Raw genomic sequence first — 288,358 nt, forward strand, 5'->3', positions numbered from 1 at the left:
TTTAGAATCTAATCAGATATATGACTATTAGTTTCACATAATGTTTAAGATTTTTAAAAAATGTAACCTGGGACTTCCTTGGTAGTCTAGTGGTTAAGGCTCTGAGCTTCCACTGCCAGGGGCACGGGTTCCATCCCTGGTCAGGGAAGTTCAACATGCTGCAGCACAGTGCGGCCAAAACAAACAAAAAACATGTTCAACTAAGTTGAATTATCATTCTGACACATTTTTATATCAATAGTAATTATGATCCATGTGGTATCAACTGAAGGATAATTTCCAAGAACCTAACTTAACATTAAGAGATTGGACTCATGCTAATTTCTTAATTATTTAACGATCTTTGGATACTGGAACAATTTCTAAGTAAGTCAGAATACTGAAAGTCTGGCCACAAAGAATAGATTTGGTGTTTTTTTTTCTTTTTTCTTTCTTGCCGCACCATGCTGTTTGCAGGATCTTAGTTCCCTGAACAGGGATCAAACCTGGGCCCCCTGCAGTGAAAGCGTGGAGTTCTAACCACTGGACACCAGGGAATTCCCTAGATTTTGTATTTCTACCTTGACTTCATATTTCTACGCATTGTAGGGTAACATAGATTTGGGTCATGTTAATGAGTGTGCTTATTTTTGACACTTTAAAGTGTGTAAAGGATGTGTGTGGCTTTAGGGGGTAACATCATGCCTCCCAACGTACCCATCCTCAACAGCCTTTGGGTTGTTGGGTCTTTTGACTTGTGGGGTGTGATGCTATCTCATTGTGGTCAGAACAGCAATTTAATCTCCAAAGGAAGGGGTGGCAGAATGGGTGAGAGTTGCTGTCCTAGTCGGCAAGGGCTGCCATAACAAAATACCACAGACAATGTGGCTTAAAGAACAGACGTTAATTTTCTCAGTTCTGACGGCTGGACATTCAAGATCAAAATGTCGACAGCATTGATTCCTTCTGAGGTCTCTCTCCTTGGCTTGCAGATGACCACCCTCTCCCTGTGTCCTCACATGGTCGTCCCTCTGTGCATGTCTGTGTCCCAATCTCCTCTTCTTACATGGCAAGTCCACTGTGGCTGTGGAGTGATGTAGCCGAAAAATGACATTTTATGAAAGAACTATCCAACAACCTACGACTGATGCTTGCCTTCATTACCCACCTAATAAACAAAAACACCCAGGCACAGGATATAATATTTAAATGTCTTTGTTAAAATAAATGAATACATTTTTGTCTCTTATTTAAAAAACACAGGGCTTCCCTGGTGGCACAGTGGTTAAGAATGCACCCGCCAATGCAGGGGACACTAGTTCAAGCCCTGGTCTGGGAAGATCCCACATGCCGCAGAGCAACTAAGCCCTTGAGCCACAACTCCTGAGCCCACGTGCCACAGCTACTGAAGCCCATGTGCCTAGAGCCCGTGCTCCACAAGAGAAGCCAATGCAATGAGAAGCCTGCGCACTGCAACAAAGAGTAGCTCCTGCTCTCCACAACTAGAGAAAGCCCACACACAGTAACGAAGACCCAATGCAGCCAAATAAATAAATAAATTTATATATATATAAAAAACCAATAACAACAAACCAAATAAACAAGTAAGGTGACATTTATTTTTACTTCATCTCCAGGAAGGTATATTTGTGAAGATAGCATCTTCCACACCTGGGGTGAAGGGCAGGCTGTCCTCAGAGGCCTCACGAGGCCTGGAGACAATGGACTACAACTTCCAGAATGCCTCGCGCCAAGAGGTCGCAGACTGGACCCGCCCACTGCACCGCGAAGCCCCCTGGGAGATGTAGTAGGACGCTCTAGGTGCCCGCGCGGCGCCTGGCGGACAAGGTGATTATGAGTTCCTAGGACGCCCTGAACGCCCAGAACGCTCATCTTCAGACTCCCCGGACCCTCTGGATGCCCGCCCAATAGTCGCTTCTGTGTGTTACAGTGAGATAAAGTGGTCTCAGTGAGTCCTAGACCTGGCCCGGGAGCCAGGACTTTGATTCCCGAAGGCCCTATTCCCAGCCTAGGCCCGGCCCCGCAAACCCATTGGGCGGTTCCCCCGCGCCGCCACGCCTTCTGGGAAATGTAGTCTGACTCTCTGGACGCCCTGATCCAGAGTCGGCTGCAGGAATACAACTCCCAGAAGCTCCAGCGCAGCGGCGTCTCAACGTCCCGGGCTCCCCTGTCGCTCTCTCGCGTTGGTCGGTAGGTCGCGCCACAGGGTCTTCTGGTAAATGTAGTCTGACTCTCTGTGCGCTCAGGAACAGGGCTCCGGCAGCGGCGCACATGTGTTGGTCGGCAAGCCGCGCCGCGGGTCTCCTGGTCTTGGTAGTTTCCCCGGAGGGCGCTCTGGGCCGAGGTCTCCGGAGTCCGCGGTCTGGGGACGGAGTAACCGTCGGGAGAGCTGCGGGGTCCGGCCGGCCGGGGCCTGGGGCGGACGGTGTCGGGAGCTGACGGGACCCGAGAACCGTGGCCCTGGCCCCTCCCTGTGTGCAGAGACTCCGGGGTGGGCGTTGCGGGTCGGACCTGACCGCCGTCGAGGTTTGTTACTCGCCTTTCCCAGCTCTGACTCGGTCGAGAGCTCGGAGTCGGAAGAGATGACGGCCACGGGGCTCTTGGCTGCCTGCCTCCCGGTGAGTGGCCTCTCCTCTCCCTCCTGATGGGCTAGGCCTGGACCCCAGGCTAGGGGGCATAACTCCCCCGACTTCGGACCCTCAGCCCGTCGTTCTGGCCGAGGAGGGATGAACAGAAGAGGCAGAAAACTGCCTTGTCCTGCAGTCCTTAAGTGTATCAATAAAGCCCTAGAGCCAGTGAAGATCTAGTCACAAAGCCCCCCAGCAAGAAACTTCCTGACCCGAATGGCTTCAGCTACCACCCGTTTAATGAACAAACGATTCTGGTATTTCCATCATCTGGAATGATTTGTCTAAAAGAGGGAGCATGTCTCTGTTAATTCTTATGAAGCCCACGTAACCTGTGTTCCAAAACTTGTGCACTTCTCTCAGCTCAGGCTCCTCCTTTGAAAGGACAACAAAACAGACTCCAGGAAGTGGCAACTACTTTCTCAGACTGTTTCCAGGGTTAAGTGAATTTCCGTTAGCGAAAGTGCTGACTTAGCATTGCGCTCAGCCTGGAGAACTCTTGGCAAATGTTAACATTATTATCAGCAGTTAATAACATCATCTTTTTATGCCTGATATATAAAAAGGAAGAGGAATCGTGAAGGATGACTGTACATTTTGATCTCGTGGAGGATCCTTAGTTTATCAAGAAATGCGTGAGATTCTTAGGGGGTAAACATTTCAGTATTATGGGGGCTCTCCTCTGAAATGGCTGATGGAGGCCCCCAGATCCCCCGGGGAACCTTGAGTATCCCTCCGAAGCCAGAACCTTCTCAGGACATCTCTCTGTACGCCTGAGTCCATCCTCACGTTCTCATGTATGCTGCTCCCAGCCCTTGTGGGAGCTTTGCAGAGATCAGGGTCTTAGCTAAGCAGACACGACGGTGACATTTCAAGGGCAGTTAACCTTCGATGATGTGGCTGTGGACTTCACCCAGGAGGAGTAGGGGCTGCTGGGCCCTGGCCAGAAGACCCTGTACCACAACATGATGCTGGAGACCTTTAGGCACTTGGTCACTGTGGGTGAGGCTGTGCCTTGTGTTGACTTGCATCTGCCTGGGGTCTTGGCAGAGTGGGTGTGACCTGGCTGGGAGTGTGAGGTCAGTGAACCCTAGAAGGGTTTCTCTTCTTCCAAGCCCTCAAGGCCTGATCTCTCACTTGGACAGTGTCTTGGATCTCCAAACCAGCTATCGTGGCCCAGCTAGAACTCGGAGTAGAGCCATGGATAATGGACAGAGGACTCTCCCAAGATTCCTGCCCAGGTGAGAAAGGATCTTTACAGTCAATGTTTATATTTTCCTTCATATCTACCCTTTCGTATACTCTTCGCTCTCTTTGGTATTTCCATAATTCCTCCTAGGATCATTTTCCTTTTGTCTGAAGAGCTCCCTTTATCATTTCTTTTAGAGTGACAGAATTTCCCCACTTTGTGTTTGCCTGAAAATGTCTTTATTTCATCTTCATTTTGGAAAGATACTTTAAGCAGAGAATTTTAAGTTGGCAGTTCTTTTTTTTTTTTTCAGCCCTTTAAAGACACCATGCTATTGTTTTCTGTATTCCATGGTTTCTGTTGAGAAGTCAACTCTCCGTCTTATTATTGTTACTTTGAAGACAGTGGGCCTTTTTGTATGTATTTTTGCTAACAGTGCTTTGTTAAATACACAAATTTTAAGTGTACAATTGAAAAATTTTGACAAACGTGTACCTATATGTAATCATTCAAATTGAGCTTGAGGACATTTACATTACCTCACAAATTTCTTTTGTTACCTTTTCCATTTAAAAAAAATTATTTATTTATTTATTTATTTATTTATTTTTGGCTGTGTTGGGTCTTTGTTGCTGCACGTGGGCATTCTGTAGTTGCAGTGAGCGGGGGCTACTCTTCGTTGCGATGTGCGGGCTTCTCACTGTGGTGGCTTCTCGTTGTGGAGCACAGGCTCTAGGCACGCGGGCTTCAGTAGTTGTGGCACTTGGGCTCAGTAGTTGTGGCTCGCGAGCTCTAGAGCACTGTCTCAGTAGTTGTGGTGTGTGGGCTCAGTAGCTGTGGTGCACGGGCTTAGTTGCTCTGCAGCATGTGGGATCTTCCCGGACCAGGGCTCGAACCCGTGTCCCCTGCGTTGGCAGGCAGATTCTTTTTTTTTTTTTTTTTTTGCGGTACGTGGGCCTCGTTGGGGCCTCTCCCCTTGCGGAGCACAGGCTACGGACGCGCAGGCTCAGCGGCCATGCATGTGTTAATGAATTGTGGCTTTGTCATGGCACTTGAGGAGTGTGACTGGCGGTGTGTGCATGCTTCATGGCCTTATTCAATTAAGCGCTCTATTCTTAATTTACTACTAAATCCTCCTTTAGTTTTTAGGTTTCATAAAAACTTTCGTGTGGGTAAAGGGTGTTATTGGTGTAGAAAATGTAGCCTATTTCTTCCCACCCCATAGGTTACACCTTGACCTAACGTTCTTAGGTGTTATAATTGTGCTTACTTTTGCTCCTTTTTAGGGATTGCTGAAGATGGAGGCATATAGACTGGAGTAGCAAGGGTTGGTGAGGTTTATCGGGGTTTATCGATTATAGAACAGGCTCCTCTAGAGAGGTGTGAAGCACCAGCAAGTCCTTTGAGTTTTAAGCTGTTGCCAGTAGTACTCTGGCGAATAGTCTAGTTCTTATGATTATTTGGGTTTAGGGCTAAGCGTAGTGGGATATCTAATCCCAGTTTGGGTCTTAGCTATCGTGTGATCAGAATATGTTAAAGTCACTTTAGTAGTTTATTTTTATTTTAATTATGGTTTTTTACAGCTTAATTAAGGTTTAACTTTATATTGTATGGTTCTTTAACACGCTTTACGCCGTAGTTCTATTAATTTGGGTCAATCATATGACCGCGGTGGCTGGCACGAAATTTACCAAACCAGATTAATATGGCTTAGTCAAACTTCCATTTACGGCTTAATTTTTATCCCTGCTGTCTCCCATGGGGGTGTGGTTAAGCAAGGTGTTGTGAGCTGCTGGTGTAGCATGCTTGATACCTGCTCCTTTTAATCTTAGTGATTTAGAGGGTATTCTCACCGGAGTGCGGATACTTGCATGTGTAATTCTATGAAAAACTAATAGAAAGGCTGGGCCCAAACCGTTATGTTTACGGGGCTAGTGAGCCCATCTAGACATTTTCAGTGTCTTGCTTTAGGAAATATTTGAGCTACATTAACTTGTTGCACATAGCTGGTGTTTGTATGGTTGTATTATGTGGCTTATGTCAGACTTAGTATTAAATTTTTGATAAGATGGCTGGCGAATCTAGGGGGATGTCTGTCTATATGGGTGGTGAATATCTAAGTAGCTCATTGGTATGATAGGGAGGGGGTTGAGGTTGATTTATTGTGATGGATAAATATTTTAAGCCGGGGTGGGGAATAGTAAAGTGCTATGTCCTGTGACCATTAAGTGATTGTACAACACAGGTTGCTCTTGCCAATTAATAAATACATCCAGGTCCAGCTACAATTTGCTTGACTGTGTTAAGACCTTTTAAGGTCATAGCTGAGTCTAAGCACTTCGCACCCCCCCCAAAACAGAAAATACCAAATATATGAAATCGCAGTTATATGTGAGCATGGGCTGATTAGTCATTAACCCATCGAGATGTCTTACTTAAGGGGAAAGAGTGGGCGATTTTAGGTGAGATGGCCCTGAAGTAAGAACCAGGTGTCGGATAAAGTTCAGTAGAAACCCCCACAAGTTATGGGCCCGGCGCGAGAAGAGGGACGCCTGCCGAGCGGGTTGATGGTTTCACGCAGCCTGGTGATTAAGCTCGTGGTCTAATGGACGGGATTCCAAGCATGTTGATTTAAACTGATTTAACTTAATGTACTATGTTCGATCAATAATATGTATTATGTAATATCAATGATTACATTACATACTAATATTCCCCATATTAGTTGTGTTTGGTTATACAACGGCTATAGCCGCTGAACAATATCCTGAGGTTTGGGTTTCTAATAAGGTTTTATTGGGGGCGTTTCTTTTAGGGTTAACAGTAGAGTTTTTACTGGTGTTTTGTATTTTGAAGGATGAGGATGTGGAAATTGTGTTTAAGTTTAATGGGTTGGGGGATTAGGTTATTTCTGATACTGGTGACTCTAGGTGTCTTAGTGAGGAGGCTGTGGGGATTGTGGATTATATAGTTGTGGTACTTGGTTGGTGATTGTTACTGGTTGGTCATTATTTATTGGTGTTGTGCTTATTATGGAGATTACTCGGGGTAATTAAATAAGAGTATACTAAGGGTGACGGTGATGAGAAATGATAGAAAGTATAGTTTAATAAGGTCTTTTTGGTTTGAGATTAGTGTGGAGGATTTTAGTTGAATGAAGGCTATAGTCTTTGGTAAGATAGTTTCTAGTCAGATTAAGTCTAGGAGGGAGGTTGCTAATTTTTGGCTCATTAATAGGTTTAGATGGGGAGGTAGGCCGTGTATGATGGTAGGGAAATATCCTAGGAGAGTAGACAATTTAAAGGAGTTTGAGTATAAGTATATTTTGAGTTTTGTGCGTTAAGGTTGTTTTCGAATGCTAGTACAAAACCCGAGCTGTTACTACGAGGGCAGTTAGTTTTAAGTGCAAAGGTGTGGTTATTAGGGGAATGTTGTTGGAGATGATGAATCCAGCAAAGATACTTCCGGTTAGTAGGTGTTTGATAGAATTAACTAGGAGGGGATTGTTTTCATTGATAGGAGCTGAGGTAGAGTAGCGGGTTGTCCCAGTAGCGTGAAGAAGATGATGCGAGTGCTATAGCTGGCTGTGAGGGAGGTAGCGATTAGAGTTATTAATAGGGCTCAGGCGTTGGTATAAGACGTGGTGGTGGTTTCGATGATTAGGTCTTTAGAGTAAAAACCAGTGAGAAAAGGCATTCCTGTCAGTGCCAGGCACCCAGTGATAAGGGCTGCTGCAATGAAGGGCAGGGTTTTGAATAGGCCTCCTATTTTTCGAATGTCTTGCTCGTTGTTTAGGTTGTGGATAATGGATCCAGAGCACATGAATAGTATGGCTTTAAAAAAAGCATGTGTGCGAATATGTAAGAATGCTCGACGGGGTTGGTTGATACCGATTGTTACCATCATCAGACCTAATTGGCTTGAGGTAGAGAAAGTGATAATTTTTTTTAATGTCGTTTTGGGCGAGAGCGCATATAGCTGTGAGTAGGGTGGTAAGAGCTCTTAGGCATAATGTTATTGTTTGAATGAGTTTGTTGTTTTCTGTTAAAGGGTAAAATCGGATAAGTAGGAAAATTCCTGCTATGGCCATTGTGCTTGAGTGGAGTAGGGCTGATACTGGGGTAGGACCATCTATTGCTGAAGGGAGTCAAGGGTGAAGTCCAAATTGGGCTGATTTTCCGGCTGCGGCTAGTACGAGTCCTGTGAGGGGGAGGTTTAGAGAATTTAGGTCGAGTATAAAATTTTGTTGTAGGTCTCATGCCTTTGAGTTGGACAGAAATCATGCTGTTGATATAATGAATCCGATATCTCTGATGTGGTTATGTAAGATTGCTTGGAGAGCAGCTGTGTTTGCGTCTGTTCTTCCATATCATCACACGATGAGTAGGAAAGATATGATTCCTACCCTCTCTCACCCAATAAAAAGTTGGAAGAGGTTGTTGGCTGTAACAAGGATTAGTATAGTAATGAGGAAGAAGAGTAGGTATTTGAAGAATTGGTTGACATAAGGATCTGAATGTATGTATCATATTGAGAACTCTGTGATGCATCATGTGGTAGACAATGCCACTGGTACAAACATAGTTGAGAAATAATCTATTTGAAGCTGAGTGTCAATTTAAGGGTTTGGACAGTGATTCAGTGTCAGTTTGAAGTGATTATTTCTTGGCCTGTATGAAGGAATATTATTGTTGGGATTAGACGGGTAATGAAAGCACATGAGACGGTATTATTTTACATATGATGGGTATTTATCACTTTTGTAGGAGTTTGTACTAGTTATCATGATTGGAATAATTAGTACTAGTAATGTGATTAGGGCAAAAGAAGAGAACAGGTTTATTACTTTTATTTGGAGTTGCACCAGTTTTTTGGTTCCTAAGACCAATGGATAACTACCATCCTTTAAAAGTTTGGAAAAGCCATACTATTAGTCATGGGGGCATGAATTAGCAGTTCTTGCAGTACTTTCTCGGTAAATAAGAAGTTTTAGTCTTCTGTTGCTAGATTCACAATCTAGTGTTTTTTTAAACTATATTTACAGTATAGGGGGCCCAAGATGATTTTAGGATTTAGTGACAGGAGTAGAAGTGGCAGGATATGGAGAGCTATAAGGGCGTTTTCTCATGTGAAGGAGGGTGTAATATTACTGATGTCGTGTGTACATTTGCCGCGTTGTGTTGTGATTAGTATATACATAGAGTATAGGGTTGTAATTACAATATTGGTTCCTATTAGGATAATAGTGAGGTTTGATCATGAGAAAGTTGATATAACTACGAACAGTTCTCCAATTAGATTAATAGTAGGGGGTAGGGCCAGGTTTGTTAGGCTTGCTAGTAATCATCAAGTGATTATTAGTGGGAGGATAATTTGTAGGCCTCGGGCTAGGATTATAGTTCGGCTAGGATTCGTTCATAATTTGAGTTTGCTAGGCAAAATAATATAGACGATGTGAGGCTGTGGGCAATTATTAGGGCGGTAGCCCCTATGTAGCTTCAAGGGGCTTGAATGAGGATAGCTGCGATAACAAGTGCCATGTGGCTGACTGAGGAGTAGGCGATGAGTGATTTTAGGTCTGTTTGACATAGACAAATAGAACTGGTTATGATAATTCCCCATAAGGAAAGCATAAGGAAAGGGTATGCTCTGAACTCTGTTAGGGGGTTGAGTATTGATGTGATCCGTGGTATGCCATAGCCCCTGAGTTTTAGTAGTATGGCTGCAAGGACTATAGAGCCTTCGATAGGAGCTTCTACGTGTGATTTGGGTAGTCAAAGGTGGAGGCCGTAGAGGGGTATTTTTACTATAAAGGCTATCATGCAGGCCAATCATATAAAGACGTTGGATCAGGAGTTGAATAGTGGTTGAGCTCAATATTGATGTACTAGGAAATTTAGAGAGCCTATGATGTTTTGTATATATGTTAGTGCCACTAGTAATGGGAGTGACCCAACTAGTGTGTAGAATAAAAAATAGAGTCCGGTGTTAAGTTGCTCTGTTTGGTTACATCAACAGGTAATGATAATGAGGGTAGGAACTAGTGTGGCTTCAAATATAATGGAAAATAGTTCTGTGGCGGTGAATGTTGTGATTAGGAATGATTGGTATTAGTAACATGATTAGTATTGTGATGTATAGCTTCTTTTGGATTAGTGGCTCTTTGAGTAGGTAAGATTGGCTGGCTATTAGTATTAGGGGAAGGAGTCATATTGTTGGGATTAGTAATGGTGGGGAGAGGGAGTCAGAGAAGAATGTTAATGAGATGTTGAGGCTATTGTCGTTGAATTGGTTAAGAAGTAGGCTTGTGAGACTAATTAGTAGACTGCGGGTTGTGGAGTTAATTCAGATTATACTACCCCCACCCCCACCCCCCGTACGCGGGCCTCTCCCTGTTGTAGCCTCTCCCATTGCGGAGCACAGGCTCCGGACGCGCAGGCTCAGCGGCCATGGCTCACGGGCCCAGCCGCTCCGCGGCATGTGGGATCTTCCCGGACCGGGGCACGAACCCGTGTCCCCTGCATCGGCAGGCGGACTCTCAACCACTGCGCCACCAGGGAAGCCCTATACTACATTTTGATAGCCAAGTTAGGGGTATTAGTATGATTGTGGGGCTGATAAATTTTAGCATTGGAGAAGATTGAGGTTTTGTATGTAATCGGTTCCATATTTGTTTGATACCATTACCGATAAGGCTAATACGAGGGCTGCTTCGCAGGCCGCGAATACCAGTAAGGTGATTGGTATTATGCTGGCTAAGGTGAAATGTGAGTTTAAGGTTGTCAGGGCTGCTAGGATAAATAGTGACAGTATCATGCTCTCTGGGCATAGTAGTGAGACTATTAGGTGGGACAGTGACCCTATGAGGGACATAGTGAAAGCTATGATAATATTTATATGTACTAAGGACACTTGGTAATTATGAGTTTAACCATAATCTAATGAGTCGAAATCACTTGTTTTATTTTAATCTAAATACCATATTCAGCTCGTTCCAATCACCTTTGAGTTCATTCATAGGCCAGGCTAACTGCTAATAATGAGATTAAAAGCAGGGCTATGGTAAGTATTGTTTTTAGGTTGTCTAGGTCGAAAAGGAGGAAGGTGATCGCTACTAGGAAAAATTTTATGGAAAAGGGTAGGCGGGCGGATCCTATAGGGTCAAATCTGCATTCCTAGGGGCTTGTTTTTTCTGTGTATTTAGTTGAGGAAGTCAGAAGGCGATAAGTACGAGTAATGAGGCTAGTGTTGTGTTTGTTAATAGGGTCAGTATTAGGTTTATTGTTCTTTATTGGGGTGTACCGAAACTAGCTGATTGGAAGTCAGTTGTACTAATTAATGCTAAAAGGACTATGAGTCTCATCAATAGACAGATACATAAAGAGTCACACAACGTCTACAGAACGTCAGTATCAATCAGCAGCTTCGAAGCCGCAGTGGTGGTTGGATGTGAAGTGGAATTTTAATTGGCATAGGAAACAAACAATAAGGAAAGTAGACCCAATAATTACATGTAGTCCGTTGAATCCTGTGGCTATGAAGAAAGTTGATCTGTAGACTCCATCTGAGATCGTAAATGGGGCTTCGTAATACTCTGATGCTTGTAGGAGTGTAAAATAAACACCGAGGGCGATTGTAATAAGAAGGGCTTGAAGTATGTGCTTACGATTTCCTTCTATAAGGCTGTGATGGGCTCAGGTAATGGATACGCCAGAGGCCAATAGCACAGAAGTGTTGAGGAGTGGTACTTCTAGGGGGTTTAAGGGGTGAATGCATAAGGGGTAGCCAGCACCTGCCTAATTCAGGGGGTAGGGGCGGGGCTTGAGTGGTAGAAGGCTCAAAAAAAGCTGGTAAAAAATAGGACTTCTGATACGATAAATAAGATTATTCCGTCTCACAGTCCCTTTTGGACGGTTGGTGTGTGGTGGCCTTGGAAAGTGCTTTCTCGAATGACGTCTCGTCATCATTGATATATTGTTAGAATATTAGTTAGTAGGCCCAGTATTAGTAGAACTATTGAGTTGAAGTGGAATCATGTTATGAGAAGTGCTGAAAGAGCTCCTGTGAGAGGTCAAGGACTAGGATTTACTATGTGACACGTGTGGGTTTGGTGGGTCACTATGTGTTGCTATGCAGGTATAAGCTTACTAAGAGGGTGAATACATAAGCTTGAATTATAGCAACAGCGAATTTGAGGATGGGGAGTAGGGCAAGAATGATAAATGTAATGAGAGCCGTGAATGTGCTGGTGCTTATTAGCACTAGGGTTGTCTCTTCGATTAGATGTATTAGTAAGTGGCCTGCTGTAATATTGGCTGTTAGTCATACAGCCAGTGCTACTGGTTGGATGAATAATAGGCTGATAGTTTTGATAATTTCTAGCATAGGGATAAGGAGGGTGGGTGTGCCTTGTGATAAGAAGTGGGCTAGGGATGCTTGTGTTTTATTAAGGAAACCTGTAATGATGGCACTGGCTCATAGGGGGATGGCCATTCCCACATTCATTGAGAGCTGTGTGGTGGGGGTAAATTAGTGGGGTAATAGTCCAAGGAGATTGGTTGAGCCAATAACTAGAATGAGTGGTATTAGTATTAGTGATCAGATTTGTCCTTTATGATTATGGATACCTATTATTTGTTTTGATGTGAGTTGAATTAGTCATTGTTGAAGGGAAATTATGCAATTATTAATTAGTCCTTTTGATGTTGGAAATAAAATACTTGGGAATATAATGATTAGAACGACTACAGGGAGGCCTATTATTGGGGTTACGAAAGGGGCAAATAGATTTTCGTTCATACTGTTTCTCAAGGGGCAGGTTGTTTTTGCACTTTAGTGAGTGCTGATTTTGGGTTGGGGTAGTAGATGTGTTTTGAGATTTTTAGTTGAAATATAATAAATAATATTAGAAATATAGATGAAATAGTAGTAAATCATGTTGATATATCTAGTTGTGTCATGCTATCAAGGAGAACTTTAGCTTTCAGTCTTTAATTTAAAAGGTTAACATAGCTTCTTAATGAGTTTATAGCATAGACGTGGATCATTTTTCAAAGTATTTTAGGGGCACTAGCTCAAGGACAGTTGGCATGAAGCTATGGTTTGACCCACAGATCTCTGAACACTGTCCGTAATACAAGCCTGGTCGTGTTGATATTAGGGTTGTTTGGTTTAGGTGCCCTGGCATTGCGTCTGTCTTTAGGCCTAAGGAGGGTACCGCATGAGTGTAATACGTCTTCGAAGGAGATTAGTATTTGGATTGTTATCTCTATAGGTTTACTACTCAGTTATCTACTTCTAGCAGTCGTAGCTCTCCTGGTTTTAGGTCTAGTGTTGGGATTATATAGGAATCAAAATTTAGGTCTTCGTGGTCTGTATATTCATAGCTTCAGTATCATTGGTGGCCTATAGGTTTTACAGTAAGAGATGGATTGTTGATTTCATCTATTATATAAAGGATTCGTAATGATGGCAAGGCAATTAAGATTAAGATAATAGCCGGTAGGATAGTCCAGATAGCTTCTACTTCTTGTGCATCTGTTGTGCTAGTATGTGTTAGCTTAGTTGTAAGTATTATATAGATGTATTATATAGAATATAATATAACTATTATACTTATAAGTAATATAAGTATTATATAGAATACTTACAAGTAATATAAGTATTACTTATAAGTAATATAAGTATTATACTTATAAGTAATATAAGTATTATATAGAATACTTACAAGTAATATAAGTATTACTTATAAGTAATATAAGTATTATACTTATAAGTAATATAAGTATTATATAGAATACTTACTTAGTTGTAAGTATTATAGCGTAATAATATAGAGAACTAAGGAGCTAATTAGGAAAAACAGTTATCAGTGTGTGGTCTTGAAAATGTAGCAGTTCTTCTATCATGCGTGATGTTACATCTTGAAAACCTAGTTGGAAGGGATGTGCCATAGAGTATACAAGATTTTCACTTGTGACTTAACTTCGACAAAGTTATGTAAAATTTTACTAATACCTCGTTCATGAAGAAAGACATAGCGGCTATGATGTTGGCCTGAAACCAATAAAAGAGGGTTCGATTCCTTCCTTTCTTGGCTACTTTAGATTAACGTAAGTTGGCTATTCAAATGTATGGTATGGTGGAGGACATCCATTTAACCACTCTAATTTGTAAGTTCTACTGTTAATACTTCTCCTTTGGATGTGAATACTTCTCAGATAATGAAGACTATCAGTATGACCGCTGTTAGTGAGATGAATAAGCCTATTGATGAAATAGTATTTCATGTTGTATAGGCGTCTGGATAGTCGGAGTACCATCGAGGCATGCCAGATAAGCCTAGAAAATGTTGTGGGAAGAAGGTTATGTTGACACCCACGAATATGATCACGAAGTGAATTTTTGCTCATGTTGAGTGTATATCCTGAGAGTAGTGGAAATCAGTGTACAAATCCTCCTATGATAGCAGAAACAGCTCCCATTGAGAGCACATAGGGAAAGTGTGTGACTACATAGTAGGTATCATGAAGGACAATGTCTAATGATGAATTATCTAGGACAGTACCTGTTAGTCCGCCGACTGTGAAAAGGAAGATGAAACCTAAGGCTCACCTCATGTCCGGGCACCATTTAATATTGCCTCCATGGAGTGTTGCCAGTCAGCTAAATACTTTTACCCCTGTAGGAATAGCAGTAATTATAGTGGCTGATGTAAAGTGTGCTCGCGAATCAACGTCTATACCTACTGTGAATATTTGATGGGCCCATATGATAAACCCTAAGAACCCGATTGATATTATAGCTCATACCATACTCATATACCCGAGAGGTTCTTTTTTACCTGAGTAATAGGTTACAATGTGTGAGATCATTCCAAATCCAGGTGGGATTAAAATGTATACTTCAGGGTGTCCAAAGAATCAAAACAGATGTTGATATAAGGTTGGGTCTCCTCTTCCCGCAGGATCGGAGAAAGTTGTGTTCAGGTTTCGATCAGTTAATAGCATGGTGATTCTGGCTGCTAGGACAGGTAAGGATAGTAGAAGCAATACTGCTGTGATTAGTACTGAGCATATGAATAGTGGTGTTTGGTACTGGGTTATAGCGGATGGTTTTATGTTGATGATAGTAGTGATAAAATTAATAGCCCCGGGCTTCCCTGGTGGCGCCGTGGTTGAGAGTCCGCCTGCCGATGCAGGGGACACGGGTTCGTGCCCCAGTCCGGGAAGATCCCACATGCCGTGGAGTGGCTGGGCCCGTGGGCCATGGCCACTGGGCCTGCGTGTCTGGAGCCTGTGCTCCGCAACGGGAGAGGCTGCAGCGGTGAGAGGCCCGCGTACTGCAAAAAACAAACAAAAAAAATTAACAGCCCCAAGAGTTGAGAATACACCAGCTAAATGTAGAGAAAAAATAGTAAGGTCAACTGAAGCTCCTGCGTATGCTAAGTTTCCAGCTAAGGGTGGATATACAATTCAACCTGTACCCGCACCGGCTTCAACTATTAATGATGCTAGTAACAATAGGAAAGAAGGAGGGAGTAATCAGAAACTCATATTGTTTATACGGGGAAAAACCATATTGGTCGCCCCAATTATTAGGGGTACTAGCCAGTTTCCAAACCTGCCAATTATAATGGGTATAACTGTAAAGAAAATTATTACAAATGCGTGGGCCGTTACTACCACGTTGTAAATTTGGTCATCTCCGAACAGTGTTCTGGGTTGGCCTAGTTCAGTGCGAATTAATAAGCTTAGGCCAGTGCCCACCATTCCGGATCAAGAGTCAGATAGTAAGTATAAAGTACAAATGTCTTTGTGGTTGGTTGAGAATAATCAGCAATTTATGAATATAGGTGAAATGGCCGAGCAGGCATTAGACTGTAAATCTAAAGACAGAGGTTAAGTCCTCTTTTTGCTAAGTCCCGTGGTGAATTGATCATTTTGAATTGCAAATTAAAGGAAGCAGCTTCAACCCTGCCGGGATTTCTCCCACCTTTTTTTTCTCGTGGCTGGAGAAGTAGATTGAAGCCAGTTGATTAGGGTATTTAGCTGTTAACTAAAAGTTCATGGGAGATGTATCCCTCCCATCTAGTGAGGATTTAGCTTAATTAAAGTGTTTGATTTGCATTCAATTGATGTAAGATACAGTCTTACAATCCTTATTAGGCAGGAATTAAGTAAATTGTACTTGCTTAGGGCTTTGAAGGCTCCTGGTCTGGTTTAACCTAAATTCCTACTCTAGGATTGACAGTATTGGTGTGAGAGGTAGAAGTATTGTGGATACTGCGATTATGGTTGGTAAAAGGATTATTTGTTTTGTAGAGTTAAATTGTCATTTTATCTTCATGTTGTTTGTAGAGGGGAATAAGGTCAGTGCTGTGGAGTACGTGAGTTGTATGTAGAAGTACAGGTTGAGCAGTGCTGTGGTAGTTATGAGTGTGGGTAGGATAATAGTATTGTTTTTTGTTATTTCTTGAATAATCATTCATTTAGGCATGAATCCTGATAGTGGTGGGAGTCCTCCTATTGAGAGTAGGAGGGCAGTACATCAAAATGCTTATATTTTATATAAAGTTCTCCAAAGGTAGTCCAGGTAAGCACGTACAAAGCGAGCAGCAAGTCACTATGACCCCTACAGAGTTGGGAAAGAATGCTGTTCTTTTTTTTTCTTTGCCGCGCTGCGCGACATGTGAGACCCTAGTTCCCCAACCAGAGTTCGAACCTGCGCCTCCTGCATTTGAAGTGTGGAGTCTTAACCACTGGACCGCCAGGGAAGTCCCAAGAATGCTGTTCTTTTAAGAAGTTACGTTTCTAGAGTCAGAAGAAAGGGAAAAAAATTGATCTTTACCGTCAAGCAGGCACTCCCATCTTTGAGGAGCTCTGGTTAATGTGTAATGCAGATTCACGCTGCACATTAGGGAGGGAGGGAGAAGGCCCAAACAAACACAGATAATTTTATGTTTAATTTTTTCTTGTCCTGCCTTGAAATATAAATTTTATTTCATCACTGTGAACTTGCTAAAATCACTTACATGTTCTAGAAATTTGTTAGTTTCCTTGGATTTCTTACACAGTCATGTCATATACAAACAAAAAAAATTGCTTTACTTCTTCCTTTCCAGCCTTTATGTTTTCCTTATTTAATGTTAACTATACTGACTAGGATCTCTAGTACTTAACAGTGAGACATGCTGTCCTTAAGAGTACAGTCCAGTAAAGTTTTAGAACTGTATATTTATGTAACCCATACTCTAATCCACACATAGAATATTTTCATCTCCCGATATATTTCCTTTATGTCCCTCTCCAGTTAGTACCCCCAGAGGTGACAGCCATTGTTATATGATATCTGTCGCTTTAGATTATCCAGTACAATCTTGAATAAAAGTGAGAATGGACATACTTGCCTTGCTCATGATACCAAGAAATAGCACTCAATATTTCACCATTAAATGTGATCTGATGCCCTTTATTTGATTGAGGGCAATCGGATTGAGGACACTCTATTCCTAGTTTGCTGAGTTTTTATCATGAGTGGGCATTATATTTTATCAAATACTCTACATGCATGTATTGTCATGATGGTATTGTTTTTACCTTTGTTCTTTTGGTTTCCCCACTTGACTATTTTGTTCCTTTTCTTGGTTTAATTTGCTTTCCTTTTCCCTGGCTTCTTGAGGTAGAAGCTTAGGTCATTAATTTTTTTTTTAAGATTTATTTATTATTTATCTATTTTTGGCTGCATAGGGTCTTATTTGTGGCACGCGGGATCTTTGTTGAGGCAGGCGGGATCTTTCCTTGTGGCCCGGGCTCTTCGTTGTGGTACTCGGGCTTCTCTCTAGTTGTGGCGTGAGGGTTTTCTCTTCTCTAGTTGTGGCGCACATGTTCCAGGGCTCTGTAGTTGGCGGCATGTGGGCTCTAGTTGAGACGCGTGAGCTCAGTAGTTGGAGCATGTGGGCTTAGCAGCCTTGTGGCATGTGGGATCTTAGTTCCCTGACTGAGGATCGAACCCGTGTCCCTTGCATTGCAAGGCGGATTCTTTACCACTGGACCCAGGAAGTCTCTGGGTCATTAATTTTAATCCTTCCTTTCTGATGCTTGCATTTATAGCTACACATTTTCCCTTAAGCCTATTTTAACTGCATCCTGCACATTTTCATATGTTATATTTTCATTAGCGGTCAGTTCTTTGAATATATGAAACCGATTTCTTCTTTGATTTGTAAAATACACTGTTTAATTTCTAAATATGAGGAGATTTTTATTATTGATGGCCAGATTAATTCCATTGTGGTCAAATAACATATCTGTATGTATCCAGTCCTTTTAAATTTATTGAGAAATGTCTTTATGAGACAGCATATGATCTATTTTAGTGAATGTGTATTCTGCTCTTGTTAGGCATAGTGCGTGATAAATGTCAATTAAGTCGAGTTGCTTAGTTGTGTTGCACACTTTATTCTCATGGATTTTCTTGTTTGCTTGTTCTGTCAGCTACTGACAGAAGAGTGTTAAAATCTCCAACCATTACTGGATTTCTTTATTTTTTTAAATCAATTCTTTTTTCTTTTTCTAGTTTTATTGAGATATAATTGACATGTAAAATTGTATTACATTAAGCTGTACAACATTATGACTTGATATATGTATATATTTTGAAATACCACAATAAGTTTAGTTAAAAATCTATCACCACAGAGCTATAATTTTTTATTTCTTGTGATGAAAACTTAAAGTTTTTATGAAGCTAGCGTAACTTTATTTTTTTATTGAAGTATAGTTAACTTACAATGTTATATTAGTTTCAGGTGTACAAAATAGTGATTCAGTATTATAGATTATATTCCATTTAAAATTATTACAAAACAATGACCATTTCCCTGTGCTGTGCAATATATCCTGTTGCTTATCTATTTTATACATAGTAGTTTGTATCTCTGAATATTTTTTATCAATTTTTGCTTCATGTATTTTGAAGCTATGTTACTGGGCTTAATGACATGGCAGATTGTTCAGTCTTCCTATTGAACATACACTTTTTTTTTTTTAATATTTATTTATTTGGCTGCGCCGGGCCTTAGTTGCCGCACACAGGATCTTCAGTGCTACATGCGAAGATTGCATGTGGGATCTAGTTCCCTGACCAGGGATCGAACCCAGACCCCCTGCATTGGGAGCGCAGAGCCTTAGCCACTGGACCACTAGGGAAGTCCCACATGTCTTTTTCTTCATTTTTACTTTCAACTCACCTGTTGAAATGTTAAAGTGAGTCTCTTGTAAACAGCATTTAATTGGGTTTTGTTTGTAATCCATTTTGGCAGTCTTATTTCTTAATTTGTTCAGTAAATTTGTATTTATTATATACTGATATGTTTGGGTTTATGTCTGTCACCTTGTTATTCTGTTTGTCTCGTCTGGTCTTTGTACCTTTGTTTTTCCATTCTGCCTTCTTTTGGATTAATTGGGTATTTATTCCATTTCATCTCCTTTTATTTCTTCTTAGCTTTATGTCTTTGTAATATTGTATAATCTTATGTTTTATTTGCTCTAAGGTTAACAATACAAATTTTATTTTATAATAATCTACCTGGAATTAATATTATGCCACTTAATGTAAGAACTTATATATTAGTATAATTGCAGTTTTCCCTGTTGTCGTATATATCACTTTTTACATATTATATAAGTCCATTATGCATTTTTTTTTCTTTTTTTTTTGCGGTACGCGGGCCTCTCACTGTTGTGGCCTCTCCCGTTGCGGAGCACAGGCTCCGGACGCGCAGGCTCAGCGGCCATGGCTCACGGGTGCAGCCACTCCGCGGCATATGGGATCTTCCCGGACCGTGTCCCCTGCATCGGCAGGAGGACTCTCAACCACTGTGCCACCAGGGAAGACCTATGCATTGTTGTTATTCTTGCTTTGTACGGTCACCAGCATTTTAAAGAAATTTAAAAGTAATTTTGTACAATATTTTTTTCCTAGTTAATTAGTTTTGGGGTTGCTCTTCATTCCTTTCTGCAGACCCAGGCTTCTGTCTTTGATGGTTTCCTTTCAGGCTAAAAAACTTACTGTACCTGGAGGAGACTTCAGATGAGTCTGTCATCATTCTAAAGTCTTGGCTGCTTCTTCTGTCATTCCAGCCTGGATGAGGCTCCCACATGTGTCTCACTTCTCTCTGGGAGGGAGGTGCAGTTCATGAACTGTTTTTAAGGGAGCAGAGAGCATCTACAGGAAACAAATTAATGAGATTAGAACTGATGGTTCAGTTCCTGTGTCTCTGGGTTTGGTGCTTTAAAGTTTAAACCCACACTGCCTGTGACCTTTCACTTTTTTGATTCTGTTTTGGTAAGTGTTTAATACGGGCTCAACAAAAAAGTTACATTAAAAAAATGGAAATTAAGTGGGGAGGGGGTAAAATGGAAATCTGGTTTTCATGTGTAGTTTCCCCCCAGAGACTGTCATTTAGAATGACGTTACTAGCTGTATTTATCATACATTGAAGTGTGTAATGACATGCTAAAAACTATGATGTCAAACGTCAGAATCATAAGATTTTCTCTGCAGGTTGTTGCCCTTGAACAGTAAACATCTATTAGGGTAAGGACTACATTATCACCATATCTGGCTTCTTTATTCTCAGTTCAGATTACTTAACTCAGTAAATATTTGTTATATATCAGGTTATATATCTAACAGATGTAACATGCCAGATTTCAGTGCTTTGTAAATACCACCATCCAAGTTACTTCTATTATTATGATCTTTCTTGTACTGATTCGGTTCTAGCTTTCTTACTTAACATCATGTATCAGTAATTTCTCCCCAAGATCAGACTGCCGTTACCCTGGTTGAGATTGAGGCAGACATTTACAATAATTGACATTTTGCTTATTTATACAGATGATGAGTCTCAGTCATTATTTGTTAATTTTACTAGATTAACTCTCAGAGGGTAACCTTATGCTAGAGTTTTGAGGTTGCTTTACTATCACCATAGAGTATTAGCAACAGAAATTACCTGTAGATAAAAAATTAACATCGATGATAATTGATTTAACAAACAGAAGACTAGTTTTTGAAAGATAATAATAAAATTTAAATGCTAATGTTACAAATATCAGACCTTAGGGATAGAACATTTGCCAGGAAATAAATGCACATACCTATACTCCTGCTGTTATGAAGGATAATGGTGGAAGGGGAGAGGCTTCTATTTAGACATGTAATCTTCTAAAACCCAGGTTATGCAGGCAGCTGATAGAAGCCAGTACTAGTAAGGAATGTTGGCTGAATGCAGTAGTGAAAAGATAGAGGGTCAAGAGTTAAAAGACAACATCAGCTCGTGGCTTTTCCTCCATTTTGTTAAACGATGTTCAGTTTCAGGTACCTGCTTTGTTATTGAGTTTCATCATCAGTATTATGTTAGTTACCTTTCAGTTTTATTGTTATATCATTTCTTATGACTGTAGAGTGATAGGGAATAAACTACTCTATGTAAAAACAACAACAAAACATGCTGTAGTATTTCTTGTGATATGCTCAGATGATGAAAAATTCTCTCCACTTTATGTGTGTGTGTGTGTGTATGTGCATGCGTGCCTAAAAATGTCTTTATTAAGCCTTCATTTTGGAAGGATTTTTTTCTTGGATATAAAATTTTAGGTTTTTTCTTTCAGCTTTAAACGTAAGGTAGATAGCTAGTGGGAAGCAGCCGCATAGCACAGTGAGATCAGCTCGGTGCTTTGTGATCGCCTGGAGGGGTGGGATCTGGAGGGTGGGAGGGAGGGAGACGCAAGAGGGAAGAGATATGGGAACATATGTATATATATAACTGATTCATTTTGTTGTAAAGCAGAAACTAACACACCATTGTAAAGCAATTATACTCCAATAAAGATGTGGGGAAAAAAAAAAAAGATGTTTGTCTTGGGGCTTCCCTGGTGGCGCAGTGGTTGAGAGTCTGCCTGCCGATGCAGGGGACACAGGTTTGTGCCCTGGTCCGGGAAGATCCCACATGTCACGGAGCGGCTAGGCCCGTGAGCCATGGCCACTGAGCCTGAGCGTCCGGAGCCTGTGCTCCACAACGGGAGAGGCCACAACAGTGAGAGGCCCTCGTACCGCAAAAAAAAAAAAAAAAAAAAAAAAAAAAAAATAAGGTGTTTGTCTTTTGTTTCCTTGTTTCCATTGTTTCTTGTGGGAAGTCAGCTGTTTTCCTTCTTGTTGTTCCATGAATATAATCTGTTGTTTTCTTCTGATTACTTTTAAGATTTTTACTTTTTATTTGGTTTTCAACAGATTGTGATGTTTTAGGTGAGGTCTTCTTTGAAATGATTCTGTTTGGAGTTTGCTGAGCTTGTAGGATCTATAGGATGGTGCCTTTAATCAATCTAGGAAAACTCTCCCACATCTCTTCAAATATGCCTTCTGCTGCTTTCTGTCTCTCTGCTTTAACATTACACGTTACACGTTAATCCTGTGTCAGATGCTCTGTTTTTACATTCTTTTCACTTCCTTTGTATCATCATAAAGTTTCCACCTACTGCCTTAATTCACAATCCTTTCTTCTACTGTGTCCAGACTGCAGTTAAGTGCATTCATGGTTTACGTCAGATATTATATTTTTATTTAGTTGTAGAATTTTTTTGGGTTCTTTTCTTCTTTTTTTTCCATGAAATTATTTATCATGTTTATAATAATTTTAAAATCTTTTCCTGCTACTTCTGATGTTTGGGATATCTGTTTTTGTTGACTTTTTTTTTCTTGATTATGTGTCACATTTTCCTGATTCTTACATTTCCTGATTCTAGTCATTTTTTTGTGTACTGGACACTGTGGATGATACCTTGTAGGGAATATAGATTGTTATCTTCTACTAAAGAGTGTGAATTTTGTTTTGGTAGGCGGTTAAATAATTACAAATCACCTTAATCCTGATGAGGCTTGGTTTAGGATTGATTAAGGTAGAGTTACTTTGATTTTGCTTAATCCTTGGGTGTAGCCCTTATTCTTGGGCATGGTCTTTCCTTCTGGGATGTAGCTTTCTAGGGTTTCAGCTGAATGCCTTGGGTGCTTACTGATGTTCTTTTGCCCAAGCTGGGTCAGAACTCTAATGCCTCCCAACACTGTGTAACTCCTGAAACCTCTGCTCAGAAACCTAGCAGCTGTTCTTTGCCAGGTCTTTGAGAGCCTTTTCCAATACATTTGCAGTTAGGGTCCAGCTAAGGACTCATGGAGAAACCCACTGCAGGTTTCTGGGTCCCCTCCTTTGCTCTGCTTGACTTTGCAAAGCCCTCCTCACAGACAATTCCATAGCCTCCTCCCTGTGGACAGGAATGTAAGGCCTCTCCGCCTGGCAGGAGCACAATTGTGTACCCTCTGTCCACCTCACAGACATGTCCCAGGCACCCACAGAGCTACCAGTGCTGTGCTGGTGTCTGGGGAAGAGCAGACAATAAAGGACCAAACGAACAAGGTGATGTTAAATAGCACTAACCAGTGCTGAGCAGCAGATAAAACAGGACAGTGAGCTGGAAAATGAGGAGTAACCCATGTAGGAGGGGAGGTCAGAGAGGGTCTCTTAGAGGAGTTTACCTGGGAGTTGTGACCTGAATGATGAGAAGAAAGGGAAGGGTTGCTGTCACCTGAGACCTTGGGAATCAAAACAGACAGGCCTCAAACAGACAGGAATTGTGTGTTAATGGGGGAAATGGTCACTTACAGGGAGAACTAAAGAAATCCAGCAGAAAATGGAACAAGGAGAGCTGTGGTAGTTTGACCCTGATTCTGAGTGCTTGGGAGGATCAAGAGGTATCCTCTTGACATTGTGAAACTTGTTTGTTAGGAAGGTTAATATGATGTCAGTTACAGGAGGAATGGACCTAACTAGGGAGATGGATCAGAATTTGGAGATATCTAAGGATTAAAGAGGGGTGGCTGTTCAGAATATTTTATGTTGGCGATGTCTGCTTATTCCATGATGTTTCCCCTAATATGTCTTCTCCCCCTGTTTTGCTGATGACTTTTTTAGCTGATCAGTCTTCCTGTGGATTCCTCTTGTTCTGTGTGTACATTTTGTGGCTTCTCTTCTCAAAGTTCCATCTGTTCCCTTAGTTGATATTTAAAAACATCTACTTGTATTGTGCACATCTTGTTGCTTTTATCTCATCATTCTCACTCTAGGAGTTTTTTTTTCCAAGCATCTGTTTTTCATTTCCTTCCAGCATGGAAGCAGACCTAAAAGCCAAGAGTCACCATCAACAGAGGCCATTTCTGGTGACAGATTACCCAGCAGCATGAACCTGGAAAGATACACAATGGGTGATTCCTGGTGTTCTACCATAGCAGATGACTGGAAATCTGAGGATGAATCCGAAAAGCAGAAGATGTACAGTGTTAGTGTGGGGCCAGTGGAATATGAACAAGGGCAACTAGTGACCCCGGATGGGGATTGGTAAAATGCTGAAGTTGTGGGGAAATGCAGCTTCTATTCTGACTTTGTTTCTTCACAGAGATTTCTTATCAAAGAACATTTTAATAAACTGACTCAGGGGTTCACAGTTTACAGCATAATTTTGTTTTTCAGAATCATCAGGAAATCTTGGTAGAAAAGAAATCTTGTAAAGGCAATCCATGTGGAAAAGTCCTGGAAAAATTGTGTAAGTTGAATGAGCATGGTAAATATACCAACCAGAGCATATGCTTTTCTACACATGAGATAATTAATACTGGAGAAAAATGTTATGGATATAAGGAAAGTGGGGATTTTTTTGCCCATAGGTCACACCTCTCTCAGTTCATGAGAACTCATGGTAGGGAGAAGTCCTATGAATGTAATGAATGTGGGAAAGCCTTTAAGAAGCTTTCATCTCTTTCTCACCATCTAAGAAATCTCAGTAGAGAAAAAGCCTATGAATGTAATGAATGTGGGGAATCTTTCTGGCAGAGTGTTCACCTCATTTTGCACCAGAGAATTCACACTTTTGAGAAACCTTATAAATGTAATAAATGTGGAAAATCTTTTAGCCAAAATTCTCACCTTAATGTACATCAGAGAACTCATACTAGAGAGAATCCCTATAAATGTGATGAATGTAGAAAATCCTTCAGTGGACGGTGTAATCTTATTGTGCACAAGAGAACACATACTGGAGAGAAACCCTACAAATGTAATGAATGTGGGAAAACTTACAGTTTTCATTTATCCTTCACTCAACATAAGAGAACACACACTGGAGAGAAACCATATGAATGTCATCAGTGTAGGAAAGCTTTCAATCAAGGTTCTAACTTTATTGGGCACCAAAGAACTCATACCAGGGGGAGGAAATTACACATTTCATTTTAATTCACAAAAGCTGTACAAGTATATGTATATTTTGTCTTTTTTAACCATTTCCAGAGAAGGGCTGAGACTGGGTGGTATTTGATACCTGGGTAAATTGCCAATGAAAAATAATTAGTAAAATCAAAACTCCCTTCAATAATACTAGTTAATACAATCAACCAGTGTGGGAAAGGCCGTTGCTGAGAAGTCAGAATAGGTTGATGATATTTGACTCAAAGACTGAATGTACTATTTCAAAGAGCCAGAGTGCTATGATTTACTTCTTTGTTCTCCAGTGCTAGAAAGTTAGGGTACTTCTAATTTGTTTCAGGAAGTCACCATAAACTGTTATTATGAACACTGTGTAGAAATACGGAAAGCACCTGTAATGTGTACTGAGAAGTGCAGAATTGTTGTGGCTGTGTTATCCTATGTGTGCATCTGGACAAGGGCTTAGAAGAAAACAGAAATGAACATAGCTAATTTAATAAGAGTCTGGGAATACTGGGCCTTTTTATGTTTCTCTAAAAATTGGTACAGTTTTACAACAAATAAAAATACAAGGAGGAGGGGCTTCCCTGGTGGCGCAGTGGTTTGAGAGTCCGCCTGCCGATGCAGGGGACACAGGTTTGTGCCCCGGTCTGGGAGGATCCCGCATGCCACGGAGCGGCTGGGCTCGTGAGCCATGGCCGCTGAGCCTGCGCGTCCGGAGCCTGTGCTCCGCAGTGGGAGAGGCCATAGCAGTGAGGCCCGCGTACCGCAAAAAAAAAAAAAAAAAATACAAGGAGGAGAAAGAAGCTCAAATGTCAGTCTGAATCATTAGAAATGGGCGCACTAAGGTAGCAAAAACAAGAAGAAATGGAAATAAATTTAGTGCTAAACACAAGAAATTAGAAAAAAAATATTTCTAATCAAGGCAGAAACAAGGATGTAATAGTGATAAAAGGAGAAAATACATGGTAAAAGATGATTCTGAGAAAAACAAACTATAAATTCCAAACTAACACAATCAAGAAAAATAACACACAGATTTGCACCATTGGGAATGAAAAGGGAAATAAACATAGAGAAAATTATATCATAAGATTTGTACATTTTTGTGTTAACACACCTGAAAAACTTAGACGAAAAAGATAGTTTTCTAGAAAAACATAATATTGACTGAAGAAGACACAGAAAACCTAATAGATGAAACATTTCAGAATAAATTGAAGAAGTTCTCAGGAAATTACTCCACAAAATTTCAAGCCCAAGCTATTTTACCACTGAATTATTTCCACCTTCAAGAAATAGAAAATTCTTTGATACACAACTATTCCAGAACATATAGAGAGTTGATTGCTACCTCTTTTGTGATACCAGTCTGTCAAAGCTCAAAGAAAGAAAAAGGCCAATATCTCTCAGGAATATTAATGCAAAAGTTCCAGATCAGACATTACAGAGAGTACACCTGGATTTAGGAACAATCACTCCAGTAAACGGGTACTTTGTATTAGGAAATATACGACTACCATGCTCCATTTTAATCAAGCAGTGGAGAAAAACAAGTCATCTCAATGATTAATGAAAAAGAAGCTGATAAAATTTAATATTTATTATTTCGGGGGAGAAAAAAACCCTGGTAATGGAAAAAGTATTTTTGTTTGTTTGTTTTTGCGGTACGCGGGCCTCTCACTGTTGTGGCCTCTCCCCGTTGCGGAGCACAGGCTCCGGACGCGCAGGCTCAGCGGCCATGGCTGACGGGCCCAGCCGGTCCGCGGCATGTGGGATCTTCCCGGACCGGGGCACGAACCCATGTCCCCTGCATCGGCAGGCGGACTCCCAACCACTGCGCCACCAGGGAAGCCCGGAAAAAGTATTTTTATAATATGATGATATCAGGCTTAATGGTGGCACTAGAGCTGAGGTTGGCAAACTAGGGCCCACAGGCCAAATCTGGCCCATGTGTTTTTGTAAGTAAAGTTTTGTTGGAACATAGCATGTACCCACTCATTTCCATGTTGTCGGTAGCTGCTTTATGAGGTAGAGTAGCTGTGAAAGAGGTCGCATGGCCTGAAAAGCCAAAATGCCAGAAAAGCTTTGCCAATTCCTGATCTAGAGCCGTTCCTGTTCCATTCAGGAAGGACCAAGGCAAGGTTGCTCACCAGTCCTTATGTATGAGCAGGCAGTTAACAAAAGGAGTACATATGGACAATAAATACATGGAAAAGTGTATGAGCTCATCAATAATCAAAGAGATATAAATAAAAATGATAAAAGTATATACTTGGGCACCTGTTATGAGGTAGGCAGTATCCCAAGCATTCAGTCTAAGTAACCTCATTTAATACAAAAATCCTAGTAAGGAAGTTCTGTTTAGACTGCAGAAAATTCAGTCCCAGGAGGCTAACTGACAGGTAAAGACTGGCAAGGATTTTAAAAGACTGTGTTGGATGTAGGCAAAACTAGTAGGGAAATTGACCCTATTATTCAGCACCCATGGATGTTATATGGGTGCACCCTCTTTATAGGGTGGTCAGGTTAGAAGTGTCCATATGTAAAGTATGCTCATGAGTTGATTCAGCAGTCTCACCCGTGGAAATACCTGCCCAGTTATGAACGCACACGGCCCTAGGACCTTTGTTATAGCACGGTTTGTAACAGCAAAATAAGAAATGCTCACCAATAGGAGAATGTTTAAGTAACTATGGTGCAGAAATTAAATGGCATATTGTTGGGAGACAAAATTAGGCTCATAACAACCTGGATGATCCCAACTCTATGAAACCATAAATCTCAGGGGAACTCTGTGGAAGAATGTCACCCACATGTTGACATTGATTATCTATGGGTAATGGGACTTTTAAGCAATGTTTGCTCTACCTTTTCCTAAGCGATTTTGTTTACAGTGAATGTGTACCATTTGATACACATGCAGCTTACTTATTCAGCACAGTTCCCAGAATAAGTAACTTCTCAGCCTGTGTCTGGTTTCTGCCTGCCTCTGAATGCTCCCACCGTAGCACTGTCCCAGGTGTTCACCCTGCTTGGCTTGCACTGGCCCTGTTCTGGTTCCTGGAATCTTGGCAAGGTGCCTGCAAATGTTTTTCCCTCCATCTGGAACCACAGTCCACCCAGCATAACCTTTGGGAAGCTGAGACCCATCCTTCTGGTCTGGGTTTAGACATCACTTTAGAAAGGACATTCATGACCAACCAGACCTAGCTGATCCTTCGTCACACCATTTATCAGAGTTTGCAAAGATTTGTTTACCTGTTTATTCTTCAAACAGCAGGTAGAATTCCTGCTGAAACGTTAACTCCTGTCATGCCAGCCTCTGTGGAGAAAGTTCCTGTGTCTTCCCATTTTATCCAGAATTTAAGATTCAGATCCTTAACAGCTTACTGGGGCCCTCACCTGTGATTCTCCCCCTGACTACATTTTAATCACAGAGGTAGCTTTAAAGAAAATGACAACATCAAACTTGTTTCCAGTGAAGATGTAGGAGTGCATGAACAACCTTAGCTCCCAATGTAACAATGAGTAAAACAAAGTTTAAAAATTATACTCTCCTATGGTACACTACCAAAGAGGGGCTGGGAGCAAGGAAGCCTTGATGCATTTCAAGAAGGTGGCCCCTTCACAGGTGAGCACGCTGGGGACAAGCAACTTGTCTGGGTGCAGGTAGGCCTCAAAATTGGCTAGAGCAACTCTGAACAAAGAAGGAGAGAGCAGCAGAGCCCTGGACAACAGTGAGCGGGTGGAACAGAGCCCCAAACTTGGGGCAGGAAGAACTCCAAGTGCAAAAGTAATTTTCTCATCCTGAGAATCCCCTTAGCCTAGAATTTTGCTGTGTACCCAGAACAGTGAAGTGCTCATATCTTAGATGCACCATTGAATCATTTTTGACAAATGCATATCAAGACACAACATTTCTATTACGCTAGCAAGTTCTTTCATGTCCCTTGCCTCAACCTGATAAAAGGCATCTACAAAAACCTACAGGTAATATCACACTCAATAGTAAAAAACAGAATGCTTTACTTCTAAGATGAGAACAAGACAAGGATGTCTGATCTCACCACTTCTATTCAACATTGTAATGGAGGTTCTAGCTAAGGCAATTGGCAAGAAAATGGAATAAAAGGAATCCGTATTGGAATGGAAGAAGTAAAATCTGTTATTTACGGATTAACTGATCTTCAATGTAAAAATCTGATGGAATCAAAAAAGAAAAAAACTATTAGGACTAGCAAGTGAGTATAGCAGGATTGCACAATACAAGATCAATATTCAAAAATCCCTGGTGGTCCAGTGGTTAAGACTCTGCGCCCCCAATGCAGGGGGCCCAGGTTTGATCCCTGGTCAGTGAAGTAGATCCTGCATGCTGCAACTAACATAGCCCGCATGCCGCAACTAAAGATCTGGCACGTGGCAACGAAGCTCCCACATGCCACAACTAAGACCCAGTACAGCCAAATAAATAAATAAATAAATATTTTTTTTTAAAAAATTGCAGGGAGCTCCCTGGTGGTCTAGTGGTTAGGGTTCAGCACTGTCACTGCCATGGCCTGGGTTTTGCTATAAAAAGAGGAATATTTTCAGTGTTATTGGCCACAGTAACTTTTTCTTGTTGTTAATGATGTTCTTCTAGAGATTTTATGTGAGAATAATTTCCTTAGGTAAATATCCAGTTCTTTTGGAAAGATCTTTTTCCATTTTGTTTTTGTTGTTTTTTAAACAGTTGAAATAACAAAAATCCTAAGTACTCAAAAAAATTAATTGCAGAGAGTTCCCTTGTGGTCTAGTGGTTAGGATTTGGTGCTTTCACTGCCGTGGCCTGGGTTCAAATCCCTGGTGGGGGAACTGGGATTCCTCAAGCTGTGCATGCAGTGGAAGCATGGAGTCCTGTCTTTTACTTTGTTTATGGTGTCTTTTGAAGAAAAGAAGGATTTTTAAAAATGTCTTTTTTCTTTCATTGTTTGTGTTTTATGTCTTCAGTTCAAAATCCCAACTACGTTTGGGTCCTAAAAATAGTAGCTTGTATTTTCTCCTAAAAGACTTTCTAATCAGCTTAATTGCAATATAATTGACACATAATAAAACTGCACATGGACTTCCCTGGTGGTGCAGTGGTTAAGAATCTACCTGCCAATTCAGGGGACACGGGCTCAATCCCTGGTCCTAGAAGATCCCACATGCTGCGGAGCAACTAAGCCCATGCGCCACAACTACTGAGCCTGTGCTCGAGAGCCTGTGAGCCACAACTACTGAGCTCATGCGCTCTAGGGCGTGTGTGCCGCAAATACTGAGCCTGCGTGCCACAACTACTGAAGCCCTTGTGCCTAGAGCCTGTGCTCCGCAACAAGAGAAGCCACCACAATGAGAAACCCGCGCACCACAATGAAGACTATCCCCTGATCACTGCAACTAGAGGAAGCCCGAGCGCAGCAACGAAGGCCCAACGCAGCCAAAAAAATAAATAAATAAAAATAAACTGCACGTATTTAAAGTGTACAATTTCATAAATTTTGACCTTTTTAAAAAAATTTTATTTTTGGCTGCATCGTGTCTTAGTTGCAGCACGCGGGATCTTCACTGCGGCATGCAGGATCCTTCACTGGGGTGCGCGGGCTTCTCTCTCTAGTTGAGGCACACAGGCTTAGTTGCCCTGCAGCACGTGGGATCTTAGTTCCCTGACCAGGGGTCGAACCTGCGTCCCCTGCATTGGAAGGCAGATTCTTTACCACTGGACCACCAGGGAAGTCCACTTGACTTTTTTTTTTTTTTTTTTTTTTGCGGTACTCAAGCATGTGGGATCTTCCTGGACCGGGGCACGAACCCGTGTCCCCTGCATCGGCAGGTGGACTCTCAATCACTGCGCCACCAGGGAAGCCCCCCTTGACCTTTTTTTAAAAAATTATTTTTCTTTTGGCCACGCCATACGGCTTGTGGGATCTTAGATCCCCTATCTGGGATTGAACCCGTGCCCCCTGCAATGGAAGCGCTGAGTCTTAACCACTGAAGCGCTGAGTCTTAACCACTGGAACTCCAGGGAAGTTCCAATTTTGACGTTTAAATCTGTAAAACCATCACCACAATCAAGAAAATGAATATGACCATCACCCCCGCACGTTTCTTCATGCCCCTTGAAGTCCCTCCTCCTACCTCTCCACATCCTTCCCCATTCCTCTGTTCCCAAATGACCACAGGTCTGCTTTCGGTTACTATAGATTAGCTTGAATTTTCTAGACTTGTATATAAATGGAATGATATGTTGCATACTCTGTTTTTTGGGGGAGGGGGAACTGGCTTCTTTTACTTAGCATAATTATTTTGATATCCATCCATGTTGTTGCATGTATCAATAGGTCATTCCATTTTACTGCTGACTAGTATTCCATTTTATGGATCTACCACAATTTGTTTATCCAGTCATTTGTTGGTGGACATCTGGGTTGTTTCCAGTTTGGAGCTATTACAAATAAAGCTGCTATGAACACTAGTATAGTGTACAAGTCTTTGTATGGACATATATTTCCTTTTCGATAAATAGGATTAAAACATCTGGATCATACAGTAGGTGTAAGTTCAGCATTTTAAGAAACTGTCATTTTGTTTTTCAAAGTGGTTATACCATTTTACATTCCCATCAGCAAAGTATGAGAGTTCCAGTTCCTCCACATCCCCATCAATATTTGGTATAGTCAGTCTTTTTGATTTTTGCAACTCCAGTAGATGTGTATTGGATTCTCGTTGTGTTTTTTTTGTTTTGTTTTGCGGTACGCGGGCCTCTCACTGTTGTGGCCTCTCCCGTTATGGAGCACAGGCTCTGGACACGCAGGTTCAGCGGCCATGGCTCATGGGCCTAGCCGCTCCGCGGCATGTGGGATCTTCCCGGACCGGGGCACGAACCCACGTCCCCTGCATTGGCAGGCAGACTCTCAACCACTGCGCCACCAGGGAAGCCCTGTTTTTTTTAAATAAATTTATTTATTTAATTTATTTATTTTTGGCTGTGTTGGGTCTTTGTTGCTACGCGTGGGCTTTCTCTAGTTTTGGTGAGCAAGGGCTACTCTTCATTGCGGTACACAGGCTTCTCATTGCAGTGGCTACTCTTGTTGCAGAGCATGGGCTCTAGGTGCGCGGGCTTCAGTAGTTGTGGCACGCAGGCTCAGTAGTTGTGGCTCACGGGCTCTAGAGCGCAGGCTCAGTAGCTGTGGTGCATGGGCTTAGTTGCTCTGTGGCATGTAGGATTTTCCCAGACCAGGGATTGAACCTGTGTCCCCTGCATTCTTAACCACTGCGCCACCAGGGAAGCCACTGATTGTGGTTTTAATTTATATTTCTCTAATTACTATTGATGTTGAGCATCTTTTCAAGTGCTTGTTTGTCATTTGCCCATCTTCTTTCATGAAAATATTTTACTTTTTTCAAAAATTGGGTTCTAATTGTTGATCCACTTTAATTTTTGTACCCGGTGTGAGTTAAGGATCAAAGTTCTTTTTAAAAAAAAAAATAAAGATAGATATCCTGTTCCAGTACTACTTGTTGCAAAGGCTATCCTTTTCCCACTGTGTTGCCTTCTGTGCCATTGTAAAAAATCAGTTATCCATAGATGTATGGGTTTATTTCTGAACTATATATTCTGTTTCATTGATGTATCTGTTTATACCAATACCATGCTGTTTCGATTATGTACTTTATAATAATTTTTGAGATCAGATAGTGCTAACTCTCCAATTTTCTTCATTTCTGAGTTGTTTTTATTATTCTAGGTCTTTGCATTTTCATATGATTCCATGTCTACAAAAACTCCTGCTGGGATTTTGATTGGAAATGCATTGAATCTATATATTTGAAGATAATTGACATCCTAACAATATTGAGTCCTCTAACATATAAACAAGTATATTTCTCTATTTGTTTAGGTCTTCTTTAATTTCTGTCAGCAATATTTTGTTTTCAATGTATGAATTCTTCACATCTTTTGTCACATTTATCCCTAAGTATTTCATATTTTTTGATGTTGCGGTAAATGGTATTTTTACTATTTTCAATTTCCAGTTGTTCATTATAAGCATATAAAAAGGCAATTGTTGGGACTTCCCTGGCTGTCAAGTGGTTAAGACTTTGCATTGCAGTGCAGGGGGGTGCAGGTTCGATCCCTGGTTACAGAGCTAAGATCCCACATGCCTCATGGCCAAAAAACCAAAACATAAAACAGAAGCAATACTGTAACAAATTCAATAAAGACTTTTAAAAAATGGTCCACGTCAAAAAAATAATCTTTAAAAATAATGCAAAAATAATAATAATGCAGTTTTTAAATAATGCATTAGGACTCCATGCTTCCACTGCAGGGGGCCGGGTTCGATTCCCTAGTTGGGGAACTAAGATGCCACATGCCACACGGAAAAAAAAAACAACACTGAAAGGATAAATCTTTCCTTATATATGGAGCAAAAAATGCAAGTTGCAGATGAAATCTTATGCATTTATATGAATGCAAAACGTGCTTTGTATTGCTTTCGAACACAGGCATGTAAAGTTTCAGGAAATGTATGGAGTGATCCACATCTCATTCAGGATAGTGGCTGCCTCTGGAGGAAGGGGGGGTTTCTATTGGCGAGGGAAACACAGGTGTTTCAGCCTGTAGGTTGATTTTTTTTTTTTCAGCTTAGGAGTGTGTTCACAGGGTTTCATTGAATCTCTGACGAGTTTACTATATTTTACATGTTTTTCTTAAAAGAAAAACGAGCAGACGTCTAACGTTAAATTCCAGAGATGTGAGAATTTGGATGCTGAATGGTGAACTGGTGGCAAAGAAAAGCTGTGGAAGGGGGAGCTTCTGCATGGTCACCAGCAGTAAAGAAGCATCTTGACGTCCTTCTGGGGGGACTCAGAATCCCATAGTGTTGACCTTAGTGACTCTTGGACTCTTAGCTGGAGAAGATGAGTTAATCCTAGGATTTGAGAGCATAAGGTAACTTCAAGTCTAGCTGACTTGTGCTAGTTATTATACTATTGGCGACCCTACAACCCAGTTCATAAAATACCCTACTTATTCCAAGTAATGTATCCTGGACTCCTCCTCCCTTTACCTTAAAAAAAAGAAAAAAATTAATTAAGTTTTATTTATTTATTTTTGGCTGCACTGGGTCTTCCTTGCTGCGTGCAGGCTTTCTCTAGTTGTGGCCAGTGCGGGCTACTCTTCATTGTGGCGTGCAGACTTCTCATTGCGATGGCTTCTCTTGTTGCAGAGCATGGGCTCTAGGTGCGCGGGCTTCAGTAGTTGTGGCTCATGGGCTCTAGAGCGCAGGCTCAGTAGTTGTGGCACACGGGCTTAGTTGCTCTGCAGCATGTGGGATCTTCCCAGACCAGGGCTCGAACCTGTGTCCCCTGCATTGGCAGGTGGATTCTTAACCACTGAGCCACCAGGGAAGCCCCCCCTTTACCTTTCATTCTTATCTGGTTATGAGGAAATGGAACCAGCTGAAGCCCTTCACGTGGCATGGAGTGACCACATTTTGGGCACCTCTCAGAGGAAGGGCATGTCCACAGACAACCTAGATTCTCCTACTGCTCTGGTCTCTCCCCACTCAGAAACCTCAGTAACAGCTCAGACGTAGCCCAGAGTTCCATAATGTGGCATCCAAGATGGCTGTTCGCCCCAGCGTTTGCCACCTCGTGACAGAGAGAACAAGGTAGCATCCAACAAGCTGGGGTACCTGAAGTAGGAGAGGGCCTGGGTATTAGGGAAGCAGTATCATCACACACCTGTAACCCACTCCCCACCGGGCCCTGGTGAACTGCTCTGCATTGAGAGGCCTCCTCCATGCCCTTCCTTGTTCTGGGTATTACAGACTGGACCGCAGCCCATGATGCACAACCTTTAACCTACTGCCTGTTGGCGCTACCTTTTGAACGCTAACATTTCCACAATCTGACCACGGATCACCACCCACGTTGATTACTGCATTGGTACAAAGGTCACTCTGGTCCTTCCCTCACCCTCTTTAACTCTGCTCTCCACACAGAAGCCACAGTGAGTGATCCTTTGAGGAGGCCAGAGCCCATGACTGCTCTGCTCAGAACCATGCCCTGGCTCACAGCCAGAGCCATTCCGATGCCCCTAAGGCTCTCTGCAATTGGCCACTCTCTGACCACCATGCTGTCCCCCCAACTAATCAGTCGAAACTAGGGTGGAGAAATGAACAGGCATGGCGAATAAGGAGCAAGGAGGAAGGGGCTAGGGAGCTCTGAGCAAGGGTCACCCCCAACACAGCTGGGAAGGAGGCCTCGGTCCAGCGGACTCAAATTCGTCTCGGTAACAAGGAGTAGGGCTTCATATGTGAGGGGAAGCTCAAAATTAGGTTCCTTGTCCAAAAAGGGTATCCTAACAACCACTTCCTTACAATCTTTTAACTACTGAACGAAAAGGAAAGTGCTCAGACTTCAACCAAGTTCCCACCGCTAAGTGCGGCTACAGCAAGCCGCCGTTTTACGGACGGGCAAACTGAGGCTCGCCGACCGGCGATTTACCGAGGCCCCCTAACGTCAGGCAGCGGTGGCTGGGGAGCGCGGTCCGCCGCTGGGAAAGCACCGCCCGCCTCGCCGAGGTCTCTGGCACGGCGGTCCGGGTAAATCCCTAGAAGGAGGAACTCGGAGGCCGAGCACCTCCAGGAACTTGCCAAGGTCTAACCGGAAGCGCTCCGCCTGGAACTACCACTCCCAGCAGCCTGCGCGGCGCGTCCCGGTCGACGCCGGGCCGGGGTGGGTGGGGGGAGCGACCGCCATTGTCCGCTGCTGAGGTGAGGCGGTCGCCCAGTCCGTGGGGTTGCTACTGCTGCTGCTGCCGCTGCCGCTGCCGCTGCCGCTGGCCGGGAGGTCGGGAGAACGGGTGGAGAGAGCCGACGCCTACACTCGCGGCGGGCGCGACGCCAGGGCAGGTCCCTCGGCCCGCCTACGGCCTCGCGGCCGCGCTGGAACAACTGGGCGGGCCTGGGTGAGCTCTGCGCGTCGGGCCTTTGTCCTCCGGGCGGGAACCCCAGACGCACGGGCGAGCCGGGCCGAACGTCCCCGGCGAAGCAAACGCGAGCTTGTTAAGTCGCCCGCGAAGAGCGGCGGGCACTGGCCCTCAGGGGTGCGAGGCCGGTGGTTGCGAACCAGGTGAGTCCGGCCGTTCCCGGGACGGGCTGAGAGCATCGCACCCGCGGCAGGGTTGCGGAGGAAATCCGGGGCGGGAGGCCAGGAAGCAGGAGGCGAGGACCCCTCCGAGGCCGTTCCGGGGAGTCTACCTTTCCTTCCCTGGCGGGCGTTTCTCGTACGAGTCCGTTCTCATCTGACGCAGCGGCAAGTCAAAAGTGGGTTGGGAACAGCCCAGGGCTCCTTTAAACGTACAGTGACCGAGGACTTTGTCAAGTTGCAGGCAAGAGTGCAGAATACTCAGTGTGCCGACTTGGAGTTCGGGCGCAGATCCCGGTGCCCCTGGTGCCCAGTGGGCGTCCCAGCGCTTTGTGCACTCTCCCAGGAATCCGCAGAGCTCTGCCAATGGGCGTCGGGCCCTCAGAGAGGTGCGGGACTTGCATAAATAAGCCTAGAACTTAGGGAGTTGGGGATGGTCTGGGCTCCAAACCCGGCTTTCTTTTGGCCTCTGCACCAGCAGAGACAGACAGACTTGGGCCTGGTAGGTCTTCCAGGTGGATTTTTTTTTTTTTAAAGATAAAATTTACGTAACATAAAATTAACCATTTAATCGTACAAGTCAGTGATTTTGTTGTGCTTTCAGAACGTTGTGCAGTCATCACCACTATATAATTCCAGAACATTTTCATAACAACCCCCAAGGGAAAAACCCCTGAACCCATTAAGCATTCATTCCCCCGTTCCTCCTTCCTTTCTGCTCTAGACAGCCACTTACATGTGAAGGTTGTACGTAAATTTTATAGTAATTTTCGTTAAATCAACAGAAAAGCTACCTTGTCCTTGTCAGTAGCTGTCTCTTGAGAACTGTTGACAAATTTCTGCTCTCATTCTGGAACGTGCCCATTTTTCAGCTAATTCTTGTCACCCTTCATTTCTCTTAAGAAATTCTGTTACGTTTTTGACATGTAAATTGTATTCTTATATTGCTCTGTAGGAGTCTTTTTGTTTCTGTGGATGTGTTCTCTTTATTCCCACTGGATCTTCTGTGAGGAAAGACCGTTTTTTGTCTTTTTACACTTTTATCACTAGGTGGGTATTGCAGTTGCTTTCAGTAATCACCCAAATCCACTGCTCCTGGGCAAGCTCCTGGTGGATTAATCCTGCAGGATGGCAGCCATCAACCCGTGGGCTTCCTGGGGTGAGTACAAATCTTGTTTCTTCTGGGCCTCCCCAGCAATGATGTGCTGGAGAGGGGCTGAGGGCTTTTGGGATTGGGGAGTGGGGGGGTCTCTCTGTCTTGGTATAGAATTAGAACTGAGTGAGATTTCTTTAAAAAGTTGGTTGTTTGTATTAAAGTCAGTGTAATTTTTGTGTATTTCATAGTCATCTCCTGAGAAGTCTCATTAGTTTTAAGAGATTTTCTAGTGATTTGTGTGACAGTCGTACGTACAACCAAAATTTCTCTACTACTCCCGTATTTTTTTACTATTATTATTGTTTCTTATTATATAGTAGTGTTTTATGATATAAGAACAATGTTAAAATAGTGTCAGTGGTGTGTTTTATCTTTAAGCGAGCTTTCATGTATCTGTCATTAAAGATATCAAAGGAGTATCTTTCTACTAATATTTTTTAAAAATTAAGTAATGTTATATTTTATCAAATACCTGTCCAGCCTATTTAAGTAGTTCTGTCCTTAATTGTTCTGTTGCTGTGTCATATCAATAAAATTCCTGAAAGTGACCCACCTGTGCATTTCTGCTATAAATCTAGCTTATGTTGGGTTTGTTTCACACGTCCTTGGTCTCTACTTATGGAATTTTGTTTTGCGCATTAGTGAGACAGTTCTCCTTTTCCATTTGTAGCCTTTAGTCACTAGGATTGGTGTCACAGTTCTTTCCTTTCCTTGTCCTAACCGAATCCTCTGATGCAGGTATCTTTACGGACCAGTCCTGGGGGATGGCGGCTGTTGATCCGTGGGCCTCCTGGGGTGAGTCAAGAACTTTTGTCCCCGGACTTCCCTGGTGGTCCAGCAGTTAAGACTCCACACTTCCATTGCTGGGGATGCGGGTTCCATCCCTGGTCGGGGAACTATGATCCGACATGCCTCATGGTGTGGCAAAAAAACAACTTGTGTCCCCATCAGCCACATTGGTTAACATGTTGTGGTCTCTCCCAGCAGTAACCTGCCATTGCCAGGGAATTAGAGCTGGGGAGGAGGGGGCCGGGGGCGTGGGGTCTGGTCCAGCTCTGTCTCTGGGCAGAGCTGGAACAGAGAGGGACCAGAACACTCCACTGGGGGGTACAGTGTGATGATATCTCCAGGACAGGATGCATGAGAATGAATGTGTGGCCACTTAGGGCTCAGGCCTAGAAAGTCTGTGAAGAGACACTTTGTCTAAGACAGTACCTCAGCAAGGGGAGATTATCCCTGTGTTTAGGCACATTCTTTAATTTCTCAGCCCCACTGCTTTCATCTATAACATGAGGAGGTAGGGTTTTTCCCTTGCCCAAAGGGGAAGGACAGGGTCAGGAGGTGGGACTCATGTGGTCACACTTCTGGGAGGGAGAACTGCCTCTGTGACTTCACTTTCCTCCCCCAGCTCTGTGTCCTCAGGACTCTACCTGGTGCGTGGAGAAGACCCCTGAGGAGAGAAGGAGGGCCCCCAGGCTTCCGACAGCCCAGGCCCAGGTGAGATGGGGCTTCTGCTTTTTTGTGAAGGGTTGCCCTGTTCCCTAAGGTGTTCAGGGTGTTCCCGGCCATCCCAGTCGATGTACTTCCTCAGTTTACCACAGCTAGGGTTTGGGTAAAGAAGAAATCAGCTAGAAGTTTATTGATTCCTGAGCACGGGTCGGGAGAATTCTGTTTTCCATGACTTGCAGCCTCACTGTCAACCAGCCTGTTCAGAGTCCCGGGCCCCAGCTGTGCTGTGGGCTGTTTGGTGGATAAGGGGCAACCCTCTTCTGGCTAGCATCCCCCTCCTCTTTTTCCCTCCCACCTTCCCTCATGTATTCAGTGCCTGACTCAGATTGATGATGTCTGCTGAGCTCTGTGCTTACTGGGAGGAGAACAAGGTGAAGTGTTAGCCCCCATCCTGAGGAGCTCCCATGCCACTTTCCAGGGTGGTTCAGTCAACTGCTGAGACCTCACCATCTGCCTAGTGCTGCACATGTGGTTCAGGACACAAGCCAGAGGTGCTTAGGGAGGCCCTGAGCCCTGGAGGAGCTGAGCACAACTGATGCCTTGGGAGAGTCTGCATAGAGGCCGTGGGGCACAGAGCACCTGGGGTCCTTTTGCTGTGGAGAGGAGGCTGCCTGGGAGATAGAACACCCCTGAGCCAAGGGGTAAAGGGGACACATCAGCCGGGTGGGCATAGCCTGCTGAGCAGGAATCTGGCCTCCTGTAGCACCATGGGGACACACCACATGACCAGCATCTGGGTGAAGGCTGGCCATAATTAGATTTTAGGCCAAAGAGGCCAGGACAAACCCAGCCGCATCCTGAATGCCCGCCACCGAGCTGGGTCTCCATCCTGGTGGTAATGAGAAGCCTCAGAAGTGTTGGAAGCAGGAGGAACCAGGGTCTAGAATGTGGCTGGAAAGTTGCCTCTGGCAGGGGAGTGGAAAGAATGGGGGCTGTGGGAAGCAGGCTGGCGTATCAGGCTTCAGTCTGACCAGCACCTGGAAGCCAGATCTGAGAGGTATAAGGGAGTCGAAGCAGGAGGACTTCGTGACTGTAAGGGCACAAGGGTGGCTCCCAAGAGAAATAGGGCAGCACAGTTCATGATGTTGGACAAGTGTCATCTCCCTCCTCCCTTCTTGCTCAGCCCCCTTACTTGAGGCAGCCACTTAAAAAAATTTTTTTAATAAAAGCTTTATTAAAATATTAATGTACCATAAAGTTCAACTTTTTAAAGTATGTAGCTCAGTGGGTTTTAGTATATTCACAGAACTCTGCAACCATCACCAGTATCTAATTCTAGAACATTTTCATCATTCCAAAAAGAAACCCTATACCCATTAGTAGTTACTCCCTGTTTCCCCAACTCTCAGCTCCTGGCAACCACTAATCTACTTTCTCTGTATTTGCGCATTATGGGCATTTCATATAAAGGGAATCATATAATATATGGCCTTTTGTGTCTGGCTTTCATGGGTCCTGTATGTCATATCGTTTATCAGTATTTTATTTCTTTTCATGACTTGGAAGTAGCCATTTTTAACTTATGTTTCAGTTTCTTAGGGTTTTTTCTAAATGAGAGATTTTTATCCTAGTTCTTCACATTTACATGTACTCTAATGATTGTCTGCTGTGAAAGACAAAAATAGTTTCATTACTATATTTAGATTTTTCATTTCTAAGTTAAAATAATGAATCAAGCAAATGTGAGATACTGTGATATAAAAATGTTAATAACATCTCTGCTTAGCATTACGCCTCCCGCCAAGTTAAAAAAAAATTAACAAAACCTCCCACGGTTTCAAGGCTGACTGGTGAAGCACGTCGTGAGTATGCTGTCCCCACGTCACAGCACTGCCGTCTCAGGTCTGAGCCACGTAATGAGGGCTTCACAGCTTGGGTGACTGGTGTTCGTTGCTCTTACAACGTGTGGTCATTTGCAGACAATCGATAGTGAAGCTAGACTAGGCTGAAAGATGGGCCCTGATCAGTTGCTTGGGAACAGAAGTTAGCTGTAGTGAAGTGCTGTGAAGAAATTCTAATAACCACTGTGCTGCACTCTGCTGTCCATTTATATGAGGGTTTCTGAGAGTTATTAGAGTTAATGCCGAGAAAATAAAATGGAGAATTAAAATAACACCACCCTCTAATGTCTGAAGAGTTGTGATTTGTGAGCATGTACTCCTGGCCCCTTCCCACACCCACTTTGGATCTTTCCCTGTGGGAAACTCAAGACTTGAATGTGTGAGTTTTGTATTAAGTGAGGTCTTGGGAACACAAACAAGAGCGCCTTATCCCTCTATTGTTCCCTCCAAATTAAATATTTATTGAAATAAAGCATTCACCTGGTGAAAATATCAAATGCTGTCATCCCTTGTTATCTGAATAGTCTGATCTTACAAACATGTTGGTTAGTGAAGTTTCAGCTAGTGGGAGCCCATTATTTTGATGAATAGGGAAAATAATAATAATATCCCAGCCCATATAAAAACCCCAGCCAGACCCCCCCAAATATGGAAACTCTCAAACCCCCACTATAACAATACACCAAAGATCTCTGCACAGTAAACATTCACATAAAACACGAATTAATGGAATACTCTGCCTCCGTCTTTGGTTGTTTCAAGGTTGAGCACAGTTTAGTTATATTTTACTTCTCTGCAAAGAGCTTGCCCTAAAATATTAATAAATAATGAAATTCTGAAGATGCCAGAGAGTATATCTGGACTTCCCCAGTTTCCATGAAGGGGCCAGTTGTCAGAGAATTCAGGTAATGCAGGAGCAATCAGATGAGATCCTTAGCTGTCAGGTAAACAGCTAAGACCCAGCTCAGAACCCCCTACATCCTCTCTTAAACCCTCCTGTAGTTTAAACGTGAGGCTGGTGTGTCAGATTTCATAAAGTGCCTTAGAATGTCTAGATAAATGATTATACTTGTGTACAAAGCAACATGTCCAAAAATGTTTACAAGAATTTGGGTGAAACATCTTTGCAAGTCATCCTGGCAGATGATATTTGGAAAGTAGGAGTTCAGGTAAGGGTTACCTGTGAAATGGAAGGGCTCACTCCTACCTAGGGGGTGGGGCCCTTCTCTGTTCTGCTTCCTTGCTCCTAAGCATTAGGTAACTGAGGCTTTCGTCTCCCAGCCCCACCTCTTGTCTCCACAGCTGGTGAGACTAGGTGCCTATCTTCTGCTGTCTCTTCTGTTTCATCACCAGCCTCAGTTTTGCATTTTCTTTGTATCCCTAAGGCCTCCAGGAATTGTGGGCCCTGACATTGGGGCATATTCTGCTAGGGGTCTTTTTCCTTCCTGATTGGCAGTCCATGGGCCCTTCCAGTTTTGATGACATCTCTCAACTCTGAAAATATTTTTTATTTAAATTTTTATTTTGACAAATTCCATAACTGCAGAAAAGTATAAAAAGTGATTAAACAGGGTCCCACTCCAAATCATCGTTAATGTTTTGCCATATTTACCTTTCGTTCTTTTTCGTCCCCAATCACATTCTTTTTGCACCCTTCCTGACAACAACCACTTAAGATACGTACATAGTTAATCCATTTTCATACTCATGTAGGTAATAAACTATATAGACATTATAAGGTAATAATCTGGTTTTTTTAACAATGCTTTTTCTACATGTAGCTTTTCTACACCTTTCAAGGTCAATTTTGAGGTATATCCATGTGGTAGATGAAGGTCAAGTACATTCCTTTTGCCACATCAGAGAAGCGCACTCTACTCATCTCTTCTGAGAATAAGCTTATAAGTCCTTCCTCCTTCCACCATTTTTCCTATTCCAAACAAAGCCCTGTGGAAGTTCTTTTAGTTTTGCTTTGTGCGCACATTTAAGTTTATCTAGGCATACCTTGGAGGCAGCACTTCGCTGAGTTTTAGGGTGTTTGTGTTTTCCGTGTGACCAGTGCTTCCACGTGGTTCTGAAAGGGCAAAGCCCCTTCTCAGTCTCCCCACTCAGAAGGTGCATATTTCCCTGCATCTTTGCTGCCACTTGACAATATTAATATCGGGTCTTTTAATTTTTGTTTACCTCAAGACCACAAAAGTTTATTGCATTATTTTAATTTGCATGTTTTTGATTGCTAGTGAGGTTGAATATCTTTAAATGAGTTATTGGCCATCTGTATTTCCTTCTTTCTCTGTGTGTCTCCCATCCCTAGATTTCTGTAGATTCTCACATTAATATGTAGGCATTTCATGCTTTCTGGATCCTGAGTCTTTGCCACATATGGATTATCTTCTCCAAATCTATAGCTTGTCTCTATGGTGTCTTTTATCAGTGAAATGTTTTTTGGTATATTTTTGTCAAATATATCTGTCTTTGTTTATGGCTAGTGTTGGTTGTGTCTTTTTTAAAGAAGTCCTGTGTTTTTAAAAAATTCCCTCCTGTTTTCCTTTATATTATTTTTCTGAGGTTGTCTGTTAGATGGCCCCCTGACTGCTGTGTTTTTTATCTCTTCTTCATATACTCTGAGCCTCTTGTATTATCCTGTCCTATTTTATACCGAATCTTTCCAATCTGGGAATTAGAAGTATAGGTCATTGGAAGTTGGATGTGACTGCTGCCTGGATTCTCTGTCCTCTTAGCTGCTAAGTTCAGTCTTTCCACCTGTGCAGATGTTCCTCATGTGTGCAGGGGCCCTCTGGTCTGTCTTTGTTTACCAGAGAAGAGCTGTGAGGCTGTGTCTGACAGATCTGCTTTGTGCACCTGAGTAGGTCTGGTTCCTGATTGACCTGCCTCTAGGTCTCTGTCTCTATCTGTCTCCCTCCCTCCCCTGACAAGTCTCACTCTAATCTCCATGTGCCTCGGTGGGCCAGGATCACCAGGTCGGTTCTGCTTCCGGTTTCCTGGGTGCACAGCTGGCTGTTAGGCCACAGACCCCTCCCCTCTCCCTGTGTTGGGCTGAAGGGGTCTCAACTCCAGGGTAGTCACTCATCCAGGCAGCCTGAGAACCTCCCACACTCTTGAGTATGAGGAGGGTCCAGGGAGTTTTTCCCACAAGGCAAACTGGCTGGCAGGGATGTGGGGCAACTGGCAAAGTTGTCCTGAATATAGAGGTCCTGAGTATAGACCTTGCAGCCTGATTCTCCTGGCTTCAGTGGCATTTAAGCTCAGAGCCCAGAGCCTCTCTTGGGGTCCTGCTTCCCCTGCAGCCCCTTCTAATGTGCAGGCCTGGGGTCTCCTTTGCTCTGGTTCCTTGGTCAACCACACTCATCTCCCCATCTTGCGGGAATGTGTAGAACACCACATGCCGACGGCCTCTTCGCTGGCCCGTTATGTCGTTTACTTTCTTAAAAAAAACTTTTGGAGGGGCTTCGCTGGTGGCGCAGCGGTTGAGAGTCCGCCTGCCTATGCAGGGGACGTGGGTTCGTGCCCCGGTCTGGGAGGATCCCACATGCCACGGAGCTGCTGGGCCCGTGAGCCATGGCCGCTGAGCCTGCGCGTCCAGAGCCTGTGCTCTGCAGCAGGGGAGGCCACATCAGTGAGAGGCCCATGTACCGCAAAAAAGAAAAAAAAAAAAAAAACTTTTGGAGATTTAAAAACCCTACGAGTTTCCTGTTGCCGCTATAACAGATTACCACAAACTTAATGGCTTAGAACAACATGAATTTATTCTCATGTTCTGGAGTCTGAAGTCTAGAATGGGTCTACAGGGTTGTGTTCTTTCTGGAGGCTCAGGGGAGAGGCTGCTTCCTTGCTTTCACTCGCTTCTAGAGGCTACCTGCCATTTCTTGGCTCATGGCCCCTTCCTCCATCTTAAGTGTGCATCACTCCGACCTCTGCTTGCATTGTGTCCTTTTCTCTGACGCATACACTCCTACCTCTTTCACTTGTAAGGACCCTTGTGATTTCATTGAGCCCACTGGATAATCCAAGATAGTCTTCCCATCTCAACATCCTTAACGTAATCACATCTCTGTAACTATGACATCTTTTGTCATATTAAGGTAACAGTCATTAGGACATGGACGTCTTTGGCAGTGCCATTATTCAGCTGACGACAGACACCCACATTCACCAGCCTTAGCAAATGTCACCTTCCAACTTTCTGCCTTTTCATTTATTCGGACAACCTTTTAAAAAAAAAAACTAGAGTATTTTATAGCAAAGCAGATACTGTATCATTTCACACTTCTGTGTATGTATCTGAGACATTCATACCTTTTAGAAGATAAACACAATACCTTTACACACCCAACAAAATTAACAACAGTAATTCCTTACTATTACCTAATACCAAGCCCGTATTCACTTTTCCCCACTTGTCCCCAAAATGTCTTTTGCAGTTGTTATTCAAATCAGGATCCAAGCAAGGACCACATGTTGCATGTGCTTCATATACTGAAGAAACCAGGTCACCTGTCTTGGGTTGCCTGATTTTGCCTTTGTGATGTCCTTGGATGAGTTCCTCTATCCAGCTGTCTCCCATAGACTGGTAGTTGAGCTAGAGGATAGGGCAGATTCAGGCTTTGTATTTTGGGCAAGAGTACTTGATAGGTGGTGCTGGGTCCTTCTTACTGTCCTGCATCAGTGGGCACAGGTTGTCTGGTTGGCCCATTTCCAGGTGATGTGATGGATTAGTGGCTGCAGGTATTGTCAGCCTGACCCCTCCATCGGACATTTCCCTTATGCCTTTCACCTGTGGTTTAGCAGTCATCGATGATCATTGCCAATGTCCACTATTTTAGTAGGGGTTGCAGAATCTCTCTAGTGATTTCATTCCTTCTGTGTCAATTAGATGTGGTGGTTTTGTTCCTTTTTAAGTATGTGTATGGGGATCTTTTGGGGTCTTGGGAAGGGTGGGAGGTGAACTTGTGGCTCAGTCCACCAGCTTGACAGCTGCCACGGTGTGGGCTTGGACCTTGTTAACTATTGAACTTTGAAGCCATCTAAGTAGGTGCCACCCTTGAGATTAGGGAGCATGAGATGGGCACACCAGGAGCACCCTGGGCAGGAAGCCTGGCCTCCCAGCTGGTCTCCCAAGTGTGATCACTCTGAAAGTGCATTGAGTTTAGGTATGGTGCACACTTCGGTTTTGTGCACTTCTCTACCCGAATGTTACATTTAAGTAAAAAAAGTTTACCCCAAAAATGTAGAAACAGCAGCCAGTAAGGAAACTGAGGCCTGGGCATGTCTGTAAGAGGAAAATAAAAAAATTGGAATGGAGGAGTCCAAGGCTAAGGAGGGTTTCACTAAAGGAGGTTGTGAATAGCAGTTGTAAATGCTTTTTGGAGTTAGAGAATCACTGGAGCAGAAGCAGTTCTGTGTTTCAAGCCAGCCATGTGAAGGTGGAGGAGGAGCAGTTCAGACCAGCAGAGCAAAGTCTACACTGAAGACCAGCATGAGGGCTGACCCTGGTCGGGGATGACTCTCAGGACAGAAAGGAAGGCCACATGTGGGTGGAAGAGAAGTGAATAGCAGGCTGTGAGGAAGTGGAGGGATGCTTGGAGTGGAAGCGCACTGCACATGTATCCATTCAGTGGGTGTTTGTCCTGGGGATGATTCTGCACTGACATGGAAGGGAGGACTGTAGTGCACAGACAGCCCAAGAGGGGGCCCTAGGAAGGAACAGGGGCTGTGGGGTTTGTCGCTCACTCACCTCCCATGAAGCACAGCTCGCTCCCCAGTCCCCCTGCCACAACCTGGAAGTGCCCAGATACCTGAGGCTCACGTTGATGGCTTCAAAGGACTGTAAGGGATGCATTCATTGCAAAAATCAGACTTCCCTTTAGCTTTCTAGTGGGTATTCTTGGTTCTCTTTTTCCTAAAAACATCAGTTTGAACTTTTTCAAAATCAAAGTGCTTTGACAGCAACTGTAAGTGATTCTCTTTGGCTTGGGCTGCTCTGCTTAATCCTGTCTCACCCCTACCTCCAGTCCTTGGGTCGGAGACAATCTGGGAGTGGAAGTGTCTCTGCTGTGGCCAAGAAGGCGGTCACCCTTCCAGGTCCTAGATCTACACGTGGAGCAGACTTGAGCCCCAGGTTCTCTGGTCTGTGACCAGGGCTCAGAGTCTGCATCCACCCTGGTCCTGGTCTCGGTCTTATTAAGTGTCTGCAGTTCCAGAGAAGCAGGAGGAATTGCCCAGATGGGAGTCCTGTCCATACTAGCCAGTGTTAACTAGAATTGGGCAAGATCTTAGGAGAGACCTGCTCATCTCTATTGTGGTTATTGTGGGCCCAGATATCTAACTCCCTAAGAGTACATCCCAAATGCAGGGCCCTGGGTGGCTCCCAGTGAGACCTGACCCACGTCAGTGAGAATACCGAACGCATCCAGGACAATTCCTCTATGTACTATCTCCTCTCCAGGGCTGTCAGCCTCACTCCAGCCCCAGAAAACACTGGAGTGGGGGTAGCTCCGGGCTGAGGAGGAACATGTGTGCTCTTTTAGGAACCAGTGACCTTCAAAGATGTGGCTGTGGACTTCACCCAAGAGGAATGGGGGCAGCTGGACCCTGTTCAGAGGACCCTGTACCGTGATGTGATGCTGGAGACCTATGGGCATCTGCTCTCTGTGGGTAAGGCGGGGACTGCCCAAGTAAACAATGCTGTCCCCCTTGCAATCCCCTGTGCTACTCTCTGTTTACAAGCTTACGAGGCCTCAGAAGGGCTGAGATGATCTAGAGCCCTGAGGTTCAAGGATGAAATCCCTATTGCTCATAAAGCATGAAGTGAAGTCATTCATGAGAAATAGACAAGGGAGGGTTACATGGCTCTACAAGTCTGTGTTTTTCCTCCACATGTAGGGAATAAGATCGCCAAGCCCGAGGTCATCTCCCTGTTGGAGCAAGGAGAAGAACCGTGGTCAGTGGAGCAGGCATATCCTCCTCAAGGCACTTGTCCAGGTGAGAGCAGACCCCAGGTGGGAGCGAGGAACCTTCCTCCAAGCCATCCTTGTTTGGGAAGTGGGCTGACGCTGTGAGGAGTTCACTTCCTCAGAGACGGTCACAGTTCCTTCCAAGGAGCTTTATCCCTTTATCCCTTGACTTTTTTCTGCTGTTGATTCAGAGCAAAGATGCCCACCTTTTTAACACGGTAACAGTTTTTGTATGCTACAGTTTCCCTCCTCACCTCTCATGTTCTTTGCTTTGTCCCTTTGTCTAAGAAGACTTCTCATTCATTTACCTGCTTTTTAATGTTTTATTGCCAAACTTGTGGCCTGTAGTCACTAACTCTTCTTACAAAAAAACAACAAAAAATGTTTTTTTAATATAGATAATGTATTTACATGATTCAAAAAACTCAAAGCTATATAAAATGTGTAAGCTGAAAAAAATCTCATTTATACTCTCTCCTCTTATCCACATTATTATTATTCTCCAGAGAGACACACAGATAGACACACAGACACACAGAGGCACACACAGGTAACCACTTTCCTTTTACTATAAATTTTGGGGTTATTTTATTAGTGGTTGCCCTGGGAATTATAATTAACATCTTAATTTATAACAATTTAGTTTGGGTTACTATCAGTTTAATTTTGATAGTATACAAAAACTTTGCTTCTGTATAGCTCTGTCCTCCCTCTTTTGTGCTATTATTGTCACAAATTACATCTGTACATTGTGTTTCAACATAGATTCATAACAGATCTTTAATTTATTTATAATTATTGCTTTATGTAGTTGTCTTTTAAATCAGATAGGAAACAAACAAAAAACGCATTTGTATGGTCTTCTTGTATTTACCTATGTAGTTACCTTTACTGGTAGTCAGTATTTCGAGTTAGTGTCTTTTCATTTCAGCCTAAAGAACTCCTTTTAGCATTTCTTGTAGGGCAGGTTTACTAGCAGCAAACTCTTAGCTTTTTTTATCGGAGAATGTCTTGATTTCTCCACTTTTGAATGATAGTTTTGCCAGGTATAGAATTCATGGTTGACATATTTCTTTTTCTCTCTGGCCTCCGTGGTTTCTGATGAGAAATAAGCTGTTTATCTTGTTGAGGATCCCGTGTATATGATGACTTGCTTCTCTCTTGTTGCTTTCAGGATTCTCTCTTTGGCTTTGGCTTTTGAAAGTTTAATTACAGTGTGTATGCATGGGCCTTCTAGATTCCCAGGAATATGTTAGGACTTTTCAAATCTATGGACATCTCACTCCTCAGGTTTTCCTTTCATTTTCTGGTTTGTGTATTGTGTACCCCGTCTGTTTTCCATCACCTCAGACAGTAACGCTTTAAAACATTGCCATTAAACGTTTGACAAATACCTACTTCCTAGAAGTTTTTAGCGCTGTGCAAGTTCCCACAAGCCTTTCAAGTGGGGTCTTCCTGGGAACCACCAAACAGGTCAGATGATGACTGTTCTTTGGGAATGAGGCTTTGAAAAAGCTCTAGCTTTGTTCTGTTCCTTCTATCACCAGAAATGTGAGCTGTTATTTTCCAAGGCTACTGCTGAGTTGAGGAGTCAGATGGGATTAGGGTAAGTTAAAATGCCACAAAACTCACCGTTATTATTGAAACTCAGTTTTCCTTGAATAAACTCTCCCTGGGTTGCTGCAAGTCTTTGGTTAATTTAGAGAATTCAGAAGAAACTTATTCTGTCAGGTTTTGCCAGTTTTATGGTTGCTTTTATGGAGTGGTGAAATTTCACTGACGTCTTACCGAGGTTAATTGCTTGCAATAATTTCTATTGTTTGTTTCCTGAGTTTTTTTTATGCAATTATAAGAATATAGGCATATGTAGTTACTTTTCACCTTTCCAAAGGTAGAATACAATACACATCATTCTGTATCTTGTTGTTTTTAATTTAACGATATACCATGGCCCCCTCTTGAGTCCTGAAGTTGGACATCTTCCCATCTAACGAAGTGAACTTTTGTGGAGTCTTAACCAGCTGCCCCCTATCTGGATCTGAAACCTTCCACCAAGGAGTCATGAATTCCAGAAGCTTTAATGGTCAGTGCTGACCATTCTAAGTAACTGTCCTGAGCCCTGTGGTTCCACCACCTCCATCCTTACACTTCTGCCTTCTTGGAAATCATCTCAACTGTCTCCTTGATCTTGGTAGAACCAGGAATCTCAGCTCTCCCTTCTAGATTGTTTCCCCGTCTTCCTGATCTATATCCCTGATGCCAACCTTCTATGAGTCTGCTAAGCTGGAAATGGGGAAGTCATCCTGACTGCCTGCTCTTTCCTCTCTAAGAAGTAATCTCTTGTCTGACTTCTGAGATTTTCTTCCTCTGAAATGTCAGCTGTGTCATTCAGCTTCCACCAACATCACCCTCAGGTAGGCATCCTCATAAAATTCCAGCTCAAGTTGGTGAGTGAATTATTATTTGTTATTAGCCCCCTCAGATGTTGTTTCTAGATTTATATCCCTGAAATCTTCCATTATGAGGTCTCTGCCAGTAAACCTACAGTGACTTGAGTTGCCTTTTAAATAACTCTGACCAGATTTCAAGACCTTCCAATTTTTTCTATTATTTTGCTCATTTCCTGACTAGTTCCTGCAGTTTACTCAGCTGGCATCCTTAAGGCCCTCCTTACATTTCAGTCACATCACGCATGCCTTTGCTCATGCCATACCAGCAGTCTGTCTGTACTTGAGCCATGCCCGAAGACTGAGCTCATGTTATTTCTCTTGTGTGAAACCTTCCTTGATTGCTTCTGTCGTGGTCTCCTTTTCTGACCTCCCATCCGCTTAGCATCTACAACCCCACAAACTCTCAGTGATGTAATGTGTGTATTCATAACTGTTTAGATCGTCACCTCATCACATAGATTATAATTTACAGGTGGAAGAGACACTCAGGCCGTAAGTACTGAGTATGAAGCTGGACGGACATTATTTATCTAATCAGTGACTTGGTCAGCTACCATTTTTTAAAGTTTCTACTGGAAAAATTCAAAAGTTGTTTGAAGATCATTCCCTAACTACTAGAAGCTAAGCTTAAAATTGATAGTAAGTGCCATTTCTTGAGCAGAGTAGGATCTCTCCTGTTGTAATGGACTTGGGTAATAAAAGAGGGAAAATGGTGTATAGTGAAGAAGAAGAAAAACCTGGAGAAAGAGGACAAGGGTCTAGGCCCTGTTGGGTACCTGCAGCATTAGACCCTGTGGTATGCTGAATAATGAATGATACCCACCCCTGCAAAATGTCCACATCTGAAACTTGTGAATATGGTACCTTATATGGCAAAAGAGACTTTTTCAGATGTGAATTAAACTAGGGATCTTGAGATAGATTATCTTGGATTGTCTGGATGGGCCCATGTTATTGTGAGGTCATTCTAAGAGTGAGGCAGGAGTGTCAGAGACACAGAGATGTGACTGACAGAAGCAAAGGTTGGAATGATAAACTTTGAAGATGGAGGGGGGAGCTACAAGCCAAAGAATGCAGGCAGCTTTTAAAGATGGCAAAGGCAAGGATGTGGATTTTCCCCTAGAGCTTCTGAAGGAAAGTTATCTTGATTTTAGCCCAGTGAAAGCCATTTAGAACTTCTGACTTTCAGACTGTGAGACAGTGAGTTTGTTATTTTAAGCCACAACATGTGTGGTAATTTGTTACAGCAGCAATAGGAAACTAATACAGACCCCTGTTGTTGGAGGACTGATACCTCAGCAGTGATGATAGGTAGCTTCCACGTATTGAATTTGCCAGACATTTTGCTGGATTCACAATCTCATTTAATCTTCAGAAAAGTCACGTAAGGATAGTGGCAGAGCCAGTACTTAAATACAGATTATCAGACTATAACTCCTGTATCTGCTTCATTGCAGTGTGCTGTCTTTCCAGTCTATCTCTTTTGTCATTATTCTACACATGTTAGAAGAACTTTAGGAGTATCCTGAAACCACGTGATTTTTGCCATTCAGGAGGATGATTTTGTGTTATTGACTGAACTCTGTGAGATAGGAAATAATGTGATAGCTTGAAGGCTTTGTTGGTGATACTTTCTCTTAACCCCATCCCCTTCTTTTTTTGGCAGGTGTCAAAGTAGGGGAACAGTAAGGACATTATAACATAGAAATGAATTAGCACACTTTAATAATTTAAACATTAGTTTCTGAGGGGCTGGTTGTTCATCTGTCTTTTGTTAAGCCAGTTATTATTTTTTCACCTTAATAGTATTAAATGCATCTGGATCCTCCAGACAACCCCCAGGTTCAGTGATTCACTAGAAGGACTCCCTGGACTCAAAAGGCATTATATTCAGGGTAATGGTTTATTACAGTGCAAGGACACAAAGCAACATCAGCAGAGGGTAAAGGTGCATGGAGCGAGGTCTGGAGGAAACCAAATGCAAGCTTTCAGTAGTTCTTTCCCAGTGGAGTTGCAAAGAACACACTTAATTCCTTCAACAATGAGTTGTGTGAAGTGTCATCTACTAGGGAAGCTTGCCCAAGCCTGTGAGTCCAGGGTGTTTATTGGGGGTTGGTCATTTAGACACACATGACTGACTGAGTAATCATGGAAGCTCCAGAACCCCAGAAGGAAGCAGGTGTTCACCATAAATGACATTGTTTGTACAAACTATCTAGAGAAGTTGGTACAGTATACTTCAAGGGTTCAAGCATGCAGAATACTCTTATGAGTTAGAACATTGCAGGATCTCAGGCCTTAGGAGTTGGCCGAGGGCCAGTCATGAAACAGGCCTTCTTGGGAATGTGCAAAGTGTGACCAACTCAAGTGTGTAGAGTTAACTCTTTCCTGCACACACGTAATAACTGGTCCTCCTTTTCATGGGAAGATACTCCTAAATGGGTTTTATTCATATTCAGTGCACACTTTGTATTCTGGTAAACTACTTTTGTTCACTTTTTACTATTCTTCTCTTTCCTGTTACAATCTTCCTCTGGGTTACAAGTCTATTTGGAAACAAGTTCATGCTTACCTTTTCAATAATATGGACAGTAAATCTTACCTTTTCCACTCTACTCTTAGAAGTTCTTTCCCTATGCTCTCATGGATATTTTCTGTTTATTTCAGAATGGGTGAGAAATCTTGGAAGCAAAGCGTTGATCCCAACACAGAGCATTCTTGAGGAGGAACAGTCCCATAGCATGAAGTTGGAGAGATACATATGGGATGATCCTTGGTTCTCCAGGTTAGAAGTTTTGGGATGTAAAGACCAATTAGAAATGTATCACATGAACCAGAGTACAGCTATGAGGCAAATGGTCTTCATGCAAAAGCAAGTACTGTCTCAAAGAGGCGCTGAGTTCTGTGAACTTGGGGCAGGGTGTAGCCAGAGACTAAGCATTGTTCCATCTCAGAAAGTTTCTCAAATAGAACATTTCTATAAGCCTGATACAAATGCTGAAAGTTGGAGATGTAACTCAGCCATAATGTATGCAGATAAGATTACCTGTGAAAATAATGAGTATGACAAAGCCTTCTACCACTCCATGCAACCTGTTCACCCTGCAAGGGTGCAAACTGGAGATAATCTTTTCAAATGTACTGATGCTGTTAAATCTTTCAATCATATACTGCATTTTGGTGATCATATGGGAATGCATACAGGAGAAAAACTATATGAATATAAGGAATGCCATCAAATCTTTAACCAGAGCCCATCATTTAGTGAACATCCAGGACTTCATATTGGAGGAAACCAGTATGATTACAAAGAATATGAGAATATCTTTTACTTTTCATCCTTTATGGAACATCAAAAAATTGGTACTGTAGAGAAAGCATATAAATACAATGAATGGGAGAAAGTCTTTGGGTATGACTCATTCCTTACACAGCATACAAGCACTTACACTGCAGAGAAACCCTACGAATATAATGAATGTGGGACGTCTTTTATCTGGAGCTCTTACCTTATCCAACATAAGAAAACTCATACTGGAGAGAAACCCTATGAATGTGATAAATGTGGAAAAGTTTTTAGGAATCGTTCAGCCCTTACTAAACATGAACGGACTCACACTGGAATCAAACCCTATGAATGTAATAAATGTGGAAAAGCCTTCAGCTGGAATTCTCATCTTATTGTACACAAGAGAATTCATACGGGAGAGAAACCTTATGTATGTAATGAATGTGGGAAGTCTTTCAACTGGAACTCCCATCTTATTGGACATCAGAGAACTCATACTGGAGAGAAACCTTTTGAATGTACTGAATGTGGGAAATCTTTCAGCTGGAGCTCCCATCTTATTGCCCACATGAGAATGCATACTGGAGAGAAGCCCTTTAAATGTGATGAATGTGAAAAAGCTTTTAGGGATTACTCAGCCCTTAGTAAACATGAAAGAACTCACTCTGGAGCAAAACCATATAAATGTACTGAATGTGGAAAATCCTTCAGCTGGAGCTCCCACCTTATTGCCCATCAGAGAACTCACACAGGAGAGAAACCCTATAACTGTCAGGAATGTGGCAAAGCATTCAGAGAACGTTCAGCCCTCACTAAACATGAAATAATTCATTCTGGAATTAAGCCCTATGAATGTAATAAATGTGGAAAATCATGCAGCCAGATGGCTCACCTTGTTAGACATCAAAGGACTCATACTGGAGAGAAGCCCTATGAGTGCAATAAATGTGGAAAATCCTTCAGCCAGAGTTGCCACCTTGTTGCCCATCGGAGAATCCACACTGGTGAGAAACCCTACAAATGTAATCAATGTGAAAGATCCTTTAACTGTAGCTCTCATCTTATTGCACACAGGAGAACTCATACTGGAGAGAAACCATATAGATGTAATGAATGTGGGAAAGCATTTAATGAGAGTTCTTCCCTTATTGTACATCTGAGAAACCATACTGGAGAAAAACCCTACAAATGTAATCATTGTGAGAAAGCTTTCTGTAAGAATTCTTCTCTTATTATTCATCAGAGAATGCATAGTGGAGAGAAACGCTTTATATGCACTGACTGTGGAAAAGCCTTTAGTGGTCACTCAGCCCTACTTCAACACCAGAGAAATCATAGTGAAGAGAAACTCTGTGAATTGAATTGATGAGAGATTTTTCTTTTATTGTACATTTGATAACACATTGAAAAAAAACCTATAAGTATAATCAAGAGGGGAAATTTTTAATACTAGTTCAGTAAGACTTCTCCCCTTATTAATCAGTAGAAATTATCATCGTAGAAGAAACCTGTGAATGAAAAGAATAGGCAAAATCCTTCCACAGTTGTGTAGCCTTTATTTAACATCAAATAATTACAGTGAAGAGGACACCAGGAATCCTACTTGAGCAACATGAACGTAGGGAATGAGACATCTTTTTGTAAGAGATCTCAACTATTTGTGGATCAGAGTGCATTGTTAAGGAAAAACTTTATCCTAGGAAAAGTGTTTCAACTAGAAATCCGCTGTTTTGCATCAAGCTGGAATATTGGATGGAAGCTTTACAATAACATTTTGTGCATCATTATGGAAACACAGATTGTGCTATTATAAGGGGAGGGTCTGGGTGCCCTTTAAGGAATAGAATATGGAATACTAAACCTGAATTTAAGGAAAAAAAAAGTGTTGAATGGGATATCTACTGTTGATTGAGATTAACCTTAGAAAAGATTAGTAAATGAGATTACTAATGATGGAAAGGTATTGCCCATAAGTATGAGACTGATGTTGTTGGAACAAAAGGTGATACTTAATAACCCAGTGTGTCAGTGACCATGGTTTACTCATTACTGCATTGTTGGACAATTAGTTTGTAATCTGTTTTAGGCAGTCACTGTAAGTTATAATTATGGATACTGAGTCAATATACATAACAAAAAAGGAATTAAAAAGGACACAAAATTGTATATACATATCTACTATAACATCTAAAAAGTGTATATGCATAACGACTGGAAAGACCCATGGATAAATTAACCCGTTAAGGTTTTTTTTTTAAGTTTTACAAACACATACAGCACTTATCACGTGCTAAACTTTGTTTTAAATACTTTTCAAATATTAACTTGTTCAGTCCCCTTAATTCTATGAGATAGGTACTATTATCCCAGTTCTACAAAGGGAGAAACTGAGGCAGAAATCATCAGAAACCTACCTAAGGACACACAGCTAGTTAGGAATAGAAAGATTGTTTGGCTCCAGAGATTGTTTTAACCACTGTGTTGCACTGCCTCTGCAGTGATTTTTTTTCCCCTAATGTTTTTTTTTTTTAATTTTGTCCAGTGTTCTTATAGTAGATATTTGATAATAAAAATCAAATTCCTAAACAATGAGAAGTAAAGTTACCTGGCTTTCTGCCCTGTGGGATTTCGGGTACCATGAGAGCAAACCTTCCTTTGGAATATGAAGTCTGGATTGGACATTCAGAATCAGTGCATTTTCTGGGCCCTGGGTTCCCTAGAATTTCACCACCTATGACCCTGAAGATTACAGCAGAGCAGGGGCTGGAGGACTCACTGGAGGTTTGGGCAAGTCAGAGGAAATGCCCCTTGATGGGTTTAGAATGCCCTTCATGAGGCAGAGGGCAAGAGACACATCTGCACATGAGAGCACCATTTCTCAAGGTCTCCGTAGAATTCAATGTTTATATTTTCTTTATCTTCTCCAGATGAAGAGATTACTTGATAGTAAGGAAGATTCAGAAGGAAAGGGAGCTAATCAGTCATAAAATGAGGAAGTTTCTCTGAGTGCTCAGAGTGGAAAGGGGGCAAGATGACTAGGAGGACTTGGGTGGTGTTTCTTCGGTTCACAAATATTTCCTGTATTTCCCTAAGGTAGGGCTATAATTAGGGGCCAGCAGTCCTTCCTGGATGGGTTTCAAGGGCATTGGTTAGAAATCCAGGGTACAGAAGGTTCATCTAGTTCTCGAGGGGTCCATGACTCTCCAGTGGTTGAGAAAAAGTGGCCTGCTGGTATGGTGGGACTCTGTGCTCACTGTCAAACTCCTGTAGCTGGCGCTTCCATAGGTATGTAACAGTGACCCTACCTTAATGTATAGGGGTTGCCCAGTAAAGGTTGCAGGGGTAAATTAATTGGATTTCTTGTATGATTTGTGCAGAGATCCTTGGAGAGAATAGAGGCAGCACTATTAACCTCTGTAAGAGACAGCAGCCTAATGCATCAAGAGGTGTACTGCCAATATATGGGTATTGTATTCTAATACCCAAAGTAATACACTTTGAACCCAGATTTTCTGATTTAGGGACTACAAAGGATTTTGTAAGTTATGCACAAATATTCCACAAGCATCCTGGCAAGTTCTGTAACTGTACCACCAAGCTTAGTATCTTTTAAAAAATATTTCTAAAAGGGCCTCCTGGACTTTTAAAGTGTCCTTCTAAAAGGGTCCCAGACTTCTGCTTCCTCCTAGAAGGATTCCCTACCTCCCTACCACCTATTACACAACCTTATGTATGCCCAGGGCTCCCAGGTCCCCTCTTACCTCCCTATTCTAACCCACATCTAGCTCAGTTCATTGCCCTTTTGATCCCCACGCTCCACTCTTCCCCAACTCTGAAACCTGCTGGGCCCAGTTGGAACTCTCCATTCAGCCATCTTCTGCTGTGACTGAAACTTGGGTCTCCCCTCTGCACAGTACCTTTTCTTACGATCCTTGCAGGGAGTGGCTGCTTTGTCTCCCACTCTTCTTCATTTGTTGCTTCTAGATTGTTTCCCCTCCCTTCTCTCTAAAACTGAGTTCTGACTCTTGGGACACCAAACTGTCATATCACTCCTGCTTCCCTCTGTTGCAGTCACCTTATGAATGGTTCACTCTTCCCATCCGTAAAGATTTCAGCTCTTGCTGTATTGCATCTAAAACCACCCCCATCGTAATACTTCCTGATTTTATTGTCCAGTAGATGATCTTCCTGTGTCCTGACCTCACAGTTCTTTGACCTGTCTGCTCACGGTTTTGTCACCCACCCTGCAACAGACAGTCACTCCCATTGTCATCCCTAGGACCATTCCATTACCAGTGACTGGAACCTCCCCACCATCGGTTTCAAGTGTCTTTTCTTAAGCTAGTTGGCTGTTTAGTACCAAGATTCCAACATTCCCTTCACTGAATCTTCCCTTACGCTTGTTCCCAGCAGAAGACTTTGCTTCCTGTTTCCCTGAGTGATAGAAGCCAGCAGAGGCCTTGCATGACATCTGTCCACCTTCTCTGCCCACTTTCCATAATTTCCGTGCCTTCCCACTTGTGCGTGTATATGAACTGACTGGGTTGGCACCAGAGCCTGTCCCATGTCCACTACTCCAAGACATTGCTCCAGCAAGTTTCCCGTATCTCTTGTATCCTCAGGTTTTCTGTATATACTGGATTATCCCCATGGACATGTAAACATACTTAAAAAAAACAAAACAAAAAATCCTCTGGCTCCTGAATCACTTTCTGCTTTGTTTCAGAAAGCAAAATATCTCAAAAGTTGTCTGTTCTTGCAGTCTTCACTTCCCTTCCATTCTTTCTTTCTTTTTTAAAAAAAATTATTATTTTTGGTTGCATCGGGTCTTAGTTGGGGCACACGGGATCTTTTGTAGTGGCATATGGGCTTCTCTCTAGTTGTGGCACGCAGGCTTAGTTGCCTGGCAACATGTGGAATCTTAGTTCCCCGGCCAGGGATCGAACCTGCGTCCCCTGCATCAGAAGGCGGATTCTTAACCACTGGACCACCAGGGAAGACTCCTTTCCATTCTTTCTTGGACCCACTCCAAAACCTGCGTTGCTGCAAGATGACCTCCACATTGCTAAATCCAGTGGTCAGTTCTGTTTTCTTCCTTGACGTTATCAGCAGCATCTTAGATTCTTAGATAATAGATCATTTCCTCCTTGAAACACGTTCACCTGGCCTTTGGGACTTGCCTCCCGCCTCTCTCATTTCAGGCCCCATTTGCTGTTCCTTCTCCACCTCCTTTACCTCTTACTGTCAGACTGCCCACTTCCCATCTGCTCACAGTGCCTTGATCTCATCCAGTCTGGAAGCCCTGTAAACACAACTGGTATGCTGATGACTCTCCCTTTAAGGCCACAGTTTGATGAGTTTTGAAAAATGTCAACACCCTTGCAGCCACCACTACAACAAAAATAGAGAATATTTGCCCTTCTCCAAAAAGTTCCCTCATGTCTTTTCATAGTTAATCTCCACCCTACCCCAAGACTGGGCAACCACATGTCTGCTTTGTCAGTACATATTAGAATTGTCTTTTAGGGTTTTATAAAGATAGAATCATACAGTATTCATATGCTACGTTTGTATGCAGATTCTTTTGCTCAGCATGTTTTGGAGGCTCATCCACGTTGTAGCATTTATCAGTGGTCTACTTTCTTTGCCGAGTAGCTTTCCATTATGCGGATGTGCCACAGGTGGTAGTCATCCTGTTCACCTAGATGGACGTTGACTTGTTTCCAGTTCTGGGCTAGTGTAAATGCAGCCGCTATGGGCATTCTTCTTCAGGGCTTTTTTGTGTATGCAGGTTTTCATTTACCTTGGGTAAAGACCTAGGAGTGGAACAGCTGAGTTGTATGGTAAGTAAATGTTTAACTTCGTAAGACACTTCTATGGGCCTTTTAATCTGATGTCTTTATTACGTTTTACATTCTGGGAAATTTATCTCTTATTTTTTAATATTTCATTTTTGCCATTTAAAAAGTTTCTCTTTTTAGGACTCCTATTATTTAGATGTCAGCATATCTGTGTCTGTTGTTCATATCTGTTACCTGCTCTTTTATGTCCTCTAGTTCCTTCTCCTTTCTTCCTTTTGTCTGGACATTTCCTCAGCTTGCTCATTTGTTTCTCAGCTGTCCATTTTGCTGCTCATTTCCTCTATTGTGTCTTCATTTCAACCACTATTTTACATTTCTAATATTTCTACTTGGTTCTCTTTTATGTGTTCTTATTCTCATTTCCTATTGTTAGTATCATGCCATATCTCTTTAAATGTACTTAATTGACTAAGTTAAAATTTTGGTCCATCTGTTCTAATATACGTGCTTCTGGTGGAATCTGTAATCCAGTGTGGTGTTTTTCTTTTTGAAATAGTTATGCTCAGAAAATTGCTTACTGCCTGGCCAGTGAGCACATTTATTTCTCTTAGGGAAGCAGCTACTCCATCAGTTTTTATGCATACATGAGACAGGATCAGATCCTGGTCCCTGTAAACCCCACTGAATTCAGGGGTGGGAGGATGGATACTAGGATGGAGAGGTGAAGGCATCAGAAAGCCAATCACTGACTTCTTACCTCACAAGATAACTGAAATGTGATTCACCAGCCCAGGGCTCTGTGGAGGCAGGGTGGAGAAACATGTGCCTGATGTGATGTAGTCTCTGCCTGTCTCTCAGCTACTCCAAAGCCCTGCCTTGATTCCACTCCTCGGGAAGCCTGAACCAGAGGCTGTGTCACTGCAGCTGTGGGTGATGCCGGACCATCCAGTCAACGAATTCTCCTCACTTTCCACCTCACTGCCCTGTTTACTTGCTTCATCGCACACGTCACTACAGAACATCACCTGGTCTATTTTTTTCCTTCCTTACTGTCCACACCATCTCCCGAAACCACACATTAGGCTGTGATCTCCATGGGGGAGGGCACCTCGTTGGTCCTGGTCGTGCTGTGTCCCTAGTGTCCAGTGGTTCTGTGAGTGCTTGGAACACACCAGCAGGTTGTTGCTTGTGCTTCCCAGCAGCCCGACCTCATCAGGTGGGGTGGCCATGAGTTCTCATCATCCTGGGTCTCCTGACCAGGGAGAGGAGACTGGGGGTGACTGTGGAGTGGTGCCCACAGGGAGAAGGGCTTCGCAATCATAGACAGATGGTCAAGAACACCTGTATGTGGGAGAAGGACTAGTCAGAAGGCTTGGCCATAAAATGGGGGGTGGGGGTGGATATCAAAGACACCACAAATCAGACTCACCTTGTGGGCAGAGGAGAGAAGTGGCCAGGAATGTGGGTGGTCCTGCTCTCCAGCAACACAGAGTCTTCGAGTCACGAGGGTCAGGGCTCATCCCAGCCTTCCCTGCAGATGCTGTTCTGTCTGCACAGGCAACACCCTCCCTTGTGTCGTCACAGAGACAAAATCGCTCTGCAGATGGAGTGAGCAGCACTTATGGGCAGCAATGTTCTCAAGGTGGGTCCTCGTGGTGGGAGGAACTGCTGAAGAGTCTAGACAAGTATTTATGCCCTGAGGATGGAGGGTCCCCAGGTGGAGAACTGGGGGCCCGAATCACAGGGAACCCGATCAGATTTTCCAGCAGAAAGTCACTAAGTTTGGCCTTGCTCCCCAAACTCCTGATCCTAAAAGTCACTTGGGGGCTTATTAAAAATATAGACCTCCTGGCCCCAACCCCTATCCGCTAGACCCAGTGCTCTGGAGATTCTTGTCATGCTGGGAGCAGACATCCAATGGGACCTGATATGGAAGAAAGCCAGCTTGGATTGGGATCATTATGGGTCCACCTTGGGCAGAACCCAAGCAAGGTGTGAGGGACTCTAACCCGGCCCCATGCAATGATGACACCATAGGAAAAGTTGGTAGCCCAGGCTTCATGTGGCCTAGAGGGGCAACCCCAAGATCCTCTTCAAAGGGTTCTGGGATAAAGGAGGGGTGAAACCTGGAGGTGAGGGGTGACAATGTTGAACCTTTCCTCCAGGCTCCTGGAAAACAGACAGTTGGATCCCTCCAACCTTTTGTGTTCCAGGAAACGGCTTACTGTGAAGGACAGATGGGACTCTTGACCCCTCTTTCACATAGGACAAGGCTAGAGCCAGACTCTCCAAATTTCCATTCACTCTCATAAATGATTAGCTAGACTGATCAATCAGAACAAAAGTCTGTTGAGTTGACTTCACCAAACTTTAGTTCAGCTTCTTCACTCCCCAAAGACCCTTGAACTCTGACTTACTCCTAAGGTTAAATAAGTATTCGAATGCAGGAAAGTGGCCCCTCTCTAGAACCAGCTGACAGCAAGACATCTCCTGCTGCAGTCCGATCTTCCACTCCCCGCACCCGGTTCTTTCTAGCCTTGTTCACTCCTCCCTATGAAAGAAAGTTCCTTTCTGTGCAGCCTTGGAGATGCCTGCAGATCTTACTGTCAAGAGTGTTCTCCCTACTGCAACAGTCCCCCTCTCCTTACTGGAATCGTCTTTCTGAACGTAGTCTCTCCTTGCCTAAGCTTGATTTTGTTTTCTGTTTGGCAGAAGTTGGCTCCAGGCCCTGCTTCTGGGTCTGGTCAGAACCCACAGCAGGAAGGATGACCTCCCACAAGGCCTTGGTGAGCTGCCCAGACACGCACGAAGGCTGGGTTTCTGTATGGGAACCACTGAGCAACTTTAACCAGGAAGGACAGAAAATGCTTTTGTTTTTAAAGAGGTCCTAGTGGCTGCTGTGTGGATAATGACCTGATGGAGGCAACCGTTACCAAGGAAGGCAAGCGCGGAGGCTACTGTGTTCGTTCCGGCAAGAGATGGAAACTTGGACCAACGTGGTGCTGCAGTGCGCAGAGAAGTGATGAAACGCTTCACCGTACAGATTCAAACCGCTCAGTGAACTTCAGAGCAAGATAAACACAAAGAAACCACATTATTAAAAAGTACTGAAGCCCAAGAGAAAAGGTCATGGTCATGGTGGAGAAGCTTGGATCGGATTTACCTTCTTTCCGGTAATAATTAAAAACTCCTAACCTTGAGCAAAAAGCTTAAGGCAACTGGAGAACAACCGTAGCAGGAAGAGACTGTGGTGGAGCCCATCCTCAGTTACCTAGGAGACGCGGCTGGGCTGCACAGCCTTCTGGGAATTGTGGTCCATAGGCCGGGTCCTGGCCTCCTCGGGCCTGTGAGGCTCAGACTACAACTCCCAGAGGGCACCGTGGCGTGCCTCCGACTAATGAGAGCACTCAGGCCGCTGAGAGACAGCGGCCTGTGCAGGCTTCTGGGAGTTGTAGTCCATGGGCTGCACTTAAGATCACCCAAAGTCGGGCTTCCCTGGTGGCGCAGTGGTTGAGAGTCCGCCTGCTGATGTAGGGCACACGGGTTAGTGCCCCGGTCCGGGAGGATCCCACATGCCGCGGAGCGGCTGGGCCCGTGAGCCATGGCCGCTGAGCCTGCGCGTCCGGAGCCTGTGCTCCACAACGGGAGAGGTCACAGCCGTGGGAGGCCCGCGTACCGCAAAAAACAAACAAACAAAAAAAAACAAAGATCACCCAAACTCAAAGGCTTTTCTCATTTTTTAAAAATAATAGCTTTGACAGGGAGGGACAAGACAGGGGTAGGTGATTAAGAGGTACAAACTACCATGTATAAAATAAATGAGTTACAAGTATGTGTTGTACATAACAAGGGATATGCCAATATTTTATAGTAACTTTAAATGGAGTATAATCTATAAAAATTTTGAATCACTGTGTTGTACACCTGAAACTAATATTATGAATCAACTACACCTTATTTTAAAAAGAGCTTTGAAGCTTTGAAAAGAAATGAGTTGCCAAGCCATGAAAAGACATGGAGAAACATACTACTAAAGAATATATTAAATAAGTATTAATAAGTGAAAGGAGCCAATTTGAGTATGTATTCAAGGCTACATACTGTATGAGTCCAACATATGACATTCTGGAAAAGGGAAAACTATGGGGATAGTGAAAATATCAGTGGTTGCCAGAGGGTTGGGGGAGGAGAGAGGGATGAATAGGTGGAGCATAGTGGATTTTTACAGCAGGGCAACTGTGCTGTATGACATTTTATAAGATTGGATACATGTCATGCTACCTTTGTCAGAACCCACAGAATGTGTAATGCCGGGAGTCAACCTCAACATAAACTAGGGACTTCGATTATGATGTGACAATGTAGGTTCATCAGCTGTAACAAATGTACCTCTCTGGTGTGGGATGTCAATCATGGAGAAGGCTGTGTGTGTGTGTGTGTGTGTGTGTGTGTGTGTGTATGAGGGGGCAGGGGGTACGTGGGAACTCTGTTGTGAACATAAAGCTACTCTAAAAAAGGAAGTCTTTTGAAAAAGCAATAGCTTTCTTGAGGTATTCACATACCATAACATTAACCTTTTTAAAGTGGTTTTTAGTATATTCACAATATTGTTCATTCCTCACAATTATCTAAATCCAGAACATTTCATCACTCCAAAAGGAAACCCCATTAGCAATTACTCTACTCCCTATTCATTCCTCCCCCCAGCCCTTGGCAACCAGTAATCTACATTCTGTCTGTATGGATTTTCCTATTTTGGACCTTTCATATAGATGGAATGATATAATGTGGCCTTTTGTTTCTGGATCCTTTCACTTAGCGTAATGTTTTCATAGTTAATCAGTGTTGTAGCATAAATCAGTACTTTTCCCCTTTTCTTGGATGAATAATATTCCATCATGTGGATATACCCTTTTTGTTTATCCATTCATCAGTTGATGGACATTTGGGTTTATAATAACTTTTTGGTTATTATAAATAATGTTATGAACACTGTTTTATGTTCTTTTAGGTGATGGTCAGTCAGGTGCAGCCATAAGAGGAGACACAGGAGAGTAGCAGGAAGAAACAAAGTTTATTATACTCACAGGTCCAAGAAAGACGGAGGTACGGCATGCCACGAAGGTCCACACATACTGTAAGCCAGGGAGCGGGCTCAACCAAGCAGGTGGGGAGCAGAGAGTGAAGACTAGCCCACAGGCAAGTGCTTTTATTAAGGGTGTGGGTAGAATACACAGGGATAGGCATGAGGTATGTCATTGGTGCTTTTGAATGTTACTAGGTCATGTTCAGGGGAGAGCAAAGAGGAAGCCCCTTGTAGCAGGGGCCAGCCTTATCACTTGATAAGCCTGGTCACCTGGGAGGGGTGCTCACAGCCTGTTTGCGGGTATGTTGAGGCAGCAGGAAAATACAAAATTTAAAATTTTACAATACGATGAAATAGGTGAAAGGGGTAAAAAGGTACAAAGATCCATTTATAAAATAAGTCATGGGGATGTAATGTACAGCATCACAACTGTAGTTAATAATGCTGTATTGCATATTGAAAGTTATTAAGAAAGTAAATGTTTTTATTTGTCTTTATTTTTTATTGAAATATAGATAATTTACAATGTTGCGTTAATTACTGCTGTACAGCAAGGTGACTCAGTTATACATATATATACATTCGTTTTTTATATATTCTTTTCCATTATGATTTATCACAGGATATTGAATAGAGTTCCCTGTGCTATACAGTAGGACCTTGTTGTTTATCCAGTCTCTGTATAAAAGCTTACATCTGCGAGCCCCAACCTCCCATTCCATCCCTCCCCCAACCCCCTCGCCCTTGGCAACCACCAGTCTGTTAAGAGTAGATCTTTTTTTTAAAAAAAATATTTATTTACTTATTTATTTTTGGCTGTGTCTGGTCTTAGTTGCAGTGTGTGGGCTCTTCATTGTGGCGTGCGGGCTCTCTAGTTGTGATGCAAGAGCTTAGTTGCCCCTCGGCGTGTGGGATTTAGTTCCCCAACCAGGGGTCGAACCGGCGTCCCATACATTACAAGACATTCTTAACCACTGGACCACCAGGGAAGTCCCAAGAGAGTAGATCTTAAAAGTCCTAATCACAAGAAAAATTTTGTAATTATATATGTTGTAATATGTATATGTGACAGATGTTAACTAGACTTATGATCATTTCACAATACATACAAATATCGAATCATTATGTTGCACACCTGAAACTAATATAATGTTAATGTCAGTTACACAATTGAAGTTACACTTCAATAAAAAAAAACTACAATACAATCCACACTGTAGTGCTCCAACATCATTAACAATATTATTTGGGGTGAATAACACTTGCCACCTGGGTTGTGGAGATGCTAAACTGACTGGGACGGCTGGACATGGCCACTGACGGCAAATTTTGGTAAAGGTGACAATGAGGAATTGTCCTATAAGGCATATGACGAAGGTTGGGAACACAGTTTTGCAACCGGACACACTACTTTGGAAGAAAGCCAAGAGAACAGGTCAGGCACCTCTGGATTTAAGGGAATCTGTTGAAAGGTTTTGGTGACATTATGAAAGATCTTATCTCTTGGCCTAATCCTCATAGCTTGACCTTGTATTCGCTACACATCTGTCAGCATTATTAACTCACAGTGGTATTCTGATGCTTGTAGGATTCATCCAGCTGGGCTGGGTGCACAGACTGTAAGAACCAAGTCTAGGAAGAGCCAGGTGTTCACAGACCTATCAGAGAGGATTGGGCAAGGCAGTAGTGACCATTGGGAAGTTGATATCCCAGACCAGCCCCAAAGACAGCGGTGTCCATGGGGCGCTTGAGAGACCTAAATCCAGTCTAAAGGTCACCGTACCGAGAGGGAGCCCCAAACTAAGTTCAAAGAGACACAGCAGATGAACTCATCCAGACAGGCTTGATTGGGGGTGACTCTGAGACTGCAGGATTTAGAGAGAGAGCGTGGGGTGCTTGTTCTTACCTGGCTCATCCCCGGGCATGGCAGGAAGGGAGGAAGGCAGATTGGGTTGTTGTAAGAGCAGAGCAAGAAACTTCATGGTCCACAGAGGGCGTATATCTGGAGGCCTGCCTTGTCATCTCCTGACATTCAGGAAGGACAGCTGCCCTTTGGGGCACAGCACACGAGGAACCAGCTCCTAACCCCAGGGGACTTTACAAGCCTCGAACGGTCTCTGGTCTGTTCACTTATTCTAATTGGTAGGAGGAATGAAAACCTGTTTTCTGTATTGTGGGAACTACCAGATGGGCAAGGGGCACGTCCAGGGGACAACCTTCTTCCATGCCATCTAGTTTTCTATCCCATTTCCACATTTTTATAATAATAATTCCACATTGAATTATTATTATTTTTTAAATATTTATTTATTTATTTAGCTGTGTTGGGTCTTAGTTGTGGCGTGCATGTGGGATCTAGCTCCACCACCAGGGATCGAACCCGGGCCCCCTGCACTGGAAGCACGGAGTCTTAGCCACTGGACTGCCAGGGAAGGCCTCACATGGGATTATAATTGATTTCTATCTGCCTCCTCACTAATCTGGACGTTCTCTGAGGGCAGGGACCTGTTCTTATTCACATCTGTACCCAAGAGCTTAGCATCCCTCCCAGCGCACTCACTCATTCTGTTAGGCTCACCACTGGCTGACCTGATTCCGTGAAAGAATTCCATGTGGCAACGTGAGCTGACTTCACACTGGTGGTTCCCAGTCAGAACGCAAACATTCTGTAGTGAGAAGAGCTCCTTAGTTCCTCAGAGAAATATAGGACAGATGCTAGCCTACAACTAAATACTTCCTTTCACCCATACGATAACAAACTAGCAGTTTTGGAACGATGGACAGGTTCAAAGTTCTTTCGCCATTTTATTTTTGTTTGTAATGGAATTCCCACTTCATTTGTGCTTGCCTTATGCAGATGAGTTCAAACCAGCTGGACAAACAACACGCTTAATGGGTAGCTTCAAGCATGATTTCACTTGTTTTAGAGGAAGTAAAAAGGAGTAATTATATTTCACTGCTACAACTTTTCTTTTCCAGGTTATATGCAGTCACAAAGACCGACAAATGTCACCCAAAAGCCCACACTGTACGCTAAGGAATTTCAATTATCTCACGTTCAAGGAGCTTTCTCAAAACACAGAGGTGAGTCATTGTTAGTATTCGTTCAGTGAAATGAGAATGTATTCTGGGGTCCTCTTATGTGCTATATCAATGTGTCTCTTCTTTTTTTTTTTAAGATTAAAAAATTTTTTAATTTAGTTTTGGTTACATGGGTCTTCTTTGCAGTGCGTGGGCTTCTCATTGCAGTGGCTTCTCTTGCTGCAGAGCACGGGCTCTAGGCACACGGGCTTCAGTAGTTGCAGCACGTGGGCTCAGTAGTTGTGGCTCATAGGCTCTAGAGTGCAGGCTCAGTAGTTGTGGTTTGCGGGCTCTAGAGTGCGGGCTCAGTAGCTATAGCGCACGGGCTTAGTTGCTCCACGGTATGTGAGATCTTCCAGGACCAGGGCTTGAACCTGTGTTCCCTGCATTGGCAGGCAGATTCTTAACCACTGCACCATCAGGGAAGCCCAATGTGTCTCTTCTTGTATATTTGTTAGTAGCATGGTCCATAAAATAATAAAACTAGATAAGCATTGCTTGGAAATTATATCCTATACTCTTCACTCTCCGTAAGCTGGGTGACAGAAGGGCTGTGACTATTGGGCCCTCCCTGGCCCCGGCTCTCCGACCTGATGAGAGCACAGCCCTCTTCAGCTCTGTGCTAAGTTTCTCCAGGTCCTCAGCTTGGGAGGAGGTTTCCCAGCTTGCGTGACTGCAAAAGCAGATCAGGACCCACATGCAATATGTTCTTAATGGTCCAGATTCATCAAAGGAAACACTGGATGCAAGCAGAGCAGCATGCTTTTGCAAATTAAGCCACGCATTTCTATCAACACTAGGTATTGGAATAAATTTATTGAGAACATTTACCATCTTAGCTATTTGGAAACTACGGTTTAGGCCCCCTCATCTAATACCAAGTTACGTCTTAATTTTCCTAAGTGCATCTTAAACCTGTCTCTTCTTTCTGATCCCCTTCAACGTCCGTATAGCTCCAGCACGTACTACACCCATGCCATTCCCAGGGCGTGCTGGTAAGTCAAGGCATCTGGGAGGGTGGGTGGGATCCATGGACGTTCACACAGCTGCTGTGCTGTGTGGCTCCAGAGGGCACCCTGCGCTGCTTGTCACTAACCTGTACAGCCCCTTTGTGCAAATTAGAAAAAGCCGTCCCCCGCCCCATGGTTGGATTAGTAATGATGTTGCTTGGGGCAGATTAGAAAATAGCACAGAGGTCAAAGCATCAGGAAATACAGGAAAAAAAAATCCACAATTAATCCATCCCTCCATCCATCCCAAAGACGCTATTACCCTCCCTAAAGCCCAGCTATAATATTTCACTTCCCAGTTCACCACCCCCCACCCCCTCGTCAGCACCAAAGCCCAGAAAAGAAGTTCAGGCCAAGGTATCAGAAGGCCCACATTCTAGTCCTTACTTTGACACTAACTTGTCTTGTGAGATGGCAATAGAGGTTCACTGAGACCTCTGCCACGCCTGAGCTTTGGGTCCCAAGTGTAGCTTCTGATACAGAGAGAGACAGAATTGTCTAGTCAGGTCACTGGAAGACTCCCATTTTCTCCTGTAACCTTCAGCTCTTGGTTATATGGAAAGATGTCTACCTCATAATAGGGAAAATACACATTGAAAATAAACTAGAATTCCAGTTTTCAGCTATCATGTTGAAAATAGGCAAGATACTTCACGACAAACTCTCCTGGCAAAAGAGTAGAGAAAGATAATCTCATATCTTGTTTGTAGGCTAGGAATGAGTACAACTTCTACAGAGCACAATTGGCAATTCTTATGAAAAGAATGCATTCACTTTTTGACCCAGAGTGTTGAAATATACCTGGGATTTGTTTTAATCAGGAATGGTAATACACGCAGACACAGAAATGGTTGTCATGAAGGAAGACCTTTATACACACGGAATCCTAGAAACAGAAGGCATGGCACAGCATGCCAGGCCATGTGGGAAAGGACCAGAGTGGGTTAGGAGGCAGGAGGAGGAGAGGGGAGAGAATGACCCAGAGCTTCTATTGGGGGTTTTGGGGGAAGAAATGGGTGAGGTGGGGTAGGTACATGGAGTAAGCTTAGTGTTGCATAGTTTGAATAATTTTGGTGGGCTCTGGGTTATACGAGTGGTTCTCAGGTGTCCAGTACCTGGCCCTGGGGTGATTCAGGGCAGAGAGAGTATTGGCCTGGTGTGTGAGGGTTTGATGGTTGGTTTGAATATCAAAGACACCACAGGGGAGTCGCTTGCTGTCTCTGGGAAGTAGCCAGCCCTGAGAGGTGGAGCCTTCCCAGGATGAAGGCCCCAAATGGTAGACCATCAAGGATATAGAAAATAAGAAAATAGAGTCAATATACCCCGCAATTCCATTTCTGGGAATTTTATTTAAAATATGCTATTCCAGGGAATTCCCTGGCAGTCCAGTGATTAGGACTTATTCACTGCCAGGGCCTGGGTTCAATCCCTCGTCAAGGAATTAAGATCCCACAAGCCACGTGGTGTGGCAAAAAAAAAAAAAAAAAAGAAAGTAAGCTACTCCATTTCCTTAGTTCATTTACCCTCCCCTTTTTCTTGGTGACTTTCTCGTCTATTTTTCTCATCCCACAAATACTCCCAACATATCTACCCCAAGCTCGCTCTTAGGGGATGACCTTGTTTCCTCCATCACTGACAAAACACAAGCACTTGACAGAGTGTCTGCATCCCCTGATCCAGCACAGTTGTACTTTCTCATTTTTCCTCCTGTCTAGGCCAAGGCTGACCCCTCACCTATGCACCAGCTAACATCCTCTCAGGCCAACTGGGGACACCCCAGGCAATTCTCTCTCCCTTTCCAGGAACATCACAGTATTTAAAAGTATCATCCCCGTTCTTATATGAACATGCTGTCGGTTTTCCCATATTAAAAAACAAAACTCATCTCTTGATCCCTCAGCCTCCTCTGGGAGCTGCCCCCATTTCTCTTCCCTCCATGACAGCAAAACTCTTCAGGAAGTTTCCAAAACTTGCTCTCTCCAATTCCTTTCCCCCTGTTCTCTCTCAGACCTGTTTCACTCATGCACATCGATAACATCTCCTTTGACTAGGTCTCCAATGACCTTCCCATTGCCAAGTCCAGCAACCAATTTTCAGGAGTCATTGTATTGAAACAGACTGTAACCCATACCCCCCCACCCCTAATATTTCATTAAGAAAATCTGAAAACACAGAAAAGTTGAGAGAATCATAGAATGAACATCTATGTAAGCCACACCTAAGGTCTACAATTAAGCGTTTAATCTGCAAGCATTTTTACAGTCCAGGTTCTTTTTGTCATGTCAGGCTGACTTCACATTGAGGTATGAATCTCAAAATACTTCTCAGCTCAGTCGTTGAACCAGTGAAGGGACAGAAAGTGAGGGAAGGCCACGTTTGCAACAAGGAGTAGCACTTCAACTTGTCAGATTTTTACAAGTGGTATTTTTTTTTTGTTTTTTTAAAAATATTTATTTATTTTGTCTGTGCTGTGTCTTAGTTGCGGAACGTGGGATCTTAGTTGCGGCATGCAAACTCTTTAGCTGCAGCATTTGGGATCTATTTCCCTGACCAGGGATTGAACCTGGGCCCCCTGCATTGCAAGCGTGGAGTCTTACCTACTGGACCACCAGGGAAGTCCCTACAAGTGGTTGAGTAATGTACTTAGTCAATTTCTTTTGTTCAGTTTGTACCAACAATAGCTCTGTTTATTTATTTTTATTTCAGATAATGGGAGAAGTGGTACACCTGGTCTACAAAAAGCATCCAAGGTTTTGTAGCACATTCAGTGGGCCTAAATACCAACCCCAATACAGGTTTGCGGAATAATTAGATTCTGAATTGCCCTACAATATTCCTTTTGTAACAGCACTACACAACCTAAGACCATCTGGGCAACACTTGAGTTGCAAAACTAAGGCCACTCTCCTTTCAGCTACATCAACGGCTGGTTCTGCTGTACTGAGTCAGGGATCCAGTCTCATAAGAGAGGGCTTTGACCAAAGACAGGAAGCAGATGGAAAAAGGAATCAGAGATTGGGTGAGAATTCAAATTATATTTGTTCACACAGGCTGTACAATCTAACCTCTGTGGTTTTTTTTTTTAGTTAAGAATACTATTTTTAAGGTTATTTCTGATTTTGTCTGCCAAAACAATATGATTAACAAATATATTAACTGATAGTCACACCTAAAATGAGATTTTATGAGAACTTTTTTTCCATTTTTAGCACTGATTCCTCATAGACCTGCTATTGTTCAAGTAATTACAATTGCGTGTATAGCCTTCAGTATTGCCCTGTTATGTGGGATCACTATTTCCTACATGATATAGTAAGTCTATGGTAAATAACTTTTACCATCCTTAAGTAAGACATAACAAGTTAACTAGGTTATTATTTTGTGATAGTAATGATGATGATGGTGATAATTCTTATAATCCTTAAATTATTATGGTCATTATACATTTTCAGACACTGTTTTTCAGAATATGGGCTATATTCATGTTGGGTCATGATATAAATGAAAAAATTTAAACTGGATAAAAAGAATTTTTAAGGTAAAAATAGAAATTAATTTTTAAAAAAGCAAGGAAACAAACAAAAAAGAAACAGGACAGAATACAATTTAGTAGAATAGAAAGTATTAAAGCAAATGTTGGGCTTCCCTGGTGGCTCACTGGTTAAGAATCCACCTGCCAGTGCAGGGGACACGGGTTCCAGCCCCGACCCGGGAAGATCCCACATGCCACAGAGCAACTAAACCCGTGCACCACAACTACTGAGCCCACGCACCACAACTACTGAAGCCTGTGCACCTAGAGCCCGTGCTCTGCAACAAGAGAAGCCACCACAATGAGAAAGCCCACGCACCGCAACAAAGAGTAGCCCCCCCACCCCAACTAGAGAAAGCCCACGCAGCAACGAAGAGCCAAAGTAGTCAACAACAACAACAACAAAAAGTAAATGCTGATTTTCAACCTTTTCAGACTCAAGATTGTGAGGTAAATCTTATCTCTTACTGTGGATCATGATCAAAAATGTTTGAAAGCCACAGTCAGAGATGCTGTCATCCTCCCAAAATGTGGCTTTCTAGAGTGAACTTGATACTTTGGAGGGAATCTTAATAGTGCAAAGCAGAAAAGAGTGACCACTCTCTCTTTCACTAGAAACTTATTATTAATGCAATAGTAGGGGTAATAGTAGCATTTAGGGAAGACACTTCATCTTGTTCGCACAAATAAAGCTTGTGGTCAAGCTCAGGTTATGTGATCATTTTGAAATTAGTGTCAGACGAAAGCGAGCCGCACCGTGACATCATGCTACTCTGATCAGGAAAAACACATTGATTCCTATTCTAGGATTTAGTTCCAGGACTCCATTATATCCCATCAGAAACAGCTTGAGGAAGTACTAAATTATTTACTCTATCAGAATTAAGTGTGTACATGGGAAATGTATTGCCATGTATGGGATATTTTTTAAGGTAGCCATTTTAGGACCACTTGGAATATGTCAAATGAAGGCAAAATTAAAGGTAAAATTGAAGAAATTTTGCTAAGGAGAGAGTGTCCCCAGTATGTTTGGTTCTGGGTTATCTATGACTCAATTTATGTAACTAGAATTTCAGTTTATTTCATTAGTCTAGACAAAGATGTTAACATATGAAGATTGCTAAAGTAACTCACTACAACGTATCCTCCTGGAATTTCAGTGTCCAATTAAATTACTGAGCTAATGTCAACATTTACAGCTTTTACATTTGTGTTACCCCCAGTGGCATTTTAGAACCTGAGGCAAAAGGAAAAATATGTGCCCCAAAGTTCATGTTTTTACATAAATTTTAGTGGTTAATTTTTTCCAGAAGTACATTTTTGAAAATATATTGGTGAGTTTGATTTCACTTAAACCAGGAAAGTAAAGTTATAATAAATTTTGTTTCTGGTAAAAATAAAGTATTTAAACTTAAAATAATGCTGTGAGTTATGATACAGCACTTTTCAATTTTTAAAATATATTTCAACTACTTTAATGTTTTGGAAAAGAAGAACCGTAAAATAATACATAAAAACATGTATATAGGGACTCACATTTTCCCTTTTGACTCAGTCTCCCATATCATTCATCACAGCACTAATGGATCCTGTCTTTAAAATTTTGATATTTTGTTTATTATGGATTTTTCCCATTCATTTCTTTTTCTCTTTTTTTTTGGCCATACCATAAGGTTTGCAGGATCTTAATTCCCCGACCAGGGATTGAACCTGGGCCCTAGGCAGTGGAAGCACTGAGCCCTAACCACTGGACCGCCAGGGAATCCCCTCATTTCAATTTTTTACAATATTAAGTCAAAATATTTATCCCCATTACTGAGTTTTTTGGCACCCCCTTAAACTGTGCACCTAAAGCGAGCACCTCACTCTCCTCACCCAAAATCTGGTCCTGTTCCAGCTTCCTGATTATCTGTAACAGTGTTTACAATCAGGCCATTTCTTCCTGCTACAGAGCATGATTCTGGAATGTTCCCCCTACACCCCTTCCTCCATCACAGTCCCTTAGAACACAAATAAGTTAACCCTAAAATGGTTTGTTATTACATGAGTCAAACACAATTAGGAAGGTAAGTATGTTAGGAGAAAGTAGAATACTCTATTACCCATTTTCACTTCACACAGAAATATCTGTTCAATGATCCACTTCCAAGTTTGGGCCTAGGGTGGGTGAGCGAGGCACTCACCTCAGGTGCAAAATTTAAGGGGGTGCAATAGTCAAGAAACTCAGTAGTCAAGAAAAATAATAATTTATTGCAATATTTTTAAGTCTAAATTAATGCCCTCAAAAATCCATGATGAACAAAATATCAACATTTTAAATACATGATCAGTGATGATGTCGGGCCAAAGCATATTGGAGACTAAGCAAAAGGAAAAATCAGCGGTACCTATGCTACCTTTATTTAAAATGTTGACATTGTGTTCCTCATGGATTTGTTGGCATTAATTTTTCTTTTGTAAAATATTGCATTAAGATGTTATTGAACTTGATCATGGAGGTTTGTGCCCAGCCCGAGTGCCCCATTCCTGTCACCTGGCTCCAAATCACTCGCCCCTTTTCTGCGTGTCAGCCCCAATCTGAGTTCTATAACTCTATAGAACTATAGAATTCTATAATTCTAATTATATTTCTATAATTAATTATAGTTCTATAATTATTTGGGTTCAAGTCTATTTCTGCTTCCTCCCCCATGTACTAGTGACCCCTTTGCTGTCAGAAAGTCACAAGATTAAGACAGGATGATTTAGTGGGAAAATTGTGCTTTTAAATGTACCTATTTTGTCCTCCAGTCGACTGGTACAGGCTGAGGAAAAACAACAACTTGCGTCACTCTATAAAAATGTCAAGATACCATTATTAGGAGATGAAGAGGAGGGCTCTGAGGATGAGGGCCAGGATGAGTCCACGCACCTCCTTCCAGAGAGTGAGAAGGAACCGTAAAAGTTCATTCATTCAGGTAGAGGGTCAACCAGCTTTTCTTGTCAGATCCAAAATCCAAGGGAAGCTGAGCTGACAATGATGGTTGGGTTTTCCACGGCAAAGCTAATGAATATTTACAGCCACATATGCAGGAATGAGCCATTCGTATCAAATTACACAGAGGGGCAAACAGCTGTGTTGTTGTTTGATTCCTTTTGCAAGGCAATTCCAAGGACTGAAAAGAGAGTTCAGGAAACAAGACTTTTCCTGGACTCAACATTTCCCTTAAACATACTTATCAATGTCGTGTTGTTGCCGAGTTTTGACCACAGACAGGCAGATGCCCTCCTGCGCTGTCTGCCTCAGTTTGATGTGGAAATGGGATGCAGGCCCACAAAAAGAGGTTACTACCCCCAGGTCAGAGACGCCCCAGTGAGAATTGCCCACTACCCCTGCAAATCCTTGTGAGGATAGAACAACATATACGCTCATAGAAACCTGATTTTGTAGACGTTCTGAGATTCTTCAGTACTTGCTTAAAATTTCTAGAGCAAAACGACGTAGATTGCAGTGTCTGATTCAATACTATTAAGCATGCACTGCATGGATCTCCTCTCTAACCACCCCAGAGATAGTCAGAGAGAGGCTGAGAGGCCAAGAGTAGAAGAGATAATTGATGCTTACTGAGGCAGACCGCCCTTGTACTCTTAGAAAATATTTTTTAATGTCTTTTCATTGCATTGAGTTATAACTTTTCTAAATGTTTAAAAATTGAAGTATAGTTTATTTACAATATTATACATTTTAAAAACTGGATATTTATAAAGCTTGAATACAGAAAGTGGGAAAATCATTTCGAAATGCAATTTTCACCATCCTTATCAGACAAATAACATTCATGAAAGCCTGAAAATTCCATTGTTTGTTCCTTTATTTTTCCATATATTTCCTCACTTCTTTTGTCTCTAATTCCTGATTTATTAGTATCTAAATAATGTTATGTCTACATTTTAGTCATTAGATCAAAAAGAAGAAAACATATGGAAAAGAAGAGATTGAACACAGAGCAAAAGTTGGTAAAGGAAGTGGAAATAAAGGATGCTATACATACCGCAAATCCGGGGTGTCTGTGAAAAGAAATGAAAGAGAGGCAGGACATGCTAGCCAGTGTGGGGAAACAGTGACAGATGACAGAGTGTGAGCATGACTTGCTCCTGGAGAACCTTGTGCAAGAGCACTCTAAAGGAAGAACACCAGACGTAAAAACAGGAAATAAATTCATATGATATAGCAATCTTGCTTCCTAGTTCTTAGAGTTTATGAATAAATACAACGTAATTGGAAAAGGAAAAAATCCAACTTCGTAAGTGTGAAAGAGAAATTGTCAGGATTTTCTTTTCTCACTCCTAACCAGTAGTTTCTTCAGGTAAGTCTCTCAGACCAGGTGAGGAAACCACTTTCATGAAACAAAGCTTCCCCAGTGACATTATCTGTTAATTCCAGTAGCTCGCTTCCATTTTACGTATAACAAGACTGAGAATGTCAAAATGAATATGACAGCAGACAGTAACCTTTGTTTTTAGGGATCTGGGACCTGGTGCAGGAAATAGGTCTGCAGGCAAAGAGCTATAAAGCATTGCCAGATGTACTGAGTGCTGTAAACTGGGAGTCACCGAGAGCTGTGGAAACACAAAAGGGGCAGGATTTAATCTGAGCGGTGCTATTGGTGTGGAAAACAGTCTGATGGTTCCTCGAAAAGGTAAACATAGAGTCACTACCTGACCCAGCAATTCCACTCCTGGGTATATATCCAAAAGAATTGAAAATATATGTACCTGCACACAAGAGAAACCCTCACACAAACGTTCCTAGCAGCATTATTCATAAGAGGAAAAAGGTGGAAACACCGCATATGTCCATCAGCCGATAAACAAATTAACAAGATGTGGTCTCTCCATAGAGTGGGATGTTATTAAGCAAGGAGAAAGATAGAAGTACTGACACATGGTACAACATAGATGATCCTTGAAAACATTATGCTAAGTAAAAGCGGTTAGAAACAAAAGGTCCACACATCGTATGATTCCATTTATACAAAATACCTACAATAGGCAAATCCATAGAGGGTCAAAGCAGATAAGTGGTTCTGGATGCCGGAGGAGGGGAGAAAAAGGAAAGATGGTTGGTGGGTAGGAGGATTCTCTTGGGGGCAATGAAAATGTTGAAAAAAAAGATTAGTGTAACTTGAGGAGGCTGGTACCGAACCCAAGTTCAGCTGCTCACCACTCAAAAGACCAATACTCAAGAGACAAGTGTTATACTTGATGTACAACATTGTTTTAATTCCTGCTGTACAGCAAAGTGACTCAGTTATACATATATATATACACTCTTTTTCTCTCTTTCTTTTTTTTTTTTGGCCGCACCTTGCAGGATCTTAGTTTGCCGACCAGGGATTGAACCGGGGCTACCGCAGCAAAAGCGCTGAATCCTAACCACTGGACCGCCAGGGAAATCCCTGGACTGCTTTTATCAAGTATCAAGCACGTGAGAAGAGCATGAATCTTCTCAGGCAGATGTGTCTTAGCAAGAATCACTGAGGCAGGCAGAGTTCTAAGATGGCCCCAAGACTCCTGCCCTCTGGTGTACACAGCTGTGTAGTTCCCTTCTCTTGAGTGTGGGTCTTTGAATATGACGGATGTCACTCTTGTGATTATGAAAAGGTGATGGGATTGTCGCTCTCTTAATTGTTACATTAAGCCACCTGTCCAAGTCTTCAGGGACTGGCTCCATGCAGGGAAAGACATTTACTAATCAACCCAGTGTGAAGGCTTCAGGCTTTCTCAGTTTTTTCCAGACATGCATCTTCCCTGGTGTGTGTGTGTGGTGTGTGTGTGTGTGTGTGTGTGTGTGTGTGTGTGTGTGTGTGTGTGTTTCACCAGTTCTATCATATACAGTATGCTGCATTTATTTTTATTTTTTTAAAGTAGGATTAAAAGCCTTGTAGTCTTTTTTTTTTTTAATTTTTGGCTGCATTGGGTCTTCGCTGCTGCGTGCGGGCCCTCTCCAGTTGAGGCTAGCCTGGGCCTTACACTGCGGTGGCCTCTCCCTGCTGCGGAGCATGGGTTCCAGGCACATGGGCCCAGCAGTTGTGGCTCACGGGCTCCAGAGCACAGGCTCAGTAGCTGTGACACTTGGGCCCAGCTGCTCTAAGGCATGTGGGATCCTCCCGGACCTGTGTCCCCTGCATTGGCAGGTGGACTCCCAACCCCTGTGCCACCAGGGAAGTCCCTATGCTGCATTTAAATGTCTTGATTTCCCTAATAGTCTCACTCCCCACCCTTGCTCCGATTTTTCTCAGGGCTTTAAACATTCTACTGCATTCCTCTGCCTTAGTCTTTTTGTTGCCCGGCACTGTAGGACTGCAATCTCCCTGCAGCTGCCACAAGGTTTGGAATCTACCAGTGCCCTTGCTGGCAACTAATATTTGTGTATAGTTTGAAGAGGAGGTCTAAATTCATATTTTACCATTTGTGTACTTCAGTGCTGCAGACCTTATTTATTTATTTATTTATTTGGTCACGCCACTCGGCATGTGGAATCTTAGTTCCCTAACCAGGGATCGAACCCGCACTCCCTGCATTGGAAGCATGGAGTCTTAACCACTGGACTGCCAGGGAAGTCCCCAGACCATATTTATTTATTTATTTAAATTAATTAATTTATTTATTTTTGGCTGCGTTGGGTCTTCATTGCTGCACAAACTTTCTCTAGTTGCGGTGAGTGGGGGCTACTCTTTTTTTTTCTTTTTTGCTGTATGTGGGCCTCTCAGTGCCGAGGCCTCTCCCGCAGCTAAGCACAGGCTCCGGACGCGCAGGCCCAACGGCCATGGCTCACGGGCCCAGCCGTTCCGTGGCATGTGGGATCCTCCCGGACCGAGGCACCAACCCGTGTCCCCTGCATCGGCAGGCGGACTCTCAACCACTGCGCCACCAGGGAAGCCCGGGGGGGGGGTGGTGCTACTCTTGGTTGAGGTGCGCAGGCTTCTCATTGCGGTGGCTTCTCTTGTTGCGGAGCATGGGCTCTAGGTGTGTGGGCTTCAGTAGTTGTGGCACGCAGGCTCAGTAGTTGTGGCTCACGGGCTCTAGAGCACAGGCTCAGTAGTTGTGGCGCACAGGCTTAGTTGCTCCGTGGCATGTGGGATCTTCGCGGACCAGGGCTCGTACCCATCTCCCCTGCATTGGCAGATGGATTCTTAACCACTGTGGCACCGGGGAAGTCCCTCTGTTTGTTTTTTACTGTATATTTACATCTCAATTTGTTTCAGAGCAATTACTTCAAACGTACATAGTTAATTTATTTTTGTCTATGATCATTGCCGTATGATTGTTAAAGATAATTTATTGAATTCCTAAACATGGTTTAATTTTTATAATTTTGACGCTTGAATTGCTTATGATAATTTTTATGAGTTTCCTATACCCGGGGACACAACTTTTGTGACTCTATGGAATGACAGGTTCATTTATATCTGTAGCCTTTAGGGGTGTCTGAAAGAATTTGTTTAGCCTCTCAGAGCACGCTGAGCTTCCCGGGAGTCCAAACTAATACGTCTCCAAACACCTGCGCCATCAGTTGCAGAAAGGGCTCCCCAGAAATCTGAGTATGGCCTTTTCAAGAAGGAGCGAAGTCCCTCCTCTGCCCGAGAACCCAGACGCACAATTTCCCAGCGCCCCTGGCAGCGGAGCTCTGCCTTTTTTTTTTTTTCTGCCTTCTTTACTAGAGGTCGGCGGGGAGTATCCTCACACGCGGCCTGTGGTTCTGCGGGAACTACATTACCCAGAATGCTCCACGACAGGCGGCAGCGCCACTCAGCCAATCAAAGTCTCATAAAAGGGGCGTTTCCGTATCAGGTGCAATTCATAAGGGAGAGACTTCTGGTTTCCTTCTCGTGGCGGCCATTTTAACTACTCTGGGTCTGTTCTGGCTCCGGACTGCTGGGTCTGGACCGACGTGACGGCCAACAAGGTCCGAGAAGAGGCCTTGTTCCCCCAGGACAAAAGCGGGTCTGAGGCTCGGCGACGCCGCCCCGATGCCCCGCGCCAGGCCTGGGAGAGGGACTACCGATCTGGGTCCCGCTCTGCCCACAGACCCCAATGGCAGCGGTGGTGCTGAGGGACCCGCCTCAGGTAGATGCCTGTCCTCCGGACCCTCACCGCGCTCACTCCAGCAGACACTAAAGCCCCCAGTGCGGGGCGCCTGCTCTTGTGCTCGCAGCCCTCACCCCAGCAGACAATAAAGCTCCCAGTGTGGGGCTTCTGCTCTCGTGCTCCCAGCCCAGGACCCTCTGTCCAGGATGGTGAGGCGGCCGTGGGTGTGATGCCAAAAGCTTGGCCTCTGTGCACAGGTGCCGAATCGAATCTCAGAGACAGTTTTCGGTGAAGAAGAAAATAATAGTTTTATTGCTTTGTCAGGCGAGGGGGGACACAGTGGGCTCGTGCCCCGAAAACCTGTTGTCCCAACACCGGGGGAATTTGGCGAGGAGTTTTACAGCAACAGTTGAAGAACGCGGTTGTTGATTAGGATCAGGGTGTGAGCAGGGTTTGCATTCCTTTAATCTGGCCTCAGGTGGTGTCCTGATCTCTGAAGAGTGCTTCATCAAGTAGTTAGCATCTTCTATTTGTTGGGGGTTTTAGTTCAGTAGAGCTCAAGGATATTGTTATGAATATCCCTTGACCTACAAACAAGAAAAGCAAGACACAGAAAGGCTTCCGTACCCAGGAGCCCCTCAGGGTCCTGCTAGGTTTCTGGTGGGGCCCTGTTTCTGACAGTGTGGTGGCAAGTGGGGGAGGGTGACAGGCACAGGGACACCTTGTAAAAGGGGAACTGATCACTGAGGCTCAGAGATTAAGTAGCTATCCCAGACTTCAGGGCCAGGCAGGGGTACATGGAAGCCTGAGCCCATCAAACCCCTCCATAGACTCATCACTTGTTCCACATTTCCATGGCTGCTTATGGAACCAACACAGTCAAGTGGAAGATGTCCCGTTCCCTCGCTGGGCCTGACACTGAATCACATGTCTGGATTGTGGTGTCTTGGGACTCTTAAGTGCTATTTCCCCAGTCCTTGAGTCCCACCTGGGGTGGTGGAAAAGGAATTGGGGAGGCTCTCAGAGACAGTGTTGTCTGGCAGGTGGCCAAGGCTCCCAAGAAAAGACGACATGAGATGGATGCACAGTCATAGTAGCAATTGAAGTGAGATGACAGTCAAGCCAGAACTGGTGCTTATTTACCACTCTGTACACACCAGGATTTTGTGAGGACTTTGGTGGAGCTTGTTTCTCTCTTTTTTAAAAAAATTAATTTATTTATGTGTTTATTGGCTGAGTAGGGTCTTTGTTGCTGCGCGCAGGCTTTCTCTAGTTGGGGCAAGCAGGCGCTGAGCGGGGGCTACTGTTCGTTGCAGTGCGCGGGCTTCTGATTACGGTGGCTTCTCTTGTTGCGGAGCATGGGCTCTAGGCGCGCGGGTTTCAGTAGTTGCAGCATGCGGGCTCAGTACTTGTGGCACACGGGCTTAGTTGCTCCGCGGCATGTGGGATCTTTCTGGACCAGGGATCGAACCCGTGTCCCCTGCTTTGGAAGGCAGATTCTTAACCACTGTGCCACCAGGGAAGCCCATGTAGCTTGTTTATCATTCAGCCTGGAGGATAAGGTCAAGAGCAAATGTAGTCATCTGTGAGAGTCACTAGGCTTGGGGTAGGCCACCTGTGGGCTGTTCTTTGAACGAGGGGTAGGTGGACAGAGGAAGGTTGTAGTGGTAGGGGGCAGCAAGTGAAGCACACAAGTAGAGGAGAGCCATGTGTGTCTGAGATACACGTGTGATTCTGTGTGACTAAGTCAGAGGCAAGGAACTGAGCCAGGCAGGGAGATCTTCATAGAAAGTTTTGGGGCTGTGACTGCTAGTGGAAGCCATGGGATGTCTGGCATCATACTGGATTGTGTTTAACTATGTCAAGCATAATCTTTATGTAATCTGTCAAATTGCAGCATAAGCCCGTTATGGGTAGCCTTAACATGGGTGGTAGAAAATGGGATGGCTCAAATGTCCTCAGTGTAAGTTGCCCTCCCCACTCTGCTCCTACCAGATACCCCCTTTTTAGCAAGGAGACCAGAGCAGTTCCTGTTCATCCCTTTGTAGCAGGTTTCAGTTCCTACCAATCCATGGAATTTTGCACAAAGCCAATCACACCCTCCCATGGGAACCAAGGAACACTTCTCCCTCTTGATACTACAAAGCTTATGTCCCACAGCCCCCAGTGTACAGCCTCTCTTCTGGAGTACAACCTCCATGTGGCCCTGTGTAGTGTGGTGTGTCCTCCTCTCTCAGGCTGTGAGTATATGTGATTTATAAACTGCTGTCTCATATGTTCAGTGTCAAATGTCACATGTTTGGCTGTCTCCATAACTATACACTGGGAATTCCACCCTCAACAGTGGGTTGAAGAGGTGTTGATTAAGACACGAGTAATGTAGGGAGACCAAAGACATGCCTATGGTGTGGGCCCTAAGGTGGTGGTGGCCATGGGCATGTGGCTGTGGAATCTAGGGATGTGAGGGATGTGCATTCTAAAGAGTGGTGTGAACTTAGGGAGTATACCTGAAGGTTCCAGGATCTGGTATTGAGACTTTGGTAATACCAGGGTAATATGAGCCTCTGGATCCTCTATGCCAGGCCCATGGCTTAGATATTGTTGACCCTTCAACAACAAGGGGTTAGGAGCACCAACCCTCTGCACACTCGAAAATCTGCATAAAAGTTTACAGGTAGGCCCTCTGTATCTGTAGTTCCACAACTGCTGATTCATCCTACCTATACACAGATCATGAGTACTGTAGTATTTATTTATTGAAAAAAATCCAAGTATGAGTGGACTCTTGTGGTTCAAACCTGTGTTGTTCAAGGGTCAACTGTATGTTTCTCCACCTGCCTCCTGGACCCAGGGATTAATGGGCACATGAAGACACAATGGCATCAGTGGTGCCAAGGCCTAGTTTCTCAAAATGCTGAGTTAAGGAGCTTGGGAGGAGGGTGGGCATGGAATAGATGTTGGGGGAAGGGATTGTGACTCAGAAGTGGACTGCTTTTGGTTCTTCTGTCATCATCTTAGCAGGGCAATGTGACCTTTGAGGATGTGGCCATGTACTTCTCTTTGGAGGAACGGAATCTCCTTGACGAGCCTCACAGATGCCTGTACCAAGATGTGATACTGGAGAATTTGGCACTTGTAACCTCCCTGGGTAAGACCCTCAAACCTACCCCTGTGCCCAGAGATAGCCTCTGCCCTTTCTCTTTCCCCAGGACCAGCTATGTCATTCTCAAATCAGGACTGTGGGCACTGCTTCCTCAGTTTCCTGAATAGGTGCTGTGGTTGGTAGGACTGCCCTCTCCTCTCTTTGAGCAGGTCCTACACCTGCTTTCCTGCAGACTCCCAGGGAAGGATGCAGGGTCCAGAGTCTTGTACTCATCCTGCATCCTACCTTACTTGCCTTCTCCCGGGCCAGGTGACTTTGTCCAGATCCAAGGAACGTGTGTGACCCAGGTCTAACTTACTTCCTCTAGTTGACATTTCCTCATGCCTGCCTGTGCCAGCAATTACCATCACTGACATAGTCACTACTTATGTGGATCATGTTCTGTTCTTGTAAGAGCCTCCCCCAAAGTTCTCTTTGTAATAGTTTTCTTTCCTGTGGGCTATCAGTATTCTGGGCCAATCCTGAATGCCTTCTGTCCTATCTTTCCCTTAACACTTCCATCACCCAGGTCCCATGTAGTTGCTCATCTTGGGGGTGGGGTGGAGAGCCCTGGGTGGTTCACAGAATGGAAATAAATTGTCGTAGTCAGTTCATGCTGCTATAACAAACTAACATGGTTGGGTGTTTAAACAAACATTTATTTCTCACTCTTCTGCAGTCTGGGAAGTTGAAGATTAAGGCACTGGCCTTGTGGAAAGAGCCTTCTCTTTTTCTACGAAAAGAATAGGTATGTACTGTCTACTGCCCTAGGATGGTTTGCCTCTCTTTAACAACTTATCAGGATTTGGACAACATTCCATGAGGACATAAAACAAAAAAGTCCTCTCCTGGAGCCTCTGGTGAACAGTTGGGTCTTGCTTTACAGTGTGGTTCCATTCACAGCCTCCATCCTCCACACAATCCTACTTCTAAACATGGCCTCTCTCAGCAAAGAAGCCAAGCATAGATTATGGGAAAAATTGTTAATAACCAGGAAACTGGGTCTCACTGAGGAGAAGCAGCTTGTCCAAGGAACTATGGCCTCAACACCCACAAATCCCATTAGGGACTTCAGGGTTCCAAATCCTGCCTTAGCACTTGCAACTTGGAGTGCTTAAATGAGTAACAAACCTCATTCTCCTTTAGATCTGTAGAGCACAGTGATTTTCACATTCTAGGAAGTATATCCTGACACTGTAAATTTTTAAACCTGCAGTTTAGGAGACAGTTTAAAAGGTAGAAAGGGAGCTAAAGGGCAGAAATTATGATTGCATAATACATTACATTAGTGTGTTGCTCAGTAGCTTACCAAACCCTTTTACCCACATGTTTATCCCTGTCTGTCTTAGTACATTCAGGCTGCTGTAACAAAATACCACAGACTGGGTAGCTTATAAACAACAGAAATTGATTTCTCACAGTTCTGTGGGCTGGAAAGTCCAAGATCAAGGCACCAGCATGAGGTTCTGGTGAGGGCCCTATTACTTGTTCATAGCTGCCACCTTCTCTTTATGTCCTTATATGTTGGAAGGGGCTAGAGAGCATTCTGGGGTCTCATTTATAAGGGCACTAATCCCATTTATTATAGCCCCACCTTCATGACCTAATCACCTGCCAAAGACCCCCACTTCCTAATACCATCACATTGAGGATTAGGATTTCAACATATGAATTTTGCGGGGACACAAGCATTCAATCTATAGCATTCTACCCTTGGCTCCCAAAATTCATGTTCTCTCACATACAAAATAAATTTATCCATTCCAACAGCCCCCAAAATCTTTTTTTTAAACATCTTTATTGAAGTATAATTGCTTTACAATGTTGTGTTAGTTTCTACTGTACAACAAAGTGAATCGGCTATATGTATACATATATCCCCATATGCCCTCCTTCTTGCATCTCCCTCCCACCCTCCATATCCCACCCCTCTAGGTGGTCACAAAGCACCAAGTTGATCTCCCTGTGCTATGCGGCTGCATCCCACTAGCTATCTGTTTTACGTTTGGTAGTGTATATATGTCAAAACCACTCTCTCACATTGTCCCAGCTTACCCTACCCCATCCATGTGTCCTCAAGTCCATTCTCTACGTTTGTATCTTTATTCCTGTCCTGCCCCTAGGTTCTTCAGAAACTTTTTTGTTTTTTGTTTTTAGATTTCATATGTATGTGTTAGCATATGGTATTTGTTTCTCTCTTTCTAACTTATTTCCCTCTGTGTGACAGACTCTAGGTCCATCCACCTCACTACAAATAACTCAATTTCGTTTCTTTTTATGACTGAGTAATATTCCATTGTATATATGTGCCACATCTTCTTTATCCATTCATCTGTTGATGGACATTTAGGTTGCATCTATGTCCTGGCTATTGTAAATAGAGCTGCAATGAACATTGTGGTACATGACTCTTTTTGAATTATGGTTTTCTCAGGGTATATGCCCAGTAGTGGGATTGCTGGGTCATATGGTAGTTCTATTTGTAGTTTTTTAAGGAACCTCCATACTATTCCCCATAATGGCTGTATCAGTTTACATTCCCACCAACAGTTCAGGAGGGTTCCCTTTTCTCCACACCCTCTCCAGCATTTATTGTTTGTAGATTTTTTGATGATGGCCATTCTGACCAGTGTGCAGTGATACCTCATTGTAGTTTTGATTTGCATTTCTCTAATGATTAGTGATGTTGAGTATCCTTTCATGTATTTGTTGGCAATCTGTATATCTCCTTTGGAGAAATGTCTATTTAGCTCTTCTGCCCATTTTTGGGTTGGGTTGTTTGTTTTTTTGCTATGAGCTGCATGAGCTGCTTGTATATTTTGGAGATTAATCCTTTGTCAATTGCTTCATTTGCAAATATTTTCTCCTATTCTGAGGGTTGTATTTTCACCTTGTATATGGTTTCCTTTGCTGTGCAAAAGCTTTTAAGTTTCATTAGGTCCCATTTTTTTATTTTTGTTTTTATTTCCATTTCTCTAGGAGGTGGGTCCAAAAGGATCTTGCTGTGATTTATGTCATAGAGTGTTCTGCCTATGATTTCTCTAAGAGTTTTATAGTGTCTGGCCTTACATTTAGGTCTTTAATCCATTTTGAGTTTATTTTTGTGTATGGTGTTAGGAAGTGTTCTGATTTTATTCTTTTACATGTAACTGTCCAGTTTTCCTAGTACCACTTATTGAAGAGGTTGTCTTTTCTCTATTGTATATTCTTGCCTCCTTTATCAAAGATAAGGTGTCCATATGTGTGTGGGTTTATCTCTGGGCTTTCTATCCTGTTCCACTGATCTATATTTCTGTTTTTGTGCCAGTACCATACTGTCTTGATTACTGTAGCTTTGTAGTATAGTCTGAAGTCAGGGAACCTGTTTCCTCCAGCTCCGTTTTTCTTCCTCAAGATTGCTTTGGCTATTCAGGGTCTTTTGTGTTTCCATACAAATTGTGAAATTTTTTGTCCTAGTTCTGTGAAAAATGCCATTGGTAGTTTCATAGGGATTGCACTGAATCTGTATATTGCTTTGGATAGTATAGTCATTTTCACAATGTTGATTCTTCTAATCCAAGAACATGGTGTATCTCTCCATCTGTTTGTATCATCTTTAATTTCTTTCATCAGTGTCTTAATAGTTTTCTGCATACAGTTCTTTTGTCTCCTTAGGTAGGTTTATTTCTTGGTATTTTATTCTTTTTGTTGCAGTGGTAAATGGGAGTGTTTCCTTAATTTCTCTTTCAGATTTTTCATCATTAATGTATAGGAATGCAAGAGATTTCTGTGCATTAATTTTGTATCCTGCTACTCTACCAATTTCATTGATTAGCTCTAGTAGTTTTCTGGTAGCATCTTTAGGATTCTCTATGTATAGTATCATGTCATTTGCAGACAGTGACAGCTTTACTTCTTCATTTCCGATTTGGATTCCTTTTATTTCTTTTTCCTTCTCTGATTGCTGTGGCTAAAACTTCCAAAACTACCTTGAATAGTAGTGGTGAGAGTGGGCAACCTTGTCTTGTTCCTGATCTTAGAGAAAATGGTTTCAGTTTTTCACCATTGAGAACTGGCTGTGGGTTTGTCATATATGGCCTTTATAATGTTGAGGAAGTTTCCCTCTATGCCTAATTTCTGGAGAGTTTTTATCTTAAATGGGTGTTGAATGTTGTTGAAAGCTTTTTCTGCATCTACTGAGATAATCATATGGTTTTTATTTTTCAATTTGTTAATATGGTGTATCACATTGATTGACGTGAATATTGAAGAATCCTTGCATTCCTGGGATAAACCCCACTCGATCACGGTGTATGATCCTTTTAATGTGCTGTTGGATTCTGTTTGCTAGTATTTTGTTGAAGATTTTTGCATCTATGTTCATCAGTGATATTGGCCTGTAGTTTTCTTTTTTTGTGACATCTTTGTCTGGTTTTGGTATCAGGGGGATGGTGGCCTCATAGAATGAGTTTGGGAGTGTTCCTCCCTCTGCTATATTTTGGAAGAGTTTGAGAAGAATAGGTGTTAGCTTTTCTCTAAATGTTTGATAGAATTTGCCTGTGAAGCCGTCTGGTCCTGGGCTCTTGTTTGTTTTCCGGACCGGGGCACGAACCCGTGTCCCCTGCATCAGCAGGCGGACTCTCAACCACTGCGCCACCAGGGAAACCCCCTGGGCTCTTGTTTGTTGGAAGATCTTTAATCACAGTTTCAATTTCAGTGCTTGTGATTGGTCTGTTTATATTTTTTTCTATTTCTTCCTGGTTCAGTCTTGGAAGGTTGTGCTTTTCTAAGAGTTTGTCCATTTCTTCCAGGTTGTTCATTTTATTGGCATAGAGTTGCTTATAGTAATATCTCATGATCCTTTGTTTTTCTGCAGTGTCAGTTGTTACTTCTCCTTTTTCATTTCTAATTCTGTTGATTTCAGTCTTCTCCCTTTTTTTCTTGATGAGTCTGGCTAATGGTTTATTAATTTTGTTTATCTTCTCAAAGAACCAGCTTTTAGTTTTATTGGTCTTTGCTATTGTTTCCTTCATTTCTTTTTCATTTATTTCTGATCTGATCTTTATGATGTCTTTCCTTCTGCTAACTTTATGTTTTTTTGTTCTACTTTCTCTGTTTGCTTTAGGTGTAAGGTTAGGTTGTTTATTTGAGATTTTTCTAGTTTCTGATGTAGAATTTGTATAAACTTCTCTCTTAGAACTGCTTTTGCTGCATCCCATGGATTTTGGGTCATTGTGTTTTTTCTGTTTTTATTATTATTTTTTTTTTGAGGTACGTGGGCCTCTCACTGCTGCGGCCTCTCCCGTTGCGGAGCACAGGCTCTGGACGCACAGGCTCAGCGGCCATGGCTCACGGGCCCAGCTGCTCCACGGCATGTGGGATCCTTCTGGACTGGGGCACAAACCCGTGTCCCCTGCATCGGCAGGCAGACTCTCAACCATTGCGCCACCAGGGAAGCCCGGTCATTGTGTTTTCATTGTCATTTGTTTCTAAGTATTTTTTGATTTCCTATTTGATATCTTCAGTGATCTCTTGGTCATTTAGTAGCGTATTGTTTAGCCTCCATGCGTTTGTGTTTTTTAACAGTTGTTTTCCTGTAATTGATATCTTGTCTCATAGCATTGTGGTTGGAAAAAATACTTGATAAGATTTCAATTTTCTTAAATTTACCAAGGCTTGATTTGTGACTGAAAATATTGTCTCTCCTGGAGAATGTTCCATGGACACTTGAGAAGAAAGTGTATTCTTTTGGTTTTAGATGGAATGTCCTATAAATATCAATTAAATCTATCTTGTTTAATGTGTCATTTAAAACTTGTGTTACCTTATTTATTTTCATTTTGGATGATCTGTCCATTGGTGAAAGTGGGGTGTTAAAGTCCCCTACTATTATTGTGTTAACTTTCAATTTCCCCTTTTATGGCCCTTAGCAGTTGCCTTATGTATTGAGGTTCTCCTGTGTTGGGTGCATAAATATTTACAATTGTTATATCTTCTTCTTGGATTGATCCCTTGATCATTATGTAGTGTCCTTCTTTTGTCTCTTGTAATAGTCTTTATTTTAAAGTCTATTTTGTCTGATATGAGAATTGCTACTCCAGCTTTCTTTTGATTTCCATTTGCATGGAATATCTTTTTCCATCCCCTCGCTTTCAGTCTGTATGTTTCCCTAGGTCTGAAGTGGGTCTCTTGTAGACAGCATATATACAGGTCTTGTTTTTGTATCCATTCAGCCAGTCTATGTCTTTTGGTTGGAGCATTTAATCCATTTACATTTAATGTAATTATCAATATGTATGTTCCTATTACTATTTTCTTAATTGTTTTGGGTTTGTTTTTGTAGGTCTTTTCCTTCTCTTGTGTTTCCTGCCTAGAGACATTCCTTTAGCATTTGTTGTAAAGCTGGTTTGGTGGTGCTGAATTCTCTTAACTTTTGCTTGTCTGTAAAGGTTTTAATTTCTCCATCAAATCTGAATGAGATCCTTGCTGGGTAGAGTGGTCTGAGTTGTAGATTTTTCCCTTTCATCACTTTAAATATGTCCTGCCACTCCCTTCTGGCTTGCAGAATTTCAGCTGAAAGATCAGCTGTTAACCTTATGGGGATTCCCTTGTAAGTTATTTGTTGTTTTTCCCTTGATGCTTTTAATATTTTTTCTTTGTATTTAATTTTTGATCGTTTGATTAATATATGTCTCGGAGTGTTTCTCCTGTATGGGAATCTCTGCGCTTCCTAGACTTGATTGACTATTTCCTTTCCCATGTTAGGGAAGTTTTCAACTATAGTCTCCTCAAATATTTTCTCAGACCCTTTCTTTATTTTCTCTTTTTTTTGTGGTATGTGGGCCTCTCACTGTTGTGGTCTCTCCCATTGTGGAGCACAGGCTCTGGACGCATAGGCTCAGCGGCCATGGCTCACGGGCCTAGCTGCTCCGTGGCATGTGGGAACTTCCCGGACCGGGGCATGAACCCGTGTCCCCTGCATCGGCAGGTGGACTCTCAACCACTGAGCCACCAGGGAAGCCCCAGCCCCTTTCTTTTTCTCTTCTTCTGAGACCCCTATAATTTGAATGTTGGTGCATTTAATGTTGTCCCAGAGGTCTTTGAGACTGTTCTCAATTCTTTTCATTCTTTTTTCTTTATTCTGCTCTGCAGTAGTTATTTCCACTATTTTATCTTCCAGATCACCTATCCGTTCTTCTGCCTCAGTTATTCTGCTAATGATTCCTTCTAGAGAATTTTTAATTTCAATTATCGTGTTGTTCATCATTTGCTTACTCTTTAGTTCTTCTAGGTCCTTATTAAACGTTTCTTGTATTTTCTCCATTCTATTTCCAAGATTTTGGATCATCTTTACTATCATTACTCTGATTACCCTTTTTCAGGTAGACTGCTTATTTCCTCTTCATTTGTTTGGGCTGGTGGATTTTTACCTTGCTCCTCATCTGCTGCATGTTTCTCTGATTTCTCATTTTATTTAACTTACTATGTTTGGGGTCTCCTTTTTGCAGGCTGCAGGTTTGTAGTTTCCATTGTTTTTGGTGTCTGCCCCCAGTGGGTGAGATTGGTTCAGTGGTTTGTGTAGGCTTCCTGGTGGAGGAGGCTGGTGCCTGTGATCTGGTGAGTGAGGCTGGATCTTGTCTTTCTGATGGGCAGAACCACGTCTGGTGGTGTGTTTTGGGGTGTCTGTGAACTTAGTATGATTTTAGGCAGCCTCTCTGCTAATGGGTGGGGTTGTGTTCCTGTCTTGCTAGTTGTTTGGCATGGGGCATCTAGCACTGGAGTTTGCTGGCCACTGGGTGGAGCTGGGTCTTAGTGTTGAGACAGAGATCTCTGGGAGAGCTCTCACCAATTGATATTACGTGGGACCAGGAAGTCTCTGGTGGTCCAATGTCCTGAACTCGGCTCTCCCACCTCAGAGGCTCAGGCCAGAGCACCAAGACCCTGTCTGCCACATGGCTTTCCTGGGCTTTGATTTGCTCATTTTAGTTTTTGGTCGAGCTCCAGTTGACATTTGGTTTGGCACACCATCACGTTTCTGAATGTTTCCAGTTTTATTTCTCCAATTTCCTTCCTTCTGATGATTTTTCTAAAAGCTTACTCTTCAGGTTTTTAGAAATCTCATTTTTTTCTTCTCAGTAATTCTGTGAGGTTGGTCCTGTTGGTCAAATTTTATAAAAGAATTCCTAAAGAGAATAAGTTGCTTGACTAGGATCACACAGCAAATAAGAATGCTAGGATCTCTTGATTCTTCTCAGTAACTTCTCTCTTCCCCCATATTTCTCTTTGTATCCTGGCCCAGCCCCACTTCCACAACCTCTCCAGTGTAAATCTCAGCAAGGGTCTATTGCATCATAGACTGTTCAGCTGGTTAATGGGCTTGGGCTCCTTTTAGCCCTATTGAAGACAGATACCACATATACCGTTAATTTTCCACATAGATTTCCAGAAACCTGACTCTCAGCCAGAAACCCAAACCCTGTAGGTGGAAAGGAAAAAACAAAAAAAAACCCCAAAAACCTACTACACCACCACTTCCACCTTGCAGGGCTAGCAAATGTGCCCCCCAAATCTTAACTAGTTCTAGCATCAACTCTAAATTCCAAAGTCTCATCTAAATATCATTTATATCAGATATTGGTGAGACTTGAAATACAGTTTACCCTGCAACAGATCTCTCTCCAGCTGAGAACCTATATAACCAAACAAGTTATGTGTTTCCAAAATATAGTGGTGGAACAGGCATGAGGTAGACATTCCCATCCCAGAATGAAACAATTCCCATTCTTAAGGGAAGGGAGAAAGGAGTGATAGGTACCGAGTAAGTCCAAAGCTTACTGGGGCAAATGTCTTTGGACCTTAAGCCTCAAGTATAATCCTCTGTGGTTCAGTGCTCTGCCCTCCAGGCCCACTGGGGAGCAGTCTTGTCTCTGCTGCTCTCCTGGATTGGGATCTCATGACGGTGGTTCTCAGACTGGCAGTGTTAGCTGGTGGCTCTGTTGGTGTTGTGTCCAGGTGCTATGGCTCTGGGAATCCCTGGCCCCATGTGTCTGCCGAGCACAACACAGCTCTCTGCCGGGGCCCCGCCGTGAGGCATGGAGTGGGAACATCGTGGTGTGCCTGACCCAGATAGGTGGCCCCACCCATTGGAGGCATGTTGCTCTCCCTTGGCCCTTGCTCTCTGGGCCTGTGGTGGAGGTGGCAGCCATGAGGGCCCCTGATCACCTTAAGGGGGATCATTTTTGAGATGGCAGATGAGGTTTCTGGGTCATATGCATGCTAATCTTATCAAAGTCTTAGTGTTCCCTTCTGAAAACACCTTCTCATTCTTTTCAAAATGGATAGGCTGAGAATTTTTCAGATCTTTAAGTTCTGGTTCCTTTTTGCTTAACAATCCCGTCCTCAAGTCATCTCTCTAATTGTATCTTACTCTAAGCAGTTAGGAGGAACCAAGCTGCTCTGCAGCATGGTTTAGAATTTTCTCAGCTAAATATCAAATTTCATTGCTCACACATTTTACCTTCTATAAAACACTAGAACATGAACAAAATTCAGCCAAGTTCTTTTCCACTTTATAAAAAGGATCTTCAGTGTTCCTTGTCTAATAACATGTTCCTCATTTCTTTCTCAGACTTCATCAGAATAGAATAGCATTTACCGTCCATATTTCTATGCACATTTTGTTCATGATTCATTATCATCTAAGAAGATGGAAGCTTTCTCTATAACTCCCCTCTTTTGTTCCTAAGCTCTTACCAGAATTACTTAGCATTCTTGACAATATTGGCTTTTGCAAATATGCACCTCAAAACTCTTGGTAGCCTCTGACCATTACCCAGATCCAAAGCCACTTCTAATTTTTCAGGTTTTTCTTGCAAGCAGCATCCCACTTCTCAAACCAATTTCTGTTTTAGTCCAGTCAGGTTTCTATAACAAACTACCATAGGCTGGTACTTACACAACAAACATTTATGTCACAGGTCTGGAGGCTGGGCAGTCCTCGATCAAGGCACTGGCAGTTTCAGTGTCTGGTGAGGCCCACTTCCTTGTTCATAAATGGTCTCCTTGTTGCTGTGTCCTCACATGGCAGAAGGGGAATGAGAAGGCTTTCTGGGGTCACTTGTACAAGGGCACTAATCCCATTGGTGAGGGCTTCACCCTCATGATCTAATCACCTGCCAGAGTCCCCCACCTCTTACTACCATCACATTGAGGGTTAAGATTTCAACATATGGTGTTTGCAGGAACATAAACATTTGAGTTTGCAACATAAATCCAGCTACAGCAGTATGGATTCCATGGGAGCCTAGGCCTGGGGGAGGCACGATGTCTGATCTGTGCTCAGATCATACAGAAACCTATTCTGTTTGTGTAGTATTTTGGTGCTGTTGACAAAGGCAGCCTAATGCCTTTCCTTTCCCATTCTTGACACTGCCAACTTGTCAGGTCTGCTATTTGTCACTTCTGCTCTTCCAGCTCAGGGCTGTTCACCACATCTGTGGGCTACACATCTCACTCGCTGTTCTCATTGCTCCACCTGTAGTACTCTCTGACATTGGCCTCTCCTCTACATGTGCATTGTAACATGCACACATATTCTTTCTTTCTTTATTTTTTTTTAAGACTTTTTTGATGTGGACCATTTTCAGAGTCTTTATTGAATTTGCTACAGTATTGCTTCTGTTTTATGTTCTGGCCCTGTGGCCCCAAGGCATGTGGGATCCCAGCTCCTCGATCAAGGATCGACCCCACATCCCCCGCACTGGAATGCAGAGTCCCAACCACTGGACCGCCAGGGAAGTCCCACACACATATTCTTAAACAGTCATTGAACACCAGCTACTCTGTTGTAGTTGCATTTTCTTGGGCCTGAACACACTCTTCTACGTAACACACCAATGTCAGCAGAAGACCAGATCTCCAGAGAGAGTTGTTTCCAAAGGAGGGAGTTGTAGACCCTTTCCTCCCTGTGCTGCACCCAGTGGTGCTGTATTTAACCTCGTGAGTCCTCCCCTGTTCTGTGGTCTTTAGAGGCCCAGTTCTGCTAATCAACCCATTCTCAACCTGTACCCAACTCTTTGGTCCCCAGAACAATCCCACTGATTGTTCCTGGGTTTGTCCCACACACACTTTTCTACAGGTTACCCTTCTCACCGGAATCAACATGCACTTCACCAGCATTTCTTTCTTTCGGGTTGTTGGTGTGGAGTGGAGAATAAGGAGGCATCTTCTGAGCACAGCATTTCTGCAAAGTAATGCCACAGGATAGGACTCTTAAAGCAGGTCTGTCTCCCCAGAAGGCCCACCTCTGTGAGATGTGTGGACCCATGTTGAGAGAGGGTTTGCACTTGGTTGAACACAGAATCCATGAAAAATGAGGATTGACTGATTGTCTTGCCATAAATTGTGCATAATTAAAGATATACTCAGGCTGAAACTTGTGCTTTTTTACCATTTTATAGACTAACCAAGATTTTGTGAGGACTTTGGTGGAGTCTGGGATGTTTCATTCAGCCAGGTGCATATGATCAGGGGCAAATTCAGTCATCTGTGAGTCACAAGATCTGGGGTGGGTTATCAGTGGGGCTGGGCTTTGAATGATGGTTGGATGGACAGAGGAAGGGTGTGATTTCTGAGGGCACAGCAAGTGCAGGAAAAGCAGATAGGACCATGGGTAGCTGAGATCCACACATGGTTCTCTGTGACTGCGTCTGAGCCAAGGAGTTGAATGAGACCTGCATGGAGTGATTTGGGGCTGTGGTTGCTAACAGGAACCATGGGAAGTCTGTAGTCATACTGGATCCTCTCTGAATTTGTCAAGGATATTCTGGATGCTGTCTGCCAAGTTGTGTTGTAAGTTCTAAAATTAAGGCCAATAGGTATGCTGCCTTGACATCTGGTGTAACAAGTATGCCCTCAAATGGCCATGGTGCAAGTTTCCCTTCACATGCTTCTCACAGGTAATGTCTCCTAACCTTACAACCCTTTTTATCAAAGGGAGCAGGCACAGTTCCTGCTTATCCCTTTGTAGTTAGTTTCAGTTCCCTACCAGCCTGCAGAGTCATTTAAACAAGCCAGTCATGTCCTCTTGCGGGAAGCAGGGCACCGTACCCTCTCGATCCCACAGAGACTACATCCCACAGCCCTTTGTTGTTCACTCCGCCAGTGTGTGGCCTTCCCATGGCCTTGTGTGTTGTCTCCCACATGTTAATATGTAGTTAATAAATGGCTGTTGATTGCGTCTGGCCAGTGTCAGGGGTCGTGTGTTTGGCCACACCCTTAGGGTGGGAATTATACCCTCACCAGTGGGGTTATGAGGAGGTGACTGAAACACGAGTAACAAGACGCCTACAGTAAGGGGCACTGATGCTGGTGGCCGTGGGTATGGGGCTCTGACAGATGTGCATTCAGACAGGGGGCACATCTGATGGTCTAGGGCACTGCACTGGAAACCACATGACTGTGGCCACACCCGGGTAATAGCCTGTGGAGGTGGTACATCCTTCTGTGCTTGTCCCAGAGCTTAGCTGTTGATTGCCCATGTGCCTCCTGCCACTGATGGCTTTGCCCAGTGATCAATGGACCCCTGAGGAGACAGAGGCACCAATGGCACCAGGGCCTGGTTTCTTCTCTGAGTTGGGGAGGTTGGGAGGAGGATGGGCATATGGTAGATGTGGGGGTGGGTGGGTTGGTGGAGAATGGATTGTGGCTCCTTGAGAGTGGGGCTGTTTGTGGTTTCATCTGTCCCCATCATAGCAGGATGGCGTGACCTTTGAAGATGTGGCTGTGACATTTTCCGGGGAGGAATGGGGTCTCCTTGATGAGTCTTGGAGATGCCTGTATTGTGATGTGAAGCTGGAGAACTTGGCACTTACAGCCTCCCTGGGTAAGAACCTCAGATCCACCCCTGTGTCCTTCCTCTTTCCCCAGTGACAGCTCTGTCCTCTCATCAGGACCACAGATACTGCTTCCTTTTCCATTTCCCTCGGTTGGTGCTGTGGTTGGTTGAGATGATGTGTGAGCACTGCCTTCTGCTCTCCTTGAGCAACCCCAACACCTGCTTCCTGTGGTGTCACGTGGAAGGTGTCAGAGGCAGAGGTTTTTCAGTCACCTTAGTGGACCCCCCTTTGTTTGGCCTTGCCCTGGCCAGGTAACTGTCCAGATGCAAGGCACCTGTGTACACCAGGTTCTAATTTTTTCCTCTAGCTGACATTTCCTCATGCCTGCCTGTGCCAGGAATTGTCATCGCTGACATGGTCACTACTCATGTGGACCGTGGTCTGTTCTTGAAGACCCGCCTCTGAAATTCTCTTTTTATTTTATTTTATTTTATTTTATTAATTTATTTATTTGGTTGCGTTGGGTCTTCGTTGCTGTGCGCAGGCCTCCTCTAGTTGTGGCGAGCGGGGGCTACTCTTTGTTGCTGTGTGTGGGCTTCTCATTGCGGTGGCTTCTCTTCTTGCAGAGCACAGGCTCTAGGCGCGCAGGCTTCAGTAGTTGTTGCTTGCATGCTCTAGAGCACAGGCTCAGTAGCTGTGGCACACGGGCTTAGTTGCTCCATGGCATATGGGATCTTCCCGGGCCAGGGCTCGAACCCATGTCCCCTGCATTGGCAGGCAGATTCTTAACCACTGTGCCACAGGGAAGTCCCTCTTTTTTTAATTTTAAATGTAATGTTAATTTTATCGAAGTGTAGTTGATTTACAATATTGTGTTAGTTTTAGGTGTACAGCAAAGTGATTTATTTATATATATATTTTTTGTTTGTTTTTCTCAGATTATTTTCCATTGTAGGTTATTACAAGATATTGAATATAGTTCCCTGTGCTCTACAGTAGGTCCTGTTGCTTATCTATTTTATATATAGTGTTGTGTATCTGTTAATCCCATACTTCTAGTTCACCCTTCCCCCACTTCCCATTTGTCAACCATAAGTTATTTTTTCTAAGTCTGTGAGTCTCTTTCTGATTCATTTTTTTTTTTTTTTTTTTTTTTTTTTTTTTTGTGAGGTATGCGGGCCTCTCACTGTTGTGGCCTCTCCCGTTGCGGAGCACAGGCTCCGGACGCGCAGGCTCAGCGGCCATGGCTCACGGGCCCAGCCGCTCCGCGGCATGTGGGATCCTCCCGGACCGGGACACGAACCCGTGTCCCCTGCATGGGCAGGCGGACTCTCAACCACTGCGCCACCAGGGAAGCCCTGATTCATTTTTATTATTTGTTAGATTCCACATGTAAGTGATACATAATATTTGTCTTTCTCTGATTTCATTTAGTATGATATTCTCTAGGTCCATCCATTTTCCTGCAAATGGCATTATTTCATTTTTTTATGGCTGAGTAATATTCTATAGTGAGTATGTGTTGTGGATATGTGTGTGTGTGCATCACATCTCCTTTATCCATTCATCTGCTAATGGACACTTAAGTTACTTCCATGTCCTGGCTATTGTAAATAGTGCTGCTATGAACACTGGGGTATATGTGTCTTTTTGAATTATGTTGTTCTCCAGATATATGCCCAGGAGTGGGATTGCTAGATCATATGGTAGCTCAATTTTTAGGTTTTTTGAGGAACCTCCATACGGTTTTCCATGGTGGCTACACCAATTTACATTCCCACCAGCAGTGTAGGAGGGCTCCCTTTTATCTGCACCCTCTCCAGCATTTGTTATTTGTGGACTTTTAAAAAATATTTTATTTTATTTATTTATTTATTCTTGGCTGCTTTGGGTCTTCGTTGCTGCGCGTGGGCTTTCTCTAGTTGTGGTGAGTGGGGGCTACTCTTCGTTGCGGTGCACAGGCTTCTCATTGCCGTGGCTTCTCTTGTTGCAGAGCATGGGCTGTAGGCGTGCAGGCTTCAGTAGTTGTAGCGCACGGGCTTCAGTAGTTGTGGCCTGCGGGGTCTAGAGTGCAGGCTCAGTAGTTGTGGTGCACGGGCTTAGTTGCTCCGCGGCATGTGGGATCTTCCCAGACCAGGGCTCGAAGCCGTGTCCCGTGCATTGGCAGGCGGATTCTTTACCACTGTGCCACCAGAGAAGTCCCTAAAAATTTCCAGTTCTTAAGGATACACTCCAGAGGTGTTTCTTCTGGTTTAGAAGGGGATCCTCCCATGTTGAGCAACCTACAACCAAGCATTCCTAGAAATGGAATCCGGCTTCCCGGAAACATTTGCCAGGAGGCTTTAACTTGAAGGGGTCAGAGCATCCTCCGAATTCCTTTTGAACCTAATGGGGTTTTCAGTGTCTTCTGCTCTCCCATCGCCCAACCAGATGCCTGTGGCCAGCTCAGTCCCTTTCATGAGGGTCCCCAGGGGTTGGGGGTGGGGACGTTTGAACCAGTGCCAGTGTGTTGCTAGGACTCTCCCTGAGGGGCATCTGTTGTGTATAAAGCCTATGTCCTATAACAAGTTTCCCTACACTGGGGTGTATTCCTCATGCTTGAACATCTACAGAGTTTATAATATGGGCTTCTGGGCAGCGGCCAGCCCGATAGGCTGTCCATAGCAGTGCATGGGCTGCCAAGGCCTGGAGTGAAGGGGGTCCGATAGATTCAAAGAGGAATCCTTGGAGAAAGTGGAGCTGGGCAAGGGGTTCAAGACCCGAGGCCGGGAAACAGAAATTCTTTAGATTTTTGTAAGTTGGGTGAGGTGAGAGACTAGAGAGCAGAAGAACCCCAAATCCTTTCCCCTGTCTGTTTTGTGGCTATGAAAAAACTGGGGAGAGCCTGATGATTCCATCTGCCTCAGGCAACAGCGAGCTTGGACAATGTTTTCCATGTAATTTAACACACCAAGTGAACCCAACTAGTTTAGGATCTCTCTTTGGGATGCTCCAGGGGCCCTTTGAAGCACCCCAAAGTTAGCTGGAGTTCAAAGAATCTGATATTTGGAAAGTTTGTTCAAAGTTTTCAAAAGTTTTAAAACACCTCATCAGAGAGGATTATACCCAAAAGATTAAAAGCAGGGCCTGGGACAGAAATGGGTACACCCACATTCCAAGCAGCGTGAATCACAATACCAAGAGGCAGATGCCACCCAAGTGTCCATCGACGGATGAATGGGTAAACTACATGTGATATCCACACAAAGGAATGTCATTCAGCCTTAACAACAAAGGAAATTCTGACAATTCCTACAGCATATATGAACCTCAAAGGCATTATGATCAGTGAAATAGCCCTGTCACTTTAAAAGGACACACATGATGAGTTACTACATATAGGAGGTATCCAGAGAAGTACAATTCAAAGGCAGAAAGTAGAATGTGGGTGCCAGGGACTGAGGGGAATTAGTGTTCAATCAAAGTACAGTGTTTCACTGGTGAAATTGGAAAAGATCTGGACGTGGACGGTGAGGTTATTTGTACAACAACGTGCCTGTGGTTAATGCCATAGGACTGTGTACTTTAAATGGTTCAGATGCTAAATGTGATGCCCATTTAGTCACAACAAACAATGAATGAAGTACTGATCTGTGTAACCACACAGAAAAGGCCACCCAGATCATACTCGTGTTGTGTGCTCTCAATCCATCAAGGTTGTGAAAAGGAGGGAAAGGATCTGTTAGTGTTTCAGAAAAAGAAACCTGGATCAGAATGGAAAAAGACATTTCCCTAGCGTTGGGGCACCTGGTGAAAGTGGACGTGGGCCTGTGGATTGGATTATAATGTGGAAACCATAAAAATGTCCTCACTTGGAGGTCACATGCTGCTTCCCTGGAAGAGGATTTCTGCTTTGCATAAAACACAATATAGAATTCTGTGTGAAATGGCAAATGTGAGTCTTTTCTACTGCTAGGGACAATTTTCTAGACTTTGGAAATGACTGCAGAGTCAATTACTTTTCAAAACAAGCATGTCAGTGAAGGGACAGGAAAGCAGAGAAGATGTCATAGTTTGTTATGGAGGCCAAGCCCTACCCAGCTCCTGCTCCCCAAAGTGATGGTTCAGTTCACCGCTGTAGGATGGCAGAGATTTGAGGGGCACGGCGGGAAGATTATGTCAGTAGCCACCATGTCTTGGTGTTCTGGATGACCTGGATGTTTTAGAAACAGTGGTATTTCTAATTGCAGCTTTCCACATCCAAACACCAAAACACGGTTAGCAGTAGTGCATGAATTCAGGGAAGTTGCATGATACAGAATCACAAATACACAAAAGTCAGCTGTGTTCCTATACACTAATAATGAAACATCAGAGAGAGAAAAGAAGAAAACCATCCCATTTATAGCATCAGAAGGACATAACTCCTAGGAATAAATGTAACCCAAGAAGTGAAAGACCCGCAAACCTGCCCACAGAGAGGCCAGGCCTCTGTTCCTGGCTCCGGGTTGTCACCTTGCATCAGATGGGTGTGTCCGTGCTCCGTGGTCTTCACACTGGGCTGGTCTGTGCTGACGGCGTGACGCATGGTGGGGTTTCCTGAGCCCCTCACAGGCGCTGGAGTGAAACTCCAGCCACACGGGGTTCCCCACGTCAACGTGGTGGACCTCAGTGACACCCTGCACCCCAGGGCTCAGGTCGCTTCCCTAGGTGGTCATACCTGATGGACCCCCCAACTCTCCTCCTGACCTCTGCTCTCAGCTGATGTTATCTGATTTCTTTTAGCATAACAAATCCTGAGCCTGAGTATAAATCTTCAGTGAGTCCTGGGAGCCTCTAAGAAAAAACCTGGGGTGGTCTAGGGGCTCCCAGTCTTGCAGTTGGGGTCAGAAGTGGGGTGGTCTCAGAGCCCTAGAACATGCAGGGCCCCTCTACCAGGCACGGTGTAGAAGACACCTGAGTCTAGTGCCCTCGGCATATGGGGCATCCTAGGCCCGTGGATCAGGAAGGGGCCCGCTGCCTCTCCTCCTCGGCTGAGTCTCTGGCTTTTGTAAAATGCCCTGGGGGCCGAGGGGGTGGGGGAGAGTTGGAAAATCACCCCGCCCTTATCTAAACTTCCCTCCCCTTAGGGACACCCCCCTGCGCCTACACTGTTTGCACAAACCATGTGGTTCGCGCTGAACAAGGCTCCCCTTCTGGGCCCAGGCATTTGGGAGGGTGAGGGTGGAAATCACGTGACCAGCCCCAGCTGAGTGCCAAGTCTATAATGAGCTTCCCTGGGGGAAATGTCATGGTTTTATCCTTCGTCACTGGGGTAAGAGACGTTCTCGAGACCCTTGAGGAGAGGAAGGGTCACGAAGATGCTGGCGCAGGGATCCCCCTTTTCATCCCTACTGCACATCCTGACCCATCTTAGCCTTGAGCACACAGAATGTACTGAGCCCCATGACCTCCCAGCAAGTCCCCGAAGGTGAGGGAGGCCCTGCAGACCCCACCCCTTTCCTCCACGTCTAGTAGGTGGAAGACCCACTTCTTGCCATTCTGGGATCAGTTCTAGAGCTGATCTGGGAGCTGTTCTGGGGTTTTGCGGGCTGAGCCCCTGTTGCTATACCCCCACTTCCCCACAAGAGCCTCCAGAGAAAGCTGTTTGCCCTGTTGCCTGAATGCCCCCCTCCACCAATATTCTCAGGAAAGAATCGGGTTTCTGGGGGCTTCCCTGGTGGCGCAGTGGTTGAGAGTCCGCCTGCCGATGCAGGGGACACAGGTTCGTGCCCCGGTCTGTGAATATCCCACATGCCGCGGAGCGGCTAGGCCCGTGAGCCATGGTCGCTGAGCCTGCGCGTCCGGAGCCTGTGCTCCGCAACGGGAGAGGCCACAACAGTGAGAGGCCTGCGTACCACAAAATAAAAAAGAGAAAAAATCAGGGGTTTCTGTAGCAGCGTCTGCAGGCAGCTCTGCAACTCCGGTTGTCCCACCCCCCGAGCAGGAAGCATCCCACCACATTTTCTTCACCTTTCCCTCCCAGGGTGGAACCTCCCGGCAGTTCTTGGGGAAACCGAGCTACCCTTCATGTGGATGCAGGTCTGCATTTTCCAAAGCCAAAGCCCTGGCGGGTCCTGCGGAGACCTAACTCCAGTCAGCTGTGCACAGGGCCAAGCCTGTGGGAAGAAGAGGCAGGTCCCGCATTGGTGAGAGATGCGGCTTGTCGGCCTCCGCTGGCCACCTGGGAAAATGCAAGCAGCACCCACTCCCACTTCAGGGGAGGCTGAGTTCCCTGTGGGCAGCCCCGCTCAATGCACTACACTCTGCAGGTTCCAAGGGACAGAGGCCAACATCCCAGGACTTCTGGAAGCTAATTACAGGAGAATTAGGAAACACGTGCCACGAAACGAATGTAGGCACAGACTTTACAACTCGCACCAAAAGTTACTCCAAATTGTCCACAAGCAAATTTAAAATATAAAACTTTAAAAATTATAGAAGATCATATAGAAGAAAATTGACATGGCCATGGGTTTGGTCACATAGATCACGAGCTTTGATTTCTAACACCACGTGAAAAGCCCTCACACAAAAGGGAAAAACTTAATAAAACTGAAAATTGTACTTGGTTAAATACCTTATTCTGAAAGCCAAGAGACAAGCCAGAAACTGGGAGAAAAATATTTGCAAAATACATATGTGATAAATAATTTATATTCACATAATATGAAGTGCTATAAAAGAAATAGCTACATTCAAAGCGAGTCTGCAGCACAGCAGCCAGCGCCCACCTGCTGACCTCCTTGCTCTACGTGAACCCGCGCAGGGTTTCAGGAGCCCACAGTGTCTCCTGCTTCTCATCTCACCCCAGCATTGTCCAAGGGTGAGGAAGCAACTTTGTGCTGGTGGCAAAGAGGATGCTTGTTCCACAGCCCCTCCCACTGCAAGGGCTCTTTTACACAGGCCCCTCCCAGGATATGGAGCTCACCTGAGCAATCACCCAGCAGCCCACGGGGCTAAGGTGGGCAGGCACCTTCCAGAACATCGGACTCACCTGGGCAGCCCATGGGGCTTATCTCGTCTCCCTCCACTGGGTCTTCCAGAGACTTACACTGCAGCCGGGGCACCAGGCCTCTGTCTCCACCCACCACCTCTCCTCTCCCTGACTCCTGGGTTCCTCTGATTAGGAGAGGGTCTTCTTGAAGTTGTCTCCCACTCATGGACCAGATAAAATGATTAGAAAACAAGCCAGGGCTGCAGCCCCTTGTCTATCCTGACCCTCAGGACCCCACACCAGTTCCTTGGACCTGGCCCGTGCAGCAAGGCCCAATTTGTGCAACTCTGAGCCCCTGATGGGCGAGGAATGGCTGACCTGGGCAGCCTGACCCAGCCGGCCAGCCCTCCCCAGGTGTGCCTGGGTTGAGGTCAATATAAATACCCCTTCCAGGCAAGAGTACCTGCAGCTGTGCCTGACGCCATATTCTCTGCCCCGTCAGCAGTCTCGGGTTGGGCTGGTGGGAGGGAGTAGGGCCCACGGCTTTGTGGGTGTCCTGGTGTTAGTGGGGCTCTGCTGGACTTTCTGCAGGAGTTGCTGGGCTGCCACCTGCTAACGAAGAGGATGTGTCACCCATACCTGCCGCTGGAATTTCTCCCTGGGCAGAGGTGAGGAAGGAAAAAAGCACTGGGGGCCGGGACAGGAGGGGTATCTCAGGCAGGGAAATGGAAAGCTTCCAGAAGAGCGCCCGCGGCCAGGACCATCCTGGCTGGCCTGCAGGCACCAAGTCGGCCTGCGTGCTGTCGCTGGTGTGGCTCCACGGCCCTTCCTGTAGGCTTTCAATTCCTTGTACACATTCAGGTGTTATACCTGGGAAGGGTGGGAGCAGTTCAGCAGCAGCTGGCCTGGGGCTCAGCTCACGTTTACTCACAGACGCCTCCGCACGGTCCCCCAGCTTTGCAATGAGGACGCTCCTTGCCGGGGTGGGGGGTGGGGGCTGCTGGCTGCATGGGAGACGATTCCCCACCTTGACCAACTTCAGAATTGTTTACCACTGGAGCAAGTGTTCTGACAGGGTTTTCATCTGTATAACTGGTGGGTTCTTTTTTTTTTTTTTTTTTTTTGGTACGCGGGCCTCTCACTGTTGTGGCCTCTCCCGTTGCGGAGCACAGGCTCCGGACGCGCAGGCTCAGCGGCCATGGCTCACTGGCCCAGCCGCTCCGCGGCATGTGGGATCTTCCCGGACCGGGGCACGAACCCGTGTGGCCTGCATCGGCAGGCGGACTCTCAACCACTGTGCCAACAGGGGAGCCCCAACTGGTGGGTTCTTAATTAACAACGTGAACGGTGACATCAGAGGTCCTGAATCAGGATGGAAATACTTATCCCCAGCATGTACATGCGTAAAAACCTGGGGAGGCCGTATGCAGCCGGCACCCTTAGGGATGGGCTTCCAAGTTGACTCCTCAACGTTCCGGTGTCCAGCCACTGCTTTAGGATTTCTGGGACCCAATGCTGACTCTAAGGGTTCTGTAATCCAACCTCTATCTGCCTTTAGTGAGACCCGCACTTCCAGGATCCTACAGAGCAGGGTCTGTGTGACTGTTCTGTGGCTTCTGTAACAAATGACCACAAGCTGTGTGGGGTGGTTTAAAACAACAGTAATTCATCCTCTCTCAGTCCTGGAGACCAGATGTATGAATCAAAGTGTGGGCCGGGCCATGTTACCTCTGGAGGCTCCAGGGGAGTGTTCTTCCTGCTTCTACTGGATTCTGGGGGCTCCAGGCGTCCCTGGGTTTGTGGCCACCTCTCTCCCATCTCTGCCTCTGTGTTCACGTGGCTTCCCTGTGCCTTTCCTCTTCCGTCTCATATAAAGACACTGTTATTGGATTTAGAGCCACCCTCATCTATGATGTCCTCATCTCAGATCCTTCACTAATCCTGCAAAGACCTTTTTCCCAGACAGGGTCCCTTCACACGTTCTGAGGGACACATCTTTTGGGGTCACCATTCAACCCATTATCTTTGTGTAAAATAACCCTCTTGTTTTAGGAGGTGACTGAGGTCCCATATAGACTGGCACTGGCAGCAGCCATGTGGGTGGGGGTCTGAGGAGAATGAGGACCCTGGAAACACCCTGGATGGGGTAGGGTGAGTGGCCAGGCTACCTCCCAGCTTGCCTTTCGGGTTTTCACTTCGATGTTGGGGCAGCGTTGGCCTCACCACTGGGTTTTGTTTGTTTTGAAGCAGTCAGATAATCGGACTTTCTACGTGGCTTCTCCACTTATGACATATTTGGAAAGACCTTCCCTATTCTGATAATATAAAAATTATTATCACTCGAGTTCTTCCACTACTGTCCTTCTGTTTTTTGGTTTCTGGTTTCACATCTTTGATCCAGCTGGAGTGTGTGTGTATGTGTGTGTGTCTATCAGGTGTGAAATAGGAGGCTTTTTTCCTAAATGACTACCTAATTTTCTCAATACCAGTCAATGAAAGGCCCCTCTTTTCCCAACTATCTGCAATATTTATCTTCTACTAAAGTCACGTATGATTTTGGGTCTATGTCTGGCATTTTTATTGTTTTGTTCATCTGAGAATCCATGCATCAATGCCATTCCAAGGCAGATATCTTTTCACACTTGTGAGGTCTTTGAATCAGGAGGCATCTAGCAAGTCATAGCCTAATAGCCAGTGTTTTTCTTAGTGGCACACGAACCAGTGATGCACCTTTTAATACAGTGTACTCGATTCAACAAGACGGTAATAATTGTGGCTGTAAAATATGTTTTACCTCCTGGTAGGCCTTATCACACCTCACTACTTGGGCCCACTTTTTTCCCCCTCAGCGTTTTCCTAGGTATTCTTGCTCATTTTTCTGTATGAAATTTAGAATCAGATTATTCTGAAAATAAATCTGAATGGTTTTCAATTAGGATTATATTAGATGATAAACTAATAAGTGACATTTATATGACATTCAGCCTGACCACTAAGAACATTATGTGTCTTCACAATGACCCAAGTACTTGTATGTGTGTATATCCCTCCAGAGAGTGTGGAAGTTTCCTTTACGTTCATTCTGTAAATACTGGGCGTTTACATTGGAGATGCAGCATTAGACATCGCAGACACAAATTCCTGCCCTCAGATTTTTGCCTACATGAGATCATGAAGACATTCTCCTACGTCATCTTCTGGTTTTTCTTACCTTTCCCATTTAGATCCACTATTCACTTGGAATTGACTCTTTTTTTTTTTTTTTTTTTGCGGTACGCAGGCCTCTCACTGTTGTGGCCTCTCCCGCTGCGGAGTACAGGCTCCGGACGCGCAGGCTCAGCGGTCATGGCTCACGGGCCCAGCCGCTCCGCGGCATGTGCGATCTTCCCGGACCGGGGCACGAACCCGTGTTTGAACCCATCGGCAGGCGGACTCTCAACCACTGTGCCACCAGGGAAGCCCCTGGAATTGACTCTTGATGAATTTTATTCTATCTAGATGGTCAGTTGATGAAGCACCATTTACTGAGAATCTGCTTCACTGCTCATCAGTACTCATATCGTAATAAAGCAAGTGCTCATATATGGGTAGATATAGATGTATTTCAAAATCAGAATCAGCTTTATTTTTCAATTCAGATCTGGAGTTTGTGGAAGAGGAAGGAGCCAAGAATGACCCGGTTGGTTGGGCCTGAGAAACAAGAAGAGGTGTCAGATATGGGGGAGGCACCTGGAGGAACAGAGTGGGGATGGAAAGTCATAGCTTTGGATGTGGGTGAGGTTGAGGCAGTTCTTAGACATTAAAGTGAAGATGTAGGATAGGCAGGTGGAGATGAAACTATCAAATTACATCTCTGAGAACCATTACCTTTATAAAATTTAAATCTTAATACTTTTTTTAAAAGATTTTTTTGATGTGGACCATTTTTAAAGTTTTTATTAAATTTGTTACAGTATTGTTTCCTTTTTATGTTTTGTTTTTTGGCCGTGAGGCATGTGGGTTCTTAGCTCCCTGACCAGGGATCGAACCCTCACCCCCTGCATTGGAAGGCGAAGTTTTAACCATTGGTCTGTGAGGGAAGTCCCAATCTTTATGCTTTTTTGCTTTCAGTTCTTTTGCTGAAATTAAAAACTGCCATTACTGTTTCTTTTTATTTCTTTGAGAATTGGTAATTTAAGTGTATAATTTTACACTTTTTAAAGTGTATAATTTTAAGTGTATAATTCTGTGGCATTAATTACATTCAGAATGTTTGCAACCATCACCCCATTTCCAAAATTTTTTCATCACCCCAAACAAAACTCTGTACCCAATCATTCCATTTCTTCCCTCCTCCTAGTTCCTTGTAACCACAATCCTTTCTGTCTCTCAGAATTAGTCTTTTCTAGATATTTGTCCTTTTACATCCAACTTCTTTCAATGAGCATAATGTTTCTAAGGTTTATGCATGTTGTAGCATGTATCATAACTTCATTACATTTTATGGCTGAAAGACATTCCACTGTATGTACTGTTGACCTTTGAACAATACAGGGGTGAGAAGTGCTGACCGTCCATGCAGTCAGAAATCTGTGTACACTTTACAGTCAGCTCTCTGTATCCTCAGTTTCACATCCGTGGATGCAACAACCATGGATAGTGTAGTAATATATATTTATTGGAAAAAATCTGAGTATAAGTGGACCCCTGCTGTTCAAACCCGTGATGTTTGAGGGTCAACTGTCTAACACGATCATGTATCCATTCATCTGCCGATGAACAGTTGGGCTGTTTCTACCTTTTGGCTGTTGTGAATAACGCTGCTGTGAACATTCATGTACAAGTATCTGTTGAAATCCCTGTTTACAGTTCTTTTGGGTATAGACCTAGGAGTAGATTTGTCAGGTCATACAGTAATTTTTTTAAAACTTATTTATTTTTGGCTGTGTTGGGTCTTCGTTGCTTCGTTGCATGTATCAAAAAGATACATGGATCCCTTTGTTCATTGCAGCTCTATTTACAATAGCCAACACATGGAAGCAACCTAGGTGTTCATTGACAGATGAATGGATAAAGAAGATGTGGCACATATATACAATGGAATATTACTCAGCCATAAAAGTAAATGAAATTGAGTTATTTGTAGTGAGGTGGATGGACCTAGAGTCTGTCATACAGAGTGAAGTATCAGAAAGAGGAAAACAAATACCGTATGCTAACACATATATATTGAATCTAAAAAAAACCAAATGGTTTTGATGAACCTAGGGGCAGGACAGGAATAAAGATGCAGACGTAGAGAATGGACTTGAGGACACAGGGAGGGGGAAGGGTAAGCTAGGACGAAGAGAGTAGCATTGAGATATATACACTACCAAATGTAAAATAGATAGCTAGTGGAAAGCAGCTGCATCACACAGGGAGATCAGTTCGGTGCTTTCTGACCACCTAGAGGGGTAGGATAGGGAGGGTGGGAGGGAGACACCAGATGGTGGGGATATATGTATCCATATAGCTGATTCACTTTGTTATAGAGCAGAAACTAACACACCATTGTAAAGCAAATATACTCCAATAAAGATGTTAAAATCTTTTCATATTAAGCTTTATCTGTGTGATATTATTATTATTATTATTTTTGCAGTACACGGGCCTCTCACTGTTTCAGCCTCTCCCGTTGTGGAGCACAGGCTCCGGATGCACAGGCCCAGTGGCCATTGCTCACGGGTCCAGCTTCTCCACAGCATGTGGGATCTTCCTGGACCAGGGCACGAACCTGTGTCCCCTGCATCAGCAGGTGGACTCTCAACCACTGTGCCACCAGGGAAGCCCTTTGTGATATTATTAAAGGTCCTAATTGAATGGAAAATGCAAAAAAAAAAAAAAAAAGAAAAATGAAACAAATGTCTGTACCTTGTGTATCCCACTGCAAACACTACTTCCACTTTCCCCCCAAGAGGTATGTACTAACATGAGTTTCTAGTTCAGTCTTTCCTGACTTTTCTATATGGTTTCATATGTATGAATCCCTACCTAATATAATTTCTAGACTGTATATTTTTGAACATGAAATCAATAGTATATTTGTTTTAAGTGTATTTATTTATTTTTGGCTGTGTTGGGTCTTTGTTTCTGTGCACAAGCTTTCTTTAGTTGCGGTGAACGGGGGCTACTCTTCGCTGTGGTGCATGGACTTCTCATTGCTGTGGCTTCTTGTGTAGTATGGACTCTAGGCGCACAGGCTTCAGTAGTTTTGGCTCGCAGGCTCTAGGGCACAGGCTCAGTAGTTGTGGCTCATGGTCTTAGTTGTCCCACAGGATGTGGGATCTTCCCGGGTGAAGGCTTGAACCCGTGTCCCGTGTATTGGCAGGTGGATTCTTAACCACTGAGCCACCAGGGAAGTCCCCAATAGTATCTTACAGTATAAATTCTTCTGTTGCTTGTTTTCAACTCACAATATTGTTTTCAGGATTCATCCATGTTGTTACATGTGGATGGAATTCATTCTTTCTCACCATTGTGTAAAATAACTTTGTATGAATGAACCATAGTTTATTTATCTGTTCTACTGTCAATGAACATTTGGACTTTTCCCTGTCTATGCTATTATGAATGTTGCTATCATAAGTATTATTTACGTTTCTAAGTCTATTTTTATATAAAATTCTTTTCTACAATATAAATCTGGAAGCAGAATTGCTGCTTACTAGATTATATAAATATTCAGGTTTCCTAGAAAATGCCAAAATGTTTACCCAGTGCTTGTTTGAATACATACTCCTAAAAAAACACATAATTCTTTTTTTCCATATTACTACCAGGAATACATCAGACTGATCTGCCAGTATCATTGTGGTTTAAATTTGTATTCTCTGATTACTAATAAGGTTGAATATCTTTTCACATGTTTGTCATTTGTATATATTTATCAAATTCCTTGTATATTTTTTTCTTTTAAAAGATAAAAATAAATGTCTGTAGAGAAGTGTATTGGCCATGCCAATAACAATGATAATAAAAAGAATTAGAAAACAGTCTGCCTCAATATATACCTCCCAAAATTCCAAAGTTTAATATCATTTTCAAATAAGTGATACATATTTAAACCAAAATTTGAGAATTTAAAAAAGTTTTCATAGTTTATGCAGCAGTGTATATAAATATATCTCAGTTGTCACTAGATAAAAGTTTACTCTTGTGTATTTAAATCTTATGAAGCACACAAGGTTAAAACCTTGGTGTTATTCAAACTGTGGATGATAATATGTATGTAGTGGATTTTAAGGAGCATTTTTATTTTACTATTTTTCAAAATAAATTTATTTATTTATTTTTGGCTGTGTTGGGTCTTCGTTGCTGCGCATGGGCTTTCTTCTTAGTTGTGGCAAGTGGGAGCTACTCTTCATGGTGGTGCGCAGGCCCCTCATTAAGGTGGTTTCCCTTGTTGTGAAGCATGGGACCTAGGTGTGTGGGTTTCAGTAGTTGAAACACATGGGCTCAGTAGTTGTGGCTCGTGGGATCTAGATCACAGGCTCAGTAGTTGTGGTACACAGGCTTAGTTGCTCTGTGGCATGTGGGATCTTCCCGGACCAGGGCTTGAACCCATATCCCCTGAATTGGCTGACAGGCATTGCCTGTCTCAGAAAGGATAGAGTCTCCAGTCCATGAACAGAGTCTTGCCCTGGGCTTTGTGGGTAACTTGGAAACTTGAGGAAATCATGACTCACGCTGTGTTTAGAGAATAATTTCTCCCCAGGAGTCCTGTGACTGTCCTATTTATAGCCAAGTCTCTAGTGATTTAAGAAACAACTGAAGGACTGTTGTTATGTCAATTAGTACTTCAAACACACCAACGACAGCAGCAGTTTATTCTAAAGCCCAGAGCCTGAATGAACAGCAGGTAGAGTGGTGACAACAATGACGACTGGCTCACTTCAGTATTTGCTATGTTCTTTACATCCTTTGGGTGTTGTCGGTGTCACTTTTACATGTGGTGTCTTCTGTCTCCCCCTGCATCAGTCTGTTTCTTTGAAAATGCCTCATTTTAATCAATCTTCTTCCCCAGATTTCATATCGAATTTTTTTCCATAGAGGAATGTATGATTTTTTAATTTTTGGTTGCGTTGGGTCTTCATTGCTGCGTGCAGGCTTTCTCTAGTTGCAGCAAGCAGGTGCTACTCTTCGTTGCAATATGTGGGCTCTAGGCATACAGGCTTCCATAGTTGTGGCATGTGGGCTCAGTAGTTGTCGCTCGCAGGCTCTAGTGTGCAGGCCCAGTAGTTGTGGCACACGGGCTTAGTTGCTCCGCGGCATGTGGGATCTTCCCAGACCAGGGCTCGAACCCATGTCCCCTGCATTGGCAGGTGGATTCTTAACCACTGTGCCACCAGGGAAATCTGCATATTAATTTTTTAATAGTGCTTTTGTCATACATTGTGACACCTCTTTTTCTAACTTCTCTTGGGCATTTTTCCTTTTATATAAGCTTTGAGCTTTTAAATGTAAAACAGCATATGAGGTATGATATAAAATTGAATTATATATTATTAGGAGAGAAATGATTTTCTCTTTATGGTATTATGCCTTCCCGCCTAGAGAACATGCTTATCTATATTTTCTATTTCTGCAGGTCTTATTCTATGCCCATCAGTGAAATTGTGCAGTTTTCTCATTAAGGTCATATGCTTTTCTTGTTAAATTTACTACTGAGTATTTTCTAGTTCTTGATCATTACTGTGAATAATTTCCCCCCAGAAACTCATTGTAGATTTATCAGTGCAATGTACCAAATCTGTTTTTAAACAAATTGCCTAAATTTTCCAGTTATATAATCACCTACCCAACAAAAAAATTCATCTCCTTTCCCAGGTTTTTAAAAATTATTCATTATTTTGTTTTCTACATCTGTCTAAAACACACAAAAAAATTTAAAAGTATAAGGGCCTATTACCTCTCAATGTAACTGGTTTTAATAATTCTTATAGTTTAAGTGGTTTTATAATATTTTATATATTAAATTTGCCTGTGGAGAACTTGGAGTGACTTTTGGTGTGAGTTGTAAAGTCTGTGGCCACACTCATTTTGGGGCATGTGTTTCCTCATTGTCCTGAAACAACTAGCGTTCCAGAAGTCTTGGGATATTTACCTCCATGAGTTTGAGTTTCCACAGTGTTGTGAATTCAGCAGGACTGCCCCCATGGAACTCAGCCTCCACTGAAGTGTGAGTGGGTTCAACCTGTATTTTCCCAGGTGGCCAGCAGAGGGCGATCAACCTGACTCTCATGCCAGTGCAGACCCTGTCTCTTCTGCCCACAGGCTTGGCCCTGTGCACAGCTGACAGGCATTAGGTCTACACAGGACCAGCCAGATCTGGCTTCGTGAATATGTGGAGCTGCATCCACACTAGAGGAGCAGTTTTCCTCAAGACTTCTTGGGAGGTTCCACCCTCGGAGAGACAGGTGAGGAAGATGTGTGGGGATGCTTCCTGCTGGGGGCTGAGGGCTGAGGGCTGAGGATGGGGGGGTCCGTTTTGAGAAGACCCATCAGAGGAAAATCTTGGGGAAGAATATTTTACTTAGTCATTTGTGTGGTGCAGGAGGAGTCCTGCATCCTTTTAGGGGGTCCTGATCAGTTTTCCAGGTCACTGATTCATCTGATTGTGCTTGCACTGATGTAGGGTCCTGGCAGCTTTGTCTCACACTAACAAACCTCATATGTGTGTGTCTCTTCATAAGCTCTCTTGACTCTTCCTCACAGACTGATGAGTTTATTTCTGAGATCTCCATTCAATTCCAGTCATCTCATTGTATATCTTCAAGCCAGTATCACAGTGTTTCCCTCGTTGTGGCTGTGTAAGTACATATGCAACTGGGAAGTGTGAGCCTTCAAATTAGATTTTTCTTGTGAAAAATTTTTTAGACCTGTGGGGGTGTCTGAATATTATATATTTTTTGCAGGTTCCATTTCTGTTTCCCCATTACCTGAATGTACCCCCTCCCTCTTTGCTTATGACCTCATGTCCTTATGACCTCCTGATTGTTTTAAGGTGTCAACAGTATGAACAGAGCTTCCATGCAAAAAAGGATCCTTGCTTTTGTCTAGATACAGTTTCTGAAAACAATTCCATGACTCCTTGGAAGCTTGAAAGATGGTCTTCAGTGTTGGATTTGATTGGCTTTGGAATATATTTCCAAAGGATGTCTCGAGGGGGCTTCAATGTGTTCCATCAGCAAGGAAGGAGATTCTAGGTCCATCTACCTCACTACAAATAATTCAATTTCATTCCTTTTTATGGACGAGTAATATTCCATTGTATTGCCACATTTTCTTTATCCATTCATTTGTTGATGGACATTTAGATTGCTTCCATGTCCTGGCTATTGTAAGTAGTGCTGCAATGAACATTGGAGTGCATGACTCTTTTTGAATTATGGTTTTCTCAGGGTATATGCCCAGTATTGGGATTGCTGGGTCATATGGTAATTCTATTTTTAGTTTTTTAAGGAATCTCCACACTGTTTTCCACAGTGGCTGTATCAATTACATTCCCACCAACTGTACAGGATGGTTCCCTTTCCTCCACACCCTCTCCAGCATTTATTGTTTGTAGAGTTTTTGATGATGGCGATTCTGACCAGTGTGAGGTGATATCTCATTGTGGTTTTGATTTGCATTTTTCTAATGATTAGTGATGTTGAGCATCTTTTCATGTATTTGTTGGCCATCTGTATGTCCTCTTTGGAGAAATGTCTTTTTAGGTCTTCCGCCCATTTTTGGATTGGATTGTTTTTGAGATATTGAGCTGAATGAGCTGCTTGTATATTTTAGAGATGAATCCTTTGTCAGTTCCTTCATTTGCAAATATTTTCTCCCATTCTGAGCATTGTCTTTTCATCGTCTATGGTTTCCTTTGTTGTGCAAAACCTTTTAAGTTTCATTAGGTCCCATTTGTTTGTTTTTATTTCCCTTACTCTAGGAGGTGGGTGAAAAAGGATATTGCTATGATTTATGTTAAAGAGTGTTCTTCTTCTGTTTTCCTCTAAGAGTTTTATAGTGTCTGGCCTTACATTTAGGTCTTTAATCCATTTTGAGTTTATTTTTGTGTATGGTGTTAGGAAGTGTTCTAATTTCATTCTTTTACATGTAGCTGTCCAGTTTTCCCAGCACCAATTATTGAAGAGGTTGTCTTTTCTCTATTATATATTCTTGCCTCCTTTGTCAAAGATAAGTTGACCATATGTACATGGGTTTAACTCTGGGCTTTCTATACCGTTCCATTGATCTATATTTCTGTTTTTGTGCCAGTACCATACTGTGTTGATTACTATAGGTTTGTAGTATAGTCTGAAGTCCAGAAGTCTGATTCCTCCAGCTCCGTTTTTCTTTCTCAAGATTGCTTTGGCTATTTGGGGTCTTCCATGGTTCCATACAAACTGTGAAATTTTTTGTTCTAGTTCTGTGAAAAATGCCATTGGTAATTTGATAGGGATTGCATTGAACCTGTAGATTGCTTTCAGCAGTACAGTCACTTTCAAAATATTGATTCTTCCAATCCAGGAGCACGGTATATCTCTCCATCTGTTTATGTTATCTTTTTTTTTTTTTCATTTTAACATCTTTATTGGAGTATAATTGCTTTACAATGGTATGTTCGTTTCAGCTTCACAACAAAATGAATCAGTTATATATATACATATGTTCCCATATCTCTTCCCGCTTGCGTCTCCCTCCCTCCCACCCTCCCTATCCCACCCCTCCAGGCGGTCACAAAGCACCGAGCTGATCTCCCTGTGCTATGCGGCTGCCTCCCACTAGCTATCTACCTTACGTTTGGTAGTGTATATATGTCCATGCCTCTCTCTTGCTTTGTCACTGTTTACCCTTCCCCCTCCCCATAGCCTCAAGTCCATTCTCTAGTAAGTCTGTGTCTTTATTCCTGTTTCATCACTAGGTTTTTCATGACATTTTTTCCCTTAAATTCCATATATATGTGTTAGCATATGGTATTTGTCTCTCTCTTTCTGACTTACTTCACTCTGTATGACAGACTCTAGGTCTATCCACCTCATTACAAAGAGCTCAATTTCGTCTCTTTTTATGGCTGAGTAATATTCCATTGTATATATGTGCCACATCTTTATCCATTCATCCGATGATGGACACTTAGGTTGTTTCCATCTCTGGGCTATTGTAAATACAGCTGCAATGAACATTTTGGTACATGACTCTTTTTGAATTATGGTTTTCTCAGGGTATATGCCCAGTAGTGGGATTGCTGGGTCATATGGTAGTTCTATTTGTAGTTTTTTAAGGAACCTCCATACTGTTCTCCACAGTGGCTGTATCAATTTACATTCCCACCAACAGTGTAAGAGGGTTCCCTTTTCTCCACACCCTCTCCAGCATTTATTGTTTCTAGATTTTTTGATGATGGCCATTCTGACTGGTGTGAGATGATATCTCATTGTAGTTTTGATTTGCATTTCTCTAATGATTAGTGATGTTGAGCATTCTTTCATGTGTTTGTTGGCACTCTGTATATCTTCTTTGGAGAAATGTCTATTTAGGTCTTCTGCCCATTTTGGGATTGGGTTGTTTGTTTTTTTGTTATTAAGCTGCATGAGCTGCTTATAAATTTTGGAGATTAATCCTTTGTCAGTTGCTTCATTTGCAAATACTTTCTCCCATTCTGAGGGTTGTCTTTTGGTCTCCTTTATGGTTTCCTTTGCTGTGCAAAAGCTTTTAAGTTTCATTAGGTCCCATTTGTTTACTTTTGTTTTTATTTCCATTTCTCTAGGAGGTGGGTCAAAAAGGACCTTGCTGTGATTTATGTCATAGAGTGTCCTGCCTATGTTTTCCTCTAAGAGTTTGATAGTTTCTGGCCTTACATTTAGGTCTTTAAGCCATTTTGAGCTTATTTTTGTGTATGGTGTTAGGGAGTGATCTAATCTCATACTTTTACATGTAGCTGTCCAGTTTTCCCAGCACCACTTATTGAAGAGGCTGTCCTTTCTCCACTGTACATTCCTGCCTCCTTTGTCAAAGATAAGGTGACCATATGTGCGTGCGATTATCTCTGGGCTTTCGATCCTTTTCCATTGATCTATATTTCTGTTTTTGTGCCAGTACCATACTGTCTTGATTACTGTAGCTTTGTAGTATAGTCTGTATTCAGGAAGCCTGATTCCTCCAGCTCCGTTTTTCGTTCTCAAGATTGCTTTGGCTATTCGGGGTCTTTTGTGTTTCCATACAAATTGTGAAATTTTTTGTTCTAGTTCTGTGAAAAATGCCAGTGGTAGCTTGATAGGGATTGCATTGAATCTGTAGATTCCTTTGGGTAGTAGAGTCATTTTCACAATGTTGATTCTTCCAATCCAAGAACATGGTATATCTCTCCATCTATTTCTATCATCTTTAATTTCTTTCATCAGTGTCTTATAATTTTCTGCATACAGGTCTTTTGTCTCCTTAGGTAGGTTTATTCCTAGATATTTTATTCTTTTTGTTGCAATGGTAAATGGGAGTGTTTTCTTGATTTCACTTTCAGATTTTTCATCCTTAGTGTATAGGAATGCCAGAGATTTCTGTGCATTAATTTTGTATCCTGCTACTTTACCAAATTCATTGATTAGCTCTAGTAGTTTTCTGGTAGCATCTTTAGGATTCTCTATGTATAGTATCATGTCATCTGCAAAGAGTGACAGCTTTACTTCTTCTTTTCCGATTTGGATTCCTTTTATTTCCTTTTCTTCTCTGATTGCTGTGGCTAAAACTTCCAAAACTATGTTGAATAAGAGTGGTGAGAGTGGGCAACCTTGTCTTGTTCCTGATCTTAGTGGAAATGCTTTCAGTTTTTCACCATTGAGGATGATGTTGGCTGTGGGTTTGTCATATATGGCCTTTATTATGTTGAGGAAAGTTCCCTCTATGCCTACTTTCTGCAGGGTTTTTATCATAAATGGGTGTTCAATCTTGTCAAAAGCTTTCTCTGCATCTATTGAGATGATCATATGGTTTTTCTCCTTCAATTTGTTAATATGGTGTATCATATTGATTGATTTGCGTATATTGAAGAATCCTTGCATTCCTGGAATAAACCCCACTTGATCATGGTGTATGATCCGTTTAATGTGCTGTTGGATTCTGTTTGCTAGTATTTTGTTGAGGATTTTTGCATCTATGTTCATCAGTGATATTGGCCTGTAGTTTTCTTTCTTTGTGACATCCTTGTCTGGTTTTGGTATCAGGGTGATGGTGGCCTCGTAGAATGAGTTGAGGAGTGTTCCTCCCTCTGCTATATTTTGGAAGAGTTTGAGAAGGATAGGTGATAGCTCTTCTCTAAATGTTTGATAGAATTCGCCTGTGAAGCCATCTGGTCCTGGGCTTTTGCTTGTTGGAAGATTTTTAATCACAGTTTCAATTTCTGTGCTTGTGATTGGTCTGTTCATATTTTCTATTTCTTCCTGATTCAGTCTTGGCAGGTTGTGCCTTTCTAAGAATTTGTCCATTTCTTCCAGGTTGTCCACTTTATTGGCATAGAGTTGCTTGTAGTAATCTCTCACGATCTTTTCTATTTCTGCAGTGTCAGTTGTTACTTCTCCTTTTTCATTTCTAATTCTATTGAGTCTTCTCCCTTTTTTTTCTTGATAAGTCTGGCTAATGGTTTATCAATTTTGTTTATCCTTTCAAAGAACCAGCTTTTAGTTTTATTGATCTTTGCTATCGTTTCCTTCATTTCTTTTTCATTTATTTCTGATCTGATTTTTATGATTTCTTTCCTTCTGCTAACTTTGGCGTTTTTTTGTTCTTCTTTCTCTAATTGCTTTAGGTGCAAGGTTAGGTTGTTTATTCGAGATGTTTCCTGTTTCTTAAGGTAGGATTGTATTGCTATAAGCTTCCCTCTTAGAACTGCTTTTGCTGCATCCCATAGATTTTGAGTCATCGTGTCTCCATTGTCATTTGTTTCTAGGTATTTTTTGATTTCCTCTTTGATTTCTTCAGTGATCACTTCGTTATTAAGTAGTGTATTGTTTAGCCTCCATGTGTTTGTATTTTTTACAGATCTTTTCCTGTAATTGATATCTAGTCTCATAGCGTTGTGGTTGGAAAAGATACTTGATACAATTTCAATTTTCTTAAATTTACCAAGGCTTGATTTGTGACCCAAGATATGATCTATCCTGGAGAATGTTCCATGAGCACTTGAGAAAAATGTGTATTCTCTTGTTTTTGGATGGAATGTCCTATAAATATCAATTAACTCCGTCTCGTTTAATGTATCATTTAAAGCTTGTGTTTTCTTATTTATTTTCATATTAGATGATCTGTCCATTGGTGAAAGTGGGGTGTTAAAGTCCCCTACTATGAATGTGTTACTGTCGATTTCCCCTTTTATGGCTGTCAGTATATGCCTTATGTATTGAGGTGCTCCTATGTTGGGTGCATAAATATTTACAATTGTTATATCTTTTTCTTGGATCGATCCCTTGATCATTATGTAGTGTCCTTCTTTGTCTCTTCTAATAGTCTTTGTTTTAAAGTCTATTTTGTCTGATATGAGAATTGCTACTCCAGCTTTCTTTTGGTTTCCATTTGCATGAAATACCTTTTTCCATCCCCTTACTTTCAGTCTGTATGTGTCTCTAGGTCTGAAGTGGGTCTCTTGTAGACAGCAAATATATGCGTCTTGTTTTTGTATCCATTCAGCCAATCTGTGTCTTTTGGTGGGAGCATTTAGTCCATTTACATTTAGGGTAATTATCGATATGTGTGTTCCCATTCCCATTTTCTTAATTGTTTTGGGTTCATTATTGTAGGTCTTTGCCTTCTTTTGTGTTTCTTGCCTAGAGAAGTTCCTTTAGCAGTTGTTGTAGAGCTGGTTTGGTGGTGCTGAACTCTCTCAGCTTTTGCTTGTCTGTAAAGGTTTTAATTTCTCCATCAAATCTGAATGAGATCCTTGCTGGGTAGAGTAATCTTGGTTGCAGGTTTTTCTCCTTCAACGCTTTCAATATGTCCTGCCACTCCCTTCTGGCTTGCAGAGTTTCTGCTGAAAGATCAGCTGTTAACCTTATGGGGATTCCCTTGTGTGTTATTTGTTTTTCCCTTGCTGCTTTTAATATGTTTTCTTTGTATTTAATTTTTGACAGTTTGATTAATATGTGTCTTGGCGTATTTCTCCTTGGATTTATCCTGTATGGGACTCTCTGTGCTTCCTGGACTTGATTAACTATTTCCTTTCCCATATTAGGGAAGTTTTCAACTATAATCTCTTCAAATATTTTCTCAGTCCCTTTCTTTTTCTCTTCTTCTTCTGGAACCCCTATAATTCGAATGTTGATGCGTTTAATGTTGTCCCAGAGGTCTCTGAGACTGTCCTCAGTTCTTTTCATTGTTTTTTCTTTATTCTGCCCCACAGTAGTTATTTCCACTATTTTATCTTCCAGGTCACTTATCCGTTCTTCTGCCTCAGTTATTCTGCTATTGATCCCATCTAGAGTATTTTTCATTTCATTTATTGTGTTGTTCATCGTTGTTTGTTTCATCTTTAGTTCTTCTAGGTCCTTGTTAACTGATTCTCGCATTTTGTCTATTCTATTTCCAAGATTTTGGATCATCTTTACTATCATTATTCTGAATTCTTTTTCAGGCAGACTGCCTATTTCCTCTTCATTTGTTAGGTCTGGTGGGTTTTTATCTTGCTCCTTCATCTGCTGTGTGTTTTTCTGTCTTTTCATTTTGCTTATCTTACTGTTTGGGGTCTCCTTTTTGCAGGCTGAAGGTTCGTAGTTCCTGTTGTTTTTTGTGTCTGTCCCCAGTGGCTAAGGTTGGTTCGGTGGGTTGTGTAGGCTTCCTGGTGGAAGATACTAGTGCCTGTGTTCTGGTGGATGAGGCTGGATCTTGTCTTTCTGGTGGGCAGGTCCACGTCTGGTGGTGTGTTTTGGGGTGTCTGTAGACTTATTAGGATTTTGGGCAGCCTCTCTGCTAATGGGTGGGGTTGTGTTCCTGTCTTACTAGTTGTTTGGCATAGGATGTCCAGCACTGTAGCTTGCTGGTCGTTGAGTGAAGCTGGGTGTTGGTGTTGAGATGGAGATCTCTGGGAGATTTTCACCATTTGATATTACGTGAAGCTGGGAGGTCTCTTGTGGACCAGTGTCCTGAAGTTGGCTCTCCCACCTCAGAGGCACAGCACTAGCTCCTGGCTGCAGCACCAAGAGCCTTTCATCCACAGGGCTCCTTAATTTGGGATGATTCGTTGTCTATTCATGTATTCCACAGATGCAGGGTACATCAAGTTGATTGTGGAGCTTTAATCTGCTGCTTCTGAGGCTGCTGGGAGAGATTTCCCTTTCTCTTCTTTGTTCTCACAGCTCCAGGGGCTCAGCTTTGGATTTGGCCCTGCCTGTGCGTGTAGGTCGCCGGAGGGCGTCTGTTCTTTGCTCAGACAGGATGGGGTTAAAGGAGCCGCTGATTCGGAGGCTCTCGCTCACTCAGGCCGGGGGTTAGGGAGGGTCGTGGAGTGTGGGGCGGATCTGCGGCAGCAGAGGCCAGCTGGCGTGACGTTGCTAGCCTGAGGCACGCCATGTGTTCTCCCGGGGGAGTTGTCCCTGGATCCCAGGACCCTGGCAGTGGCAGGCTGCACAGGCTCCCTGGAAGGAGGTGTGGATAGTGACCTGTGTTTGCACACAGGCTTCTTGGTGGCGGCAGCAGTGGCCTTAGTGTCTCATGTCTGTCTCTGGGCTCCGCACTTTTAGCCGTGGCTCGCGCCCGTCTCTGGAGCTCTCTTAAGCAGCGTTCTTAATCCCCTCTCCTCGTGCACCAGGAAACAAAGAGGGAAGAAAAAGTCTCTTGCCTCTTGGGCAGGTCCAGACTTTTCCCCGGACTCCCTCCCGGTTAGCTGCGGTGCACTAACGCCCTGCAGGCTGTGTTCACGCCGCCAACCTCAGTCCTCTCCCGACGCTCCGACAGAAGCCGGAGCCTCAGCTCCCAGCCCCGCCTGCCCCGGTGCGCAATCAGACAAGCCTCTCGGCTGGTGAGTGCTGGTTGGCCCGATCCTCTGCGCTGGAATCTCTCCGCTTTGCCCTCCGCACCCCTGTTGCTGTGCTCTCCTCCGCGGCTCCCAAGCTCCCCCACTCCGCCACCCGCAGTCTCCACCTCCGAAGCTCCCCCACTCCGCCACCCAAAGTCTCCACCCGCGAAGGGGCTTCCTAGTGTGTGGACACTTTTCCTCCTTCACAGCTCTCTCCCGCTGGTGCAGGACCCATCCCTATCCTTTTGTGTCTGTTTAGTTTTTTCTTTTGCCCTAACCAGGTACATGGGGGGGTTCCTTGCCTTTTGGGAAGTCTGAGGTCTTCTGCCAGTGTTCAGTAGGTGCTCCATAGGAGTTGTTCCACACGTAGATGTATTTCTGGTGTATCTGTGGGGAGGAAGGTGATCTCCGCGTCTTACTCTTCCGCCATCTTCCCGGAAGTCCCTGGTTTGGGAAGTTTTCTATGTTATCTTTGATTACTTTCATCAGTGTTTTATAGTTTTCTGAGTACAGGTCTTTTGCCTCCTTAGGTAGATTTATTCTTCAGTATTTTATTCTTTTTGTTGTGATGGTAAATGGGATTGTTCCCTTAATTTCTCTTTATCATATTTCGTTGTTAGTGTATAGGAATGCCAGAGATTTCTGTGCATTAATTTTGTATCCTACAACATTACCATGTTCATTGATTAGTTCTAGTAATCTTCTAGTGGCATCTTTAGGATTCTCTATGTATAGTATCATGTCATCTGCAAAGAGTGACAGCTTTACTTCTTCTTTTCCGATTTAGATTCCTTTTATTTCCTTTTCTTCTCTGATTGCTGTGGCTAAAACTTCCAAAACTATGTTGAATAAGAGTGGTGAGAGTGGGCAACCTTGTCTTGTTCCTGATCTTAGTGGAAATGCTTTCAGTTTTTCACCATTGAGGATGATGTTGGCTGTGGGTTTGTCATATATGGCCTTTATTATGTTGAGGTAGGTTCCCTCTATGTCCACTTTCTGGAGAATTTTTATCATAAATCGGTGTTGAATTTTGTCAAAAACTTTTTCTACATCTATTGAGATGATCATATGGGTTTTATTCTTTAATTTGTTAATATGGTGTATCACATGGTTTGACATATATTGAAGAATCCTTGCATCCCTGGGATAAATCCCACTTGATCATGGTGCATGATCCTTTTAATATGTTGTTGGATTCTCCTTGCTAGTATTTTGTTGAGGATTTTTGCATGTATGTTCATCAGTGATATTGGTCTATAATTTTCTTTTTTTCTGATATCTTTGTCTGGTTTTGGCATCAGGGTGATGGTGGCCTCGTAGAACGAGTTTGGGAGTGTTCCTTCCTCTGCAAGTTTTTGGAAGATTTTGAGAAGGATACGTGTTAACTCTTCTCTAAATGTTTTATAGATTTCGCCTGAGAAGCCATCTGATCCTGGACTTTTGCTTCTTTGAAACTGTAGTTTAAAATCTTCCATTTCATTACCTGTGAAGGGTCTGTTTATAGTTTCTAATTCTTCCTGGTTCAATCTTAGAAGGTTGTACTTTTCCAAGAACTTGTCCATTTCTTCCAGGTTGTCCATTTGATTGGCATAGAGTTGCTTGTAGTAGTCTCTTATGATCTTTTGTATTTTTGTGGTATCAGTTGTAATCTCCTTTTTTATTGCTAATTTTATTTCTTGGAGCTCTCTCCCTTTTTTTCTTGATGAGTCTGGCTAAAGTTTTATCTATTTTGTTTATCTTTTCAAAGAACCAGCTTTTAGTTTTATTGATCTTTGCTATTGTTTTCTGTTTCCATTTCATTTATTTTTGCTCTAATCTTTATGATTTCTATCCTTCTACTAACGTTGGGTTTCCTTTGTTATTCTTTTTCTAGTTGCTTTAGCTGTAAGGTTAGATTGTTTCAGATTTTTCTTATTTCTTGAGGTGATCTTGAATTGCTATGAAATTCCCTCTTAGAACTGCTTTTGCTGCATCCCATAGATTTTTGGATCATCGTGTTTTCATTGCCATTTATTTATAGGTACTTTTTAATTTCCTCTTTGATTTCTTCAGTGATCTCTTGATTATTTAGCAGTACACTTATTAACCTTCATGTATTTGTGTTTTTTGCTGTTTTTTTTCCCTGTAATTTCTAATCTCATACTGTTGTGGTCAGAAAAGTTGCTTAATACGATTTCAATTTTCTTACTTTTTCCAAGGTTTGATTTGTGACCCAAGATTTGATCTATTCTGGAGAACGTTCCATGTGCACTTGAGAAGAAAGTGTATTCTGCTTTTGGATGGAATGTACTAAAAATACCAATTAAGTCTATCTGGTCTACTGTGTCATTTAAAGCTTGTGTTTCCTTATTTATTTTCTGTCTGGATGATCTATTGGTGTAAGTGGGGTCTTAAAGTCCCCCACTACTATTGTGTTACTGTCAATTTCTCCTTTTATGGCTATTAGCATTTGTCTTATGTATTGAGGTGCTCCTATGTTGGGTGCATAAATATTTATAATTGTTATATCTTCTTCATGGATTGATCACTTGATCATTATGTAGTGTCCTTCCTTATCTCTTGTAACAGTCTTTATTTTAAAGTCTATTTTATCTTTTATGTGTACTGCTACTCCAGCTTTCTTGTGATTTCCGTTGGCATGGAATATCTTTTTCCATCCTCTCACTTTCAGTCTGTATGTATCCCTAGGTCTGAAGTGGGTTTCTTATAGACAGCATATATAAGGGTCTTGTTTTTGTATACATTCAGCTAGTCTGTGTCTTTTGGTTGGAGCAGTTAATCCATTTATATTCAAGGTAATTACTGATATGTATGTCCCTATTACCATTTTCTTAATTGATTTGTTTTTGTGTGTCTTTTTCTTCTCTGTGTTTCCCACTTAAAGAAGTTCCTTTAGCATTTGTCGTGAAGCTGGTTTGGTGGTGCTGAATTCTCATGGCTTTTGCTTGTCTGTAAAGCTTTTGATTTCTCCATGGAATCTGAATGAGATCCTTGCTGGGTAGAGAAATCTTGGTTACAGATTTTCCCCTTTCATCATTTAAAATATGTCCTGCCACTCCCCTCTGGCTTGCAGAGTTTCTGCTGAAAGATCAGCTGTTAACCTTATGGGGATTCCCTTGTAAGTTATTTGTTGCTTTTCCCTTGCTGCTTTTAATATTTTTTCTTTGTATTTAATTTTTGATAGTTTGATTAATATGGGTCTCAGCATGTTTCTCTTTGGATTTATCCTGTATGGGACTCTCTGCACTTCCTGGACTTGAATGACTATTTTCTTTTCCACGTTAGGGAAGTTTTCAACTATAATCTCTTCAAATACCCTTAGACCCTTTCTTTTTCTCTTCCTCTTCTAGGATCACTATAATTCGAATGTTGGTGAGTTTAATGTTGTCCCAATGGTCTCTGAGACTGTCCTCAATTCTTTTCATTCTTTTCTTTATTCTGCTCTGGGGCAGTTATTTCCACTATCTTATCTTCTAGGTCATTTATCCGTTCTTCTGCCTCAGTTATTCTACTATTGATTCTTTCTAGAGTATTTTAAATTTCAGTTACTGTGTTATCACTGTTGGTTTGCTCTTTAGTTCTTCTAGATCCTTGTTGAATGTTTCTTGTATTTTCTCCATTCTGTTTCTGAGATTTTGGATCATCTTTACTGTCAGTACTCTGAATTCTTTTTCAGGTAGGCTGCCTATTCTGTCTTCATTTATTTGGTATTGTAGGTTTTAACTTTGCTCTTTCGTCTGCCATCTATCTATCTATCTATCTATCTATCTATCTATCTATCTATCTATCTATCTATAGGTGGGGCTGTATTCCTGTCTTACTTGTTGTTTGGCCTGAGACGTCCAGCACTGGAGCTAGCAGGCAGTTGGATAGAGCTGGGTCTTTGTGCCAAGATGAGGACCTCCAGGAGGCCTAACTCTAACATTCCCTGGGGTCTGAGGTTCTCTGTTAGTCCAGTGGTTTGGAGTCAGCTCCCACCACAGGAGCTTGGGTCAGACTTCTGGCCTGGGAACAAAAATCCTGCAAGCCACGTGGTGAAGCAAAAACATAAAAATACAATCCCAAAAATTTAAAAACAAAATAAAATTAGATAAAAAATATATTGGGGGCTTCCCTGGTGGCACAGTGGTTGAGAGTCCACCTGCCGATGCAGGGGATGTGTGTCCGTGCCCTGGTCTGGGAGGATCCCACATGCCACAGAGCACCTGGGCCCATGAGCCTTGGCCACTGAGCCTGTGGGTCCAGAACCTGTGCTCCACAATGGGAGAGGCCAAAACAGTGAGAGGGCCGCATATGGCAAAAAAAAAAAAAATATATATATATATATATATATATATAAATAATATATAATTGACACAACTGCAATAAGGTAAAACAAAACTACAGCAGAAAAAAAAGCCAAAAGCAGAACAGTAACAAAGTATAAAAAATAGAATTAGAAAAATAAAAGTTTAGAAAAAATGTATAAAGGGTTCAACATCAGTGAATCAAGAAGGTAAAACAGAACCCCAATCTAAAAGAGAGAGAGAAAAAAAAAAACCTTGGCTACGGGGTGGTGGGGCTGGTGTGGAGTGTAGGCAGAGGTGGAACTCAGGCAGGGGCAGGGTTTCGGGTGGGGCAGAATCTAGGTGGGTGTGTGGGGTGATGTTTGAGTGTGAGGCGGAGCCTAGGCACAGAACCCAGGCAGCCAGAAAAGGCCTTGGGGGCAGAGCTCAGGCAGGGCGATATTCAAGTGTGGGGTGGGGCCTCTGCTTAGGACCTGCCCGGAAGTGGAGAGGCAGCACATCCAAAGGGCTGCCTATGGAGTGTGGAGTTCTGGAATTTGGAGGTAAGGGCCTCAGCAAGGGTGTGTGGGTGGGGTTTAGGCCCAGTGTGCTGGAGTGGGTCTCTGAGTATAGAGGTAGGGCCCTGGGGGTGTAGGGGCGGGGCTTGGGTCTATGGGCAGTAGAGAGGCTCTGAGGGCACAGGATTAGGCCTGGGAGCCCAACAGGCTCCCTGGTGCCTAAGTGGACAGGGAAATCACTGCCCATGTTCCCTTCCATTCCTCCACATCCCCGCATGTCTCCCCCACGGTCTCCCACATTCCTGCTGGATCACAACCATGGATGTAGGAACTCCTCCCCTCCCCCAACCACCCCTCAGGGGTGCCAGTTCTGTAAGTCCAGCCTTTACTTTCAGTCCCCCTTCCCTCCCTCCCACTCCCTTAGGACCTGTGTGGCTGGAGGGGAACTCCATGAGCAGAGTATCAGGACCAGAAACTCAGCAGGCTCCTGGGGCCCCAAGAGGGCAGGGAAAACCTGGCCACACTCCCTTTTTAAAAATTATTTGGCTGTGTTGGGTCTTTGTTTCTGTGTGAGGGCTTTCTCTAGTTGCGGCGAGCACGGACCTCTCACTGTCGTGGCCTCTTATTGCAGAGCACAAGCTCCAGACGCACAGGCTCAGTAGTGTGGCTCACGGGCCTAGTTGCTCCGTGGCATGTGGGACCTTCCCAGACCAGGGCTCGAAGCCATGTCCCCTGCATAGGCAATCAGATTCTCAACCACTGCGCCACCAGGTAAGCCCCACACTCCCTTTTGATCCTCTGCCCTCCCAATGGTCCCCCAATTTCCCCCATTGGGCATAGGATCCCTTCTCCCCCAGTCACCCCTCAGGGTCACCAGTATAGTCTCATCTCCTCTTCTCCTCACCCCTCACTCCCCTGCCATGCCCAGCATCCTACCCAGTCACTGGGGGTTCCTCCCATCCCTTTAGGTGTCCGAGGTCCCCCACCGGTGCCTGGTAGGTACCCTAGTTGTGCAGAGATGCGAATTCTGCATCAACCTAGTATGAAATCTTGACTCCTCTCCCAAGTCATATTTTTGTCTGCACTTCTTTATTATCTGTAGATCATCTCAGGCCTGGTGTCTGTTCAGCTCTTTACCCATTGTGAAGGTAGCTGTCTGGTTTCTCATTCTTTTCACACACTGAGTAAAATTTTATCTGATATATATTTAGGAAATATATATTTCTCTCAGTGTGTGGCTTCTCTTTTTGCTTAGGGAGGAAGGTAATTCACAGAGAATAACACATGCATCAGGTGTTACTGCTGTTTGTTTCCTCTTGTGTGAGGGCTTTTTGTTCCAAATCCTGCTTCATGAGCTATGTGACCAGACCCATGGCTGCCCTCATACTGTCTACACCTTAAAGGAATCAAGAGATCTTCAATACATGTGTGCCTCAGCAAAGAGGAGGGGGGTGTACATCTCAGTGAAGGAGAGCAGAAAAGGACATGCCAAAATATGGAATTTCAATGACCCCAGAGCTCTAACACAGTTATTATTTTCTTTCTGTGGTATGCGGGCCTCCCACTGCTGTGGCCTCTCCCGCCACGGAGCACAGGCTCCGGACGCGCAGGCCCAGCAGCCACGGCTCATGGGCCTAGCTGATTTGTGGCATATGGGATCTTCCTGGACCAGGGCACAAACCCGTGCCCCCGCATCGGCAGGCAGACTCCCAACCACTGCACAACCAGGGAAGCCCCACAATTATTTTTTTTTAAAAAACCCTAAAATTTGAAGGCTCACACCTCCCACTTTCAAATGTTCTGAACACAACGCTAGGAAATTGAAACATGGTTAAACTAACATGAAGACATATACTGAGATGAATAGAAATGAAAGGAGATCCAAGAAATAGATTCATCAGTCTGTGAGAAAGAGTTGAGAGACCCCAGGAAGAAGACACACATCTCTGGTGTGTTAGCCAAAGACAAAGCTACCAGGGACCTAGAGCAGTGAAAGGACAGCCACCCTAACAAAAAAAGACCTAGAATACAGAACATCATGACCCTAAAAGAGGACACCAGATTCCTTCCCCACCCACACAAGACTCCTCCCCCATTTTTCCTCTGCTGGGGCCTCTGAGACAGACCTTCCTGCCCCCAGCAACCCCAACCAGCAGTCCCTGTCAGGAAGCATTCCCCCACCCGATTTCCTCACCTTTCCCTACGAGGATAGCACCTCCCAGCAGGTCCAGATGAAACAAAGCTACCCTACATGTGGATGCAGCTCTGCATTTTCCTGATGCCAAAGCCCTGTCCTGTCCTGGAGAGACCTAACGCCAGTCAACTGTGCACAGGGTCAAGCCTGTGGACACAAGAGGCAGGTACCACATTGGTGAGAGGCTGGTTTGTCACCTTCCACTGGCCAACTGGGAAAATGCAGGCAACGCCCACTCCTACTTCAGTGAGGGCTGAGTTTTCTGCAGGCAGTCCCACTCAATGCACTACACTCCGCAAATTCCAAGGGATGGAGGCCAATATCCCGGGACTTCTGGAACCCTAATCATAGCACAGTTAGGAACCACGTGCCGTGAAACGAATGTAGGCACAGACTTTACAACTCACACTTAAAGTCACTCCAAATTGTCTGCAGGCAAATTGAAAACATACAAAAATACATAAAAAATTACAGAGGATCACAGAGGAGAATATCAACACGGCAATGGGTCTCGTCATGTCCATCTTGAGCTGTGATTTTCAACACACATCATGAAGAGCCCTCACACAAGAGGAACCAAAATTTAACAACTACTTTATTAAATGAAAATTTCTCCATGCTGAAATACCTTATGCCAAAAGCCAGAAAACAAGCCACAAACTGGAAGAAAAAACGTATTTGCCAAACACAGATCGGATAAAGAATTTTTCCTCAGAGTAGACAAAGAACTAGAAAACAAACAGCTCTATTCAGGGTAAGTCAAGATCTGAAGAGACACCGGGCCAATGAAGATATACAGATAATACGTAAGTGGACAGAAATATGATCCAGATCGGGCCTTATGAGGAATGCAAAATTACAACCACAAGACAGCACTACACACCTCTGAGTCCTGCTAACCTCCTCCCAAAATGATGATACCCATCACTGGAGGATGGGGGACAACAGCAACTCTTTCTTGCCGATGAAACCCATATAACAGTCCGTAGAGACACCACTGGGTACCATTTGCCAAAGCCAAAATAGTCTAACACCTGCACACCACCAGGCAGGTCTCCCAGCATTCACACTATTGATTTGAAAACCTGTAACCAAACCAAAAGAAAAACAATGTTTTGCACAGAAGCTCCACTCATACTGTCTACACCTTAAAGGATTCAAGAGGTCTTCAATACATGTGTGCCTCAGCAAAGGGGAGCAGAACAGGACACCCCAAAATATGGAACGTCAATGGACCCCACAGCTTAACATAATTATTTAAAAAATAAAAACCTCAAGATGGAAGGCTCAGACCTCCCACTTTGAAATGTTCTGAACAGAACCCCAAGAAATGAAACACAGTGAAACTGGCATAAGGAGGTATATCGAGATGAATGGAATTCAAAGGATCTCCCAGAAATAAACCCATCGGTCTGTAAGGAATAGTCGAGAGACCCCAGCAAGAACACGCACATCTCTGGTGTGTTAGCTGAAGACAAAAGCTGCTAGGGACCTAGAGCAGTGAAAGGACAGCCACCCTAACAACAGAGAAAAGACCTAGAATATGGAACATCATGACCCTAAAAGAGGACACTGGATTCCTTCCCCACCCCACACAAGACTAAAAGTCACAATATTCCTCCCCATTTTTGCTCTGCTGGGGCCTCTGAGACAGACCTCCCTGCCCCCGGTAACCCCAACCAGCAGCCTGTCAGGAAACATCCCCCCGCCCCGCCATTTCCTCACCTTTCCCTAGCAGGCCAGACGTCCCAGCAGGTCTAGAGGAAACCTAGCTAACCTCCATGTGGATGCAGCTCTGCATTTTCCCAAAGCCAAAGCCAAAGCCAAAGCCCTGGCCTGCCCTGGAGAGACCTAACGCCTGTGAGCTGTGCACAAGGCCAAGCCTGTGGGCAGAGGAGGAAGATCCCGCACTGGTGAGAGAGGCTCTCACCAGTCACCCTCTGCTGGCCAACTGGGAAAATGCAGGGGGCACCCACTCCCACTACAGTGGAGGCTGGATTTTTTTGCAGGCCGTCCCGCTCAATGCACCACCCTCTCCAGGTTCCAAGGGATGGAGGCCAATATCCCGGGACTTCTGGAACCCTAATCATAGCACAGTTAGGAACCACGTGCCGTGAAACGAATGTAGGCACAGACTTTATGACTCGCACTGAAAGTCACTCCAAATTGTCTGCAGGCAAATTGAACATATACGAAACCATAAAAAATTACAGAGGATCACAGAGGAGAATATCAACACGGCAATGGGTCTCGTCATGTCCATCTTGAGCTGTGATTTTCAACACACATCATGAAGAGCCCTCACACAAGAGGAACCAAAATTTAACAACTACTTTATTAAATGAAAATTTCTCCATGCTGAAATACCTTATGCCAAAAGCCAGAAAACAAGCCACAAACTGGAAGAAAAAACGTATTTGCCAAACACAGATCGGATAAAGAATTTTTCCTCAGAGTAGACAAAGAACTAGAAAACAAACAGCTCCATTCAGGGTAAGTCAAGATCTGAAGAGACACCGGGCCAATGAAGATATACAGATAATACGTAAGTGGACAGAAATATGATCCAGATCGGGCCTTATGAGGAATGCAAAATTACAACCACAAGACAGCACTACACACCTCTGAGTCCTGCTAACCTCCTCCCAAAATGATGATACCCATCACTGGAGGATGGGGGACAACAGCACCTCTTTCTTGCCGATGAAACCCATATAACAGTCCGTAGAGACACCACTGGGTACCATTTGCCAAAGCCAAAATAGTCTAACACCTGCACACCACCAGGCAGGTCTCCCAGCATTCACACTATTGATTTGAAAACCTGTAACCAAACCAAAAGAAAAACAATGTTTTGCACAGAAGCTCCACTCATACTGTCTACACCTTAAAGGATTCAAGAGGTCTTCAATACATGTGTGCCTCAGCAAAGGGGAGCAGAACAGGACACCCCAAAATATGGAACGTCAATGGACCCCACAGCTTAACATAATTATTTAAAAAATAAAAACCTCAAGATGGAAGGCTCAGACCTCCCACTTTGAAATGTTCTGAACAGAACCCCAAGAAATGAAACACAGTGAAACTGGCATAAGGAGGTATATCGAGATGAATGGAATTCAAAGGATCTCCCAGAAATAAACCCATCGGTCTGTAAGGAATAGTCGAGAGACCCCAGCAAGAACACGCACATCTCTGGTGTGTTAGCTGAAGACAAAAGCTGCTAGGGACCTAGAGCAGTGAAAGGACAGCCACCCTAACAACAGAGAAAAGACCTAGAATATGGAACATCATGACCCTAAAAGAGGACACTGGACTCCTTCCCCACCCCACACAAGACTAAAAGTCACAATATTCCTCCCCATTTTTGCTCTGCTGGGGCCTCTGAGACAGACCTCCCTGCCCCCGGTAACCCCAACCAGCAGCCTGTCAGGAAACATCCCCCCGCCCCGCCATTTCCTCACCTTTCCCTAGCAGGCCAGACGTCCCAGCAGGTCTAGAGGAAACCTAGCTAACCTCCATGTGGATGCAGCTCTGCATTTTCCCAAAGCCAAAGCCAAAGCCAAAGCCCTGGCCTGCCCTGGAGAGACCTAACGCCTGTGAGCTGTGCACAAGGCCAAGCCTGTGGGCAGAGGAGGAAGATCCCGCACTGGTGAGAGAGGCTCTCACCAGTCACCCTCTGCTGGCCAACTGGGAAAATGCAGGGGGCACCCACTCCCACTACAGTGGAGGCTGGATTTTTTTGCAGGCCGTCCCGCTCAATGCACCACCCTCTCCAGGTTCCAAGGGATGGAGGCCAATATCCCGGGACTTCTGGAACCCTAATCATAGCACAGTTAGGAACCACGTGCCGTGAAACGAATGTAGGCACAGACTTTATGACTCGCACTGAAAGTCACTCCAAATTGTCTGCAGGCAAATTGAACATATACGAAACCATAAAAAATTACAGAGGATCACAGAGGAGAATATCAACACGGCAATGGGTCTCGTCATGTCCATCTTGAGCTGTGATTTTCAACACACATCATGAAGAGCCCTCACACAAGAGGAACCAAAATTTAACAACTACTTTATTAAATGAAAATTTCTCCATGCTGAAATACCTTATGCCAAAAGCCAGAAAACAAGCCACAAACTGGAAGAAAAAACGTATTTGCCAAACACAGATCGGATAAAGAATTTTTCCTCAGAGTAGACAAAGAACTAGAAAACAAACAGCTCCATTCAGGGTAAGTCAAGATCTGAAGAGACACCGGGCCAATGAAGATATACAGATAATACGTAAGTGGACAGAAATATGATCCAGATCGGGCCTTATGAGGAATGCAAAATTACAACCACAAGACAGCACTACACACCTCTGAGTCCTGCTAACCTCCTCCCAAAATGATGATACCCATCACTGGAGGATGGGGGACAACAGCACCTCTTTCTTGCCGATGAAACCCATATAACAGTCCGTAGAGACACCACTGGGTACCATTTGCCAAAGCCAAAATAGTCTAACACCTGCACACCACCAGGCAGGTCTCCCAGCATTCACACTATTGATTTGAAAACCTGTAACCAAACCAAAAGAAAAACAATGTTTTGCACAGAAGCTCCACTCATACTGTCTACACCTTAAAGGATTCAAGAGGTCTTCAATACATGTGTGCCTCAGCAAAGGGGAGCAGAACAGGACACCCCAAAATATGGAACGTCAATGGACCCCACAGCTTAACATAATTATTTAAAAAATAAAAACCTCAAGATGGAAGGCTCAGACCTCCCACTTTGAAATGTTCTGAACAGAACCCCAAGAAATGAAACACAGTGAAACTGGCATAAGGAGGTATATCGAGATGAATGGAATTCAAAGGATCTCCCAGAAATAAACCCATCGGTCTGTAAGGAATAGTCGAGAGACCCCAGCAAGAACACGCACATCTCTGGTGTGTTAGCTGAAGACAAAAGCTGCTAGGGACCTAGAGCAGTGAAAGGACAGCCACCCTAACAACAGAGAAAAGACCTAGAATATGGAACATCATGACCCTAAAAGAGGACACTGGACTCCTTCCCCACCCCACACAAGACTAAAAGTCACAATATTCCTCCCCATTTTTGCTCTGCTGGGGCCTCTGAGACAGACCTCCCTGCCCCCGGTAACCCCAACCAGCAGCCTGTCAGGAAACATCCCCCCGCCCCGCCATTTCCTCACCTTTCCCTAGCAGGCCAGACGTCCCAGCAGGTCTAGAGGAAACCTAGCTAACCTCCATGTGGATGCAGCTCTGCATTTTCCCAAAGCCAAAGCCAAAGCCAAAGCCCTGGCCTGCCCTGGAGAGACCTAACGCCTGTGAGCTGTGCACAAGGCCAAGCCTGTGGGCAGAGGAGGAAGATCCCGCACTGGTGAGAGAGGCTCTCACCAGTCACCCTCTGCTGGCCAACTGGGAAAATGCAGGGGGCACCCACTCCCACTACAGTGGAGGCTGGATTTTTTTGCAGGCCGTCCCGCTCAATGCACCACCCTCTCCAGGTTCCAAGGGATGGAGGCCAATATCCCGGGACTTCTGGAACCCTAATCATAGCACAGTTAGGAACCACGTGCCGTGAAACGAATGTAGGCACAGACTTTATGACTCGCACTGAAAGTCACTCCAAATTGTCTGCAGGCAAATTGAACATATACGAAACCATAAAAAATTACAGAGGATCACAGAGGAGAATATCAACACGGCAATGGGTCTCGTCATGTCCATCTTGAGCTGTGATTTTCAACACACATCATGAAGAGCCCTCACACAAGAGGAACCAAAATTTAACAACTACTTTATTAAATGAAAATTTCTCCATGCTGAAATACCTTATGCCAAAAGCCAGAAAACAAGCCACAAACTGGAAGAAAAAACGTATTTGCCAAACACAGATCGGATAAAGAATTTTTCCTCAGAGTAGACAAAGAACTAGAAAACAAACAGCTCCATTCAGGGTAAGTCAAGATCTGAAGAGACACCGGGCCAATGAAGATATACAGATAATACGTAAGTGGACAGAAATATGATCCAGATCGGGCCTTATGAGGAATGCAAAATTACAACCACAAGACAGCACTACACACCTCTGAGTCCTGCTAACCTCCTCCCAAAATGATGATACCCATCACTGGAGGATGGGGGACAACAGCACCTCTTTCTTGCCGATGAAACCCATATAACAGTCCGTAGAGACACCACTGGGTACCATTTGCCAAAGCCAAAATAGTCTAACACCTGCACACCACCAGGCAGGTCTCCCAGCATTCACACTATTGATTTGAAAACCTGTAACCAAACCAAAAGAAAAACAATGTTTTGCACAGAAGCTCCACTCATACTGTCTACACCTTAAAGGATTCAAGAGGTCTTCAATACATGTGTGCCTCAGCAAAGGGGAGCAGAACAGGACACCCCAAAATATGGAACGTCAATGGACCCCACAGCTTAACATAATTATTTAAAAAATAAAAACCTCAAGATGGAAGGCTCAGACCTCCCACTTTGAAATGTTCTGAACAGAACCCCAAGAAATGAAACACAGTGAAACTGGCATAAGGAGGTATATCGAGATGAATGGAATTCAAAGGATCTCCCAGAAATAAACCCATCGGTCTGTAAGGAATAGTCGAGAGACCCCAGCAAGAACACGCACATCTCTGGTGTGTTAGCTGAAGACAAAAGCTGCTAGGGACCTAGAGCAGTGAAAGGACAGCCACCCTAACAACAGAGAAAAGACCTAGAATATGGAACATCATGACCCTAAAAGAGGACACTGGACTCCTTCCCCACCCCACACAAGACTAAAAGTCACAATATTCCTCCCCATTTTTGCTCTGCTGGGGCCTCTGAGACAGACCTCCCTGCCCCCGGTAACCCCAACCAGCAGCCTGTCAGGAAACATCCCCCCGCCCCGCCATTTCCTCACCTTTCCCTAGCAGGCCAGACGTCCCAGCAGGTCTAGAGGAAACCTAGCTAACCTCCATGTGGATGCAGCTCTGCATTTTCCCAAAGCCAAAGCCAAAGCCAAAGCCCTGGCCTGCCCTGGAGAGACCTAACGCCTGTGAGCTGTGCACAAGGCCAAGCCTGTGGGCAGAGGAGGAAGATCCCGCACTGGTGAGAGAGGCTCTCACCAGTCACCCTCTGCTGGCCAACTGGGAAAATGCAGGGGGCACCCACTCCCACTACAGTGGAGGCTGGATTTTTTTGCAGGCCGTCCCGCTCAATGCACCACCCTCTCCAGGTTCCAAGGGATGGAGGCCAATATCCCGGGACTTCTGGAACCCTAATCATAGCACAGTTAGGAACCACGTGCCGTGAAACGAATGTAGGCACAGACTTTATGACTCGCACTGAAAGTCACTCCAAATTGTCTGCAGGCAAATTGAACATATACGAAACCATAAAAAATTACAGAGGATCACAGAGGAGAATATCAACACGGCAATGGGTCTCGTCATGTCCATCTTGAGCTGTGATTTTCAACACACATCATGAAGAGCCCTCACACAAGAGGAACCAAAATTTAACAACTACTTTATTAAATGAAAATTTCTCCATGCTGAAATACCTTATGCCAAAAGCCAGAAAACAAGCCACAAACTGGAAGAAAAAACGTATTTGCCAAACACAGATCGGATAAAGAATTTTTCCTCAGAGTAGACAAAGAACTAGAAAACAAACAGCTCCATTCAGGGTAAGTCAAGATCTGAAGAGACACCGGGCCAATGAAGATATACAGATAATACGTAAGTGGACAGAAATATGATCCAGATCGGGCCTTATGAGGAATGCAAAATTACAACCACAAGACAGCACTACACACCTCTGAGTCCTGCTAACCTCCTCCCAAAATGATGATACCCATCACTGGAGGATGGGGGACAACAGCACCTCTTTCTTGCCGATGAAACCCATATAACAGTCCGTAGAGACACCACTGGGTACCATTTGCCAAAGCCAAAATAGTCTAACACCTGCACACCACCAGGCAGGTCTCCCAGCATTCACACTATTGATTTGAAAACCTGTAACCAAACCAAAAGAAAAACAATGTTTTGCACAGAAGCTCCACTCATACTGTCTACACCTTAAAGGATTCAAGAGGTCTTCAATACATGTGTGCCTCAGCAAAGGGGAGCAGAACAGGACACCCCAAAATATGGAACGTCAATGGACCCCACAGCTTAACATAATTATTTAAAAAATAAAAACCTCAAGATGGAAGGCTCAGACCTCCCACTTTGAAATGTTCTGAACAGAACCCCAAGAAATGAAACACAGTGAAACTGGCATAAGGAGGTATATCGAGATGAATGGAATTCAAAGGATCTCCCAGAAATAAACCCATCGGTCTGTAAGGAATAGTCGAGAGACCCCAGCAAGAACACGCACATCTCTGGTGTGTTAGCTGAAGACAAAAGCTGCTAGGGACCTAGAGCAGTGAAAGGACAGCCACCCTAACAACAGAGAAAAGACCTAGAATATGGAACATCATGACCCTAAAAGAGGACACTGGACTCCTTCCCCACCCCACACAAGACTAAAAGTCACAATATTCCTCCCCATTTTTGCTCTGCTGGGGCCTCTGAGACAGACCTCCCTGCCCCCGGTAACCCCAACCAGCAGCCTGTCAGGAAACATCCCCCCGCCCCGCCATTTCCTCACCTTTCCCTAGCAGGCCAGACGTCCCAGCAGGTCTAGAGGAAACCTAGCTAACCTCCATGTGGATGCAGCTCTGCATTTTCCCAAAGCCAAAGCCAAAGCCAAAGCCCTGGCCTGCCCTGGAGAGACCTAACGCCTGTGAGCTGTGCACAAGGCCAAGCCTGTGGGCAGAGGAGGAAGATCCCGCACTGGTGAGAGAGGCTCTCACCAGTCACCCTCTGCTGGCCAACTGGGAAAATGCAGGGGGCACCCACTCCCACTACAGTGGAGGCTGGATTTTTTTGCAGGCCGTCCCGCTCAATGCACCACCCTCTCCAGGTTCCAAGGGATGGAGGCCAATATCCCGGGACTTCTGGAACCCTAATCATAGCACAGTTAGGAACCACGTGCCGTGAAACGAATGTAGGCACAGACTTTATGACTCGCACTGAAAGTCACTCCAAATTGTCTGCAGGCAAATTGAACATATACGAAACCATAAAAAATTACAGAGGATCACAGAGGAGAATATCAACACGGCAATGGGTCTCGTCATGTCCATCTTGAGCTGTGATTTTCAACACACATCATGAAGAGCCCTCACACAAGAGGAACCAAAATTTAACAACTACTTTATTAAATGAAAATTTCTCCATGCTGAAATACCTTATGCCAAAAGCCAGAAAACAAGCCACAAACTGGAAGAAAAAACGTATTTGCCAAACACAGATCGGATAAAGAATTTTTCCTCAGAGTAGACAAAGAACTAGAAAACAAACAGCTCCATTCAGGGTAAGTCAAGATCTGAAGAGACACCGGGCCAATGAAGATATACAGATAATACGTAAGTGGACAGAAATATGATCCAGATCGGGCCTTATGAGGAATGCAAAATTACAACCACAAGACAGCACTACACACCTCTGAGTCCTGCTAACCTCCTCCCAAAATGATGATACCCATCACTGGAGGATGGGGGACAACAGCACCTCTTTCTTGCCGATGAAACCCATATAACAGTCCGTAGAGACACCACTGGGTACCATTTGCCAAAGCCAAAATAGTCTAACACCTGCACACCACCAGGCAGGTCTCCCAGCATTCACACTATTGATTTGAAAACCTGTAACCAAACCAAAAGAAAAACAATGTTTTGCACAGAAGCTCCACTCATACTGTCTACACCTTAAAGGATTCAAGAGGTCTTCAATACATGTGTGCCTCAGCAAAGGGGAGCAGAACAGGACACCCCAAAATATGGAACGTCAATGGACCCCACAGCTTAACATAATTATTTAAAAAATAAAAACCTCAAGATGGAAGGCTCAGACCTCCCACTTTGAAATGTTCTGAACAGAACCCCAAGAAATGAAACACAGTGAAACTGGCATAAGGAGGTATATCGAGATGAATGGAATTCAAAGGATCTCCCAGAAATAAACCCATCGGTCTGTAAGGAATAGTCGAGAGACCCCAGCAAGAACACGCACATCTCTGGTGTGTTAGCTGAAGACAAAAGCTGCTAGGGACCTAGAGCAGTGAAAGGACAGCCACCCTAACAACAGAGAAAAGACCTAGAATATGGAACATCATGACCCTAAAAGAGGACACTGGACTCCTTCCCCACCCCACACAAGACTAAAAGTCACAATATTCCTCCCCATTTTTGCTCTGCTGGGGCCTCTGAGACAGACCTCCCTGCCCCCGGTAACCCCAACCAGCAGCCTGTCAGGAAACATCCCCCCGCCCCGCCATTTCCTCACCTTTCCCTAGCAGGCCAGACGTCCCAGCAGGTCTAGAGGAAACCTAGCTAACCTCCATGTGGATGCAGCTCTGCATTTTCCCAAAGCCAAAGCCAAAGCCAAAGCCCTGGCCTGCCCTGGAGAGACCTAACGCCTGTGAGCTGTGCACAAGGCCAAGCCTGTGGGCAGAGGAGGAAGATCCCGCACTGGTGAGAGAGGCTCTCACCAGTCACCCTCTGCTGGCCAACTGGGAAAATGCAGGGGGCACCCACTCCCACTACAGTGGAGGCTGGATTTTTTTGCAGGCCGTCCCGCTCAATGCACCACCCTCTCCAGGTTCCAAGGGATGGAGGCCAATATCCCGGGACTTCTGGAACCCTAATCATAGCACAGTTAGGAACCACGTGCCGTGAAACGAATGTAGGCACAGACTTTATGACTCGCACTGAAAGTCACTCCAAATTGTCTGCAGGCAAATTGAACATATACGAAACCATAAAAAATTACAGAGGATCACAGAGGAGAATATCAACACGGCAATGGGTCTCGTCATGTCCATCTTGAGCTGTGATTTTCAACACACATCATGAAGAGCCCTCACACAAGAGGAACCAAAATTTAACAACTACTTTATTAAATGAAAATTTCTCCATGCTGAAATACCTTATGCCAAAAGCCAGAAAACAAGCCACAAACTGGAAGAAAAAACGTATTTGCCAAACACAGATCGGATAAAGAATTTTTCCTCAGAGTAGACAAAGAACTAGAAAACAAACAGCTCCATTCAGGGTAAGTCAAGATCTGAAGAGACACCGGGCCAATGAAGATATACAGATAATACGTAAGTGGACAGAAATATGATCCAGATCGGGCCTTATGAGGAATGCAAAATTACAACCACAAGACAGCACTACACACCTCTGAGTCCTGCTAACCTCCTCCCAAAATGATGATACCCATCACTGGAGGATGGGGGACAACAGCACCTCTTTCTTGCCGATGAAACCCATATAACAGTCCGTAGAGACACCACTGGGTACCATTTGCCAAAGCCAAAATAGTCTAACACCTGCACACCACCAGGCAGGTCTCCCAGCATTCACACTATTGATTTGAAAACCTGTAACCAAACCAAAAGAAAAACAATGTTTTGCACAGAAGCTCCACTCATACTGTCTACACCTTAAAGGATTCAAGAGGTCTTCAATACATGTGTGCCTCAGCAAAGGGGAGCAGAACAGGACACCCCAAAATATGGAACGTCAATGGACCCCACAGCTTAACATAATTATTTAAAAAATAAAAACCTCAAGATGGAAGGCTCAGACCTCCCACTTTGAAATGTTCTGAACAGAACCCCAAGAAATGAAACACAGTGAAACTGGCATAAGGAGGTATATCGAGATGAATGGAATTCAAAGGATCTCCCAGAAATAAACCCATCGGTCTGTAAGGAATAGTCGAGAGACCCCAGCAAGAACACGCACATCTCTGGTGTGTTAGCTGAAGACAAAAGCTGCTAGGGACCTAGAGCAGTGAAAGGACAGCCACCCTAACAACAGAGAAAAGACCTAGAATATGGAACATCATGACCCTAAAAGAGGACACTGGACTCCTTCCCCACCCCACACAAGACTAAAAGTCACAATATTCCTCCCCATTTTTGCTCTGCTGGGGCCTCTGAGACAGACCTCCCTGCCCCCGGTAACCCCAACCAGCAGCCTGTCAGGAAACATCCCCCCGCCCCGCCATTTCCTCACCTTTCCCTAGCAGGCCAGACGTCCCAGCAGGTCTAGAGGAAACCTAGCTAACCTCCATGTGGATGCAGCTCTGCATTTTCCCAAAGCCAAAGCCAAAGCCAAAGCCCTGGCCTGCCCTGGAGAGACCTAACGCCTGTGAGCTGTGCACAAGGCCAAGCCTGTGGGCAGAGGAGGAAGATCCTGCACTGGTGAGAGAGGCTCTCACCAGTCACCCTCTGCTGGCCAACTGGGAAAATGCAGGGGGCACCCACTCCCACTACAGTGGAGGCTGGATTTTTTTGCAGGCCGTCCCGCTCAATGCACCACCCTCTCCAGGTTCCAAGGGATGGAGGCCAATATCCCGGGACTTCTGGAACCCTAATCATAGCACAGTTAGGAACCACGTGCCGTGAAACGAATGTAGGCACAGACTTTATGACTCGCACTGAAAGTCACTCCAAATTGTCTGCAGGCAAATTGAACATATACGAAACCATAAAAAATTACAGAGGATCACAGAGGAGAATATCAACACGGCAATGGGTCTCGTCATGTCCATCTTGAGCTGTGATTTTCAACACACATCATGAAGAGCCCTCACACAAGAGGAACCAAAATTTAACAACTACTTTATTAAATGAAAATTTCTCCATGCTGAAATACCTTATGCCAAAAGCCAGAAAACAAGCCACAAACTGGAAGAAAAAACGTATTTGCCAAACACAGATCGGATAAAGAATTTTTCCTCAGAGTAGACAAAGAACTAGAAAACAAACAGCTCCATTCAGGGTAAGTCAAGATCTGAAGAGACACCGGGCCAATGAAGATATACAGATAATACGTAAGTGGACAGAAATATGATCCAGATCGGGCCTTATGAGGAATGCAAAATTACAACCACAAGACAGCACTACACACCTCTGAGTCCTGCTAACCTCCTCCCAAAATGATGATACCCATCACTGGAGGATGGGGGACAACAGCACCTCTTTCTTGCCGATGAAACCCATATAACAGTCCGTAGAGACACCACTGGGTACCATTTGCCAAAGCCAAAATAGTCTAACACCTGCACACCACCAGGCAGGTCTCCCAGCATTCACACTATTGATTTGAAAACCTGTAACCAAACCAAAAGAAAAACAATGTTTTGCACAGAAGCTCCACTCATACTGTCTACACCTTAAAGGATTCAAGAGGTCTTCAATACATGTGTGCCTCAGCAAAGGGGAGCAGAACAGGACACCCCAAAATATGGAACGTCAATGGACCCCACAGCTTAACATAATTATTTAAAAAATAAAAACCTCAAGATGGAAGGCTCAGACCTCCCACTTTGAAATGTTCTGAACAGAACCCCAAGAAATGAAACACAGTGAAACTGGCATAAGGAGGTATATCGAGATGAATGGAATTCAAAGGATCTCCCAGAAATAAACCCATCGGTCTGTAAGGAATAGTCGAGAGACCCCAGCAAGAACACGCACATCTCTGGTGTGTTAGCTGAAGACAAAAGCTGCTAGGGACCTAGAGCAGTGAAAGGACAGCCACCCTAACAACAGAGAAAAGACCTAGAATATGGAACATCATGACCCTAAAAGAGGACACTGGACTCCTTCCCCACCCCACACAAGACTAAAAGTCACAATATTCCTCCCCATTTTTGCTCTGCTGGGGCCTCTGAGACAGACCTCCCTGCCCCCGGTAACCCCAACCAGCAGCCTGTCAGGAAACATCCCCCCGCCCCGCCATTTCCTCACCTTTCCCTAGCAGGCCAGACGTCCCAGCAGGTCTAGAGGAAACCTAGCTAACCTCCATGTGGATGCAGCTCTGCATTTTCCCAAAGCCAAAGCCAAAGCCAAAGCCCTGGCCTGCCCTGGAGAGACCTAACGCCTGTGAGCTGTGCACAAGGCCAAGCCTGTGGGCAGAGGAGGAAGATCCTGCACTGGTGAGAGAGGCTCTCACCAGTCACCCTCTGCTGGCCAACTGGGAAAATGCAGGGGGCACCCACTCCCACTACAGTGGAGGCTGGATTTTTTTGCAGGCCGTCCCGCTCAATGCACCACCCTCTCCAGGTTCCAAGGGATGGAGGCCAATATCCCGGGACTTCTGGAACCCTAATCATAGCACAGTTAGGAACCACGTGCCGTGAAACGAATGTAGGCACAGACTTTATGACTCGCACTGAAAGTCACTCCAAAGTGTCTGCAGGCAAATTGAACATATACGAAACCATAAAAAATTACAGAGGATCACAGAGGAGAATATCAACACGGCAATGGGTCTCGTCATGTCCATCTTGAGCTGTGATTTTTCAACACACATCATGAAGAGCCCTCACACAAGAGGAACCAAAATTTAACAACTACTTTGTTAAATGAAAATTTCTCCATGCTGACATACCTTATGCCGAAAGCCAGAAAACAAGCCACAAACTGGAAGAAAAATCATATTTGCCAAACACTGATCAAAGATATGGAATTTTTCCTCAGAGTTGACAAAGAACTTGAAAACAAAAGCTCCATTCAAGGTAAGTCAAGATCTGAAGAGACACCGGGCCAATGAAGATATACAGATAATACATAAGTGGACAGAAATATGATCCAGATTGGATTTGTGAGGAATGCAATATTACAACCACAAGACAGCACTACACACCTCTGAGTCCTGCTAACCTCCCGAAATGACGATACACATCACTGAAAGATGAGGAACAAGAGAAACTCTCCTTGCTGATGAAATGCAGATAATGGCCCCTGGAGACACCACTGGGCACCATGGGCCAAAGCCAAAATAGGCTAACACCTGCAGACCACCTGGTAGGCCTCCAAGCTTTCATGCAGTTGCTTTGAAAACCTGTATACAAACAAAAATAAAAACGATGTTTTGCTCAGAAGTTTCAGTCATGCTGTCTACACCTTAAAGGAATCAAGAGGTCTTCAATACATGTGTGCCTCTGCAAAGGGGAGGGGGGTGTACATATCAGCAAAGGGGAGCAGAAAAGAACACCCTGAAATATGGAATGCCAACAGACCCCACAGCTCTACCAGAGTTATTAAAAAAAAAAATGCCTCAAGATAGAAGGCTCAGACCTACGACTTTCAAATGTTCTGAACACAGCCCTGGGAAATGAAACACGGTGAAACTGGCATGAGGATATATACTGAGATGAATGGAATTGAAAGGTGATCCCAGAAATAAATCCATTGCTCTCTGGGGAAGAGTCGAGAGACCCCAGGAAGAACACACACGTCCCTGGTGTGCTAGAATATGGAACATCATGACCCTAAGAGAGGACACCAGACTCCTTTCCCACCCCACACAAGACTGACTAAAATTCACAATTTTCCTCCCCCATTTATTCCTCTGCTGGGACCTCTGAGATGGACCTCCCTGCCCCTGGTATCCCCAACCAGAAGCCCCCATCAGGAAACATCTTCCCCTCATTTCCTCATCTTTCCCTACCAGGCCAGCACCTCCCAGCAGGTCCAGAGAAAACTTAGCTACCCTCCATGTGGATGCAGCTCCACATTTTCCCAAAGAAATTCGACACAGCCATGTGTCTGGTCACGTCAGTCACGAGCTGTAATTTTCAACACACACCCTGAAGAGCCCTCACACAAGAGGAAACAAAAAGCAACAGCACATACTTTATTAAATGAACATTTCTCCTCTCTGACATACCTTAATCTGAAAGCCAAAAGTGCAGCTACAAAAAAATGGAGGTAATGAATACAAAAAAAAAAAAAAAAAGAAAACCTTGAAACTGGCAGAGAAAAATATTTGCTGAATACACATGGGATAAAGAATATTTACTCACATAAGATATAGAACTAGAAAAGCATCAACTACACTCAAAGTACATAAACATCTGAATAGACAGGATGGGCAACACTTACAGATCCGGGGAAAGGGCCAAAGAGTGTCTGCTTTTTGACTGTGTGCTCCTGTGTGGAAGATAGTGACAAAGCTGCCAGACAGGGCCAGAATGTGCGAAAGAGTCTGGGGCATTGATGCCATGGATTCAGTGGACTCCCCAATTTCGTGAACATCTTTCCAGGACAGTTAAGAGCACAGATGGGCACTCACTAGGCAGGGATACGTTTCAGTGGTCGGCCATGCAGTGATTCAATTGGAGGTAGTGAGCCTGGATGTAGAGGGTCCTGTTGGGAAACTCCTGGGATATTCCTGTAAGAAAAAGTTGAGTCCTGCGCCAGGGCAATTGTTGTGAGGCTGGGTCATTGGGGAGAGGCAGTACAGATATTCTAGTGGCAGAATCAAGTACCGGGAGTTAGTTGTAGGAGGGACGGCAAGGAAGGAGTCCCATCTATACTCAGATTTCTGGCTCAGACAACTGGACTTAACACTGCACCAGCTGGCACACTGTAAGTAGATGGGTCACGAAGCAGGTGCACACAGACAATGAGCAGTTCAGTGATGGGTGTCAGACACGTTGTGAAAGTCCCGGTGGAATAAAAGTGTGCTCGTCTGAACTCTGACTCCTGGTTCATTCTGCCTGCCCAGTTTTGTACATCACACCTTGTCAGTTTTAAAACACACATCCTTTATCACTTCTCTGAAATCAGGATTTTTTTAAATGACTGTGTGACATGGTTTAGTGGGCAGTGTACTTTTTTAGAGGTACATAAAATAGTGATTCTTCTTATAATGGACGAAATCTTGGCTTTGGTGAAATACAATAATGTCTATCAAACTCAGAAGAAAATAATACATGAATGTCTCTCCTTATGTCCTGAATTTTACCGTGTTCCAAAATGATCTGAAGTACCCTTTCAAAGTAAAGCTTGTGGGACAGGACAATTTCTGTAGAAAGACAAAATCCCTACCTGGGATCGAATATTGGAAGGAATCCTCAGAAGGCTCTTCTCTCTCACAGGAGGGGTTATCGGGAGACTGTGTTTACAGCTCAAATAAAAACAACAGAATGGGGCTTCCCTGGTGGCGCAGTGGTTGAGAGTCCGCCTGCCGCTGCAGGGGACGCGTGTTCGTGCCCCGGGCCGGGAAGATCCCACATGCCTCGGAGTGGCTAGGCCCGTGAGCCATAGCCGCTGAGCTTGCGCGTCCGGAGCCTGTGCTCCGCAACGGGAGAGGCCACAACTGTGAGAGGCCCACGTACCGCAAAAAAAAAAAAAAAAAAAGAACAACAGAATGGGAATTCCCTGATGGTCCAGTGGTTAAGAGTTGGTCTTTTCACACTTTCACTGCTGTGGCCCGGCTTCAATCCGTGGTTGGGGAACTAAGATCCCAGAAGGCTTTTGGCACAGCCAAAATAAAAACAAAAAACACAGAAGGACAAACAAGCTTCCAGAAACTCCCAATCCTAAGAACTAAAACCCAAACCAGGAGACAGAATAATCTAGAAAAAAAAATAACAGGAATAAATTGACTTTCAGACAGCACAGAGATGGATGTGGCCTGGAGATCTCAGGAATGGCATCTTTTAAAAAGAGTGGATTTGGTGGGGACTTAAGGGCTTCATTGCTGCTCTTCCCAAAAAGAATATGACGAAAGACAAGGCCCATTAATATCTTAGCGATACTGTTCAAGGGCTTCATACAGCTTCACTGAAGACCTGAAAAAACATCTGCTGGGACAAATAAAACATTCTGAAAGAACAACCTGTGTGCTTTCTAGACTGTTCTGTGACACAGCACACAGCTGGGTCCACACTCATTTTGGGAGAAGCCAGGCTCCTGCCACATGCAGGAAGCAGAGCCTCTGACTCACTGAAAGTAGTGAGTCCTTCCACATTGGGGTTCACAGTGCAGACCACGTGGCTGCCTGCCTCCTCCACACAGTAGCAAAACAAGGGCTCCAAGACATCAGCATCTGAAACCCCAAGGGCCTTACTTCAACTCTCTTCTGAAACTTTGCATCTCCCCACCCATCACTGAATGCCAAGTCACCCCTTTCCTTTCCACAGCTCTGACCTTTTCCAGCTTCTGTAACCAGGCTCTACCTGGGTCTAATAAGAATAGCAATAGGACTTCCCTGGTGGTACAGTGGTTAAGAATCCACCCGCCAATTCAGGGGACATGGGTTCAAGACCTGGTCCAAGAAGATCCCAAACGCCGCGGAGCAACTAAGCCCATGTGCCACAACTACTGAGCCTGCACTCTAGAGTCCATGAGCCACAACTACTGAGCCTGCAAGCTACAACTACTGAAGCCTGCGTGCCTAGAGCCTGTGCTCCACAAGAGAAGCCACCACAATGAGAAGCCCACACACCGCAACAAAGAGTAGCCCCCGCTCGCCGCAACTAGAGAAAGCCTGTGTGCAGCAACAAACACCAAACAGCCAAAAATAAATATAAATAAATAAAACAAGAATAACAATAAGTATGGAAGTGTTCATACTTACAGCTACAATTTTTGAGAACCTGCCATGTGCCATGCTTTGTTTATATGCTCTCATTTAATTCTCACACAAATTCCTTGGGAGCATGAATCCCATTTTCTTAATGAAATCCTGTGAAGGACAGTGAAGGCAGAAAAATATGGTTCCTATGTATCCGTTTAAAGAAAAATATCTTCTTTAAGTCAGAAGGGGGGGGAGGTGATATATTAGTATTTGTTATGTTATTCCTTATACGTCTATGCTTCCACAGCCAATTTCTTTTCATTAATAGAAAAATGAGCCTGAAGTTTACCACTCAGCCTAAAAACACCACCACTACAAACACCAAGAGAATAGCAGGAAGAGGTGCTGCTGGCCTTTTGTACCCCCACACCCAGAGATGCCTTCACCTGGTTTATTTTGACTACTTAAAGGCTACACCTGAGGGAGAAACAGAGAAATAATAAGCAAAAGGACCAGATTCAGGAAACTCTTGTTTTACAAATCCATGTGGCCAGAGGTCTTTAAATTGTTAGGCACAAACTCTTATTAAAAATAATGGTTCCAGAGAAGGACGTCAGCTCACCTCCTCTCACAAAAACACCAAAATCACAACTAACTGCTATGATCACCACACAGCAAATCACAACAAAAAAACAATGGAACCTACCAAAAAAATTATGCTATATCCAAAGACACAGAAGAAACCACAATGAGATGGTAGGAGGGGCTCAATTGTGATAAAAATCCAATCCCATACCCACCAGGTGGGCAAAGCACAAACTGGAAAATAATAATATCACAGAGGTTCCCCCACAGCAGTGAAAGTTCTGAGCTCCACATCAGGCTCCCCAGCCTGGAGATGTGGCATCTGGAGGAGGAGCCCCCAGAGTATCTGGCTTTAAAGACCAGTGGGGCTTGATCGCAGGAACTCCACAGGACTTTGGGAAACAGAAACTCCACTCTTAGAGAGAGCATACAAGGTCTTGTGTGCATCAGGACCTGGGGGAAAAAGCAGTGACCTCATAGGAGCCTAGGCCAGACCTACCTGGTGGTATTGGAGAGTCTCCTACAGAGGTGGGAGGTGACTGTGGCTCAATGCAGGGACAAAGACACTGATGGTGGTAGTTCTGGGGAATTCTCATTGGCGTGAGCCCTCCTGGAGGCCACTGTTTTCTCACCAAGACCTGGCCCTACCCAACCTACAGGCTCCAGTGCTGGGACTCCTCAGACCAAACCAACAGGGCAGGAACACATCCACACCAATCAGCAGATAGGCTGCCTAAAGTCTTCCTGAGCTCACTGCTTCCCACTAAAGACACCCCTTGACACAGCCCTGGCCACCAGAGGGACAAGACCCAGATCCAACCACCAGTGGGCATGAAGCAGTTCCACCCACCAGAAAGCCTGCACAAGCTTCTTAGACCAGCCTCATCCTCTAAGGGGTAGACACAAGAAGCAAGAAGAACTACAACCATGCAGCCTGCAGGACGTAAACTGCAATCACAGAAAGTTAGACAAAATGAGATGGCAGAGGAATATATCCCAAACGAAGGAACAAGATAAAGCCCCAGAAGAACAAGTGAAGTGGAGATAGTCAATCTACCCAAAAAAGTATTCAGAGTAAAGACAGTAAAGATGATCCAAGATCTTACAAAAAGAATGGAGGCACAGACTGAGAAGACAAAAGAAATGATTAACAAAGAGCTAGAAGATCTAAACAAACAGAGATGAACAATAAGATAACTAAAATTAAAAATACACTAGACAAAATCGACAGCAGAATAAATGAGTCAGAAGAAAGGCTATGTGAGCTGGAAGACAGAATGGTGGAAATCCCTGCCATGGAACAGAATAAAGAAAAAGAAATGAAAAGAAATGAGGACAGTATAAAAGACCTCTGGGACAACATTAAACACACCAACATTCACATTGTAGGGTTCCCAGAAGGAGAAGAGAGAAAGGACCTGAGAAAATATTTGAAAAGATAATAGCTGAAAACTTCCCTAACATGGGAAAGGAAGCAGTCACCCAACTCCAGGAAGCGCAGAGAGCCCCAGTCAAGATAAACCGAAGGAGGAACACGCTGAGACACATAGTAGTCAAACTGACAAAAATTAAAGAAAAAGATAAAAAATTAAAAGCAACAGGGAAAAGCAACAAATAACATACAATGGGATTCCTATAAGGTATCAGCTAATTTTTCAATGGAAACTCTGCAGGCCAGAAGGCAGTGGAACCATATACTGAAAGTGATGAAAGGGAAGAACCTACAACCAAGAATACCCAGCAATCTCGTTCAGATTTGAAGGAGAAATCAAAAGCTTTACAGACAAGCAGAAGATAAGAGAATTCAGCAGCACCAGACCAGTTTTGCAACAAATGCTAAAGGAACTTCTCTAGGTGGAGAAAAAAAGAAAAAAAAAGAGGGCTTCCCTGGTGGCACAGTGGTTGAGAGCCCGCCTGCCGATGCAGGGGACGCGGGTTCATGCTCCTGTCTGGGAGGATCCCACATGCCGTGGAGCGGCTGGGCCTGTGAGCCATGGCCACTGAGCCCGTGTGTCTGGAGCCTGTGCTCTGCAACAGGAGAGGCCACAACAGTGAGAGGCCCGCGTACCACAAAAAAAAAAAAAAAGAAAGAAAAGAAAAGAAAAGAAAAAGGCCACAACTAGGAACAAGAAAATTACAAATGGAAAAACTCACGGGTAAAAGCAAACATACAGACAAAGTAGGAAAGCAATCAAACACAAATATGATATCAAAACCAGCAATCAGAGCTTCCCTGGTGGCGCAGTGGTTGGGAGTCCACCTGCCAATGCAGGGGACATGGGTTCAGGCCCTGGTCCGGGAGGATCCCACATGCTGCAGAGCAGCTGGGCCCATGTGCCACGACTACTGAGCCTGTGCTCTAGAGCCCGTGAGCCACAACTACTGAGCCCGCGTGCTGCAACTACTGAAGCCCACACACCTAGAGCCCGTGCTCTGCAACAAGGGAGGCCACTGCAATGAGGAGCCCGCACACCGCAACGAAGAGTAGTCCCTGCTCACTGCAACTAAAGAAAGCCTCCGTGCAGCAATGAAGACCCAACACAGCCAAAAATAAAAATAAATAAATTTATAAAAAACAAAACAAAACAAAACAAAACCCCCAGCAATTATGAGGAGAGAACAAACGCAGGATACTGGACATGCATTTGAAATTAAAAGAGCAGCAAGTTAAAATAATCTTGTTTATATAGACTGCTATATCAAATCTCATGGTAATCACAAACCAAAAATCTACAATAGATACACACACCAAAAAAAAAAAAAAAAAGGAATCCAAACACAACATTAAAGTTAGTCATCAAATCACAAGAGAAGAGGGAGTTCCCTGGCTATCCAGTGGTTAGGACTCAGCGCTTTCACTCCTGTGGGCCCAGGTTCAATCTCTGGTCAGTGAACTAAGATCCTGCAAGCCACACAGGACTGCCAAAAAAAGAAAAGATGTCTCAGTAAATCAGAAGAGAAGAGAACAGAAGAGGAAAGGGAGAAAAAAGACCTACAAAAATAAATCAAAAACAATTAACAAAACAGCAATAAGAACATACATATTGATAATTACCTTAAATGTAAATGGATTAAATGCTCCAACCAAAAGATATAGATTGGCTGAATGGATATAAAAACAAAACCAGTATATATGCTGTCTATAAGAGAGCCACTTCAGATCTAGGGACACCTACAGACTGAAAGTGAGGAGATTGAAAAAGGTATTCCATGCAAATGGAAATCAAAAGAAAGCTGGAATAGCAAGACTCATATCAGACAAAACAGATGTTAAAATAAAGACTGTTACAAGAGTCAAAAGAAGGACATCACATAATGATCAAGGGATCAATCAAGAAGAAGATATAACAACTGTAAATATATATGCACTCAACATAGGAGCACCTCAATATATAAGGAAAATACTAACAGCCATAAAAGGAGAAATCAACAGTAACACAATAGTGGGGGAGTTTAACAGCCCAATTTCATCAATGGACAGATCACCCATACAGTAAATCAGTAAAGAAACACAGGCCTTAAATGACACATTAGACCAGATGGGCTTAATTGATATTTATAAAGCATTTCAACCACAAGCAGCAGAATACACATTCTTTTCAAATGCACATGGAACGTTCTCCAGGATTAATAATATGGCGGGCCACAAAGCAAGCCTTGGTAAACTTAAGAAAATTGAAATCATATCAAGCATCTTTTCCAATCACAACATTATGAGATCAGAAATCCACTACAAGAAAAAAACTGTAAAAACCACAAACACGTGGAAGCTAAACAATATGCTACTAAACAACCAATGGATCACTGAAGAAATCAAAAAGGAAATCAAAAAATACCTAGAGACAGAGAATTCCCTGGTGGTCCAGTGGTTAGGACTCCATGCTTTCACTGTCAAGGGCCTGGGTTCAATCCCTGGTCAGTGAACTAAGATGGCACAAGCTGCACAGTGCCGCAAAGAAAGAAAACAACTAGGCAGAAATGAAAAAGAAAGAACGAAAGCACGAAGATCCAAAACCTATGGGATGCAGCAAAAGCAATTCTAAGAGGGAAGTTTATAGCAATACAATCTTACCTCTGGAAACAAGAAAAATCTCAATCTAACCTTATACCTAATGGAACTAGAGAAAGAACAAAATGAAAAGTTAGTAGAAGGAAAAGAAATCATAAAGATCAGAGCAGAAAGACATGAATTAGAGACAAAAAAAAATTGAAAAGATCAAAGAAAACAAAAGCTGGTTCTTTGAAATGATAAACGAAATGTATAAACCTCTAGCCAGACTCATCAAGAAAAAAAGGGAGGGCTTCCCTGGTGGTGCAGTGGTTGAGAGTCTGCCTGCTAATGCAGGGGACACGGGTTCGAGCCCTGGTCTGGGAGGATCCCGTATGCCATGGAGCAACTGGGCCCGTGAGCCACAACTGCTGAGCCTGCACATCTGGAGCCTGTGCTCTGCAGCGGGAGAGGCCGCCATAGTGAGAGGCCTGCGCACCGCGATGAAGAGTGGCCCCCGCTTGCCACAAGTAGAGAAAGCCCTCGCACAGAGATGAAGACCCAACACAGCAAAAATAAAATAAATTAATTAATAAACTCCTACCCCCAACATCTTTAAAAAAAAAAAAGAAAAAAAAAAAGAAAAAAGGGGAGAGGGTCCAAATCAATAAAATCAGAAATGAAAAAGGAGAAGTTAAACTGAAACCATGAAAATACAAAGGATCATAAGAGGCTACTACAAACAACTATATGCCAATAAAATGGACAACATAGAAGAAATGGACAAATTCTTAGAAAGTTACAATCTCCCAAGAACCAGGAAGAAATAGAAAATGTGAACAGAGCAGTTACCAGTAAGGAAATTCAATCACTAGTGGGTTTTTTTTTTTTTTTTTTTTTTTTGGTGGTACGCGGGCCTCTCACTGTTGTGGCCTCTCCCGTTGCGGAGCACAGGCTCCAGACGCGCAGTCTCAGCGGCCATGGCTCACGGGCCCAGCCGCCCCATGGCATGTGGGATCTTCCCAGATCAGGGCACGAACCCGTGCCCCCTGCATCGGCAGGCGGACTCCCAACCACTGCACCACCAGGGAAGCCCCAATCACTAGTTTTAAAACTACCAGAAAACCAAAGTCCAAGACCAGATGGCTTCACAGGTGAATTCTACCAAAAATTTAGAGAAGAGTTAACACCTATCCTTCTCAAACTATTCCCAAAAAATTGCAGAGGAAAGAATGCTTCCAAACTCATTCTACCAGGCAAGCATCACCCTGCTAGCAAAACCAAAGGTATCACAAAAAAGGAAAATTACAGGTCAATATCACTGATGAACATAGATGCAAATATCCTCAACAAAATATCAGCAAATTGAATCCAACAATACATCAAAAGGATCATACACCATGATCAAATGGAATTTATCCCAGGGATGGAAGGATTTTTCAATATCCACAAATCAATGTGATATACCACATTGACAATTAAAGAATAAAAACATTTCATTTTAATAGATGCAGAGAAAGCTTTTGACAAAATTTGACATCCATTTATGATAAAAACTCTCCAGAAAGTGGGCATAAAGTGAACATAACTCAACATAATAAAGGCCATATATAAGCCCACAGATAACATCATACTCAATGGTGAAAAGCTAAAAGCATTTCCTCTAATATGAGGAACAAGACAAGGATGCCCACTCTTGTCACTTTTATTTAACATTGTATTGGAAGTTCTTGCCACAGAAATCAGAAGAAAACGAAATAAAAGGAATCCAAATGGAAGGGAAGAAGTAAAACTGTCAGTGTTTGCAGATGATGTACTATATATTGAAAACAGTTTAAACCACACATACTTAAAATCTACCTTTTGATCTACTGATGCATGCTTACAACCCTGAAACCAAGTTTCCTGCTGCCTTTTAAAATTTATCCTTCTCAGCATATAAAATTACTGATACAAGGACATATATATTTTTGTTATAAAAAAAGACTGTTATGAAAAAAAGAAAGAGACTGTAATGAAACCAGATGAATCCATCCCCATCTTCCATCATTTCATGGCCATTCTTATTTCATCTTTCCCCATTTACACCAGTGCCTTAGTTTACCACAGTCTCTCCCTTATTCACAGATTTGCTTTTTGGGGTTTCAGTGACCCAAGGTCAACTAAGGTCTGAAAATATTAAATGGAGAACTCCAGAAATAAGTCATGAGTTTTAAATTGCGTGCCTTTCTATATGCTGCAATCTCTCACCACCCTCTTCGTCCCACCCACAGCATGAATCATCCCATTGTCCAGTGAATCCACATAGGCATCGTATCATCTCACATCATCACAAAAAGGGCGACTACAGTACAATAAGCTATTTTGAGAGAGACACCACATTCATTTAACTTTTATTACAGCTATTGTTATAATTTTTATCATAGGTATGCATGTATAGGAAAAAACATAGTACATATAGGGTTTGGTACTATCTGTAGTTTCAGGCATCTACTTGGAGGTCTTGGAACGCATCTGCTGCAGATAAGGGGGAACTACTGTACTAATTCCAGACATGGTATCACTTAATGCATAATCTCTTCAGAATGGATTTTTCATAACACAATAGTTATCAGAAAAATATAAACGTTGTATCAATGCTGAATTGTCTCAAAAATGTGTTTGTTTCTTAAGTCAAATTAGTTGCAATCAGAATCCAAAATATATCCTTACAGGGTTCAGTAGCTGTGTCTCACAGATCTCTTAACATGTGGGGTCCACTTATCTTTTAAAATTCTTACTTGTTTCTCATAATTTGCTGTCATTGGTGCATCAGAATTTGGCACATGCAAGATGGGTCTTAATGAGTCTCTAATACTGTTTAACTGTTCACCCTCCCCCCATATATCCTGTATACTAGATGTTGACGAGATGGGTGATGAAGTTTGATCCCTGCAGACAGGTGCTTGATGATGACTGTTAGGGAAGTAAAAACAAAAATCTCTCCCAAAAAAAAAAAAAAAAAAAGAAAAAAAAAAAAATCTCTCCCAACCTGGTAATCCTTTCCACAATGGTAGTAGAGACAGAAAACCACTTTTATTATTGAATAAACATTAAAGCAAAGTACTCGTGCATCACAGGCAATCCACCAGGAAACTGCAAAGACAGAAAAAACCTAAATCCCCTATTTATCCAAACAGATACAACCCACTGCATATGTATATTCAAGATAAACAATACCTAGTCCTCAAGTAAGAGGAGTTGACAGTGCCATTTGTCACACAGAGTCCTAATTTTACCTGGTAATTGGGGTGACTATCTGTGTTTGCTTATCGGTTTTAGCCACAGGAAACACAAACTTCTCATCTTTGTAATAGGAGGTAGTTTTTTAAGTTGGAGCACAGCATCCACTAAGATGAGACTCCTATCCTCGTACAAGAACTGATAAATGAGCTAACTCCCTGATGTCTGCAGTTTGAGGAGAAAGCAGGTTCTTGAGAAAGACATTTCTGAATCCTAAAACTGGAAGAAAAAAAAAGACCAGCTGAAAAAAGGCCTCTCTAGTCTTCAAAGACATGCATTTTAAAAGAGATGAGACAGTTCCTGCAAGTTTTCTAAGGTAAATCGTCTAAGGGAGAGGAACGAAATCTCATTCCCCATTTTCAACAGGGAGAAGTAAATCTCTTGTTTTTTACGTGTGTATTTGTCAAATAAAATAATTTGTATGTGACACACCTAGAAACACAAATATTGTGACTGTGTTTTGCTACCACACCATAACACAGCCTGGAAACAAACGTTTCAGGTATTGGATATGACCTGCCTATATATATCTGGGGACACAGTGTAACAAGTGTGGGACACTGTCATCCTGTGATATGTGAATGATGCAGGATTTACAAGACAGGCCAGACTTCATCTAGCCCATTCAGGGAATGGTGGTCAAGTTTAGTTCCCCAAGAGAGAGCAGGAATATTCTTAGGGATTAGCAGTCATTGGTTTGCTTTTTACCTAGTGTTGGGGAGGACCAAATTCACCAGCTGGAGGGAGTGAGAAGAAGAAACATGGGGACAGGGACAGGGGAGCGTTACAGTAGACATTCTTAGTCCTTAGCATCTCTTCCAATGTCCACAACAGTGACAGCTGAGTAATGGGACACTGATTGGAGAAGATGCCCTGAGGTGATGTTAGTAGGAAGACCAACAGCCTTGGGACGACTCACATGTGGCAGCAAGGGCCAGTCATGTGTTTGGGGTGACACCTGGGGAAGGTGCTGCATGCCTGTGGGGGTGGGGAGCCATGTCAGAGGGAAGACCATGTAAAGGCAGAGGAAGAGGACAGCTATTTACAAGCCTCCAAAGAAACCACTGTTAACCTCTTGATCCCAGACTTCTACCCTCTGGAATTGTGAGGAAATAATTTTCTGTTGTTTAAAGCACCCAGGCTATGGTGCCATGTTTTGTCAACCTTAGCAAATTAACACAGGGACCATCAGCATTTGGGAGAGGATCTGCAGGGCAACAGGGAAGAGGTTGAGAAGGCTTCTAAGAGGAGCCCGAGGGAATAAGGAGAGGTTTTTTTGGGTGGAAACAGGCCAGAGGGAAGGGGGAACACAGTGGGTGAGCCTGCAATTGATTTTTGCATCCCCACCTCTGCCGGGGTCACAGTAAGAGATACCCCCTCCAGTCCCACACATTGTCAGTTTCCCCCAGTGCAAAATGGGGCTAATGATGGAGCTGCCTCAGGGGCTCTGGGAAGATGCATAGGGCCGGGCCCATAGTAAGGCCCCCAAGGAGGTAGCTGTTGGGAGTCCTGATACCCTGGAGAGTGGTGGCAGTGCCCTTGGGGAGGCTGCAACAACAGGAGAGAGTTCCAGGGGCTGAGGGGCCCCAGCCCATCAGGGGGCTCTTCCCATAGCAGCTCTGATCCCTACTTGGGGTCCTACCTGGCAGCTACACCTGTGTCTTTAGCCAGCAGGGAACTGCCCAGGGCACCTGTATACATAGGAGGCACCCTGAGATACTTCTGCCACAGGGGTTCAGGTCTCTGTTCTGCCTCTTCCCAGCCACAGGACTGTCCCCTGGTTCTGGACACTTAGTTTCCCTGCCTGTGGAATGGGTAATGCTACAAAAGAAAAACAGACTCACAGACATAGAGAATACACATGTGGTTGCCAAGGCGGAGGGCGGGTAGTAGAGGGAAGGATTGGGGGTATGGGATTAGCAGAGGCAAACTATTATATAAAGGATGGATAAACAACAAGGTCCTATTATATAGCACAGGGAACTATACTCAATATCCTGTGACAAACCACAATAGAAAGGAATATGAATAAGATTACACACATATATATAACTGAGTCACTTTGCTGCACAGAAGAAATTAACACAGTGTAAATCAACTATATTTCAATAAAATAAAAAAACCCAAAAAACAAACAGGAAGCAAAATGCTGGAGGCCGCTCAAAACAGGAAACAAAATCCTAGAGGACAGAAGCCGGCAATAGAGGACACCCAAATAAACTAGAACTTCTACCAACATGGGTGGCTTAGGTACAGGAGGACTCACCACCACGATTTGGGATCACCAAGGAGATGATTGATAAAGCATAACAGGCTCTTGCAGGCACCTTAACTGAATCCAAGCTCTTCTGACACCATGTAATGCCAACCAAAACACAATATAGGAGGCTGCAAATAAGAAGAGTTTAGGGACTTCCCTGGTGGCACAGTGGTTAGGAATCCACCTGCCAATGCAGGGGACATGGGTTCAAGTCCTGGTCTGGGAAGATCCCACATGCCGCGGAGCAACTAAATCCATGTGCCACAACGACTGAGCCTGCAACCCACAGCTACTGAAGTCCGCGTGCCTACAGCCCATGCTCTGCAACAAGACAAGCTACTACGAGAAGCCCATGCACCGCAGTGAAGAATAGCCCCCACTCACCACAACCAGAGAAAGCCCGCGCGCAACAACGAAAACCCAACATAGCCAAAAAAACCCAAACCAAACAAAAACGTTATAAAAAAGGAAAAGTTTATTTGGAGTCTACAATTCAGGAGACACAGATTCAGGTAACCCCAAAAGATGTTCCAGGAGAAGAGAGTAAGGGGCTTACAAAGACAAAAAGCTCTGAGTTTGTTAAAGCTGCCTCTTGAGAATTGTGATTGAGTCTGATGCAATTTAGGAACTATTTGTCCTTAAGAAATCAGGAGTTATTTTAGGGTTTTGGTCTGATAAGTAGACAGGCTGTCATGAGTTATTTTACGATGAGGGTTTGATAAGAATCTTGACTTTCTGGCAGATGTTCTGGATGGCCTCATTAGGACAATAAGAAGTCAAAAGATCAGATTCCATCCAGGCTGAGAGGTGCATAAGTCACACTTCCTTAATAGATTCCCGGCTCCATTTTAGACAGCCCTGAGCAATATCGGCTCCATTTTTATTTTCCTTTCACAATAGTCACCCCAATTGCCAGATAAATTTAGAAGAAGAACCATGTGTGACAAGTGGTACAGTCAAATTCTCTTGGCTATTTTTTTGTTTGTTTTCTGGGCCTATTTCTTACTTTTAGAGTAGACCTACTTTGATGGTTTTAAGATAAGGAATCAGATGGAAGTTTAAGAATCTGCGAGAGACCTGCCAAAGGATTATTCTGTTGCCTCTTTGCTCTGACGAAACCATATTTAAAATTAATCTAATATTATACATATAGTTTCAGTTCTGGGCAGCCATGAAAGTAGGCTGCTCAGTTTTTCCTTTACGATGTATCCTTCTCTGAGGAGTGCAGCTGGCCAACAACCCCCAGCTGTGCTGCCTTGGAAGCCACCACAGCATTCCAAAGGCCATTCTCAGCAAGCTATTCTCAGCCAGTGACTGAGCATGGCACGGGTACTAGAGCTAGGTGACTAGTTATTATCATCAAAATATGTATGTAATGAGTTGTACCTGCTTAGCTACATAAGGTGGAGTTTTTTTTTCAGCCTTTGCAATTTCTTAGCATATGACCTGTGATACATATCAAACTCTGGTTTAATGCTTACTCGATAATAAAAGTGTTTTCTGTCACTACCACCTTTGAGGAGAAGATTTCTGAGTCCAGAGAGTTTATTTTTATTTACCCAATAGTCACCATCACACACTTTGCTGGGACCAAACTTCAATCACCTACCTCATTAATATCTACTGCACAGGATTATGGGGAAAGGGTGATCAGTTAAACAGTATCAGAGATTCAATAAACCACATCTATAATCTGCCTAATTCTGATCAACAAATAAGAATAAAAATGGCAAGTGAGACTTAAAGGTTAAGAGACTTAGTGCGACACAGTTACCAAAAACCCTAAGAATACATTTTGGATCCTGACCGTAATTAATCTGCCTTAAATACATTTTTGAGACAGTTGAGAAAACTGAGCATACTTCCAAATTCTTAAGTGTTTTCATTTTATGTGATAGTTATTAGAGTTATGAAGGAGCACTCAATTTCTAAAAATGCATCCTGAAGAGGTTATGCATTATATGTTATGTCTGGGATTAAAAGTAGAATAATCCTCTAGCATATATGAAGATAAATGAAACAATGGCCAAGAAATGATAAATAATGGTGGCAGATTGGAAAGGGGTTCATCCAGTTTCCTAATACAATCTTTTCCATTTTTATGTATATTAGAAATAACAAATGATATGTCATTGTATCAGTAATTTTATATGTGGAGAAGGCTGAGTTAAAATAGGTAGAAGGAAAATTTTGGTTTCAGTTGTAAGCACGTGTCAAACCATTAAAATGTACATTTAAAATATGTGCAGTTTACTTTATGTAATTTTACCGCAATTGAATTGTTTAAAAATATATAAAAACTTCTAGGGCTTCCCTGGTGGCGCAGTGGTTGAGAGCCTGCCTGCCGATGCAGGGGACACGGGTTCATGCCCCGGTCCGGGAAGATCCCGCATGCTGCGGAGCGGCTGGGCCCGTGAGCCATGGCCGCTGAGCCTGCGCGTTCGGAGCCTGTGCTCCGCAACGGGAGAGGCCACAGCGGTGAGAGGCCTGCGTACTGCAAACAAACAAACAAACAAAACCTTCTAACTTCTTAGTCATTTCACTACATTTTTCTTCTATGTTCTTGAAGCTTGTGGCTACTGTATCACTACAGTGGAAATAGAATATATTGGTGTGCTACTGTCAACTTTCAAACTCCATGTTCAGTGATATCACATTGGAAGTTTTAAATTGACGAAAGTGGGAATATTCACACTGGGGAAACTGCAAACAATACAAATCTTGGCTTGATTATGGAGAATATGTTAGTAATGCTGATTAAACTTTAAAAAGCATATGCTGTATGTGGCCACTGCACTGTGTACAGCAGAAAAAAAGTTAGGAAATAGTATTTCAGAATTCAAAAATAATTATTTCTTATGGCTAGGAGTCACATCACTAAAGAATGAAGTTTCAAGTCTTCATTGTTTCATTATCTTATTTAGTAATGAAGAGAGAAATAGTCAAAATTAATTATTTTTAAATGGACAAAAGCTATGAAAAGACATTTTACCAAAAGAGGACTTAAAAAATGAAAAAAATGCTCCACGTCATAAAACATCTGAGAAATGCAACTAAAACCACAGTGAGATACTGCTATACACTTATTAAAAGGGTCAAAAAGTCTTATTAAAAGACTTGGGACTAACCTGGCGGTCCGGTGGTTAACAATCTGCCTTCCAATGCAGGGGACACGGGTTCGACCCCTGGTTAGGGAATTAAGGTCCCATGTGCTGTGGGGCAACTAAGCCCACATGCCACAACTAGAGTGCCCACATGACACAACTAGAGCGCCAGTGCGCCACCACTGCTGAGCCCATGCTCTCTGGAGCCTGTGCACCACAACTAGAGAGAAGCCCGTATGCTGCAACGAAGAGCCCACACACCGCAAAAAAAGATCCCGCATGCCTTAATGAAGATCCCATGTGCCACAAACTAAGACCTGATGCAGCCAAATTAAAAAGAAAAAAAAAGTTTAAAAAGACTAAACATATTGGCAATGATATGGAATAAATGGAAGTCCCAAACTCTTCTGGTAGGAATGCAAAAGGAAACAACCATTTCAGATCACACTGTAGAGTTCTTTAAAAAGTCATCCATTCACTAAGACTGAAACTCAGGCACTGCACCCTAAAGTATTAATAGAGGAAAAGTGAAACATAACCATGTATAGAATTATATTCAAAAGTCTGCAGCAATTTTACTTCCAACAGTCAAAAACTGGAAACAACTCAAATACGGATAAACAGATGAATAAACAAATAGTAGTATATCCTCAGAACATCATACTTCTCGTCAATATAAAAAGAATGAACTACTCACTGATGACTCTCAAAATAAACATGTCACATGAGGGTACCTGACGGGAAAAGAATAAACACTTTATGACTTTAATCATATAAAATTCTAGACAATGCAAACTTATCTATTGTAAAGAAAAATAAATCAATGATTGACTAGAGGTCAGAGTAACATCAATAAAAGAAACAAGGTAAATATGAAGGTAGATAGGTTTATTATGGATGTGATGGTGGTTCCATGGATTTATATAAATGTCAAAACTTATCAAATTGTATATTTTAACCATGTGCATTTTATTGTATGTATTCATACCTTATTAAAGCTTAAAAATATTATCCAAAATAAAAATCTGGATTTCTTACTCTTTTTGTAAAATCCCCTCTATTGACTTCACCACTTTCTGCCTCACACCCTGGGAGGGTCACCTTGCCTCAGTGGTCAAAAATATAAGGAAGCAATGAAGACTGTTCCCACCTGATTCAACAGGAATACTGTCTGGGTCACAAAGTCCATTACTTGATGAAAAGATATCCCTTCTCTCTATTCTCATTTTTCTGTCTGGCACAGAAATGGCCTTGAGGAGGATAGCCCACAGAGGCTACAGAAATCCACAAAACCTTCAGTTTATGTTCTCTTGTAATGCCCTTCTCAATTCAGGAGATCTGAGAATTTCTGTACATGCTCACCCTTCACAGCCACAGTGACTGGAACACTGTCATTGTGGATGCCCCTTTAAATGAGGCACATTCCAACCAGCTTGTAATAGTGTCCTCCTCCCACTATTAATCCAATGTTTTCTGTAACAATTATCATTCCCCCTATAATCTTACAACCAGTGATGCTACACTGCAGAATTCTGCACATAAGGGCACATGGCTCTACTGCAGGACCTGGGAGAATATTTTCCTCACTAATGCTGAGCTCAAGGCAATATCCCCTGTGAACAAGGCAACAATTTCATGTTACTCTCAGAAGCAAGGAAGATTGTCACAATTGCTCCTTCCCCAGGCTGACCTCTGAACCAAGAAAATATGGCACTCAGGCCACAAATTAGAACCAGAAAGCTCTGTAGTCTTTCCTTGGAAGCCTTGGGCAATAATGCAAACAAGGCCAAAATGGAGAGAGGTATAACTGCTATCATATTGTGCCCTTAAGGCACACAAAGCGTGGGATTCCCAACAAAAGCTGATCAGTCCTTTATGTTAGCAGAACCCGTGTTTTCAAATCATCCCCTACAGTGAATGGAACCTCAAGATTAAATGTGGCTTAAACAGTGAGACCTTTATAATTGCACAAACCAGAGCAATGGGAGGGAAGCTACTCCTGGATTGGTGACTTGATGGCTAGAAAATCCTATCATAGGAGTTATGTGGGCTAGAAAATCCCATCATAGGAGTTATGTGAGGCCAACAATATCCCTGAATAAGGTCGTCCATTTTTACAAGTCACAAGCAGAGTCCTTTGGGCCAAAAATGGGTCAGGTCAGTGACTTAACTCATCAAAGAAATGAGAAAGGAGTGAGTGCTCAGGCTTCTCACAATCCCTCCTGTGAATGGTAAAGACCAATGTTTCTTTCCCTGAACACCCTGGGGTGGGTGAATGCTGTACACTGTGAGTACCTGCCAGGTGGGAGAGGTGAAATGGCTTTGGCCACAGAAACTGTCAATGACAGAAATCTGGCAAGGGACCTGGGCAGGTTATAAAGTACAGTGCAGCTCCCACATACCTGGGATGTTTGCAGATGTTTGGATGTATGAGGTTCAATTCAGATGGTACCACGATGAGGGATCTCAAGTGTTGACATACTGAAAAAGGAAACTGTACATCCCTGCACATGTAAGATGTTTTTTCCCTTCTGAAATCTGTGGTTCCAGAGTCAAAACCTTGGGCTAATGGCCGTATCGTATTCATTGCATTAACAAGGCCTTGATCCAGTGTAAACAGTCTAGTGTTTTAAGAGACTGGAGCTGTAGGTAAAGAATTCAGCATATTCCCCAAATTGTAAGGCCTTTTCTCACTGTGAACTCTCTGATGTGTGATGAGGTTAGAGCTTTGGCTAAAGGATTTCCCACATTCACTGCACTCATAAGGCCTTTCTCCAGTGTGAACTCTCTCATGTCTAATGAGATGGGAGCTTTTGCTAAATGATTTCCCACATTAGCTGCATGTGTAACATCTTCCTCTAGTGAGGACTCTCTGGTGCTGAACGAGTGTGTTTGCCACTGAAAGTTTCTGGGCAGTATCCCCATTTATAATGATTTTTTCCCCTTGGAAAGGGAGTCGCACGCTCAGTTCCACTATTTGACTTCTCCCAGGTGCATGTGGCCTGTTGGTGAAGAAATCCTGAGTTGCCCAGGAAGTCCTTCCCAACATCCCCAAAGGTAAAGGGCTTCCTCGATACATAGAATTTTCAGCTGTTCACAAACAATGTTCTCCTCACATCACTTCTCAATTGTTTCTCTCCAGTGTGCTGCTTTTGGTGATGGAGGTTTGTTCTGAAATAGAATGGTTTCTCACACGTCCCACACGTGTAGTTTCTGCCCACAGCGTGCTACCTGGTACTCAGCCAAGTGAAAAATGTCACTCAAGATCGGGCCACACATCTCATAGAGATTGGCCTTCTGGGGAGACAGACCTGCCTTAACAATTCTGATCTGTGAGCTTCCTTGATCAGAGATACTCTGCTCAGAAAGTGCCTCCTCATCCTCTTCTCCATGCCAACAACCTGAAAGCAGAGAAATGCTGGAGATGTACACGTTGACTCTGTGCAAGGAGAAATCCCCAATACAGATCTGTGTCTCACAAATCCAAGGATGAGTCCATGGGACTGTTTGCAAGACAAGGTGGTTGGGTTCAAGTTGAGGATGAGGCTGCTTAGCAGCACTGGGCCTTTAAAGATTACAGAATGGGGGAGGCCTCACAAGGTGAGGAACACAACCATGTGGAGTGACACAAAGAGAAGAGGCAGGGTCTACAGCTCATTCTGCAAACAACTTTCAGCAGGATCTTGTTTGGTGGTGACACATGAGTACTATGTAGTAGGTTGTATCCAGGCTCAGGAAAATCCAACTGCAACAGAGCAGCTGGTGTTCAAGGATTAAGAATGTGCACACCTCATGACATGAATGGTACAGGCCAATGTTGGACAGCACTGCAGACGGACCAGTGTGAAAAAGCATTGAGAGATGGAGTCCAGGGAGGTGAGAATTAGCCCTATGTTGGAAATAAAAAGTGACAAGTAGTAGAGTTGAGAAGGTGGCTAACTGAAGAATGGGGAAGTACAGGCAGAAATGAGGTGTGGCCGCCACTGTGATTGGCACCAAAAGGCTAGTCAGAGAATAGCTTTCTGGCATGATTTGTATACGGCCCTGACATCACGCCCTGCCCCAGGTGCTACTTATCAGGGCCAGACTATGTATGAGTCCTTGCTGTAGTTGGAGTCCTTTCTATTCTGTGAACCTCTCTACTTCACCCCCTTGATGAGCAGCTACGCAGAACCTGGATGATTCAAGTACTAAAGTAAAGACAGGACAGATAAGCAGCCAGCAATGGCCAAAAAGATAGAGCACAAGAAATAAAATTAAATCTTACAAAAAGAACTTCAGAGGAATATCTTGTAAGAATAGCCCATTGTCCTTATAATAACAGTGACCGGGTCAGTAACAGCAATTTCTGGCACAAGCAAGAATGAGGAAATATTAGCTAGGTGAAGGAAGTAGGACCTGGGGTACACAGGTGCCTTGGATCTGGAAAATTCACCTGGCTATGGAGAGGGTAAACAAGGTGGGCTTCATGCCTATAAGACTCCTGACTCTGGATCCATCCCTGCAAGGCAGGGGGTAGCAGGTGCTGGATCTGTCAAAGAGAAGAGACAGCAGTGCTCACACCTCAGCCCTACTAACCACAACACCTACTCCGGGAACTGGGGAAGAAAGCAGTGCCCAGGTACTGATGTGAGAAGGGGAGACTTGCCAATGGATAAAAAGAAAGGGCAGAGACTAGTTCAGGGCACAGGGGTGGGTTTGAGGGCCTTACCCAGGGAGGTTGTAAGTGCCAAGTTCTCCAGCATCACATCATGGTACAGGCATCTCTGAGCCTCGTCAAGGAGACCCCATTCCTCCAAGGAAAAGTTTACGGCCACATCTTCAAAAGTCACACTGCCCTGTCGTGATTGGGACAGATGAAATCACAAACAATCCTCTCTCAAGAGGACCTACAATCATTTCCCCTATTTATCTATTCTATGTCTATCCTCCTCCCAATCTCCCCAGTCAGAGGAGAAACTAGGCCCTGGCGCCATTGGTGCTACTGTCTCCCTATGGGCCCAATGACTACTGGGTCCAGCCGTCAGCAACAAGAGACAGGTGCACAAACAGATATTTAAACTGTGGGCCTGACATAGAGGCATCCAACACTCCTACCAGGCAATAACCCTGGTGTGATCAAGGTCATGTAAGTCCCAATACCAGGGACCTGGGACCATGAAACATACTCCCTCTCCATGTACACATCACTCTCGAGACTGCACATCCCTCATATTTAGACATGCCCATGGCCACCACCACCTCACCATCCCACTCTATAAGCATCTCCCTGGCCTCCCCACACGTTGAAATATTTTTATCACCTCCTTTTTTAAAATAAAGTTTTTCTTAAATTTTTATTTATTTTTTTATTTTTGACTGTGTTGGATCTTTGTTGCTGCGCGCAGGCTTTTCTCTGGTTGAGGCGAGCGGGGGCTACTCTTTGTTGTGCTGCACAGGCTTCTCATTGCAGTGGCTTCTCTTATTGAGCAAGGGCTCTAGGCACACGGGCTTCACTAGTTGTGGCACAAGGGCTCAGTGGTTGTGGCTCGTGGGCTTAGTTGCTCCGTGGCATGTGGGATCTTCCCAGACCAGGGCTCGAACCCATGTCCCCTGCATTGACAGGTCGATTCTTAACTACTGCACAACCAAGGAAGCCCTGATCACCTCCTTTTCACTCCACTGGTGAGGGTGGGATTTCTGCCTAGGGTTAGGGCACCTGACACTGGAAAGATGTTATCAGCAGCATCTTATTAATCATATATATCCACAGCCTGGAATAGGAAGACACCACATTCCATACAGGGCTACATGGAGTTACACTCTGGAAAACAGTGAACAACCAAGAACTGTGAGACATAAGCTTTGTAGTATCAAGAGGGTAATGTGCCCCTGGTTCCATGGGAGGATGCAATTTCCTTTTCTGAATAACTCCAAAGGGCTGACAGGGAACTGAAACTCACTACAAAGGGATAAGCAGGAATTATACCTAGTCCCCTTTATAAAAAGCGTTGTTTGGTTAGGAGACCTTATCCACTGGAGCAGAGCAAAGTGGGGACCTGCTGCTCAGGCCATTTGAGGTCCTGCCAGTTTCAACACATGTCAAGGAAGCATATAATACTAGGAGTTAATTTTAGGCCTTACACCACAACTTAGCTGACAGCATCCAGAATATGCCTGGCAAATTCATAAAGGATCCAGTAATCCTCTAGACTTCCATGGCTCCCACTAGCAGTGGCAGTGACAAAATCTTCTATAATGGCCGCCCTGACAGGCTCCATTCCTTACCTCTGACTTAGCCACACAGAATCGACTGTTCATTTCAGACACCCATGGCCCTATTCCACTTCTATGCTATACTTGCTGTTCCCTTAACAAGCACAACTTTCCTCCATCCACTTAACCCTCATTCAAAGCCTAGCCCATTGGTGGCCCACCCCAGGCCTACTGATGCTCACATATGATGACATTTTCCCCTGTTCTTATCCTCCAGGCTGAATGAAACATGTCAGAGCATACCAAAGTCATCAAAAAATCCTGGAGCATCCATAGGGAAGTAAGCACCAGCTCCAGCCTGACTGTCATCTTGCCTCAATTACTTCTAGGCCTCTGTATCCCTCTCATTTCCATTGGCCACTTAGAATGTCTACTCATCTGCCACACTATGTCGTCCCCAACACAACCTCCCTTTATGGCCACTTACCTTCCTCACTTTTGTTTGTGAAGCCCAATACCATGACCCAAGTACTGAAGCCAGATATTGAGTCCACAGCCCCACCCTCCCTTTCCTGGGCACCTAATAGCTTTACACCGTAACCTGAAGACTGCCCCTCCTTAATGTCACCACAGCTTACTCATCATGGTCTACAGAGTACCGACCACATTTTGGATGTCTCCATCTTAAACCCCTCCGCACATTTCCACACCTATGTGTTCAGCTGCTCCTTTCACGCCTCCACTCAGTGATCTCTGATACACCTCAGACTTTAAACATGGCTAAAACAAAGCTCTTGTTACCCCCAGTGACTATCACTTACTATAGTCTTTCTCATCCCATATGATGGAGTTTTCATCCCTACAGTTGCTAAGGCTGGAAACCCTGGGGTAATCTCTGACTCCTGTTTTACTCCCTCACTGTTCACATTAGAAAAAAATCTAGTTGTCCCTTTTTAAAACACGCATCCAGAATACAACCACATCTCCTAAGCCACCATTATGGTCCATTAACCCTCACCTGGATTATGATAGGAGCCTCTACCCTGATTTTCCCCTCCTCTCTCAGCTTCAGTCTCTTCTCCACTTTACAGCCAAATGGAGCCTGTTTATAGACACTGGTAAGAACATCTCTCTCCTCTGATCCAAATCTCCCTTCGCCTCTAGAATAGACATACATCTTTTCAGGGAACCATTTCTATACTGACTCCTGTCCCTGCTCTTTGTTCTCACCTAAAAGAAAGGAGACCTGTGGTTTCCTGAACAATTCCTGATCAGTTTTACCTCTAAACATCTGGAAATCTTGGAACAAGTTCCTGGAAGAACCCTCCACGCCTGTTTACACTGATTGCCAATCATGAGAATACCTCTATATAAAGGCTCACATGGATTCAGGGCTATGGGTTTGGAGTTTCTTCAGCGTTCCCAGACTCAAGAATTGGAGGGATAGCATTAAGAGTCCCAGGAAACCACAATTCAGAGAACACAGGAGTGGGGTTTGTGGCCCTGAGGGACTGGGACACGCTCCACCTTCCTGTGTGAATTCCACAAGCACTTCTGCAGCCATGGGAACCTGTGCAAAGAGGCAGGGCTCGGAGGAAGGGATCCATGGTGAGGTTCCATGTGCTGATCTCCTCCCTGTACCCTTCCCTGACCCTGGAGCCAGGTGACCTCAGGCTGATGGTCTAATCTCAATGATCAGTGTCCTTACCAGCTGCGTGAGAACCTGAACAAATACTCAACCTCCCAGTACCTAAATGTCGTCATCGCCTCTTTCGTTTTTCCTTTGAACAGCTTTTGGGAAATTTTTAAACTCTGACGTAGATCCTGTATTTCTTTTCTTAAAACTCCCCATGGCTTCTAGAGTTCTAACATTAAGAACCCTCATCCTGCTATTCCAGGCTTTGCTTCACGTTGTTTGTTCCCTGCGGACAGAACATGGGTCACAGGTTTCCCGAATCCTTCCGCCTCAATCCGACCTCCAAGCCTTTGCACCTGCGGTCCCTCCACCTGAAACCTCTCCCACGAGCCATCACACTGTCTGTCTGAAACAGGGCCCCACCCACGACCACCTCACCGTCCAGGACACCGCGGCCTGGGCTGCGGGCACGTGAGCAGGCGCCCCGCTTAGTGTCTGGTGGGGTGAGGACGGTGAGGGGTCGGAGGACGAGCGTTTACCTCAGGCGTTTCCCTCAGCGCCGCCGCAGCCATCGGACTCTGTGGGAGGGGCGGGGCCGGTAGCGGCGGGAGAGGAGGCAGGACGCGGACACTGCGGTCCCTCTCCCGGGCCTGGCGCTGGGCACCCCGAGAGACATCGCCGAACCTCAGGCCCGCCTCTGTGCCACAGGGTCAGCCCCTCCTCTCGCACCTCTTCTTTCCCGTCACCTCCGTCCCTACCCAGCGTTGCGGAGCTGAAACAGACCAAGGCCAATTAAAATGGCCACCTGGAGGAGGAGACAGGAAGTCCCGCCCGACGCTTTGTGCCCAAACAGAAACTCCTTTTTCCTGAGCCTTTATTGGCTCAGGGACTCTGCCTTCGACGCAAGGCATTCTGGGTCATGTAGTTCCCATTTCCAGGAGAAAGGCCAAGATCCACCGCGAGGATGCGCTGGGAAATTGCGTGCGAAACGTCTAAGGGACACTTTGAAAATGGCTAATGAAAGCGAAGGCATCAAGCATTTTCCTTACTTTGCTGTACAGACTGCATTTTAGGGTAAACAAATAGAAAATTAGGAGTTTCTTCTTTATATATGCAGAATTCCTGATAAGAATTAGGTAGAATAGGGACTGGTCTACAGCGCATAAAGTAATGAATTTAATCAATGATCACCAACCAATTACTTCAGCCAAATAACTGCAAGGGACAGCTAACACAACAGATAAAAGTCCAGTGGGGGAAAAATGACATTGGATGAAAAAACCCTAATAACATTTGGACCCACTGTGTGAAGTGTCCAAGAAAATTTAATCGGTCTACCTAAGAAAGAAATGGAAAATTTTATTCAAGCCAAGTAGGATTATAATCCGGGAACACCCTCTCAGAAAGCTCCAAGAACTGTTCTGGTCGTTAAAGGTCAAAGCAGTTATATAGGTTTATAATTATATAGACAGAGGGCTGTACTTTAAATGCCGTAGACAGTTTGCACAATCCAGATCTGTAAGTACAACGTGGTGGGTCATCGTGACACCACACAAGATCAAGAAGGCATGTTAGCTTTTTTTTTTTTTTCAATGGTGTGTTAGTTTCTGCTTTATAACAAAGTGAATCAGTTATGCATATACATATGTTCCCATATCTCTTCCCTCTTGCGTCTCCCTCCCTCCCACCCTCCTTATCCCACCCCTCCAGGCTGTCACAAAGCACCGAGCCAATATCCCTGTGCCATGCGGCTGCTTCCCACTAGCTATCTACCTTACTACGTTTGTTAGTGTGTATATGTCCATGACTCTCTCTCGCCCCGTCACAGCTCACCCTTCCCCCTCCCCATAACCTCAAGTCCGTTCTCTAGGAGGTCTGCATCTTTATTCCTGCCTTACCCCTAGGTTCTTCATGACATTTTTTTTTCTTAAATTCCATATATATGTGTTAGCATACGGTATTTGTCTCTCTCTTTCTGACTTACTTCACTCTGTATGACAGACTCTAGGTCTATCCACCTCATTACAAATAGCTCAATTTCGTTTCTTTTTATGGCTGAGTAATATTCCATTGTATATATGTGCCACATCTTCTTTATCCATTCATCCGATGATGGGCACTTAGGTTGTTTCCATCTCCGGGCTATTGTAAATAGAGCTGCAATGAACATTTTGGTACATGACTCTTTTTGAATTTCGGTTTTCTCAGGGTATATGCCCAGTAGTGGGATTGCTGGGTCATATGGTAGTTCTATTTGTAGTTTTTTTAAGGAACCTCCATACTGTTCTCCATAGTGGCTGAACCAATTCACATTCCCACCAGCAGTGCAAGAGGGTTCCCTTTTCTCCACACCCTCTCCAGCATTTATTGTTTCTAGATTTTTTGATGGCATGTTAGCTTTTAAGGAATTTTCTTGTTGGTGCTAGGAGAATGTTGCTCTTTATGGTTGAGCAGGTATTTCTGCCAATGGGGAGGTTTGGTGGATGCATAATGCAGATATACAATGCACAGTAGAGGGGAAAGAGGAGGACAAAGGGCACAGAAAATTTTTTATGTTTAAATTATCCTTGACTTGCCTCAGAATACAAATTTTTTCTTGCATCAATCGTTAACTTTGAAAAGCAGAGACACTCAGACTTCAGAGCATCTGTTGGTGATGCAGTCATAAGTCTCAGCCCTGCCTGTGGAGTACAGTGACCAGAGTGAATTTGATCAACGCCTCTGGCTCTAGTTATACATTTATTAGAAGCAATGCAGAACATGTTAGGCCATCAGAGAAATGCAATTAGAAAATGTGGGAAATTATGCCAAATGACCTAGTTATGCCACCATATATACGACAAATATAACAGAAGAATGTAAGACAAATCTTTGAAATAAAAGAGAACTAAGATGCATAATTAAACATAAAATGGGAGTATATTGTTTGTGATTTAAACATAATGATTATGAAAATATAATTTTAGAAAAAGTAGGAAAATTCAATTTCAGTTATTGGTATTTCTGTTAGTATGAAAATGATGTAATTGTCACAATGAAAGAGAATGTGTACTTTATAGACATACTGGAAAGATTTATAAGTGAGGTGATGTGTCTGGCATTTTCAATGCTGTTAGTTTAGGAACATATTTATGAATTATATATAGAGAAAATGAAAAAGTACATATTTATACTGAAATTTGACCTATATATAGCTAAGAATTCTTTTAAAATCATTTGAAATATTATAATTAACAAGAGATTATGGGTATGCATATATGCAATAAAAATTAAAAATCAATATTAATCTTGTAAGAAGATTTCTCCTAATTAAAAATTTAAAGCAAATGTTACTGAAATACAAAAATTTGAAAAACATTAAAACAAAGAAATGTGAAAGAACTGAAGAAAATTAAAAACCGTAGAAATTAAACCAGAAATTATAAAAACAACCTCTAAATAAAAATAGATATAAAGCAAGTTTCTATAAAGGCTATTATGAATAAAAATACTAAAAGAGGTAATTTACTTTATGTATTTCAAACAAAATGCTAGTGTTTCAGAGCTTATTAGTTAAAGCTTACTTAAAGGGATGACAAAAGTATTTATTAGAAGAAATTATAAATATATCCAACAGCTTATTCTGGCAGAGAAAATCGTAGTGGGGTTAACAGTACATAGTAGTGAGCCTGGAAACACACCTTACTGATATGTACATATTGAATAATTTAAGGGGGCATATATATATTAAACTTGATTATCAATTTGGACAGAAAATATATAATGTAATGAAATATTAAAATAGATTAAAACTTGAGATGGAAAAAATATTTTCAAATTGGAAATAATTTAATCAAACCTACACATGAAAAATCATATCTGTATGGATTGGGTAAAAATTTTCTCAGTGATGGGACTTCCCTGGTGGCGCAGTGGTTAAGAATCCTCCTGCCAATGCAGGGGACACAGGTTCAAGCCCTGATCCGCGAAGATCCCACATGCTGCAGAGCAACTAAGCCCGTGCACCACAACTACTGAGCCTGCACTCTAGAGCTTGCGAGCCACAACTACTGAGCCTGCACACCTAGAGCCTGTGCTCCACAACAAGAGAAGCCGCCACAATAAGAAGCCTGCACACCACGATGAAGAGTAGCCTCCACTCGCCGCAACTAGAGAATCCCGTGCATAGCAACAAAGACCCAATGCAGCCATAAATAAATTAATTAAATTAAAATTTTTTTCTCAGTATTTTAATTTATATAGCATTCTATAAAATTGAACAAAACTAGCAAATTGGTAGTACAATAAAAATACTAGAGTAAGAGAATTATAAAAAGGAAAACAATGGAAATAGTTTATATAAAACCTTTGAAATGAATTTAAGTCATATACAAGCAGCATTATTTGTTTTGTATAAAGCATAACAAAACTTGTTTTATTTAAAGAGACAAGGGACTGCAAATTCTAAACTTGCTCTCATTATTGTACACATTGCCCTTTACAAACTGCAGGTTTTTTTAGATAACAAAGCCTCTTAAATTTCCCCTGATTAGAGAGGTTCTATGTGAGCACAAATAAGGTGTAATCAAGAAAACTTCACTCTCCACAAAATGATTGAAAGATATCTGTCAGTGTGTGTGATCAGGATATGATTTGTTGGAACAAACCGTCTCATGACTTCGAGATAATGAACTAGATACTTACAGATTCACCACTGAATCATCAGAGATCTTTCCAGAGAGAGGAGGCAAAATATTAATAATAATGAAGATATTATTTATATATAAAACATGCCGTCATACAAGATAACCTTTAGCTTTGAGATTCTTTACATCCCTGATTATCTTGCTCTTTGTATCTTACAATCTTTTATTCACATGTTTCTTAAGTGTGCCTTGCTTTCACGAAATCTGAAAGGAAGTTTTAACACTTGCACTCATCAAAGACATCTTAGTAAAACACTCCTACAGATTTCATTTGCAAATCACGCTCCCAAAAGATAAAAAATGCATATCCAACAATTGACATAAATGTCCACTCAAAAATTGAATAAAACACAGTCTTCTTACTCTTCGTGGGGAGCAAAGCTCTTAGAATGGACATTGTGAGGCTCAATGTGTTTGGTCAGCAATAAGAGCAAGTATAATCCAGACAGGTTGTAGAGGAAATATGGATACTAGGCAGCCTTAAAGCAAGTAGATGAGGTGGCACCATGCCTCTTGGTCCCTCAGAATGCATCCCTTTTGTATCTCTTTGTCAGTATTTGTGTTTCAATCCCAGAAAGCAGATTTTTCCCCCCATATAACGTTTCTTATTGAATTTTCTGAGATATGGTCTATTTCTTCTAAGAATATGACATGTATCTGGGAATAGTGCTTACTTACCAAATTTACATTTGTTGCCAGGATGGCCAAAATATCGGCATCTGTGTATGGGGTAAAAAGTGGGCATCCAAACAAGAGATAAAGGTTTTTAATTCCACGATCTCATCTCCTTGCTGGGCAGTGATTATTATTTCACCTGTAAATGCAGTGGCAGTGTCTGCAAGGGGACTCAAGAATATCTCTGAAAAATATTTGTAGAGTGAGCAAATTACAGAAAGTTATTAATGTTGATTAATGGAGTCATCCATTAAGCACTGTGGAAATCACTAGAAGAGAAAAGGACTTGTGAAACCTGAGAAGAGGTAAATCTCAATGGGTGATAAATGAAGGACACTGAGTCCTAAAATGTGAGAGAATTAAGTTGAGTCCATGGTTATGCTGGAGACTTGGCTACCATGAAATTCTTGTTTCCACAAAGTGTGAATCCTTTCCATTCATGACAATCCTGGGAAAACAAACTTGAGAAAAAGAAATAGTAAGGTGAGAGCAGAAAGAGGTAGAAGAATGGAAGGAAAGCTATGGCATCATGTTTTATTCCATCAATAATCATTTACTAAACATCTCATCTGGCTCAGAGGCTCACCTGGATAAGAGTTATACATCAGCAACCAAAGAAATGTGTTCTCATGCAGCCTTCAATCCAACTCTTTATTGAAGGAATAGTCAATAAATCACAAAGAAAATATTCTATATTATAGTAATTATAATTATAAGTAATATAGTAATCTATATTATAGTAATTATAGTAATTACTAATTATAGTAATTATTCTATATTATAGTAATTATAAGTATAGTAATTCTATATTATAGTAATTATGACAAAGAGATACAAAATCACAAAGAAAATATTCTATATTATAGTAATTATATTATAGTAATTATAAGGTGACAGGTGGTGTGGAAATATAAAAGAGCAGCAATGAGGAATGCAGGCATGTGGAGTCTGAGGATTTCAGTAGGAAATAGAGGTGTCAGAGATGTTCTCATACTGCAGATAATATTCGAGCAAATATTTAATGGAGAGGAGAGAGTGACAAGGATACATCAGAAAGATGTTCCATGGAGAAGAAATAGCCAGTACACTTTCCCAAAGGTAGTTGTTTGCCTGGAGTGCCAGACCACTCATATGACCATTGTGCCAGTTCCAGGGTGCTAGAGATATTTTCTGGTATGTGTGTGTTTTTGTTTTGTTTAATTTTTATTGGAGTATGCTTTACAATGTTGTGTTAGCCTCCACTGACAACAAAATGACTCATCCATACACAGATATCCCCTCCCTTTTGGACGTCCCTCCCATTTAGGTTACCACAGTGCATTAGATAGAGTTTCCTGTGCTATACAGTATGTTCCCATCAGTTGTCTATTTTATACATAGTAACAATAATTGTATATGTGTCAATCCCAGTCTCCCAATTCCTCCCTCCCCACCCCTTTTCCCCTTGGTATCCATACATTTGTTCTCTATGTCTATGTCTCCATTTCTGCTTTGCAAATAAAATCTATACCATCTTTCTAGATTCCACATATATACGTTATTATATGATATTTGCTTTTCTGACTTACTTCACTCTGTATGACACTCTCTAGGTCCATCCTTGTCTCCAAAAATGACCCAATTTAATTCCTTTTTATGGCTGACGTGGTGTGTTTTAATATACTGTAAAATACAGTAAAAATATGTTGGTCTCTACCACTAGTTCCTGCCACCAAGCTCTGAAATCCCTTGGAATTTCATTTTCTTTTTCTTCTCTGATTGCTGTGGCTAGGACTTCCAAAACTATGTTGAATAAAAGTGGCAAGAGTGGGCATCCTTGTCTTTGATTAAATGCTTTCAGCTTTTCACTGTTGAGTATGATACCAGTTGTGGGCTTATATGACCTTTATTATGTTGAGGTATGTACCCTCTATGCCTATTTTCTAGAGAGTTTTTATCGTAATGGGTGTTGAATTTTGTCAAAAGCTTTTTCTGCATTCTATTGAGATGATCATATGATTTTTATTCTTCAAAGTGTTAATGTGGTATATCACATTGATTGATTTGTGGATATCCAACCATCCTTTCTTCCCTGGAATAAATCCCACTTGATCATGGTGTATGATCCTTTTAATGTATTGTTGGATTTGGTTTGCTAATATTTTGTTAAGGATTTTTGCATATATATTCATCAGTGATATTGGCCTGTAATTTTCTCTTTTTGTGATATCTTTGTCTTGTTTTGGTATTATAGTGAGGTTGGCCTTGTAGAATGAGTTCAAAAGTGTTCCTGCTGTAAGTTTTGGGGAATAGTTTGAGAAGCATAGGTGTTAACTCTTCTCTGAACTTCTGGTAGAATTCACCTGTGAAGCCATTTGGTCCTGAACTTCTATTTGTTGGTAGTTTTTTAAAATTGCTGATTCAATTTCATTACTGGTTAATTGGTCCATTCATATTTTCTATTTTTTCCTTGTTCAGTCTTGAGTGTACATTCTAGGAATTAATCCATTTCTTCTAGGTTGTCCATTTTATTGGCATATAGTTGTTGATATTAATCTCATGATCCTTTGTATTTCTGTTGTGTCAGTTGAAACTTCTTCTTCATTTCTGATTTTATGGATTTTGGACTTCTTTTTTCCTTGATGAGTGTGGCTAAAGATTTATCAATTTTATTTTTCTTTTCAAAGAACCTTCTCTGACCATAACTTTTCCTACTTGTCAAGTATCTTTTTTGACCACAATGCTATGAGACTAGAAATCAACTACAAGAAAAAGAAAAAAAAAACTGCAAAAAACACAAACACATGGAGACTAAATAATATGCTAACAACCAATGGATCACTGAAGAAATCAAAGAAATAAAAAAAAATATCAGGAGTTCTCTAGTGACCTAGTGGATAGGATTCCAGGCTTTCACTGCTGTGGCCTGGGTTCAATCACTTGTCGGGAAACTGAGATCCCTCAAGCTGCCCAGTGTGGCCAAAAAAAAAAAAAATCTCTAGGCAAACGAAAACAAAAACAAAACAATCCAAAATCTATGGGATATAGCTAAAGCAGTCCAAAGTGGGAAGTTTATAGTGATACAAGCCTACCTCAGAAAAACAAAAAAAATCTCAAACAACCTAAACTTACACCTAAAGGAACTATTAAAAGAACAAACAAAACCCAAATTTAGTAGAAGAAAAGAAATAATAAAGATCAGGGCAGAAATAGAGACTAAAAAAAAATTGAAAAGGTCAATGAAACTGAAATTTTGTCAGTTTCTTAACAACAAAAAATTCACCTACCATCTGACTCAGGAATTATACTCACAAATCTTAGTTCAAAATAAATGAAACACATTTCCACATGAAGACTAGCTATAAATGTCTGCAGCAGCTTTATCTTTAACATCCCCAAGCTGGAAACAACTCAACTATCAATAACAAGTGAATTGAGACAGGTGAATGGCATGTAACTGATATTCAGCTGATCCAGTTGGGGACCCAGGTTGGCTGTCTCTGGCATCTGTACTATTGAACTACAACGCTTCACAACACTGCTCTAGAAGGTGCCAAGTTCAGGCATGTTGATAATGAGGATAATGATGATGATGATGGTGGTATCAACAGGAGCAGTGATGGCAACAGAGATCATACCTCAGACCTGCACAGTCAGGAAGTAACAGACTGGTCAGTTTTCATACATGAACCCATTTAGACAAACAATAGTACTGTGACATAAATACCATATTACCCCATTCTGTCAAGGACTCTAAGCCAGGGAGAGGTTCAGAAACTTGCCTGGGGCCATACAGCCTGTGAGAAGCAGAGTTGGGATTCTCACCAGGAGCTATGGCTCCAGGACTCGGCCTCCTGAGTGCTACACTGAGGAGGAAACAGTGCACAGCCCTGTGTAGGGCCAGCATTCTTGGAAAAGGTAGCCATGTGAGGGGGAGGTGATCTGGAGTATTTAATCCTTGAGAAAGGGATATCTCTGTGAGGGGATGACTTGGTCATTCCCAGATTTTGATATTTCATGGACCTGTAAAATTTTTTTAAAAATCAGGAAATCTACATGGTGATTTGGTGCAGAAAGGACATTAACTATCATCTACACTCACTTACATTTCATTTTTAAAAAGAACTTTTAGGGAATTCCCTAGCAATCCAGTGGTTAGGCCTCTGTGCTTCCACCGCAGGGGGCAGGGGTTCGATCCCTGGTCTGGTCTGGAAACTAAGATCTTGCATGCCGTGCAGCATGGTCACAAAAAGGACTTTTAGCAGCAAAGAAAGCACAGGTTGGCACCTCATAAAGAAGGCACATCTTCTATGTTGAATAACTTGAGGTTTCTGAGGGACTCACTCAGTGGCTGTATTTTCCTTACTTTGCTGAGAACAGGATGTTGGAATTCAAGGAATGGAGTCTGAACAGTGCCTGCAACAAACCTGACACCTGGTCTGTGTTTACAGGAACTTGGCTGTGGCCAGTGTTACAATTCTCTTTTAAATGACCTATATTTTATTTTTCTTATATAGATTGCATCTTAAAAAGAATATTTGTATCTCTCTGCTAATTGGGAAAACCAGTTTGACTTGGGACAAGTGGAAGTTTACCATGAAAATACAATGAAATCAAAATAATACTCTGAAGTCCCAGGGACCCCATGAGGTATGCTCACGGGTGCCCCCTCTATTAAAAAGGGATATTAGTTTCATGTCCCTGTTCGGGCACAAAAAATGGGGAGGGGGATATTAGTAACAGTGGGCAATAGAGATCTAGCACTATACCAAGAAGACTTTCTCCTGACAGCAGCAAGGGAAAGAGCAGGGGAAAAGAATTGCTTTCTCAGGCTGTCCAAGCATTCCACTTTATGTCAGATCTGTGCACCCTCTAAAATCATCTCCTGAAGCAGCACAGGAGCATGGTCTAGGCCTTAAGAAACAAGGGACAATGGTGTAGCATTCAGGAGTTACCCTCACCTTTTTTTGTTTTGGCCATGCTGCGCAGCATGTGGGATCTTACTTCGCCGACCAGGGATCGAACCGGTACCCCGTTCATTGGAAATGTTTAGTCTCAACTACTGGACCACAAGGGAAGTCACCAGGAGCCTGTTTTAACTGGGATTGTATGGTTTAAGAAGATACCCTGGATGAACTGATGCTAAATGATTCTCAAGAAGTACTGCCTGACTCACCCTCTTCTCTGAAGCAGCCTATCACCCATGACCTTGCTAACTGGACCGAGGGGACACATGACCCAACCAGGCTAGGCTAGTCAGTTCCCCTTCTGTGTAATCTGGAGTGGGGACCTCAGATGTGGTTAGAGTGTGATGGGCACTCAGGTGAGGACTTGTGTTTTTTACCAAAAGACCCTTGGTGCAGACAGAAAGGTTAGAATAGAGGATGTCGGTCCAGAACATGGTGAGGAGCGCAGGGAAGAAGGACAGTGTGTGCCAGTGGTCTTCTCAACCAGCCAGTTCTGGACAGAGGGGACAGAACCAAACAGGCAGCAGGTCCATGAATGGAGCAGAGGTGAGCTGTTACCCAGTGAGACCAGGAGCACATAGGTCTCCATTATCACCTCCTGGAACCAGGTCCTCTGGGCTGGGCTGTCTCTAGTCCTCCAGGATGAAGGTTACAAATACCTGAAAAAGTCAAACCTCATATTGGGATGTTAGATGGCATCAGAGGCTGTCACTCAAGTCGCTGATGAAGGTGGAGAGACCCAGCCCTGAATCACTGATTCTTGAGGGTTAAGCTCTGTGCTGTGCTCAAAGGAGAGGAAGGTGCGGCCTTTGGACATAATGCAATTGCAGCTGAGAGAAAAACCTCCCATTGGGGAAGCCACTAGTAATGACAGACAAGGGCGTTCCTGTGAGAACTGTGAGGGCAGGAGGTAAGTGGGGAAATGCTCATGTTGATAATTCCAACAAAGGTAACAGCAGCTGAGACTCCTTGGAACTCTGTGCATGCCTGCCCAGGGATGAGTGCTTCACGTGCTGAGGTAAAGGGATTAAACATCCCCAGCTCTGGAGCTAGACTTAGGGGTATGAATCCAGCATCTTGAACCAGACACTTGGCCATTGTGTGACCTTGGGGAACCCACAACATCATTCTGACCCTGGATTTCCCCAGCAGTACAATAATAGTTCCCACTATCTTGGGTCGTGAGAATTAAAGAGAATATGTTCATAAAGAAACCCTGGAATCCTGGCACTGTTAGGTACTCAGTATTTTGTTACTTTTATTAATCCTCACAGGAACCAAGGTAAGCGCCTCATCACCTCCATGTCAGTCAGCAAACTGAGGCTCAGGGAGCTCTAGCAAGTTGTCCAGAGATTCCCAGGTGGGGAACCCACACTGAGATGTCAGTACAGCCTCTGCCTCCTGGTGGGTGGGTGGGGTGGGTGGGTCAGTGGCTTCTGAGAAGCCCCATTTCTTTCCCAAATGTACCCAGGGACTTTGGGGAAAATGAAGGTTGCCTGGCCAGGGAATGTCACGGAAGGCAGAGGCTAGTGCTGCCTAGGTCCAATGAGGTTGCGGGTATAGCCACGTTTCAGCTCTTCACCTCCCACAGCTCACTGGTAGAGCCACAACTTATACCTATTTTACAAAGGGGGAAACTGAGGCCCAGAGTGGTTGGTCATTTGCCTGTGAGTCACAATATTTTGGGATCAGGATTCAAACCCAGGCTGCCTGACCCAGGGCTTGGGGAGTCTGATTACTGCCTTATTTCCTGTCCTGCTAGGCTTTGGGACTCAAAAAACACCCTGTTCATCCTGATGCCATCTCATCTCCCTCACCAAGAGTTCTGCTCCAACCCACCAACTCCCATGATGATAGACCAGGCAAAGGGGCAAACACTACTAAGCAAGGGTTTGTGGTATTATTAAATGTCTGAACTTTAGAAAGTGATGGAGAGTACATTATTAACACAGATTAAAATTAAAAGTATATGGTATATGTTTCCATTACACTGCACATAGCATAAAAAATTGAAAAAATTAGAACATATTATTCCAGTATTAAAAACAATTATTCCATAAATTAAAAAGTCACAAAATGAGTGAAATTCCAATACAACTTGGCTGTTTTACTGTTCTTTTGTGAAAGGAAGAAAATAGCCAAAATTCACAGAATAGGCAGAAGATATGAACATTTCACTAAAGATACAGAGGTAGCAAATATGCATCTGAAGAAATGCTCATCATGAATCTTTAGGGAAATGTAAATAAAACAACAGTTAGATAGCTGGACAAACTTACAAAAAGGGTTAAAATTAAGAATGATTGGCTATAAAAAATACAAATAATAAAAAAAAAAGAAATACACATTCCCAATAAAAACACTAATATTCTGGAATGTTATCTTTTATCCCATTTATGTAGAAAGACACATATGTACAATATAATAAAGTGACAACTTTTGTTAAAAAAAAAAAAAGAATGAACAAATGAAATATTCACCAGGATGTGGAAGAAATGGAGCTCTCATACACTGCTGGTAAGAATGAAAAAAATGGGAATTCCCTGGCAGTCCAGTAGTTAGGACTCTGCACTTTCACTGATGAGGCCTGGTTGGGAAACTAAGATCCCACAAGCTGTGCAGCACGGTCAGAAAAAAAAAGAAAAGAAAAAGGTATAATTAGTTCAGATCACAATTTGCTAGTCTGTTTAAGTTAAGCATTCACCTACCCTATGACTCAAACTTTGCACTCTGAGTTACTGAAGATAAACATACATCCACATAAAAACTTATACACAAATGTTTGTACCAGCTTTTTTTTCCAATAGTCAAAAATTAGAAAAACCCCAAATGTCCATAAGCAAGTGAATGGATAAATAGTGGTATATTCCAATATAAGAATGTTTCTTAGAAAAAAAAAAATGAGCTGCTTATATATCATTGATGACTCTCCAAGTATTTATGCAACATAAATAAAAGCAGGAAAAAGAGTAAATACTTTGATTCCCATCACATGAATTCTAGAAAGTGGAAAGTTACATATTATAAAGGAAAGTAAATCAATGGTTACTTGAAGGTGTGTGAGGGGCAAGAAGAGAGAGATTATAAAATGTCATGAGATAAATATACAGTAACACATACAGTCATTACCATGACTACAATGATGGTTTCAGTTCCATACATATGTCAGAGCTATCTGATAACAAATAGCTTTTGAAATGCTTCAAGATAAAAAAAAAAAAAACTATGTCCAACTGTTTTGGGAAAATAGGTTTGGCAATCCTACATTCATTCCACTTTGGCATGCCCTCTGGCGGTCAGTCTTACCTCAAAGACAGCAAATAGAGTGAGCAATGACTTTCCACCAGAGTCAACAGGAATGAGGCCTGGGTCACAAGAGACACATCTGTGGACTACAGATTCTCCTTTTCTCTCTTTTTTTTAAAAATCTGCCTGGCTCTTTGTAAGACCTGGGGAAGAGAGTTCCCTCAGCATTGCTGACATGCCCTGTGAACAAGGGAAAAAATTCATGCTGCTCCCAGAAGCAGTTGAGGTTTTCACACTGGACCTCTCCTCAGGGTGCCCTCTGAGTCTCCTAAAACTCATAGCATCCAGGCCTCAAATGAAGACAAGAAAGTCCTGCAGTCTTTCCTAGGAGGCCATGGGCAGAAATGCAAATTTGACAAAAACTAGTAAGTTAATTTCTGCCTTTGTAATGTCTCCTCTGAGGCACAGAAAGTTTGATACCCCCATAAAAGTTGCTCGCCCCTTCATGCCCAAATCTGTTTATAACCTACCCTATTTGGTAAATAGAATATCCAAGATTAAAGAGGACTTAAACAGTAAGGTCTTTGTTACTGTTCTGGCAATGTTCTGGCAGATCTGCCAGCAATGGCTGGCAGTTCTTTAGCTGGTGACTCAGAAGGTATAAAACTTCATCACAAGTATCTTGAGACCAACATGTCCCTGAAAATGGTAATCCCTCTCTGGAAGCTGCCAGATGAACTCATATGATGTTCTCTGGGCCAATAGTAGGTCAGGCCCATGCCCAAGCTGGTCAGAAAGGGAATCCTAAAGGTTCAGGTTATTCCTAATTTCCTCCCAGAAATGAGAGAACAGAGTTGGCTTCCCTGAGCACACTGCAGTAGTGACTGATGCACACTGTGGGGACATGCCAGCTTATAGAGGTGAAATGGATCTGGCTACAGAAAGTGGCAGTGACATAAATCTATCAAGAGCCCTGGGTAGGTTAGAGAGTGTAACACAGTCACACATGCTTCCCACAAAACTGAAAATTATGAGGAATCTCTCTACTCCTGATGTTTGGATGCATGGGACAACTAGTGCCTCAGTTTCATCCAATGTCACTACACTGAACAAGGAAATTATACATTTCTTACACATTTAAGGCCTTTCTCCAGTGTGAACTCGCTGGTGCTGAGAGAGGTTAGATTTTCGGCTAAAAGACTTCCCACATTCGCTGCAGTCATAAGGCTTTTCTCCTGTGTGAACTCTCTGATGATAATGAAGGGTGGAACGAGAGGTAAAAGATTTCCCACATTCACTACACTCATAAGGCCTTTCTCCTGTGTGAACTCTCCGGTGAATTATGAGGTGAATTCTTTGGGTAAAGGACTTTCCACAGTCACTACATGTATGAGGCCTTTCTCCTGTGTGAACTCTCCGATGGCGAATCAGTATTGAGCTATTGGTAAAAGATTTCCCACAGTCACTGCACTTATAAGGCCTTTCTCCAGTGTGAACTCTCTGATGATAACCAAGGGCAGAGACAGAAGTAAAAGATTTCTCACATTCACTGCACTCATAAGGCCTTTCTCCAGTGTGAACTCTCCGGTGTTTAGAGAGGTATGAATTCTGGCTAAAGGATCTCCCACAATCACTACATTCATAAGGCTTTTCTCCAGTGTGAACTCTCTGGTGTTGATTCAATTGGGAACTGTCCCTAAAAGATTTACCACATTCACTGCAGTCAAAAGGCCTTTCTCCTGTGTGAACTCTCTGATGACAACGGAGGGCAGAGCTAGAGGTAAAAGATTTCTCACATTCACTGCACTCATAAGGCCTTTCTCCAATGTGAATTTTCTGATGATAACGAAGGGCAGAACCAGAGGTAAAAGATTTCCCACATTCAATGCACTCATAAGGTCTTTCTCCTGTGTGAACTCTCTGGTGTATGTTGAGATGATTTCTTTGGGTAAAGGATTTCCCACATTCACTGCACTCATAAGGCCTTTCTCCTGTGTGAACTCTACGGTGTCGAATGAGTATCGGTCCATTGGTAAAGGATTTCCCACATTCACTGCACTCATAAGGTTTTTCTCCTGTGTGAACTCTCTGATGATAACAGAGGGCGGAACCAGAGGTAAAAGATTTCCCACATTCACTACATTCATAAGGCCTTTCTCCAGTGTGAACTCTCTGGTGTTGAGACAGGTAAGATTTGTGGCTAAAGGATTTCCCACATTCACTACACTCATAAGGCCTTTCTCCTGTGTGAACTCTTCGGTGTATAATGAGGTGATTTATTTGGGTAAAAGACTTTCCACAATCAGTACACTCATATGGCCTTTCTCCTGTGTGAATTCTCTGATGATAACGTAGGCCAGAGCTAGAGGTAAAAGACTTCCCACATTCCCCACATTTATAAGGCTTTTCTCCAGTGTGAACTCTCTGATGATAACGAAGGGCGGAGCTAGAAGTAAAGGATTTCCCACATTCACTGCACTCATAAGGCCTTTCTCCTGTGTGAACCCTCCAGTGTTCAATGAGGTCAGATTTTCGTCTAAAGGGCTTCCTACATTCAGTGCACTCATAACTCATTTCTCCAGTGTGAACTGTCTGTTGTTGAAAAAAGATGGAGCTATGGCTAAAAGATTGTGCACACTGATGGCAAATGTGGCAATCTTCTCCAGTGTGACTCCTCTGAGGATAAATGCAGACAAATTCTTGGCTAAAGGATTTCCCACATTTGCTGCACTTGTACTGCCTTGCCCCAGTATGAATTCTTCGATGTTGAATGAGGGCTGAGCTTCCCCTAAAAGATTTTCCACAGTCGCCACAGTCATAAAGCCTGTCACCAGTGTGAATTCTCTGGTGCACAACAAATGAGGATTTATACTTGAATGTTTTCCCACATTCACTGCACATAAAACACTGTCTTTCAGTGTAGACACTCTGGGCCTGAACAAGTGTGTGTTTGGGGCTGAAGGCTTTCTTGCATTCTCCCCTGGTGCAATGACTTTTTCTGCTTTGTAAAGTTTCCATGCAGTGGGTGACTGTGTTTGGCTTTTCCCCAGTGTGAATGGCCTGTTGATTCAGATGTCCTGAGGTGGCTAGGAAGTCCTCTGCAACTTTCTTGCAGGTAAAAGCCTCCCCTGACACATGGAAATTGCTGCTCTTCACAAATGAGGCCCTGTCCACACCGATTATGAACGGTTTTTCTTGCGTGTGTTGCTCCTGGTGCTGCTGAGTGTCTGCACTGAAATAAAATCCTTTTGCACATGCCCTACGCTTGAACAGTTTCTGGCTGTGTTGTGTTCCCTGCTGCTCAGTCAAATGGAAAATGTCTCTCAAGACTGGACCACACATCTCACAGGGGTGAGTCTTCTGGAAAGATGAAGGTTCCTTGGAAGTCCTGACCTGTGACATTACCACAGAAACATTCTGTTCAAAGGATGCCTCAACATTCTCTTCTCCACTCCAGACACCTGAATGCAAAGAAACACCGATGAGGTACACATTCACTTTATTGGAAGGGGCAACCGAACCACAAACGTGCAAATGAAACAAAAAAAGAATAGGGGAAATTATACTATGTCAGAAAAGACAGACTTTAAGTAAATAGACAAAGGAGGTCATTATATGATAAAGCAGTCAATTCATCAAGAGGATATAACAATTACAAGTATATTTGCATCCAATATTGGAACACCCGAATATATTAAGTAAATACAAACAAATCTGAAGGCAGAAAAAGACAACAGTGAAGTAATATTAGGGGTTCAATGCCCCACTCTGAATAAGAAAACGTTGGTCTTGAACTGCACCTAAGATCAAAGGGACCTGACAGACATGTACAAAAGATGCCATCCAACTATAGCAGAATACACATTCTTCTCAAGTACACAGAGAACACTCTCTAGGATAGATCACATGTTAGGTCACAAAACAAGTATTAACAAATTTAAAAAGATGGAAAACATATTAAATATCTTTTCCAACCACAATGGTACAAAACTAGAAATCATTAACAGGAGGAAAGCTGGGAAATTCACAAATACGTAGAATTTAAATGACACACTCCTGAATGACCTATGGGTTAAACAAGAAATGATTAAAAAAAACATATTCAAACAAATGTAAATGGAAACATAACACACGAAAACTTATGGGCTGCAGTAAAAGCAATTGTAAGAGGATAGTTTATAGCAATAAATGACTACATTAAGAAAAAAGAATGATCTCTAATAAACAATCTAACTCTATATCTCAAGGTATGAGAAAAAGAACAGACTAAGGTTAAAGTTAGCAGAAATAAATAATAAAGATCAGAGCAGAAATAAATGAAATAGAAACTAGAAAAATGACAGAAAACACCAATAAAAGTAAGAGGTTTTTAAATTTTTTTTAAAAAACTTTTTACTTTGTTTTTTGGCCACTCTGTATGGCTTTTGGGATCTTAGTTCCCTGACCAGGCATTGAACCTGGACCCCCTACAGTGGAAGTGCAGAGTCCTAACCACTGATCACCAGGGAAATCTCAACAGTTGGTTTTTTTGAAAAGATAAATTGACAAGCCTTTAGCTAGATTATGAAAAAAAGAGAGACGACTCAAAATCAGAAATGAAAGAGGAGACATAACAACTGATACTGCAGGAATACAATCAATCAGAAGAAACTAGAATGAACAATTATTTGCCAACAAATTGGATAACTCAGAAGAAATGAATAAAACTCCTATAAACATAAAACCTACCAAAATAAAATCATGAAGAAATAGGAAATGTGAATTAACCTATAACTGGTAAGCAGATTGAATCACTAATAAAAACAATCTCCCAACAAAGAAAAGCCCAGGACTAGGCAAAATCACTGGGAATTCTACTAAATATTTATTTATTTATTTATTTATTTTTTGCGGTATGAGGGCCTCTCACTGTTGTGGCCTCTCCCGTTGTGGAGCACAGGCTCCGGACGTGCAGGCTCAGCAGCCATGGCTCATGGGTCCAGCTGCTCAATGGCAGTGGGATCCTCCCGGACCAGGGCACGAACCCGCATCCCCTGCATCAGCAGGCGGACTCTCAACCACCGTGCCACCAGGGAAGCCATCTACTAAATATTTAAAACATTAATATCAATCCTTCTCAAAGTCTTCCAAAAAATTGAAGCAGGAACACTTCCAAGTTCATTTTATGAGACCAGCATTACTCTGATATCAAAGCCATTTAAGAAGAATACAACAGAAGAAAATTACAGGTCAATATCCCTGATGAGGGTGTCCCTGGTGGCACAGTGATAAAGAATCCGCCTGCCAATGCACAGGACACAGGTTCGAGCCCTGGTCCAGGTAGATCCTACATGCTGTGGAGCAACTAAGCCCATGTGCTCTAGAGCCTGCGAGCCACAACTACTGAACACTGTGCTGTAACTACTGAGGCCTGCATGCCTAGAGCCCGTGCTCTGCAACAAGGGAAGCCACCACAATAAGAAGCACGTGCACCACAACAAAGAGGAGCCCCCACTCGCTGCAACTAGAGAAAGCCCACACACAGCAACTAAGATCCAACAAAGCCAAAAATAAATAAATAAAATAAGTAAATAAAAAAAAAATCCCTGATGAATAGAGAGGCAAAAATCCTCAACCAAATACTTGCAAACCAAATCCAACAGCACATTTACAGGATCATACATCACAATCAAGTAGCATTTATCCTTGGGGTGCAAAGATGGTTCAAAATCATGTGCAAATCAATAAATGTGATACACCACATTATCAGAACGAAGGATAAAAATCATAATCATATGAATAGATGCTGAAAAACCATTTTAAAATTCAATATCCATTCATGATGAAAACTCTCAACAAGTTAGGTATAGAAGGGGGACTTCCCTGGTAGTCCAGTGGTTAAGAATCCATCTTCAAACGCAGGAGACACGAGTTCAGTCCTGGGTTGGGGAACTAAGCCCATGCACTGCAACTACTCAGCCCATGCACTGCAACTACTGAGCCCACACACTCTGCAGCCCGCCTGCCACAACTAGAGAGCCCATGCACCACAACTACTGAGCCCACGTGCTCTGGAGCCCACATGCCATAACTAGAGAGCCTGTGCGCTGCAACCAGTGAGCCCATGCGCTCTAACTAGAGGGCCTGCAGGTCACAGCTACTGAGCCCGCACACCACAACTAGAGAGAAGCCTGTACACAACTAAAAGATCCTGCACACCACAACTAACACCAGACACAGCCAAATTAATTGTTTTTTTTTTAAAAAAAGCTAGGTATAGAAGGAATGTACTTCAACATGTCTGACAAGCCCATACCTAACATCATATTGAACATTCAAAAGCTAAAAGGTTTTCCTCTAACATCAGGAACAAGACAAGGATGCCTACCCTATCCGTTTTTATTCAACATAGTACAGGAAGCCCCACCCAGAGTAAGTAGAGAAGAAAAAGAAAGAAAAGGCAGTCAAATTGGACTGGAAGAAGGAAAAGTGTTTGTTTGCAGGTAACGCACTCTTATATGTAGAAACCCCCAAAATTCCACCCTAACAAATGAATTCAGTAAAGTTTCAGGATAAAAAGAACCAATATACAAATTTCAGTTGCATTTATATACACTAATTACAAACTGTCTGAATAGAAAATTAAGAAAGCAATCTTATTTTAAATAGCATCAAAAGAATAAGATACTCAGGAACAAATTTAATCTAGGGGATGAAAGATTTACATTCTGAAAATCATAAGACAACGATGAAAGAAACTAAAGAAGACATAAATAAATGGAAAGATATCCAGTATTCTTGGATTGGAAAAATTAATATTGTTAATTTTACAAAGAGCAATTTACAGATTGAAAACAATCCATTTCAAAATTCAAATGACATTTTCCACAGAAATAGAATAAACAATCCTAAAATTTGTATGGAACGATGAAAAATTCCAAATAGCCAAAACAATCTTGAAAAAGGACAAATCTAGAGGCATCACACTTTCTGATTTCAAACTATTACAATTCTATGGTAATTAATACATTATGGTACTGGCATAAAAATAGACACATAGACCAACTGAACAGAATACAGAGCCCAGAAATAAACTCATGCATATGTGGTCAACTGATCTTTGATAGGCACAACAAGAACACACAATGGAGAAAGGATAGCTTCTTCCAAAAATTGTGATGGAAACACTGGTTATCCACAAGCAAAAAAAATGAAACTATGGCCTTATCTCACACCACTCACAAAAATTAACTTGAATCGGATTAAAATTTTGAAACATAAACCCTGAAATTGTAAAACTTTTAGAAGAAAATACAGAGAAAAAGCTCCTTGACATTGGTGTTGGCAACGATTTTTTTTAGATAACACCCATAGCACAAGCAATGAAAGCAAAAATAAACAAGTGGGACTATATCAAATGGAAAAGCTTCTTTATAGCAAGGGAAACAAAATGAAAACACAACCTAAGGAAAAGGAGAAAATACTTGCAAAGGATTTATCTGATAAGGGGTTAATATCCAGAAAATATCAGAACTCATACAATTCAACAATAAAAAACTAAAGAATCCAATTAAAAATGGGCAAAAGGACCTTAACAGATATTTATCCAAAACATACAAATGATCAACAGGTATGTGAAAAGGTGCTCAAAATCACTAACATCGGGGAAATGCAAATCCAAACCACAATGAGATACCTCACACCTGTCTGGAACACTACTATCAAAAAGACAACAGATACATGTTCGTGAGGATGTGAAGAAAAGGAAAACCTTCTACATTGTTGGTAGGAATGTAAATCGGTACAGCCATTAGGGAAAACTGTATGGAATTTCCTAAAAATTAAAAATAGAACTCTGGGGCTTCCCTGGTGGCGCAGTGGTTGAGAGTCCGCCTGCCGATGCAGGGGACACGGGTTCGTGCCCTGGTCTGGGAAGATCGCACATGCCGCGGGGCGGCTGGGCCCGTGATCTATGGCCGCTGAGCCTGCGCATCGGGAGCCTGTGCTCCACAACAAGAGAGGCCACAGCAGTGAGAGGCCCGTGTACAGCAAAAAAAAAAAAAAAAAATAGAACTCTGCATGGTCCAATAATCCCAATTCTGTGTCTATTTTCAGAGGAAATAAAATCTGTATCTCAGACAGGTGTTTGCACCCCCATGTTCACTGCAGCATGATCCACAATAGCCCAGGTATAAAAACAACCTAAGTACAGGCATACCTTGTTTTACTGTGCTTCACAGATAACTCATTTTCTTACAAATTGAAGGTATGCAGTAACCCTGTGTCAAGCAAGTCTACTGGCGCCATTTTTCTAACAGCATTTGCTCACGTTGTGTCTGTGAGTCACGTTTTGGTAATTTTTGCGATATTTCCAACTTTCTCATTATTGTTATACTTGTTATGGTGATCTGTGATCAGTGATCTTTGTTTTGGGGTGCCACAAACTGGACCCATAAGACAGCAGACTTAATCGATAAACACTGTATGTGTTCTGCCTGCTCTACGGACTGGCGAATCTGTCTCTCTCCCTCTCCTCACGCCTCCATATTTCTTGAGATGCAACAATACTGAAATTAGGCGAATTAATAACCCTACAATGGCCTCTAAGAGCTCAAGTAAAAGGAAGGATCACATGTCTTTCACTTTAAATCAAAAGCTAGAAATGATAAAGCTTAGTGAGGAAGGCAAGTTAAAAGCCAAGAGAGGCTGAAAGCCAGGTCCTTGGACCAAACAGTATTAACCAAGTTGTATCAATAAATGCAAAGGAAAAGTTCTTCAAGTAAATTAAAAGTGCTACTCTAGTGAACACACAAAGAATAAGAAAGCAAAATAGTCTTATTGCTGATATGGAGAAAATTTTAGTGATCTGTATCCAAGATCAAGCCAGCCACAACATTACCTTAAGCCAAAGCCTGATCCAGAGTCAGGCCCCAACTCTCTCCAATTCTGTGATGGCTGAGAGAGGTGAGAAGCTGGGGGAAAAAAAATATGAAGCTAGCATAGGTGGGTTCATGAGATTTAAGGAAAGAAGCTGTCTCGATAACATAAAAGTACAAGGTGAAAAAAAAAAGTACACAGTGAAGCAGCAAGTGCTGATGTAGAAGCTGTACCAAAGTTATCCACATGATCTAGTTAAGATAATTAATGGACATGGCTACACTAAACAACACATTTTTAATGTAGATGAAACAGTCTTATGTTGGAAGAAGATGGCATCTAGGACTTTCACAGTTAGAGAGGAGAAGTCAATGCCTGGCTTCAAAGCTTCAAAGGACAGGCTGACTCTCTTGTTAAGGGTAATGCAGCTGGTGACTGAAAGTTGAAGTCAGTGCTCATTTATCATTCTGAAAATCTTAGGCCCTTAACAATTCTGCTAAATCTACTCTGCATATATTCTATAAATGGAACAACAAAGCCTGGATGACAGCACGTCTCCTTATAACATGATTTACTGAATATTTTAAGACTACTGTCGAGACCTACTGCTCTGAAAAAAAAAAATGTTCTCAAAATATTACTACTCACTGACAATGCAGCTGGTCAGCCAAGAGCTCTGGTGGAGATGTACAAGATTAATGTTCTTTTCATGCCTACTACTACAACATCTATTCTGTAGCCCATGGATCAAGTAGTTTACACTGTCAAGTCTTAAGAAATACATTTCATAAGGCTATAGCTGCCATGGATAGCAATCCTCTGATGGATCAGGGCAAAGTAAATTGAAAACCTTTTGGAAAGGACTCACCATTCTAGATGCCAGTAAGAACATTTATGAATCATGGGAAGAGGTAAAACTATCAACATTAACAGGAGTTGAGAAAAAGCTGATTCCAACTCTCTAGATGACTTTGAGGGGTTCAGGATTTCAGTGGAGGAAGTAACTGCAGATGTAGTGGAAAAACCAAGAGAACTAGAATTAGAAGTGCAGCTGGAAGATGACTGGATTGCTGCAATCTCAAGAGAAAACTTTAACAGATGAGGAGTTGTTTCTTATGGATGAGAAAAGAAAATGGTTTCTTGAGATGGAATGTACTCCTGGTGAAGATGCTGTGCAGATTGTTGAAATGATGACAAAGGCTTTAGAATATTACATAAACTTAGTTCATAAAGCAGCAGTAGGGTTTGAGAAGATTGACTACAATTTTGAAAGAAGTTCTACTGTGTGTTAAATGCTATCAAACAGCATCACGTGCTACAGAGAAATCATTCCTGAAAGGAAGAGTCCATTGATGTGGCAACCATCATTCTTGTCTTATTTGAAGAAATTGCCAAAGCCACCAAAACCTTCATCAACCTGATCAGTCAGCACCTTGATCAGTCAAAATTAAGGCAAGGGACTTCCCTGGTGGCACAGTTGGTTAAGAATCCGCCTGCCAGGCCTCCCTGGTGATGCAGTGGTTAAGACTCTTCCTGCCAATGCAGGGGACACGGGTTCGAGCCCTGGTCTGGGAAGATCCCATATGGTGCGGAGCAACTAAGCCCGTGCGCCACAACTACTGAGCCTGCGCGCTAGAGCCAGCGAGCCACAGCTACTAAGCCCGCATGTCACAACTACTGAAGCCCGTGTGCCTAGAGCCTGTTTTCCACAACAAGAGAAGCCACCCCAAACAGAAGCCTGTGCACTGCAATGAAAGAGTAGCCCCCACTTGCTGCAACAAGAGAAAGCTCACGTGCAGCAATGAAAACTCAACGCAGCCCAAAATAAATAAATAAAATTAACAAACAAACAAAAAATAGAATCCACCTGCGAAAGCAGGGGACATGGGTTCAGGCTCTGGTCCGGGAAGATCCCACGTGCCACGGAGCAACTAAGCCCTTGTGCCACAACTACTGAGCCAGCACTCTAGACCTCGCGTGCCACAACTACTGAAGCCCATGCACCTAGAGCCTGTGCTCCACAACAAAAGAAGCCACTGCAATGAGAAGCCCCTGTACCACAATGAAGAGTAGCCACACTCGCTGTAACTAGAGAAAGCCTGCGCACAGCAACAAAGACCCAACACAGCCATAAATAAATAAATTTATTTATTAAAAAATTTTTTTAAATAAATTGCTCCAGCAGCAAAAAGATACAACTCAAATGATGATTAAAATTTTTTTAGCAATAAAGTATTTTTTAACTAAGGTATATATGTTGCTTTTTAAGACATAATGCTATTGCACACTTACTGGCTACTATACAGTGTAAACATAACATTTATAGGCACTAGAAAACAAAACTTTTGGTGACTTGCTTTATTGTGTTACTCACCTTATTGCGGTGGTCTGGAACCTAACCTGCAATATGCCTGTATCTGTCTACGAATGAATGGATTAATAAAGTCTGGTATTTATATGCAATGGAGTAATATTCAGCCATTAAAAAAGGAACTCATGCATTTGTGACAACAATGATGAACATGGAGGGCATAATGCAAAGTGAAATAAGCCAAAGAAAGATAAATACTGTATGCGATCCCTTATATATGGAATCGTGGGATAAAAAACAGTTGAACCCATAGAAACAGAGTAGATGCAGGGTGCTCAGGTCTAGAGGAAATGGGAAGATGTTGGTCAGTTTTATAAGATGAATAAGCTCTGAAGAACTAATACAGCATGGAGCCTATACTTAATAATGCTGTATTGTATACTTCAAATGGGCTAACAGAGTAGATCTTAAGTGTTTTCACACACAAAAAAAATGTAAATACAATTATGTGAGGTAATGGATGTGTTAATCAACTTGACTGTAGTAATCATTTCATACTGTATGTGTGTATATAAAATCATGACATTGTACACTTCCTTGTACTTTTTATTTTTTTTTTCATTTTTTGGCCACACTGCGTGGCTTGTGGGATCTCAGTTCTCTGACCACGGATTGAACCCGGGCCATGGCAGTGGAAGTGCTGAATCCTAACCACTAGACCACCAGGGAACTCCCTGTACACTTTAAATACATACAGTATTATTTGTCAATTATACCTCAATAAGCTGGAGAAAAGAAAAGAGATCTAAACACCACAAGTAGAACCATTAAGGACAGCCTTAGAAAACAGCCCATGGTCCAGGTAAGTAATGGTCATGACAATACCTTCAATTCCTGGCATATGGAGGCAGAAGGAAATGTCAGACAATAAGAAGGAACAAAACCTGGGACACAGAAGTACCATGGACCTGGACTCACCACCTGACCAGGGAAAGGGCAAGTAAGATGCAATCCATAAGCCTCACTGCAAGAATGCTGACCTCAAATCCACCCCTACGAGCATTGAGTACAGACTGTATTGGGGCTACGGGGAGAGAAGGGGGCAGTGCCAACAACCCAGCCCTACCTATCACAGCAACTACCCAGAAAGCTGGGGAAACAAGCAGTGCCCAAGGTCCATATGTGAGAAGGACAGAGCACACCTTGGAGAAAAGAGGGTGAGGCAGGATACAGAGCCTAGCCCAGGTCACTGGGGATGGTCAGTCTCTTACCCAGTGAAGATATAAGTGCAAAGTTCTCCAGCATCACATCATGGTACAGGCGTCTCTGAGCCTCATCAAGGAGCTTCCATTCCTCCCAGGAGAAGTACAGGGCAATGTCCTCAAAGGTCACACCAACCTGTCATGAATGAGATAGATGAAACATAAACATTCTCTCTCTGAGGACCCACAATTCATCTCCTCACACATGTATTCCATGGTCATCCTCCATCAGAGTTCCCCACGTCAGGCCTCGTGCCAATGATGCCTGATCTCTCCTCACTGCGTTCAGCCCTCAGCCACAAAAGGCGGTGGCCGGGGGGATAAACGCCATCTAAACGCTGGGCCTGGCCTACAGGGCCCCATCCCTCCCCCGAAGTAATTCCCCTGAGGTCTCCCACATTGTGCCTCCAAGACACAGCAAAACATGGGCTCATCTTTACCCTTAATCCCCAACACCAGGTCCTGTGGGCCCTCAGCTCACACTTCCCCTTGATGTGCACGTCATTCAGTTGACCAAACCTCTTTCACATCTTCAGACCTCACAGTTGCACTCCCACAGCTCTACCACCTCCCTGCCCCACATCACAGGCACCTCTCTGGACTCACCCAGGTACTTGGAACGTGGCATCCATAGAGTGCTTAACAAAATCAAACATGATCTGGTACAATCCTAGTTCTCTGAGGGAGCCCATAGCCAGGGAAAGCCCTGCCTGCCTTGCTTCTGATCTCTGTTTCAGTATTAGCCACCCAGAACCAGTGAGGGACTGGGACACCCTCTCCTGCCTTACATAGGTTCCATAAGTGCCTCTTCAACCTTCAGAACCTGGGCGAAAAAGGAAGGCAACCATGGCTGGGCTCCATGTGTGCAGGACTCCCTTGTACCCTGGAACCTAGTGACCTCAGGCTGACTGACTAACCTCTGCTGTCTCTCATCAGATCCTGTGACATTGGACGAGGACTCAACTCCCTGTGCCTCTCTTTGTCATCCCCATTCCAATCCTATCTGTTCGTTCTCTGAGCAGCTTTTTGAAAACTTTTAAAGCCCTCAAATACACTGCTCTTCGTCCGTTCACAGCCCTCCGTGGCTCGCAGGTCCCTCAGAATAAAGCAACAACCTCTCTCTCTGCCGGTCCAGGCGTGATTCCACCTCACACTCTCTTTACTGCAGTCATAAGATGCACCCCAGGTTTCCCGAATCCTCCTGGCTCAGTCCGACCTCCAAGCCTTTGCACCTGTCGGTTCCTTCGCCTGTCACCCTCGCCCACGCGCCGCCCACGGCCACGTCACCGTCCTGGACACCGCGGCCTGGGCTGCGGGCACGTAAACAGGCACCCCGCACTCGGGGCTATAGTGTCTGGTGCCTTGTGGGCGGTGAGGGGCCGGAGGACGAGCGTTTACCTCAGGCGGGTCCCTCAGCGCCGCCGTCGCCATCGGACTCGGTGGACGGAGCGGGCCCGGGAGCTGCGGGAGATGAGGCGAGACGCGGGCACGGCGGTCACTCTCCCGGGCTTGGCGCGCGATACCCCGGGCGGCGTCGCCTAGCCTCAGACCTGCCTCTGTGTTGCGGGGACAGGCCCTCCTCTCGGATCTTCTCGGTCCTGTCACTTCGATCCTGACACAACGTTCCGGAGCGCGAACAAACTGGAGGGGAGCATAAATGACCGCCACAACGGGGTCGCCGGAAGTCCCGCCCAGACGCGCACGCGCGGGAACCCCTCATCCTGATTGGCCGTTGCTGCCTCTCGGCCCGTGCCTTCAGGGTAATGTAGTTCCCAGCGCTCCAGAGGCCGCGGCGAATCTAGTTCATAATGTTCAACAGGAGCATTGGATTTGCAGCCCCTTGAGGAACGCTGCTGGTGGTGTTCGTACCTCAAAGGAGGGAGGGGCTTTGGTCGTTGTTAAAGGCCGCGAAGAGACATTATTTCAGACTCCATTAAGCCCAGGCAGCTCCTAGAGGATAAAACTATTATTTGCGATGCTCGCAAATCTACTCATCTAAATGGCCGTATCATTCCAGTCATTCGTATATAAAATGAATCCACACATAGCTAGAAACATTGTTTATTGATCTTCAAATGCATGTGGTCTGAAGTGTTACTCAGTTTTTTAAGTTTCAGTTTGTTTGGTCAGGAAGAAGAAAAAAGAGTCCATTGAGGTCCATGACAGAAAAGCAAGTAGTGTGATGTTAGGCTGCCCTGAAGCGGATGGACAAGCAGGAGCTCTGCCTCTGGTTCCCCCAGAAAACGGTTCCCCTGCCTATGTTATCAGTCATTTTGAGGAGTAGAAGCAAAAATGAACAGGATCATCAAAAGTGGAAGAAAAATAGGAACTGCCAAACTAAACGCCCTAAATTGTATAAAAGCTAATTTTTATTTTGTGGCCTTTTTAGAATTGTTACAATTGTGTAATCCTCTCTCTCTCTATATATATATATATTGTTTGTTTGTTTGTTTTTGTTTTTGTTACACAAATCAACCCATTTATTAAAGGCTAGCAAGGTTTCAAATGGTGGTGCTTCTATGGTCCTTCAATTCCTTCAGTTGTCTGATGGCAGAATTTACTGTGACAGCAGAAGTGGTGTTGTAGACCTAACTATATTTCTTGGGTGTTGAGCTCATTTATTTGGTGATGAGAAAACATTAAATGAGAATTGTGTTTGTCTGCTAGGGCTGCCATAACATTTTAATACTATTGAAACCTTGGGTAGTCATAAGTTATAAACTGTAACCTGCCTTCACTGATCAAACTCACTTTGCTTTTACAAAAACTTGCGGGTACTCCCAAGCGGCAAATAGCCTAAACACTAAGATCTTTGCCCAAGTTGTGTTTTAGGAAATTGGGAGTCAGCTGTGTCCAGTTTGAGCTCGAGCTGGTTAAAACTGGTTAAGACCACTGACCCTCCATCTGGGCATGTGCAAATGTCGGCTCAGTGACCTTTTGATGTCAGAGGGCCAACAGCCCACCCTCAGAACATGCTAACACTGCCGTTTTCTGAACAGGTGTCTCATGAAAAAATCTGTAGCTTACTTTTACCTGTGCAGAACAACAATCACCTTTTCTTATCTTCAATTCCCATCCCCCTACCCCCACCCCCCACCCAGCTTTATCCCATAAACATTCCTAGCCTCTCCCCTTTGGGGAGGTGAATCTGAGATTTGTCTTTGCTTCTGCTCGCTTGGCTGCCTTATGAATAAACAGTTTCTCTGCTGCAAACCTCAGCGTCTCCACGTTTGGCTTGCTGTGCATCGGGCAAATGAAACTGGTTTAGTAAGAGTATAGACTGGGTGGCTTAAATAACAGAATATTAATTTTCTTGCAGTTCTGGATGCTGAAAGTCTAACAGGAAGGTGTCAAAAGGTATAGTTTTTCCTGAGGCCTCTGTTTTGGCTTTTGGGTAGCCAACTTCTTGCTCTGTCCTCACATAGCCTTTTCTCCCCGTGTGCATACTCCTGGTGTCTATCCCTCATCTTATGAGTGGTGCAATGATATTTATATTTCAAGGCAGGACAAGAAAATTTAAACATAAAATTTTCTGCTTTGGCCCCTCTACCTCCTTAATGTGCAGTGTGCTTCTGCATTACACACTAACTAGTCTTCCTCAAAGATGGGAATGCTTTCTTGACTGCAAAGATCAATTTTTTTCCCCTTTCTTCTGATGCTAGCAATGTAACTTCTTAAAAGATTAGCATTGTTTCCCAACTCTATTGGGGGTTATGGTGACTCACTGACTGCTTTGTACATGCTTACTTGGCCTATGAACTTTGTGTAAAATGTCAGCATGTCATTTTGTTGTATGATCCTGTCTCATAAATGTATATCGTTGTGCCTTCAACTTCTAACAGGCCGAACAGATCTCAGACATTCTGAGACTCTGTCTCCCGGGTTATAAACCTGTTTAATTGAATAAAGTTAACTTTTTTCTTCTTGATTGTTAATTGAGTTTTTGTCAATGGAAGGAAACAAGTCTTAATGGAATACAGCCACACTCTTATAATCTCACTTATCCTTATTTACCTCTATAAATGCCCTATGTCCAAATACAGGCCCTTTGTGAGTTAGTGCTTCAACATTTGACAGGTATTATGTTAATAAATGTTAGTGGTAATAAAAGGCAAATAACTTACTACAGTTGGGTAATAAAGAGGAAAAGAGAATTCAACTTTTAAAAGTATCCTCCAATTGCCAATAGATCACAATTTCTAAAATTCACTTTCATAAAAACGTAATTTCCAAAATATTCCTATTAAATACTGTAAATGCATCACTGCTAAGAACTACTTCAAACAAACACAAAGTTTTCAATTAAAACAAATATTAAATGATGCTAAAATGTAGAGTTTAATAAAGTAAATTTATTTGAATCAAATACTTACACTTGTTATCATATACAACACTGATTATTATCCCACCTGACTAATCCCCCACAAACTCATCATCTTCCCTACAAAAACTTCGGATCATTCTCATCACTGAGATATCCTCTGATACCTGGCAAAAAAAGCCTTCACCTGCTTCCTCTGCTTGTTTTCTCATCACTCTTCCCATCGCACACTATACCACAAACACATCGATCTTCCTTCAGTCTTTGAATTCCATATGTGACTTTACAGCTCAAGAGTATTCCCAGGTCTTTTGCTCTCCAAATGAAACATCTATTTTCCCCACTATGCTTTGTAAATTCAAATAAATCTTTTAAGTGTCAACATAAAGTTTAACGTTTAAATTAAAGTGCTGTTATAACCTACACTCCTAAATCTTGAACATTCTCTATATTATCATAAAATTCCCTGAACCTGTAGTGAATAACATTATATACGTTTAGAAAATTATTTTTGAATAACTATGAGTAGCTTTCGTGTTTTTATACTCTACATGTAATACAAAGCAGAGCTATTATCACTGTTATCAATTTTGAGTCAAAATCTTCTGGAAGATGAAATGACATAAAACATGAGCCTACAAATATATAAAGTTGATTAAATACATGGCGGGGTATTCTAGAGAGAACTTATAGCCCAGGAGCTACACTCAGAATATTTGTTTTCCTTGCCCAACAGGAAAGCTAAACTGAGAGAGCTGAGTGTCACTGCCAAAAAGCACTAAGGGATGAATGTCGGGAAACCTGAAAATACCTTTGCAGAGGCGTTCATTAGACCATGATGTGGGTTCATAATCGGAGTTATCCAAAAAGATAAAATAAAAAGAGAGGGTAAAAGCAGACAACATATTCACCAGAATGAGAATGGTGAACGCAGTTTTTTCCTCAGCACGATAAGAATGGTGCTTTGGTCTCATGGGAAAGTCTAGGGGAGGGGCTGCTGCTGTGAACGCATTGGATTCTCTGCTTGTGTCTGTGTGGGAAAAGACCCATGGAGCCACTGGTAGACCAGGAGCCCGTAACACATCAGGTCAATGAAGAACAACATGAATGCATGTAGTGAGGCAATACACCTTTCTGAAATGACTGAAAAACAGTATCTATGAATTATTTCTGTAGTTGTTTTTCCTCTTTCTTGGTCCAGTTTACTCACAGCAACTAAAGGTATTTATCAGGTGCTACAGTATCCAGCAGAGGAAAGAGCAGAATCCAATGCACTTGGGGGATGTCACTCTGAATTCCACCCACCTTGAAATACTGGGGCAAAGCTTAATGGCTAAGACAACTCCTCCTGCCCACTCTGTGAAGACAAAGGACAAGTTTATATCCAATATCATCTAGAAAATATTTCCTTCCAAAACTGCCACTGTCTTCAAAGACCCTTTACGGAGACACCCTAAGGAGAAGCTCTTGGCCAAGACAAGCTGTTTTATCAAATCTCTTGTAAGATAAGCCCATCAATGCGCTTCAGTCTCTTTGAATCTCTTAAAAATAACTTGATAAATATTGGACACCTTGAAACAATTACACGTCACTCTTTCATCCAGTACATTTTCTGATTCTACCATTTCTTACACCCTTTGCAACTCCACTGTTTTTTTTAAATTTATTTTTTGGCTGCGTTAGGTCTTCGTTGCTGCACACAGGCTTTCTCTCTACTTGTGGCGAGTGGGGTCTGCTCTTCATTGCGGTGCACCGGCTTCTCATTGCTGTGGTTTCTCTTGTTTTGGAGCGTGGGCTCTAGGCAGGCAGGTTCAGTAGTTTTGGCACGTGGGCCCTAGAGTGTGCGGCCTTCAGTAGTTGCAGCGTGTGGGCTCAGTAGTTGTGGCTCGCAAGGTCTAGATTACAGGCTCGGTATTTGTGGCACATGGGATTACTTACTCCGCAGCATCTGGGATCTTCCTGGACCAGGGATTGAACCCGTGTTCCCTGCATTGGCAGGCGGATTCTAAACCACTGCACCACTAGGGAAGTCCCTACAACTCCACTTTTTTAGAGCATTTTCCCTCTCTTATTCTATTATCTCAACTCTTAGGTAATTCTTCACTCATTCTACGTGCAGGTTTATCCTCATAAAACCAATGTCATGAGCAAACTCCTAAACATAACAGTGATAGGTAAGATTTTGGTTAAACATCCTCTCAGTAGCTTTAGACACCATTGATAATTTTTGCATTTTTAACTTAAATTTGCAGATTCTTCATTTTCTCTCATCCACTTAGTAATGGAATTCCTGAGAGTTTAATCAATAGTCATCTCTCCTCACAATCTGCACACATTAGTGATCTCATTCAATGTCATGGCATAAATACCACTGTAAGCCAAAATTTTCCAAATTCCTATCTTTGCACATGTACACAGGGGTCATTTTACCCAGTAGATAAAAGTCTGGGACAATATCAGGTCATGTACTTGCTGGGAAGGAATTTTTATTTCACACATAAATGCAGTGGCAGTGTGAGCATGGGGACTTGAGATGATCTTAGAGAAACATTTTAAAATGATCAAATTATTGAGAACTATTAGCAGTGATTAAGTAATTTATTGAGGAAGGGAAGAAGCCAGGAACCCAGGCCATAACATATCTGAAATGGCTGGAAAAGATCAGGTAAAATTGATAGGCAAGACACAGTCTAAAAAGTGACAGAAAACAGCTAAGACAAAGGATGGGCTTCATGGGCTGTGTTTCTCACCAACCCAAGTGTTTTACCTAGAAAATATTATTATTTTTCATTTCTGACTTCTGAGCACTACTGCAGCCTGGAAGAAGAAGAAAAGAGAGAAGTAGGAAGAACTTACAGAATCTTAAAAAGGAACATGAACAAAATGGGTATACTTTTATTCACTGCTTCAATAGGCATGTGTTAAGCATCTGATGTGTGTCAAACATTATTCGTGTCTATAAGAGGTATCAGAAAGAAAAATATCTGGTAAAGGACCTGCCTCTATTAAGCCAATACTAGCAACAAAAAAGATATACATCAGACAGAATAATAAATAAAATATACAATATATTGTAAGATGATAAGGGTACACACAAGGATAGAAGGAATTGTGCCTCCACACTGTGTACACACACACACACACACACACACACACACACCCTACTGATTCTGTTTCTCTGAAGAACACCGAGTAGTCCAGACTTAGGAACCAGGAAGAGAGGTGCTACTATGACAAATACCTACACGTATTCAAGTGACTTTAGAACTGGGTAATGAGCGGAGCTAAAGGAGTTTTGAAGAACAAGTTAGAAAAGGCCTAGACTGCCCTGAAGAGACTGCTGATTGAAACATGAAAGTTAAAGGTGATTCTGAAGAGGGCTCAGAGAGAAAAAAAGGAGAGCTGTAGAAAAAGTTCCTATCATCTTACAGATATACATACATCATCATAAACAAAAGAGTGGTAGAAATATAAATATTAAAGCTGCTTTTGATGAGGCCTGAAACGGAAATGTGGGAACATGTTATTTGAAATGGGAAGAAAGGCAATCATTGTTATAGTGACAAAGAACTTGGCCAAACTGCATTTTCATGTTTTGTGGAAAGTAGAACCTGTTAGTGATGAACCTGGATACTGACATGAGATTTTTAAGCGAGCTCTTGAAGGCATGGCCTGGTTTCTCCTTGCTGTTCACAGTAAATGCAAGAGGAGAGAGAGAAACTGAAGCAGGAATTGTTAAGCAAAAAGGACCAGGAACTTGAAGACTAGGGGAATTCTAAACCTATCTCTCTTCTAAAAACTGGGGAAGGCTGCTCCTGAGAGAACATCAAGGTTGTGGCTGGATGATTATTTGTTGAAGATATGATGGGCATGTGATGCCTGATCCAAGGGGTTAAGACTTTGCAGGCAAGTGGGTTGCAGTCAATGTATTTTTTATGTGAGAAGGACGTGAATTCAGTTATGCCAGAGTATGAAGTATTATGGGCTGAGTTGTGTCCTCCCATGCCCCCCACCAAATTCATATGTTTAAATCCTAACCCTCAAGACCTACAAATAAGCCTGTATTTGGAGACAGGGTCTTTAAAGAGGTAATTCAGTTACTGTGAGTTCATTAGGGTGGGCCTTAATCCAATATGACTGGTGTCCCTATAATAGGAGGAGATTAGAACACAGACACTTACAGAGGGAGCTCTGCATATAAGCTGTCTTCAGACTGCAACATCTGCTATTCCCGGGGTCTCCAGCCTGCCAGCCTTCCCTGCAGGTTTTGGACTTGCCATCCACCACAATTCTGTGAGCCATTTCCTTAAAATGTCTCTTTCTTACCACAGTTATCCCTGAGAAAAGATAAATAGATAAATAAATAATAAATTAAGTCTCTCTCTCTCCCTGTCTATACATCGGTTCTGTTACTACAGAGAACTCTTAATAGTCTCTGTAAACTTTCTGTGATTAATATAGAACTGAACACCTCCATCTTCTTTCTTACTGGTTCTGGGGAACAGGATGCACTTTATCAGTAATTTTATGTCTACAGCAAATTACTGGGATCAGTGCAAAGAAGGTACCTCTCATTCGAAATAATAAACATTTCATTTGATAAAAGAAAGAATGAATGAAAGATTGCCAAGCTTAGAGGGAAGGAATAATGAAGGTGCATAATGGTGTTAAGGAATAAGTGTTTCCCTGAAAGTCACCACTGGCTCCAGATCTGTGAGGATTTTTAACGATTTCGCCCCACTCCTTCTTTGAGTAGTGATAACTTGGTCTGATCTGACCTCCAAAATTCAAGCCACAGACCTGGGTGGGGGTTGGAGACAGAGGGGAATTTTCCATAAAGTTTATAAAGTTTATTTGCATGCATTTTACCACCATTTATTTGCATTTAGGTTGCTGCTGTGGAGCAGAGGCACCCTTTCAACGAAGCATTTCTATAAGCATGTCACTGGCCAGGACTCCTAAGGCACCTTCGTTTTCCCAGAAGAATCACTCCAGTGAGACGTGTAGTCTGGTCTTGAGAAGTATTTTTCACTTGGCTGAGCATGAAGAAACACAACACAGTCAGAAAGTGTTCCCGTGTAGAATATGTTTGAAGCGATTTCGTTTTAGTGCAAACCTCCAAAAACACCAGAAGCAGCACATGGAAGAGAAATCCTTCAGTAATGCTGCAGTCAGGGCCTTGTTTGTGAAGAACTGCAAATGCCATGTGTGAAGGAAGACCTTTACCTGTGAGGAAGTTGGGAAAGACTTTCTGGCCACCTTGGGACATCTCCAGCAACAGACCACTCACACCAGGGAGAAGCCAAAAATGATTGCCCAGCGTGAGGCAACTTTACAAAGCAGAGAAGTCATTACAGCTGGGGAGAATGCAAGAAAGCCTTCAGCCTGAAACATGCAATTGTTCAGGACCAGGGTGTCCACCCTGGAAGACACTGTTCTGTGTGCAGTGAATGTGGGAAGACATTCAGGTACAAATCCTCATTTGTTGTGCACCAGAGAGTGCATACTGGAGAAAGGCTTCACGTGTGTGGTGAGTCTGGCCAATCTTTCAGGCGAACCTCAACCCTCAATCTGCATGGAAGAATTCACACTGAAACAAGGCAGTACAAGTGCAGCAAATGTGGGAAATCCTTTAACCAAAACTTTGTGCATATTTATCCCTGGAGAAGACACATTGGAGAAAATTATTACCTGTGCAGTGAATGTGCACAGTTTCCTAGCTGTAGATCCATCATAGTTCAAGAACGGACATTTCACACTGGAGAAAGGCGTTATGAGTGTACTCAATGTGGGATATCTTTTAGATGAAAATTTTACCTAATTGTACACTGGAGAGTTCACACAGGAGAAAGGCCTTCTGAGTGCAGTGAGCATTGGAAATCCTTTAGTCATCAATCTTACCTCACTCAACACTGAAATGTTCATAGTGGAAAAAGGCCTTATGAATGCAGTGAATGTGGGAAATCTTATACTTCTCACCCTGGCCTCTATTATCTTTAGAGAGATCACACAGGAGAAAGGCCTTATAAGTGTAGAGAGTGTGGGAAATCTTTTACCAGTAGGAGGAAACTTCATTATCATCAGGGAGTTCATACTGAGTGCAGTGAATGTGGGAAATCTTTTCCATCTAGGTCCGGCCTCTGTTATCATCAGAGAGTTCACACAGGATTGAGGCCATATGAGTGTAGTGTGTATGGGAAGTCTTTTTCCAAGAGCCCTGTGATTACTGAACATCAGAGAGTTCACACTGGACTTAGGCCTTATCAGCGCCGTGAATGAGGGAAGTCTTTTTTCTCTGGTTTCAACATCAATAATCATCAGAGAGTTCACACAGCAGAAAGGCCTTATGGGTGCAGTGAATGTGGGAAATGTTTTCCCTGTAATTCCATCCTTCATGAACATCAGAGAATTCACACAAGCAAAAGGCATGAGCACAAGGAATGTAGGCAGTCCTTTAGAGCAAATTCTTCTCTCCTATAAGACTTCTCTGCAGTGTGACCTCTACAGTGTTCAAGGTGTACAGCACCAAGTAGGCATATTCTAGAACTTGTTCATATGCCAGAGGATTCCTGCAGGACCTATTCTGCTCGTGATGTGACGCTGTGTAGAAAGCATATGTCCAAACCCAGAAGAAACCAACTGCAGTAGAATAGCTTCTGTTCAAGGCCAATTTAAGGATGTGTGGACACCTCATAGCACATGCAGACCTAAGTTGCAGAGCAAGAGAGGAGGAGGTATGAGAGAAATGGCTGAGATTTGAAGTCCAGAGACATGGGGCTTATCCCTGGGCTGGAAGTCAGAGTAGATATCACAGTGGAGTAAAACTGACTAGTCAGCACAGGATTAACAGTGGAGAAGGGAAAGTAGACATGGGCTGTGTCGCGAGCTACAACCAAAAAAATACTGGGTAAATGAGAAACATTCCTGGTATGATCTGAACACAGTACTGATGTCACACTCTCCAGGTTCACCAGGGCAAGGTACCTGTGAGTTCACCTTGCAGCCTTGCCTATTGAGAATCCCTACAGTCTATGGTGTCCCTAGAGCTGACAGAGCTGCAGAGCCATTACATGGCTGGTCCCTTCTGACAGCCCAAACTGCCACACCCCACCTAGCCAGTGACCTTGTAACCAACCCAAGTTAAGGTCTTTCCCTACCAAAACCAGTCTGAAAATCCGGATGATGTGACTGATCCATCAAATGCATAAACATGAACAAAAGACTCTAAGAAACATGGAATATCAAGGAAACAAGACATCACCAAAGGAGTGTAAGTTTCCAGCAAGTGAATCCAAAGAAATGCATATCTATAAACAACTGGATGAAGATTTCAAAATAAATGTTTTAAGGAAGGTCAGCCAGCTCCAGGAGAACACAAACAGTAACTCAATCAAAGTAGGAAAAAAATACACAAACAAATCAACAGGTTCCAAGAATGGGAGTTCCCTAGCAGTCCAGTGGTTAGGGCTTCACACTCCCACTGCAGGGGGCACAGGTTCCATCCCTGGTCAAGGAACTAAGATGCCACATGCCATATGATGTGGCCAAAACAAACAAACAAAAAAACACAAGAAGTTCCAAGATACAAAAAAAAAAAAAAGAAAAAAAAGAAAAAAAAGAAAAAGGAATTAAATTTTGGAGCTGAAGAACACAATGAATGAAATGAAAAATACAACAGAGACCAGCCAACTTGATCAAGCAGGAGAAAAATCTATGACCTTGAATCAGGTGATTTCAAATCATCCAGCTAGAGGGATAAAAGACTGAAGAAAGCCTATGTAAATTATGGGATGCCATCAATGGAAATAATATTCACATTGTAGAAGTGCCAGAAGGAGAAGTAATGGAGAAAGGAGCAGAAAGCTGATTTAAATAAAAAATGGTGGAAACAATCAACCAAATCAAGAGAGAGAGGTGAGGATATGCAGGTACATGATGCACATAGGTCCCCATCCAGATTCAATCCAACAAGATCTTCACTGAGACAGTAAAATTAAAGTCTGAAAAGTCAAAGACAAAGAATTTTGAAAGCAGCAAAAGAAAAGAAACTTATCACATACAAGAGAACCCCTGTAAGGCTATAAGCACATTTCTCAGCAGAACCCATGCAGACCAGGAGAGAGTGGGACATTAAATCCAAAATGCAGAAGGAAAAAAACTGCCAACTAAGGAATACTTTATCTGGCAATGTTGTCCTTCAGAAATGAAGGAGTGATAAAAACTCTCCTACATAAACAAAAGCTGGGAGAGTTCATCACCATTCAACCTGCCTTACCAGAAATGCTAAATGGAGCTTTTCAACCTGAAAGGAAAAGACACTAATTAGCAACAGGAAAATATATGAAAATATGAAGCACAGTGGTAAAGGTTAAGTATATACTCAAATTCAGAATATGCTAACACTGTAATATGGTGGTGTGGTAATCACTTAATTCTAGTATAAGGGATAAAAAACAAAAGTATTAAAAATTACTACGCCAACAATTACTTTTAATGACTACAAGTATAAAAACATATAAACTGTCACATCAAAAATATAAATGCAACAGGGGTGAGATACTAAAATGGGACTTTTTTTCCCTTTTATTTTTTATCTTTATTGAAGTATAGTTGATTTACAACATTGTGTTAATTACTGTTGTATAGAAAAGTGATTCAGTTATACATATATATACATTCTTTTTTAAAAATATTCTTTATCATTCTGGTTTATCATAGGATACTGAATATAATTCTCTGTGCTATACAATAAGACCTTTTTTATCCATCCTATATATAAAAGCTTATACCCACTAACCTCCCACTCCACCCCTTCCCCAAACCATCCCTCTTAGCAACCACTAGTCTCTTCTCTATGTCTGTAATTCTGTTGCTGTTTCATAGATAGGCTCATCTGTGTCATATTCTAGATTCCACATATAAGTGATATCATACGGTATTTATCTTTCTCTTTCTGATTTATTTCACTTAGTATGATAATTTCTAGATGCATCCATGTTGCTGCAAATGGCACTATTTCATTCTTTTTTATGGCTGAGTAGTATTCCATTCTATATATGGACCACACATCTTCTCTATCCATTCATCTGTTGATGGACATTTTGGTTGTTCCCATGTCTTGGCTATTGTGAATAGTGCTGCTATGAAGATTTGGGTGTGTGTATCTTTTTGAATTATAATTTTTTCTGGACATATGCCCAGGAGTGGGATTGCTTGATCAAATGGTAATTCTAGTTTTAGTTTTCTGAGGAACTTCCATACTATTTTCCACAGTGGCTATACCAACTTACATTCCCACCAACAGTGTAGGAGGATTCTAAAAGGAAACTTTTAGTATAGAACTGACATTAAGTTGTTATCAGCTTAAAATACTGTTATATTTTACGCAAACCAGACAGTAAACACAAAGCAATAACCTACAGTAGATACACAAAGATAAAAAGAAAGGAATCAAAGCATACCACTACCGAAAACCATCAAATCACAAAGGAAGAAAGTGAGAAAGAAAAAAAGGAACAAAGGAACTACAAATCAGCTGTACAAAAATTAACAATATGGCAATTACAAAGTCCTTACAAAATTCTCTCCATTCAAAAGACACACAGTGGCTGAGGATAAAGTCTTCAAGAGACTTGCTTCAGCTTTAAGGACACAAATAGGCTGAAAGAGAAGGAACTGAATAAAAACTCAATACAAATGGAAACGAGAAAACAGTAGCTTATACTTATAATAGCCTTCATTTAGGCCAGAAAAATAAACTTTAACTCAAAACCTATCACAAGAGACAAAGAAAGTCATTGAATAATGATAAAGGTGTTGACTCATCAAGAGGACAGAACATAAACAATATGAATCTAACATCAGAGCACTTAAAAGTGTAAGGCAAATATTAAGAAACTGGAAGGTGCAATTCCCTGGTGGTCCACTGGGTAAGACTCTACACTCCCAATGCAGGAGGCCTTGGTTCCACCCCTGGTTGGGGACCTAGATCCTGCATGCATGCCTCAACTAAGAGCCCACATGCTGCAACTAGGAATTCCACATGCAGCAACTAAAATATCCCACGTGCCACAACGAAGGTCCTGTGTGCCGCAACGAAGACCCAGCACAGCCAAAAGTAAATAAATAAATAAGTATTAAGAAAAAAAGAAAAGAAACTGGTAGATATAAAAGACAACAATGAAATAATGTTAGCAGACTCCAATACCCATCTTTTGAGAATGGGTAGATTAACCAAACAGAAAATCAATAAGGAAATATTTAATGACACTTTAGCTCAAACATTGACGAAATATTGAATGGAACTTTAGACCACCTCAACCTAACATACACAGAACATTCCATTCAACTACAGCACAATACATTCTTCTCAAGTGGACACAGAACACTCTCTAAAAGACATCATATGTTAGGTCACAAAACAAGTCTTCACACCTTTAGGAAGACTGAAATCATATCAAGACTCTTATTCAGCCATAAGAGTTGGAAACTAAAAATCAATAACATAATATATTTGTGAACACTGGAAAGTTCAAAAATATATGGACATTAAATAACACATTCCTGAACAACAAATGTGTTCAAGAAAAAAAATCAGAAGGAAAAATAAAATTATCTTGAGATGAAGTAAAATGGAATCAAAACGTGCCGTGAGATGTAGCAAAAGAATTTCTAAAAGTAAAGCTGATAGTAATAAATGCCTACATTAAGGAAAAAGACTCAAATAAACAACCTAACTTTACACCACAAGGAACTAGGAAAAAAACAACTAAGCTCAATTCTAGAAGGAAGGAAATAACAAAGATCAGACCAGAAAGAAATAAAATACAGACTAAAAAGAATAGGAACATCAACAAAGCTAAGAACTGGTTTTTGAAAAGAACCAAAATTGACAAAACTTTAGCTACACTAAATTAGAAAAGAGAAGATTCAAATAAATGAAATCAAAAATGAAGGAGCAGCTAGTACAACTGATAATACAGATACACAAATATCATAAACAATGAACAATTAAATGCCAACAAACTGGATAAACAAGAAGAAATGGATAAATTATTTGAAACAAATTACCAACATTAAATCATGAAGGAAAAAATATGAGTAGGTCAGTAACAATTAAGGAAACTGAATCATTAATTAAAAATCTCCCCAAAAGCTAAGCAACAAGGATATATTTTACAGCACAGGGAAATACAGCCAATTTTTTATAATAACTTAAAATTGAGTATAATTTATGAAAAAAAATTTTTTGGTTGTGCTGCACAGCACATGTGATCTTAGTTTGCAGACCAGGGATCAAACCCATTCCCCTGCAGGGGAAGCACAGAGTTCTAACCACTGGACCATCATAGAATTCCCCAATTTATAAAAATACTGAATCACTATGTCTTACTCTGACACGAATACTGTAAATAAACTATACTTCAATTTTTAAAAATTAATTAATTAATAATAACAAACTGTCCCAACAAAGAAAAGCACAGGACCAGACAGATTCACTGGTGATTTCTTCCAGTGATTTTAAGAATTAATGTCAATCCTTCCTCAACTCTTCCAAAACGCTGAAAGAACATTTCCAAACTCATTTTCTCAGGCTAAGGCGAGAAATATACCTTGATACCAAAGCATGTTATGGAAACTATAAGAAAAAAAAAATTACAGGCCAACATCCTTGATGAACATAGAAGGAAAAAATTCCCAACAGAAAACTAGCAAACTAAACTCAACATCATATTCAAGAATCTTACATTATCATCAAGTGTGGCTTATCCACAGGAAACAAGGATAGTTCCTCATATGCAAATCAATAAACATGACACACCATATTAAGAGAATGAAGGATAAAAATCATACGATCATCTCAATAAATGAAGAAAAACCACTTAACAAAATTGAGCATACTTTCCTATTAAAAATTCTAAACAAATTAAGTGTACAAGGAATATAATTCAATATGATAAACCCATAAACAATAAGCCCATACTAACATCATACTCAGAATTTAAAACCTAAAAGCTTTTCCTCTAAAACCAGGAACAAGACAAAGATGCCCACTGTCCTCATTGCTATTCAATATTGTTCTGGAAGGCCTATCCAGAACACTTGGTCAAGAGAAAAAAGTAATAATAATAAAATCATAAAAAAAGTAAAACTACTGCAGAAGGCATGATCTTATATGTAGAGGATCCTAAAGACTCCCCCCGAAAACTTACAACTATTAAACAAATTCAGTAAAGTTGCAGGATACAAAATCAATACACAAAAATCAGTTGCATTTTTGTAAACAATGAAATATCAGAATAATAAATTAAGAAATCAATCGTATTTACAAAATCAAAAACAATAAAATACATATGAATAAATTTAACAAGGAAGTAAAAGCTCTGGACTCTGAAAACTATAAGACACTGATAAAACAGACACAAATAAATGAAAAGATATCCCACATCCTTGTATTGGAAGAATTAATAATGTTACAATGTCCACACCACCAAATGCAATATACGGATTCAATGCAATTCTTATCAAAATTACAATGAGATTTTTCACAGAAATAGAGAATGAATCCTAAAGTTCATATGGAGCCACAAATGACCTCAAAGAGCCAAAGCAATCTTTTTTTTTTTTTAATGTATTTATTTTTTGGGCTGTGTTGGGTCTTTGTTGCTGTGTGTGGGCTTTCTCTAGTTGCAGTGCATGGGGCTTCTCATTGTCATGGCTTCTCTTGTTGCAAATCACGGGCTCTAGGCACGTGGGATTCAGTACTTGTGGCATGTGGGCTCAGTAGTTGTGGCTTGTGGGTTCTAGAGTGCAGGCTCAGTAGTTGTGGGGCACGGGCTTAGTTGCTTCGTGGCACGTGGGATCTTCCCGGATCAGGGATCAAACCCGTGTCCCTTGCATTGGCAGGCAGATTCTTAACCACTGTGCCACCAGGGAAGACCCCAGGGATGATATTTTAAACACATAGCATACTCACAGAAAAAGAATAATCTGATTAAAATATGGGCAGAGGATCTGATTAGACGTTATTCCAAAGATGATATACAAATGGCTAACAAGTGTAAGAAAAATTGTTCTTCATCACTAATCATCACAGAAATGTAAATCCAAACCACAATGAGATATTACTACATAACTGTTAGGATGGCTATCATCAAGAAGACAAATGTTGGTAAAGGTACAGAAATAAGGGAACCCTTGTACACTTGTTGGCAAGATAATCTGGTAGAGGTGTTATGAATAAACAGTATGGAAGTTCCTCAAAAATTCAAAACAGAACTATCATACAATCCAGCAATCCCACTGCTTGGAATATAGCCAAAAGAAATGAAATCCAATGGGGAAAATATAACCTGCACTCTCATGTTTGCAGCAACATTATGAATAATACACAAGACATGGAAACAACCTAAGTGTCCATCCACGTAGGAATGGATAAGGTGTGATATACTCACACATACACATGCACGCCTTGAATATTATTTAGCCTTAAAAACAAAGGAAGTCCTGCCATGTGGGACAACATGGATGAACCAGACGGATACTACGCTAAATAATGTATGATATCACTTATATGTAGAGTTTAAAACAAACAAAAAACATTGAACTCATAGAAACAGAGAGTAGAAGGCCAGGGGCTGTGGGATGGGAGACATGGAAAGTTGTTGCTTGAAAAGCACAAACCTTCAGTTACAAGATGGTACAGATCATTAAACACACTGCAGGACTACAGACCTCAAATTCTTCCCTGTGAGGATCCGGTACAGCAAATATTGGGGTTGCAGGGGAGAGAAGAATGGAGTGCGAACAACCCAGGCATACCTACCACAGCAACTACCCAGAAAGCTGGGGAAACAAGCAGTGCCTGATGTCCATGTGTCACAAGGACAGAGCACCCCCGCAGAAAAGGGGTTGAGCCAGAATACAGAGCTCACTCCAGGTCACTGGGAAGGCTGTGAGAGTCTTACCCAGTGAGGATATGAGTGCAAAGTTTTCCAGCATCACATCGTTGTACAAATGCCCTGAACCTCATCAAGGAGCCTCCATTCCTCCCACGAGAGGTACAGGGCAATGTCCTCAAAGGTCATACTGTCCTGTCAACATGGGGACAGATGAAAGAATGAACACTCTGAGAACCAACAGTCCATCACCACACACATCTACCCTACTATCATCCTCTTCCCAAGCTCCCCACCACAGAGGAGATACCAGGACCCGGTGCCACTCCGCTCACTCTCTCCTCAGGTCCCATTAATCACTGTTCAGTCCTCAGCATTAACAGACAGGGGGACATATAGTTTCCACATAAGCTCTGGGCCTGGCGAGCAGAGCTCCATCCCTCCTGCCAATCAATACCCCTGAGGTCTCCCAGACTGTACGTACAAGACACGGTCAAACCTGGGCTCATGCTTCACCATTAAGTTCCCAATACCAGGTCTGTAGGGCCATAAGCTCACATTACCTGTGTATGTGCATATTATTCTGTAGACTCTCACTCTCTAACATCATCATTCTCCAGGTTTACACTCCCACAGTTCTGCTTACCTTCCTGCTCTACAATACAGGTATCTCCCTGGACGTAACCATATACCTGGCCCATAGTTTTCTTCCAGAGACCGCTTGACACTCAAAAACTATTCAATCCCAGACCTCTGATGAATCCCAATACCAGGGAAAGGCCCTCATGGTGCTTTGAAGGGCTCTCCACCTGCTTCTGATCCTTGCTTCAATATTAGCCACTCAGAACCACATGTGAATTACAGACACCCATGACATTCTTCTACTTCTGTGATGCACTGTCTGATTGCCTGTCCCCTCAACAAGTCACAACCCTCCTCTCTCTACTCAAACTTCCTCACAAGCCAGCCCTTACAATCTCCCTGCCAGGCATAACGACTTTCACAAATGACCCCGTTTACCCTGAATCTTATCCACCAGCAAGACTAAAACACTCTAGACCCCAACAAGGCTCACTACACGATTCTGGAGAATCTGGACAGTAGTGAATTAGCAGGAGCCCTGGCCTCACTGTCAAATTGTCTCAATTATTTCTCTGCCTCCCAAACCATGTATTTTGCACCCATTCATCCCATGGAAGCCTTGGCCACCTGCCAGATCATCTTCTCTCCCAGACCATCCAGAGCCATTCTGTCTCTCACCTGTGTTTGTTATACTCAGGAACCTCAACAAGGTGCTAAGCAAGAGAACCACTCCTCGGCACGCACCCTAGTCCTTCTGACCCACTGATAGCATTACCACTCTAACCTGCATTCCACTTTCGAAATGTCATCCACAGCTTCACTCTGGTCCTTACAATAGCTACCACTTTTGGAAATCTCCATCCTGATCCCCTCCCCAAATTTCAGAAATGTGCGTCCAGCTGCCCATTTGATGCCTCCACTCACTGTTCTCTGAAACATCTCAGACCCTTATCAGGACCAAAACAAAACTTCTGATTTTCCCAAGAAACATAAACCTACTGACAACTGCCATATCCGATTTGATGAAGGATCCATCCCTTCAGCTGCTAGGACTAAAAATCTTGGAGTCATTTCTAACCTCTAACTTACCTAACAACATCTAAAAATCTACTTGGCTCTTCTTTAAAAATGTACCTAGAGGGGCTTCCCTGGTGGCACAGTGGTTAAGAATCCGCCTGCCAATACAGGGGACATGGATTTGAACCCAGGTCCGGGAAGAGCAACTAGGCCCTTATGCCACAAATACTGAATCTGCACTCTAAAACCCGCAAGCCATGTAAATTGAGCCCGTGCACCACAACTACTGAGCTCGCATTCTGCAACTACCGAAGCCCAAGCCCCTAGAGCCCGTTCTCTGCAACAAGAGAAGCCACCACAATGAGAGTGCACCTCAAAGAAGAGTAGCCCCTGCTTGCCACAACTAGAGAAAGCCCGCGTGCAACAATGAAGACCCAACACAGCCAAAAATAAATGAATGAATGAATGAATGAATGAATGTATCTAGAATCCAAACTTGTCTCCCACCTTCATGGCCAAAACTCTGGGGCTTCACCACTGGTCTGGATTACAGACCTGGGCTCTTCCTGGGCTCCCTGACGCCCTCCTTAACTCCACAGTCTTTTCTCTCCAGTCAGATGCAGCCTATTAAAACCTGGTTAATACCACTTACTTCCTCTTATCCAAACCTCTCATTACCTCCATAAATGATGTTGAAGCTCTTAGCCAGATCACAGGCCTGATTATTGATCCTCTACTCTTTGTTCTTTTTTTAAAAAATAAATTTATTTATTTTTGGCTGCGTTGGGTCTTTGTTGCTGGGCTTGGGCTTTCTCTTGTTGCAGCGAGTGGGGACTACTCTCCGTTGTGGTGCCTGGGCTTCTCATTGCAGTGGCTTCCCTTGTTGCAGAGAACGGGCTCTAGGCGCGCAGGCTTCAGTAGTTGTGGCACGCAGGCTGTAGAGTGCAGGCTCAGTAGTTTTGTCACATGGGCTTAGTTGGGCATGTGGGATCTTCCCAGACCAGGGCTCGAACCCAAGTCCCCTGCACTGGCAGGCGGATCCTTAACCACTGAGCCACCAGGGAAGCCCTTGCTCTTTGTTCTTAACTAAAAGAATGAAGACCTGCTGTACCCTGTTTCCAGCTCAGTCACACCTCCAAGTACTTGCACATGCTGGTATCTATTCCTGGGAAAACCTTCCATACAACTTTATACTGGTTGTCAGGAATGGGAACTCCTGTATGTTATCCTTGTCCTGCACTCAGGACCCAGGGCTTGGGGATATCCTCAGGGCCCCCCTATCCAAGAGCTGAGACTGTATCTAGGGAAGAGTCTCAAGACAAAATACCCAGACAACCTACAGATGGTGTCAATACCAGTGAGGGACTGGGACACCCTCTCCTGCCTTGTGTAGGATCCCTAAGTGCTTTTTAAAAAAAAAATCTTTATTGGAGTATAATTGCTTTACAATGGTGTTAGTTTCTGATTTATAACAAAGTCAATCACCTATACATATACATATATCTCCGTATCTCCTCCCTCTTGTGTCTCCCTCCCACCCTCCCCCTAAGTGCTTTTTCAACCTTCGGAACCTGTGGGAAGAGGAAAGCAACCATGGCTGGGCTCCATGTGAGCAGGACTCCCCTGTATCCACACCTGGCCCTGGAACCTGGACCTGGGGTTAACTTACTAACGTCTGTGTTTCAATCTTAGAGCTGACTCTTACCAGATCTCTGACTTTGGACAAAGGCTCTACTTCTCTTTGCCTCAACGTCTTCATCAACCACATTCCAGTCTGTTCCTACTTTTTTTGTTTTGGCCTTGCCCCACAGCATGTGGGATCTTCGTGCCCCGACCAGGAATCACACCAACGCCCCTGCATTGGAAGTGCACAGTCTTAACCACTGGATCACCAGGAAAGTCCGTGATAACTTTTAAAACCGTAACACATAATATGTCTCTCTTCTATCCACTACCCTCCGTGGCCTCCAGGTCCCTCAGAAAAAGGAACAACCTCTCTGCCGAACCAGACGTCACTCTACCACACCCTCTGTTCCCTGCAAGCGGAAGGCTCATCCTAGGTTTCCCGAATCCTCCCGCCTCAGTCCGACCTCCAAGACTTTGCACCTGACGTTCCCTCCGCCTGGCACGCTCTCCCACGCGGCATCACACTGTCGGAAACAGAGTCCCAACGACGACCGCCTTACCGTCCTAGACACCGCGGCCTGGCCTGCAGGCACGTGAGCAAGGCGCCCCGCACTCGGGGCTTTAGTGTCTAATGGGGTGAGGGCGGTGAGGACCCAGAGGACGAGCGTTTACCTGAGGCGGGTCCCTCAACGCCGGCGCCGCCATCGGACTCTGTGGAGGCAGCGGGGCGGGGACAGGCGGGACGCGGGCACTTCGGACCCTCTCCTGGGCCTGCGCGGGGCACCCCGGGCGGCGTCCCCGAACTTCAGACCCGCCTCTGTGCCGCGGGGACAGCGCCTCCTGTCACGTTTTCTCACCTCGTTACCCTGGTCCCGACCCAGCGCCCCAGAGCCAAAACACCCGGACAATTAAAATGACCGTCGCTAGGACGAGGCCGGAAGTCCCGCCCAGAGCCGAGGAATTTTCCCGGAAATGCCATTATCCTGAACTATCACTGGCTCAACCTGCTGCAATTTCTTCTGGGTAATATAGTTCCTAGAGCCCTAGAGGCCGCAGCGAAGGGTATTCTCATTCCTGACCAACCAGAACCTGTCACACGCGGATCCAGGAAGGATGCTGTGAGGGGGTCATCCGGCCTCAAGAAAGGCAGGGCTTTGCTCGTTAACTGCAGTAAAAAGAAATAATTTTAGACTTCGTGAATCTCACCTGCCAAAGGATTAAAATATCATTTAAGGGAATTCCCTGGTGCTCCAGTGGTTAGGACTCAGCGCCAACACTGCAGGAGACGCTGGTTTGATCCCTGATCGGGATATTAAGATTCCGCAAGGCGCGCAACGTGGAAAAAAAAAATCATTTGAGATGCTCTCAGATCTACTGTTCTAAATGGCCATTTTACTATAGAGTCATTCAGACATAAAATGATTCAGTGCATAGCTGGATATATTATATACTTGTCATTCAAATGCATGTAGCCTGAAGCTAACCATTGGAAGTGTGTGTGTGCATTTAGTTGTATTATGATTGGCTATGAGCAAAACAGTCCGTACAGAACCATGACTGGGAAGAAAGAAGACGGATATTCTGAGGGTAGTCACATTCCACTACCCTCCCCAGCTCTGACAACCACTCAATTTGATCTTTTAGTTTACCTGACAGAGTCAGACATTTTATGCAGCTGCTTTATATTTTATCTCCATAAACCCTCAGATTGATTTCCACTCCTTGAGAATGTACAACCTTATAGTCATTTGCATACCAAAATGATGAGATGTAAAAGCTTATTTAACTCCCAACTCTCATATTATTCTTGGAATATGACTTCATATTTATACAATTTCATACACTGTAAATATTTATTGGGAATAAGTTCATGCAATAAGCTGTATTGAGGCTGTGTCCTTCCCATGCCTCCATTTACAGAATCTTTATAATCAGGTCAAGGGTGTGTTTCAGTAAACCACAAAGACTTGAATATTTTCCAATTAGCTAAATGGATCACCAAATAACATTTTCCCCCAATATAAAATTATACCTTTGCCCAATGATAGCTAATGAATACTGTTAAACAATGAAGCCACAACAGATAAAACAGTTTAGTTTAACCACACTGATGCCACCACCTCACACACACACAACCTTCACAAAGTGAGCACTCCCCAACTTGCTCTAACTTTGTCTTTCTCAGTTATTTCATTTCTTCACATGCCTATCCCTGTATTCATTTCTTACTGCCCCTGAAACAAATTACCACAAATGTAGAACCTGAAAACAGTACAGATGTATTATTACATAGTTTCTGTAGACAACATATAGTTTGGTCTTGCTTTTTTTTTTTTTTTTTTGCCGGTCACAGGCGTCTCACTGCCGTGGCCTCTCCCGTTGCGGAGCACAGGCTCCGGACGCGCAGGCTCAGCGGCCATGGCTCACGGGCCCAGCCGCTTCGCAGCATGTGGGATCTTCCCGGACCGGGGCATGAACCCGTGTCCCTTGCATCCGCAGGCGGACTCTCAACCACTGTGCCACCAGGGAAGCCCTGGTCTTGCTTTTTAATCCACCCTGAAAATCTTTTAATTAGTGCATTTATACCATTCCCATCAAAGTGATTATTGATGCAGTTGGATTAATATTTACCATATTTGTTATTTCTTTTTTTTAATTCTTATTTATTTATTTTTGGCTGCGTTGGGTCTTCGTTGCTGTGCACGGGCTTAGTTGCTCCACAGCATGTGGGATCTTACTGGACCAGGAATAATTCCTGGAGGTGGAATCCTCATGAATGGTGCCTTTATAAAAGAGGCTACAGAGAGATCCCTAGCTCCTGCTACCATGTGAGCACACAGCAAGGAGGTGTCAGCTATGAACCAGGAAGCAGGACCTCACCACAGAATCGTCCATGCTGTCACCTTGATCTTGGACTTCCCAAGCCTCCAAAAGTGTGAGAAATAAATGTTTATTTATTTTTTAAATAAATTACCCAGTTTGTGGTATTTCATTATAACAACAAGAATGGACTAATGTTGCAGATTTAATGGCAACAAATTCCCTATTTTTGTTTATTTGAGAAAGGCTTTGTTTACCCTGCACTATCAAAGGATAATTTTGCCAGGAACAAAACTCTAGGTTGATGGTTTTTTTCTTTTTCAATACTTCAATTATTTCACTTAAATCTCTTTTTGCCTGCACAGTTTCTAAGAAGATGAATTTAATTCTTATCTTTGTTCTGCTATAGGTAAGGGATCTCCCTCGTCCCCCTGCCCTGACTTCTTTGATTTTCTATAATTTGAAAATGATATCACAAGTAGAATTTTAGCATTTATCCTCCTTAGTGTTCTCTGAACTTCCTGGTTCTGTGGTTCCTTGTCTGACATTAATTTCTACCCTAACAATATATCTTGGATAATCCAATCAAGTGTGAGTGTGAGTCCCTAGTTGGCTCCAGAGACCAAATATGAGATTTTTAAATAAATTTATTTATTTACGGCTGCGTTGAGTCTTCTTTGCTGCATACGGGCTTTCTCTAATTGCAGCGAGCAGGGGCTACTCTTCGTTGTGGTGCACGGGCTTCTCATTGCGGTGGCTTCTCGTGGAGTATGGGCTCTAGGTGTGCAGGCTTCAGTAGTTGTGGCATGCAGGCTCAGTAGTTGTGGCTTGCAGGCTCTAGAGCGCAGGCTCAGTAGAGCTTAGTTTCTCAACGGGCTTAATTGCTCCACGGCTGTGGTATCTTCCCGGACTAGGGCTCAAACCCATGTCCCCTGCATTGGCAGGTGGATTCTTAACCACCACACCATCAGGGAAGTCCCCAAATATGAGATTTTTGACTCAAAGACTGAGTCCTGCTTTTCCACCTCAGAGTCAGAATCCCAACTTTTGCATGCTGTCACCAAGGTGTGCCCAAGCTGTGGACATGGACGGCTAAGTGTCCCTACCAGATGCACGAGCGGTGGACGGTGGGGTGCTCCTGGGCAGGGTGGGGAGCCTGTGGATCTCCATGAACTCTGCTGCATCCCTCAGGGGACTCCAGGGGCAGATCTACCAGAACTCTGGGCAGGACACTGCCTTAGGCGATTAGCTTCTAGAGGGAGAAGCAGGGATTAAGCCCAGTGGGTCCTTCCTGAGTCTCCACATGGGGCAGACAAATATTAGATGTCTCCTTTGGTCCCTGCACTGTCCCAGCCTTCCCACCCAGCATTGTGGGTATGGCTCTCCCTGCTGTGGTCCTCCATCACCACCACACCTGTACTCCTCCTCCCGCTCTTTAGAGATGCAACCTCAGATCACAGGTGTCCCCGCTGACTTGATACATGTGCATCTTGGAGGAAAAGATGTAACCAGGTCCTTCTTAAGGTGTAGAGCAGAGAAAGCGTGCCCTAGACCCCTGCCCTGCACACTCCCAGCCCCAGTACTTATGAAACACTGCCTAAACCGTGAAGGTAGGCAGTGGCCCTGCATCTAGAATGTGGTCCTGGGGTGCAGGTGTCTGAAATAGTATCCAAGTAGGTGGTGAGACCCACAGAAGGTAAACACAGTTGGAAATAAACAGTCAACAATTACAGAAAGGTAGAGATGAAAAGAACTTTGGAGAGTTCAGAGGGTGAGAATCTCTTGCAAGATAACCGGTGGGGTCAGAGGAGGAAACTCAGGATAGTTTGACTGCTCTGATACCTTGTCACTAACAAGGTGAGGCCAACTAGGGTTTCCACTGACACCCCAGGGTGTTCAGGGACATACCTCCCCCCTGGCCAGTCAGAATTATGTCTCTGAGGCGTCTGAGCCTCCAGCCAGCCCACAGCCCCCGCAGCTATTGTCTGCCTGGCCTTGTAAAGTCTCCTCCTGCACATGCTAAGTTTAGTTTTCCATCAAAAAACCTGGGGGACCTTGAGTAGAATTTTTCAGTTCCTTCTCTGATCACATTCCAAATGAGTGGTGGGAGAATTTACACTTCAGAAATTGGGAAATACTACAAAGCAGGACTACATTTAATGTATTACTGAATGCCTCGACTTAAGTGATGGAGATTATGTTAATAATACATACTGATCTTAAATATGTGTGGGATTTGTGGTCATGACATTTTGCACAACACAGAAAATTTGAGGAAAAATCCTACCTTAATACAGGTATATCCTACCTGTATTAAAAACAATTATTCTGTATGGCAAATGTTACTCACTTCATTTAAGAATGAGTAAAATTCCACATATGTCTTTGTTGTTTTGATGTCTTATTTGTAAATGAAAAGGGAAACAGCCATAATGCATATTTTTTTAAAAAAAGCAAATAACAAGAACTGAAACAGCACACACACACACACACACACAAATATATGTATATACATATACATTTGTTAATATATATATACACATACATACATAGAGGTGGCAAAGACCTGCAAAATGCTCAAAATCATGAATCATTAGAAAACTGAAATTAAAACCACACTGAGATAACACTATACACTTATGAAAAGGGCTGGCATAAAAATTAACCATACCAAGCACTGGCAGGGATGTGAAAGAAATGGAACTCTCTAACATACTGCTGGTTAATATGCAAAAAAAGTACAGTCACTTTAGATCTACCCTGTGACTCAGACACTCCACTTTAAGTTACTGACACAAGATCAAAGAGACACACATCCATATAAACTGACACAAATGTTTGTAACAGGTTTATTTCCAATAGTCACAACCTAGAAATAACCTAAACACCCACAAATAGATGGATAAGTAAATCAACAGTGGTATATCCAAGGATAAGAATATTACTCAGGAAAAAAAAGAGAGAGATGAGCTACCCATATCTGAAAGTAATTACAAAGCATGAAGGAAATCAGAAAAAAATAAACAGCTTATTTTTCCAAGCATATAAATACAAGAGGATGCAAAGGTTATCTATTGTAAGGGAAAGTAAACCAATGGTTACCTGGAGAAGCTGGAAAGGAGGTAAGAAGAGATTATAAAAAGACATGAAGTAAATGACAGATATGGTCATTATCGGGAATAGGATGATGTTTTCAGAGGTTTATACCTATGTCAAAACCTATCAAACTGTACACTTTAAATATAAGCTGTTGAGTACATGTAAATTATATCTTTATAAAGCTTTAAAAATTAGCTCAAGCTAAAAAAGAAGAAAACTATCTATGTCCCACTCTTTATGGGAAATAGGTTGGGCAATGCTGTATTGACTCCAGCATCTCTCTCCTCATGCCCTCTGGAAGGCCAGTCTTGTCTCAGTAGCAGCAATATAGGGAGCAATGAACGTCTCCACCCAAGTCAAGAGGAGTGCTGCATCAGTCAAGAGAGCCACATCCTCAGAATATGAATCCCCTTTTCTGTTTTTTCTTCCCTGCACAGTAAGGGCCTTGAGGCAAACATCACCGAGAGGCTACAGCAATCCACAAAACCTGATTAATTTCTGACAATGTCCTCAGCTACACAAGATAAGCATGCCTAGAGGTCCCAAGATTTGTGTACACACAGATCCTCTGGTCACAGAAACATTTCTGGCTACACTTTTAGAAGAGGAACATTTCATTTAGCTGGCTGCAGACTCCTCCACTACCTACTAAAGTAGAGTTTCCGTACCTATTACGGTTTCCCTTGGAACCAACAGTCTTATAACAAGTGAGACTAGCCCAGTGACTTGTGGCCATCAGGGAATGTGGATCTTTGTAGACCTGGGGAAAATATCCCCTCAACAGTGCTGGGATACTCTGTGATATCTACCTTGAGTAAGAGAAAAAAATCATGTGGCTCTCAGAAACACTGTTAAGATTCTCACATGTCCCCCTCCTTAGAGTCATCCAAGACTCATAAAAAACATAGGATACAGGCCTCAAATGAGGAAGAGAAAGCCCAGCAGTCTTTCCTAGGAGGCTCTATGCAGCAATGCAAATTTGGTAAAAATTGTCAAGTTGTTTTCTGCCATCTTGCTGTCCCTCCTCAGGCACAGCATGAGACCCATAAAAACTTCTTCTCCCATTCATGCCTGTAGAGCACAAATTTGTACTAGTTTATAAACTATCCTACACCAGAATAGAACTCCCCAAATTAATGAGGACTTAAAGGCCTTAGTTATTATTCAAGTCAAGGCAATATGTGGCCAAGAGTTCTAGAGTGTGCGACTTGCAAGCTGGAAAGACACATCACAAGTATCACGTGACACCAACATGTCCCTGAAAATTGTAGTCTTTGTTTGAATGCTGCCAGAAAACTCAAATGATGTTCTATGGAACAACATTGGGTCAGGTCCATGCCTAAGGTAATCAAAGAGGAGGGAAATATCCCCTAGGGCTCAGGTGACTCCTAACTTGGCTAACACAGTGGGGGACAGAGTCAGCTTCCCTGAGCAAACTGGGTTGGTGACTGATGCACACTTTGTAGGCCTGCTGGCCGGTAGAGATAAAATGGCCTTCCCACATAACCGGGGATTCTCCCCACTGTGCATGCTCAGATGTATGAGAGTCAATTCAGAGAGATGGCTCCTCAGATAGTTTCCTCCACTGCCCTTATACTGACCACTGAAACTGCACATATCCTGCCCATCTATGCCATTGTGCAGTGTGAACTCTCTGGTATTGAAAGAGGTTACATTTTCCTATACAGTAAGTCCCCTACATACGAACCTTCAAGTAGTGAGCTTTCAAAATGCGAACATGCGTTCTCATGTCCAATCACATGAGTTAGTTCATGTGTCTGGTGTACATTTTAACATGTGTGTATCCTCTACAAGTGCTTGTGCTTTTGCGTACTTACTGAACAGTACTGTATAGACTAGTACAGTATCTTTATTTCAAGTCCAGGATGTCCAGAAACAAGCATAAAAGCAGAGGTGATGTGAAAGATTTTGGACGATGTGGACCAGTAACAGACTACGAACACTGTAGAAGAGCTCCTGGATCTCATCAGGCTCAGCCTGGATGAGTGAAAATGAGAAACAACACAGAGCTTCGAGGGAGGTTACATTAAAATATGATATTGGGAGATGTGGAAGAAACTGTGACAACTATAGAAATTGATGAACAAACATATGAAGAAATATATAAATCAACAAAATGGAATATTCCAATGCTCTTTTTCCGGGGAGATGGTGTTGTCCTAGTTGCCCCGCCATTGAGAGTTAGCTGAAACGAAGAATTTATCCTGTGTGGAAAATGAGATTTTGTATAATTGCCTCTTTAAATGTAGAAGATATTCAAAAGAGAAACTGGCATACAGTTTGATTTAAGAAAAAAACAAGAATTCTTCCACTCTTGAAATAAGTTGATTTTCAGATAACTCACAAATTCTTAGGCTAAATGGCAGTTTAATTTTCTCCAACCCTTCCAATAAATGTGATCACCAAGATGCAGAACTTTTTCAGGAGTTCATTTGCCCCACTCTTTTTTCAGACAATTTCTGGGTTTCTTTCTTTAAACTGAATTGTTTCCTTTTTTTTGATTAAAAAAAAAAAAGCAATGGTGATGGAGCTGGTACTATTGTACTTTTCAGGGTACTGTAAAGTATGATTAAAAACGTTTTATTTTTTGTTTGTTTTTTATGTACTATTTGTGCGAAAAGTATTATAAACCTATTACAGTACAGTACTATATAGCCCATTGTGTTAGTTGGGTACCTAGGCTAACTCTGTTGAACTTAAGAACAAATTGGACTTACAAACTCACTCGCGGAACAGAACTTGTTAGTTCGTATAAGACATACTGTAAAAGGTTTCCCACATTCACTGCACTCTTAAGGCCTTTCTCCACTGTGACCTCTCTGATGACAACGCAGTTTGGAAGTGGTAATAAAAGACTTCCCACATGCACTGCACACATAAGGCCTTTCTCCAGTGTGAACCCTCTGATGATAATGGAGAGTGGAACTACAGGTAAAAGATTTACCACATTCACTGCACTCATAAGGCCTTTCTCCTGTGTGAATTCTCTGGTGTATTATGAGGTTATTTCTTTGGATAAAGGATTTCCCACATTCGCTACACTCATAAGGTCTTTCTCCAGAATGAACTCTCTGATGATAATGGAGGTCAGACCTAGAGATAAAAGATTTCCCACATTCACTGCACTCATAAGGTCTTTCTCCAGTGTGAGCTCTCTGATGGTAACGAAGGCTGGAGCTGAAGGTAAAAGATTTCCCACATTCATTGCACACATAAGGCCTTTCTCCTGTATGAATTCTCTGGTGTAAAATGAGGTTATTTCTCCGATTAAAGGATTTCCCACATTCACTGCACTCAAAAGGCCTTTCTCCTGTGTGAACTCTCCAGTGTTGAATGAGTGTCCACCTATTGTTAAAAGATTTCCCACATTCAGTGCACTTAAAAGGCTTTTCACCAGTGTGAGCTTTCTGGTGTTGATTCAATTGGGATCCATATTTAAACAACTTCCCACACTCACTACATTCATAAGGCCTTTCTCCTGTGTGAACTCTCTGGTGTTGAATGAGAACCCACCTATTGTTAAAAGATTTCCCACATTCACTGCACTCATAAGGCCTTTCTCCAGTGTGAACTCTTTGATGATAATGAAGGTTAGAGCTAGTGGTAAAAGACTTCCCACATTCACTGCACTCATAAGGCCTTTCTCCTGTGTGAGATCTCTGATGGTATCTGAGGGCAGGCCTAGAGATAAAAGATTTCCCACAGTCACTACACTCATAAGGCCTTTCTCCTGTGTGAGATCTCTGATGATAAGTGAGGGCTGAGCTAGAGGTAAAAGATTTTGAACATTCACTGCACACGTAACTGTTTTCTCCATTGTGCCATGTGTGGGGAGAAATGAGGATAGATTTGTAGGGTAAGGATTTCCCACATTTGCTGCACTTGTACTGCCTTGCCACAGAATGAATGCTTTGATGTTGACTGACGGTTGAGCTCTGCCTAAAGGATTTTCCAAATTCACCACACACATGAAGCCTTTCTCCAGCGTGGACTCTCTGGTGTACAACAAATGAGGATTTGTACCTGAATGTTTTCCCACACTCACTGCACACAAAACAAGGTCTTCCAGTGTGGACCCACTGGTCCTGAACAAGTGTGTGTTTGAGGCTGAGGGCTTTCTTGCATTCTCCCCAGGTGTGATGACCTCTCCTGCCTTGTGAAGTTGACTCGCACTGGGTGATTGTGTTTGGCTTCTCGACAGTACAAGAGGCCTGTTGCTGCAGATGTCCCACAATAGTCAGGAAGTCCTTTTCAAACTCCCTACAGGTAAATGGCTTCTGTGACACATGGAACCTGCAGCTCTTCACAAACAAGGCCTCATCCACACTGCTTCTGAGAGTTTTCTCTCCCATGTGCTGCCTTTGGTGCTGTTTAAAGTTTGCACTAAAATAAAATAGTTTCACGCATGCCCCACACCTCAACAGTTTCTGGCTGTGTTGTGTTTCCTGATCCTCAGCCAAGTGGAAAACATTTCTCAAGACTGGACCACACATCTCACAGGGGTGCGTCTTCTGGGAACACAAAGCTGCCTTGGGAGTCCTAGCCTGTGACATTCCTAGAGAAGCGATCTGTTCAAAAGGTGCCTCTGCATCCTCTGCTCCACAGCAGCAACCTGAACAGAAAGAGATGCTGGTCAAGTGCATGTCGACTATAGGGAAGGGTCAAGCTCATCACAGATGTGCATCTGTCTCAACTACAAAACAGCCAGAAAACAATTAAAAAGATGGCAACAGTAAGTCCTTACAAAATTCTACAATTCAAAAACAGCAGCAAGGGGACTTCCCTGGTGGTACAGTGGTTAAGAATCCGCCTGCCAACGCAGGGGACACGGGTTCAAGCCCTGGTCCAGGAAGATCGCACTTGCCGCAGAGCAACTAAGCCCATGTACCACAACTAATGAGGCCGTGCTCTAGAGCCCATGAGCCACAACCACTGAGCCCATGTGCCACAACTACTGAGCCCGCATGCCACAACTACTGAACCCACATGCTGCAACTACTGAAGCCCATGCACCTTGAACCCATGCTCTGCAATAAGAGAAGCCACCGCAATGAGAAGCCCGTGCACCGCATGAAGTCTAGCACCCACTCGCCACAACTAGAGAAAGCCCATGCGCAGCAATGAAGACCCAATGCAGCCATAAATAATAAATAAATAAATAAATAAATTTAAAAATAAAAAGAAAACAGCAGCAAGGACTTCCCTAGCAGTCCAGTGGTTAAGACTCCATGCTTCCACTGCAAGGGGCGTGTGTTTGATCCCTGGTAGGGGAACTAAGATTCCACATGCCATGTGGCATGGCCAAAAACAAAAAATAAAACAAAAATACCCCAGCAGCCAAATTGATAAAAGAACAAGACTCAATCATACATTGCCAAAGAGACTCACTTCAGCATTAAGGACACACATAGGCTGAAAGTGAAGGCAACATAAAGACATTTCATGCAAATGGAAAACCAAAAGCCAGCGAGAGTAGCTATACTTATGTCAGACAAAATGAACATTAAGTGAAAATCTGCCACAACAGACAAAGAGGTTCATGATATAATGATAAAGGAGTTAATTCATCAAGAGACTATAACAATGGTAAGTGTATATGCAACTAACATTGGAGCACAAAAATATATGAATCAAATATTAACCAATCTGAAGGCAAAAATAGACAGGAACACAATAAGGGACTTCAATATTCTCCTTTCAACAACAGGTAGATCATCCAGACAGAAATTCAACAAGAAAAAAAAGAAAACTTTGGACTGGAACTATACTTTAGATCAAATGGACATATACAAAACATATCATCCAAATGCAGCAGAATACACATTCTCAAGTGCACACAGAACACTCCCTAAAAAATAAAAATAACCCAAACAAACAACAACAAAAGAACATTCCCTAGAGCAATCATATGTTATAGGTTATAAAACCAGATCTAACAAATTTAAGGAGATTGAAATAATACAACGTATCTTTGCTGACGACAATGGTATGAAACAAGAAATCAGTAACATGAGGAAAGTGGGGAAATTCACAAATATGTGTAAATTAAACACACAATCATGAAAAAACAATAGGTCTCAGAAGAAACCAAAGAACACCTTAAGACAAATGAAAACAGAAACACAAAGTACCAAAACTTATGGGACACAGCAAAAGCAGTTCAAAAAGGGAAATTTAGATAAATAAATAGCTAATGTAGGCATTTATAGAAAAATAAAAATCTTGGCTTCACAGTTGACGTCTACCAAACACTCAAAGAAGATTAAATACCTATCCTTTTCAAACTCTTCCAAAATACTGAAGAAAAAGGAATGCTTCCTAACTCATTTTACTAGGCTAACATCACCTGATACCAAAAACAGAAAAAGACAACACAAAAAAAGAAAATTATAGGACATCTCTGATGAACACAGATGCAAAAATACTGAACAAAGTATTAGCAAACTAAATACAACATTAAAAGGATTGTACAACATGATTATTCCAGGGATGCAAGGATGGTTTGACATCTACAAATCAATCAATGTGATACATCACATTAACAAAATGAAGGATTAAAACCGTATTATCATCTCAATAGATACAGAAAATGTATCTGGCAAGATTCATCACCCATTTATGATTAAAAACTCTGAAAGAATTGCATAAAGAAGGAACATACCTCAACATAATAAAGGCCATATATGAAAAACCCCTCAGCTGACATCAAACTCAATGGTGAAAAGTCAAAAGCTATCCCTCTAAAATCAGGAACAAAAAAAGGATGTCCACTATCTCCACTCTTCTTCAACATAGTATTGGAAGTCCTAGCCAGAGCAGTAAGGCAAGAAAAACAAAAGGCATCTAAAGTGGAAAGGAATATGTAAAATTTTCACTATTTGCAGATAACATAATTTTACACATAGAAAACTTTAAAGACTCTACCAAAAAACTATTAGAAATAATCAACAAATAAAGTTGCAGAGTACAAAATCAACATACAAAACTCAGTTGAATGTCTAAACTCGAGCAATGAGCTAGCAAAAAAAAGGAATTAAGAAAACAATCTCACTTAAATGGCAACAAAAAGAATAAAATACATAGGTATAAACTTAACTATGGATAAAGACCTGTACAATGAAAACTATAAGACATTATTGAAAGATTGTAAAAGAAATCTTTTCAAACAAATGGAAAGACATTTAACGCTCATTGATTGGATGAATTAACATTGTTAAAAGGTCCATATTAGGGACTTCCCTGGGGGTCCAGTGGGTAAGACTCTGAGCTCCCAATGCAGCGGGCCTGGGTTCAATCCCTGGTCGGGGAACTAGATCCCACATGCATGCCACAACTAAGAGTCCGCATGCCAAAACTAAGACCTGGCGCAGCCTAAATAAATAAATAAATCTACCCTTAAAAAAAAAAGTCCATATTGGGACTTCCCTGGTGGCACAGTGGTTAAGACTCCGCCTGCCAATGCAGGGGACATGGGTTTGAGCCCTGGTCCAGGAAGATCCCACTTGCCACGGAGCAACTAAGCCAGTGTGCCACAACTACTGAGCCTGTGCTCTAGAGCTCATGAGCCACAACTACTGAGCCCGCATGCCACAACTACTGAAGTCCACACACCTAGAGCCTGTGCTCCGTAACAAGAGAAGCCACCACAATAAGAAGCCCATGCACAGCAATGAAGAGTAGCCCCAATCGCCGCAAGTAGAGAAAGCCTGCGTGCAGCAAGAAGACCCAACGCAGCCAAAATAATCATAATAATAATAAATAAAAAATAAATTTATAAAAACTAAATAGGGGCTTCCCTGGTGGTGCAGTGGTTGAGAATCCGCCTGCCACTGCAGGGAACAGAGGTTCGATCCCTGGTCCGGGAAGATCCCACATGCCGTGGAGCAACTAAGCCCGTGAACCACAACTACTGAGCCTGTGCTCTAGAGCCTGTGAGCCACAACTACTGAGCCCACATGCCACAACTACTGAAGCCCACACACCTAGAGCCTGTGCTCTGCAGCAAGAGAAGCCACTGCAATGAGAAGCCCACATACTGAAATGAAGAGTAGCCTCCGATTGCCGCAACTATAGAAAGGCTGTGAGCAGTGAAGACCCAACACAGTGAAAATGAAAAAAAAATTAAAAAAAAAAACACTAAATAAAATAAAATGTCCATATTACCTAAAGCAATTTACAGATTGAATGCAATCCCTATTGAAATCCCATAAAAAATAAATTTATAAAAATAAATAAAATAAAATGTCCATATTACCTAAAGAAATCTCAGATTGAATGCAATCCCTATTGAAACCCCAATGACATTTTTCACAGAAATAAAACAAAAAATTCTACAATTTATATAAAACCACAAAAGATCACAAATAGCCAAAGCAACCTGAGATTTAAAAAAAAACAAAAACAGGGCTTCCCTGGTGGCGCAGTGGTTGAGAGTCTACCTGCCGATGCAGGGGACACAGATTCATGCCCCGGTCCAGGAAGATCCCACATGCCGCAGAGCAGCTGGGCCCGTGAGCCATGGCCACTGAGCCTGTGCGTCTGGAGCCTGTGCTCTGCAACAGGAGAGGCCACAACAGTGAGAGACCCACGTACCACAAAACAACAACAACAACAACAAAAAAAAAAAGCTAGGGGAATTCCCTGGCAATCCAGTGGTTAGGACTTAGCATTTTCACTGCAGTGGCCCGGGTTCAATCCCTGGTCCAGGAACCAAGATCCAACAAGACACACTACATGGCCCAGAGAAATAAACAAACACTAAAAAACAAACAAAAAACCCCCCAAACAACATAAACAAAGCTATAGGTATCACAACCCCTGATTTCAAACTATATTACAAAGCCATAGTAATCAAAACAGCATGGTATTGTCAGAAAAACATATATATAGATCAAAAGAAACAGAATTGGGAACCCAAAAATAAACCCACAGATATGTGGACAATTAAGATTGATAAAGGAGCAAAAACCATACAATGGAGAAAGGTCTTCAATAAATGGTGTTGGGAAAACTGGACAGTCACATGCAAAGAAATTAAACTAGACCTCTATCTCACAGCATACACAAAAGTCAACTCAAAAAGAATTAAAGACTTGAATGTAATATCTGAAACCATAAAACTCCCAGAAGAAAACACAGGCAGCACACTCTTTTACATCGGTCTTACTAATCAATAACTTTCTAGATATGTCTCTTCAGGGAAAGGAAACAAAGGAAAAAATCAACAAATGGGATTACATCAAACCAAAAAGCTTCTGCACAGCAAAGGAAACCATCAATAAAATGAAAAGACATCCTGGGACTTCCCTGGCAGTCCAGTGGTTAAGACTGCCTTTCCACTGCAAGGGGCATGGGTTCGATCCTTGGTTGGGGAACTAAGATCCTGCATGCCATGCAGCAAACCACCCCCCCACTCCCTGCCCAAAAAAAAGACACCTTATTTAATGGGAGAAGGTATCTGCAAGTGATATATGTAATAACGGGTTACTATCCAAAATATATAAAGAATTCACACAACTCAACAATAACAAAACCAAAACAACCCAATTAAAAAATGGGCAGAGGAGCTGAATAGACATCTTTCCAAAAGACATACAGATGGCCAACAGGAACAAAACCAGTATCTCCATGAAATACATGCACGTACATATATATATATACATACATATACATATACATATATAATATTGCAGCATTATTCAGAAGAGTCAAGATATGGAAACACTATAAGGTGTTCATCAGGGGATGAAATGATACAGAAAATATGATATACACATAGACACACGCACCAACTTTCCCATGCATATGTGTGCAGAAATACTTAGCCATGAAAAAGGAAAAACTGCAACTTGCAACAAGGATGAACCTAGAGAACATTATGCTAAGTGAAATAAGCCACAGAGAGAAAGACAAATACTGTATATTACTTATATAGAGAGTCTTAAAAAAAGTAAAACTTAGAGAAACATAAAGCAGAATGCCAGATATTGAGGGTTAAAGAAATGGGGAGATGTTGGTCAAAAACACTTTCAGTTATGAGTAAGTTCTAAGGATCGAATGTATAGCATAGTGACTATAGTTATTTATTTATTTATAATTTTTTCTTAATTAATTAATTTTTTTTTTTGGCTGCATTGGGTCTTCTTGCTGTGTGTGGGATTTAGTTACAGGGAGCAGGGGTTACTCTTCATCGCAGTGCACGGGCTTCTCATTGCAGTGGCTTCTCTTGTTGTGGAGAATGGGCTTCAGTAGTTGCAGCATGTGGACTCAGTAATTATGGCTTGTGGGCTCTAGAGCACAGGCTCAGTAGTTGTGGCACACAGGCTTAGTTCTCCACGACATATGGGATCTTCCTGGACCAGGGCTTGAACTCAGGTCCCCTGCATTGTCAGGCAGATTCTTAACCACTGTGCCACCAGGGAAGTCCACTATAGTTATTTATTAACACTGTATTGTACACTTGAAATCTGCTAAAAGAGTAGATCCTAGGTGTTCTCACACACGCACACATAGAAAAGTAATTATGTCAGGTGATAGGTGTGTTAATTAACTTCACAATGGTAATTATTTCATAATATATATGTATATCAAATCATCACATTATATATATTAAATACAGAAATTTTGTCAATTATATCTCGGTAAAGTTGGGGCAGGATGAAATGGATAGAAGAAGTCTAAACATCACAAAAAGAACTATATAGGATAGAGTTCAATAGTAGTCCATGTACGTAGTCACCATGACAATGGCTGCAATTCCATAAACAGGCAGGCACAAGAAATTATCAGATACAGGAGTGGCCACAGAAACTGCATGGACCTGGACACACTGACCCATCCAGTGAAAGGGCAAGCAAGCCTTACTGCAAGACTTACTGCAAGACTTACTGCAAGACTTACTGCAAGCCTTACTGCAAGACTACTGACCTCAAATCCTTCCCTATGAGGGTTTGGTACAGCAGGAATTAGGGCTGTAGGGGAGAAAAGACGGTAGTGCAAACACCCCAGCCTTAACGACCACAACTACCCAGAACAATGGGGAAGCAAGCAGTGCCTACACCACATGCAGCACAGAGCACTTTCTGGGGGCGGTGAGGCAGAATACAGACCCTAGCCCATGTCACTGGGGAGGGGGAGGGTCTTACCCACTGAGGATATAAGTGCGTAGTTCTCCAGCATCACATCAAGGTACAGGCGTATCTGAGCCTCATCAAGGAGTCTCCATTCCTCCCAGGAGAAGTACACGGCAATGTCTTCAAAGGTCACACCAACCTGTCACAAAGGGGACAGATGAAACCTTGCACATTCTCTGAGAAATCACAACACATCTCCCCACACACCTATGCCATTCCCATCCTCCACTGGAGCTCCCCACCTCAGAGGAGATACCAGGCCCTGGTGTCACTGATGCCTGCTCTCTCTTCATCATCCCGTTTTATCACTGTGTTCAGCCCTCAGCAGTAACTGGCAGTGAGGGTGCACCCAGATGCCATCTAAGCTCTGGGCTTGGCCGGTAATATCCCTTCCCTCCAGCCAAGGAATTCCCCTGGAATCTCTCAAATTGTGGGAATTGAGACAGAGCCAAATGTAAGCTTATGCTTTACCTGTAAATCCTCAAAACCAGGGCCTGGGGGCCATCAGCTCACACTTCCTTTCCATGTGCACATCATTCTGTAGATGATATTTCTCTCACAATTTCAGACCCTAGAGTTGCGCTTCCACAGCACTGCCACATCCCTGCACCACACCATAGAATTCTCCCTGAACATACCCACACATTTGGCGCTTGGCATCCAGAGGGGGCTTAAGAAATTCAGACAGGATTTGGTACAATCCCAGTCCTCTGATGGATCCAACACCAGAGTAAGTCACAAATGCTGCTTAGAAGATCTCCCCAACTGCCTCTAATCTTTGCTTCAGTATTAGCCACCCAGAGCCACATGTGAATTTCATATTCCCTCAACTCTCTTCAACTTTCTTACTGCCAGTTCTGTCCTTTCAGCAGCCACAACACTCCTCTCTCTCTCCACTCAACCTCTGTTAAAAAAAAAAAAATCAGTCCTAAAAGCCTCCCTGCCAGGCACAGTGACCCACAAATGACGACATTTGCTGCAGACCATATCCACTAGCAAGCCTCAAACGTCCCACACCCCGTCAAAGCTCACCACAAAATTCTGGAGAAGCCACATAGTAGTAATACTAAATAAGCAACAGACCCAGTCTCACTGCCTTCTTGTCTCAATTACTCCTAAGTCTCCTCAACCGTCACTTGTCCACTCATCCCATGGAAGCCTCGGCCTCCCGCCAGATCAAACTCTCTCCCATACCGTTCCCACTGCCACTTCTCTACCTCACTTGGGTTTGCAATGCCCAGCAACCCAATCAGGCCCTGAGCCAGAGAACCACTCCTCAGCACACACCAATCTTTCTGACCTACTAATACCATGGCCCCTATAACCTGTACTCCCCTCCTAAATGTGATCCACAGCTCCACCCTAGTCCACACAATGGCCATCACTTTCTAAAGTTTCCATTCCTGAACACCTTCCCCAGTTTTCCAGACCTGCCTGTCCAGCTGCCCACTTGTTGCCTACACTCACTCTTCTCTGAAACATCTCAGACTCTTAACAGCGCCAAAACAAACTTATAACATTCCCAAGAATAATTAACCTGCTGCTAACGTCCCCATCCAGTTGATGGGCCTTCCATCCTTTCGTCTACTAGGACCAACACCCCTAGGGTCATCCCTCACTACTTCCTTTCTCTTGGCACCAGCAACACCCACAATTTGGTTTGACCCTTCTCAAAAAATTGATCCAGAATTCAACCACTTCTCGCATATCCAAGACAGTCACTGTGGTCCATCAGCACTCACCTAGGCTATTGATATTAATCCGTCTGTGCTTCCTGTCTCCTCCCTTACCCCCCTGATTTGTTCTATTCTTTGCAGCCAGAGGAAGCCTATTTTGGTCTGGGTGAGATCGCTTCCCACCTGCGAATCAACCCTATATCACCTGTGTAATAAACGGCCAACTTTTTTTTTTTTTTTTGCCACACCATGCGGCTTGTGGGATCTTAGTTCCCCGACCGGGGATTGAAACCCGCCCTTAGCAGTGAGAGCACGTTGTCGTAACCACTGGACGGCCAGGGAAGTCTCATAAACGGCCAGCTTTTCATGCAGCAACGCTGCAAGCTTAACTCTGGGCAGCAGCATCTTGTTCCTAGCAGAAACAATCGAGAATTGCCTCAGTCCCTGGTCAGTCAGACCTCCAAACCTCTGCTCGTGACGGTCCCGGTCCCTCCGCCTGTGACCCTCTGCCACGCGCCAGCACACTGTCAGAAGAAACAAGGCCCCACCCACGGCCGCCTCACCGTCCTGGACACCGGGGCCTGGGCTGCAGGCACGTGAACAGGGGCCCCACACTGGGGGCTTTAGTGTCTGGTGGGGTGAGGGCGGTGAGTGGCCGGAGGACGAGTGTTTACCTGACGCGGGTCCCTCGGCGCTACTGCCGCCATCGGACTCTGTGGGCGGAGCGGGGCCGGAGCTGCGGGAGAGGAAACGAGACGCTGGCACGGCGGTCACTCTCCCGGGCCTGGTTCAGGGCCCCCAGGTGGCGTCGCCGAGCCTCAGACCCGCCTCTGTGCAGCAGGTACCTTCTCAGTCTCGTCACCTCTTCCCAGCACCTGTAACCGAAGCTTTCGAATTGTGAAAACGCTCAAGCACATTCAAAATGACGTCCACAACGAGGCGGCCGGAAGTCCCGCCCTGACGCTAATGCGTCCCAGGAAAACCCGGCTTCTCTTGCCTTAATTGGCTCATCTTCGCAGCCACCCATCGCACATCCGTCTGGGTAATGTATTTCCCACAGATCCACAAGCGTAGGTCCAGAATGTTACAACTCTGACATCTTGGAGAAAAGCCAAATCTACACCGCGAGGACTTACCGCTAGGAAAACCAACCAAAGTCCAGAGACGGAGGACGGGCATTGCCTCTTCTTAAAGAGAGTGCACTCAGATGTTTGAGGAATACTATCTGTAGCTGATCACCCAAGTGTTTGGAGACGTTATTTCAGGCTCTGTGAAGCTCAGCGTGTTCCCAGAGTCGAAGAGTATCTTTCGAGATGCTCTCAAATCCATTAATCCAAATGTACATACTATTGCAGAGTCATTTAGACAAATAATGGAGCCAATGGAAACTGAAGCTAATGAACAATAGTGTACTCTCCGTCTGAGTATGTTTGGTAAAGACAAAATAAACACCCCAGAAAGTGTAGCGATAAGAAAGATAGAAGGATGTTACGCCACCTTGAGGAAGGAGTACAAAGACGGGTCTTTGACGGTGATTCCCACAGAGAACATGTCTCCTGCCTGTACAGTTAAATGCTGTGTCCACTTCGTTGAGCAACACTTTCATCTACTTAATATATCTTACTCCATATCCTTACATGTATTCAATTCCTTTCTGAATCTGACGTCAGTCTCAAAAAGAGAAAAACAAAACAAATGCTATTTTGGCATGGGACAATGGCTGCAGTGTTTTGCCGTATTCCATCGTTATTTATCATTTCATGGTTGGTCTTGTTTCATCTACCCCATGCATCTTAGTATATTATTTCACCTGTAATCCTAGAAAGCTTGTATTTTAATGTATAAACTCTACAGAATGTGTTTTTAAAATGTAAGGGTTCTTTCATAAATCCAATAAATTTAGCACATAAAACCATAATATTTAAAATTATAGGGACTTCCCTGGTGGTCCAGTGGTTAACTTTGCGCTCCCAATGCAGGGGGCCCGGGATCCATCTCTGGTCAGGGAAATAGATCCCACATGCATGCTGCAACTAAGTGTTCGCATGCCGCAACTAAGAGTCAGCATGACGCAACTAAGAGTCAGCATAACACAACAAAGATCCCATGTGCAGCAACTAAGAACGGGCACAGCCAAATAAATATTTTAAAATAAATAAATAAAATTATAAATATGTTAGTGCTGAATTTTCTTGTTGTAGTATTCGTTATTTAGGGAGGATTTATTGCAATCTGGAAACAAAATATATATTTAGCCAATTATTGTGCCTTGTTAGTCTATTAACCTATACGTACCCACTCAGTGTGGGCACACTAGAGCCAAGTAGGTGGAAGGCACTGCAGCCTGTAGACTGTGATGGGCCCACTGCATCTACCAGTCAGTGGAAATTTGTTGTAACCTCCCTAGGGACCCAGGAGGATATGGAGCCCTGAGGCCTGTAGTCCATTTATCCTTCTGCCCCCACCCACTCTTTGCCACTACTGCGGAAGGAAAGTTTGCATCAGGTAAGAGTCAGCTCTGCTTTCCAACTGCTGAAACTTATCATATGGGTTTGTCCCCACCAGCTCTGGACCCTGGAAGAGTTGTATAATGTCTTCGTACCTCAAGATAAAAGTTAGCCTAGGTTCAATATAGCTGATTTCACAGATGTACAAGACTCATCTTGGCTTAGCACAGGATGAGTTTTTCTCATTTATAGATATGTTCCTATGTATAGGCAGTGAACTCAGCACCACACAGTGATTCAGGGACCAAGATGCCTTCTATAGTAAACATGTGGCTTTAAGGCTTTCCTGGCACCATCCAGCTGACCAAGAGGAAACAAGAGGAAAGGGAGAAGTCACACCCACTATCACATACCTGACTTCCAATCACATTCTGTTGACAAGAACTAGTCTTTTTGGCCACCCCTGTGTGCATGGGCAGGAAAATGAGGTTGAGCTGTGTGCCCAAGAGAAGACCAGATGAGTCTGGTGAACATACATGCAGTTGGCTGCACTCCGCATACTCTTGAAAAATGACAGCCGTAATAGATTCTATGCCGTGTAAGCAGATAACGCAGGAAATGATCCACATAAGACCTTGGTCACAGTGTGTGGCTCAACAAAAGTTACTTATTAATATTTGTTATGTAACAATGATAGTCATAATGAATATTAATAACTCAAATTTATTTGCAGACTCACTTGAAAAGTCACACTTCCTAGTTAATTATACCCATAAGGGACTTCCCTGGTGGTTTCAGTGGTTAAGACTCTGCACTTCCAATGCAGGGGGCCCAGATTCGATCCTTGGTCAGGGAACTAGATCCCACATGCCACAACTAAAAATTCCGCATGCCTCAACTAAAGATCCCACACAAAAAATAAATAAAATAGGACTTCCCTGGTGGCTCAGTGGTTGAGAGTCCGCCTGCCGATACAGGGGACACCGGTTCGTGCACCGGTCCGGGAAGATCCCACATGCCGCGGAGCGGCTGGGCCCGTGAGCCATGGCCGCTGAGCCTGTGCGTCCGGAGCCTGTGCTCCGCAACGGGAGAGGCCACAACAGAGAGAGGTCCACATACCGCCAAAATAAATAAATAAATAAAGTACCTATGTACATTGTTATGATGGTAAACACCTCCACCTTAGAGAAGATGCCATTGCTAGGGAACTGTTGACCGAAACTGCCTGCCTTGGCCAGGCATGATAGATAATAACTACTTGCAGGAGTTGTCTCAGGGCAGGAGGTCCTGATAAGGAACATGGTGCTGCTGCCAAAAATCAGGAGAATTCAGGAGAGGTCAGAAGGAGGGAAGAGGGGACTTCCCTGACGGTTCAGTGGTTGAGACTCTGCACTTCCAATGCAGGGGGCTCGGGTGGGGAAGTAAGATCCATGAGATCTTAAAAAAAAAAAAAAAAAAGAAAGAGGGAGAGAGAGGAGAGACCAGCCCAGAATATGTCTTGTAAAACTAACCTTTGACCACCTAGAGGGGTGGGATAGGGTGGGTGGGAGGGAGATGCAAGAGGGAGGAGATATGGGGATATACGTATACTATAGCTGATTCACTTTGTTATACAGCAGAAACTAACACACCATTGTAAAGCAATTATACTCCAATAAAGATGTTAAAAAAAAAACTAAACAGAAGAATTCAGAAGGGGCCTAAAGGAGGGAGGAGATGCCAGTCCATATGTCCTGCCAATTTCACAGAAATCCTCACGCAGGAATCCATCTTGGCTGAGAGATGCACGTCCCACCAGGAAGGACCCTGAGCCAGACCAAATATGGGCACGAGCAAGATGACTGGCCACAGACAATCTGGAAAGCTAACCCCATCACCATAAAACCTGAGACTGGGAGCCACATGGCAGAGCGGTTCTCCTGGGATCCCTTACCCTGCTGCTCTCCTCCCGGGCGCCCCTCCCCAATAAAGTCTTTTGCTTTGTCAGTACGTGTGTCTCCTCGGACAATTCATTTCTGGGTGTTAGACAAGACTGCACTCTCAGACCCTGAAAGGGGTCCCCCTTCTGGTGACACCATAACAGATATAGACAGATAATAAATGGAGATAGAGGAATGGTCCTTTTGGAGCCTATGCTGAAGATCCCTCAACTTCCTTTTCATCTGGGATCCTAGAATAGTGTATCCCTACAATATCCTAAAACGTCTTCATGCTTCCTACAAGGATCTTTTCTGCAAAGACTTACTTGGGCTAATTCACCACAACTTACCCAGAAACATACCTTTTGACAGGTTTTTCTACCAGCATCTAAGCCTCTTTCCCTTCTTCCAGTAAGATGGTCACATCTGCATTACTGCTATGAAAAAGCTATAGTCCTCTGGGAGGAGAGGCCATCACAAGAAGGATTAGAGGGAAAATTGAAAGATATTGTTGAAATGGGAAGATAAGCTTCAGAAATAGCAAAGTGGAACTGCCTGTTTCCTTGGGAACATGGACCAGAAATTCGGGCATTTACCTAGGAGGTTCCCTGGCAATTCAGAGTGGCAGAAAATTAGAAACAACAGGTTCTCATATTACTGCAAGTCACATCCATGTATAAATCTCTGTGAGCAGAATCTGGCCTTTGACATTCTTTATGAAAGAAGTCTATGACCACATCAGTCCAGAGACTGCAGCTCACTTCAGATTCCAATCTCAAGTAGTAGGTCCCCAAGTTACCCACAACTTCTCTCCAACTTGGCTACAAATTGGAGGTTCCCATGACCTCCTCCCATTTGGATCAAATTATTTGCTAGAGCGGCTCACAGAACACAGGGAAACATTACTTATGTTTACCACTTTACTGAAGGATAGGATAAAGGATATCAATGAACAGCCAAATGGAAGAAATGCATAGGGCAAGGTACTGAACCCAAGCAGGACCCATTGTGCCCCCTGTTTCTTATTTGTAGGAGATAGGCTTCCTTCAGCCTCCTAGACATTCCCTGAGTTCCAAAGAACAGATTCAAACAGTTGCTAATCATGGAAGTGAGGGGATGCAGAAACAAAGGAAGAGCAGTCAAGAAACAAGAGTGCGGCAATGCAGCAAGATCCTGGTTGCTGCTCAAGGGATATACATAATCCTGCATAATGCTGCAGAACTCAGTATCTTTGAGTTCTTCCGCAGCAACTAAGGCCCTCACCCAGGTGGAAGATGGCAACTTCAGGTTGAGCAGAGATTCCCACCCTGTTACCTCACTACCAACCAGTCAGAAGAAAGTCACACACCCTGCAGCTCTCACCCCCAATTTTGCCTATAAAAACTTCTCCCCCGGGAGTTTGGGATAGACATGTACACACTGCTATATTTAAAATGGATAACCAACAAGGACCTACTGTATAGCACAGGGAATTCTGCTCAATGTTATGTGGCAGGCTGCATGGGAGGGGATTTGGGGGGAGAATGGATGCGTGTATATGCATGGCTCAGTCCCTTTGCTGTGCACCTGAATTTATCACAACATTGTTAATCGGCTATACTCCAATATAAAATAAAAAGTTTAAAAGAAAAAACTTCTCCTCCAAAAACATCAGGGATTTGGGGGTTTTTGAGCTCAAGCCACCCATTCTCTTTGCTTGGCCCTGCAATAAACCTTTCTCTGCTCCAAACTCCAATGTTTTGGTTTGCTTGGCCTCACTGTGCGTTGGGTACAGGAACTTGCATTCAGCAACAAGAGAAAAAGAGTAGGGAATAGAAGGAGTCAGGGGCTTATAAAGACAAAAAGCCATGAGATTGTTAAAAGTTGCCTGGTGAGAATTGTGTCGGACTCTGACCCGAGTCAGGAGATACCTGTCCTGCAAGAATCATGAGTTGTTTTGGGGTAAGGGTCCGATAAGTAACTCGAGTTTCTGGCAAATATTCTGGATGCTTTCATTAGGGCAATGAGTGATCAAAAGGTCAGATTCCATCCAGGCTGAGACATGCATAAGTCATAAGTCCTTAATGGCCTCCTGGCTCCATTTTAGAGAGGTCTCTTAGCAACAGAAACTCCGTTTTGATTTTCCTTTCACAAACCGTAGTCTCTATGAGGACTTCATCCAGATTTTGTTTTTACAATTCTAGGTAAGGGAAGTATTTCCCAGCCAGACATAATATCCATTTCCATTAAACACTGAGGTAAAGTTGACAAAACTTTATATCCTAGAAACTTCTCTTTGAAACTGCACAACCCAGATGGGACTTGAACCCACTCTTTTTTTTTTTTTTCCGGTACGCGGGCCTCTCACTGCTGTGGCCTCTCCCGTTGCGGAGCACAGGCTCCGGATGCACAGGCTCAGCGGCCAAGGCTCATGGGCCCAGCTGCTCCGCAGCATGTCGGATCTTCCCGGACCGGGGCACAAACCCGTGTCCCCTGCATCTGCAGGCAGACTCTCAACCACTGCGTCACGAGAGAAGCCCGAACCCACTGTCTTTTAATTGAAATCGCACACTTTGTTTCAGGACTTAATGAAGCTCAGGTTCTTTATGTCTCATCGCATAAAGAATTTAGTGAGAGACGAAGTGATATGTAAGAAGCGGATTTATTTAGAGAGATACATATTCCATAGACAGAATATGGTCCGTCTCAAAAGTCTTGAGAGTGGCCCCAAAATACGGGGTGGTTAATTTTCATGGGCTTGGTAATTTCATAGGCTAATGAGTGGGAGGATTATTTGAACTATTTTGAGGAAGGGGAGGATTCCCAGGAATTGGGCCACCACCCACCTTTTGGACTTTTACGGTCAGCCTCAGAACGGTCCCGGTGCCTGTGGGTATGTCATTTAACATGGCAATGTATTACAACGAGTGTATAATGAGGTTCAAGGTCTACTGGAAGTGGAGTCTTCCACCATCTTGGACCTAGTCGGTTCTAACAAGTTTTTATCATATTCTCAATGGTTATGTTATTCGTTTAAAATTGTGCCCTACCCCCTTCCCTACTGTTTCATCTTTTCCACTCTGACCATTTTACCCACTCTTATGCAAAAGGCTTCGGGTCCACAGTAAAGAGTGAAGCCAAGGGACCCTGACTTTTACCTTGAATAATCTGCCTAACCACTGCCCCAAGTGACTGCTGGTCAGGGTACTCATAGTAATCTTGGCTTTCAGGTTTTTTTTAATGTCTCCAAACTGGGGTAAATAGAGCAGACTTGTTTGGGGCCATTTAATGTTGAGTCCCAGAAGGGGGTCCATTTGGCCCACTCAATATTTGGTAGTGCTGGATTAAAACTTTTGTCTCAACCCCATCAATATCTGCTAGATTCAACCCATTTCTTTTTGGCCGCGCCGCTTGGCTTGTGGGATCTTAGTTCCCTGACCAGTGTTTGAACCTGGGACCTTGGCAGTGAGAGCACAGAGTCCTAACCACTGGACCGCCAGGGAATTCCCTAGATTCATCCCATTTCTTAATAGCAACTAAAGATTTCCAAACAGGGCTTCCCTGGTGGCGCAGTGGTTGAGAATCTGCCTGCTAATGCAGCAGACACGGGTTCGAGCCCTGGTCTGGAAAGATCCCACATGCCGCGGAGCAACTAGGTCCGTGAGTCACAACTACTGAGTCTGCGCGTCTGGAGCCTGTGTGCCGCAACGAGAGGCCGCGATTGTGAGAGGCCCGCGCACCGTGATGAAGAGTGACCCCCGCTTGCCACAACTAGAGAAAGGCCTTGCACAGAAATGAAGACCCAACACAGACCAAAATAAATAAATAATTCATTAAAAAAAAAAAAGTAAATTCTATTTAAAGATTTCCAAACTACTAGGACAAGTCATATTACTCGTTCCTTTACATTTCCTCTTTGTTTCACTCATATTAGTATTTCCTTTATTCACCTCATTTCTTAAAAACTTTAAAAAATTTTTCACCTTCTTGGCAAGAGTCCCTTGATGCTGATAAAAAACATTGTTAATTAATAAGAGACTGGAGAGAGTCCTAGGGGAGAGTCAAGGGACTTTTCTCAATCTCTTATTAATTAATATAATGTATTTTTTGTTTGTTTGTTTGCTGTACGCGGGTCTCTCACTGTTGTGGCCTCTCCCGTTGCGGAGCACAGGCTCCGGACGCGCAGGCTAAGCGGCCATGGCTCACGGGCCCAGCCGCTCCGCAGCATGTGGGATCCTCCCGGACTGGGGCACGAACCCGTGTCCCCTGAATCGGCAGGCGGACTCTCAACCACTGCTCCACCAGGGAAGCCCTAGTATAATGTTTTTATCAGCATTTGTAATACCCACGAAGGGAAACTGAGACAGCAATCATTTCCATAAGGTTTCCCTGAACTGTTTTCGGTTTTCGCAACAAGGTCATACGGGGTGCCCATGCGAAAGGAGCTCCTTGAACTACGGCATTTACCACGACCTGGGTAATGGACATATTCAGCCGGTGAGTATCCCCATCATCATAAAGCCAGTCCCACACTGCTTGCATACAAAGCATATCATCTGCTTCGCCTGGGATGCTCCACCTGGCATACACTGGGGGAGATGGACCTTCCCCCTTCTCAGGCTAAACAGATTTTACAGTGGCTTCTATCCTTCCACCAAGCTGGCTGTTCCCTCAGCAACAACCTCCTGTGTGTCTGGATCACATATAGACATCTGTGATTATTTCATAGTGACCTGTGAGTCCTGCTGTAACCCAAACACGCTCTTCCACTCTGCAGCACTTGAAACCAAACACATAGCCCCCAAATTATTTACTCTCATAATCCATTTTAGCAAAGGTTCCTCAGGAAGCTGATGATGCTGATCCACAAAATGTAACAACTCCTTCACACTGTCAACTGGGGGAAAAAAAAAAAAACGATTTCATACAACTTCCTCCAACTAACAGATACTAGTATGTTTTAGTTATGATCTGTATGTTTTTACACTGGATTGAATCCTTCCCTTGCAGACAGGCTACTGCCTCTTCTGTGGCTAATGTCTTTTTGGAAAAGATTATCCCTACCTGGGGAACTCCTCTCGAACTTCATAGTGATCGAGGAACAATTTTACTGGTCAGGTGTTTCAACATGTCTGTGCTGTTTGGTCAGTTTTACAATAATTTCACTGTGCTTACTGCTCTCAATCCTCTGATTTAGTCAAATGTTCTAACAACTTTATTAAAACTTAGTTGGCAAGATTTGTAGAGGCCTGCAAACATCGTGGCCAAAAGCATTGCCATTGGTCCTTCTAAATCTCAGATCCCCCACTTTGGGACTCGTAAACTCTCACCCTCTGAGATAGTCACAGGATGCACAATTCACTTGGCTCCTGCTTCTTTTGACCCACAACTGATAAGAGATACTCCAATTTAGCAAAGGCCTGATTGCTTCTATTAAAAATAACCATGTTTTGGTCGAGCAATCTTTTCACAGTGTGCCCTCAGGAGACAAATATCTTAAGCATCACATTTTGCAACCTGGAAATTTCATCTATTGGAAAAGACACCTCCAGAAGAACGCTCTTCAACCTGGCTGGGAAGGCCCCTATCAAGTACTGCTACCCAGCCCTTGTGTCACCAAACTACAAGGAACAGACTCTTGGATTCATATGACACCTAAAGAAAGTGCTGAACCCTGACTGGGTCTGCACATCATTGGTGACCTGAGAGGAAAGACTTCCCAGAATTGAAGCAGAGGACATCTGATGACACAGCTTTCCCAAGATATCTGGACCAGGCCTGTTAGAAGTTTGCCACCAACCCTTTGGTGGTAGGATAATGCTTCATAAGATCTCCAATGTTTATGATCTTGATAACATGGACTTCAGATAAAAAGTGCCTAAGACTTGAATGTGACCTTAATAGGTTTCTAATCTGTGCACTTTTCCTCGGACTTGAGACACTGCACCCAGGAAATGTCTTTCCTGACATAGAGGAACAAAAAGCCACTGAAACTAGAAAACCTGACTCATGATCAGTGATGCATTCAGAGGAAGATCCTGATCAACATGGGAGGTGGGAATTTCCTGGCAGTCCAGTGGTTAGGACTCGGCTCTTTCACACCCAAGGGCCCGGTTCGGTCTCTGGTCTGGGAACTAGGATCCCACAACCCTCCTGGCGCAGCAACGGGGGTGGGGAGGAAAGGAGGAGAATGTGAAAAATTAATAAACAGAATATTTGGACTTCCCTGGTGGCACAGTGCTTAAGAATCCACCTGCCAATACAGGGGACACGGGTTCGAGCCCTGGTTCGGGAAGATCCCACATGCCGCGGAGAAACTAAGCCCGTGCGCCACAACTACTGAGCCTGTGCTCTAAAGCCCAAGAGCCACAACTACTGAGCCCACGTGCTGCAACTACTGAAGCTCTTGAGCCTAGAGCCTGTGCTCCGCAACAAGAGAAGCCACCGCAATGCGAAACCCGCGCACCGCAACGAAGAGTAGCCCCCGCTCGCCACAACTAGAGAAAGCCTGCACGCAGCAACGAAGACCCAACCCAGCCAAAATTTTAAAAAATAAAATAAAAACAGAAACTTCAATTAAATAGAGTTGGGAGACGAGAAGGGGGAGCTCTCATGACCTGCACTGATAGCAGAACCCTAGAGGAAGAAGAAAGACTGCTCTTCTTTCTTGTCAAGGACTCAGCCAATGAAAAGCCTCAGACTCTGTTTACTACAGCCCTCCCAACTTCCTTTTCTTTACTGCAAAATCATTCTCCTTCCCTAGCTGGGTAGAGGCTTTCAAGTGGCTCACGATGGTTGCAGATTCTCTGCAATTCTCAGCTGATCCCAAATAAACCCATCTTTGCTGGAGAAATATCTGGCAGCCTATTCGTTTCAGGTCAACACTTCACCTGAATAATCAATGAAGTACAAACCTAGCTTTAGCTCATCTGTTTACCAATGAACACATCATCCAATCAATTACCTCATCTATTTTTTAAATAAATAAATAAATATAAAATAAATAAACATATTTGGTTGCGCCAGGTCTTAGCTATGGCACGCGGGATCTTCTTTGCCGCATACAGGCTCTTTCTTTTCTTTTTTAGTTGCAGCATGCCGGATCTAGTTCCCTGACCAGGGATCAAACCCATGCCCCTGCATTGGGAGCGCAGAGTCTTAATCATTGGACCACCAGGGAAGTCCCTCAATTACATCTTGCACAACTTACCTCATCTTCCTCTTTTTGCCATAAAAACCCGTCTCCTGTAATTGAGACAATAATTGGGTTTCTACCTAAACCTGTGTGCCCCAAACTGCAATTCTTTGATCTCAAATAAGCTCTTTGCCTCTTGAAGCAGACTCTTGTTTCCTAGGCTGGCATAAGAAATAATTTAGGGTTTGGGTTTTTTGTGTTTTTTTTTGCGGAGGGGAGCTCAAAGCTATACAGAGGCTCCTAGTCGAAAACTAAGAAACTTTTAAAATCTGTAATAGAAAGAAGAGCATTGAGAGAGAACAATACTTTGAAGTCCTTCAGTAACCTCCACACTTTACTATACTGAAAGGAATTGCAGATTCAGACCCTAAAGGAATGTAAGGTGGAAACTGTCACAAGCAAGGCAGACACTTGAATCCACTAAGAAAGTGTTTCAGGAAGATTTGGAAAACACTAGCTCAACTGGGAAACAACTTGATAATTTCCAACAGCCAACACGGTCCTGTTTCCAGGCTCCTTCTTTGAGAAGGTCCATGTCCTGAAAAGGCAGATCTCTGACATAAAAGCAGTAATGAGAAACTAGGATTCCTCTCCACCTGTGTGACAAACCAGAATGAAAAAGCATCCTGGGAATTGCTCTCTGGGACTCTCATCTTTTCTAGACCTAACAACGGCCTCCTGGGCACAAGTGAGCACTTCCCTGGTGCTCCCTGCATGAAAACCATCAATTCTATACAGAAGAGACAGACTCATAAGACACTAGTATTAAGCATGTTAAACATTAGCTCTTTCAATCTTCACCATTCTCCAGGGTAAGCATTCCTCTATTGTCAAATTCATGTTTTTCTTTTTTAATGATGAGAAAACTGGAGGTCTGGGTTATTGAAGGTACTCATCCAAAGTTAATACCTTGTAAAGAGTCCGCGCCAAAACTGCCTAACAAAACCATCAGCAGATGCCATTCATGTGAGCACAAGCTGGGTGCAAAACATCTGATGCGCTCTGGCCCATTGCGTGTCTTAACAGCTCCAGAGGATGAGCATTATCCTTGCTCCCCTCGCGTACGGCTCGGGACAAGAAGACACGGAAAAGTCAGGCCCTGCCTGATGTCATACCACCACCCCAGTGCACCTGACCGAGTCTAAAATCTCTGGGAAAATCCTCTGAAGATATATTTTTTTTATTCTTTGGTGACTTACTAACTGTAGAGCGTTGAGAAGAATATACCAAAGACAGGGAAAAGTACATGTGAAGGACAAGTAGTGGGAAGGGGTGTGAGCATTCAGGAAACTGAGGTAGAGGGTGGAGAGAGAATGAAGGACACTTTGTGTCAAGATGCTGAACTGAGCAGACACAATTATTTGTGGAGATATTAACTTAGCTGACCCATAAACCCAATGTAATATATTTGTAAATTTCAAATCTTTAGAAATTAAATTTTAGTCTTCTATAAACTACAATACTGTGACAATTTTTTTTCCCATGGTAGTAGAAGATGTACGTTCTGTTTTAAAATTGAAATTATGAAATTACTGTTGTTTGTTCGAAAAGTCATCCTGGGCAGTGCCGTGTGGCTTGTGCGGAGTGCGGGTGACGTTCGGGCGGCGCACGCGGGCTTTGCTTCGCTCTGTCCCGGCGCTGGCGGGATGACGCGCTTTGCTCTGACAGTGGTCCGGCATGGAGAAACAAGACTTAACAAGGAGAAAATCATTCAAGGACAAGGAATAGATGAGCCTCTTTCAGAAACTGGATTTAAACAAGCAGCTGCTGCTGGCATATTTCTTAATAACGTGAAGTTTACTCACATTTTCTCCAGTGACCTCATGAGGACAAAGCAGACCGTGCACGGAAGTTTGGAGAAGAGCTAATTTTGCAAAGATATGACAGTAAAGTATGATTCAAGACTTCGAGAAAGTAAATACGGGGTTGCAGAAGGCTGGCCTCTGAGTGAGCTAAGGGCCATGGCCAAAGCAGCTGGGCAGGAGTGCCCTGTGTTCACACCGCCCGGAGGAGAGACCTTGGACCAGGTGAAAATGCGTGGAAAAGACTTCTTTGAATTTCTTTGTCAGCTGATCCTGAAAGAAGCAGGTCAGGTCAGAATGAACAGTTTTCCCAAGAAGCCCCGAGCAACTGTTTGGAGAGTTCTTTGGCAGAGATATTTCATTTAGGGAAAAACTGTGCCTCCAAGTTTAATTTGGACAGCAGCACTCCAGGGCTAGTGGCCAGTGTCTTAGTTGTGAGTCACGGCGCCTACATGAGAAGCCTGTTGGATTATTTCCTGACTGACCTTAAGTGTTCCTTCCCGGTGACCCTGAGCAGGTCCGAACTCACATCAGTCAGCCCCAATTCAGGGATGAGTGTCTTTATCATAAACTTTGAGAAAGGAGAAGTGAAACCAACCACCCAGTGTGTGTGTGTGAACCTACAGGGCCACCTGACCGGGGTGACCAAAATTCACTAAATTTAAATCTGCATCGAAAGCTAACAAATGTGAGCCTCTGAGGGAGTGCCTTTGACTTTATTTCCACTCTCTGCTAATGCATACTTGGAAACAGTTAAAAAGCTGTCCATTATAGCAGGTTATAAAGCTCGAATGGAATCAGAGCCACATGAAACACTAATGGAAAACCATTGAGAATTGACTTCTTTTTTGTGAGTACAGTTGGAATTTTCCAGGGTAATTTTACTGCCCTGCTCAGTGACATCTCTTGATTGTAAATGGATGAAGGAACTCAGTATTGCAAATTGGGGGATTAATAATCCTGTTACTATTTTTTTTTTTGCTTTTTTAATGTCCTGGTTTTTTTGGTATTTTTCTTTAATGTCTGAAAAATCTGGCCTATTTTATTGGCTCTTGGTAAGATACTGTATGTTTTCTTTTTTACTGTCTCATCCAGTTCTTGGAAGAGGGAACTATTTGTAATTTCCACTCCATATTTATGTGAAAATATGTTATATTCAAAAAGTTCTTTAAAGGAGAAATGCTTGCCGTCATAGTTTATGTAAAAGCAAACGACACTAAATGTTTAATACAGAAATCAACTGTTGGAATTGTTTACTCTGGAGGGCTTGAGATGCAGATGAATGTGGATTGTGGTTGCAGAATAGTCTCGTGAGGAAGAAGCATCATCTGATTACAAAATTTTTAAAGAAGGAATCTGAGCGGAGGAAGAGGAAAGAGCAGATCTTTCTTATCTAAGCTGTAGGCTGAGGAATTTAGTTTGAAGATGGCACTAAAGAAAGTAAACGGTTGCTTCACAGTAGCCCCAGAATAAAAGAGGGGTTTCACTGAAAAGAACCGTGTTTTTTTTGTGGAAGGTACAGATGAGGTTTCCTCTCTTTTCCACCAGATGACACTGGAGAAAAGGGAGTTTGGTTACCTTAATTCTGTACAAAAGATGGGTCGCTCTGAGGCCCTCATGTAAATGGAGAACGTGTTTTCCATGCAGTTTGCTTGTAAATTATCATGTTGATGAATGCTGTGAGTCTCAGCTCACAGAGGGTAGGACTGAGGCTGTCAGTTAAGGCTAAAATCGCGTGTAGTCATATTTCAAGTTCAGGATCATGCTGTCCTTAGTGTGTCCAGAGCTGCCAGTGTTCGTGCCAGTGCTGGAGCAGAGCATGTGGTTGAGCGCAGAGGAAGTTCACTGCAGACGAAAAGTTGGAAAGTAACCAAAAAGGACAGATAATAAACGTCCACATCCCTGCCACCCAGAAGTAATATTCCCCTCCTTTTTTAAAAAAAGAAATAACACATTACGATGTAAGCCAAGTTTCTTTAAGCAGCTGTCGCTGTCCTGTTCCCTCCTGTTCTCTACAGAGACAGCCAGCACCGCAAGTCTATATACCCATCCATCCTTCACGTGGCCACCTAGTGTCATGAGGGAAAAATGGGTTCCCTTATGGGAACCCATTAGGGTTCTGGTGTTTTTAAACAATGGTATTATTCTGGTGTTTCTGGTCTTGATACAAAATATCAAGCTGTCTGTATTCTGTATTTTCACTTATTACATATATCTTGGGGCTCTATATTGGTATGTATAGATAGATCTGGTTACTTGTAACCACTGTATTGTACAAAATGAATGTAGTACATTAAAAAAAAAGTCATCCTGGGGCTTCCCTGGTGGCGCAGTTGTTGAGAGTCCACCTGTCGATGCAGGGGATGTGGGTTCGTGCCCCGATCTGGGAAGATCCCACATGCTGCGGAGCGGCTGGGCCCGTGAGCCATGGCCGCTGAGCCTGCGCATCCGGAGCCTGTGCTCCGCAATGGGAGAGGCCACAACAGTGAGAGGCCCGCGTACAGAAAAAAAAACAAAAAGTCATCCTGGTAAGGATACTGTAGAAACTTTCAAAAATATAATTTATAAATATCTATATACATAAACCAAATGTTTAAAGACACTTGAAATTATGAAAAAGCTCTGAGAGTTTCCTGTTTCTTCTTACCTGGTAACCTAGAAGTCAATGCCATTATTAAAAATTATACTTTTTCAATTTTTCCTTGAGAAAACAGCTTTGAGCAAGATTGTGTTTAGCAATGTAAAGAGCTGACTACATCAAAATCATTAGAAGTCTAATATTTCTTTCCTTTACTAGGTTAGTATAATTTCTTACATTTTCCAGTGTCTTTTTCAAAACTTTTGTTTTCGGTTGTATTGTTTTTAATCCTTAAACTCTATAAAGTTTCATTAATCTTCAAATCCTTTTCGGGAAACGTCTAAGAGATTTTTCAACCGATATTCCTGTTTTTCTCAACTCAGTCAAAAGAAGTGACTGATCTCTGGACTGTGTGTACACAGAAATGAATGTTCTAATAAACTTTCTTTTCCAACCTGGGATTTAGGAAGTCTTCAGTGCCAGAGATTAGAACACAACAAAGTTGAATGTCCATGTAGGAGGGCTTCCTCCATGTGGAAATTACAAATTCAAGGGACATTGAGCAGGAATTCCTTGGCAGTCCAGTGGTTAGGACTCCGCACTTCCACTGCAGGGGGCTCGGGTTTGATCCCTGGTTAGGGTGCTGCCTGGCAAAAAAAAAAAAAAAAAAAGGACACTGAGCTACTTGAGCCAGGTTAGGAGAATACTGAAGAGGAAAAGAAAAGAAAGGAAAGGTGGTGGGATATAAGAAGAAAAGGAGCAAGGTTTAGGCAGATTGACCAGTGAGGAAGTTTTAACTTATTCATAAATTATCTGAAGCAAGTCCCCCTAAGTGATACTAGGAGGGGAGAGGAGGAGAGGGGAAGGAAGGGGGGGAAATTCTGATTAACAAATGGCCCACTTTCTATACACGGTGTGATGAGGCTTCCAAATGCAATTTAGAATAACAATGCCTCCTTGAAAGATGTTAGTCAAGGGTATCTTCTTAAGTGAATCCATTAGTTGCTAAAATGTCAATAACCTAAAATAGAAAATGAAATACAACAAACTAAATGCTATATGAAATAAATACTTGTATAATCACAGTCAAAAACTATTTCAAATCAATTTATAACACAGAATTTTAACTACACGTATTTTGTGGAATGTGTCCTAAGACCTGTGGAAATAAAGACCAACCACATGAGAACACTCAAAGCCTATTTATTCAGATCTACAAATCATGGCTTGACAGCGCTGAATATCTAGACCTAAGAAGTGATCAAGAATGTTAACAATTAGGGCTTCCCTGGTGGTGCAGTGGTTGCGAGTCCGCCTGCCGATGCCGGGGACACGAGTTCGTGCCCCGGTCCGGAAAGATCCCACATGCCGCAGAGCGGCTGGGTCCGTGAGCCATAGCCCCTGAGCCTGTGCATCCGGAGCCTGTGCTCCGCAACGGGAGAGGCCATAGCAGTGAGAGGCCCACGTACCGTAAAAAAAAAAAAAAAAAAAGAATGTTAACAATTAAACTTAAAAAGTAGATGCTGTATGTGGCCACTATGTTGTGTACAGTACACAAAATATTTATGAAATACTCCCGTATTCAAAAACAATAATTTTTATAGCAAAGAAGTCACATTACTGAAGAATGAATAAAGTTCCAACATAAGTTTTTGTTGTTCACTATCTTCTTAATTGTTAGAAAAAAAGAGAAACTGCTAGGACTTCCCTGGTGTCTCAGTAAATAAGACTATGTGCTCGCAATGTGGGGAGCCCAGGTTCAATACCTGATCAGGGAACTAGATCCCACATGCATGCTGCAACTAAGAGTTCACATGCCACAACAAAGGAGCCCACCTGCTGCAACTAAGAAGCCCACCTGCTGCAACTAAGACTGGGTGAAAAAAATAAAAATAAATAATAAGGGCTTCCCTGGTGGCGCAGTGGTTGAGAGTCCGCCTGCTGATGTAGGGCACACGGGTTCGTGCCCCAGTTTGGGAGGATCCCACATGCCGCGGAGCGGCTGGGTCCGTGAGCCATGGCCGCTGAGCCTGCACGTCCAGAGACTGTGCTCCGCAACGGGAGAGGCCACAGCAGTGAGAGGCCCGCGTACCACAAAAAAATAAAAAAATAAAAAATAATAAGCCTGTCTCCTTAAAAAAAGAGAGAGAGAGAAAGAGAGAGAGAGAGAGAGAGAGAGAGAGAGAGAGACAGAGAGAGAAACTGCCAAAATTCTTTTTTTTGTTTTTAATTCTTTTTATTTATATATTTATTTTTGGCTGCAGATTGCGGGATCTTAGTTCCCTGACCTAACCTGGGCCCTCAGCAGTGAAACTGCAGTCCTAACCACTGGACCACCAGGAAATTCTCCCAAATTTCGTTTTAAAAAACAAGCAATAGATATGCATAGATATTTTACCAAAAACAACATAAAACTGGCAAATACAGGCATACTTTGTTTTATTGCACTCCGCTTTACTGCACTTTGCAGATGTTTGTTTGTTTTTAATTGAAGGTTTCTGGCAACTCTATATTGAGCAAGTCTACTGGTGCCATGTTTCCACAGCATTTGCTTGCTTCATGTCTGTGTCACATATTGGTAATTCTTGCAATACTGCAAATATTATCATCATTATTATATTTCTTATGGTGATCTGTGATCTCTGATGTTACTACTGCAAAAACCTTACAACTAGCTAAAGGCTCAGATGATAGTCAACATTTTTAGCAATAAACTATTTTTAAATTAAGATATGTATTTTTTTAGACATAATACTATTGTACACCTAACAGACTACAGTATAGCATAAACATTACTTTTACATGCAATAGAAAATCAAAAACTTCATGTGACTTGCTTTATTGTGATACTGGCTTTATTGCAGTGGTCTAAAACCCAACTCATCATATTTCTGAGGTATGCCTGTAAACAAATGAAAAAATGCTCAACATCATGCAACATCAGGGAAAGGCAACTAAACCATAGTGGGATACAGTTACAGACTTACTTAAAAGGTTAACATTTTCAGCTTCCCACTTTCGGGAAGATGGCGGAAGAGTAAGACTCGGAGATCACCTTCCTCCCCACAGATACACCAGAAATACATCTACGCGTGGAACAACTCCTACGGAGCACCTACTGAACGCTGGCAGAAGACCTCAGACCTCCCAAAGGCAAGGAACCCCCCACGTACCTGGTTAGGGCAAAAGAAAAAAATAAACAGAGACAAAAGGATAGGGACGGGTCCTGCACCAGCGGGAGGGAGTTGTGAAGGAGGAAAAGTGTCCACACACTAGGAAGCCCCTTCGCGGGCGGAGACTGCGGGTGGCGGAATGGGGGAGCTTGGGAGCCGCGGAGGAGAGCACAGCAACAGGGGTGCGGAGGGCAAAGCGGAGAGATTCCAGCGCAGAGGATCGGGGCCGACCGGCACTCACCAGCCGAGAGGCTTGTCTGCTCGCCGGGCGGGGCTGGGAGCTGAGGCTCCGGCTTATGTCGGAGCGCCGGGAGAGGACTGAGGTTGGCGGCGTGAACACAGCCTGCAGGGCGTTACTGCACCGCGGCTAGCCGGGAGGGAGTCCGGGGAAAAGGCTGGACCTGCCGAAGAGGCAAGAGACTTTTTCTTCCCTCTTTGTTTCCTGGTGCACGAGGAGAGGGGATTAAGAACGCTGCTTAAGAGAGCTCCAGAGACGGGCGCGAGCCGCGGCTAAAAGTGCGGAGCCCAGAGACAGACATGAGACGCTAAGGCCGCTGCTGCCGCCACCAAGAAACCTGTGTGCGAACACAGGTCACTATCCACACCCCCTTCCGGGGAGCCTGTGCAACCCGCCACTGCCAGGGTACCGAGATCCAGGGACAACTCCCCCGGGAGAATGCACGGCGCGCCTCAGGCTAGCAACGTCATGCCGGCCTCTGCCGCCGCAGGCCCGCCCCGCACTCCGTGACCCTCCCTAACCCCCGGCCTGAGTGAGCCAGAGCCTCCGAATCAGCGGCTCCTTTAACCCCGTCCTGTCTGAGCAAAGAACAGACGCCCTCCGGCGACCTACACGCACAGGCAGGGCCAAATCCAAAGCTGAGCCCCTGGGAGCTGTGAGAACAAAGAAGAGAAAGGGAAATCTCTCCCAGCAGCCTCAGAAGCAGCGGATTAAAGCTCCACAATCAACTTGATGTACCCTGCATCTGTGGAATACATGAATAGACAACGAATCATCCCAAATTAAGGAGCCCTGTGGATGAAAGGCTCTTGGTGCTGCAACCAGGAGCTAGTGCTGTGCCTCTGAGGTGGGAGAGCCAACTTCAGGACACTGGTCCACAAGAGACCTCCCAGTTTCACGTAATATCAAATGGTGAAAATCTCCCAGAGATCTCCATCTCAACACCAACACCCAGCTTCACTCAACGACCAGCAAGCTACAGTGCTGGACATCCTATGCCAAACAACTAGTAAGACAGGAACACAACCCCACCCATTAGCAGAGAGGCTGCCCCAAATCCTAATAAGTCTATAGACACCCCAAAACACACCACCAGACGTGGACCCGCCCACCAGAAAGACAAGATCCAGCCTCATCCACCAGAACACAGGCACTAGTACCCTCCACCAGGAAGCCTACACAACCCACCGAACCAACCTTAGCCACTGGGGACAGACACAAAAAACAACAGGAACTACGAACCTTCAGCCTGCAAAAAGGAGACCCCAAACACAGTAAGATAAGCAAAATGAAAAGACAGAAATACACACAGCAGATGAAGGAGCAAGATAAAAACCCACCAGACCTAACAAATGAAGAGGAAATAGGCAGTCTACCTGAAAAAGAATTCAGAATAATGATAGTAAAGATGATCCAAAATCTTGGAAATAGAATGGACAAAATGCAAGAATCAGTTAACAAGGACCTAGAAGAACTAAAGATGAAACAAACAATGATGAACAACACAATAAATGAAATGAAAAATACTCTAGATGGGATCAATAGCAGAATAACTGAGGCAGAAGAACGGATAAGTGACCTGGAAGATAAAATAGTGGAAATAACTACTGCAGAGCAGAATAAAGAAAAAAGAATGAAAAGAACTGAGGACAGTCTCAGAGACCTCTGGGACAACATTAAACGCACCAACATTCGAATTATAGGGGTTCCAGAAGAAGAAGAGAAAAAGAAAGGGACTGAGAAAATATTTGAAGAGATTATAGTTGAAAACTTCCCTAATATGGGAAAAGAAATAGTTAATCAAGTCCAGGAAGCACAGAGAGTCCCATACAGGATAAATCCAAGGAGAAATACGCCAAGACACATATTAATCAAACTGTCAAAAATTAAATACAAAGAAAACTTATTAAAAGCAGCAAGGGAAAAACAACAAATAACACACAAGGGAATCCCCATAAGGTTAACAGCTGATCTTTCAGCAGAAACTCTGCAAGCCAGAAGGGAGTGGCAGGACATATTGAAAGTGTTGAAGGAGAAAAACCTGCAACCAAGATTACTCTACCCAGCAAGGATCTCATTCAGATTTGATGGAGAAATTAAAACCTTTACAGACGAGCAAAAGCTGAGAGAGTTCAGCACCACCAAACCAGCTCTACAACAACTGCTAAAGGAATTTCTCTAGGCAAGAAACACAAAAGAAGGAAAAGACCTACAATAACAAACCCAAAACAATTAAGAAAATGGTAATGGGAACACACATATCGATAATTACCTTAAATGTAAATGGACTAAATGCTCCCACCAAAAGACACAGATTGGCTGAATGGATACAAAAACAAGACGCATATATTTGCTGTCTACAAGAGACCCACTTCAGACCTAGAGACACATACAGACTGAAAGTAAGGGGATGGAAAAAGGTATTTCATGCAAATGGAAACCAAAAGAAAGCTGGAGTAGCAATTCTCATATCAGATAAAATAGACTTTAAAACAAAGACTATTAGAAGAGACAAAGAAGGACACTACATAATGATCAAGGGATCGATCCAAGAAGAAGATATAACAATTGTAAATATTTATGCACCCAACATAGGAGCACCTCAATACATAAGGCAAATACTGACAGCCATAAAAGGGGAAATCGACAGTAACACATTCATAGTAGGGGACTTTAACACCCCACTTTCACCAATGGACAGATCATCCAAAATGAAAATAAATAAGGAAACACAAGCTTTAAATGATACATTAAACAAGATGGACTTAATTGATATTTATAGGACATTCCATCCAAAAACAACAGAATACACATTTTTCTCAAGTGCTCATGGAACATTCTCCAGGATAGATCATATCTTGGGTCACAAATCAAGCCTTGGTAAATTTAAGAAAATTGAAATTGTATCAAGTATCTTTTCCAACAACAATGCTATGACACTAGATATCAATTACAGGAAAAGATCTGTAAAAAATACAAACACATGGAGGCTAAACAATACACTACTTAATAATGAAGTGATCACTGAAGAAATCAAAGAGGAAATCAAAAAATACCTAGAAACAAATGACAATGGAGACACGATGACTCAAAATCTATAGGATGCAGCAAAAGCAGTTCTAAGAGGGAAGTTTATAGCAATACAATCCTACCTTAAAAAACAGGAAACATCTCGAATAAACAACTTAACCTTGCACCTAAAGCAATTAGAGAAAGAAGAACAAAAAAACCCCAAAGTTAGCAGAAGGAAAGAAATCATAAAAATCAGATCAGAAATAAATGAAAAAGAAATGAAGGAAATGATAGCAAAGATCAATAAAACTAAAAGCTGGTTCTTTGAAAGGATAAACAAAATTGATAAACCATTAGCCAGACTCATCAAAAAAAAAGGGAGAAGACTCAAATCAATAGAATTAGAAATGAAAAAGGAGAAGTAACAACTGACACTGCAGAAATACAAAAAATCATGAGAGATTACTACAAGCAACTCTATGCCAATAAAATGGACAACATGGAAGAAATGGACAAATTCTTAGAAAGGCACAACCTGCCAAGACTGAATCAGGAAGAAATAGAAAATATGAACAGACCAATCACAAGCACTGAAATTGAAACTGTGATTAAAAATCTTCCAACAAGCAAAAGCCCAGGACCAGATGGCTTCACAGGTGAATTCTATCAAACATTTAGAGACGAGCTATCACCTATCCTTCTCAAACTCTTCCAAAATATAGCAGAGGGAGGAACACTCCTCAACTCATTCTACGAGGCCACCATCACCCTGATACCAAAACCAGACAAGGATGTCACAAAGAAAGAAAACTACAGGCCAATATCACTGATGAACATAGATGCAAAAATCCTCAACAAAATACTAGCAAACAGAATCCAACAGCACATTAAACAGATCATACACCATGATCAAGTGGGGTTTATTCCAGGAATGCAAGGATTCTTCAATATACGCAAATCAATCAACATGATACACCATATTAACAAATTGAAGGAGAAAAACCATATGACCATCTCAATATATGCAGAGAAATCTTTTGACAAAATTCAACACCCATTTATGATAAAAACCCTGCAGAAAGTAGGCATAGAGGGAACTTTCCTCAACATAATAAAGGCCATATATGACAAACCCACAGCCAACATCATCCTCAATGGTGAAAAACTGAAAGCATTTCCACTAAGATCAGGAACAAGACAAGGTTGCCCACTCTCACCACTCTTATTCAACATAGTTTTGGAAGTTTTAGCCACAGCAATCAGAGAAGAAAAGGAAATAAAAGGAATCCAAATCGGAAAAGAAGAAGTAAAGCTATCACTCTTTGCAGATGACATGATACTATACATAGAGAATCCTAAAGATGCTACCAGAAAACTACTAGAGCTAATCAATGAATTTGGTAAAGTAGCAGGATACAAAATTAATGCACAGAAATCTCTGGCATTTCTTTACACTAAGGATGAAAAATCTGAAAGTGAAATCAAGAAAACACTCCCATTTACCATTGCAACAAAAAGAATAAAATATCTAGGAATAAACCTACCTAAGGAGACAAAAGACCTGTATGCAGAAAATTATAAGACACTGATGAAAGAAATTAAAGATGATACAAATAGATGGAGAGATATACCATGTTCTTGGATTGGAAGAATCAACATTGTGAAAATGACTCTACTACCCAAAGCAATCTACAGATTCAATGCAATCCCTATCAAACTACCACTGGCATTTTTCAGAGAACTAGAACAAAAAATTTCACAATTTGTATGGAAACACAAAAGACCACGAATAGCCAAAGCAATCTTGAGAATGAAAAACGGAGCTGGAAGAATCAGGCTTCCTGACTTCAGAGTATACTACAAAGCTACAGTAATCAAGACAGTATGGTACTGGCACAAAAACAGAAATATAGATCAATGGAACAGGATAGAAAGCCCAGAGATAAACCCAGGCACATGTGGTCACCTTATCTTTGACAAAGGAGGCAGGAATGTACAGTGGAGAAAGGACAGCCTCTTCAATAAGTGGTGCTGGGAAAACTGGACAGCTACATGTAAAAGTATGAGATTAGATCACTCCCTAACACCATACACAAAAATAAGCTCAAAATGGATTAAAGACCTAAATGTAAGGCCAGAAACTATCAAACTCTTAGAGGAATATATAGGCAGGACACTCTATGACATAAATCACAGCAAGGTCCTTTTTGACCCACCTGCTAGAGAAATGGAAATAAAAACAAAAGTAAACAAATGGGACCTAATGAAACTTAAAAGCTTTTGCGCAGCAAAGGAAACCATAAAGAAGACCAAAAGACAACCCTCAGAATGGGAGAAAATATTTGCAAATGAAGCAACTGACAAAGGATTAATCTCCAAAATTTATAAGCAGCTCATGCAGCTTAATAACAAAAAAACAAACAACCCAATCCCAAAATGGGCAGAAGACCTAAATAGACATTTCTCCAAAGAAGATATACAGAGTGCCAACAAACACATGAAAGAATGCTCAACATCACTAATCATTAGAGAAATGCAAATCAAAACTACAATGAGATATCATCTCACACCAGTCAGAATGACCATCATCAAAAAATCTAGAAACAATAAATGCTGGAGAGGGTGTGGAGAAAAGGGAACCCTCTTACACTGTTGGTGGGAATGTAAATTGATACAGCCACTGTGGAGAACAGTATGGAGGTTCCTTAAAAAACTACAAATAGAACTACCATATGACCCAGCAATCCCACTACTGGGCATATACCCTGAGAAAACCATAATTCAAAAAGAGTCATGTACCAAAATGTTCATTGCAACTCTATTTACAATAGCCCAGAGATGGAAACAACCTAAGTGTCCATCATCGGATGAATGGATAAAGAAGATGTGGCACATATATACAATGGAATATTACTCAGCCATAAAAAGAAACGAAATTGAGCTATTTGTAATGAGGTGGATAGACCTAGAGTCTGTCATACAGAGTGAAGTAAGTCAGAAAGAGAGAGACAAATACCGTATGCTAACACATATATATGGAATTTAAGAAAAAAAATGTCATGAAAAACCTAGTGATGAAACAGGAATAAAGACACAGACTTACTAGAGAATGGACTTGAGGCTATGGGGAGGGGGAAGGGTAAACGGTGACAAAGCGAGAGAGAGGCATGGACATATATACACTACCAAACGTAAGGTAGATAGCTAGTGGGAAGCAGCCGCATAGCACAGGGAGATCAGCTCGGTGCTTTGTGACCGCCTGGAGGGGTGGGATAGGGAGGGTGGGAGGGAGGGAGACGCAAGCGGGAAGAGATATGGGAACATATGTATATATATAACTGATTCATTTTGTTGTGAAGCTGAAACGAACATACCATTGTAAAGCAATTATACTCCAATAAAGATGTAAAAAAAAAAAGAAAAAAGGTTAACATTTTCAATCGCTAACCATACCCACTACTGGCAAGGATATGGAAAAACTGTATGTCTCATACACTGCTAGCAGGAATACAAAAGATCACAATTTGCAATTTCTTAAAAAGTTAGCTACCCACTTACCCTGTAACTCAGGCATTGCACCCGCCTCCACCTCCACCCCACCCCCCACCGCCAAATTAACACAAGATAAATGAAACATGTATGTGAAAAACTAGATTCAAATATCTTAGCAGGTTTATTTGCAACAATCAGAAACTGGAAAGAACTCAAATATGCATAAAAAGACAAAAGAATAAACAAATAGTGGTACACCCACAAACTGTCATACTTCTAAGCAATACAAAAAAAAAAAACTACTCATTTAAGCACCATTGATGACTATCAAAATGAGTAAGCCACATGAGGCTACTCAAAGGAAAAAAAGTGTAAACACTTTATGAGTAGAATCATATACAATTCTAAAATGGAAGCTAATCTATTATAATGGAAAGTAAACAAATGCTTGCCTGGAGAGCAGAAATAGTACAGAAGGAGACATTATTAAAGGGCATGAAGTAAAACAGAGGATGATGGAGAGGCTCATTATTATGATTGTGGTGGTGCTTTTATGGATTTACATGAATGTCAAAACTTGTCAAAATGTTAAGTTTAAATATAATCAGTTTGTTGTATGTCACTTATACCTTACTAAAGCTCTGAAAATATGATTCAAAACAGAAAGCTAGATTTCCTACAATTCTGGAAAATTAGTTTGGCAAACCTCTACTGATTCCACAACTCTTTCCTCATGTCTGGGAGGGATACCTTGCCTTGGTGGTGGCAAATATCAGAAGCAACAAGGCAATTTCCACCAAATTCAATGGGAATGAAGGCTGGGTTACAAAGGGCACAACTCATCTTCACCATCCTCATTTTCCTACACAGCAAGAGATTTGAGGTGAACACGCACACATGCTACAGGAATCCACAGAACATTTATAAATTTTTCCTCTCGCAACAGCTTCCCTACACAAAATACACAGTTCTGGAGGCCATGAGAATTTCTGCACCTGCTCATCCTTCATAGCTATAGGGACTGGAACATTGTGGAGGTCCGTTCAAAACAGACACATTCCAACAATCTTGTGGCAGTCTCTTCCCCTCCCTACAAAACCAGTGTTCCTGTAACAAATGATTTCCCTGCCCATAAATCATATAACCTATGCTGCCACTATTTGGAATTCTGGACATGAGGGTACATGGCTCCAATGCAAGACCTGGGAAACAGATTTCCCTTACCACCTGGACACAATGTAATACTCCCTGGGAACAAGACAATTTCTTCTTGCTTTAGGAAGCACCAAAGGTTATCACAACAGCCCCTCTACAGACTGACCTCTGAACCAAAAAAATACCAACGCATCCAGGTTACAGATAAGGATTACATCCCTGCAGTCTTTTCTTGGAGGCCTTGGGCAGCAATGCCAACTAGGACAAAACTAGAGAGAAGTATACTTTACATCATATTGTTCCCTCTGAGGCGCACAGAATTTGAGATCCCACAAGAAAGCTCTTCAGCCCTGTTGTCACAACTCAGTTGTTTTCAAATCACCACAGTGTACAGAATCCCAAGATTAAAGGAGCTTAAACAGTAAGGCCTCCATTTTCACACCAACCAGTACAATGGGAAGAAGGCTATTCTTGGACTGGAGACATGAAGCACAGGAAAATCCCATCACAGCAGTCACGTGAGACCAACAACATTCCTGAAAAAAGTAGTCCCGGTTGCAAGTCACCAGCAGAGTCCTCTAGGCCAAAAATTGGTCAGATCAGTGAGGTAACCCATCAAACAAATTAGAAAGGAATGAGTGCTCAGGATTATAAAGACTCCCACAAACAGGACAACATCAAGGTCTCCTTCCCTGGACTCGGTGGGGTGGTTCAATGATGCACATCATGAGCACCTGCCACATAGTAGTGGTGAAATGGCTTTTGCTATGGAACTGGCAATGATGTAAACCTGGTAAGGGCCCTGGGCAGGTTAAAAAATGCACTGAAGCTCCCATAAACCTGGAATTTAAGTGGTTTATTGGGTGTATTGGCAGATAGCACCCTCATAAGGGATCTCCCCAGTGTTATACTGAACAATCCATCCCTGCACAACTACTCTTTTTCTGAAGTGAACTTTGTGGTATCCAATGAAATAAGACTGAAGCCTGTGAACTCTCCAGTGTGAAATGAGGCTACAGTTTGGCTAAAGGTTTCCCACAGTTATCACATCCATAAGCCCATTAACCAATGTGAACATTATGGTGTTTTATGAGACTGTAGTTTTAGGTAAAGGATTTCCAACATTTCCTACAACATACAGACTTTCTGCAGTGCGGACACTCCTGTGTTTAATGAACCTGGAGTTTTTAGCAAAGGATTTCCCACATTCACAGCACTTATATGGCTTTGATCCAGTGTGAGTTCTCTGATGTTGAAAAACAGAGCTTGGGCTAACCAACTTCCCAAATTTTCTTTACTTTTATGAGTTTTCTCCAGTGAACTCTCTGATGTCGAAGGACTGAAGAACTTTGGGCAAATGCTTTCCCACACTCACTGCACTCATAAGGCCTTTCTCCAGTGTGAATTCTCCTGTGTTTAATGAAGGCTGAATTATCAGCAAAGGATTTTCCACATTCAGTGCACTCATAAGGCCTTGAACCAGTGTGAATTCTCTGATGTTGAAGGAGTGTAGAGTTTTGGCTAAATGATTTCCCACATTCGTTGCATTTATATGGCCTTTCCCTGGTGTGAACTCTCTGATGTATAATGAGGTAGGATTTCTTGCTAAAGAATTTCCTACATTCCCCACACTCATATGGCCTTTCACCAGTGTGAACTCTCTGGTGTTCAATGAGATGGGACTTGTTGCTAAGTAATTTCCCATATTTCCCACACTTATAAGGTCTTTCTCTAGTATGGACTGTCCAATGTTGAATAAGGTTGGACTTTTGCCTAAATGATTTTCCACACTCCCCACACTTATAAGGCCTTTCTCCAGTGTGAACTCTCTGATGTCGGAGGAATGAAGAGCTTTGGCAAAATGTTTTTCCACATTCACTGCATTTATAAGGCCTTTCTCCAGTATGAACTCTCCTATGTTTAATGAGTCTGGAGTTTACAGCAAAGGATTTTCCACATTCAGTGCATTCATAAGGCCTTGATCCAGTGTGAAGTCTCTGATGCTGAAGGAGCACAGAGTTTTGTGTAAAAGTTCTACCACATTCATTGCACTCATAAGGCCTTTCCCTAGGGTGAATTCTCCGATGTTGAAGGAGGGTAGAGCTTTGGCTAAACGATTTTGCATATTCATCACATTCATATGGCTTTTGTTTCATGTGAACTCTCTTGTGTGTAAAGAGGTTGGAGCACTGAGTAAATGATTTCCCACATTCTGTACATTCATAAGGCCTATCTCTAGTGTTATTTCTCTGGTGTTCAATGAGGTTGGAGCACTTAGTAAATGATTTCCCATATTCTGTACATTCATAAGGTCTATCTCTAGTGTTACTTCTCTGGTGTTCAATGAGGTTGGACTTTCTGTTAAATAATATCCCATGTTCCCCAGGTTCAAAAGTTCTTTCTCCATTGTAAACTTTCTGATGCTGACTGACGTTACAGCTTCTCTCACACTGATTACACATAAAACATCTTTCTCTAGTGAGGAGTCTCTGGTGCTGAACAAGTGTGTGTTTGGGACTGAAAGCTTTTGTGCATTCTTCCCAGTTATGATAAGTTTTTCCCCTCTGAAAGGCCATCCCACACTCGGCTCTGTTGTTTGACCTCTCCCAGGTGTGAGTAGCCCATTGCTGGAGAAACTGAGAACTGGCCAAGAAGTCCTTCCCAACCACCCTGAAGACTAATGGCTTCCTTGACACATGGTACTTGCAGTTCTTCACAAATGAGGCTCTGTCCACCTCTCTTCTGAAGGGTTTCTCCCCGATGCACTGCCTCTGATGCTGATGAAGGTTTATGCTTACATACAATTGTTTCCCACATGTCTCACACCTATGTAATTTCTGCTTTGAATGTGTTCCTTGATATTTATTCAAGTACAAAAATTCTCTCAATATCTGGACACATATTTCACAAGGGTGGGTCTTTCTGAAGGACAGATCTGCCTTGGGACTCCTGATCTGTGACACTCTTTGAACAGAAGTACACTGCTCAAAAGAAGCCTTCTCATTCTCCACTTCATGGCAACAACCTAAAAGCAAGAAATGTTGGTGAAGTACATGTTGATTTCCATGGGAGGGGGGAGCCCACACACCAGTGTGTGTCTGACAAACACATGAATGAGTTTGTGTGATTATTTACAAGAACACAGAGTTGGGTTCAAGTTGATGACATGGCTGTTAGCAATACTGGGCTATAAAGGCCACAGGATGGGGGAAGACCACATGAGAGAAAAGACACAACCATGTGATGTGTCATAGGGAGGAGAGGCAGGGTGAAAAATTAAAGTTGACGGTTAAAAAATTAGTTACAAACAACTTTCAGCAGGACCTTGTCTGCTGTTAACACATGACTGCAATGTAGATGGGTATTTCCAGGCCCAAGAAAATGGGACTGCAACAGAACAGCTGTTGGTCAGGAACATTTTAAGAATGGGTACATGTTTGATTATAGAAAATATATGGGCCAACGTTAGAGAATGCACAGATAAAGCAGTGAGAAAAGTGGGTGATACAGGGAGTTTAGAGACGTGAGGATTAGCCACAGGCTGGAATAAAAGTGGAAGAATCACAGTGCAGAATTGACAAGTCAGCACTGTTAAGAATGGGGCAGAAAAAGCAAAAATAAGGTGTGACCACTGGAAGTAGCATCAAAACACTAGTCAAACAGAACAAATTTCTGGTATCACTTGAACACAGGACTATCATACACTCCCATAGTGCTACTGTACAGCAGCCCTTTGAGCCCATTTGGCTGAGTCTGAATTCATATCCATCCTGTGGACAAACAAGGGCTCTCCACCCCACTTCCAAAATGAACAAGTGTATGGGACCTGGATGATGAAAATAAGAGGGGAAAAATACCATCTATGAGCAGCTGACCATACTCATCACATCATAGTCCAGAGAAAAACATCTAAATACTATTAAGAGAACTTTGGAAAGGGGTCTTGCAAGAAGTCCATGGTCTACATCAGAGAATTAATTCCCAGCACTGGCAGTCATGAGGAAATGTCAGTGAAAAGAAGGAAGTAGAATCTGAGGCGCAAGGATGACATGCATCTAGACAACATCACCCAGAAGGAAGAGGGCAAGTATGGTGGGATACATTAGGCTGAATGGAAGATTCCTGACCCTGGATCCTTCCAGGGAAGGCTGTAGAGAAGCAGATATGGGGCCTATTCAAGGAGAACAGATGGCAGTGCAAACATCTCAGCCCAACCAACCATAGCAACAACTTAGGGAATTGGGGGAAAAAAGCAGTGACAATGGTCCCGACATGAAAAGGACAGACTTGTCTCTGGGGAAAAGGAAAGGGCAGAGACTAGTTCAGGACATGGGGAAAGATTTGAGGTTCTTACCCAGGGAGGTTATAAGTGCCAAGTTCTCCAGCATCACATCATGGTACAGGTATCTTTGAGCCTCATCAAGGAGACCCCATTCCTCCCAGTAAACGGTCACAGCTACATCTTCAAAGTTCACACTGACCTGCCATGATGGTGACAGATAAAACCACAAACAGTCCACTTCTGAGAAGTCACAATCTATTTCCCCACACATCTACCCTATGACTATCCATCACCCAATCTTCCCAAATCAGAGGATCAATCAGGCCCTGACACCATGGTGTGGTTTTCTCCCCACGGGCCCACTGCTCACTAGGTACAACAACCAGGAAGAAGAGACAGGTGGATGAACATATAGCTCAGCTATAGGCCTGGCATAAAGGGATCCACCCCCTCCTGACAAGCAATTCCCCTGGTGTGGCCATCGTCCTGAAATTATCAATGCAGTGCCCTGGAACCATCAGACATGTTCCCTCTTCAAGCACACATCACTCCTTAAACTGTACATCCCTCAGTCTCAGTATCCCACAGCCACACATGACCATGGCCACCAACACCTCACTCTCCCACACCATAACCATCTCCCTCCCCTCCCCATGTTACTTGTATTTAAATCAGTTCCTCCTAACCCCACCACAGGACTATGATGGTGGCCTAACACATGACACCTGAGACTGGACCGATGAGACTGACAGCAGTTTCTTAATCACATAAATTCACACATCTGAGAATAGGACACCACTCACCACAAAGGCGTACATGGGCAAAAACAACACACACAGGGGTTGTGGGATGGAACCTTTCTAGGATGAAGGGGTTGGGATGTTCCAAGGAGGATGTGATTGTCTTATCTGAACAATTCTGAGGGCTGGTAGGGAACTGATACCCGATACAAAGAAGCTCCTGGTTTGCTTTGTAAAAATGGTTGTTAGGCTAGGAGACGTTATCTGAAGGAACACTGTGGGGAGAGGAACTTGCACTCAGGCCATTTGAGGGCACCCAGGTTTCACCAAGCGTGAAGGAAGCACATCATATTGGGTTTAGGCCTTACACCACAACTCGGCAGACAGCATCCACAGTACAACTGGTAAAGTCAAGCAGGACCCAATATGACCACAGACCTCCCACAATTCCCAATGGCAGCATCAGAAATCATCTATAAATGCCTTACTGCATGACTCTGATCCTTGCCTCAAATTTAATGAATAGAACCACGTGTGGATCTCAGATACTCACAGTCCCATGCTACTTCTGTGCTGCCCTTCCTGTCCCTCGGCAATGACAACACTTCTCTGCTCCCTTACCTTCATTCATACTCCAGCCCCATTACTCACCCTCCCCGAGCATAGTGATTTTCACAGATGACTTTATTTGCTCATGGCCATATATACCAGGTTGAATGAAACACCCCAGACCCTACCAAGGTCCTCACAAATCTTGGTGAGCCTATATAGTGGTGAATAAGCACCAGATCTGGCCTGAGTGTCATATGCATGAATTACCCCTTGCTTCTACATCCATCTCATGTCCACTCTTCTCTTGGAAGCCCTGGCCGCCTGCCAGACTTTCTTGTCTCATACACCAAACCTTCATGGCCATTTACCTACATTTATGAAAGCTGACACCATCACCCAGGTACACAAGCATGAGACCCAATCCTCTGACCCCACCCTCCACACATCTCCCCCTAAAAGTTTTGCCACCACAACCCGAAGCTTGCCTCTCTTAATGTGAGCCACAGGTCATTCACCTTGGTCCACACTCTAGTTACATTCTGGATGTCTCTAACCTGAATCACTCCCAAGAATTCCAAACCTGTATGTTAGATGTTCATTTGATGCCTTTATTCAGTGGTGTCTGAAATATCTCAGACTCTTAACATGGTCCAAAAAAAGCTCCTGCTAAACCCAGTGAATATTACACCTACTACCAACTTGCTCATCTCAACTGATGCAGCTTCCAACCCTACAGCTGCAAAGCCAGGGGTCATCATTGATCCCTGCGTTTCACTCCCTCACCACCCATGTTAGAAATCTAGCTGTCCCCTTTAAAAACATGAAGCCAGAATACAACCACATTTCCTAAGGCACGCCCCTGCTCCATTAACCCTCACCTGGACTATGACAGTAGCCTCCACAATGATGTTCCTTCTTCCTCTCTCAAGCCCACAGTCTGTTTTCCACTCTAAACCCAAATGAAGCCTGTTAAGGCCTTGGTCACATCACCTCCCTACCGTGAGCCAAACCTCTAGAACACACACCTGACATCTCAGGCAGTTGTTCCCCTCCTGACTCCAAACCACCTACTATTTATTCCTACCTGTAAAAAGAGGATACCTGTGGTTCCTGAATATTCCTGAGCTCAATTTTACCTCTAAGCATTTGCACATCCTGGTACCATGTCTTGGGTTAACCATACACACCTGTTTACAATGGTTGCCAGAAATGGGAACACCTCCATATAATTGTAGCATGGACTTGGGACACTGGGCTTGGAGTTTTTCTGCATGCCCAGACTCAAGGAGGGGGAAAAATGGCATCAAGCATCTCAGGACACCACAATTCCAGGGAACATAGGGGTGAAAGCAGGGCTGGTGAGGCAATGGGACACCCTCTACTTCCCTGTGCAGTTTCCATAGGCACTTCTCTAACCGTGAGAACCTGAGTGAAGAGGCAGGTCCTAAAGGAATGCGTCCATGGTGGGATTTGAGGGGCTAACTGTATGTACTCCTGCCTGGCCTTGGAGCCAAGTGACCTCAGGCTGGCTGACTAACTTCTGGGCCTCAATGCTCAGTGTTGCCTCTTACCAGCTGTGGGACCCTGAACAAAGATTCAACCTCCTAGGACCTCAATGTCCTCATCAACCCTCTCCACCCTGTTCTTCCTTTAAACGGCTCTTGGGAATGCTCTAACATCTGACGGGAGATACTATCTTCCTTTATTCGAAACACCCCATGGCCTTTAGAATCCTCGCAATAAAGTACAATCCTGGGTCGGTTACACCAGGTCTAACTCCACTAACACTGTTCCCTGTAAGCAGAAAGCTGACCCTAGGTTTCCTGAATCCTCCCGCCTCAGGCCGATTTCCAAGCCTTCGCATCTGCGGGTACCTCTGCCTGTGACCTCTCCCACGCGCCATCACGCTGTCATAAACAGGGCCCCACCCACGACCGCTTCACTGTCCTGGGCACCGTGGCCTGGGCTGCGGGCATGTGAGCAGGCGCCCCACACTCGGGGTTTTAATGTCTGGTGGAGTGAGGGGTGTGAGGGCCCGGGGAACGAGCGTTTACCTAAGGCGGGTACCTCAACGCCGCCGCCGTCGGACTGTGGGCGGAGCGGGGCCGGGAGCGGCGGAAGAGTCTGGGGGAGGCGGGCATGGCGGTCCGTCTCACGGGCCTGGCGCCAGGCACCCCAGGCGGCGTCGCCGAACTTCAGATCCGCCTCTGTGCCTTGGGGACAGCGCCTCCTCCCGGACCTCCCGTTCCAGTCACTCCGGTCCTGACACAGCGCTCCGGAGCTGAACAGAACCAGAGCAGTTAAAATGTCCACCTTGGGGGCTTCCCTGGTACCTTGGGGGCTTCCCTGGTGGCGCAGTGGTTGAGAGACCGCCTGCCGATGCAGGGGAGGTCCGGGAAGATCCCACAGGTCGCGGAGCGGCTGGACCCTTGAGCCATGGCCACTGAGCCTGCGCGTCCGGAGCCTGTGCTCCGCAACGGGAGAGGCCACAACAGTGAGAGGCCCACGTACCGCAAAAAAAAAAAAAGAAAAGAAAAAAAAATGGCCGCCTTGGGGAGGGGGACGGAAGTCCCGTCCCCTACGAGTTGTGCCCAAACGGAAATCCCTTTTTCTGCGCCTTCACTGGCTCAGCGACGCAGCCTTCAATGCAGGGCACTCTGGATCCTGCAGTTCCCAGTTTCCAGGAAAAAAGGCCAGGGTCCACCTCAAAGGGCGCCAGGAAATGACTCCTCCCTGTCCACGGCCAGAGCAGTGACTCGACCCTCTTAAAAGGGGCCAAACGTAAGGGTGGTAGGGATGCGTTCTGCAGCTGATCGCCATTAGGCATCCAGGCCATGAATTAGGATGACAAATCTTTCCCAGGATGGTAGGGGCAGCAGTGCAAATTCTGTAAGGAAACATTTTGTTCATTTTATCCTGAGTATTTGTAAATTTTTCTTGGTTATAAGGCAAACATTTTAAAAAATTTCCTTCATGCCTTTATGATTCTCATTTGTAGAATTGTAATTTATTTCCGGATACTAATCTTAAATATGGCAAACTTGAGGAAGTGTAAATATGCCAGATATTCATGACGTAATTTTTTGAAATTCTTCTATGTAGATAATCGTACATTTTGATATAAATTAAAGGTCTGTAAATCGTTTTCCAGTTATTTTAATTCTTTATTGTCTGTGTCATAGCACCAGCTAGAATGTCCAGTATATTTAATATAAGCACTAATAATGAGAACCTTGTTTACTTGTTAATTTTTTTTTTGCTTGCTAACTTTAAACCAAAATCTCTGATTTTATTACTAAAATGCTGGTTTATTGTAGTGTTTTCTTTGATACATTTTGACTAATTAATGATATATATATATTTTCTGCATAGTTGTGGTGTTGTTTTCTAATGTGAATAGATCTATTTTTTCTGCATTTATTAAGATAAACATTTTATAATTCATTAGTATATTGAATGCTATTAATATATTTTCTAATAATAAACGATTCTTGAATTACTGGGATGCTTTTAACTTGTTCTACATTCTGGAAGTGCAGCTAAATTTAATAAGTTTTATGAGAATGCTACGCTAGTACCATAAAATGAGTTGGGGAATACAAATCTCTGAGAGATTTGGAATAAGTTTGGATTCCTCATTTCAGTGAATAATTCATATAACTCCCTTTCTACAAATCAGGGTCTTCCTACAAATCTATCAGATAATTTAAAAGTAGGAAGTGTCAAATAGATGTGATATTTGTTAGTTTGATAAAGAAAGACATGTCTGGGGACTTCCCTGGTGGTCTAGTGGTTAAGACTCAGCACTTCCAGTGAAGGGGGTGAGGGTTCAATCCCTGGCCTGGCAACTGGGATCCTCCCACATGCTGCACAGCCAAAAGATTAAAAAGAAAGAAAAAAAAAGACATGTCTGGTGGGTTGACTTATTTATGGTTTCATTTTGTTATTTTATTTTTTAATCAGATATACTGAGTTATAATATAAAACTATAAGATACCAATGTGTACATCGTGCTGATTTGACATATGGATACATTGAAAACAATCCCCCCCATCTATTTAATTAAGACATCACCTCATATATTCATCTTGTGTGTGTGAGACAGAGAAAACATTTAAGTAATACTCTCTCCGCATATATCAATTATAAAATACAGTGTTATCCACTATACTCATTGTATTTTACATTAGATGCTCAGACGTTATTCATTTTATACCTGAAAGTTTGTTCCCTTTCACCAAACTCTCCTTATTTCTTCCACTGCCCCCCTTAACCCCAATAACATTTATACTCTCTATTTCTATGAGTTTGACTTTTTAAGGTTCTGCATAAAAGTGATACTATACAGTATTTGTCTTTCTCTGTTTCACTTATTTCATGTAGCACAATGCATTAAAGGTCCATTGATGTTGTCACAAATGGCAAGAGCTCCTTCTTTCTCATGGCTATGTAGTATTCATATATATATGGGCTCCCTATATATATCACATCTTCTTTATCCATTCGTCCACTGATGGACACTTAGGTTGTCTCCGTATCTTGGGAATTGTGAAAAATGCTGTAATGAACGTGGGAGAGCACATATCATTTCAATATCCTGTTTTCATTTCCTTTAGAATTATACCCATATGCGGAATTGCTGGATAGTAGGGTAGTTCCATTTTTAATTTTTTGTGGAAACTCTCTACTTTTTTCCACAGTAGCTGCACTAATTTACATTCACAGAATCGGTAGACAAGGGTTCACATTTCTCAACAACCTAACACTGTTATCCCTTGTTTTTTGATGACTGCCATTCTAACGTGTGAGGTGATATTTCATTATGGCCTTGCTTTGCATATTTAGTAATGTTGAACACATTTCCATGTACTTGTTGCCCATTATGTATTCTTTGGAAAATATGTCTATACAGTTCCATTGCTCATTTTTAAATTATTTATTTTGCTATTAAGTTGTATGAGTTCTTTATATATTTTAGATATTAACCCCTTATCAGATGTATGATTTTCAAATATTTCCTGCCATTCTGTATATTCCCATTTCATTTTGTTGATGGTTTCCTTTGCTATGCAGAAGCTTTTTCGATTGATGTACTCCCACTTGTTTATTTTTGCTTTTATTATCTTTGCTTTTTGTGTCAAACCCAAAAAAATCAATGCCAAGGCAAATGAAAAGGAGCTTTCACCCTATGTTTTCTTCTAGAAGTTTCATAGTTCCAGGTGATGTGTTCAAATCTTTCGTCCATTTTGAGTTGATTTTTGTGTATGGTGTAAGATAGGGTTAAAGTTTTGCTCTTTTGTGTCTCTCTGTTCCCCAACGCCATTTATTGAATAGACAATCCAGTCCTCATTGTGTATTCTTGACACCTTTGGTGTAAGCAAATTCACCATATGTGCACATGTTTATTTCTGGGCTCTATATTCTGTTCCATTGATCTATAGTTGTCTCTATGCCAATGGTGGGATTTAAAAGCTTAATTCCAATCCCTCATACTATACTGGGAGTATGATTGCATATTTCTAAAATTAAATACACTCTGTAAATATTTATTGCGATTAAGTTCATGCAATAATCGGTAATGAGACTGTGTCCTTCCCATACCTCCATTCACAGAATCTTTACAATAGCGTCAAGGGTATGTTTCAGTAAATGACAGAGACTTGAATGACTTCCAGTTATCTAAGTAGATAACCAACTAACTTTTGCCCCCAGTAGTCATAAGGTCATTTCTAACCCAGTCAGAAATGAATAATTTTATGATGAAACATTAATATGTCATTATTCTTTTGTCTGATGACAAATAGCTGATGGACACTGTTAAGCAATGAAGCCACAGTAAATAAAGCATTTTATTTACCACACTGACATGACCCCACCATGTCACACAGTCAGAACCTTCAATGTGAGAACTCTCTGACTTGGTTCGCTAACTTTGACTTTCTCAATTACCTCATTTCTTTGCATTTCTGCCCCCTATTCATTTTCCTCTTTTTTTTTTTTTTTTTTGTCCATGCCATGGGCTTCCGGATCTTAGTTCCCTGACCAGGAATTGAACCCGGGCCCCCAGCAGTGGAAGTGCAGAGTCCTAACCACTGGACCAGTCCTAACCCTGACCAGGAATTCCCCCTCTATTCATTTTCTATTGCCCTTGCAACAAATTATTACAAACTTAGAAGCTTAAGACAGTTTCTATAGACAACATATAGTAGGATCTTGGTTTTCTACCTACTCTGAAAATCTCTTGTAATTGGTCTTCTGCTGTTCAAAGTGATTACTAATAGAGTTGGATTAATATATACCACATCTGTTACTAATTTGTGTTTGTTGCCCTTGCTCTTTGAATTTTTGTCTCACACTCTTTACCTGCTTTATGTGGTTTTCACTGAGTGTTTTATGATTCCATTTTATCTTGTTAGCATATCAGTTATATTTTTAGCTGTTCCTATAGAGTTTGCAGTAAACATCGACAACTAATCCAAGTCCACTTTCAAATAACGCCTTTTCCACTTCACGTAGTGTACCTCATAATAAAATAATCCCAATTCTTCCTTCTAATCCCTTGTATTATTGATGTCATTCATTTCACTTATATAAAAGCATAAGCATACACACACACACAAGACATGCATACAGATAAGCATACATAATAGAATATGTTGTTGGTATTATTACTTCAAATTGTTATCTGTTAGATCAATTAAGAACAAGAAAAATAATATTTTATTTTTCCTTCATTTATTACTTCTTCACTGCTCTTCTTTATGTAGATTGGACTTTTTGACCTATATCATTTTTGTCATCTCTAAAGTTTTTAAACATTTCTTGCAAGGCAGGTGCTATGGTCTGAATGTTTGTGTTGTCCCTCCAAAACCTCTGTTGAAAGAATAACCCCCAAAGATGCTAGTATTAGGAGGTGGGGACTTTGAGAGATGCTTCAGTCATAAGGTGATAGAGCCCTCATGGGTGGAATTAGTCCCTTTATAAAAGACGCTCCAGAGAGGCCCCTAGCTCCTTCTATCACATGAGGACACAGCAAGAAACCACCTGCTATGAAGCAGGAAGAGGGTTCCCACCAGAGAACTCGACCATGCTGGAACCTGTACTCCACAGCCACCAAACCTATGAGAAAAAAATGTTTATTTTTTTAATAAACTAACAAGTCAGGCTTTCCTGGTGGCACAGTGGTTGAGAGTCCACCTGCCGATGCAGGGGACATGAGTTCATGTCCCGGTCCAGGACGATCCCACATGCCGCGGAGCAGCTGGGCCCGTGAGCCATGGCCGCTGAGCCTGCGCGTCCGGAGCCTGTGCTCCGCGACGGGAGAGGCCACAGCAGTAAGAGGCCTGCCTACCGCAAAAAAACAAAACAAACAAACAAACAAACTAACAAGTCTGTGATTTTTTGTTATAGTATCCCAAATGGACTAAGACAGTAGGTTTACTGAGAACAAATTCCCTCAGTTTTTGTCTTTGAAAGGCTTTGGTTTCCCTGCATTACTGAAGGATAATTTTGATGGTACAGAATTCAAGGTTGACTTATTTTTCATCTCAGCACTTTAAATATTTCACACCTCTCCTTGTTGCATGGTTTCTGAGGAGATATTGGATATAATTCTTAACTTCATTCCTCAATGAGTATTTTCCCCCTCTGGCTTCTTTTAGGATTTTTTAAATCTTTGATTTCCTGTAATTTCAAAATTATGTCTACATGTCATTTTTTGGCATTTATCCTGCTTAGTACTAAGGTTCCTGGATCTGTGCTTCCTTGTCTGACATTAATTTCTTCCTTAACTAAGTATCTTGGACAACCTAATTGCTACTGAGATTGAGTCTCTAATTTGCTCCAAAGACTTAATCTCTGGGCTTCCCTGGTGGTGCAGTGGTTAAGAACCTGCCTGGCAACGCAGGGGATGGGTTCGAGCCCTTGTCCGGGAAGATTCCACATGCCGTGGAGCAACTAAGCCCGTGCGCCACAACTACTGAGCCTGCACTCTAGATCCCACGTGCCACAACTACTGAAGCCTGCGCACCTAGAACCCGTGCTCCACAAGAGAAGCCACCGCAATGAGAAGCCCGTGCACCACAACAAAGAGTAGCCCCCACTCACCGCAACTAGAGAAAGCCCGCATGAAGCAATGAAGACCCAATGCAGCCAAAAATAAATAAATAAATTTATTTTAATAAAAAAAGACTTAATCTCTGATTCTTGCCTCAGAGGTTAAGCCTTGATTTTTCCACTTCATTGAGGAAATCCCTGGCCTTTACACCAGGCAGGTGGGGCAGAAGGTGGGGAGTTCCCAGCAGGTCAACAAGCCTGCATCCTGCCTGCACTGTCATGCATTGCTCAGGGACCTCCAATGGCAAGAGGGATCCAGAACTCTGGGCAGGGCATCGCATTAGGGATGAGCAATGGAAACTTTAGGGTCCTTCCTAAATCTCCTTGGCAGACGCCAACACCTTTAGGTGTCTCTGGGGTCCTCAGGCCACCACTGCCCTCCTGCCACCCCCACTCTGTGCCGTACATGGCTCACCCCTTCCCCGCTGTCCTGAAATGCCACCTCAGATCAAACATGGCCGGTGGCATGGAGCATGTGGGCCTGAGTAAAAGGTCTCACCAGGTTGGGAACCTTCCCCCATGGTCACCGGCAGGACCTTCCACCTGGTGTTCCTGGGCACGAGTCCTTCTGAGAAGCCTCACCAGGGATGGAGAGACCCACAGTGACCCCACCAACCAATTGGGATGTCTGGAAAAGCAGCCCCAAGTGGTGGTGAACTCCATGAAGGGTAAATACCTATTGGAGACCATCAGTCAATAATTACAGAAAGGGAAAGATAAAAGGAACTTTGAAGAGTGTTCAGAGAGTGAAAACCCCTTATAATGAACCAGATGGTAAGTTTAGTTTCCCACCCAACATCCAGGGGACCCAAGTAGAATTTTTCAGCTCCTTCTCTGAGAACATCCCACTTTCATAGTAGGAGAATTTATACCTTGGAAATTGGCAAAAGCTACAAAGCAGGGCTAGATTTATTGTTTTACACAATGCCCATACTTAAGTGATGGAAACAGGGATAATTAATTTTAAAAAATTAGACAAATGATATGATCAGGAATTGTACAAAAGACATACAGGGACTTCTCTGGTGGCACAGTGGTTAAGAATCCACCTGCCAATGTGGGGACACCAATTTGATCCATAGTCTGGGAAGATCCCACATGCCACGGAGCAGGTAAGCCCATGTGTCACAACTACTGAGCCTGTGCTCTAGAGCCTGTGAGCCACAACTACTGAAGCCCACATGCCTAGAGCCCAAGCTCCGCAACAAGAGAAGTCACCGCAATGAGACGCCTGCATACCACAACGAAGAGTAGACTCTGCTCGCCACATCTAGAGAAAGCCTGTGCACAGCAACTAAGACCCATACAGCCAAAAATAAATAAATAAGAAGATATACAGCATTAAAAAATGCTAAAAATCACAAATCTTGGGCTTCCCTGGTGGCACAGTGGTTTAGAGTCTGCCTGCCGATGCAGGGGACACGGGTTCATGCCCCAGTCTGGGAAGATCCCACATGCCGTGGAGCAGCTGGGCCCGTGAGCCATGGCTGCTGAGCCTGCACGTCCAGAGCCTGTGCTCTGCAACAGGAGAGACCACAACAGTGAGAGGCTCGTGTACCACAAAAAAAAAAAAATCACAAATCTCTAGGGTAATGTAATTAAAACCAATTAAAACCTCGCTGAGATAGCACTACTCACTTATTAAAAGGGCTGACATTAACGATTGGCATGGATGTTGAGAAACTGGAACTCTCCTACAGTTTTGATGGGAATGAAAATGGGAAGTCATTTTAGACCAGTTTCTTAGTTTCACCAGGAGTTACACGTTCATCTACCCAGTGATTCAGACACTGCACTGAGTTATCAATAAAAGATAAAAGAAACATAATCCACATAAAGAACTGATGCAAATGTTTGTAGCAGCTTTATTTTCAAGAGTGAAAACCTAGAAATAACCTAAATGCCCATAAAAAGATGAATGGGTAAACTAACAGTGGTACATCCAGATAAGAATGCTACTCATCAAAAAATAAAGAGATGAGCTATTCGTTTATATCACTGATGAATCTCAAATAATTATGAAACAAAGGAACTCAGAAGAAAAACCCAGTAAACAGCTTATGATTCCAATTAGATAAATTCAAAAAAAATGCAAAGGTATCTATTCTAAGGAAAAGTACATCAGTGATTACCTGGAGAGGTGGGAAGGGCAAGGAGAGATAATAGGTCATGAGGTAAATATGGGCAGTATCAGAACTCTGGTGATGGTTTTGAGATTCATACCTAGGTGAAAACTTATTAACTTGTAATACTTCAAACATATGCAGTTAAGTACATGTAAATTATACTTTAATATAGATTTAAAGATTGTCTCAAGATGAAAAAATCTGTATGTCTCACTCCCTTCGGAAAATAGGTTTGGCAACCATATACTGAATCCACCAATGCTCTCCTTGTGCTCTCTGGGGATCAGTCTTCCCTCAGTGGTAGCAAATATGAAGAGCAATGAAGTACATTTCTACCTGAGTCAACAGGCATGCTGCCTAGATCACAAGAGCTACATCCCCTTTTCTCTTCCTTTCCTGCCTCTGCAGTAAGGGTCTTGAAGTGAAATTCACTAGAATCAGTGTATAAACTGATCCTGCACAGTCAATGTCACAGAATCTGGATACACTTTTAGAAGAGGTACATTCCATCTAGTTGGCTGCAATGTCCTCCACTCCCTACTAAACCAGAGTTTCTGTACCAATTATGGTTTCCCCTGGACCCAATGGTCTTACAAATAGCAACATTAGCTCAAAGAATTGTGGACATTGGGAAATATAGTTCTCTGTAGACTTGGAGGAATACACGCTCTCCAACAGTGCCTCAATACCCTATAATCTCTAATTTGAGTAAGGGAAAAAAATTCATGCCCTCAGAAGCACTTGAGGTGAGATTCAATTCAGACCAATGGCCCCTCAGTTTTCTCCACTGCCTCTGTACTGAACAAGGAAATTGCACATTCCCTGTACATCTATGCCTTTCTCTCGTGTAAACTCTCCAATCCTCAGAAGGATTTGCTCATAAAAGATTTCCCACATTTAGGGCACTCTTAAGGCCTTTCTCTAGTGTGACCTCTCTCATGACAACGCAGTTTGGAGGTGTTAATAAAAGATTTCCCACATTCACTGCACTTAAAAGGCCTTTCTCCACTGTGAACTCTCTGATGATAATTGAGGGTGGAGCTATGAGTAAAAGATTTACCACATTCAGTGCACTTATAAGGTCTTTCTCCAGTGTGAGCTCTCTGGTGTATAATGAGGAGATTTCTTTGGACAAATGATTTCCCACAATCACTACACTCATAAGGCCTTTCTCCAGTGTGAGCACTCTGATGATAACGAAGGCTAGAGCTGCTGGTAAAGGATTTCCCACATTCACTGCACTCATAAGGTTTCCTTCCACTGTGAGTACTCTGATGATAATGAAGGTTAGAGTTGCTAGTAAAGGATTTCCCACATTCACTGCACTCATAAGGCTTCTCTCCAGTGTGATTTCTCAGATGTACACGGAGATGGTTATTAGCGGTAAAAGATTTCCCACATTTGGTGCATTTGTAAGGCTTTTCTCCAGTATGAGTTCTACGATGATAACGGAGGGTAGAGCTAGCGGTATAAGATTTCCCACATTCACTGCACTTATAAGGCTTCTCTCCAGTGTGATTTCTCTGATGAACACGGAAGAGGTAATTAGTAATAAAAGATTTCCCACATTCAGTGCATTTGTAAGGCCTTTCTCCTGTGTGAATTCTCTGGTGTTCAATAAGCCCACACTTACTCTGAAAAGGTTTCCCACACTCACTACATCCATAAAGACCTTCTGTGTGAACTTTCTGGTGTTTAATGAAGCTATTCCTAAGGGTAAAGGATTTCCCACATTTGCTACACTTATAAGGCTTTTCTCCAGAATGAAATCTATAATGATTACACAGATAATAGACAGAAGTAAAGGATTTCCCACATTCACTGCACTCATAAGGTCTTTCTCCTCTGTGAACTCTCTGATGATAACAGAGGTTGGAGCTAGTTTTAAAAGCCTTCCCACATTTACTGCACTTATAAGGCCTTTCTCCTGTGTGTAATCTCTGATGATATCTGAGGGCAGACCCAGACATAAAACATTTCCCACAGTCATTGCACTCATAAGGCCTCTCTCCAGAATGAATTCTCTGATGATAACGGAGGGTACTGCTACTGGTAAAGGATTTCCCGCATTCGCTGCACCTTACACAAGGTCTTTCTCCAGAATGAACCCCCAGATGATAACAAAAGTTGGATTTAGAGGTAAAAGATTTCCCACATTCACTGCACGTAAAAGGCCATTCACTAGAATGAATTTTCTGATGGTAACGAAGAATAGCAGGAGTAATAAAAGTTTTCCCACATTCACTGCACTCATAAGGCCTTTCTCCAGTGTGAGTGCTTTGATGATAATGGAGGTTAGAGCTACTGGTAAAACATTTCCCACATTCACTGCACTCATAAGGCCTTTCTCCAGTGTGAACTCTTAGATGATAATGGAAGTTAGAGTTAGTGGTAAAAGATTTCCCACATTCGGTGCACTCATAAGGTTTTTCTCCTGTGTGAGATCTCTGATGATATCTGAGGGCAGCCCTGGAGACAAAAGATTTCTCACATTCGCTGCACTCATAAGGCCTTTCTCCTGTGTGATATCTATGATGAGAAATGAATGCAGACCTAGACATAAAAGATTTCCCACATTCACTGCACTCATAAGGCCTTTCTCCAGAATGAACTCTCTGATGATATCGGAAAGCATTGGTAGAGGTATAAGACTTTCCACATTCAGTGCATTTATAAGGCTTTTCTCCCGTGTGAGATCTCTGATGAGAACGGAGGGTGCGGTTAGTGGTAAAGGACTTCCCACATTCACTGCACTCATAAGGCCTTTCTCCTGTGTGAGATCTCTGATGATAAATGAGGGCAGACCTACAGGTAAAAGATTTCACACAGTCACTACACTTATAAAACCTTTCTCCAGAAAATACTCTCTTATGTCGAATGAACACAGAGCTATGGGAAAAAGACTTTGCACAGTCACTGCACACAGAACTGTTTTCTCCACTGTGCAATCTCTGGGGATATATGAGGACACATTTTTGAGTTAAGGATTTCCCACATTTGCTGCACTTTTCCTGTCCTGAACCAGTATAAATTTTTCGATGTTGACTGATGGTTGAGCTTTGTCTAAAGGATTTGTCACTTCTGCTAAACACATGAAGCCTTTCTCTAGTGTGTACTCTCAGGTGCATAACAAATGCGGATTTGTACCTGAATGTTTTCCCACATTCACTGCACACAAAACACTGTCTTTCAGTGTAGACACACCAGTCCTGAACAAGTGTGTGTTTGGGGCTGAGGGCTTTCTTGCATTCTCCCCAGGTGTGATGATTTTTCCTGCCTTGTGAAGTTGACCCACACTGGGTGATTTTGCTTGGCTTCTCCACAGTATGAGTGGTCTGCTGCTGCAGATGTCCCACGCTGGCCCGGATCTTCCTAGAAGTAAGAGGCTTCTGTGACACTTGGAATCTGTGGCTCCTGAAAAATGAAGCCCTGTGTACAATGCTATTCAAAGGCATATAAAATGTTGTTGCACATGCTCCACATCTCAACAGTTTATGGCTGTGTTGTGTTCCCTGATGCTCGGCCAACTGGAAAATGTCTCTCAAGACTGGACCACACATCTCACAGGGGTGTGTCTTCTGGGAAGATGGAGCTGCCTTAGGAGACCCAGCCTGTGACACTCCTACAGGAACAGTTTCTTCACAGGATGTCTCCTCACCTTCTGCTCCACAGCAGCAACCTGAATGCAAAGAAACACTCTTGAAGTACACGTTGACTCCAGAGAGGGAGCAAACTCACCACAAATGTGCAGCTATCTCATCTAAGAATGAATCTTTTCAAGCAAATGGGATACTTTTCAAGACTAGGGAGCTGGAAATCAGTTTAAGCAGAAGCTGCTGTGCATTCCTGGGTCCTCACAATATGAAAATGGTAGAGACCTCAACAGGGGAAGGATACAAAAATAGGGTGTGACGTAAGGAAGAGAAGCAGGGTCTAGGGCTTGTTTCTCTGACCACAGCTTCCTGCAGGACCTTTTCTACTGCTGATGTGAAGCACAGTAGAAGGGTGTGATCAAGGCCATGAAAACACAATCACAACAGATTATGTGCTTTTCGAGGTCAATTTAAGCATATGTTCACACACCTCACAGCAGAACATATGAAAGGCAAGGTTACAGAGTAATAGAGAAAGGGTGGTGAGAGAAATGTGTGAGATGTGGAGTTCAGAGAGGTAGAGATTTTCACTTGGCTGGAAATCACAGTAGAAATGACAAAGTAGTTGAACTGACAGGTTGGCAAAGGGTCAAAGGTGGAGGCATAAAGGTAGAAATGTGGTGTGGACACTGGCAATGGCACCAAAATTCTCGTTGAACAAGGACAGGTTCCTGGTATAGTCTTTGTTGTTTTTTTAAAAAAAGATTATATATATATATATATATATATATATATATATATATATATATATATATATATATATATGCTGATTGGCTGCGTTGGGTCTTCATTGCTGCACACAGCCTTTTTCTCTAGTTGCGGTGAGTGGGGGTTGCTCTTGGTTGCGGTGCGCAGGCTTCTCATTACAGTGGCTTCTCTTGTTGCGGAGCATGGGCTCTAGGCACATGTGATTCAGTAGTTGTGGTGCACAGGCTCAGTAATTGTGGCTCGTGGGCTCTACACTGCAGACTCAGTAGTTGTGACGCACAGGCTTAGCTGCTTTGTAGCATGTGGGATCTTCCTGGACCAGGGTTGAAACCTGTGTCCCCTGCATTGACATGTGGAATTTTTTTTTTTTTTTTTTTGCAGTACACGGGCCTCCCATCACCGCAGACCCTCACGTCATGGAGCACAGGCTCCGGACACGCAGGTCTAGCAGCCAGGGCCCATGGGCCCAGCCGCTCTGCGGCATGTGGGATCCCCCCGGACCGCGGCACGAACCTACATCCCCTGCATCAACAGGCGGACTCCCAACCACTGCACCACCAGGGAAGCCCAACAGGCAGATTTTTAACCACTGCACCACCAGGGAAGTCCCTGGGTTCCTGGTATATTCTTAACACGGCCCTTATGTCACACCCTCCCCAGCTGTAATTCACCAGAACCAGGCCAACTCTGAGCCCACCTTGCCATGGCTAAAGTCATGTCCATCCCATGATTCACAAAGGACTCTTCTAAGAGTCCTTTACCTTACTTTGCCCTAAGCCCTAACTGTGCAAGTACCTGGAACCAAGCACTGAAAGAAAAAGAACAAGTGAATGGCCAGCACTGTCCCAGAGCAACTCAGCACACAGCAGACCCAGGAAAGAGCACAAGGTGAGTGACATCAACAAAACAGTAGAATAGGAGATACCGCCCTTCACCACCAGTTAAACAGTTATTCATGAAGGAAATTAATTAGCCCTGGAAGGCTCGAGAGTCCAATTAAGAACACACTACAACAGAGTGGAGCATTAAAAAAAGGAGTATGCACACAGAAAGGATTTCTGGAGAGATTGTCTTAGCAGAGACATCTGGGGATGACTAGGAAATGGAGGCCAGGCTATCACTGGGCTACCTCTATCAGCCACAGGTTGGGTGCTATTGCAGTCCCAAGTGGCCTGCGCTGCAGAAGACCCCAGTTGCCTGCTCTACAGTGGACACTGGAGCTTTCGCCACTGAGTTATCCAACAACCATGACCATAGTGGATGCCCTGGTAAGTATGAAACTACTGGGCCACCCCTCAGTTGGACCTGCTGTACCAATCCAGGATCAGGGCTGCCACACCCCCCAACCCTGTACATGTCCTGGAACCAGAGGTGCTGCACCTGCTGTGTGTGTCGGCATTCCAGACCCTGACTCCACAGCTACACCATGTACTCCAGTGTGTCAGGCACTGGAGACAAATTCACTATAGACAAGCCAGCTCCACAGACCCACAGCCACCATCTACATGTGCAGCCAGACACAGACTCCATAGCTGCTCCCTGCATAGCCACACATCACAAACCAAAGCCAAGGGCTTCCCTGGTGGTACAGTGCTTAAGAATCTGCCTACCAATGCAGGAGACATGGGTTCGAACTCTGATCCAGGAAGATCCCACATGCCATGGAGCAACTAAGCCCATGCGCCACAACTACTGAGCCTGCACTCTAGAGCCCACAAGCCACAACTATAGAGCCCACGTACCACAACTACTGAAGCCTGCGCACCTAGAGCCCGTGCTCCACCACAAGAGAAGCCACCACAATGAGAAGCCTGCTCACTGCAACGAAAAGTAGCCCCTGCTCACCACGACTAGAGAAAGCCCGCCCACAGCAACGAAGATCCAAGGCAGCCAAAAATATAAATAAAATAAAAATAATATAAAAAAACCAAAGCCAAGGCTGCTGAAGGCTATCCAGTGACCCAGACCCCAGAACCACTGTCGCTCCACAAGTGCCTGTACACAACATCCCAGTTCTGTGGATGCTCAACAGGTACCCACATATTAGACACCAGTGCCACTACAACCAATAGGGTTCCCAAGAGCCGACTGGGCACCAGGAGGGATCCCCTTGCCCACAAAGTACTCCATAGGAGAAAAAGAGATCAGGAATTCCTCAGCAGCCTTATCCACCAAATTTGGACACCCTCAGCCTGGTTGATTGAGGACTTCTGATATCTTTGCTGACACTGACTTCAGGTGAAGAAGCTGCACAGAGACCAACACAGCTGGACCTTCCCTGGAGCCAGAATGACCACAGCCCAATGTTGCACTCACCATCAGTGGAGGTCTTTCCCCACCAACACTGTAATGCGAAGGGAAAAAATGACTACACCATCAAATCAGCAGACATAAATGCAAGGCTACAGGAAACACAAAAAATCAATGAAACATGAAACCAATACAGAAATACCATAATTTATCAGAAACCACACCCAAGGAAATAGAGATCTACAAACGGTCAAAGAATTCAAAATTATTGTTTGAACAAAGTTCAGTGAAGCAACAAAACACAGATAGACAATTCGACAAAGTAAGGTAAACAATACACAAAGAAAACAAGTTGCTCAACAAAGAGACAGAAATGAAAAAGAACAAAACTGACTGGCCGAGGGTGCACTGAGAGACAGTCCCTGGCTGCCACACCTAAGAGCTGCAGGGGACAGGTTCACCTTTATCCAGTTGCCTATAAGTACCAGCACCCACTAGGCTCATGAACGTTGGCTGAGAGGAACAAAAGGATGGAGAAATCACCCCACACTTTCAACCAATGATACTGCAGTTTCTAGCATGCCCACTCTCCGAAAAGACACTCAGATGTGAACAATCAACAGATGAATTGATAAATGAATATGTGGGAATTGCCTATCAAACCATTGATGGGATTTTTTTTACTTTTTTTATTGGAGTATAATTGCTTTACAATGTTGTATTAGTTTCTGCTGTACAATAAAGTGAATCAGCTATATGTATACCTATATACCCTCCCTCTTGGACCTCCCTCCCAACCCCCCATCCCACCCATCTAGGTCGTCATAGAGCACTGAGCTGAGCTTCCTGTGTTTTATAGCATGTTCCCACTAGCTATCTATTTTATGCACATAGTATATATATGTCAATCTTAATCACCCAATTCATCCCACCCTCCCCTTCCCCCCAGTGTCCACATGTCCATTCTCTACGTCTACCTCTCTTTTCCTGTCCTGCAAATAGGTTCATCTGTACCCATTGATGGAATTATTAATGTGATACCACAGGCAGCTAAGAAGACACATCAAAATAAGAAGAAATGGAGCAATACCAGATCATTATATATATGATCACACACATACATATACATACAGACACACAACAAATAAATCCTCTTAATACCAGTAGGGTGTCAACTACTATGTGGTAAGGAAGACTGTCTCTACACTGACTGGCCTTATTGCACTGGTTTTTCAGCAGGACAATTCTATTCGGTTTCTGAAAGAAAACTTCCTACAGCAATGAAATAGCACAACCACCTTGTGTTTTAACAGTCTGATCTTACCCATTACCAGAACAGTTTATGTGTTCTTACACCTTTGGACTTGTATGGGTATTAAAATCTTCAAGAATAATGAAAGCAACCAGAACCAAAATGGTATATATATGAAGTATATGCCTTAGGCATCTATTTTGAGACTAGATGGAAACTAGATGGAAATATTGAAGACACTTTTAAAAAAATTTATACAGCAAGTTGTTATTAATCTATTTTATACATATTAGTGTATATATGTCAATCCCAATCTCCCAATTCATCCCACCACCACCCCCTGCACTTTCCTCCCTTTGTGACCATACATATATATTAACTCATATATGTGGAATCTAGAAAAATGGTACAGATGAACAGGTCTGCAAGGCAGAAATAAAGACACAGATGAAGAGAACAAAAGTATGAAGATTGCAGGAAGGATGCTTTGCTTTTATCAAAGAATTATGAATATAGGCTTAAGCTTCAGAAGTTTCTTTTATTGTACTTTTGTTCTACCTTTGTGTTCTGAATGTTCAAGCACAAAATTCTTGTATTAGAAGAGGCATTTCAACAAATACCTGTTGAGAAAGAGTAGTCCCAATAATCTGATGACTTTATTTCTTGTTTACCTAAAAGTTAGTCATTTGAAAGTTCGTTTAGATTCAAGATCCTTGGTACACTCACATGTTAGGACTGATGAAAATCATTCCAAAAGAGCTATACTGGAATACATGTAGGAAATGCTTTGACTAGTTTAATATAAAACCGTACAATAAAATGGAAATTTCATGTACTTGCAAAAATTCTGAGTTAGTAAATTACTTTCATCTATAGGGCATGAAGCCTGTTGGTAAAATTATTTTCATTTGTTGAGCATTAATTGTAATAAAATGATGACATTCTTCCATTTAAAACAAACAAACAAACAAATGAGCCCACAGAAATTTTGGTGCTGAAGAATACAATGAAACAAACAACAAAGCACAATGGAGAGAGTATCAACAGTGAATTTTATCAAGCAAAAGTAAAAATCTAGGAACATGAAAACAGGTGTTTCAATTATCCAGTGAGGGGGAGAAAAAAGGAAAAGAATGAAGTAAAGAAAGCCTATGCGGATTATGAAATATAAAGCAAAACATTATTTGTATTTTTAGAGCCCTTGAAAGATAAGACAGAAAGTGGTAGTAAGCACATTTAAAGAAACAATGGTTGAAAACTTTCTAAATCCAGGAAGAAGAGTAGATGTCCTGATGCTCACAGGTTTGATCAAAGGGAACTTCACTGAAGCACATAAAAAAGCTGTCAAAAAGCAACTACAGGGACTTCTCTGGTGGCACAGTGGTTAACACTCCACGTTCCCAATGCAGGGGGCTCAGATTCAATTTCTGGTCAGGGAACTAGATCCCACATACATGCTCCAACCAAGAGTTCACATGCCACAATTAAGGAGCCTGCGTGCCACAACTCAGAATGCAGCGAGCCACAACTAAGGAGCCTGCCTGCTGCAACTAAGACCCAGCACAACCAAATAAATAAATAAATGTTAAAAAAAAAGCAATTACAGAGAATTCCCTGGTGGTTCAGTGGTTAGGACACAGCACTTTCACTGCTTGGGCCTGGGTTCAATCCCTGGTCGGGGAACAAAGATCCCACAAGACTTGCAGTGCAGGAAAAAAAAAAGTCAATTACATATTATTCAGTCATTAAAAATTAATGAAATAATGCCATTTGCAGCAACATGGATGAACCTAGAGATTATCATACTAAGTCAGGTAAATCAGAGAAAAAACAAATATTATGTGATATCACTTACATGTGGAATCTAAAAAAATAATACAAATGAACTTTACATACAAAACAGACACAGACTTACAGACAAAACTTATGGTTACCAAAGGGGGAAGTGAGGGAGGGATAAATCAGGAGTATGGGATTAACAGATGGACACTGGCATATATAAAATAAACAACAAGGATTTACTGTATAGTACACGGAACCATATTCAATACCTTGTAATCAACTATAATGGAAAAGAATTTTAAAAATAGATATATAGATATATAGATATAGATCTATAACCGAATCACTTTGCTATACACCTAAAAAAAAAAGCAATCACAAATAGAAAATTTTGAAAGCAAGCCATGCAGCACAGCCAAAAACATAAACAAATAAAATAGGTCTCAAGATATATATATTTTTTAAAGTGAAAAATTTAGAGCAATAAATGCTCATGTTTAGAAAAAGAAAGACCTCAAACAAATTTATGTCTCAAGGAACTAAAGAAAGAACAAATTACACCCAACATTACCTGAAGAAAGGAAATAAGAAATATCAGAGCAGCAATAAATAAAACCAGAAACTAGAAAAAAGAGAAGATAAAGAAACAAGTTCTTTTTTGAAAAGACAAATAATTGACAAGCCATTAGGTACACAAAGAAAAAAGAGAAAAGACTAAAAAATACCAACACCCATTTGTGATTAAAAACTCTCCAGAAAGTGGGCATAGAGGGAACCTACCTCAACACAATAAAGGCCATATACGACAACCCCATAGCAAACATCATTCTTAATGGTGAAAAACTGAAAGCATTTCCTCTAAGATGAGGAACAAGACAAGGATGTCCACTCTCGCCACTGTTATTCAACATAGTTTTGGAGGTCCTAGCCACAGCAGTCAGAGAAGAAAAAGAAATAAAAGGAATCCACACTGGAAAAGAAGAAGTAAAGCTGTCACTGTTTGCAGATGACATGATATTATACATAGAGAATCCTAAAGATGCTACCAGAAAACGATTAGAGCTAATCAATGAATGTGATAGAGTAGCAGGATACAAAATTAATGCACAGAAATCTCTTGCATTCCTATACACTAATGATGAAAAATCTGAAAGAGAAATTAAGGAAACACTCCCAGTTACCATTGCAACAAAAAGAATAAAATACCTAGGAATAAACCTACCTAAGGAGACAATAAAAGACCTGTATGCAGAAAACTATAAGACACTGATGAAAGAAATTAAAGATGATACAAACAGATGGAGAGATACACCATGTTCTTGGATTGGAAGAATCAACATTGTGAAAATGACTATACTACCCAAAGCAATCTACAGTCAAACTACCAATGGCAATTTTCACAGAACTAGAACAAAAAATTTCACAATTTGTATGGAAACACAAAAGACCACGAATAGCCAAAGCAATATTGAGAAAGAAAAATGGAGCTGGAAGAATCAGGCTCCGGGATTTCAGACTATACTACAAAGCTACAGTAATCAAGACAGTATGGTACTGGCACAAAAACAGAAATATTGATCAATGGAACAGGAAAGAAAGCCCAGAGATAAACGCACGCCCATATGGTCACCATATATATATATATATATATATTTTACGGTACGTGGGCCTCTCACTGTTGCGGCCTCTCCCGTTGCGGAACACAGGCTCACAGGCCCAGCCGCTCCCCAGCATGTGGGATCTTCCCGGACCGGGGCACGAACTGTGTCCCCTGCATCAGCAGGCAGACTCTCAACCACTGCGCCACCAGGGAAGCCCTGGTCACTTTATTTTTGATAAAGGAGGCAAGAACATACAATGTAGAAAAGACAGCTTCTTCAATAAGTGGTGCTGGGAAAACTGGACAGCTACATGTAAATGAAAGAAATTAGAACACTCCCTAACCCCATACACGAAAATAAACTCAAAATGGATTAAAGAAAAAAAAATGGATTAAAGTCCTAAATGTAAGGCCAGATACTATAAAACTCTTAGAGGAAAACATAGGCAGAACACTCTATGACATAAATCATAGCAAGATCCTTTTTGACCCACCTCCTAGAGAAATGGAAATAAAAACAAAAATAAACAAATGAGACCTAATGAAACTTAAAAGCTTTTGCACAGAAAAGGAAAACATAAACAAGACAAAAAGACAACCCTCAGAATGGGAGAAAATATTTACAAA

At 42.9% G+C, this 288,358-nt stretch overlaps 6 protein-coding genes, 1 long non-coding RNA gene, 1 other non-coding gene and 2 pseudogenes across 8 annotated transcripts; 4 read left to right on the plus strand and 6 right to left on the minus strand.

Moving 5' to 3' along the window:
• The first annotated feature begins 2,187 nt into the window (after positions 1–2,187).
• LOC132417218 (zinc finger protein 606) lies at positions 2,188–54,849 on the plus strand. The gene is given in 8 exon segments (XM_069540218.1): positions 2,188–3,868; positions 37,358–37,466; positions 38,202–38,258; positions 38,872–38,960; positions 47,362–47,488; positions 47,717–47,815; positions 52,905–54,676; positions 54,679–54,849. Coding segments are annotated over 7 exon segments (2,217 nt in total). The 5' UTR covers positions 2,188–3,868; positions 37,358–37,435; the 3' UTR covers positions 54,721–54,849.
• Positions 54,850–62,243: 7,394 nt separating this feature from the next.
• C20H19orf18 (chromosome 20 C19orf18 homolog) lies at positions 62,244–76,259 on the plus strand. The gene is given in 7 exon segments (XM_060000555.1): positions 62,244–62,396; positions 67,198–67,309; positions 67,393–67,497; positions 68,448–68,489; positions 71,714–71,816; positions 74,827–74,993; positions 75,971–76,259. Coding segments are annotated over 7 exon segments (801 nt in total). The 3' UTR covers positions 76,090–76,259.
• Positions 71,047–71,119, minus strand: TRNAC-GCA (transfer RNA cysteine (anticodon GCA)). The gene has a single exon. It is a non-coding gene; the product is annotated as a tRNA-Cys (tRNA).
• On the plus strand, positions 76,144–204,290 carry LOC132417228 (zinc finger protein 154-like; annotated as a pseudogene).
• Positions 159,809–164,610, minus strand: LOC132417230 (uncharacterized). Its single transcript, XR_011246317.1, has 3 exons — positions 164,389–164,610; positions 162,989–163,078; positions 159,809–160,411 (listed from the first exon to the last, which is right to left on the minus strand). It is a non-coding gene; the product is annotated as an uncharacterized lncRNA (long non-coding RNA).
• Positions 179,290–195,136, minus strand: LOC132417217 (zinc finger protein 256-like). The gene is made up of 3 exons (XM_060000887.1): positions 194,888–195,136; positions 193,499–193,625; positions 179,290–184,521 (listed from the first exon to the last, which is right to left on the minus strand). Exons 1-3 carry the CDS (start codon positions 194,918–194,920, stop codon positions 182,198–182,200), a joined length of 2,484 nt encoding a protein of 827 aa, XP_059856870.1. The 5' UTR covers positions 194,921–195,136; the 3' UTR covers positions 179,290–182,197.
• A 16,313-nt stretch (positions 204,291–220,603) lies between the features above and the next one.
• LOC132417219 (zinc finger protein 256-like) lies at positions 220,604–234,706 on the minus strand. The gene is made up of 3 exons (XM_060000893.2): positions 234,356–234,706; positions 232,018–232,144; positions 220,604–225,485 (listed from the first exon to the last, which is right to left on the minus strand). Exons 1-3 carry the CDS (start codon positions 234,386–234,388, stop codon positions 223,666–223,668), a joined length of 1,980 nt encoding a protein of 659 aa, XP_059856876.1. The 5' UTR covers positions 234,389–234,706; the 3' UTR covers positions 220,604–223,665.
• An 11,588-nt stretch (positions 234,707–246,294) lies between these two features.
• On the plus strand, positions 246,295–248,865 carry LOC132417223 (fructose-2,6-bisphosphatase TIGAR pseudogene; annotated as a pseudogene).
• Positions 248,866–261,758: 12,893 nt separating this feature from the next.
• On the minus strand, positions 261,759–265,224 carry LOC132416929 (zinc finger protein 211-like). The gene is made up of 3 exons (XM_069540213.1): positions 265,026–265,224; positions 262,002–263,696; positions 261,759–261,922 (listed from the first exon to the last, which is right to left on the minus strand). Exons 1-3 carry the CDS (start codon positions 265,222–265,224, stop codon positions 261,759–261,761), a joined length of 2,058 nt encoding a protein of 685 aa, XP_069396314.1.
• Positions 265,225–276,218: 10,994 nt separating this feature from the next.
• On the minus strand, positions 276,219–281,265 carry LOC132416930 (zinc finger protein 658B-like). Its single transcript, XM_069540246.1, has 4 exons — positions 281,261–281,265; positions 279,634–279,858; positions 279,073–279,291; positions 276,219–278,565 (listed from the first exon to the last, which is right to left on the minus strand). Exons 1-4 carry the CDS (start codon positions 281,263–281,265, stop codon positions 277,395–277,397), a joined length of 1,620 nt encoding a protein of 539 aa, XP_069396347.1. The 3' UTR covers positions 276,219–277,394.
• Between the last annotated feature and the right edge of the window lie 7,093 nt (positions 281,266–288,358).

This window comes from Delphinus delphis, chromosome 20 (genome assembly GCF_949987515.2).
Source record: "Delphinus delphis chromosome 20, mDelDel1.2, whole genome shotgun sequence".
Taxonomy (NCBI): Eukaryota; Metazoa; Chordata; class Mammalia; order Artiodactyla; family Delphinidae; genus Delphinus; species Delphinus delphis.

Excerpts from the sequence above, each read along its gene's own strand:
- LOC132416930 (XM_069540246.1), bottom strand. Across the intron at positions 279,292-279,633 it reads GAATGTGGGAAAACATTCAG|GTCTGCCCTCATTTATCATC; the intron begins GTACAAATCCGC and ends TTTTACCTGTAG. Across the intron at positions 278,566-279,072 it reads TCTGGAGAAAGGCCTTATGA|GTGCAGCGAATGCGGGAAAT; the intron begins GTGCAGTGAATG and ends ACCTTGTGTAAG.
- LOC132417217 (XM_060000887.1), bottom strand. The coding sequence starts at position 194,920 with ATGGCGACGGCGGCGCTGAGGGACCCGCCTGAG. Across the intron at positions 193,626-194,887 it reads CGCTGAGGGACCCGCCTGAG|GTTGGTGTGACCTTTGAGGA; the intron begins GTAAACGCTCGT and ends CATTCATGACAG. Across the intron at positions 184,522-193,498 it reads TGCACTTATATCTTCACTGG|GTGTCTGGAGTGGAGAAGAG; the intron begins GTAAGAGACTGA and ends CTTTGCATTCAG.
- LOC132416929 (XM_069540213.1), bottom strand. The coding sequence starts at position 265,224 with ATGTGTGGGGAAATAGATTGTGACTTCTCAGAAGTGGACTGTTTGTGG. Across the intron at positions 263,697-265,025 it reads GGCACTTATAACCTCCCTGG|GTTGTTGCCATGAAGTGGAG; the intron begins GTAAGAACCTCA and ends TCTTGCTTTTAG. Across the intron at positions 261,923-262,001 it reads AAGTTCTTCAGTCCTTCGAC|ATCAGAGAACTCACACTGGA; the intron begins ATCAGAGAGTTC and ends CTGTTTTTCAAC.
- LOC132417219 (XM_060000893.2), bottom strand. The coding sequence starts at position 234,388 with ATGGCGGCAGTAGCGCCGAGGGACCCGCGTCAG. Across the intron at positions 232,145-234,355 it reads CGCCGAGGGACCCGCGTCAG|GTTGGTGTGACCTTTGAAGA; the intron begins GTAAACACTCGT and ends CCTTTGTGACAG. Across the intron at positions 225,486-232,017 it reads CGCACTTATATCCTCAGTGG|GTTGCTGCTGTGGAGCAGAG; the intron begins GTAAGACCCTCC and ends CTTTCTGTTCAG.